This window comes from Pseudophryne corroboree, chromosome 2 (genome assembly GCF_028390025.1).
Source record: "Pseudophryne corroboree isolate aPseCor3 chromosome 2, aPseCor3.hap2, whole genome shotgun sequence".
Taxonomy (NCBI): domain Eukaryota; kingdom Metazoa; phylum Chordata; class Amphibia; order Anura; family Myobatrachidae; genus Pseudophryne; species Pseudophryne corroboree.
The window spans coordinates 209,859,803-210,110,937 of NC_086445.1; the positions used below are offsets into that span (position 1 = coordinate 209,859,803).

At 45.2% G+C, this 251,135-nt stretch overlaps 2 protein-coding genes and 1 pseudogene across 3 annotated transcripts; 2 read left to right on the forward strand and 1 right to left on the reverse strand.

Annotated features, from left to right (window-relative positions):
- Nucleotides 1–29,371: 29,371 nt before the first annotated feature.
- GALNT6 (polypeptide N-acetylgalactosaminyltransferase 6) lies at nucleotides 29,372–146,190 on the forward strand. 2 transcript variants are annotated; one of them, XM_063952271.1, is made up of 11 exons: nucleotides 29,372–29,400; nucleotides 68,863–69,450; nucleotides 84,653–84,825; nucleotides 90,480–90,629; nucleotides 95,568–95,802; nucleotides 127,953–128,070; nucleotides 130,111–130,311; nucleotides 132,964–133,095; nucleotides 138,933–139,034; nucleotides 142,831–142,989; nucleotides 144,025–146,190. In XM_063952271.1, exons 2-11 carry the CDS (start codon nucleotides 68,966–68,968, stop codon nucleotides 144,136–144,138), a joined length of 1,869 nt encoding a protein of 622 aa, XP_063808341.1. In that variant the 5' UTR covers nucleotides 29,372–29,400; nucleotides 68,863–68,965; the 3' UTR covers nucleotides 144,139–146,190. The 2 variants fall into 2 exon arrangements, with proteins under 2 accessions (XP_063808341.1, XP_063808340.1); XM_063952270.1 differs by lacking the exon at nucleotides 29,372–29,400 and adding an exon at nucleotides 29,408–29,632.
- A 7,929-nt stretch (nucleotides 146,191–154,119) lies between these two features.
- Nucleotides 154,120–189,154, forward strand: LOC135050651 (chymotrypsin-like elastase family member 1; the record flags this gene model as incomplete). Its single annotated transcript, XM_063957078.1, has 8 exons — nucleotides 154,120–154,159; nucleotides 160,752–160,840; nucleotides 164,093–164,193; nucleotides 176,301–176,426; nucleotides 178,365–178,501; nucleotides 179,764–179,909; nucleotides 182,586–182,735; nucleotides 189,146–189,154. Coding segments are annotated over exons 1-8 (798 nt in total), but the record flags the coding sequence as incomplete, so codon positions are not given.
- A 22,989-nt stretch (nucleotides 189,155–212,143) lies between these two features.
- On the reverse strand, nucleotides 212,144–212,263 carry LOC135052764 (5S ribosomal RNA; annotated as a pseudogene).
- Between the last annotated feature and the right edge of the window lie 38,872 nt (nucleotides 212,264–251,135).

Below are 251,135 nucleotides of genomic sequence, written 5' to 3' on the forward strand. Positions count from 1 at the left end.
ACAGTACGGTAGTCCACAGCTGTAGATACCTCTGTGTCGGCACTCGGCAGTCCGTCCATAATTGTATACCACCTACCCGTGTTTTTCTTTTCTTTCTTCTTTATACATACTACATCTCATTATCATCCAGTCTATATTAGCAGCAGACACAGTACAGTACGGTAGTCCACGGCTGTAGCTACCTCTGTGTCGGCACTCGGCAGTCCATCCATAGTTGTATACCACCTACCCGTGGTTTTTTTTTTCTTCTTTATACATACTACATCTCATTATCATCCAGTCTATATTAGCAGCAGACACAGTACAGTACGGTAGTCCACGGCTGTAGCTACCTCTGTGTCGGCACTCGGCAGTCCATCCATAATTGTATACCACCTACCCGTGGTTTTTTTTTCTTTTTTCTTTATACATACTACATCTCATTATCATCCAGTCTATATTAGCAGCAGACACAGTACAGTACGGTAGTCCACGGCTGTAGCTACCTCTGTGTCGGCACTCGGCAGTCCGTCCATAATTGTATACCACCTACCCGTGGTTTTTTTTTTCTTCTTTATACATACTACATCTCATTATCATCCAGTCTATATTAGCAGCAGACACAGTACAGTACGGTAGTCCACGGCTGTAGCTACCTCTGTGTCGGCACTCGGCAGTCCGTCCATAATTGTATACCACCTACCCGTGGTTTTTTTTTCTTTCTTCTTTATACATACTACATCTCATTATCATCCAGTCTATATTAGCAGCAGACACAGTACAGTACGGTAGTCCACGGCTGTAGCTACCTCTGTGTCGGCACTCGGCAGTCCATCCATAATTGTATACCACCTACCCGTGGTTTTTTTTTTCTTCTTTATACATACTACATCTCATTATCATCCAGTCTATATTAGCAGCAGACACAGTACAGTACGGTAGTCCACGGCTGTAGCTACCTCTGTGTCGGCACTCGGCAGTCCATCCATAATTGTATACCACCTACCCGTGGTTTTTTTTTCTTCTTTATACATACTACATCTCATTATCATCCAGTCTATATTAGCAGCAGACACAGTACAGTACGGTAGTCCACGGCTGTAGCTACCTCTGTGTCGGCACTCGGCAGTCCATCCATAATTGTATACCACCTACCCGTGTTTTTTTTTTCTTTCTTCTTTATACATACTACATCTCATTATCAACCAGTCTATATTAGCAGCAGACACAGTACAGTACGGTAGTCCACGGCTGTAGCTACCTCTGTGTCGGCACTCGGCAGTCCGTCCATAATTGTATACCACCTACCCGTGGTTTTTTTTTTCTTTCTTCTTTATACATACTACATCTCATTATCATCCAGTCTATATTAGCAGCAGACACAGTACAGTACGGTAGTCCACGGCTGTAGCTACCTCTGTGTCAGCACTCGGCAGTCCATCCATAATTGTATACCACCTACCCGTGGTTTTTTTTTTATTCTTTATACATACTACATCTCATTATCATCCAGTCTATATTAGCAGCAGACACAGTACAGTACGGTAGTCCACGGCTGTAGCTACCTCTGTGTCGGCACTCGGCAGTCCATCCATAATTGTATACCACCTACCCGTGGTTTTTTTTTCTTTCTTCTTTATACATACATACTACATCTCATTATCAACCAGTCTATATTAGCAGCAGACACAGTACAGTACGGTAGTCCACGGCTGTAGCTACCTCTGTGTCGGCACTCGGCAGTCCATCCATAATTGTATACCACCTACCCGTGGTTTTTTTTTCTTTCTTCTTTATACATACTACATCTCATTATCATCCAGTCTATATTAGCAGCAGACACAGTACAGTACGGTAGTCCACGGCTGTAGCTACCTCTGTGTCGGCACTCGGCAGTCCATCCATAATTGTATACTAGTATCCATCCATCTCCATTGTTTACCTGAGGTGCCTTTTAGTTGTGCCTATTAAAATATGGAGAACAAAAATGTTGAGGTTCCAAAATTAGGGAAAGATCAAGATCCACTTCCACCTCGTGCTGAAGCTGCTGCCACTAGTCATGGCCGAGACGATGAAATGCCAGCAACGTCGTCTGCCAAGGCCGATGCCCAATGTCATAGTACAGAGCATGTCAAATCCAAAACACCAAATATCAGTAAAAAAAGGACTCCAAAACCTAAAATAAAATTGTCGGAGGAGAAGCGTAAACTTGCCAATATGCCATTTACCACACGGAGTGGCAAGGAACGGCTGAGGCCCTGGCCTATGTTCATGGCTAGTGGTTCAGCTTCACGTGAGGATGGAAGCACTCAGCCTCTCGCTAGAAAAATGAAAAGACTCAAGCTGGAAAAAGCACAGCAAAGAACTGTGCGTTCTTCGAAATCCCAAATCCACAAGGAGAGTCCAATTGTGTCGGTTGCGATGCCTGACCTTCCCAACACTGGACGTGAAGAGCATGCGCCTTCCACCATTTGCACGCCCCCTGCAAGTGCTGGAAGGAGCACCCGCAGTCCAGTTCCTGATAGTCAGATTGAAGATGTCAGTGTTGAAGTACACCAGGATGAGGAGGATATGGGTGTTGCTGGCGCTGGGGAGGAAATTGACCAGGAGGATTCTGATGGTGAGGTGGTTTATTTAAGTCAGGCACCCGGGGAGACACCTGTTGTCCGTGGGAGGAATATGGCCGTTGACATGCCTGGTGAAAATACCAAAAAAATCAGCTCTTCGGTGTGGAAGTATTTCACCAGAAATGCGGACAACATTTGTCAAGCCGTGTGTTCCCTTTGTCAAGCTGTAATAAGTAGGGGTAAGGACGTTAACCACCTCGGAACATCCTCCCTTATACGTCACCTGCAGCGCATTCATAATAAGTCAGTGACAAGTTCAAAAACTTTGGCCGACAGCGGAAGCAGTCCACTGACCAGTAAATCCCTTCCTCTTGTAACCAAGCTCACGCAAACCACCCCACCAACTCCCTCAGTGTCAATTTCCTCCTTCCCCAGGAATGCCAATAGTCCTGCAGGCCATGTCACTGGCAATTCTGATGATTCCTCTCCTGCCTGGGATTCCTCCGATGCATCCTTGCGTGTAACGCCTACTGCTGCTGGCGCTGCTGTTGTTGCTGCTGGGAGTCGATGGTCATCCCAGAGGGGAAGTCGTAAGACCACTTTTACTACTTCCACCAAGCAATTGACTGTCCAACAGTCCTTTGCGAGGAAGATGAAATATCACAGCAGTCATCCTACTGCAAAGCGGATAACTGAGGCCTTGGCATCCTGGGTGGTGAGAAACGTGGTTCCGGTATCCATCATTACTGCAGAGCCAACTAGAGACTTGTTGGAGGTACTGTGTCCCCGGTACCAAATACCATCTAGGTTCCATTTCTCTAGGCAGGCGATACCGAAAATGTACACAGACCTCAGAAAAAGAGTCACCAGTGTCCTAAAAAATGCAGCTGTACCCAATGTCCACTTAACCACGGACATGTGGACAAGTGGAGCAGGGCAGGGTCAGGACTATATGACTGTGACAGCCCACTGGGTAGATGTATGGACTCCCGCCGCAAGAACAGCAGCGGCGGCACCAGTAGCAGCATCTCGCAAACGCCAACTCTTTCCTAGGCAGGCTACGCTTTGTATCACCGGTTTCCAGAATACGCACACAGCTGAAAACCTCTTACGGCAACTGAGGAAGATCATCGCGGAATGGCTTACCCCAATTGGACTCTCCTGTGGATTTGTGGCATCGGACAACGCCAGCAATATTGTGTGTGCATTAAATATGGGCAAATTCCAGCACGTCCCATGTTTTGCACATACCTTGAATTTGGTGGTGCAGAATTTTTTAAAAAACGACAGGGGCGTGCAAGAGATGCTGTCGGTGGCCAGAAGAATTGCGGGACACTTTCGGCGTACAGGCACCACGTACAGAAGACTGGAGCACCACCAAAAACTACTGAACCTGTCCTGCCATCATCTGAAGCAAGAAGTGGTAACGAGGTGGAATTCAACCCTCTATATGCTTCAGAGGTTGGAGGAGCAGCAAAAGGCCATTCAAGTCTATACAATTGAGCACGATATAGGAGGTGGAATGCACCTGTCTCAAGCGCAGTGGAGAATGATTTCAACGTTGTGCAAGGTTCTGATGCCCTTTGAACTTGCCACACGTGAAGTCAGTTCAGACACTGCCAGCCTGAGTCAGGTCATTCCCCTCATCAGGCTTTTGCAGAAGAAGCTGGAGACATTGAAGGAGGAGCTAACACGGAGCGATTCCGTTAGGCATGTGGGACTTGTGGATGGAGCCCTTAATTCGCTTAACAAGGATTCACGGGTGGTCAATCTGTTGAAATCAGAGCACTACATTTTGTCCACCATGCTCGATCCTAGATTTAAAGCCTACCTTGGATCTCTCTTTCCGGCAGACCCAAGTCTGCTGGGGTTGAAAGACCTGCTGGTGAGAAAATTGTCAAGTCAAGCGGAACGCGACCTGTCAACATCTCCTCCTTCACATTCTCCCGCAACTGGGGGTGCGAGGAAAAGGCTCAGAATTCCGAGCCCACCTGCTGGCGGTGATGCAGGGCAGTCTGGAGCGACTGCTGATGCTGACATCTGGTCCGGACTGAAGGACCTGACAACGATTACGGACATGTCGTCTACTGTCACTGCATATGATTCTCTCAACATTGAAAGAATGGTGGAGGATTATATGAGTGACCGCATCCAAGTAGGCACGTCACACAGTCCGTACTTATACTGGCAGGAAAAAGAGGCAATTTGGAGGCCCTTGCACAAACTGGCTTTATTCTACCTAAGTTGCCCTCCCACAAGTGTGTACTCCGAAAGAGTGTTTAGTGCCGCCGCTCACTTTGTCAGCAATCGGCGTACGAGGTTACATCCAGAAAATGTGGAGAAGATGATGTTCATTAAAATGAATTATAATCAATTCCTCCGCGGAGACATTGACCAGCAGCAATTGCCTCCACAAAGTACACAGGGAGCTGAGATGGTGGATTCCAGTGGGGACGAATTGATAATCTGTGAGGAGGGGGATGTACACTGTGATATATCGGAGGATGATGATGAGGTGGACATCTTGCCTCTGTAGAGCCAGTTTGTGCAAGGAGAGATTAATTGCTTCTTTTTTGGGGGGGGTCCAAACCAACCCGTCATATCAGTCACAGTCGTGTGGCAGACCCTGTCACTGAAATGATGGGTTGGTTAAAGTGTGCATGTCCTGTTTTGTTTATACAACATAAGGGTGGGTGGGAGGGCCCAAGGACAATTCCATCTTGCACCTCTTTTTTCTTTTATTTTTCTTTGCGTCATGTGCTGTTTGGGGAGGGTTTTTTGGAAGGGCCATCCTGCGTGACACTGCAGTGCCACTCCTAGATGGGCCCGGTGTTTGTGTCGGCCACTAGGGTCGCTTATCTTACTCACACAGTCAGCTACCTCATTGCGCCTCTTTTTTTCTTTGCGTCATGTGCTGTTTGGGGAGGGTTTTTTGGAAGGGCCATCCTGCGTGACACTGCAGTGCCACTCCTAGATGGGCCCGGTGTTTGTGTCGGCCACTAGGGTCGCTTATCTTACTCACACAGTCAGCTACCTCATTGCGCCTCTTTTTTTCTTTGCGTCATGTGCTGTTTGGGGAGGGTTTTTTGGAAGGGACATCCTGCGTGACACTGCAGTGCCACTCCTAGATGGGCCCGGTGTTTGTGTCGGCCACTAGGGTCGCTTATCTTACTCACACAGCGACCTCGGTGCAAATTTTAGGACTAAAAATAATATTGTGAGGTGTGAGGTATTCAGAATAGACTGAAAATGAGTGGAAATTATGGTTTTTGAGGTTAATAATACTTTGGGATCAAAATGACCCCCAAATTCTATGATTTAAGCTGTTTTTTAGGGTTTTTTGAAAAAAACACCCGAATCCAAAACACACCCGAATCCGACAAAAAAAATTCGGTGAGGTTTTGCCAAAACGCGGTCGAACCCAAAACACGGCCGCGGAACCGAACCCAAAACCAAAACACAAAACCCGAAAAATTTCCGGCGCTCATCTCTAACACACACACACACACACCTTTACATCACCTAGGAGTGTGACAGTTATACAAAACAAATCAAAGGTCCAGACTAGGCAGGAATCAATCTGATACACTATTATAGTTATCTGTTTTAATAAACTGAAAATAAATTCAATTTAACTTGAACCAGACGCAGTTTTCACTCTGTACAGATGTGTGGAAGGTACAGTACTACATTAACCTTTACTGAAAAGATCATTGTGTAATACGAATAGCCTGAGTAGGGCAAATAAGAATTTGCTTAAAAATATAGGAACACTTAACGACCTAGTTTGCTATATTTAGGGAACAATGAACTGAAATTTGCATTAGTGCCCCTAACTTGGAGAACAAGCCACAAACGCACTAGAAAATGCTGAATAAAAAGCTAACTTCTTTTTTCCTACACTAAATGCAACTTTTTCTGACCTTATATCTTTCACAGACAGAACAAATGTAGAAAGTCACAATAGTTTGAATAGTGAAGTCATACATTATGTGTCTTAGCAACACCTGGTTAATATATTCCACTGTGATATTAACAAAGGCAACAGCTTCCTCCCACCCGTCACAATTTAGGCATAACAGTCCAGTTTTAAGGATGTACGCCATCTCATTCGGGACAACATAAGAGGGGGCGTGACTGTGGACGTGACTGGGGCATTGGATGCATCATATAGTGACGTCAGAGTCCTATCCAAACCTACCATAATCTTTACTGCTGGACTATTTTCAGTAATGAAATAAAAAAAATAAAAAAATACAAAACACATTTTAATATGTCATATCGAAGGATGGATTGTACTGTCTTTCCTTTACAAAATACTGTTCTAAAATGCCTCATTGAAAGCAGATATATTTCTGTGTAAGTCCATCTCATCCTTGTACAATTTGGACTAATAGAAACATTTTTTTATTTTACTTCCTTTCTCGGTTTATAAGTGACACTTAAAATTTTTTAAATGACAGCAAAGTAGAATTCATTTTTCTACAAGGAAAGCCATAGATACTTTAGGTTGATCAACAAGAGCTAATATACCGGATTTTATAAGTGTACATAGTATACGGACTTGAATAAACAGTGTGGAATACAGAAGTCTGGAAGTTTTATCACAATTACACTACTGGCCCAACAGTTGGAAATAAGAATTTGCTGTCGTTACTTAGTTCTGAAAAAAAAAGTCCGGCCAGTCAGTGAGTCAGTGAGACAGCGTGATTCCAATCTGTAATTTGTTATGATCACATCTTGTAGTGTCAGACTTGTGAATAACAGAGGTGGAAGTGTATATAGCCCACTGGGACTGCAGCAAGTGAGGGTGTGTATATATAAGGGAAGGGCTTGTCTGGCTGCTTAGCAACAAACCTTCAGGATCACTTTAATTAGTTGGAGCTGGAAGGCTCAGTTTTAAAAATATTTCATTCTGCAAATTCATTTACGAGGATCTTCTAACAGATTCTCCCCCCCACCAGCTACTCAAAGATAATTTCTTTGCTGGAAAAGTCTAATTGTTTAATCCCAGGGCAGGCACCTAATTGAGCTATCTTCACGTATCTAGTTGTTTAGCAACCAGGATACAGGAAACATTTATAAAACGGATTCCATAGGCAACTCTGCAAAACCTTGTGCTGCACATAGCAGCCAATCTAGCTGTTATTTTTCCAGCACAGTTAAGAAAATGAAAGCAATCATCTAATTGGTTGCAAAAGGCAAAATCAAGTTTTCTTTACAGTTACATGTAGAACAGGTATTACGAAATGTCCTTCCAAGTTAAAGGCTGTAAATGTACATTATACAGTGATATTTTCAGTGCAAGAACTGCTAACATTGAGGATAGGAGAGCTGGAACAGCAAAAAGTGAGTGAAAACAGAGGTACTCTACATGCACATTAGCCATTATCCCATGGATCTGTGTTCACTGTATGGTGAATGACTATTAACATAAACTCCCGCATACCCCCAGAAGAGTGAAGTGGGGTGTTATAATGTCATTCTGGCCTGAATGCGTCACCATAGTCCCACCCACCCACCCACCCAAAGGGATAACACTGTACTCGTACCTTGTTGCTTTGCCTACTATTCCATTAAACAAGGCACACATATGATTTACAAATGTTTCACGGATGATTGGAACCAGTGTGATATCTAATGTAATAACCTTCCCTGGTCCGAATAGTAACTGCAGAATCTCTGGAGCCCCACACAGGTGATTTTGCAACTAATTCAAGTTTTAAATAAAAACTGCAAAAAGGAAGGGAATTAAGGGGTCTATTTATGGAGCAACGAAAAATGTGGAGAAGTGAGCAAATGGAGAAGTTGCCCATGGCAACCAATCAGCTGCTCCATACAATTATGTGGTATGCAAACAATAAATGTTACTTCAATGCTGATTGGTTGCAATGGGCAACTTCTCCACTGGCTCGCTGCTCCACACTTTTTACTGACTCTTAAGTTACCACTTTACAATCTGCGCAGGGCACTCTGTCAGGATTCCCCAATGGCTGCTGGCCCTCTGATCAGAGCTGTAAGACTGAACAGCGGGCAAAGACAATGGGACCACAGCTCTAAAAGCAGTTCCAGACACTGGCTAGACAGTGTCTAGTTAGACAGTGAATAGGTCGACATGTAATAGGTGCACATGGTCAAAAGTTAACAGGTAAAAGGTCAACTATGTCTAAGTTCAACAGGTACAAAAGACCATCACATTGAAAAGGTTGACATGAGAATGGTCGACACACAAATGGACGACATAAGGGTTTTTTTCAGGATATTTTCCCCCTCCATTTTAAACTTTTGCTTAATTTATCATTCACGTGGATTATGAATGGCAAGTTGGTAACAGTAACCTGTGGCGAGCGCAGCAACAGCAGAGCGATCCACCTTGCTAAAGCGTGGCTAGGGTACACGGTACAGTAATTGTAGCCACATACTGTATGCGGACACCCAAAAAAGTAAAAAAAAAAACATTGCGTCAAACTTATTTGTGTCAACCTTTTGATCCTGTTGACCTTTTCACTGTCAACATTTTGACCGACCTGTTGACTATCTATTCTTTTACAGTAGATCAGTTACCCCTCTGGAGGCCTTTGTCCATTCCTCCATTATACTCATGTACAGTAACTGCACTTATACTACAGTGTATGTCACAACACAGCTTTGTGATTCTCCCACATCACTGACAAACACTTTAGGGCTAATGTAGAGTTAAACGTGCACTTTTTGGTGGAGTATTACTTGCCAGTGCTCGCACTGCACATGGGGGTCATTCCGAGTTGATCGCTAGCTGAAAATGTTAGCTGCGCAGCAATGAAGCAATAAACCGCCACAATGCGCTTGCACGACGTACGGGCACAACGGCCGATGCAGTTTTACACAAGGTCTAGCGAAGCTTTTCAGTCGCACTGCTTGCCGCAGAGTGATTGACATGTAGTGGGCGTTTCTGGGTGTCAACTGACCGTTTTCAGGTAGTGTTTGGAAAAACGCAGGCGTGCCATGAAAAACGCAGGCGTGGTTGGGAGAACACAGAGTGTGTTTGTGACGTCAAATCCGGAACTGAACAGTCTGAAGTCATCGCAAACTAGGAGTAGGTCTGAAGCTACTCTGAAACTGCACATTTTTTTTTTGTAGTCGCTCTGCGATCCTTTCGTTCGCACTTCTGCTAAGCTAAAATACACTCCCAGTGGGAGACGGCTTAGCGTTTGCACGACTGCTAAAAACTGCTAGCGAGCGATCAACTCGGAATGACCCCCATGGTCCAGATCTAGAATCAGACTGGCTCACTGGGGTATTACAGGAGTCCGCTGCCAATCCGCGTACGCCGGGACAATCAGCATCACTGCTTGTGACACCAGTGATGCTAATTGTATGTGTGGGAGCAGGTGCAGGAAGCCATGTGCATGTAAACAAAAAGTCCCGGCATACATGGATTGGCAGCGGATCCCGGCAATACCCCAGTAAGCCAGTCTGATTGTTTCTAGATCTGTGCGACCACAATGATCGGGAATGCAGAGATGTACACTTTCCAACTGAAGAGGGACAACTGGCCTATAAAAGGGCGTTCTTACATACGCAAAGCGGAGTGAGGGCGTATCTATGCAACTGCGCTCTATACGGTGTTGGACATAAGTATAAATACACGTGTCCTCAGACATATAATTTTCGCCAAGTATAGGCTGGTAAAAGTGCATGCTGATACTGATGACTATTAGCAAGCCAAGCATACAGATAGGGGGTAAGGCTCCCACCAAGACGTGTACAAATCTGCATATGGGTAAATATACGCATTTATTTCCATGCACACACATGGACCAGAAGTCCAACCAATCCTGCATCAGGCCCTTGAAGCAGTCTAATTATATCATCCAATGTGTCCACCTTACTGTCCTCCTAGGTTGTCTCACTTGTTATCAAAAGTATTTTTTTTCTGTCTGTGCCCATACACAGTTCCAGCAGTTAATTGACTTTTGAAGCCTTGACCTCAATGAATATGAATGTGCAGCTTTTCACAGGTGTCTGCCCAATAAATTATTTCATTTGTACCTATATTTTAGAAAAGACATTGACCTATGTGCTCCCACAAAACATGCCTAAATTTTGTGAAACACTTCATGCTGCCACCCCCTCCCCAATACCAAATTGCCGCAGCCTCTCGATCAGCCTGTGGCTTAGGATGCACTGTGTTTGACGACACAGAACACGTTCTCCACGTTCGCACTACGGGTCCTGTACATGCACAGTTCGGCTAACATCTCTGAATTAGCCCCATGGTAAGAATTAAAACGATTAAAAGACTAAAATCAGTAATACTAATGGAAGAAATAAATTAATAGTATACAGTACATCCAGAAAGTATTCACAGCGCTTCACTTTTTCCACATTTTGTTATGTTACAGCCTTATTCCAAAATGGAATAAATCAATTTTTCCTTCAAAATTCTACACACAATACCCTATAATGACAACGTGGAAAAAAAAATTTTGATTGTTTTGCAAATGTATTAAAAATAAAATAAACTTAAGAAATCACATGTACATAAGTATTCACAGCCTTTGCCATGAGGCTCAAAATTAAGCTCAGGTGCATCCTGTTTCCACTGATCATCCTCGAGATGTTCCTGCAGATTAATTGGAGTCCACCTTTGGTAAATTCAGTTGATTGGACATGATTTGAAAAGACACACGCCTGTCTATATAAGGTCCCATACTTGACAGTGCATGTCTGAGCACCAACCAAGCATGAAGTCAAATGAAATGTCTGTAGACCTCTGAAACAGGATTGTTTCAAGGCACAAATCTGGGGAAGCGTACAGAAAAATATCTGCTGCTTTGAAGGTCCCAATGAGCACAGTGGCCTCCATCATCCGTAAATGGAAGAAGTTCGGAACCACCAGGACTCTTCCTAGAGCTGGCCGGCCGTCTAAACTGAGCGATCGGGGGAGAAGGGTCCTAGTCAGGGAGGTGACCAAGAACCCAATGGTCACTCTGTCAGAGCTATAGCATTCCTATGCGGAGAGAGGAGAACCTTCCAGAAGGACAACCATCTCTGCAGCAATCCACCAATCAGGCCTGTATGGTAGAGTGGCCAGACGGAAGCCTGCCACTCCTTAGTAAAAAGCACATGGCAGCCCACTTGGTGTTTGCCAAAATGCACCTGAAGGACTCTCAGACCATGAGAAACAAAATTCTCTGGTCTGATGAGACAAAGATTGAACTCTCTGGCATGAATGGTGGTTCCGAACTTCTTCCATTTATGGATGTTGGCGGACACTGTGCTCATTGAGACCTTCAAAGCAGCAGATATTTTTCTGTACGCTTCCCCAGATTTGAGCCTCGAGACAATCCTGTCTTGGAGGTCTACAGACAATTCCTTTGACTTCATGCTTGGTTTGTGCTCAGACATGCACTGTCAAGTGTAAAACCTTGTATAGACAGGCGTGTGTCTTTCTAAATCATGTCCAATCAACAGAATTTACCACAGGTGGACTCCAATTAAGCTGTAGGAAGGATGATCAGTAGAAACAGGATGCACCTGAGCTCAATTCTGAGCTTCATGGCAAAAGATGTGAATACTTATGTACATGTGATTTCTTAATTTTTTATTTTTAATAAATTAGCAAAAATCTCCCAAAAACTTTTTTCACGTTGTCATTATGGTGTATTGTGTGTAGAATTGTAAGGGAAAGAATAAATGTATTCCATTATGGAATAAGGCTGTAACATAACAAAATGTGGAAAAAGGGAAGCGCTGTGCATACTTTCCGGATGCGCTGTAAGTCAGTGGTTCCCAAACTTTTTTGAGTCACAGCGGCCTAGAGTATCAGAATATTTTTCAAGGCATCCCCTGGTCAAAAGTTTCTTCTTGAGAAATTCAGAAAAAAATATTAAATTAAGTAAATTGTGTTTATATATCATCCTTAGGTTCACTTGTGTGGTGAGAGACAAAATTTGCTTCTGTTTGTCCACATATCTCATGATGGGAAGCCACAAGCTCTGATTTTGTCTATTACATTGACCATAAACAATTTGAATTTGTCCTGGACCACCATCCCAGAGCACCCTTGCCAGTGCCGCGAGGCACCTAAGGGTGCCACGGCACACAGTTTGAGAACCACTGGTATAAGTAAAAATTATACTCTAAAATATTAACAAACAAGCAAATAAAACATAATATAATAAAGTCTGAACAAAAAAACCCCCAACAGATAAGAATTTAAAATAAATTTGACATAGTGAAGACATACAGTAGCTTGGTGGATAAATCACAGTAGATGCAGTGTGTTATATTACACAGTATGCCTCCTGTACTGTAATTAGAGACAGTATGCAGATAATGGAGATTTCACTAACATGTAAACGGATCCTTTGCTATTGAATGTACTCAATGACAGCTTGCTTACTATGTAATTTGTCCTAATTCCTGTTCAATGTAAATATAATTTTATTACATGACATTACCATGTTCCAATTGTAGACTTTTTTCTGTAATAAATAGTGATGAGCGGGTTCAGTTTCCGAGAAACCGAACCCCCCCGAACGTCACCCTTTTTACACGGGTCCGAGCCATACTCGGATTCTCCCGTATGGCTCGGTTAACCCGAGCGCGCCCGAACGTCATCATCCCGCTGTCGGATTCTCGCGAGATTCGGATTCTATATAAGCAGCCGCGCGTCGCCGCCATTTTCACACGTGCATTGAGATTGATAGGGAGAGGACGTGGCTGGCGTCCTCTCCGTACTACTACTAATACGAGACAGTTGGTTGATCTGATTGCTTGTTTTATTTTACTATAATTGTGGGGAGGATTGGGGAGCAGCTGTTAGGAGGAGTACAGTACAGTGCAGAGTTTTGCTGATAAGTGAGTCGTGACCACCAGTTTTTTATCCGTTCTCTGCCTGAAAAAAAAACGCTCCATACCATATCTGTGCTCAGTGTGCTGCATGATATATCTGTGCTGAGTGCTCACACTGCTTAATTGTGGGGACTGGGGAGCAGCTATAGCAGGAGTACAGTGCACAGTTTTGCTGACAGTGACCACCAGTATACGTTTGTCTGCCTGAAAAACACTCCTGTGGTGGCTTTTTTTTATACTAGTTTAGCAGTTTGCTGACAGTGTCCACCAGGTCCATTATACTGTATATAGCAGTACGGTAGGCCACTGCTGTACCTACCTCTGTGTCGTCACTCGTCATCCATTAAGTATACTATCCATCCATCTACATTGTATACCTGTGGTGGCTTTTTTTTATACTAGTAGTTTAGCAGTCTGCTGACAGTGTCCACCAGGTCCATTATACTGTATATAGCAGTACGGTAGGCCACTGCTGTACCTACCTCTGTGTCGTCACTCGTCATCCATAAAGTATACTATCCATCCATCTACATTGTATACCTGTGGTGGCTTTTTTTTTTTATACTAGTAGTTTAGCAGTGTGCTGACAGTGTCCACCAGGTCCATTATACTGTATATAGCAGTACGGTAGGCCACTGCTGTACCTACCTCTGTGTCGTCACTCGTCATCCATAAAGTATACTATCCATCCATCTACATTGTATACCTGTGGTGGCTTTTTTTTTATACTAGTAGTTTAGCAGTCTGCTGAGTGTCCACCAGGTCCATTATACTGTATATAGCAGTACGGTAGGCCACTGCTGTACCTACCTCTGTGTTGTCACTCGTCATCCATTAAGTATACTATCCATCCATCTACATTGTATACCTGTGGTGGCTTTTTTTTTTATACTAGTAGTTTAGCAGTCTGCTGACAGTGTCCACCAGGTCCATTATACTGTATATAGCAGTACGGTAGGCCACTGCTGTACCTACCTCTGTGTCGTCACTCGTCATCCATAAAGTATACTATCCATCCATCTACATTGTATACCTGTGGTGGCTTTTTTTTTTATACTAGTAGTTTAGCAGTCTGCTGACAGTGTCCACCAGGTCCATTATACTGTATATAGCAGTACGGTAGGCCACTGCTGTACCTACCTCTGTGTCGTCACTCGTCATCCATTAAGTATACTATCCATCCATCTACATTGTATACCTGTGGTGGCTTTTTTTTTATACTAGTAGTTTAGCAGTCTGCTGACAGTGTCCACCAGGTCCATTATACTGTATATAGCAGTATGGTAGGCCACTGCTGTACCTACCTCTGTGTCGTCACTCGTCATCCATTAAGTATACTATCCATCCATCTACATTGTATACCTGTGGTGGCTTTTTTTTTTATACTAGTAGTTTAGCAGTCTGCTGACAGTGTCCACCAGGTCCATTATACTGTATATAGCAGTACGGTAGGCCACTGCTGAACCTACCTCTGTGTCGTCACTCGTCATCCATAAAGTATACTATCCATCCATCTACATTGTATACCTGTGGTGGCTTTTTTTTTTTTATACTAGTAGTTTAGCAGTCTGCTGACAGTGTCCACCAGGTCCATTATACTGTATATAGCAGTACGGTAGGCCACTGCTGTACCTACCTCTGTGTCGTCACTCGTCATCCATAAAGTATACTATCCATCCATCTACATTGTATACCTGTGGTGGCTTTTTTTTTATACTAGTAGTTTAGCAGTCTGCTGAGTGTCCACCAGGTCCATTATACTGTATATAGCAGTACGGTAGGCCACTGCTGTACCTACCTCTGTGTCGTCACTCGTCATCCATAAAGTATACTATCCATCCATCTACATTGTATACCTGTGGTGGCTTTTTTTTTATACTAGTAGTTTAGCAGTCTGCTGACAGTGTCCACCAGGTCCATTATACTGTATATAGCAGTACGGTAGGCCACTGCTGTACCTACCCCTGTGTCGTCACTCGTCATCCATAAAGTATACTATCCATCCATCTACATTGTATACCTGTGGTGCATTTTAGTTGTGCGCATTAAAATATGGAGAACAAAAATGTGGAGGTTAAAAAAATAGGGAAAGATCAAGATCCACTTCCACCTCGTGCTGAAGCTGCTGCCACTAGTCATGGCCGAGACGATGAAATGCCATCAACGTCGTCTGCCAAGGCCGATGCCCAATGTCATAGTACAGAGCATGTAAAATCCAAAACACAAAAGATCAGTAAAATGCCTCAAAAATCAAAATTAAAAGCGTCTGAGGAGAAGCGTAAACTTGCCAATATGCCATTTACGACACGGAGTGGCGAGGAACGGCTGAGGCCCTGGCCTATGTTCATGGCTAGTGGTTCAGCTTCACATGAGGATGGAAGCACTCATCCTCTCGCTAGAAAAAAGAAAAGACTTAAGCTGGCAAAAGCACAGCAAAGAACTGTGCGTTCTTCGAAATCACAAATCCCCAAGGAGAGTCCAATTGTGTCGGTTGCGATGCCTGACCTTCCCAACACTGGACGGGAAGAGCTTGCGCCTTCCACCATTTGCACGCCCCCTGCAAGTGCTGGAAGGAGCACCCGCAGTCCAGTTCCTGATAGTCAAATTGAAGATGTCAGTGTTGAAGTACACCAGGATGAGGATATGGGTGTTGCTGGCGCTGGGGAGGAAATTGACAAGGAGGATTCTGATGGTGAGGTGGTTTGTTTAAGTCAGGCACCCGGGGAGACACCTGTTGTCCGTGGGAGCAATATGGCCATTGACATGCCTGGACAAAATACAAAAAAAATCAGCTCTTCGGTGTGGAATTATTTCAACACAAATGCGGACAACAGGTGTCAAGCCATGTGTTGCCTTTGTCAAGCTGTAATAAGTAGGGGTAAAGACGTTAACAACCTCGGAACATCCTCCCTTATACATCACCTGCAGCGCATTCATCATAAGTCAGTGACAAGTTCAAAAACTTTGGGCGACAGCGGAAGCAGTCCACTGACCAGTAAATCCCTTCCTCTTGTAACCAAGCTCCTGCAAACCACACCACCAACTCCCTCAGTGTCAATTTCCTCCTTACCCAGGAAAGCCAATAGTCCTGCAGGCCATGTCACTGGCAAGTCTGACGAGTCCTCTCCTGCCTGGGATTCCTCCGATGCATCCTTGAGTGTAACGCCTACTGCTGCTGGCGCTGCTGTTGTTGCTGCTGGGAGTCGATCGTCATCCCAGAGGGGAAGTCGGAAGACCACTTGTACTACTTCCAGTAAGCAATTGACTGTACAACAGTCCTTTGCGAGGAAGATGAAATATCACAGCAGTCATCCTGCTGCAAAGCGGATAACTGAGGCCTTGGCAGCCTGGGCGGTGAGAAATGTGGTTCCGGTATCCATTGTTAATTCAGAGCCAACTATAGACTTGATTGAGGTACTGTGTCCCCGGTACCAAATACCATCTAGGTTCCATTCCTCTAGGCAGGCGATACCGAAAATGTACACAGACCTCAGAAAAAGACTCACCAGTGTCCTAAAAAATGCAGTTGTACCCAATGTCCACTTAACCACGGACATGTGGACAAGTGGAGCAGGGCAGACTCAGGACTATATGACTGTGACAGCCCACTGGGTAGATGTATTGCCTCCCGCTGCAAGAACAGCAGCGGCGGCACCAGTAGCAGCATCTCGCAAACTCCAACTCGTTCCTAGGCAGGCTACGCTTTGTATGATAATGACTTAGCGGACACACTAAATGAGTTTTTTTCAACAGTATTCAGTAGAGAGGACCCAATTCAGGGACTGACACACAATCTCAATAATGAGAATATCACACTGATAGGTACTTATTTAAGCGAGGAAGTAGTCTGTGACCGATTAAAACATTTAAAGATTAATAAATCACCAGGGCCTGATGGCATTCATCCAAGGGTTCTAATGGAGCTTCACTCTGAACTGGCAAAACCGCTAACTTTGATCTTTAAGGATTCAGTTATATCAGGTATGGTTCCCAAAGACTGGCGTATAGCGGAAGTAGTGCCTATATTCAAAAAGGGAAGTAAAGCTGAACCAGGTAATTATAGACCAGTTAGTCTTACATCTATAGTGGGGAAAGTATTGGAAGGTATTCTAAGAGATAGTATTCAGAAGTTCCTTGAAACCAATAAGGTCATTAAAAGGAATCAACATGGGTTTATGAAGGACAGATCCTGTCAAACCAATTTACTTGGCTTTTATGAAACAGTAAGCGCAAACCTAGATCAGGGTAAAGACGTGGATGTAATCTTTTTAGACTTTGCCAAAGCGTTCGATACTGTACCACACATGAGACTTATCTACAAGCTACAAGAATCAGGGCTAGGAAGCACAATATGCACTTGGGTCAAAAACTGGTTAGATAGTAGGGAGCAGCGCGTTGTGGTTAATAGATCTTTTTCAACTTGGACTGAAGTGCTAAGTGGTGTGCCGCAAGGCTCAGTATTAGGACCGCTATTGTTCAATATTTTCATTAACGACATAACAGAAGGTCTAGAGAGCATGGTGTCAATTTTTGCAGATGATACCAAATTGTGTAAGGCTATAAATACAGAGGAGGATGCCGAGTCTCTTCAGAACGACTTAGTTAAATTAGAAGCATGGGCAGCCAAATGGAGAATGCGCTTCAACACAGACAAGTGTAAGGTAATGCACTGTGGTAACAAGAACAAAAATTACACCTACCTACTAAACGGAGTAAAATTAGGGGATTCTGTACTGGAAAAGGACTTAGGTGTCCTCATAGATAGCAAGCTAAGCAGTAGTACCCAAAGTAGGACTGCAGCAAAGAAGGCTAATAAGATATTAGCATGCATAAAACGGGGTATTGATGCTAGGGACGAGAGTATTATACTCCCGTTATATAAATCACTAGTGAGGCCACACCTTGAATACTGTGTACAATTCTGGGCACCGTACTACAAAAAGGATATCCTGGAGCTTGAAAAGGTACAGAGGAGGGCGACCAAACTAATTAAGGGCATGGAGACGATGGCATACAAGGAAAGGCTTGAAAGACTAGGCATGTTTACATTGGAAAAGCGGAGACTAAGAGGGGATATGATCAACATCTACAAATATATAAGGGGACAATACACAGAGCTTGCGCGGGACCTGTTTTTGGTTAGATCAACACAGAGGACTCGTGGACACTCGCTCAGGTTAGAGGAGAGGAGATTCCGCACAATACGGCGTAAAGGCTTTTTCACGGTAAGGACAATACGTGTTTGGAATTCCCTGCCCGAGGGAGTTGTAATGGCGGAATCTGTCAACACCTTTAAGAATGGGTTAGATAAATTCCTAATGGATAAGGATATCCAGGGGTATGGTGCATAGTCATGCATTATAGTTACTATAAATAGGAATAAAATGCAACGGCTGACAGCAGCATCAGTCAGAAATTTTAGTCAAATCATCATGCATAGGAGACCACAAACAGGTTGAACTCAATGGACAATTGTCTTTTTTCAACCTCAGATACTATGTTACTATGGCCCTCATTCCGAGTTGTTCGCTCGGTATTTTTCATCGCATCGCAATGAAAATCCGCTTAGTACGCATGCGCAATGTTCGCACTGCGACTGCGCCAAGTAACTTTGCTATGTAGAAAGTAATTTTACTCACGGCTTTTTCATCGCTCCGGCGATCGTAATGTGATTGACAGGAAATGGGTGTTACTGGGCGGAAACACGGCGTTTCAGGGGCGTGTGGCTGAAAACGCTACCGTTTCCGGAAAAAACGCAGGAGTGGCCGGAGAAACGGTGGGAGTGCCTGGGCGAACGCTGGGTGTGTTTGTGACGTCAACCAGGAACGACAAGCACTGAACTGATCGCACAGGCAGAGTAAGTCTGAAGCTACTCCAAAACTGCTACGAGGTTTGTGATCGCAATATTGCGATTACTTCGGTCGCACTTTTAAGAAGCTAAGATACACTCCCAGTAGGCGGCGGCTTAGCGTGTGTAACTCTGCTACATTCGCATTGCGACCGATCAACTCGGAATGAGGGCCTATGTTACTATGTATCACCGCTTTCCAGAATACGCACACAGCTGAAAACCTCTTACGGCAACTGAGGAAGATCATCGCAGAATGGCTTACCCCAATTGGACTCTCCTGGGGATTTGTGACATCTGACAACGCCAGCAATATTGTGCGTGCATTACATCTGGGCAAATTCCAGCACGTCCCATGTTTTGCACATACCTTGAATTTGGTGGTGCAGAATTATTTAAAAAACGACAGGGGGGTGCAAGAGATGCTGTCGGTGGCCCGAAGAATTGCGGGCCACTTTCGGCGTTCAGGCACCGCGTACAGAAGACTGGAGCACCACCAAAAATACCTGAACCTGCCCTGCCATCATCTGAAGCAAGAGGTGGTAACGAGGTGGAATTCAACCCTCTATATGCTTCAGAGGATGGAGGAGCAGCAAAAGGCCATTCAAGCCTATACATCTGGCCACGATATAGGCAAAGGAGGTGGAATGCACCTGTCTCAAGCGCAGTGGAGAATGATTTCAACGTTGTGCAAGGTTCTGATGCCCTTTGAACTTGCCACACGTGAAGTCAGTTCAGACACTGCCAGCCTGAGTCAGGTCATTCCCCTCATCAGGCTTTTGCAGAAGAAGCTGGAGAGATTGAAGGAGGAGCTAAAACAGAGCGATTCCGCTAGGCATGTGGGACTTGTGGATGGAGCCCTTCATTCGCTTAACCAGGATTCACGGGTGGTCAATCTGTTGAAATCAGAGCACTACATTTTGGCCACCGTGCTCGATCCTAGATTTAAAACCTACGTTGTATCTCTCTTTCCGGCAGACACAAGTCTGCAGGGGTTCAAAGACCTGCTGGTGAGAAAATTGTCAAGTCAAGCGGAATGTGACCCGTCAGCAGCTCCTCCTTCACATTCTCCCGCAACTGGGGGTGCGAGGAAAAGGCTAAGAATTCCGAGCCCACCCGCTGGCGGTGATGCAGGGCAGTCTGGAGCGAGTGTTGACATCTGGTCCGGACTGAAGGACCTGCCAACGATTACTGACATGTCGTCTACTGTCACTGCATATGATTCTCTCACCATTGAAAGAATGGTGGAGGATTATATGAGTGACCGCATCCAAGTAGGCACGTCAGACAGTCCGTACTTATACTGGCAGGAAAAAGAGGCAATTTGGAGGCCCTTGCACAAACTGGCTTTATTCTACCTAAGTTGCCCTCCCTCCAGTGTGTACTCCGAAAGAGTGTTTAGTGCAGCCGCTCACCTTGTCAGCAATCGGCGTACGAGGTTACTTCCAGAAAATGTGGAGAAGATGATGTTCATTAAAATGAATTATAATCAATTCCTCCGTGGAGACATTCACCAGCAGCAATTGCCTCCAGAAAGTACACGGGGACCTGAGATGGTGGATTCCAGTGGGGAAGAATTAATATTCTGTGAGGAGGGGGATGTACACAGTGAAAGGGGTGATGAATCAGACGATGATGATGAGGTGGACATCTTGCCTCTGTAGAGCCAGTTTGTGCAAGGAGAGATTGATTGCTTTTTTTTTGGTGGGGGCCCAAACCAACCAGTCATTTCAGTCACAGTCGTGTGGCAGACCCTGTCGCTGAAATGATGGGTTCGTTAAAGTGTGCATGTCCTGTTTATACAACATAAGGGTGGGTGGGAGGGCCCGAGGACAATTCCGCACCTCTTTTTTCTTTCATTTTTCTTTGCATCATGTGCTGTTTGGGGAGTATTTTTTTGAAGGGCCATCCTGCCTGACACTGCAGTGTCACTCCTAGATGGGCCAGGTGTTTGTGTCGGCCACTTGGGTCGCTGAGCTTAGTCACACAGCTACCTCATTGCGCCTCTTTTTTTCTTTGCATCATGTGCTGTTTGGGGAGTATTTTTTTCAAGTGCCATCCTGTCTGACACTGCAGTGCCACTCCTAGATGGGCCAGGTGTTTGTGTCGGCCACTAGGGTCGCTTAGCTTAGTCACACAGCTACCTCATTGCGCCTCTTTTTTTCTTTGCATCATGTGCTGTTTGGGGAGTATTTTTTTCAAGTGCCATCCTGTCTGACACTGCAGTGCCACTCCTAGATGGGCCAGGTGTTTGTGTCGACCACTAGGGTCGCTTAGCTTAGTCACACAGCTACCTCATTGCGCCTCTTTTTTTCTTTGCATCATGTGCTGTTTGGGGAGTATTTTTTTCAAGTGCCATCCTGTCTGACACTGCAGTGCCACTCCTAGATGGGCCAGGTGTTTGTGTCGGCCACTAGGGTCACTTAGCTTAGTCACACAGCTACTTCATTGCGCCTCTTTTTTTCTTTGCATCATGTGCTGTTTGGGGAGTATTTTTTTTCAAGTGCCATCCTGTCTGACACTGCAGTGCCACTCCTAGATGGGCCAGGTGTTTGTGTCGGCCACTAGGGTCGCTTAGCTTAGTCACACAGCTACCTCATTGCGCCTCTTTTTTTCTTTGCATCATGTGCTGTTTGGGGAGTATTTTTTTCAAGTGCTATCCTGTCTGACACTGCAGTGCCACTCCTAGATGGGCCAGGTGTTTGTGTCGGCCACTAGGGTCGCTTAGCTTAGTCACACAGCTACCTCATTGCGCCTCTTTTTTTCTTTGCATCATGTGCTGTTTGGGGAGTATTTTTTTTCAAGTGCCATCCTGTCTGACACTGCAGTGCCACTCCTAGATGGGCCAGGTGTTTGTGTCGGCCACTAGGGTCGCTTAGCTTAGTCACACAGCTACCTCATTGCGCCTCTTTTTTTCTTTGCATCATGTGCTGTTTGGGGAGTATTTTTTTCAAGTGCCATCCTGTCTGACACTGCAGTGCCACTCCTAGATGGGCCAGGTGTTTGTGTCGGCCACTAGGGTCGCTTAGCTTAGTCACACAGCTACCTCATTGCGCCTCTTTTTTTCTTTGCATCATGTGCTGTTTGGGGACTATTTTTTTCAAGTGCCATCCTGTCTGACACTGCAGTGCCACTCCTAGATAAGCCAGGTGTTTGTGTCGGCCACTAGGGTCGCTTAGCTTAGTCACACAGCTACCTCATTGCGCCTCTTTTTTTCTTTGCATCATGTGCTGTTTGGGGAGTATTTTTTTCAAGTGCCATCCTGTCTGACACTGCAGTGCCACTCCTAGATGGGCCAGGTGTTTGTGTTGGCCACTAGGGTCGCTTAGCTTAGTCACACAGCTACCTCATTGCGCCTCTTTTTTTCTTTGCATCGTGTGCTGTTTGGGGACAATTTTTTTGAAGTGCCATCCTGTCTGACACTGCCGTGCCACTCCTAGATGGGCCAGGTGTTTGTGTCGGCCACTTGTGTCGCTTAGCTTAGCCATCCAGCGACCTCGGTGCAAATTTTAGGACTAAAAATATTGTGAGGTGTGAGGTGTTCAGAATAGACTGGAAATGAGTGGAAATTATGGTTATTGAGGTTAATAATACTATGGGATCAAAATGACCCCCAAATTCTATGATTTAAGCTGTTTTTTAGTGTTTTTTTAAAAAAACACCCGAATCCGACAAAAAATTTCCGGTGAGGTTTTGCCAAAACGCGTCCGAACCCAAAACACGGCCGCGGAACCCAAAACCAAAACACAAAACCCGAAAAATTTCCGGTGCACATCACTAGTAATAAATATTATTATTTAATACAATTTTATTAGCAGAGGGATACATTTGCTATTAAACATACATGCTGTCTCTATGAAATACAGTATACTGTATATCCTGGAATTGCGGACACAAGAAACTTGGGACAAAACTACAAGAATGAAAGGGTATAATTATAAATATTTATAGTTTATAAATAGGATTCTTTGTATAATTAGCATTTTTCACATTGTACAAAACAGAGCTATCTCCTACAAGTGTGTAATTGTAGATTTCTTTTCTATATACAGTTACACATTATTTACAAGGAGGAAATGTACAGGGTGATTCAAAAGTCGCAGTACACCCTTTTGTTTCAAAAACTGTTCAGGACATGGGAAAACTGAATACTCCAGTAAGATATGGGTGAGGTGGGCTATCTTTAAGGGTATGTACCGAACATGGGCACCATCTTGAAATCGGCCATCTTGAACCTAATTCAGATTTTAAAATGGAAAGGGGGTTGTGTAACATGTCAAACAACATCAGAATTTGCTGAAAAGTTTATTGCTGCAAACAGATTTGAAATAGCAGTTATGGTTTTTGTTGCAGGTAACTGAAGTTGGCTTTGACAAAAGAGGAGATAAATGAGGTCATTTTGAGGTCTGGAGAATTAAGTTTCCGTGTCATAGCTGCAGATTTTAACAACCGGCACCCAGAAAGACCTCCAATTTCACATAACACTGTCAGGTGACTAATTTCCAAATTCCGAGAAACTGTACTATGGCTGACAAGTCACGGAGTGATCGTCCGAAAAGCGCTACTGACGATACAAACCTCAACAATGGTTTTGGCATCCTTCGTGAAGAGCCCACAATGCTATTTCAAATATGTTTACAGCAATAAACTTTACAGCAAATTCTGATGTTGTTTGACATGTTAAATGACCCCCTTTCCATTTGAAAAAACTGACTTAGATTCAAGATGGCCGATTTCAAGATTGCGCCCATGTTCGGTACATACCCTAAAAGATAGCCCACCTCACCCATACCTTACTGGAGTATTCAGTTTTCCCATTTCCTGCAGTTTTGAAACAAAAGGGTGTACTGCGACCTTTGAATCACCCTGTATAGTAGGTAAGCGGGAAGCCACAGAGGTGGTGATTTAGACCTGATCGCTGGGCTGCTAAAATTGTTGACTGATAGTCGCCGCCCAAGGTGAGTGTATATTCACCGTGAAAGTGTGCGATCGCATGTGTACGCCGAGCTGCTAAAAATCCCTCAGTCAGAGGACAGCTGCAAATCTGTTCGCACCTCACTCACCATTGAATGATTTTTCTTCTGTGCGCAGTGTATGCGCAGCCCAGGACTTACTCCTACAGTGCGATGAGAACAGGCTGATCAGGTCCGGAGCTAACATCACATACCCTCCCTGAAAACGCTTGGGAACGCCTGCATTTTCCCCGACACTCCCAGAAAACGGTCAGTTACCACCCACTAATAGCCTCTTCCTGTCAGTCAGCATGCGAATGGCTGTGCAATTGGATTTTTCGCACCAGGCTGTCGCTGACCAGCGGTACCTGTTGTTGGCCGACGCGTGTGCGCATTGCGGTGCACACACATGCAATTTCTATTGCTGATCACCCGCTGTGTGAAAATGCACAGCAGCGATCAGGTCTGAATCACCCCCGGAGTCGGCATTAGAAAGTCATTTATGTGTCCAAATTTGGGGGGTTTTTTGCTTCTTTTGTTTGTCCCAGGACTCTTACAGAAGAATAATAATCCGTAACAATCATGTTTTTCTGTTTAATAGATGAGAGGATGTGGCATTCTCTGCAGTACTAGTATCATGGTTTCAGTATTTTGAAGTCTGTAATCTGAAGCTTTAAACAAATTATAATGAGACATGACCTCAATTTAAGTCCTGTTTTTTCAGTGTGTCATAAGAAATCATAGGCTTGAACACCCAGACTTTCCACCGTGTGTGCTGCAGCTTCAGTATATATTATGTATGTCACAATATGGTTTGGCGACTGCTATTTGCTACTAATAATAATACCACTTCTTGTTTTTATTTATGTTTCAGCAAAGACTGGGAAATATGTAATTACCCCCTGGGCCACTATTATTTTTACAGTTGAGTCATAGTCAAAGGTCCAATCAGTGCTGTATTTCTAGCTATATCTATAGCTTGTTAGTGGTTTCGTGGACATTACTACATCCCATTGTCCCATACTAAAAGGCACATAGCAGATTTCCATAGGCACAATTATCCGTAACGAGGACATGACTGCTATATTCTGCATTCCTTCCCAAAGTAGCCTATAAAAGTTAAAACATGAATTAGAAATTTTGCCAACACCTCAATAAAACATTTCCAAACTCTCCTTTCTTTTATATTTGTTTTTCCCAGGCCTTGTCTGTACGAGTTCGGTATGAAATGCCGGAGGTCACATGACCAACACCGACATCTCAACATTACAAATCCCAATGTTGGAGAGGGTAAGTAATCTTAACAAGCACCCCCTCCCTCCCCCCCTCACCAACCCTACCCTCCGGCGGTGGTGACTGTGCCTAACTCTTGGGGAATGGTGGCTAGGGCTACCCACCCACTGCCTAACCTTAATCCCCCCCATTGCCTAACCCTAAACCCAGGGGCATCTCTAGAGAGGAGGGGACCCGTGTGCTGCTAGCGATCTGATCGCTGTAGACTCTGGCACAGTGCCAGAGTCTACAGCGCACGAGGAGGACTCCGAAAAAATGGCTCGGTGGCTATTTTTTCAGAGTCCTGAACATGCGCTGTAGACTCTGGCACTGTGCCAGAGTCTCTAGTGGTCAGTGCGCTAGAAGCAGCGTGACGGCTACGGGAGAGGAGGGGGCCCACACACAGTTAGCGGTGGACTCCGGAAATGGGTGCAGTGTGTGCGGTGTGGGCCCCCCCTGGACTCAGGGGCCCGTGTGCACCGCACACACTGCACCCATTATAGAAATGCCAATGCCTAAACCCCACTCCCTCCCCCTGGACCCTAACCCTTGCAGTTAACCGATACTTATCTTCGGGATGTCGGCTGTAAGTATTCTGGCACCGGTATCCCGAGTGGTGTCGGGATTCCGGGATCAATCACATGACTGCCGACATCCCGTCCATCGGGATGCTAAACGCATCCTGTCTGTACAACAGGTTATGTATCTCAGGTGCCCGAAACTCAATCATCTGCTACTGATATATTGTGCATTATCCATCTTGACCAGACCCCAGGATTCGCTAGTTAAACCAGGTTTCCATGAAACTCAGTACACCAGGGGAGTCAGCATGGGCGTATCTATTATGGGTGCAGGGTGTGCGGTGCACATTGATCCCTGGGTCCAGGGGGCCCACATTGCACACCCTACACCCATTCACAAAACTTTCCTTTCCGTCAGCACCGCAGATATCACTGGGAAAGAGATCTGTGCATGCATAATACAGAAAGCACTGGGAAAATGGTGTCCGCACATTTATACAGAGATTGGCGCATGTGCAGTAGACTGGCTTAGTGCCAGAGTGTTCTGAAAACATGCACTGGCTGGGCCTTTCAATTTTATGATGCTCATACATATTTACCTTCAATATGAAGTTGTAATCCTGTTGAACATGTTCTTCACAGCAGGCAATAGGATAAGGCAGCAACCTTTTCTAGGCTAAGGACCTTATTCTGCTAAAAAGCAGTTGCTGCGATCAAATAGTTGGCGCACAGAAATAGGAAAAAAATGGCCTTTGCAGAAATTGCAAATGCATCACAATGCGCGGTCTGATCGCAAGACCATATGCAATTACCATAATATGAAAGATTTCTCCTATCTGCGCCAGGCAAGGTCGTCCACAATTCTTGTGACGCAATAGGTTGGAAGTGGACATCGCTGATGTCAGAGGCCTTCTTAAACATGACTGGGCACGCCTGCGTTTTTTCAGGCACACCCAGAAAACGGAAGGTTTCTGTCCAGAAACGACGGCTTCCCGATGTGAACGCTGTGCATGTTCAGTAATTCGATAATTGGCCGGATTGCGAATCGATAATTTTACAATCCTTGCTAAATAAGGTCCAGATTCACTAGTCACAAGAATCAGGAGAACTTATAGGCCCTACACACATGCCGATCTTTCTGCACGATATGAACGATCTCGTTCATTAATGAACGAGATAACGTTCATATCGTGCAGTGTGGAGTCACCAGCGATGAACGATGCGCGGCCCCGCGCTCGTTCATCGCTGGGGACATGTCGGCTGTGCATGCAGGCCAATATGGACGAGATCGTCCATATTTGCCTGCAAGTCTACGGAGCCGGGTGACGGGGGGAGTGAAGAAACTTCACTCCCCCCGTCACTGCCCCCCCGCCGCCGGGTCGCCCGTCGGCCGTATCGGCCGTCGGGCATCTCGGCGGCACCTCGTTAAATGTGTAGGGCCCTTTAGTACATATGCAGGATCCATATACAATTTCTGTGGTCCCTGAAAAAAATGAAATTGGCGCATGAACATAAAAAGAACAAGGGCCTGATTCCCTGCTTGTACATATGTATTACAGCCCCTGACCGGCTATATTTTTACTGCCTTTAATATATTTTAAGTTATGGAGCACTTTTCTTTACTGTCCAATCAGAGGAGAACTACAGACAGAAGAAAAAGGCAGTTATCTTTGATCTATGCCCCTACATATGACAAATGACGTACATCTTGTACCTGCGTATTCTAATAGCCTGAAGGAAAATAACGCTGTTGACACAAATTAATTTGCTGAGCTTAGGCTTTTGGCATTGAAAAATGAATAGTACAAAAGGAGCAGCTACTGTATTTTGTACAGAGACAGCCACGTCTCTGATATGCCGTGTGTGCTTGCTGCATCGGATGCACCATCAACCCTATGGCTGCCAAGAATGTCTGTCGTATATAAGACTCCAGAGACAGTGGGGGTCATTCAGAGTTGATCGCTCGCTAGCAGTCTTTAGCAGCCATGCAAACGCATTGCCGCGGCCCACTGGGGAGTGTATTTTTGCTTTGAAGAAGTGTGAACGTTTGTGCAGCAGAGCGCCGGCAAAATCTTTTCGTGCAAAACAAGACCAGCCCTGTAGTTACTCTTCGTGTGCGTTGATTCTAATGATGGTGGAACGGCTTTTGACGTCACACACCCGCCCAGCGTTCGTCCAGCCAAGCCTGCGTTTTCCCCCGACACGCCTGCATTTTTCTAAGCACTCCCTAAAAACGGTCGGTTCATGTCAATCTTGCTGTGTTGTGCCGTGTGACTGAAAGCTTCGCTAGAACCTGTGCAAAACCACAAAGGACTTTGTACCCGTACGTCGCGCATGCGCATTGCGGAGCATACGCATGCGCAGAAATGCTGATTTTTAGCCTGATCGCTGCGCTGTGAACAACGGCAGCTAGCGATCAACTCTGAGTGACCCCCAGTGGGACAGCATCCAAAGATGCAGTCGCTGGCTGGCGATATCCCAGTCTTTCTCAAAACGACTCTCGACAGAACAACAAACATTGGGCAACTGCAAAAACATCGGCATTACATCCACCTCTGATTCAGGCCCAGAGGCAGGAGTACAGACATAATAGCATGGGAAGACTACAATGTAATCCAATAGCCTGGGACTTGCAGGCATTGGCAAGATGTCAGTGAATCTGGCCACTGTTTTAAACTGGCAATCATTTAAAAGGCAATACCCTTTCTGATGGAGAAGTCACACCTAGAATTGGGCAGCTGCAAGTTTCGATGGTTCACCCGATGGTAGTATCTAAAGATTGGTGTGTCTAAAGACGCACAAAGTGGGCGCCTCATTCCTGAGATAAAGTACCAACCAGACAGCTCCTAACTGCCATGTTACAGGCTGTGTTCGAAAAATGACAGCTAGGAGCTGATTGGCTGGTACCTTATTTCTCTCCACCTTCTCTCTCTCCAAGGCTTAGTACATCTGCCCCTGATAGTACAAATTAGAGTGTCCAACTTTAACTGGCAGTGAGTTGGAGAACCAATAACAAGTTGCAACCTTTTTTCCACTGTCTCATATTCCCAATCACATTGATTATATTTTCCTACGAATGACCTACAGTATTATATATGTTAATAAATTAGCATAGCAAAAGGATGAAAATGTATATGGGAGATTATAACTGTGTGTGCCCTTGTGTGTATTACAAAATATAAACAATGTATTCACTTCATAGAGGTTTAAAAACAAACAAACAAACAAACATAAAACCAATGCTACAAACAAAGTAGTCCACATGAATGAATGAGACATTTCTACATGTCCAAGAGACATGACATTATTATCAGTTGTAAAGAAAGCTCTAGGACCCGGAGGAGCTGTGTCCGACTCCTGCCTCCCACTGGGATACACCTGTTTGTCAGCAGCCTGATCAGTGTCCCTCCCTCCCCGGGCAGGTAATGCCGCTTTGTCTGTACTGTGCACTGACTCCTCCTGTGTCTCAGTAACATCAGATCATTTCCTGAGTGACTTACAGTTAGTAAGTGTGGTTACATTAGTCTGGTACCAGGTCTCTCTCTGCCAGTCGCCTTGCCTGCTGCACCAGCACCACCCATCCATTCCGCCCACTACACTATGCGGTGACTGCTCCATCCAGACGTCCCGGTGCCTCGCAACTCAGGACTAAAGGTAAAATGACCTTACACCTATCGCCCTGTGCGGCGTTGTCACAGGGGCTTTTAACTTCTTCAGGTGTAGTTAAACCAATCTGTTCTGAGGAGCCTGTAACACATTGCACAGCGCAGGATGGTAATTACTGTCTGGGTAGCACTGTGTCCGTCACGTGATGATAAACGGTAAATGCAATTGTTTCTGATATCTGTATATATGAGGCACTGTGTTTCCTTCACTTGTGGCACGTTGCTAACTGTTCCATGGTATCTAGGGCTTAGCTGCCTACTCTGTGTGAGTAAGATCACCCCTCCCTTTACACGTGTTTCATTTCTACACTTTTCCGTTTTTGTACAGAGAATGCAGAAGAGTGACTGAGTGTATCTTTGCCCAAACCTTGCTGGCAGTACGGGATGCTGGCTGCAGGGCATGCAGTACATGCTTAGGGAATGCACCACTGCTGCTTGTGGTACATGGTTTCTATGGAAATAATAAGTCATATTTCTGTGTCCTTAAATACTGAGCTAGTGGGAACTATACCCTAGTGTCCTACTGTAACCTGCTCATTGTATCGTGTTAGGGGTGATACAGTATCATGGTGCCAAGCAGATCAGCATAAAGGTTAGGACATACAGCAGACATATCAGTAATGACAGCTCTGAATTCTAGTTTACATTCCAAATAAACTTGGGGGTGACGGTCATTTCTGGTGAGCATAATATAGAGAAAAAAAGTTACACTCGCATATATGCACTTTCCAATCTTATTTGAAATGTGTGAGCATTAATGAATTATTCCATGCATTCCTGGTATGCATAAGAACTGCTTTTTACATTTTTTGTTCCTTCTAATGCACTTTATGCTCCCTCTATTTCATGGTTAATGGGCAAAGATTATTGGAAAATTAGAATATTCTGCATTCTAAAATATTACTCAAATATTATTTATTACAATATTCAATTAACCATAGCATTAGGAGGGGTTTGTAAAGTTCTTCTCTCATGTTCTGTACTTGACTATCCCATGGAAAGAAGTTAATGCACACTGAAGTCAGTATGCCCTGGGTTCCTGGTCTGGTATTTGTGTACAGTCCACTGTAGAAAAGGTGCTGCAAGTTTGTCTTGTTCACACCCTATGTTTTTTATTCTTTGCTTTTCTGACGTGGAACATTTTCAGATGAAGTGAGCTATGAAGTTGCCATTGTTCTTGTCAAGGCGTTTCAGGCCACTTCATTGCTTAATGTCAGTCACTTGAAGGTCAACCCCACATTTTGTTTGTGTTGATGCACCGTTTGGGGGTCACGGTTCAGACAACGCAGGCGTGTCCGGGCCATTTGCCGCCGCTGTGACCCAAATATGGTGGCCCTCCGTCTTCACAGCTAGGTAGGGGGCAACCTTAATCATGCGAGCGGCTCGCATTGTAGCGAGGGGGGTGGGACTGGACCCGGCATGCGGGGCAGACGTGCCCTGTGCTGGCTGTCCCCCTGCATGCTAGTGTAAAGGGTTGTAGTTGTTTGCACAACTATAACCCATGCTGAATTAGGCTCATAGTGCGTACATGCTGAATAATAGTGCAAGGAATATCGTTCAGTGACGTCGGGCCGCAGCCGGCTCGTACATGCTGCTTTGGATGATAAGTCCAAATTGAGCCGCATACACAAGCGACAGAGGGGTCCGATAACGATGCGTGGAACCGCGCTTCGTTCATCATTGAAGCATACACACCGGAAGATATTGTCAACAGGAGATTAAAAATGAGAAATATTGTTGACAATATTGTCTAGTGTGGATGCACCTTTAGTGCGCTTATCTCATAGTGGGGCCCATTTACTGATAGTTGCATTTGTAATGCAATCTGGGCTCGGTACTAGCACCCAAGATCGCATTACAGGATGCTATTATACCGGACAGATGTAAGACGGAGCACATGCTGGGACAGAGGCTCTGAAAGGAGCCCGTCCCTGCGATGTGTTCACGTCAGTGGTGGAACTCCTGCACATGTGCAGTCTACTAGCCACACATGGGTGGCTGCCATTGTCGGGGAGGGTTCCAGACGAACCCTCTGCCGGTTATTTTATTCAAAGTGTAGCCCATAGGCCTAATACCATCTTCAGATGGCATTAGCTTTGGGGCCAAGCTCCAAAATGTGACAAATGTGACAGCATTGCATCCCCCAGAGAAACCTATGGGGGCTGTGGCTGCTGTCGGAAATGCGGCTGTTGTAGGGAATGGCCGTCTCCTTCATACATGGGGTAAGACTAAATATTTGTGGTAACCCCCCGAAAACAGCTGTTTTCAGGGAATATGCTGCAAATACTTACAGCTAAATGTGCCTCAGTGTATAATGCTAAGTACACACCTCAGTTATGCAATGCAGCTCCCAGAGACAATCTCACGTGCAGAATAGTCAGAGCTGATGATTGGATCATTGAGTTATGTACCTAGCATAAGAAATGTACATGTCTGTCTCCATCTTGAAAGGAGAGTGGTGCAGATAGCATTGGAGGTCAGGATCCCTGCCACACAACTGAAGTCCGCAACCACAATGATGGTTCTTCAAATGAGCTGTTTAATTTGTGCATCCTTTTATGGAGAACTGTTCTAGGGTTAGAGCTGTGTACCTGTAACTGCCATTTGAGAATCCAGAGTAGCCCACTGATAATCTAAGGCAAACTGGCCATTAAGGAAAATGCCAGATTAGACCTGACTTTGGGGGCGATTCAGATCTGATCGCTGCTGTGCGTTTTCGCACAGCGGGCAATCAGGTCCTAACTGGGCATGCGTATGCACTGTAATGCGAACATGCGTTGGACAACAATAAAGGGCATTGCTGGTCAGCGACAGGATGGTGCAAAAAATCTGTTCGCACAGGCGTTCGTAAGGTGACAGGAGGAAGCCGCTTGTGGGTGGTAACTGACCGTTTACTGGGAGTGTCCGGAAAAACGCAGAGGTTGTCTGACGTCCGCTCCGGGCCTGATGTGATCATACTGTAGGAGTAAGTCCTGCGCTGTGCAGAGATTGCACAAAGTGGATTTTAGCTCGGCGTACACATAGGATCGTACACTTGCACATCGAATATACATTCCCCCTGGAGGCGGCGACTATCTGAACGCAGGACAGCAAAACGAGCAGCCCAGCGATCAGATCTGAATCACCCCCTTTGATGGAACACAATAAAGTTCAAATAATAAGAATTTACTCACCGGTAATTCTATTTCTCGTAGTCCGTAGTGGATGCTGGGGACTCCGTAAGGACCATGGGGAATAGACGGGCTCCGCAGGAGACTGGGCACTCTAAAGAAAGATTCAGTACTATCTGGTGTGCACTGGCTCCTCCCTCTATGCCCCTCCTCCAGACCTCAGTTAAGGAAACTGTGCCCGGAAGAGCTGACAGTACAAGGAAAGGATTTTGGAATCCAGGGTAAGACTCATACCAGCCACACCGATCACACTGTACAACTTGTGATACACTTACCCAGTTGACAGTATGAACAACAACTGAACATCACTCAACTGATGCTACATAACCCTTTGTTAAGCAATAACTATATACACGTATTGCAGAAAGTCCGCACTTGGGACGGGCGCCCAGCATCCACTACGGACTACGAGAAATAGAATTACCGGTGAGTAAAGTCTTATTTTCTCTAACGTCCTAGTGGATGCTGGGGACTCCGTAAGGACCATGGGGATTATACCAAAGCTCCCAAACGGGCGGGAGAGTGCGGATGACTCTGCAGCACCGAATGGGCAAACACAAGGTCCTCCTCAGCCAGGGTATCAAACCTGTAGAATTTTGCAAAAGTGTTTGAACCCGACCAAGTAGCAGCTCGGCAAAGCTGTAATGCCGAGACCCCTCGGGCAGCCGCCCAAGAAGAGCCCACTTTCCTTGTGGAATGGGCTTTCACTGATTTCGGCTGCGGCAGTCCCGCCGCAGAATGAGCCTGCTGAATCGTGTTACAGATCCAGCGAGCAATAGTTTGCTTTGAAGCAGGAGCACCCAGCTTGTTGGATGCATACAGGATAAACAGCGAGTCAGTCTTCCTGACTCCAGCCGTTCTGGTTACATAAATCTTCAAAGCCCGGACTACGTCCAGCAACTTGAAGTCCTCCAAGTCACGAGTAGCCGCAGGCACCACAATAGGTTGGTTCAAATGAAAAGATGACACCACCTTTGGCAGAAACTGCGGACGAGTCCGCAATTCTGCCCTGTCCATATGGAAAGCCAGATAGGGACTTTTACATGACAAAGCCGCCAATTCTGACACACGCCTAGCTGAAGCTAAAGCCAACAGCATGACCACTTTCCACGTGAGATACTTTAGTTCCACGGTCTTAAGTGGCTCAAACCAGTGGGATTTCAGGAAATCCAACACCACGTTAAGATCCCAAGGTGCCACTGGTGGCACAAAAGGGGGCTGAATATGCAGCACTCCCTTAACAAACGTCTGAACCTCAGGCAGTGAAGCCAGTTCTTTTTGAAAGAAGATGGATAGGGCCGAAATCTGGACCTTTATGGACCCTAATTTTAGGCCCATAGTCACACCTGACTGTAGGAAGTGCAGGAATCGACCCAGCTGGAATTCCTCTGTAGGGGCCTTCCTGACCTCACACCAAGCAACATATTTTCGCCATATACGTCGATAATGCTTTGCTGTCACGTCCTTCCTAGCCTTTATCAGCGTAGGAATAACTTCATCCGGAATGCCCTTTTCTGCTAGGATTCGGCGTTCAACCGCCATGCCGTCAAACGCAGCCGCGGTAAGTCTTGGAACAGACAGGGCCCCTGTTGCAACAGGTCCTGTCTGAGAGGCAGAGGCCATGGTTCCTCTGTGAGCATTTCTTGCAGTTCCGGGTACCAAGTCCTTCTTAGCCAGTCCGGAACAATGAGTATTGTTTTCACTCTTCTTTTCCTTACGATTCTCAGTACCTTGGGTATGAGAGGAAGAGGAGGAAACACATAGACCGACTGGAACACCCACGGTGTTACAAGTGCGTCCACAGCTATCGCCTGAGGGTCCATTGACCTGGCGCAATACCTTTTTAGCTTTTTGTTGAGGCGGGACGCCATCATGTCCACCTGTGGCAGTTCCCACCGACTTGCAATCTGCGTGAAGACTTCTTGATGAAGTCCCCACTCTCCCGGGTGGAGGTCGTGCCTGCTGAGGAAGTCTGCTTCCCAGTTGTCCACTCCCGGAATGAACACTGCTGACAGTGCTTGCACGTGATTCTCTGCCCAATGAAGAATCCTGGTGGCTTCCGCCATCGCCACTCTGCTTCTTGTGCCGCCCTGGCGGTTTACATGAGCCACTGCGGTGATGTTGTCTGACTGAATCAGCACCGGTTGGTTGCGAAGCACAGGCTCCGCTTGACTCAGGGCGTTGTATATGGCCCTTAGTTCCAGGATATTTATGTGCAGACAAGCCTCCTGACTTGACCACAACCCTTGGAAGTTTCTTCCCTGAGTGACTGCCCCCCATCCTCGGAGGCTCGCATCCGTGGTCACCAGGACCCAGTCCTGTGTGCCGAACCTGTGGCCCTCGAGAAGCTGAGCACTCTGCAGCCACCACAGAAGAGACACCCTGGCCCTGGGGGACAGGGTGATCAGCCGATGCATCTGAAGATGCGATCCGGACCACTTGTCCAACAGATCCCACTGAAAGATCCTCGCATGGAACCTGCCGAAGTAAATGGCTTCGTATGATGCCACCATCTTTCCCAGGACTCGCGTGCAGTGATGCACCGACACCTGTTTCAGTTTTAAGAGGTCTCTGACTAGAGTCACGAGCTCCTGAGCCTTTTCCTCCGGGAGAAACACCTTCTTCTGGTCTGTGTCCAGAATCATGCCCAGAAAGGGCAGATGCGTCGTAGGAATCAGCTGCGATTTTGGGATATTCAGAATCCAGCCGTGCTGTTGCAACACTTCCTGAGAGTGTGCTACGCTGATCAGCAACTGCTCTCTGGACCTCGCCTTTATGAGGAGATCGTCCAAGTATGGGATAATTGTGACTCCTTGCTTTCTCAGGAGAACCATCATTTCCGCCATTACCTTGGTAAATATTCTCGGTGCCGTGGAGAGCCCAAACGGCAACGTCTGGAATTGGTAATGACAGTCCTGTACCACAAATCTGAGGTACTCCTGATGAGGTGGATAAATGGGGACATGCAAGTAAGCATCCTTGATGTCCAGAGACACCATAAAATCCCCCTCTTCCAGGCTTGCAATGACCGCTCTGAGCGATTCCATTTTGAACTTGAATTTCTTCAGATAAATGTTCAGGGATTTTAAATTCAAGATGGGTCTGACCGAACCGTCCGGTTTCAGTACTACAAACTTAGTGGAATAGTAACCCCTTCCCTGTTGAAGGAGAAGAACCTTTACAACCACCTGCTGGAGGTATAACTTGTGAATTGCTGCCAGCATTACCTCCCTTTCCATGGGGGAAGCTGGCAAGGCCGATTTTAGGTAACGGTGAGGGGGCGTCACCTCGAATTCCAGTTTGTATCCCTGAGACACAACTTGTATAGCCCAAGGAACCACCCGTGAGCGAACCCACTGGTGGCTGAAATGTCGGAGACGCGCCCCCACGGCTCCTGGCTCCGCCTGTGGAGCCCCAGCGTCATGCGGTGGATTTAGTGGAAGCCGGGGAGGACTTTTGTTCCTGGGAACTAGCTGCGTGGTGCAGCCTCTTTCCTCTACCCCTGCCTCTGGCAAGAAAGGAAGAAATTTGACTTCCCAGCCGTAGCTGTGGAAACTAGGTCTGAGAGACCGTCCCCAAACAATTCCTCACCCTTATAAGGTAAAACCTCCATGTGTTCTTTAGAGTCGGTATCCCCTGTCCATTGCCGAGTCCATAAGACCCTTCTGGCAGAAATGGACATTGCGTTTACTCTAGAGCCCAGCAGGCAAATGTCCCTCTGGGCATCCCGCATATATAGGACCGCGTCCTTGATATGTGCCAGGGTCATTAGAACAGAGTCCCTGTCCAGGGTATCTAACTCCTCAGACAGAGTATCCGTCCATGCTGCTACCGCATTACACATCCAGGCCGAAGCAATTGCTGGCCTCAGCAGCGTACCAGAATGTGTGTAAACAGACTTCAGGATAGCTTCCTGCTTTCTATCCGCAGGATCCTTTAGGGCGGCCGTATCCTGAGACGGCAGGGCCACCTTCTTAGATAAGCGTGTCAACGCCTTGTCTACCCTGGGGGAGGATTCCCAGCGTAACCTGTCCGTTGGCGGGAAAGGATACGCCATCAGCAATCTCCTGGAAATTACTACCTTCCTATCGGGGGAATCCCACGCTTTTTCACATAATTCATTCAATTCATGTGACGGGGGAAAAGCCACTTCTTGCTTTTTCTCCCCATACATATAAATCCTCTTGTCAGGGACAGGATTTTCCTCAGAAATGTGTAACACATCCTTCATTGCCACAATCATGTAGCGGATGGCTTTAGTCATTTTAGGCTGCAACTTTGCATCATCGTCATCGACACTGGAATCAGATTCCGTGTCGACGTCTGTGTCAACTAACTGGGATATTGGGCGCTTTTGAGACCCTGACGGCCTCTGCGCTGTGGGAGCAGGCATGGGTTGAGACCCCGACTGTCCCAAGGCTACAGCTTTATCCAATCTGTTATGTAAGGAGCTTACATTATCATTTAACACCTTCCACATATCCATCCAATCAGGTGTCGGCCCCGTCGGGGGCGACACCACATCTATTTGCACTTGTTCTGCCTCCATGTATCCTTCCTCATCAAACATGTCGACACAGGCGTACCGACACACCGCACACATACAGGGAACGCTCTGACTGAGGACAGGACCCCACAAAGGCTTTTGGGGAGACAGAGAGAGAGTATGCCAGCACACACCCCAGTGCTATATAACCCAGGGATTACACTGTACCTTAGTGTTTACCCAGTAGCTGCTGTGTGTGTGTGTGTGTGTGTATATATATATATATATATATATATATATATATATATATATATATATATATATCTGCGCCTAAATTTATGTGCCTCCCCCTCTCTTTTTTACCCTCTATTGCACCTGTATACTGCAGGGGAGAGCTTGGGGAGCGTCCTTCCCGCGGAGCTGTGAAGAGAAAATGGCGCTGGTGTGCTGAGGAAGAAGGCCCCGCCCCCTCAGCGGCGGGCTTCTGTCCCGCTTCTCATGTGTAAAAATGGCGGGGGCTCGCACATATATACAGTGCCTGACTGTATATATGTATACTTTTGCCATCAGGTATCTTAATTGCTGCCCAGGGCGCCCCACCCTGCGCCCTGCACCCTACAGTGACCGGAGTGTGTGGGTGTGCTGCGGGAGCAGTGGCGCACAGCTGCAGTGCTGTGCGCTACCTTAAGTGAAGACAGGAGTCTTCTGCCGCCGATTTCGATGTCTTCTTGCTTCTGCTGCTTCTGTACTTCTGGCTCTGCGAGGGGGACGGCGGCGCGGCTCTGGAAACGGACGATCAAGGTTAGGTACCTGTGTTCGATCCCTCTGGAGCTAATGGTGTCCAGTAGCCTAAGAAGCGCAACTTAGCTGCAGTGAGTAGGTTTGCTTCTCTCCCCTCAGTCCCACGTAGCAGAGAGTCTGTTTCCAGCAGAAGCTCTCTGAAAATAAAAAACCTGACAAAATACTTTCTTTTCTAGCAAGCTCAGGAGAGCCCACTAGGAGCACCCAGCTCTGGCCGGGCACAGATTGTAACTGGGGGAGGGGCATAGAGGGAGGAGCCAGTGCACACCAGATAGTACTGAATCTTTCTTTAGAGTGCCCAGTCTCCTGCGGAGCCCGTCTATTCCCCATGTCCTTACGAAGTCCCCAGCATCCACTAGGACGTTAGAGAAATTACTTTTAAAAGAGCTCCATAATCTCTACTGGGCTTGTAAGAGTTATTTATGCAACTACCCCGAGCAATTTTTATTTTCCTGTTACCCTCAATGACTGTGTAAATTGCCTTGCAATTAATGATTCCCTTTTAAAAACCCATTTAATTTTCCTTATTCTACTGAACGTCCCTTTACTCATATCCTTTGTCAACCACAGTGGTTCGCTGGATCACATACATGACGAGTAGACCACGCACCCACAATGAGAGGTGGTCCAACTCCTAACAGGTAGCTAATTTTTCAGGGACACTTTTTCTTTAATGCTGTGTACTGTATACTAACAGCAATAGCGATGGATTGGGCAGCGCCTGGCACTGGACTATGACCTCAACTGTAATTTTTATGGTCTTTTGCTGATTAACATATTTTTATCTACAATTGTATACATCTATCCAGGGGACAAACATGACCTTTTATGTCTATTATAACTACCACTCTAGACTGCAGTAGATAAAGAAGCGGAGGTTTTTATATAGCTTACAGGTAAAATAAAATGTACTGTATCTGTTCTGTTTTCTTTCACTGAAACATAACATCTTAGTTTATTTGGCATAAAGAATATTTATGTATGTATCTATCTACAGTACTGTGCAAAAAATGTATGCAGGTGTGGAAAAAAATCTGCAAAGTAGGAATGCTTTGAAAAATAGAAGTGTTTAGTTTTTTAATCAATTAGCAAAATGCGAAGTAAATGAACAGAAGAGAAATCTAAATCAAATCACTATTTGGTGTGACCACCCTTTCCCTTCAAAAACAGCATCAGTTCTTCTAGGTACACTTGCACACAGTTTTTGAAGAGCTCGGCAGGGAGGTTGTCCCAAACATCTTGGAGACCTATCTACAGATCTTCTGTGGATGTAGGCTTGCTCAAATCCTTCTGTTTCTTCATGTAATCCCAGACAGACTCGATAATCTTGAGATCAGGGCTCTGTGGGGGCCATTTCATCACTTCCAGGACTCATTGTTCTTCTTTACGCTGAAGATGGTTCTTAATGTAATTGGCTGTATGTGTGGGTCGTTATCCTGCTGCAGAATAAATTTGGAGGTAATCACACACCTCCCTGATGGTATTGCATGATGGATAAGTACCGCCCTGTATTTCTCAGCATTGAAGCACAAAGAAATGGGCAGCGTTGAGGACCGTATACGCAGTGGTTGTCCAAGGAAACTTAGTACATCAGATGAAAGGTGATTCAGTGCAAATTGCATCATCGGGTCCTGCTCGGACCGCTCACTTGTGCTCTGTTGTGGGCTGCCGGGAAGGTGCGGGTGTGTGTGGGCTGGTGGCGGATACAGGAGACTTGCCCACCTTTCTGGGGGACGTGAGCACCACCTGATTTTTGGGAGCCTCCCGGCCATTCTGGGAGGGTAGGCAAGTATGCTTTAATTACACTTTTTGTTGTATTCTATTTTTATTTTTTTTAAACACTTGTTTTTTTCTTGTTTTTTTCTGACAAGTGGAGCTGAAAGGCCAAATTCATGCTTTTTGTTCCATTGTGCTCGCATGAATCGGTAAGCCAGGTTCACTGGCCTGGTAAAGTAGAAAGTTAAGCCTCCTCACCGGTATCCTTGAGGCTGCCGAGTACCACTTGGCTACTCCAGTCTTATTTTATTGACAGGTGGGTTTCTATTACATGCCATGTGGAGATGGAAAACCAGTTCCATCTCCAGTGGCATTCAGCTTTGGTTGTACAATTCCTGCTATCCCCACGTACTCCCCTAGTGCAGCTACATGTGCTGCAAATCAACAAATCCGCAGCATTCCCATGCTATATGAGGGCTGCAATTTCAATTTGCAGGTCCGTAAACTGACATTTCTGATATACATAAGATCATGGGGGAGAGGGTGTGAGTGCAGTGGGTTTGATGACATGATACTGTGACATCACACCAGGGTTGGACTGGGGTACAGCCCCCCCCCCCCTCTCCCTCCTTCCTGATTTCCTGATGGACCTTACTGTCTGGGCCCCCACTTTCTCCTCTAGGGATCAAGTTCCAGACGGAGCCGTTGAATTGTACATTATACAGTACATATGTTACAGTACCTTATACTGCTCAAGTCTGTGGTGTATTGTCTACTGTTTATTGCTATTATTAATCTGGTACAGTATCATGCATGCACTAGCAGTATTTGTACTATACAGTATATATATATATATATATATATATATATATATATATATATATATATATATATATATATATAAAAAAAACAATATAATCTACACACACACATGTATGCTTGGGCCTCTACCACTGCATTCCCTTGTGGGTCCTACATGCCCCAGTCCAACACTTTACCACAGTCTTTCTGCTGGTGTGGATCAGTGGGTCAACCAGAATTAGGTAGGTAGTCAATAGTTCGACCCCATATGGTCGGCATACAATATGTCAACATGTGAAAGGTCAACAGGGTCAAAAGGTTGACATGGAATAGCCGACACAAAAAGAGTGACACAGGTTTTTTGGGTTGTTGTTTTTTTTTTTTTTTTGGGGGGGGGGTCGCTTTTTATGATAAACCACATGTGACCCCAACTAGTGCACCGCTACGCTCACCACGCTGTGGGCAAGGTGTCTCGCTCAACTCATGGTGCACTTGGCACAAGTTACTTTTCCAAATTGTAGTCAACGTGGATGGTAAATGATGAGGAGGCTGAAAAAAAACCAACTTGTCAACTATTTGAACCTATCAACATTTTGTTACGGTCGGCCTTAAGCACTGTCAACATTTTACATGTCGACCTTTTATATTGCTTTCTACATCACCTTGACACATAGCACACACAACTACTGTGGGCGAGTGGAGGACCCTGCTGATTTCATTACCTGACTATACCTGTGGCTTTCTGCTTGTTTCCATTACATTCCACCAAAAATGCCCTGTACCTGGCACATATAGCTCTATAATTGCTTGCTAAATCGCATAACTGACCCCACCAGCACATTCATCTGCTGAAATAATCTGTGCTGCTCTACACTTCCTGCATATCTGATTGGCTACTGATTATTCTACACCATAGGTTCTCAAGCTCGGTCCTCAGGACCCCACATAGTGCATGTTTTGCAGGTAACCCAGCAAGTGCACAGGTGTGTTAATTACTCACTGACACATTTTAAAAGGTCCACAGGTGGAGCTAATTATTTCACTTGTGATTCTGTGAGGAGACCTGCAAAACATGCACTGTGTGGGGTCCTGAGGACCGAGTTTGAGAACCTGTGTTCTACACTAATTCACTTGGAAATGGTTGGGTTAGAAACCTCGCATAAAAAAAAAAAAGTTGTCAGGCTATAATTAAACTCACTTTAAATACTGTGGGAGATGTATTAAAGAGAGTGGAGGTTCTAGCTAGCATCTATGAAGTACACCGGTGTATTTAGTAGAGATGAGCGGGTTCGGTTCCTCGGAATCCGAACCCGCCCGAACTTCAGGTTTTTTTACACGGGTCCGAGCGACTCGGATCTTCCCGCCTTGCTCGGTTAACCCGAGCGCGCCCGAACGTCATCATCCCGCTGTCGGATTCTCGCGAGACTCGGATTCTATATAAGGAGCCGCGCGTCGCCGCCATTTTCACACGTGCATTGAGATTGATAGGGAGAGGACGTGGCTGGCGTCCTCTCCGTTTATAGAGAAGAGAGTGAGACTAGAGTAGAGAGAGACACAGTATTTACTTTAGTAATTTTGGGGAGCATTAGGAGGAGTACTACTACTTGCTGAAGTGATAGTGTGACTGTATATCTGACTTGTGGGGGAGACAGTGGGGAGCAGTTAGAGTCTGAGAGCAGGAGTACATATTTTAACGTACAGTGCACACTTTTGCTGCCAGAGTGCCACACTGCCATTGTGACCACACTGACCACCAGTATATATTGCGATTGTCTGCTTAGGAGTACTACTTGCAAGTTGCTGATAGTGTGACCAGTGACCTGACCACCAGTTTAATTAATCACCACCAGTTTAATATATATATATATATATATATATATATATATATATATATATATATATATATATATATATATATTATTGTATATAATATATATATAATTGTATACCACCTACCCGTGTTTTTTTTCTTTTCTTTCTTCTTGATACATACTACTATAGTAGCTTACTGTAGCAGTCTGCGGTGCTGCTGAGCTGACAGTGTCCAGCAGGTCCGTCATCAGTCATTACATAATAAATATATATATACCTGTCCGGCTGCAGTACTAGTGATATTATATATATATATATATATATATATATATATATATATATATATTAATTTCATCTCATTATCATCCAGTCTATATTAGCAGCAGACACAGTACGGTAGTCCACGGCTGTAGCTACCTCTGTGTCGGCAGTCGCTGGTCCATCCATAATTGTATACCACCTACCCGTGGTTTTTTTTTTTTCTTTCTTCTTGATACATACTACTATAGTAGCTTACTGTAGCAGTCTGCGGTGCTGCTGAGCTGACAGTGTCCAGCAGGTCCGTCATCAGTCATTACATAATAAATATATATATACCTGTCCGGCTGCAGTACTAGTGATAATATATATATATATATATATATATATATATATATATATATATATATATATATATATATTTCATCTCATTATCATCCAGTCTATATTAGCAGCAGACACAGTACGGTAGTCCACGGCTGTAGCTACCTCTGTGTCGGCAGTCGCTCGTCCATCCATAAGTATACTAGTATCCATCCATCTCCATTGTTTACCTGAGGTGCCTTTTAGTTGTGCCTATTAAAATATGGAGAACAAAAATGTTGAGGTTCCAAAATTAGGGAAAGATCAAGATCCACTTCCACCTCGTGCTGAAGCTGCTGCCACTAGTCATGGCCGAGACGATGAAATGCCAGCAACGTCGTCTGCCAAGGCCGATGCCCAATGTCATAGTACAGAGCATGTCAAATCCAAAACACCAAATATCAGTAAAAAAAGGACTCCAAAATCTAAAATAAAATTGTCGGAGGAGAAGCGTAAACTTGCCAATATGCCATTTACCACACGGAGTGGCAAGGAACGGCTGAGGCCCTGGCCTATGTTCATGGCTAGTGGTTCAGCTTCACATGAGGATGGAAGCACTCAGCCTCTCGCTAGAAAAATGAAAAGACTCAAGCTGGCAAAAGCACCGCAAAGAACTGTGCGTTCTTCGAAATCCCAAATCCACAAGGAGAGTCCAATTGTGTCGGTTGCGATGCCTGACCTTCCCAACACTGGACGTGAAGAGCATGCGCCTTCCACCATTTGCACGCCCCCTGCAAGTGCTGGAAGGAGCACCCGCAGTCCAGTTCCTGATAGTCAGATTGAAGATGTCAGTGTTGAAGTACACCAGGATGAGGAGGATATGGGTGTTGCTGGCGCTGGGGAGGAAATTGACAAGGAGGATTCTGATGGTGAGGTGGTTTGTTTAAGTCAGGCACCCGGGGAGACACCTGTTGTCTGTGGGAGGAATAGGGCCGTTGACATGCCTGGTGAAAATACCAAAAAAATCAGCTCTTCGGTGTGGAAGTATTTCAACAGAAATGCGGACAACATTTGTCAAGCCGTGTGTTGCCTTTGTCAAGCTGTAATAAGTAGGGGTAAGGACGTTAACCACCTCGGAACATCCTCCCTTATACGTCACCTGCAGCGCATTCATAATAAGTCAGTGACAAGTTCAAAAACTTTGGGCGACAGCGGAAGCAGTCCACTGACCAGTAAATCCCTTCCTCTTGTAACCAAGCTCACGCAAACCACCCCACCAACTCCCTCAGTGTCACTTTCCTCCTTCCCCAGGAATGCCAATAATCCTGCAGGCCATGTCACTGGCAATTCTGACGAGTCCTCTCCTGCCTGGGATTCCTCCGATGCATCCTTGCGTGTAACGCCTACTGCTGCTGGCGCTGCTGTTGTTGCTGCTGGGAGTCGATGGTCATCCCAGAGGGGAAGTCGTAAGCCCACTTTTACTACTTCCACCAAGCAATTGACTGTCCAACAGTCCTTTGCGAGGAAGATGAAATATCACAGCAGTCATCCTGTTGCAAAGCGGATAACTGAGGCCTTGACAACTATGTTGGTGTTAGACGTGCGTCCGGTATCCGCCGTTAGTTCACAGGGAACTAGACAATTTCTTGAGGTAGTGTGCCCCCGTTACCAAATACCATCTAGGTTCCACTTCTCTAGGCAGGCGATACCGAGAATGTGCACGGACGTCAGAAAAAGACTCACCAGTGTCCTAAAAAATGCAGTTGTACCCAATGTCCACTTAACCACGGACATGTGGACAAGTGGAGCAGGGCAGGGTCAGGACTATATGACTGTGACAGCCCACTGGGTAGATGTATGGACTCCCGCCGCAAGAACAGCAGCGGCGGCACCAGTAGCAGCATCTCGCAAACGCCAACTCTTTCCTAGGCAGGCTACGCTTTGTACCACCAGTTTCCAGAATACGCACACAGCTGAAAAGCTCTTACGGCAACTGAGGAAGATCATCGCGGAATGGCTTACCCCAATTGGACTCTCCTGTGGATTTGTGGCATCGGACAACGCCAGCAATATTGTGTGTGCATTAAATATGGGCAAATTCCAGCACGTCCCATGTTTTGCACATACCTTGAATTTGGTGGTGCAGAATTTTTTAAAAAACGACAGGGGCGTGCAAGAGATGCTGTCGGTGGCCAGAAGAATTGCGGGACACTTTCGGCGTACAGGCACCACGTACAGAAGACTGGAGCACCACCAAAAACGCCTGAACCTGCCCTGCCATCATCTGAAGCAAGAAGTGGTAACGAGGTGGAATTCAACCCTATATATGCTTCAGAGGTTGGAGGAGCAGCAAAAGGCCATTCAAGCCTATACAATTGAGCACGATATAGGAGGTGGAATGTACCTGTCTCAAGCGCAGTGGAGAATGATTTCAACGTTGTGCAAGGTTCTGCAACCTATTGAACTTGCCACACGTGAAGTCAGTTCAGACACTGCCAGCCTGAGTCAGGTCATTCCCCTCATCAGGCTTTTGCAGAAGAAGCTGGAGGCATTGAAGGAGGAGCTAAAAGGGAGCGATTCCGCTAGGCATGTGGGACTTGTGGATGGAGCCCTTAATTCGCTTAACAAGGATTCACGGGTGGTCAATCTGTTGAAATCAGAGCACTACATTTTGGCCACCGTGCTCGATCCTAGATTTAAAACCTACCTTGGATCTCTCTTTCCGGCAGACACAAGTCTGCTGGGGTTCAAAGACCTGCTGGTGACAAAATTGTCAAGTCAAGCGGAACGCGACCTGTCAACATCTCCTCCTTCACATTCTCCCGCAACTGGGGGTGCGAGGAAAAGGCTCAGAATTCCGAGCCCACCCGCTGGCGGTGATGCAGGGCAGTCTGGAGCGACTGCTGATGCTGACATCTGGTCCGGACTGAAGGACCTGACAACGATTACGGACATGTCGTCTACTGTCACTGCATATGATTCTCTCACCATTGAAAGAATGGTGGAGGATTATATGAGTGACCGCATCCAAGTAGGCACGTCAGACAGTCCGTACTTATACTGGCAGGAAAAAGAGGCAATTTGGAGGCCCTTGCACAAACTGGCTTTATTCTACCTAAGTTGCCCTCCCACAAGTGTGTACTCCGAAAGAGTGTTTAGTGCCGCCGCTCACCTTGTCAGCAATCGGCGTACGAGGTTACTTCCAGAAAATGTGGAGAAGATGATGTTCATTAAAATTAATTATAATCAATTCCTCCGTGGAGACATTGACCAGCAGCAATTGCCTCCACAAAGTACACAGGGAGCTGAGATGGTGGATTCCAGTGGGGACGAATTGATAATCTGTGAGGAGCGGGATGTACACGGTGATATATCGGAGGATGATGATGAGGTGGACATCTTGCCTCTGTAGAGCCAGTTTGTGCAAGGAGAGATTAATTGCTTCTTTTTCGGTGGGGGTCCAAACCAACCCGTCATTTCAGTCACAGTCGTGTGGCAGACCCTGTCACTGAAATGATGGGTTGGTTAAAGTGTGCATGTCCTGTTTATACAACATAAGGGTGGGTGGGAGGGCCCAAGGACAATTCCATCTTGCACCTCTTTTTTCTTTCATTTTTATTTGCGTCATGTGCTGTTTGGGAGTGTTTTTTGGAAGGGCCATCCTGCGTGACACTACAGTGCCACTCCTAGATGGGCCAGGTGTTTGTGTCGGCCACTAGGGTCGCTTATCTTACTCACACAGCTACCTCATTGCGCCTCTTTTTTTCTTTGCGTCATGTGCTGTTTGGGGAGTGTTTTTTGGAAGGGCCATCCTGCGTGACACTGCAGTGCCACTCCTAGATGGGCCAGGTGTTTGTCGGCCACTAGGGTCGCTTATCTTACTCACACAGCTACCTCATTGCGCCTCTTTTTTTCTTTGCGTCATGTGCTGTTTGGGGAGTGTTTTTTGGAAGGGCCATCCTGCGTGACACTGCAGTGCCACTCCTAGATGGGCCAGGTGTTTGTGTCGGCCACTAGGGTCGCTTAGCTTACTCACACAGCTACCTCATTGCGCCTCTTTTTTTCTTTGCGTCATGTGCTTTTTGGGGAGTATTTTTTGGAAGGGCCATCCTGCGTGACACTACAGTGCCACTCCTAGATGGGCCAGGTGTTTGTGTCGGCCACTAGGGTCGCTTAGCTTACTCACACAGCTACCTCATTGCGCCTCTTTTTTTCTTTGCGTCATGTGCTGTTTGGGGAGTGTTTTTTGGAAGGGCCATCCTGCGTGACACTGCAGTGCCACTCCTAGATGGGCCAGGTGTTTGTGTCGGCCGCTAGGGTCGCTTAGCTTACTCACACAGCTACCTCATTGCGCCTCTTTTTTTTTTGCGTCATGTGCTGTTTGGGGAGTGTTTTTTGGAAGGGCCATCCTGCGTGACACTGCAGTGCCACTCCTAGATGGGCCAGGTGTTTGTGTCGGCCACTAGGGTCGCTTAGCTTACTCACACAGCTACCTCATTGCGCCTCTTTTTTTCTTTGCGTCATGTGCTGTTTGGGGAGTGTTTTTTGGAAGGGCCATCCTGCGTGACACTGCAGTGCCACTCCTAGATGGGCCAGGTGTTTGTGTCGGCCACTAGGGTCGCTTAGCTTAGTCATCCAGCGACCTCGGTGCAAATTTTAGGACTAAAAATAATATTGTGAGGTGTGAGGTATTCAGAATAGACTGAAAATGAGTGGAAATTATGGTTTTTGAGGTTAATAATACTTTGGGATCAAAATGACCCCCAAATTCTATGATTTAAGCTGTTTTTTAGTGTTTTTTGTAAAAAACACCCGAATCCAAAACACACCCGAATCCGACAAAAAAAATTCGGTGAGGTTTTGCCAAAACGCGGTCGAACCCAAAACACGGCTGCGGAACCGAACCCAAAACCAAAACACAAAACCCGAAAAATTTTAAGTGCACATCTCTAGTATTTAGCCCTTGGCCAGGATGGCACTCGCCAGATGCCTGCCCCCCTCCCCCCCCCCCCCCCCCCCCCCCATAACGGTTTATCTATCAGTCACAACTAACATACATTTTCAAAAGAGCATTTCACATCTACCAATCACATTGGGTTAGTGGAAATTGTTCAGGAACATGAAGTTGCGTCTTGGAGTAACACTTTATAGCTAGACTATTTGAAGCTTATTTCACAGATCAAATAACGTTTTATGTCACATTTCCCTTTATATACCGTCTTTACAAATTGCGAAGTATTTGTTTTGGCAACTCATTTTCTGGCTCATATGTTGTTACGGCTTATTTGTAACCATATCTTAAAATGTTTGACTCTGCCAAAAAAGCTTTAGGCTCTTGAGAAGTGTTGAGTAGAGTTTTGTGTTGAAACGACAATATTCAATTGTAATCTGACCTGTCACTTATTACATTGCACTGTCAGCAGTATCATACTGCCACGTCATATAACTTACTATTAGCGTAAATGTATCCAAGCAAAGAGTCCTTGAGAGCGGCTTAGAGATCCTCCTGCAGCTAGCTGTCCTATGGCAGAGAGGACGGTGGGTGCTGGTCCAACCTTGTTCTGGCTTTCTTAAACTTAAGGTGTGTACCCACGGTAAGATATTTTCTTCCGATTCTGACTATATAGTCAGAATCGGAAGAAAAGATAGTGCAGATCGCAAGGTGACAGTCACCTTGCGATCCCGATCCGATGCCGATGCGCGGCCCCGCGCGGTCGGCATCGGCAGAAAAAATAGGCTGTGCAGGCAAGTCAATCCTGGCTATCTCTATAGAAGAGATAGTCAGGATTGACATCGCACATAGCCAGCATCGCAAGCACACTCATTATGTGCTTGCGATACTGGCTAAGTGCCGACCCGGCCCCCTGTCGCACGGTGAGAATCGGATAAGTCCGAATCTCACCGTGTGTATGCACCCTTAGAGTGTAATGGGCTTAACCATGTGTACATGAGAATGCAGATTATGAATTCAGTAGGGACCAGTGGCATGCATGAGGTATGAGGCACTGTTTGTGTCTCATTTGACAGTAAACCTGTATCCATCAGACGGTTGGCAGTGTAAAATAGCTTATAGTTTTAAACTAATCGGGCGGGATCGGGATGTAATGGAGTCTGAGTTTGTCCCGACGTGCGGGATGCTGGCCGAACTCGGACATTTTTTTAAAAGGGGCATTCATTTACAAGGTATGGTTTTGCCTTGTTAATGATTGCCCCTTTAAAAAAAGGTCCACGTTTGGCCAGTATCCCACACATCAGGGAACTCTGACTCCATTACATCTCACCCTTAGGACCAGATGTAATGATGCCTGAGAATGCCATAGGTGCGAGATGCCGTCCTATCTCGGATAGTTTTTTTTTCTAAAGGGGCAATCACTTACAAGGCATGGCTTTGCTTTGTAAGTGATTGCCTCTTTAAAAAAAAGTCAGAGATCAACCTCTTGATTTTTTTACTTGTGACCCCTCTTTATTGATTAGATATCCCTTTTCTACACATAAAACAACTTAAAATACAGACTGTAATAAACTTGTTCTTAAAATTTACAGTGTTAGTATCCGTATATATTGCACACAATGATATAATGATATAGGACAGATTTTAAAAAAAAGGAAATAAAAATGTTAGTTAGTTGGTTGCTGACTGCATTTATAATGGCTTGTTTGCTATTTTAACACAAAAGAGGCAAAGTGAGTATTGGGAGGAGGATGAGGCGTGTCCACATCCCACCTATCATTGCCATCTACATCTATGGTGATTACATTTGATCCTGTTTTTCAGCTCTTGGGCCGAGCAGCAGAACTGATAAATTCTAGGACTCGCCTAATTTTCAGTGGCCTTGGGAACTGGACAGGTGGCAATCCTATCTGCAGAGGCCAAGGCAGATTGTTTACTGGTCTTACAAGTTCCCTTAAAGGGCACAACTGACAAAGCCCTGATATTAGAAAGCTGTTTGTTTCCTGGTTCGTGTTTTTTTTTTTTTTTTATCTTTACAAAACAGGAATTGCTCTGACCAGTATGTATAATCTAAACGTCAATGAGTTATTGTTTTTAAAATTAAATATCCAAAACCACAGAACAGTTGACAATTGGACATCTAAGCCAAAGCACACAATGTAATGAACCACAATGGAGGATGTTCATTCTTTGCCTTTTAAAATACACATTAACCCATATCCTGGAAAATGTCACTGTCCCTTATTAAAATGTCCCCATGTCCATATTCTCTCAGGAGTCGCAATAATTCTTCAGCACACAAACGACACAAGTGAATTTGATTCAGACAATAAAATAATTATGCTATTGCGTATGGAGAGATTAATATTTGTGTGCCGCTCATGAACTATGAGGTAGATTTATCAAGCATTCTAAAAAGGCGCTGCCCATAGCAATCATTCAGATTCTACCTGTCATTTTATAGACTGTACCAGATGAGATCGCTACTGTAGAATCTGATTGGTTGATAGGGTCACTTCTCCACTAAATTAATTGCAGCTTTGAATTTTAAGGGGGAGATATACTAAGCCTTGAATAGTGATACATTTCACGGGGATAAAGTACCAGCTAATCAGCTCCTAACTGCCATGTTCAGGCTGGGTTTAAAAAATGACAGTTGGGAGCTGGTTGGCTGGTACTTTATCATAGTGTAATTTTTTACTTTTCAAGGCTTAGTACATCTGTCCCCAGGGACGGCTACAGGGGAAGGGGATCCAAGGGGCACCTGTACTGGGCTCCAAGGATTAGTGGGCCCCAAGGATATGCCACATAGTGGCCAGCAAATATGTGAGCCGTCTTGTCCAAATAGGGCAGCAAGCTATAGGTGGTGTGGGCGCAGCCTCAGAGTGACAGGAACCTCTCACACACACTGACTGTGTAGCGCAAGTGTGAGCCCACTCTTCCGGGTCCAGCTCTGTTGCAGGCAGTTACGGGACATGGCAGCAGCACCGCTGGCCAGGATTCCTGGGACCTGCGCCGGCCTCTTCTGGTGGGGTGTGAGGTGAGTCTCTCTGCAAGGTAAGAGTGGATTGGTGAGGGCTTTAGGATGGAGTGAGGAAGCTGGGAGACGCATATTGTGGGGTGTGTGGGTGAGGAAAGTGAGGGGTATATTATATACACTGCTCAAAAAAATAAAGGGAACACTAAAATAACACATCCTAGATCTGAATGAATGAAAAATTCTTATTAAATACTTTGATCTTTACATAGTTGAATGTGCTGAGCACAAAATCACACAAAAATTATCAATGGAAATCAAATTTATTAACCCATGGAGGTCTGGATTTGGAGTCACACTGAAAATTAAAGTGGAAAAACACACTACAGGCTGATCCAACTTTGATGTAATGTCCTTAAAACAAGTCAAAATGAGGCTCAGTAGTGTGTGTGGCCTCCACGTGCCTGTATGACCTCTCTACAATGCCTGGGCATGCTCCTGATGAGGTGGCGGATGGTCTCCTGAGGGCTCTCCTCCCAGACCTGGACTAAAGCATCCGCCAACTCCTGGACAGTCTGTGGTGCAACGTGGCGTTGGTGGATGGAGAGAGACATGATGTCCCAGATGTGCTCAATTGGATTCAGGACTGGGGAACGGGCGGGCCAGTCCATAGCATCAATGCCTTCGTCTTGCAGGAACTGCTGACACACTCCAGCCACATGAGGTCTAGCATTGTCTTGCATTAGGAGGAACCCAGGGCCAACCGCACCAGCATATATGGTCTCACAAGGGGTCTGAGGATCTCATCTCGGTACCTAATGGCAGTCAGGCTACCTCTGGTGAGCACATGGAGGGCTGTGCGGCCCCCCAAAGAAATGCACCCCACACCATTACTGACCCACTGCCAAACCGGTCATGCTGGAGGATGTTGCAGGCAGCAGAACGTTCTCCTTGGCGTCTCCAGACTCTGTCACGTTTGTCACGTGTGCTCAGTGAGAACCTGCTTTCATCTGTGAAAAGCACAGGGCGCCAGTGGCGAATGTGCCAATCTTGGTGTTCTCTGGCAAATGCCAAACGTCCTGTACGGTGTTGGGCTGTAAGCACAACCCCCACCTGTGAACGTCGGGCCCTCATACCACCCTCATGGAGTCTGTTTCTGATCGTTTGAGTAGACACATGCACATTTGTGGCTTGCTGGAGGTCATTTTGCAGGGCTCTGGCAGTGCTCCTCCTGTTCCTCCTTGCACAAATGCGGAGGTAGCGGTCCTGCTGTTGGGTTGTTGCCCTCCTACGGCCTCCTCCATGTCTCCTGATGTACTGGCCTGTCTCCTGGTAGTGCCTCCATGCTCTGGACACTACGCTGACAGACACAGCAAACCTTCTTGCCACAGCTCGCATTGATGTGCCATCCTGGATTAGCTGCACTACCTGAGCCACTTGTGTGGGTTGTAGACTCCGTCTCATGCTACCACTAGAGTGAAAGCACCGCCATCTTTCAAAAGTGATCAGCCAGAAAGCATAGGAGCTGAGAAGTGGTCTATGGTCACCACCTGCAGAACAACTCCTTTATTGGGGGTTTCTTGCTAATTGCCTATAATTTCCACCTGTTGTCTATTCCATTTGCACAACAGCATGTGAAATTGATTGTCAATCAGTGTTGCTTCCTAAGTGGACAGTTTGATTTTACAGAAGTGTAATTGACTTGGAGTTACATTGTGTTGTTTAAGTGTTCCCTTTATTTTTTTGAGCAGTGTATATTCATATATATGTTTTTATATATTAACAGCTTCTTGTATAGAGCAGCAAATTCCATTGCACTTTAATAAAAAAAAGAAAAAATAATAATAATATCCTGCGCTACTAATGACTATCTCTAAGGGGCCCTACTCACTGGCCGACCCGCCGCCGAGCTGCCCGACGGCGGATACGGCCGACGAGCGACCCGGCGGCGGGGGGGCAGTGACGGGGGGAGTGAAGTTTCTTCACTCCCCCCGTCACGCGGCTGCATTGAAGTGCAGGCAAATATGGACGAGATCGTCCATATTGGCCTGCATGCACAGCCGACGGGAGACCAGCGATGAACGAGCGCGGGGCCGCGCATCGTTCATCGCTGGAGTCTCCACACTGAAAGATATGAACGAGTTCTCGTTCATTTATGAACGAGATCGTTCATATCTTTCAAAAAATCGGCCAGTGTGTAGGGCCCTTAAGTATTGGCTGCTACTCAAACAAAGTCAAAAACAGAGAGCACTCGTGTGGTACACACCTAATTTATGGTGATAAGCTATTAGAATAAGATAGGAAGGGCTGAGTAGGCGTACCCCGCAGACTAATAAGTATAAAAATCAACACGCTTTATAAAATTGATGTTTGGATTTATTACAATGAAAATTCACATAAAAATCTCACCATTCTGTAGGACAACAATAAAATTTTACATTTTTGGGAAGTATACAGTTGGTTCTTCATATGAATACAGGAAATTGCAGTGATATTCTCATTCAGGAAAAAAAAAATCTGAAACCATACGCGTTTCGTCTCCTTGGAGACTTCTTCAGGGGTATGTGTCTGTGGTACTTCAATCAGAATAATGATCTCCATTGTATCGCTTCTTTTGAAGAAGTATTTATTGAAACAGTAATTGTCTTGGGTGGCCCTCTGTTACAGATATAATATAATCTGAGGGGGCCAGAGGTGTAGCTAGCTACCATGGTGCCTGGAGCAAGGGTATGTTTCGGCGCCCCTCCCCTGTACTGAATTGGGGGCATGTTACATTTTAAAATAAAAGTATTTAAAAATCCTAAATTGGTGACAGGGCTGGTTCTAGACCTGTTGAAACTGACCCATGTTTAAAATAGGGAAAATATAGGGGTGTGGCTTCATGGGGATGGGGCGTTGCCACAGAATAGTAACAATTCACATTACACCACACATAAGTATCCCTTATACACCTTACACCACTCAGTGGAGCCCCTTATACAAGTTACACAATACAGTAGAACCACTGATACACGTTACACCACAGTAAAGCAGCTTATACATATTACACCACAGTAGAGCCGTTTATACACTTTACACCACAGTAGAGCTATTTATATATGTTTCTCTGCAGCTTCTAATGCAGAGAGAGGTTCTGAAGCAACTGCAGCAGTTGGGACAGAGAGAGGTGCTGCAGCATCAATGTAGAGAGAGGAGCTGTAGCAGCTAGGGAAGCCAATCCCGGGCCATTTTTTTCAATCCCGGGTATCGGGATTGAAAAATGTGCAATCTCGGGATTGGCTTTTTACTATGGGCAGGTGGGGAACATCCTCGGCTCCGAGTGGCTGGTGACAGCGCAGTGTGACCTCTCGCACTGTGCTGGGGAGCCGGAAGAAGGAAGCCAGGCAGCGTCTGAGTGTCCTGTGGACGCTCAATGCTGATCCCTCAATCCCCGGGATTGTAGCTTCCAATCCCAGGATTGAATCCCGGCCATTTTTTCGTCCCTAAATCCCGGAATCCCACTGATCCCGAGCCCGGGATTGGCCACCATAGTAGCAGCCTAGCAGTCAGGGCAGTGAGAGGTGATGCAGCAGCCGGGGAAGAGAGATGTGATGCAGCAGTCGGGGCAGAGAGAGGTGCTGCAGCAGCTGAGGCAGAAAGAGGTGCTGCAGTAGCCAGGGCAGAGAGTGGTGTAGCAGGACAGAAGTAACCCTGCTGCACAGCTACAAGCAGACATTGAGACATATAAAGAGGGTGGGCAGAGCTCCTGCATGTGCTAGCTGTCAGTGTTTCCTGCTGTCGCCTCTGGCCTGACATGTACCCTACCTAGTCTCCAAGTCCGAGTCAGTGTGCACTTCTCTGCTTCTGCACCTGCCTGTACAGCAGCCGACGGTATAGTGTAAAGAGAGTGTTCAGGTGGCGGTGCGCCCTTTAGGTTTTCCAGCACCCGGAGCTCACGCTCCACCTGAGCCACCCTCGCTACACCCCTGGAGGGGTCCCCAGAGATATCGCTGTATCGGGCCCCATGATTTCTGTTGCCAGCCCTGTCTGGCCCAAAGACTCTCTCGACAGAATCGCAAGCCTTTTGACCTAGTGACTTTATAGATGGAGGATGCATTATGTCCTGTATACACACACTTCAGTTTGCATTGACTGCTTCTCTGAAACAATTGTTTTTTTTTATGAATGCATTTTTACAAAGTCTTAATTACTAGCAAATGCAATATGCATATCTCAAGAACAGATGTTTACGGGATAGCAGAGGGATTTCTGCATTTTAATGGATTATATCTTGGCCAAAAATATCCAAAAGGTGTGGAGTTTTTATTTTTAGCATTTACTGTAGCAGATATGGAATAAACTGCCACAACTTGTTTGTTACTAATGTTTTTCAGACTGTCTTCTGTACAAACCAGCAGTGTCATAAAGAGATTGCCTGGGCTCTGGTAAAATCAGGGGTGTGGCCTAATCATGGAGGTATAGTCATGCCTCCTTTAAAAAGAAATAAATAATAAATACTATTTGTCAATCCGCGGTGCACGTCGATCTGAACATGGGGGAATTGCACTGTGAGTCCCTCAGCCGATCAGTGTGATCGCTCAGGGCAAATGCATGATTTCTGAGGGGAGGTTTCCATATGTTTGATTTTAGAGTGATTGTTACCAACCCATTAAGAATGCATAATTAGCATGTAACAAGCTATAGTCTGCCCTAAACAAAATGCAGCTTATGTAATACAGTACTTCAGACATACAGTATGCAGCCACTTGCCAGTTTCTCTCTCTCCAGTGCAATGATTGAGCCATACTTGCTTACCTGCAGGGCCGGTTCTAGCCCTCGTGTCGCCCCGAGCGAAAATAGGGGCGTTGCTTCATAATGGGGGCGTGGTCAATGTGCCCCCAATAGTACTTCCCCCATTTGTGCCCCTAGTAGTATTGCCCCGTTTGTGCCCCCAGTTGTATTGCTCCAGTTTGTGCCCCCAGTAGTATTGCCCCCGTTTGTGTGGCTTTTACAAATAAAAAAAAATTAATACTTACCATCCCCGCTCCAGATTCCCGCCCGCTGCTCTCTGTTTACGTCTCTGGCCGCTGGCACCGCTCCTCTGATCTATGGGAGAGACGTCATGACGTCTCTCGCATAGACACTAGAGGTCAATCATGACCCCTAGTGTCTATGTGCCGTTCCACAATGCCGTGCGGTGCATCGCGCACCGCACAGCAGTACCGGTGGGGGTGGGGGCACCACTAGTAGCGGATCTGGCTGCGCCGCCCTCCGGATGGCGGCGCCCCGGGCAAAAGTACGGTGTGTTGCCATCACCTGTGGTGAGCTAGTTAATTGATAAGAAAGGTGTTTCACCACAGGTGATGGCAATCATACATTACCAGGAAAGTCCAGGAACAGAGCATTTTCTCCCTCATGGAGAGGGTCAGGTAGGCAAGTATGAGCACTCAGATCAACACAAAAGACTTGGTAGGACCATTGCTGCTACTGGCATGTGCAGCAGCTCATTCTTCCCTTTATACTGCATGTAGTGGCTGCTGGCCAGGCTGTGGGGAAGGGGGGTTTCTGGGCAACTGGAAACAACCCATGCCTTTGCCTATGTCACTAACCCTCCCTGCAGGTGGAGGAGACTGCTGCACTAAGTGGCAGCAGCCTCCCCGGGCCCACTGCAGGACAGCATACAGCTGGCTGTCAGGTAAAAGGGGGGTAGGGGTGAGGAGGAGCACAGACAACAAGCCCAGGCCCTGGTAATTAGTACACCCACCCCCCCACCCCCTCTCTGTGCCACTGCAAACCAGTGGAACCCATATTTAGTGCATGTCCAGTACAGATGATTTAAACCAGGGTTTCCCTAACAGTGCAGGTTTTAAGGATATCCATGTTGGTGTACAGATGGTATAATCAGACTGACTAAGTTACTACTTAAGTCATCTGTGCTTAAGCATGGATTTTCTTAAAACCTGGACTGTTTGGGTGCTTTGAGGATCGCATCGGATCGGAGTCAAATTACACGCGATTTATTAGGCTGATTGGTGGAAATCGTGTAGAAAAGGGCCAAATCGTACTAGTGTATGGGGGTCTTTAGTGCAATATATGAACAGGTAAGAGGAGTAGAAACATAAAAATAAGACTTAAAATACATTGTTGACTAATTATTACCTAATTATGCCTAATTATTAAAGTGACTAATTAGGAATGCAAGATGGGATTTAAAGTCATTTAAAATACCTAGTTTTTCATTATGATCTTTTGGTAAGCTGCTATTTTACGCTTTGTCAATAACATCTAACTAGTTTTTTTTCCAAGTACCATTTGATTGGTAGAAATGAGCTAACTGTGATTTTGACTGCTTGGTATTGATTTGCAGTCTGTGCATGTTAGTGGAATATGTCACATCTATGACGTTCTATAAACCTGGCAGTACCTGTTTCACCTGTCATTCATGCTGCAGGGGAGGCCCACACACATTCCACACTGTTCTGTGTACTCGTCAGTTATATAGCTGCTATCATTTTCTTCACTAATTCTGTCATTCCAGGTGAATAAAATGTCAGAATCCTGTTACAGATAAGGAAACTGTAGTGGGGAAAATAAACGTATTTGTAGTTTGTTCTTTTGTACATTTCTCTGATTACAAAGAGGGTGTGGTAGAGTCTCACGGCTTGTTGGCATTTTATAAGTAGACCTTTGAGCTATGTATTATAGCCCTGCTTAAGAAGTGTACACGTGGTTCCCTATTATACTGGGGTTTATATATTTTATTGTGGCTTATTTGTTACTATGTATAAACTGTAGTTATGTTGGATAGGAGAGCATATAAATGGTGTCCAGGCAAACCTTTACAGTGTAGTAATTCAAGGCTTCTGCATAACACTGCCTGCTCATTTACAGTTGGATGCAGGCCCGTCTTTTCGTATGGGCTCAATGAGCACTTGCCCAAGATCCCCAGGAGAATAAGGGTCCTAGGCTGATAGCGGAGGCATCCCCTTTATCCAGGGGTAACAGAATTTTGAAAATTGGTCCTGGGGAACCGGAGATATCTGACTTCAAAGCAGTAGTCCCAATCCGAGCCTGTTAATTGCTCTTCCCAGCCAGATATCTCGGGTTCTATGCCCAGAACCAGAGATATCCGCCTTCCAGCAGCTGGTCCCTGCTCCAGCTCTACACACCTAATATGCAGTTTTATATTTTATTGTTGGTGGATTGCTCTGGCACCTGAACTCTAATCTCCAAGTCCCCAGTACCTCCTGAAAGGTGGGACTCTCTAGCTTTTTATCCCATTGAAAGCTAAGAAATCTATTTCCAGGAACTTGATATATCTGCAGTCAAGCAAGCTTCCCTCCCTCCATAAAATTATGAATATTAGGCCCGCTCCACTATCCACCCCACCCCTACATAATAAACACCCCCTACCAACCTGGAAGTCATGTACGAGGGGTGGTCTTGAGTTTGCCACCTGTCGGGATTCCGGCGCACAGTATACCGGCGCCGGAATCCCGACACCTGGCATACCGACACTTTTTCTCCCTCTTTTCTCCACGACCCCCCTGGAGGGAGAATAGATAGCGTGGTATGCTGGTCGCCGGGAGCACGGCCGCCGGCATACCCTACTACACCCATGTACCAGGGCCCCTTCATTCAGCCCAATGCCCTCTTTCACAGGTTAGTGTTTCCTCCCTCCATGATGAGCGGAAGGTAGAACACACCCTACCGCCTGCGGGACTTCAAAGCTGCCGCTGATAGCACCCCCCCTTCACACACACACCCCTACCGCTGGAGGATGGATAGGGGCCCCAGTACATTGCTGTGCACCTTAACAGCAGTGTTAAGATGGCCCTGGTTGAATGTAGTATAAGTAACTGTTTCGTACACGTCCCCCATGCAGAGCGCCACAACCCCCTGCACCCCCCAAGCTGGCAAGTATGTGTTAACTGTCAAGGGCAAATAGCTAGTATTAATAAATAGATCCATAAGTGATTTGATCAGTGCGAGATATCGATGTACATTGTATCCCTCATTCACTGAAGTGATTATATTGTTACTTCAAAAGCATATGCAGATATATATGGGCACATTTCTTGTAAGTGCAGCTGGAGGAATTTTTATAATTTTATTAAAATAATCCTAAGAGGGATATTTATCAAAGCATCGAGAGAGAGAAAATTCCAGTCAATGAGCTCCTGTCATTTTTAAAATACATTCTGTAAAATGACAGTAAGAAGCTAATTGGTTAGTACTTCATCTCTCTCCAAGCTTTGATAAGTCTCCTAGGACTATTGAATACTTTGCAGTGTGGTTTGGTAGAAACAGGATGTCAGGCAGAGTATGTCCTGGTGACACGTTGTTAGTGTCCAGCGAGTTGGAAAACAAACCTGCCCCTGACAAATACTTTTCCAGTCTTTCAGTTTTTCAGTGTCTGGAGCAAGGCTTTTCGCCAGTTTAAATCCACACCCAGCTGGTGCCCAGAAAAGACCTGTGACCATTTGTCTGGCTTGAGGTTGATTTGTGGTTAACTAATTGCTGACAGTGTAAACAAAGCTGTTGCTTAAGTAATTAAAGGAACTCTATCGCCATAATGTAATTTTCCTATAATCTATCCAAAGATATATTACTGATATAAAATGTATTTTAATTAAAAAAAAATCTTAATTAGAATTTTCTCATCAGCTGATCCTTGCGTTTATTCTCTTTACATAACTTATCTTATTCTTTGTAAGCTCTCATGTTCTACTCCTATCCTATAAATAAATATTCCTTACAGTATGTACACTGGTGCTGCTGCAGAAATCAATGTGCACTGGTACCGAGCACACACAAGTACACGCACTGCAGAGTCGCATCCATTTTGACAGCATCTACACTTCAAACTGAAGAGGTCTACATGGGCTGTAACTGGGTGTTCTCATCTGACATATTCAGAGTTGAATAAGGACAAGCTGACGTTTGCACCTAGTATAGGCTTGACAAGTGCACACTGATGATAGTGGGCACATGGGCAAACGTATGGATTATTTTATTTACAAATAATGTGGGAGCACATGCACTTCATTTCTGTCCAGCGCTGCGTCAACTATAGTGAGGAGAATTAACAAGAAAATAGTGGTTGCTATGGGTTACTGCATATTTACCTTGCTAATAAATCCACATCAGATCATAGCCATCGCCCAGGGCCCTTGGGGTAGCACTGTTGCTCCATGTGCCATGCATCTGGATAGCAGGGTGCTTGGATTGGTACCCTGCAGCCAGTAGCTCAACTGCAGTACTGCTCGGAGCATCCAAAGGACACTTTGGACACCCTTACCTGCAGGTGTACACTACAGCCGCCAGGAGCATCCGGGCAGCTCCCTACTTACTCCTGCCAGTGGCCCCCTACCTATCATGACATCAGTGCGACACAGGGTGGCAGTGAGAGCTGCTCTGACCCTGGTCACTATATTTGTTTCCCAAGAAAACAAAACTGTGCTATTTGAGACAATTGATAGTCTGCAGATGGTGAACTAGCTTGACAAAGTTGCTTTCTGTTTTAAGGACAAAGATGGTAAAATTCTTGTATACTAATGTTATGATAGAAGTGGGTGACTGTCCTCTTTTTAAGAGTCAGTTTAAGTTAGACAGTAGTTGTGGTGAGCACAGGATTAATCTGCGCTGTAGAACATTGTTCATACTTTCAACACAATATTTTTAAACAAGGCTGGAAGGAGATTAGAAATTGATATAAGAGTTTGCATGTCTTTGTCTACCCAACTGTATGTTCTTCTGTTTTTGAAAATGGTCCTGGGATCTCGCAAAGCTCTGAAGTGGAATCAGACACCATCGCTTAATTCTAGCTATTCTGGCATGCTCCCCATAAAAAGAGAAAGGCTTGGCCCCATCTCCAGGAGCTAGAGAATCCAGCCTTTGTTTCGCTAAACCTGTAGGTCACTCCTTTTAAAAGTACAAGATGCTGAACTGGATGGGGATCAGCCGTCCAAACCACTTGCTGTGGGCAAGTTAACCTTTTTATCTATCAAGGACAGCGTTGTTCCAGATAAGATTGTCCTGGGACTGGTAGCTCGCAGGCAGTTAGTGCTACGGTAACAGTAGGATGAATAGCAGCGTCTTCAATCAGGCTGAACACCATAGTCTGACCTGCCAAAATCAAAGTGCAGGGTTCTTTTCCTCCTTACTTGCACATGTTTCATTTCTTATTTGGTGACCTGAATTGTACTTTCAATCTAGACAATTGCCTCTGTTAAATGGATGGAACACCATATTTAATACCAAAAAAGTATAGATGCAGTATGTTGATGTCATGCAGTATGTGTGTGTGTGTAATGCTGGCAATACATTAGTATGATTCCCCCGCCAGCTGCCGGGCATGCAATAGATTGTATAGTGCTCTAGCACCCTATAATCTATCGTACCTCCGCAAATGCCCGCGGCCGGGATCGACTGATCATATGTGCATCGTATTTGCACTCAAAACATGCACGATGGATCGAATGACGGGTCGATATTGTGTATTTCTCTGACGTCCTAAGTGGATGCTGGGGACTCTGTCAGGACCATGGGGATTAGCGGCTCCGCAGGAGACAGGGCACAAAACTAAAGCTTTAGGATCAGGTGGTGTGTACTGGCTCCTCCCCCTATGACCCTCCTCCAAGCCTCAGTTAGGTTTTTGTGCCCGTCCGAGCAGGGTGCAATCTAGGTGGCTCTCTTAAGGAGCTGCTTAGAAAAAGTTTTTAGGTTTCTTATTTTCAGTGAGTCCTGCTGGCAACAGGCTCACTGCATCGAGGGACTTAGGGGAGAGAAGTTCAACTCACCTGCGTGCAGGATGGATTGGCTTCTTAGGCTACTGGACACCATTAGCTCCAGAGGGAGTCGGAACACAGGTCTCACCCTGGGGTTCGTCACGGAGCCGCGCCGCCGACCCCCCTTGCAGATGCTGAAGATTGAAGGTCCAGAAACCGGCGGCAGAAGGCTTTTCAGTCTTCATGAAGGTAGCGCACAGCACTGCAGCTGTGCGCCATTGTTGTCACACACTTCACACCAACGGTCACGGAGGGTGCAGGGCGTTGCTGGGGGCGCCCTGGGCAGCAATGTATAATACCTTATTCTGGCTAAAAATACATCACATATAGCCCCTGGAGGCTATATGGATGTATTTAACCCCTGCCAGGTCTCAGAAAAACGGGAGAAGAAGCCCGCCGAAAAGGGGGCGGGGCCTATTCTCCTTAGCACACAGCGCCATTTCCCTCACAGAAAGGCTGGTGGGAAGGCTCCCAGGCTCTCCCCTGCACTGCACTACAGAAACAGGGTTAAAACAGAGAGGGGGGGGCACTTATTTGGCGATATGTATATATATATTAAAATGCTATAAGGGAAAAACACTTATATAAAGGTTGTCCCTGTATAATATAGCGTTTTTGGTGTGTGCTGGCAAACTCTCCCTCTGTCTCCCCAAAGGGCTAGTGGGGTCCTGTCCTCTATCAGAGCATTCCCTGTGTGTGTGCTGTGTGTCGGTACTTGTGTGTCGACATGTATGAGGACGATGTTGGTGAGGAGGCGGAGCAATTGCCGGTAATGGTGATGTCACTCTCTAGGGAGTCGACACCGGAATGGATGGCTTATTTAAGGAATTACGTGATAATGTCAACACGCTGCAAGGTCGGTTGACGACATGAGACGGCCGGCAAACCAATTAGTACCTGTCCAGGCGTCTAAAACACCGTCAGGGGCGTTAAAACGTCCTTTTACCTCAGTCGGTCGACACAGACACAGACACGGACACTGACTCCAGTGTCGACGGTGAAGAAACAAACGTATTTTCCTTTAGGGCCACACGTTACTTGTTAAGGGCAATGAAGGAGATGTTACATATTTCTGATACTACAAGTACCACAAAAAAGGGTATTATGTGGAGTGTGAAAAAACTACATGTGGTTTTTCCTGAATCAGATAAATTAAATGAAGTGTGTGATGATGCGTGGGTTTCCCCCGATAGAAAATTATTGGCAGTATACCCTTTCCCGCCAGAAGTTATGGCGCGTTGGGAAACACACCTTAGGGTGGATAAGGCGCTCACACGCTTATAAAAACAAGTGGCGTTACCGTCTCCAGATACGGACGCCCTCAAGGAGCCAACTGATAGGAGGTTGGAAAATATCCTAAAAAGTATATACACACATACTGGTGTTATACTGCGACCAGCGATCGCCTCAGCCTGGATGGGCAGCGCTGGGGTGGCTTGGTCGGATTCCCTGACTGGAAATATTGATACCCTTGACAGGGACAGTATTTTATTGACTATAGAGCATTTAAAAGATGCATTTCTATATATGCGAAACTCTGGCATCAAGAGTAAGTGCGATGTCCATATCTGCCAGACGATGTTTATGGACACGACAGTGGTCAGGTGATGCAGATTCCAAACGGCACATGGAAGTATTGCCGTATAAAGGGGAGGAGTTATTTGGGGTCGGTCCATCGGACCTGGTGGCCACGGCAACAGCTAGAAAATCCACCTTTTTTACCCCAAGTCACATCTCAGCAGAAAAAGACATAGTCTTTTCAGCCTCAGTCCTTTCGTCCCCATAATATCTGCCCAGGGATAGAGGTAAGGGAAGAAGACTGCAGCAGGCAGCCCATTCCCAGGAACAGAAGCCTTCCACCGCTTCTGCCAAGTCCTCAGCATGACGCTGGGGCCGTACAAACAGGTGCGGTGGGGGGTCGTCTCAAGAGTTTCAGCACGCAGTGGGCTCACTCGCAAGTGGACCCCTGGATCCTACAAGTAGTATCCAAGGGGTACAGATTGGAAATTCGAGACGTCTCCCCCTCGCAGGTTCCTGAAGTTTGCTTTACCAACGTCTACCTCTGACAGGGAGGCAGTATTGGAAACAATTCACAAGCTGTATTCCCAGCAGGTGATAATCAAAGTACCCCTCCTACAACAAGTAAAGGGGTATTATTCCACACTATATTGTGGTACTGAAGCCAGACGGCTCGGTGAGACCTATTCTAAATGGAGTCACTCAGAGCAGTGATAGCGAACCAGGAAGAAGGGGACTATATGGTGTCCCTGGACATCAAGGATGCTTACCTCCATGTCCAAATTTGCCCTTCTCACAAAGGGTACCTCAGGTTCGTGGTACAAAACTGTCACTATCAGTTTCAGACGCTGCCGTTTGGATTGTCCACGGCACCCCGGGTCTTTACCAAGGTAATGGCCGAAATGATGATTCTTCTTCAAAGAAAAGGCGTCTTAATTATCCCTTACTTGGACGATCTCCTGATAAGGGCAAGGTCCAGAGAACAGTTGGAGGTCTGAGTAGCACTATCTCAAGTAGTTCTACGACAGCACGGGTGGATTCTAAATATTCCAAAATCGCAGCTGTCTCCGACGACACGTCTGCTGTCCCTAGGGATGATTCTGGACACAGTCCAGAAAAAGGTGTTTCTCCCGGAGGAGAAAGCCAGGGAGTTATCCGAGCTAGTCAGGAACCTCCAAAAACCAGGAAAAGTGTCAGTGCATCATTGCACAAGGGTCCTGGGAAAAATGGTGGCTTCTTACGAAGCGATTCCATTCGGCAGATTTCACGCAAGAACTTTTCAGTGGGATCTGCTGGACAAATGGTCCGGATCGCATCTTCAGATGCATCAGCGGATAACCCTGTCTCCAAGGACAAGGGTGTGTCTTCTGTGGTGGCTGCAGAGTGCTCATCTACTAAAGTGCCACAGTTATGCATTCAGGACTGGGTCCTGGTGACCACGGATTCCAGCTTGAAAGGCTGGGGAGCAGTCACACAGGGAAAAAATTTCCAGGGAGTGTGATCAAGTCTGGGGACTTCTCTCCGCATAAATATACTGGAGCTAAGAGCAATTTACAATGCTCTAAGCTTAGCAAGACCTCTGCTTCAAGGTCAGCCGGTATTGATCCAGTGGGACAACATCACGGCAGTCGCCCACGTAAACAGACTGGGCGGCACAAGAAGCAGGAGGACAATGGCAGAAACTGCAAGGATTCTTCGCTGGGCGGAAAATCATGTGATAGCACTGTCAGCAGTTTTCATTCCGGGAGTGGACAACTGGGAAGCAGACTTCCTCAGCACGACCTCCACCCGGGAGAGTGGGGACTTCATCGAGAAGTTGTTTCCACATGATTGTGCACCGTTGGGAAAGACCAAAGGTGGACATGATGGCGTCCCGCCTGAACAAAAAACTGGACAGGTATTGCGCCAGGTCAAGAGACCCTCAGGAAATAGCTGTGGACGTTCTGGTAACACCATGGGTGTACCAGTCGGTGTATGTGTTCCCTCCTCTGCTTCTCATACCAAAGGTACTGAGAATTATAAGACGTAGAGGAGTAAGAACTATACTCGTGGCTCCGGATGGGCCAAGAAGGACTTGGTACCCGGAACTTCATGAGATGCTCACAGAGGACTCAGGGCCTCTGCCGATAAGAAGGGACTTGCTTCAGCAAGTACCATGTCTGTTCCAAGACTTACCGCGGGTGCGTTTGACGGCATGGCGGTTGAACGCCGGATCCTAAGGGAAAAAAGGCATTCCGGAAGAGGTCATTCCTACCCTGGTCAAAGCCAGGAAGGAGGTGACCGCACAACATTATCACCACATGTGGCGAAAATATGTTGCGTGGTGTGAGGCCAGGAAGGCCCCACGAAGAAATTTCAACTCGGTCGATTCCTGCATTTCCATTAAGGTTCAAATTTCGGCCCTGTCGATTTTCTTCCAGAAAGAATTGGCTTCAGTTCCTGAAGTCCAGAAATTTGACAAGGGAGTACTGCATATACAACCCCCTTTTGTGCCTCCAGTGGCACTGTGGGATCTCAACGTAGTCCTGGGATTCCTCAAATCACGTTGGTTTAAACCGCTCAAATCTGTGGATTTGAAATATCTCACATGGAAAGTGACCATGATGTTGGCCCTGGCCTCGGCCAGGCGAGTGTCAGAATTGGCGGTTTTGTCTCACAAAAGCCCATATCTGATTGTCCATTCGGACAGGGCAGAGCTGCGGACTCGTCCCCAGTTTCTCCCTAAGGTGGTGTCAGCGTTTCATCTGAACCAGCTTATTGTGGTACCTGCGGCTACTAGAGACTTGGAGGACTCCAAGTTGCTAGATGTTGTCAGGGCCCTGAAAATATAAATTTCCAGGACGGCTGGAGTCAGGAAAACTGACTTGCTGTTATCCTGTATGCACCCAAAAAACTGGGTGCTCTTGCTTCTAAGCAGACGATTGCTAGTTGAATGTGTAGTACAATTCAGCTTGCACATTCTGTGGCAGGACTGCCACAGCCAAAATATATAAATGCCCATTCCACAAGGAAGGTGGGCTCATCTTGGGCGACTGCCCGAGGGGTCTCGGCTTTACAACTTTGCCGAGCTGCTACTTGGTCAGGGGCACACCCTGGCTGAGGAGGACCTGGAGTTCTCTCACTCGGTGCTGCAGAGTCATCCGCACTCTCCCGCCCGTTTGGGAGCTTTGGTATAATCCCCATGGTCCTGACGGAGTCCCCAGCATCCACTTAGGACGTCAGAGAAAATAAGATTTTACTTACCGATAAATCTATTTCTCGTAGTCCGTAGTGGATGCTGGGCGCCCATCCCAAGTGCGGATTGTCTGCAATACTTGTACATAGTTATTGTTACAAAAAAAAAAAAAAAAAATCGGGTTGTTATTGTTGTGAGCCGTCTGTTCAGAGGCTCCTGCGTTTGTCATACTGTTAACTGGGTTTAGATCACAAGTTATACGGTGTGATTGGTGTGGCTGGTATGAGTCTTACCCGGGATTCAATATCCTTCCTTATTGTGTACGCTCGTCCGGGCACAGTATCCTAACTGAGGCTTGGAGGAGGGTCATAGGGGGAGGAGCCAGTACACACCACCTGATCCTAAAGCTTTAGTTTTGTGCCCTGTCTCCTGCGGAGCCGCTAATCCCCATGGTCCTGACGGAGTCCCCAGCATCCACTACGGACTACGAGAAATAGATTTATCGGTAAGTAAAATCTTATTTTGTACACAGTATCTGCCTATTGTATGGCCAGCATTACAGTAACTGTAAAAAAGAGCCAATACATAGATGGGTCAGCTTTATATGTGTACCCGAACCCCCAGCGGATGCCCTGAAGTCGGTGAACAGCCCAGTACTTTAACCAATGAAGTGGTTTATTCAGCATTAATATTGATGCACAGCTGTAGTCAGTTATGCATGTAACGGCCTTGGCATGGAGCAGAGCTTGAGCAGAGCACCAGTCAGTAACTGTATATTGGTCGCTGTGCAGGATGCAAGCAGTACCATTGGTTTTAACAGCGACGGCATTTGTGGAATATAACAGGGAGGGGGGGGGACTTTGCTGGTAGATCAGGTTCTGAGAGAGTAACCAAGTATGCAACATACACAACCATTTACACAGACAATGTAGTTAGCATTTTCTTGATTATAGCTGTATTGAATAAAAGTCCTTTTATGAAGCCTATAACACATCAATTATCAGCGATCTCCTGCATTAAAGGCAGAAATGCAGTAGTACTATTTATCAAGGTCTGTCCCGATCACACCGTGCGCATGCGTGTCCTAGTGATACTGCTGGCAGTGGAAATCTTCACCACGGCTGTTAGCTTCTAGGACCAACTGTCCTAATTTGAACAAGGTGTATTTTATGGTTAGAGATTCCGGGGTACATTTACTAAGCAGTGATAAAAGTGGAGAAATGAGTCAGTGGAGAAGTTGCCCATGGCAACCAATCAGCATTGATGTAACATTTATAATTTGCATACTATAAACATATACAGAGCAGCTGATTGGTTGCCATGGGCAACTTCTCCACTTTTATCACTCCTTAGTACATGTCTCCCTAAGTTACAAATATTATAAAGACTACAGCTACACACTAACCTCTCGTAAACTACTTATCCTACTCATCTTTAGCATCCAGCATGACAGTTGTAGCTCTGCCACTGGCTAAAAGGTCATTGTTAACTTTTGTGAAATGTAAGTACTGTATATGACCATCTGTGAAGTTGGATTTTATTACACCTCGGACCATGTTGTGATAATGGTTACTTCCACATAATTTAGGCATCTTCTAGTTTCCCTGCAATGTAAGAAAAACCATAGGATATAACATAGGATATATCCTAGAGATCTCATGCATTAGGCAAACTAACACTGCATACCTCTGCTGGACACCCTCCGGGAGCTCCGTTCAGAGGTGTTCTAAATGGGAAAGGAGGAGACACCATAAGTCTCATACTCGCAGCTCTGCCTCTGCGATATTTTACTGCAATTTGCGGCATTATGACTTGCAGCGGTTTGGTTATGAAAAACATAATGTTGCCCCTTGCTCTGCCAACTTCATGGGAAAAATGGGCAGCATTCATGAGTGTTGCCCAATATGCCAGGAGCCAGGAAAGTTCCCCCAAATAAAGTCTTCTAGAAATTCCTGGAGTGTGGGCATCTAGGACCCTAGTACACATACGGCTTTATTCACAATGGGTACAGTGGTCTGGGCCAAATTAACAAACTTTGGGGCTCATTTATCAACGAGTCATAAAACTCGTGAGTGATAAAACTCATTGCGTATGATAAATGGTGCTCCAGCCAATCGTCTCCTGTCATGTGTTTGAAAAATGACAGTTGGGAGCAGATTGGCTGGAGCACCATTTATCACTTGCAACAAGTTTTATCACTCGTTGCTAATTGGGCCCCTTAGAAAAGCTTTGCTTTTTCGCAGCTAGTCCCTTTCTGTTTCTATTGGTAGAGGATTGCCCAAGAGGAAGCTTCTGTTCCCTTCCCACCATTCTGTTGTGTGCATGGCCATCACAGGGTCGGAGCAGGCACTAAAGGGATTGCTATGACTTTCCTGCAGATCTCTTCATTGATAGCCTGTTACCTACCTACAAATGACCCGAAGCAATATTATTTAATTTACATAATTTCATTTTTACATTTTCTTTTCTTTTTTCTTTCTAGGTTCCTGTCGGAAGAGTTGATTTACTAATGTAATAAAATAACCATTTGCCTTCCATCTGATACATTCTTGCCAGGCTTGGAAGGATATAAAAAATTCCTCAAAATGAGGTTGTTACGGAGACACACAGGGCCCCTAAAACTTGCTATGGTGGGAGTTGTCTTTGTGATATTTGTATTCATAATGCACAAAGACGTTGGTAATGGTGACAAAGATGATCCCTGGTTGAAAAACATTGTTGAAAGGAAAGATCAGGTGCTGGATATGATGATGGGTGCAGTGAATAATCTCAGGGACTCCATGCCAAAACTCCAGATAAAAGCACCTGTACAGCAAGAGGAGACGGAACGGAAAGCAAAGTCTTGCCTGCCAGGATATTACACCCCAGCAGAGCTCAAATCATTTATGGAACGACCACCACAAGACCCAAACAGCCCCGGCGCTGATGGAAAAGCTTTTAAAAAGGACAAGTGGACTCCAGAGGAAACCAAGCAGAAGGAGAGTGGCTTTACCAAACATTGCTTCAATGCCTTCGCCAGTGATAAGGTCTCCCTGCACCGATCATTGGGACCTGACACTCGACCTCCAGAGTAAGCTTTCTATCCTCTTACTGACTAGACACAGTAGCCTAAAACAAAACACATATTATACATTATGCTCTGAGAATACAGTGTGCAAATACATCACATTTTTAGAAGAATTATAGATTGAATAGTGCAGTTTAATTTTTCATTGGAGACCATTATTAAACATATAACAATGTCAGTAACTTAGAGCCTGAATTTGACATTAAGATCTCTTCACTTCCTCCTTTCCCCTCAGCTGTTTCTGTTTTGTTCTTTGTGTTAATCAGATCTGAGGTTTTGGATGTATTTTTGCAATGTGTGTGCAGTGTGCCCACTTTTGACCTACCATTACAATTAGCACCTTATCGCAACCATCTACAAATAAGGCAGAAACCAAGCAGGGTTTTTTTTTGTTTGTTTGTTTCATTTGTGAATAATATTCACTTTTGATCGCTACTGTGATACGACCACATTTTGCCAATTACCGCGCCAGTGCGCGGCCTGGGAGATACGATCACATTGCAGTGATGCGAACATCGCTGTCTGATTGACAGGCAGAGGCATTTGCGGGGCGGTGATGTGACGTTGCAGGGGTGTGGCGACTGAAATGGGGGCTGGTCTGGGCCATTTTCGGGGCTGCAGCGGGAAAGATGGCGCCAATGCACATGCACACACAGCCTGGGTGAGTATGCAGGGGCTACATGTATTTCCTGATGCCTGCATTCCAATCGCATTTATAGATGCAAACGCAATGCGGGGTGCCCCTTTAAATGCTGGGCAGCTTTGCTCCGTTCCCGGCAGCCCCCAGCATGCGAGTGCTAGCAGGTTGCAAAACTGCAACTGAAGCTTATGAGAGATAGACAAACCTACTGGATCCTAACCACGTTATCAGTGAAGTGAGCAGTCTGCGTCTTGGTGATGTGATTTACAGTGAATCACATCATTAAGCTTCATCTCCATTGTGCGATGCCGCAGTTTGCCGATCTGTGGCACAGTGACACAATTTTTTTTTATGAGCTTCTTTCCTCCACAAAATTTCCAGCCTGGTCCTCCTCTATGGGAATCTCTCAGGCCTAAAAATCAGCAAGTATATAAAAGATAATTTTCTATTGCCAGGATTATATTGCAGCAATAAAAAATGGATTCAGTATGGGATCCCAACGGTCATAAGACAGACGCCAGAGTCCAGACAGGCGGGATCCCGACGGCGAGCGAGCTCGCTTTGCTCGCCACACTAAGTTATTCCGGACCCCAGTCGGGATTCCGACCGCTGGGATTTTTTGGCTGTTGGGATTCTGGCATCGGTATCCTGACCGCCGGGATCCCGACAGCCGGGAAACTAACTGCTTCCCTAGAAAATAGATCCCTACAGATTATAGTGGTTCTTTTTTTATCATTTTTATTACAATGGAGGCAGTTGAATGAAAACATATTTGCTGGATATTGAAGGATTTTTTCAGTAATAGTGTATTAGCACATATTGATTCTGTCTTTTAGAAAGTTTGTGGATTTTTTTAATATTTTATTATTATTTTATTTTCTCATATGTACAGCTGTGTCCTCATACATCTTGCCTCAATACACCACGCAGCAGGAGATGCCTGGCGTGAGTGAGCTGACAGGTCCCGTGAAACTCTGTTAGCATCAGGCGTCTTTTTGCCAAAAATGCGTCTTATTTACATCATGATGTGAATAAGGCACACAAGCAGCATTTGCTAATTAAAATGATATGCTGCATGCCTATATTCTCTGTGTGTCTGTCACTGTATCTACATACGGGATCCGGTCTGAAGATCGACAGTGTCTAGGTCGACAATGTTTAGGTCGACCACTATAGGTCGACAGTCACTAGGTCGACATGGATGGAAGGTCGACAGGGTTTTTAGGTCGACATGTGCTAGGTCGACAGGTCTAAAGGTCGACATGAGTTTTTCACATTTTTTTTTCTTTTTTTGGATTTTGTCATACTTAACGATCCACGTGGACTACGATTGGAACGGTAAAGTGTGCCGAGCGAAGCGAAGGCACCATGCCCGAAGCATGGCGAGCGAAGCGAGCCATGCGAGGGGACGCGGTGCACTAATTTGGGATCCCGGTCACTCTACGAAGAAAACGACACCAAAAAAAATAAAAAATCCTCATGTCGACCTTTAGACCTGTCGACCTAGCACATGTCGACCTAGAAACCCTGTCGACCTTCCATCCATGTCGACCTAGTGACTGTCGACCTATAGTGGTCGACCTAAACATTGTCGACCTAGACTGTCGATTTGATGAACCACACCCCTGCATACAGTGTTTTATAGGAAACCACTGTAGTGTAGCATTTCATATCCAGATACAGCCGCTGTCGCACACAGAATATAGGCATGCTGCATATAATTTAAATCCGCAAAAGCTGCTTGTGCACCCTATTATGCTGCATCTTGCAAATAAGATGCATTTTAATGGAAAAGTAGCACAAAAAGGTGTTAGGCGCTACCAAGTAACGGCATGACTAGAAGAGCTGTTTAACGTGCCAGGAGGCTACATGTGTGTGGACACACTGTATAACTATAGTGTTCGTGTATACACAGTACATATTTTTCTTTTTGGCCTTTGGTATGTTTCACTCCTGGATAGGCTCTTGGCACTATTAGAAACTGTAGTAACTAGAGTGGGTGTAGAGATGCCATTGCTATGTTTGCCTCCAGGGCCTACATCCTATACACCCAGCTCATTAAATCGAATGCTGCTGGTAGAGACACTAACACTCCTCCTAGATGAGCCGCCAGCTGAAAAGTTACCTTGCTCTATCACAGACATAATGTGAACTGAGGTGCACTGCAAGGTGTCATAATGTGAACAGAGGCTCTACAATGGCATGATATGACTTTGTGGCACCTGTGTGGCATAATGTGAGCTAAGGCATTACTATGGGGCATAAAATTAACAACCACTGTGAAGAGAGGTGATGCTCTTGAAGCAGTGGGGGGTAGCGGCCCCTTTTGGAATGTTGCAATGGGGCCCACAAAGCCTATGTGTGGGTCTATGGGGTCAATTCTATTTGGCAACTAAAGAATAGCGCAGGGAATTAGCTCCCGACGCTATTCAATTCAGCTAAAGTTAAGTCGGCGATGTCCCGTTCTCGCCGACTTAACAGGTAGTTTTGTCGGGAGAACGGGCATTCTCCGACTTAACTACCCGGCGCGAGGCTGATTCCCGACAGAATCAGCCTCGCGCCGGCCGCGAGGCAGCACTTTTGTCAGGCTTCTTCTCTCATCCCCCGGGGATGAGAGAAGAATTCCCGACAATTGCGGGCAACTAGTAGCAGAATTGAATAGCGTCGGGAGCTAATTCCCGGCGCTATTCTTTAGTTGCCGAATAGAATTTACCCCTATGTATGGCCATGGGCACTTGGCGGTTATAATGGGGGATTATGGAAACAGTACAGGAAGGAATAAATGTCTGCACCATGGGGCTGATTCAGATGTGGTTGGAGGTGCAGCAAATAGCTCAAAGTACTGTTTCTCAGTATTTGCGCATGCGCCGAACCTGTGCAGAGCATGTGCAGTACGAGGTCCTGTGTCGGTGGATACACTACAGCTGCAGACTGTCAGTTATTGACACTCTGCTGCCGTTTGGGGGCCGTTAGGAGGTGGCAGCGGCCGGTTTCCCAAAACGAAGGCATGTCGCTCAGTTTTAGGGTAGTGCTGAGGCCAGGATCTCATCGGAAAACTGAGATTTCCTGTCCCTTTTTGTAGGAACTGCGGCGGCCACTGCATGACTCCAAGGCTTATGCTGCCGGCCGGTGGTGTTGCAAGTGATTCGATGCTACGTCCTAGAATGAAGCACAGATTCAGGGCCCATGAAAAGGTCCCGCTTCACCCTAGCACCCCCTAACCTGCAACCCCCCCCCCCTCCACCGCCTCTCTGACAGGAGATGCATCATTATACATATACAGAGTAAATGGACAACACTCAAGGGCTCTTAAAGTGAAAACGTATATTGTAAACAACGTCACAAAATTTTGTGACTTTGTTCACAGTATACTTTCACTTTTAAATCCTTGAGTGATGACCATTCTTTCTGCCTGTGCATACAGACTAGCAGGCATGTTAGGAATTGTATAGGGCACTGAGGCCAATTTTCAATTTTTGTGCCGGAATAATATATATCAGAATATATAAATTTTATAATAATATATATAATATATATATTTTCATATGGGGTCTGGTGGAGATATTTAATTGTATGTACTGTATTGTGTCCCAGTGCTGTGTTTCCACTATTATGCTGTTTACAAGCGCAAATCACCCATCAGCTGTAAGATCTGCTCTGTCTGTGGTCCCACAGAAACCCCCATGGGTTACTTACCTAAAATTTGTTTCTTTGTTTTTCCCTTGGCATTGACTTGATACCTCTTGCAGGCGGCAGCAGCATTACAGCGACTTTGCTGGGTGTAGACGTGTAGTCTGTTGGAGAGCTGGGATCCAGGGGCCTGGAGGAAGTGCATTAGGGCGGGCTATGAGGTGGGCCTGTGTTGGCACCCCTCAGGAGCCATAGTTACATGACCTTGATGTGACACGTGTCCGCACGGAGGAAGTGATGAGACACTATCTGGTACAGCCTGCTAGCGGCGGCTGCACCTGATTAGACCCGCAGCAGCAGCCAGCAATGTATAAAAGGAGGAGGCCGCATATAGAGGCATCATTCTGTTTTCTCTAACGTTCTAGTGGATGCTGGGGACTCCGTAAGGACCATGGGGAATAGACGGGCTCCGCAGGAGACAGGGCACTCCAAGAAAGAATTAGGACTACTGGTGTGCACTGGCTCCTCCCTCTATGTCCCTCCTCCAGACCTCAGTTAGAATCTGTGCCCGGTCAGAGCTGGGTGCACTTTAGTGAGCTCTCCTGAGCTTGCTAATAAGAAAGTATTTTATTAGGATTTTTTATTTTCAGAGAGATCTGCTGGCAACAGACTCTCTGCTACGTGGGACTGAGGGGAGAGAAGCAAACCTACTAACTGCGGATAGGTTGCGCTTCTTAGGCTACTGGACACCATTAGCTCCAGAGGTATCGAACACAGGAACTTAACCTTGGTCGTCCGTTCCCGGAGCCGTGCCGCCGTCCCCCTCGCAGAGCCAGAAGACAGAAGCCGGCGAGTGAAGCAAGAAGACCTCAAAATCGGCGGCAGAAGACTCCTGTCTTCATATGAGGTAGCGCACAGCACTGCAGCTGTGCGCCATTGCTCCCACACTAACCCACACACTCCGGTTACTGTAGGGTGCAGGGGGGGGCGCCCTGGGCAGCAATTGAGTACCTCCTGGCAAAAATAGAGCATATATACAGTTGGGCACTGTATATATGCATGAGCCCCCGCCATTATTTTACACAAAATCGCGGGACAGAAGCCCGCCGCTGAGGGGGCGGGGCTTCTTCCTCAGCACTCACCAGCGCCATTTTCTCTCCACAGCTCCGCTGAGAGGAAGCTCCCCAGGCTCTTCCCTGCAGAAGCACGATAGAAGAGGGTGAAAAGAGAGGGGGGGCACATAAATTTGGCGTAAAAACAATATATACAGCAGCTACTGGGTTAACACTACGTTACTGTGTGATTCCTGGGTCATATAGCGCTGGGGTGTGTGCTGGCATACTCTCTCTCTGTCTCTCCAAAGGGCCTTGTGGGGGAACTGTCTTCAAATAGAGCATCCCCTGTGTGTGTGGTGTGTCGGTACGTGTGTGTCGACATGTCTTAGGTAAAAGGCTCCCCTAAGGAGGAGATAGAGCAAATGTGTGTGAGGGTGTCTCCGTCGACAACGCCGACACCTGTTGGATATGTGTAATTAAGTGCTGAGGTGAATTTATTGCACAAAAGATTAGAGAACAGACAGGAAATCTACCCATGTCTGTCCCTCTGTCGCAGAGACCTTCAGTGTCTCTCAATGCTCACTATCCAAAATAATAAACACTGATGTCGACACGGAGATTGACTCCAGTGTCGACTACGATAATGCAAAGTTACAGCCAAAATGGCAGAAAAGTATTCAATATATGATTATTGTAATAAAAGATGATTTGCATATCACTGATGACTCATCTGTCCCTGACACAAGGGTACACATGTTTAAGGGGAAGAAAGCTGAGGTAAATTTCCCTCCTCTCATGAGGAAAAAGAGCGGGAATCTCCAGACAAGAGACTGCAGTTTCCCACGAAGAATTCTCAGGCAGTATCCTTTCCCCACTAGGGCCAGGATACGATGGGAATCTTCCCCTAGGGTGTCACGTTTGCCCAAAAGCTAACCTGTCGTAACAGCTATTCTCAGGGATCCTGCAGATAACGGGCACATTCTGGTACACTACTCAGACCGGCGATTGTGTCGGCATGGGTTTATAGCGCTGGGGCAGAGTGGACAGGTACCTTATCAGCAGAGATTGAGACCCTAGTATGTAGATATATATAGATATATGTATATATAGAGATATATATATATTAAAGATGCTGTCTTAAGATATATATAAAGATATATATATATATATATATATATATATATATATATATATATATAGTACAGTGTTTCTCCACATTAACAGTAGAGAAAGATGGCACTCTCCAGACTTGTTATAATATACGCAGTAAAGTCATTTATTCACAAAACTTGGTTCCATGTAATCTTCATGTCACAAACAAGGTATATACAAAAAGGGCTCACCAACGTTTCGGTCCTTATTCGGACCTTTCTCAAGGTATTAGCCAGTCTCTCAGTGCAAAATCAGGAAAACAGCAGCGTCAGTGTCAACATCAAAAGCAGGAACCGGTATCTGCATATTGCCTCCCAGGCCCCCTGAATATATACCCAGGAGCTAACTAGTGAAAGGGTCACAAGCCCATATGGCCGCAGCGTCACTTCCGGTAATACCGGAAGTCCCGTTCCGCCGGCCGTGTTGTACGTGTATAACCCAAACGGCAGTATTGGGGGATAGATCCAGTTAACCCCATTGCGCAGGCTGGTCTGTTGTCTCTCAAGCCCTGGGCGGACAGCCGTTAGCTACCCCGGCTGTACCGCCGGTATCCATGGTGACGCGTGTGTCGCCGCGTCACTTCCGGTTTAAACCGGAAGTCATGCGTTCCACCAGGCGGAACTTGCGTTTCAGGCCGTAATCTGAGTATAAGGGGATTCTGTGGTACACAGTGTGAAACTACAAGTGCAACACAAATATAAACATATCAGAGGTGGGTTTGTTACACTATTGGCTGGGCACGATGTGGACATTAGAGACATTAAAGAATTAAAGCTAATAATTGGTAAAGTGGGTATAATGGGGACCTGGAGAGTCACACATATTACATCATGAAGACCAGTTTGTACAGACATATAAGTGTGCGCTACGCGCGTCACACCAGTGCAGAAAATATTAGTGAGCTATCATATCATGGTTTTAGGTTACCATATAAATTTAATCTTGGTATATTAGGAGGATGCTATACATAAGAATAATTAACAAGAATAATTAACAAGTGTTCACAAAGACTCATGGTGGAGGGTATTCATAGCTTGGCTATAGTTCACCTCAGAATGTCTCCAACGAGACTGGGTAGAGTCTAGCAAGGAAGAGTCTTCTGGCTGCGGTCCTTGATCGCTGCTCTATTAACCCAGAAATATTGAGAGGGGGTTATTTTCATTCATCCCTCTAGGGGAGATAGTGTCTAATCTGTGAATCCAGAAGCTTTCTCTTCGTTTCAAACTCATGATGCGGTCCCCGCTGTTTGAGGTTTGGTGATTTCCGGTATGCCATCATAGGAGGTCGGAAATCACCAAACCTCAAACAGCTCCTACTGAGACCAACTGCGAATCCAACCGCTCCTAACAGGACAACATGGTTGCAAGAGCAGAAACCAGGATGCTATAAATGCACCGGTTGCACCACATGCCGAAGCATGCTCACCGGACCCACCTTCCCGCACCCACATTCTGGACATCCAATCAAGATTAAGTATAAATTACACTGCCTGATGGACCATGTCATCTATATCCTCGTATGCCCCTGCGGGCTATACTATGTTGGGATGACATCGAGAAGATTCCGTGATAGAATGGCAAACCATAGGACTACCATCCATCTAAGAAGGCAGAACAACCCGTACCGAGGCACTTTTTGACCCATCATCACCAGGTATCCAATCTCAGGTGCAAACTTATTGACTGGGTACCACCACCCGCCCGTGGCGGGGACCGCATCATGAGTTTGAAACGAAGAGAAAGCTTCTGGATTCACAGATTAGACACTATCTCCCCTAGAGGGATGAATGAAAATAACCCCCTCTCAATATTTCTGGGTTAATAGAGCAGCGATCAAGGACCGCAGCCAGAAGACTCTTCCTTGCTAGACTCTACCCAGTCTCGTTGGAGACATTCTGAGGTGAACTATAGCCAAGCTATGAATACCCTCCACCATGAGTCTTTGTGAACACTTGTTAATTATTCTTGTTAATTATTCTTATGTATAGCATCCTCCTAATATACCAAGATTAAATTTATATGGTAACCTAAAACCATGATATGATAGCTCACTAATATTTTCTGCACGGGTGTGACGCGCGTAGCGCACACTTATATGTCTGTACAAACTGGTCTTCATGATGTAATATGTGTGACTCTCCAGGTCCCCATTATACCCACTTTACCAATTATTAGCTTTAATTCTTTAATGTCTCTAATGTCCACATCGTGCCCAGCCAATAGTGTAACAAACCCAACTCTGATATGTTTATATTTGTGTTGCACTTGTAGTTTCACACTGTGTACTACAGTATCCCCTTATACTCGGATTACGGCCTGAAACGCAAGTTCCGCCTGGTGGAACGCATGACTTCCGGTTTAAACCGGAAGTGATGCGGCGACACACGCGTCACCATGGATATCGGCGGTACAGCCGGGGTAGCTAACGGCTGTCCGCCCAGGGCTTGAGAGACAACAGACCAGCCTGCGCAATGGGGTTAACTGGATCTATCCCCCAATACTGTCGTTTGGGTTATACACTTACAACACGGCCGGCGGAACGGGACTTCCGGTATTACCGGAAGTGACGCTGCGGCCATATGGGCTTGTGACCCTTTCACTAGTTAGCTCCTGGGTATATATTCAGGGGGCCTGGGAGGCAATATGCAGATACCGGTTCCTGCTTTTGATGTTGACACTGACGCTGCTGTTTTCCTGATTTTGCACTGAGAGACTGGCTAATACCTTGAGAAAGGTCCGAATAAGGACCGAAACGTTGGTGAGCCCTTTTTGTATATACCTTGTTTGTGACATGAAGATTACATGGAACCAAGTTTTGTGAATAAATGACTTTACTGCGTATATTATAACAAGTCTGGAGAGTGCTATCTTTCTCCACTGTTAATGTGGAGAAACACTGTACTGTACTATGAGTTTGACCCAGTGATTGGATCAGACTTTGATTTGGCACCCCAGCCGTTACCTGCGTTGGGTGAGAGTGTGGGGCTTCCCGTGTATGTATGTGTATATGTATGTATGTATATATATATATATATATAACATGCCCAAAGAGACATGAGTATACTGGGTCCTAGAGACAAAGCTATGTCGATTTCTGCTTGACGTGTCCTGTAGAATATGCAATGGACAGATGATGCCGACTTAAGAGGCATATGGAAGGCTGAGGATTGTGTGGAGAAGGGTTCTCGGACCTGGTCTCCACAGCTATAGCTGGTAATTCTGTTGTTTTGCCTTATATTCCTGCACAGCCTAGGAAAGCGCGACATTATCAAATGCAGCCTTTAGAACAAAGAAACAAGAAAGTCTGAGGTGCGTCCTTTCTTGCCAGAGGCGGGGGCAGAGGAAAGAAGCTGCACAACACAGCTAGGTCCCAGGAACAGAAGTCCTCCCCGGCCTCTACAAAAATCAGGCGGAGCTAGGCCCGGTGGGGGCACGCCTGTATAAGTTCAGCCACAAGTGGGCTCACTCCCTGTTAGGTCCCTGGGCAATAGATATTGTGTCTCAGGGATGCAAGCTGGACTTTGAGAAGATGCCCCCTCACCGACGGCCCTGCCGGCTTCCCCCCACGAGAGGGAAACAGTGTTAACTGCAATTCACAAATTGTATCTTCAGCAGGTGGTGGTCAAGGTTCCCCTCCTTCAACAGGGAAAGGGTTATTATTCGACCATGTTTGTAGTACCGAAACCGGACGGTTCGGTCAGACCCATATTGAATTTAAAATTCCTGAACATATACCTGAAAAGGTTCAAGTTCAAGATGGAATCGCTCAGAGCGGTCGTCGCAAGCCGGGAAGAGGGGGATTATATGGTGTCTCGGGACATAAAGGATGCATACCTTCATGTCCCCATTTATCCACCTCATCAGGCATACCTCAGATTTGTGGTACAGGATTGTCATTACCCATTCCAGACGTTGCCGTTTGGTCTGTCCACGGCACCGAGAATATTTACCAAGGTAATGGCAGAAATGATGATGCTTCTGCGAAAGCAAGGAGTTACAATTATCCCATACTTGGACAATCTCCTCATAAAGGCGAGGTCCAGAGAGCAGTTGCTGATCAGCGTAGCACACTCTCGGGAGGTGTTGCAACAGCACGGCTGGGTTCTGAATATTCCAAAGTCGCAGCTGATTCCTACGACGCATCTGCCCTTCTTGGGCATGATTCTGGACACAGACCAGAAGAGGGTTTTTCTCCCGACGGAGAAGGCTCAGGAGCTCGTGACTCTGGTCAGAGACCTCTTAAAACCAAAACAGGTGTCGGTGCATCAATGCACGCGAGTCCTGGGAAAGATGGTGGCGTCATACGAAGCCATTCCCTTCGGCAGGTTCCATGCGAGGACCTTTCAGTGGGATCTGTTGGACAAGTGGTCCGGATCGCATCTTCATATGCAGCGGCTGATCACCCTATCCCCCAGGGCCAGGGTTTCTCTTCTGTGATGGCTGCAGAGTGCTCACCTTCTCGAGGGTCGCAGGTTCGGCATTCAGGACTGGGTCCTGGTGACCACGGATGCAAGCCTCCGAGGGTGGGGGGCAGTCACACAGGGAAGGAATTTCCAGGGTCTGGGGTCAAGTCAGGAGACTTGTCTGCACATCAATATCCTGGAACTAAGGGCCATATACAACGCCCTAAGTCAAGCGGAGCCTCTGCTCCGCAACCAACCGGTGCTGATTCAGTCAGACAACATCACCGCAGTAGCTCATGTAAACCGCCAAGGCGGCACAAGGAGCAGGGTGGCGATGGCGGAAGCCACCAGAATTCTTAGCTGGGCGGAGAATCACGTAAAAGCACTGTCAGCAGTGTTCATTCCGGGAGTGGACAACTGGGAAGCAGACTTCCTCAGCAGGCACGACCTCCACCCGGGAGAGGGGGGACTTCATCAAGAAGTCTTCACACAGATTACAAGTCGTTGGGAACTGCCACAGGTGGACATGATGGCATCCCGCCTCAACAAAAAGCTACAAATGTATTGCGCCAGGTCAAGAGACCCTCAGGCGATAGTTGTGGACGCACTAGTGACACCATGGGTGTTCCAGTCGGTTTATGTGTTTCCTCCTCTTCCTCTCATACCCAAGGTGCTGAGAATCGTAAGGAAAAGAGGAGTGAGAACAATACTCATTGTTCCGGTTTGGCCAAGAAGGACTTGGTATCCGGAATTGCAAGAAATGCTCACAGAGGACCCATGGCCTCTGCCTCTCAGACAGGATCTGTTGCAACAGTGGCCCTGTCTGTTCCAAGACTTACCGCGGCTGCGTTTGACGGCATGGCGGTTTAACGCTGGATCCTAGCAGAAAAAGGCATTCCGGATGAGGTTATTCCTACGCTAATAAAGGCTAGGAAGGACGTGACGGCTAAGCATTATCACCGTATATGGCGAAAATATATTGCTTGGTGTGAGACCAGGAATTCCCCTACGGAGGAATTCCAGCTGGGCAGTTTCCTTCACTTCCTACAGTCGGGAGTGACTTTGGGCTTAAAATTGGGGTCCATTGAGGTCCAGATTTCAGCCCTATCCATTTTCTTTCAAAAGGAACTGGCTTCTCTTCCTGAAGTTCAGACGTTTGTAAAGGGAGTGCTGCATATTCAGCCCCTTTTTTGCCACCAGTGGCACCTTGGGATCTTAACGTGGTGTTGAGTTTCCTGAAATCACACTGGTTTGAGCCACTTAAGACCGTGGAGTTAAAATATCTCACGTGGAAGGTGGTCATGCTGTTGGCCTTAGCTTTGGCTAGGCGTGTGTCAGAATTGGCGGCTTTGTCACATAAAAGCCCCTATCTGGTTTTCCATATGGACAGGGCAGAATTACGGACTCGTCCGCAATTTCTGCCAAAAGTGGTGTCATCTTTTCATTTGAACCAACCTATTGTGGTGCCTGCGGCTGCTCGTGACTTGGAGGATGCCAAGTTACTAGAGGTAGTCAGGGCTTTGAAGGTTTATGTAGCCTGAACGGCTGGAGTCAGGAAAACTGAGTCGTCGTTTATCCTGTATGCATCCAACAAGCTGGGTGCTTCTGCTTCAAAGCAAACTATTGCTCGCTGGATCTGTAACACGATTCAGCAGGCTCATTTTGCGGCTGGATTGCCGCCTCCAAAATCAGTAAAAGCCCCTTCCACAAGGAAGGTGGGCTCTTCTTGGGCGGCTGCCCGAGGGGTCTCGGCATTACAGCTTTGCCGAGCAGCTACTTGGTCGGGTTCAAACACTTTTACAAAATTCTACAGGTTTGATACCCTGGCTGAGGAGGACCTTGTGTTTGCTCATTCGGTGCTGCAGAGTCATCCGCACTCTCCCGCCCATTTGAGAGCTTTAGTATAATCCCCATGGTCCTTACGTAGTCCCCAGCATCCACTAGGACGTTAGAGAACATAAGATTTTACTTACCGGAAAATCAATTTCTCGTAGTCCGTAGTGGATGCTGGGCGCCCGTCCCAAGTGCGGATTTCTTCTGCAATGCTTGTATATAGTTATTGCTTACATAAGGGTTATGTTATGGTTACATCAGCTTGGTATGATGCTCTGTTGTTGTTCATACTATTAACTGGGTAAGTTTATCACGAGTTATACGGTGTGATTGGTGTGGCTGGTATGAGTCTTACCCTGGATTCCAAAATCCTTTCCTTGTACCGTCAGCTCTTCCGGGCACAGTTTCCTTAACTGATGTCTGGAGGAGGGACATAGAGGGAGGAGCCAGTGCACACCAGTAGTCCTAATTCTTTATTAAAGTGCCCTGTCTCCTGCGGAGCCCGTCTATTCCCCATGGTCCTTACAGAGTCCCCAGCATCCACTACAGACTACGAGAAATAGATTTACCGGTAAGTAAAATCTTATTTTTTTGGTAGATTAATTCTGTGGCATCCTCCAGGGACTGGCGGTCCTAGGCAGGTGCCTAAAGCTGACTAGTGATAGAGCCGACCCTGCATGGATCACTAATCTTCTACTTATATCAGATGCCTCCTGTGCATTACCATACTATTGCATCACTGCTGCGTCCATTTAAGCAGCAGTGATTGCACCTCCAACCACATCTGAATCGGGCCCCATGAGCTCTACGTAGAAGTGCTTATTTGATGGCAGACCCTGTACACAAAGTAAACCCATAAAGTGAAAGAAACATATGATGAACAGCAGCATATAATTTAGCATTCAGCAATATATTTATCCTGATAAGCAGCATTTTATTTCAGAGACCTTGCTGTGACAGGACGCCTCCTAGAAAGCTGAGATTATGTGAATGCATAGTTCATAATTCGAATTGGATCATCCCACCAACCCTTGTTTTGGATATTACGAAGGACATGCACATTTTACCAAACCAAGCACTTCAGCGACAGGGACTGATACTTTTGTGGATGAAGTGCTTGGTTTGTTTAGGCCCCCACAAACCAGTTTTTCGGAAGGATTACCTCTGATCACTAATAAGGATACCGGAAGTTCGGGTGGACTCAGTTTTTTCCCGAAAACTGAGCCAGATCATCTCCACTTTTTTTTTTTATTATTTTTGTTGTTCTTGTTGTTGTTATTAATAAACCAATTTTATTTGTTACAAATTACCCACAGGGGAGTAGATGTATTAAACCTGGAGAAGTGATAAGTGGAAGGTGATAACACACCAGCCAATCAGCTCCTAACTGTCATTTTTCAAGCCCATAATGATTGGCTGGTGTGTTATCTCCTTCCACTTATCACTGATTTATCACCTCATTATCACTTCTGCAGGCTTAATACCTCTGCCCCAACATGGCAGTTAGGAGCTTATTGGCTGGTACTTTATCTCCATTCACTTTATCGCTTTCCAAGGCTTAGTATATAGGCCACTTACTTTTTTTCAGTTTTGGAAAGGTGTTAGATGTAAGTACAGTAATACCACTCCCAGTATCTTGCTAGCACCCCTCAAGCCCACTCCCTTTATAGCATTTTCCGGTGTGTGTTTTGAGTGTAAAACAAGAGTGCATTGACTATGGCCTGACATCACAATCTTCTGTACATGCACAGATGCTCACTGCTTGGCTTTCATGTGGATCCTATAATAACTGCACTGTTACATGCTACAGTGGGTCATCCGACTGCATTTAACAATTGCTATATCTGTGGGAGCTTTTCTCCAGTAACTGAAAGATTTGGGAAAGCTCATATTCCACAGCGGGTGTCTGTCCTTGCCTTGGCAGGTGTGTCTGTGACAATGGAGGAAATAGTAAGTTCCCTGCGGGTGCAAGAATTCTTTTCAATAAAGCAAATGAAAGAATAAAGGCCCTAAACCAGTTTAATTTGACGTGGGGAAGTCACCCCTTCTTTTGCAATTTCCCTTTCGAAAACTGCAAAAAAACTAAATCCCAAACTGTAACAGCTGTCTTCATGGCCGGTCAGCAGGCGGGATAAAAGGAGCAGCATTGTTTCCACTGAAGGCAGCAGGAAAACCTGAGCTCTCATGTGGAACGTTTCCCTTGTTTGAAGTTAGGATTGAGGTATGCGGCCTGTAAGAGAACCATTCACCCTAGAGTTGAAAAGCTCGGAATGAGTATGTGCAGTGTTGCAGCCCCACTGAGGACAGTGTACCCCTTCACTAGTTTTTGGTGTTTTTGTTTTTCATTTAATGTTTGAGGATTTATAGCAGTCTCCTTTATGACCAGATAAGCAACTGAAAAAAATGATCAACTTGTTATTCATAATGTGTTTAGCTGGTAATCCTTGTAATCAATTCTGTTTTATTGGACATCACCTATTCTCTGTTTTGTAGGTGCATTGAGCAGAAATTCAAGCGATGCCCTCCACTTCCAACCACTAGTGTCATCATTGTGTTTCATAACGAGGCCTGGTCCACTCTACTCCGGACAGTGTACAGTGTCTTGCACACATCGCCTGCAATTCTGCTGAAAGAGGTCCTTCTCGTAGATGACGCTAGTACGGATGGTAAGTCATCTCTCTAGTGTGATAACATTATATGTGTACAGGTGGTTGTGGTATGGCAGAGTGTAAGTCCACACCAGCGGATGTCCTCAGACAATGAGCAGCCCAGTATGTAACCTGTGGGGTGGTTTATTTAGTAGCAGTGTGATGTTACAGCCATACTCCGTTATACACACTCAGACTAGTCATGAGCAGAGCCTGAGTGGAGTGGAGGTATACCGCCCACCAGTTGGTGACTGTATGCAAGTAGCAGTGCAAGTGGAACCAGGTGCTCTGGAGGTGAGGAATCGGAGTAATATTGCATGTCTCCCAGAGGTTAGTGGAAAACATCTGTCTCGCACTGTGGTGCTCTTGCACAGTGACAAGATGGCGGCCATCTTGGTAAGGGTTGAAGCTTCCGTTGTGGAACAAATATGGAGTATGCACAATAGCATCCTCCATCTTCAGCAATATGAAGGGAATAAAGGACACAGAAAGTTGTGTACCTTACACTCTATATTTGATTGCTGATATGTCTTTATTATTACAGTCATTCATTGAGCAATAGCTAGCAGTCTGTAACCAGTGCCAATGACCACTCTCCAAGTGGTGACACCATACTTACCTTTTGCAAAATAATTTCAATAAAATTGTGGATTTAAAACAAATATGCAGATATCACAGCATGCCAACAAATGGGGTGTGTACTGTCCACCAAATGGGCACTCTAGCCAGCGCGACCAGGGGTGCGTCAAGCTTGTCACTGATACTTCGGTTTTAGGATTTATCCCTCTTTAAGATGTTCCTTTTTTCTGTTTGTTTGCATTTGTGTGTTTTGGGCTGTAACATTATATTGCCTTTTTTTTTTAATGCAATTGTTATGATTGAGTGAGGAATGAAAACAGGTGTTGATGGCTGGCTGCGATTGTGGGTAAGGAGGGCAGAAGGAGTAATCAATGTTGCCTAAGACTAGGTATATGTGAGGGTATCCGGACTCTAGGTCAACACCAATTAGGTCGACAACCAATAGGTTAACACCCATTGGTCGACAGTGGATAGGTCAACACTAGTACAGGTTGAGTATCCCTTATCCAAAATGCTTGGGACCAGAGGTATTTTGGATATCGGATTTTTCCGTATTTTGGAATAATTGCATACCATAATGAGATGTCATGATGATGGGACCTAAATCTAAGCACAGAATACATTTATGTTACATATACACCTTATACACACAGCCTGAAGGTAATTTTAGCCAATATTTTTTATAACTTTGTGCATTAAACAAAGTGTGTCTACATTCACACAATTCATTTATGTTTCATATACACCTTATACACACAGCCTGGGGGTCATTTAATACAATATTTTTAATAACTTTGTGTAGTAAACATAATTGTGTACATTGAGCCATCAAAAAACAAAGGTTTCACTATCTCACTTTCACTCAAAAAAGTCCGTATTTCGGAATATTCCGTATATCGGAATATTTGGATATGGGATACTCAACCTGTATTAGGTTGACACTGCCATTAGGTCGACATGCGTTTTTCACTTGTTTTTTATTTACTTTTTCATACTTTACGATCCACGTGTACTACAATTGGGAACGGTAACCTTGCCCGCAGCATGGCGAGCGTAGCGAGCCATGCAAGGGAACGCGCTGTACTAATTGGGGTTCCCGGTCACTTGACGGAGAAAACAACACCAAAATCAAACATAAAAAACGCATGTCGACCTTTTTTCTAGTCGACCTTTGTTCTAGTTGACCTAATGGCCGTGTCATCCTACCCACTGTCGACCTAATGGGTGTTGACCTAATTGGTGTCGACCATGAGTCCCATACCCATATGTGAGGCAAATCAGTCTGACCTGCACAGATGAGATATAGCATTAGAAGTGGCCATTAAAAATGAATGGACACGTTTTGTCAGCTGTAATGTTAAAATTCTTTCAACAGTCTGTGTACTAAGCCTTGGAGAGCGATAAAGTACCAGCCAATCAGCTCCTAACTGCCATGTCACAGGCTGTGTTTGAAAAATGGCAGGAGCTGGTTGGTTGTTACTTTAACTCCATCCACTTTCTCTTTCCAAGGCTTAGTAAATCACTGTATTGGTTCCAATTATTATATATTCCCAGATAACTTTTTTAGATGTGATTTTAGATCTCGCACCCAAATGTGTCTCCCCTATTGGCTGTGTTTTGTAACTTTATTCCTTCCCTTGCCCAGTGACCAGACATAACTTCTTCAGCATAAGAGCTTTTGCTGTACAGAACTTATTGAGAAATAACGTTCTCTCACGTTTGTAATGAACTAAATGACTCCACTAGGTCTGCCAGGGTCTCTCTGACAAGTCTAGTTTATCAAGCAGTCAATGTACCTGAGATGATTAAAGGTATTTGGTTTCCAGAATTAGATAGTGACAAAGGAGTTCATTTTCTAGTTTTGCTCCCCCAAAGAATGCGCTGAACAGAAAGCAGTTTGTCTTTTTTTCCCCTTCAATGAAGGTTTTCTTTTATTTAGTACTTAAATTGTAAATTCTGTTAAATGTAATACTGCCTGTATGCACAAAGCAAGCTTTTAAAGCTCAGGCAGCAAGTTTTTGGGGCAATAAAATCTTGTGACTTCTTTTCTTCCTACTATTAGTGGCTTCAGCATTGTTGGAAGGGGTTCACTACGGGTGGCCGGCGGTCGGGCTCCCGGCGACCAGCATCCCGGCGCCGGGAGCCCGACCGCCGGCTTACCGACAGCTTGGCGAGCGCAAATGAGCCCCTTGCGGGCTCGCTGCGCTCGCCACGCTACGGGCACGGTGGCGCGCTACGCGCGCCACACTATTTTATTCTCCCTCTATGGGGGTCGTGGACCCCCACGAGGGAAAATAATTGTCGGTATGCCCGCTGTCGGGCTCCCGGCGCCGGTATACTGAGCGCCGGGAGCCCGACCGCCGGCAAACAGAAGACCACCCGTTGGAAGTTCTTATTATGTTGGTGCTGCTATCTGTAGCCTGTACAACAAAGTATAAATGTTTATATTGATATGTAAAAACCAAAAAGGCATCATATTAGTTGCATACTCACGGCTAAGCTCACACATGCTTGTCGCAAGCGGCGCCTCCTTGCCCAGAGAGAGAGAGAGAGTGTGTCGGCACCTATGGTTTCGGTGACGTTGCTAGATAACTAACCTGATTTTTCTGACCGTCTACTGTAACACATTAAATCATTCAATAAATATTTAAAATGGTTATGTTTCTGCTTCCAAACACGAATGGTAGAAATATACTGCTGCATCTCTACTAGCCATTGACTGGGCATGCCCTTCTTTTCATGTCAGTAAGTTCTCGGTACCTGGCTCTGATGTGTACAGTGTCTTACATAGGGCCCGATTCAGACCTGATTGCTGTTGTTTGAAATCGCACAGCAACCGATTATCAAATGACTGTGCATGCGTATGCACCACAATGCGCAGGCGCGTCGCCAAACAGCGTCAGGATGGTGCAAATATTTTGATCACATGGGCGTTCGCAAGGGGATTGACAGAAAGAGGACGTTTGTGGGTGGTAACTGGCCGTTTTCATGGAGTGTCAGGAAAAACGCAGGTGTTCCCAAGCATTTTCAGGGCAGGTATGTGATGTCCGCTCTGGCCCAGATCAGCCCGTTCTTTTCACACTGTTGGAGTAAGTCCTGGGCTATGCACAGACTGGAAAAATAATTCGATGGTGAGTGAGTTGCGAATGGATTTGCAGCAGTCTGCTGTCTGGTGGAATTTTTGCACGGCGTACACATAAATTTGCACACTTGCATGGGACGGGTTTTCACTCCTATGGGCGGCGGCCATCTGATCGCAGACTGCTGCAGAAACGCACAGCAGCGATCAGGTCTGAATCAGGCCCATAGTACAATAGGTAGGTAGGTAAGTAAAGGTAAATAGTGCAGTGGCTGCAGGGCAGGATAGCAGGCTATGGACCTCATTCAGTAAAGATTGCAGTTTCTGCTAAAAAGAAGTTGCTGTGATCAAATAGTTGCCGCCCAGAAATAGAGGCCCTCCTTAAAACCATCTGGGCATACCTGCGTTTTTTCAGACACACACAGAAAATGGCAGGGGTACGGCCAGAAACGCCGGCTTCCTATCAGTCAAAAAGCGGATGCATTGCGATTACGATCTGTACGCATTTTCTGTTGCTATTTCTCCTCACGCATGCACAATGTGAACGCTGCGCATGCGCAGTCTTCTGATAATCCACCGGATTGCGATTCGCAAATTTTGCAATCCAAGCTGAATAAGGCCCTACGTCCGGCACTTAATCTTACTGCAGGTGTTGGCACTAGTCACCGTGAGATTATTGTGGCATACAGTACAAAAAGAAATGTACACACCTGCAGTTCCTCAGTGCACTCACCAAATCCACACCAATATATTCCGCTAATTGGATATACAAATGTTTCAGGAGATCCTAAAATATTTAACAATAGTTAAGAGAAATATACAGTATTTATAATTCAATTACTGTATACTGCAGAGTTATTGCTAACAAGACACCACTATAAAATGGCGAAAACACACACACAATAATATATATATATATATATATATATATATATATATTCCTCCAACTCCGGCACTCCGCTGACATAATTCACATACTGCACCCGGTGCCTTCCACATGTAAGCTTGCACGGCTCCACGTAATATATCCCTCCAAAGGCGGCACTCAAAGGTTCAAAAAAAATGACACAAGTCGGCTGTTTTAAGGCAAAGCCTTAAAACAGCCGACTTGTGTCATTTTTTTTGAACCTTTGAGTGCCGCCTTTGGAGGGATATATATATATATATATATATATATATATATATTATATTATTAGTATTGAGTCCAGGAGTGCCGCCTCTTTTGTGAACATATTGGATGGGGTTTTTATGTATTAAAACCTTTGTTTCCCGTCCGTTAGCACCCTTCCTCATGCAGCTATTAAACAAATCTGACTGTTTTGTTGGGAGGAATGTAATCTAGTTTAATTCAATCGTTTTTGTTTTTGTACAGATTAATGGTGTATAGCATGCTCTAACACAGGAGTAAGCTGCGGAAAACTTGTGGAACTACACAATGTTGCAAGCCCTGCCATAGTTTTGCAGTTGAGGCATGCTAAAACTGTGTGCAAGTCAGTGGCGTCACAAGGCTGGTGCAGGGGAATGCGGCCCACACCCGGGTGTGACACCTGGAGGGGGGTAACACCAAATGTCAGCTCCTCCACAGTGACAGGAGCCAGGTGTTGCAGTGTGAAAGTCTCCTACAGCACCCGACTCCTGTCATAAAATAGTAGGAGAGAGCGCATGGAGACTGTATCTGTGGGCAGCCCAGCATCTCAGGAGATGCTAGGCACGCCCCCAGAGTGATGATTCCGTGATACCCATGAGGCCACGCCCCCTGTATATTTGGCCCTGCTCCCTTTTTTGCCAGGAGATCAGGGGGGTGCATCGAGTGTCACCACACCCGGTGACGCCACTGGTGCAAGGTAAAGGTATGCTGGGATGAGTAGTTCTACTACAGCCGCTGGAGTGCTACAGTTTGCCTATTCCCTGCTTTAACGTGTGTGTGTGTGTGTGTGTGTGTGTGTGTGAGTGTGTGTGTGTGTGTGAAGGAACTGTACATATAATTGGGATGTTGTTTTCTCTCAATCTGCAGAGTATTTGAAGGAGGAGTTGGATACCTACGTGAAGTCCTTACAGATTGTAAAAGTTGTGCGACAGCCGGAGAGGAAGGGCTTAATTACTGCAAGGTTGCTTGGTGCCAGTGTCGCAACGGGTGAAGTGCTGACCTTCTTAGATGCCCATTGTAAGTTAAATGAAATCTGCCACGCATCGTTTTCATACTGACTTTGACCATGAATAGAGGACTTAGCATAATCCTCTCCTATAAACCTTTCTGTTAGCAGAGTCCTGTCAGTGTGTGGAATTATTTAGTCCTTTTACCATCAACTGTATTATTGAAGTCTAGTCTGTAAACTGTCATTATGTGTGCATTGCAGTTTATATGGTAAACAATAGTAGGAATGTCAGAACAAATGACTAAACTTTTTGAATTACATGGCTTACATTTATCTTATCAGTTTGTTTTGTTTGCCAGAGAGGGCTGCCGCAGGTGACAGGATTGTGGGGCTTCAGTGTGTGTGTATTTTATTCATACGTTGTTCATTTTGTGGCTGCCTAGTCTACATGAGCATTTCCTATATTGGCGGAAGGTCTAGTAATGTGTAAAGTGTAAACCCCACCAATACAGACACTTGTCAGCTTGTCTGTTGGCTCAGGAGAGAGTCACTGCAGGCGTTGACTCAGGAAGTATAATGATTAGTTGCATATATGAGTCTTCAGGAATCTGTTTCTCGTGTCACATTTCCTCATTCTTTGCATTATGTACCGAAAGTGTAAATTAACCATGTCCTAATCTCTGGGCATGCTGCCTTCAATAATATCGAATTGCTGTTGGGTAATATAGTAGAATAACAGCAATGAAGTAATCTCCTATTGCTCACAGTTTCAGTAATCTCTTGATAATTGCATTGAAGCAGATCTGTGACCAGGTCCTTCAGCGTTATTATTATTTATGATTCGTACATTATGTAGTGATCTAAAAATATAAGTACACCAGTGACGTGCGGTGGGGTGAGGCAGTGCCTTTACTGCCATACTAACGTTTGTGCCAGAGTTTTGACTGTATGAAGTATATGATAAATACAAAGAATATATTAGAAATATCTCCTTTGCATTATTTAAATCATTTTTATAGGCAAAACTCTGGAGTAAAAAGTCAATGACAGGTGAGGCAGTGCCTTCCCTGCCTATCTTTTCCACACATCTCTGATCAAAACTCACCAAATTTCCGTGAGTGTATTCTGCTTTAACTGTGCATAATGCCCACACAAACTCTTTGGCTCATATATTGCGTGTAAATCTAGCCAGTGCCTCCTGAGCCATTTACCTTCCTGCACGTCCCTGAAGTACACTAAGTATGGGGCATCTTATTCAGTTTAATGGAATGGCTGGATTCCCATTGTAGGGCTGGGGGTGTAGTAGAGTAAGTCCACCCTTGACTGAGCTCAGTGCAGCCTGAAGCTGAGTTGTGCTGTACAGGTGTAGTTCCACGACAGCCTCCACTAAACATGGCTTGTCTGAGAAAAAGCTTAGTGTGCTCAATAATAGGCCCAGTTAGTTTTTCTATTTTCCATTAATAAAACCCCTAAACAAAAAATATATATATTTTTCTTACTACATAATGCCTTGTGTACAGCGAGAACGGTGTACAGTAATCGTAATGTTAAGAACTACACAGTTCAGCTTTAGAAACGCCTGCATCTCCATGTGTAAGGCAGGTGAAAGTGGCGGGGCTAGGACCCATAGAGCCAGTCCAAGCATCTGTTTTATAGATGGCGATGGGTGTGGCTTGCTTGAAGAGCTCAGTGATTGCATCCTCAGTCAACACCTTTCCATAACTACTCATCCTTGCACAATTTGTGGTGCTGATCCCCTTTGCAAGCAGGTGCCTTTCTCAGTCTCCTTGTAGCAAAGAGAGTTGCCCACTGTGTTAGGGAAGTGATCTGGAGCTCATGTGCCCGACAGTAAAAGTTACAATAACCGTGCAAAGAGGGGAACAGAAGTCCTCCCCTGATCACTATTAGTTCATCTTTGCACTCCGCGCGCACAGATCTGCCCTTTCCCAGGTCAAGGAGGGACTGATCATTAGACAGGGGACTGGGGAAGGTGTAAGACAGTGGGAGGGGGGAAGAGGGAGATTGCGCGCTGTATGGACTGCCACTAAAGAATTATCGTTGTACATGATACTGGTAATTTGGGATATGCAAGTACACCATTTTGGAGCATATATAACCAGCAAGCAGCTTTAGGACTTTCGTTAGTCCATCACCTGTGGTAGGTTTATGGACCGCTTTTTATTGTGCATACAGACAGATTCTATTTACTGATCGCATATTTTTAACCTATAGTATATAAAACACCTTAGTTTAAATATTGATATTTATATGATAACTCTGGGGTCTATTCATGAAGCAGTGAAAAAAGTGGAGACCTTGCCCATGGCAACCAATCAGCATTGATGTAACATTTATAATTTGCATACTATAACATTATACAGAGCAGCTGATTGGTTGCGTGAATTTTTTTTTTTTATGATGTTATTTAGTAATATACTTTTCTTGATTACATCATTCTGCCATACCCATATCTTTTTTATTTATTTATTTTTTAAATATAAGCACAGGGAGTGTCCACAAACTCGTTATCAGGGTGCCGCAGTTGGTTTTATTATTTGTTGAATATCATAATTCACTTATGATATTAAACATAATATCATAAGGGGTGGGGGTGGGGGGTTAGTTAATACTACAAGGCCATTTATTGCAATGGGGAGGAAGGATTTTTAATAATCTATCGTTATTAAGGTGGTCAGGGCAATACCACTGTGGTATCTATTTTTTTATTAGGTGGATAGGGGTTAAAGCCACCAGGGGATCTTTTGTTACTTGGGAGACTATTGCAACTGGGGAAGAATAGGGGTTAATGTTTCGGTGGGGACCTGTGGACAAGTGGGGAATACAGACCTCCTAGGTGTTATGATTTTTCCCCCCACTAAAACACAATATGCTTTTAATTCATTATATACAAAAAACAAACCACAATTTGTGTAATTTATTTTCTAAATAGTTAAGTGGTTAAGGTTTATTATACTTTTATATCTATTACACACATTGCATATATCTTCACTTGTCACTGACTCATTACCCACTCAGGTGTTGAAATGCACATGCAATATATTGTGTGCTATAGTATCTCAATGGGTGTTTTTTTATCGTTACTTTTCCTTATTTGTTTTACAGTTCACTGACTGCCAAAGTACATTTTCCGGAAACTAAAAAACAAACCAACGCTAATTAGTTGTATTTATTAATACAACAATTCACACCAAAATAAACATTACAAATTCAAAATGTGTTCAGATCGGGCAACCAAGGCAGTCGCTGTCACTTAAAGTGGTGCAGCGTTCCTCTTAACTTCAGCAATGTAACAACTGCTACAAGAATATACAGCCTCTTCATTGCATAGACATTTCTTAATAGTATGTAAGATGGTTATAGATGACTTCACTGAACTTGGAAGACTGGGTGGTCTGTTAACTAAGACTTGGAGAGAGATAAAGTACCAGCCAATCAGCTCCTAACTGCCATGTCACATAGTTTATGAGGTTGAAAACAGACAATTTGTCCATCGAGTTCAACCTATTTGTTTTCTCCTACTCTGTATTATTTTCAGGACTAATTTTATCTGTTGATAAAGTTGGCCTTTGTGTTGTATTTCCTCATTTTATTATAACTATAGTACGTGATCTATCCACCATAACCCTGTATATCCTTATCCATTAGGAATTTATGTAGCCCATTCTTAAAAGTATTGACCGAGTTTGCCATTACTACTCCCTCGGGCAGGGAATTCCAAACTCGTATTGCCCTTACTGTGAAAAAACCTTTTCGCCTCTGTGTGCGGAATCTCCTCTCCTCTAACCTAAGTGGGTGTCCATGTGTCATCTGGGTTGATCTTACCAAAAACTAGAGATGTGCGGCGGGCACTTTTTGTGTTCTGGTTTCATGCTCGTGTTTTGGATCTGGATTGGTTTTGCCAAAACCACCCTTTCGTGTTTTGGTTTTGGATCTGGATGATTTTTGAAGAAAAAAAAACATAAAAACAACAAAAATCACATAATTTGGGAGTAATTTTGATCCTACGATATTATTAACATCAATAACATTAATTTCCACTCATTTCCAGTCTATTCTGAACAACTCACAAAATTGTTTTTAGACCACAAGGTTGCACCGAGGTGGCTGGATGACTAAGCTAAGCGACACAAGTGTGCGGCACAAACACCTGGCCCCATCTAGGAGTGACACTGCAATGGCAGACAGGATGGCACTTAAAAAAACTAGGCCCCAAACAGCACATCATGCAAAGAAGAAAAAGAGGTGCAATGAGGTAGCTGTATGACCAAGTTAAGCGACACAAGTGTGCGGCACAAACAACATTGGACGTGCTGGAATTTGCCCAGAAGTAATACACGCACAATATTGGTGGCACAGGAGAGCGTACCCTTAAACCACAGAGACTCACACACACACACACACACACACACACACACACACACACACACACACACACACACACACACACACCCTGTAAAATTAATTTGGATAATAACAACTCTTTTATTTGGAGCTATTATAATAATATGCGGCACAGGTGAAAGTACCCCTACACCACACAGGGCAAACCCTGTAAAAATTATTTCGCTGAAAAAAAATAAAGAAATCTGTTTTGGAATGTTCAAGTAGGAGTATAAATCTCAATACTATTAAGATGCTGTGGTGTCACATAAATGTATGAATGAGCTGATTATCATTTTCTTTAGGAGTTACTTGCTTCATAATTTCAAGATAAAGTTGGTTCTACAAGATGCATAAAATTGTATTGCATTTTCACAAATGGTTCCTACATGTTGTATTTTTACCTTTTTGCCTAAATAAATAGGAACGAAGTATAATATGATGTGGTTTACGTGTCACCATTCAAGAGTTGGGTGGTGTTATGTCATACCTGTTAGGAAATGCTTAAATAGATCACCACCTATGTAAATCCCATAAATGGATTTGATGTTGTAATATTGAGGGAATAGCATCTTATTACATGTATATATTTAATTGTTAAACAGGTGAGTGTTTCCATGGCTGGCTGGAGCCTCTCTTGTCTAGAATTGCAGAAGACCACACGGCTGTCGTGAGCCCAGATATTACAACAATTGACCTTAACAGTTTTGAGTTTTCCAAACCAGTGCAGCACGGCAAGCACCACAGTCGTGGCAACTTTGACTGGAGCCTGACATTTGGCTGGGAAGCTATCCCAGCCCATGAGAAAGAGAGGAGAAAGGATGAAACCTACCCCATCAAGTAAGTGTATATATAAGACCACCATTTAACAAGGAGCTTGAGTCTGTTATCGCTGCTATTGAGCTTGATACTCACTCACTCTCACTCTCTCTCTCTCTCTCATATATATATATATATATATATATATATATATATTATATATATATATATATATTTTTTTTTTTTTATTAAGAATGCTGATTTATATACAGGAATGAAAGCTATACCTTAAACACACCTTAAATACACTTTACCATGGAGCCGCTGCGGCCGCTGTACTTAATACACACTCTACATACTTTTTACGCTATTAGCGTAAAGAGTCCCGTACTGCGTACGGACTTTGCGTACAAACGCCGCGCTGACGGTACAAAGTACACACAGCGCGTACACACCCAATGAAGCAATGCAATGCGATACTAATGCACTTTAAACCTTAGCAGGGAAAGAAAGACACGACACCAGTCTGTAGTTAAACCACTGGGTTTCGACACCACAGCATATTATTGCTGAAAGGGGGTTACAATACAAACAATACAATACAACAGAATAATGGCTACATTCAATGGTACATACGTGATTGGATTCGCCGCGCTACCCGGTCCGGTCCTCGGTCATCTAATAGATAACTTTGTGTGTATTGTGTCTGAACAGGCCTGCAGCAGGCTCTCTTTATACAATTCATCCAAAACTTAACACAATGGATACTGTAATCTCTTTGTCCATTGGACACAGGGATGGTCATTTACAGTACAGGAGAGGTCATAGGTCGGTTTGAATAGGTGGGCGATGTCTGTTCCAACTGCTCTTGTGGGTGGTCTCCTCTGGATTCCCGCCGCATACATAATGTACAGTAAATACAGTTTATATCTATATTCTGCTCCTGCACATAACTATCCGCAGGAACATGCAATCTTCCTCAAACCAACACCGGAATGTTACCCTTAAAATACCCTATGTGTAAAATGTGCACTATTTGGATTAAATGTGTAATGTGTTTTGATGGCTTTTCCATGCATTCACAAACTCTACCGTAAATACTCATACCACGCGCTAATACGCAGGTCCGCGGGAGCGACCATACGCGAATTGCAAATATGCGCACGCACGGCAGAGCAAGTACGCGCACAGAGGCCATCTGTGCGTAGTTTGTATGTAATGTATGTACTGCAATATTTTCCAACTTTGACAGTCCACCCTTTGGCAGTCACCAATAGCTGCCACTATCTAATCACTAAACAGAAAAATATCTATACAATATCTACAGAAGCTTTGATGATCGGGGAGAGTTGTAGGTGGGAAATGTATGACCTAGTGGGATAGTAAAAAGCATGTATGTATGAATCCATGTCTGAGGGGCATGTATCATCGTGCTGTATATGTTCTAGATAAGCTTCGAGGTACTGCGAAGTATACATTAAATCCTTCTCATCCCGTACTAAGGGTCTGTAAATGGGCCAACAAACACTACCGAGCTCTTTTCGGCTTCTTGTTCCAACAAATGGGGTGCACATTTTGTTGATGATACATGGAGGGGGAACATATGTGAGTGCTAGTATATGTGGATATCACCTGTCGACTATGTGTGCTGTTAACTGGAGGTTGCAGAGATAAAGATAAGACACATATCTAAAATACATTCACATAAACATTTTGGGTAGGGCTGATGTCTTTTCCGGTTGGATGTATCTGGGCAGAGGGGGAAACAAAAGAAAAACAGGTGAAAGAAACAGGCCATGAAATTCATTTGCAATCCTTATCATAACACTGTCTCTATGGATGGGTCATAAATTAAATCTGCTGCTATAACAGCGCCCCCGCTCCTTAGACTCATCAACTTTGTGCCGTGCTTGCGCCGCATCAGAATTCGAACACACCTAAATATCGAACCAATAATTATGACGACTCCCAGGATACAAAGGAGAAACTTCCCTACACTCATAATAACATTTTGAGCCCACTCTCCTAAATCTGAGAACCAATTTCGTGGGTTCAACCATGAGACCCAGCTGGTTAGTTCATTACTCACAGTCGCTAAGGTAAGGTTGTGCTTCCTACTGAACTCCCACTTCAACTGCAAGATATCGTCCATCTTTTGATAGATGATATCCGTCGGGTCGTCAGTACTGTTCGTAATATACGTACAGCACTTCACACCATATTGAGTTGCCAGAGTAACACAGTACCCACCTGTCACGGCTGTGATATAATTAAGGACCATCCTGTGCTGAATCAGTTCCTGCTTGTAAGCTTGTAACTCCCTTCCCGTATATCTGAAGGTGTCGTCATACATCTCAGTGATATTATCTATCAAGTTCGCTAGCGCATGGATATACCTATAATTTATCATTCCTCTGGCAGTACGGGTGATGTCTAATGCGAGAAGGAATTGAATCCCGGTGGATTTGTGGATCAAATCAAAGGCTGCGTGCTCTTTCCTATCTATGAGGTGTCTCTTGATGATGTGTTCATAGCGAGTATGAGTATAAGGAGCCTGAGCACTGCGGTGAACGTCTTTCATCTTATCATGGGTTATGGTCATGACCTCTGGCAGTACTCTCCCAATATAACACAATCCCTCTGAGCTCGGGGCAAGCCACTTGTACGCCTTCCTCCCACATATGAAATAGGCATCATCTGGGAGAACATAGGGGACAAAATATAACATCACCATATTACAAATTTTCCAAGTAAAGAAACCAATCCCTAGTTCTCCCATCTGCTCAGTACAAGTATCGGGCTGGATGATATGAGCACAATACCCTGGAGATACTTTTCCAACCCACATGGTCTTGTTTCCACGAGTATACCTATACCGAAAATACCTCCCACTGTTGGCCATTTGGCGTACAAGTTCAGAGTCTATGGGTATCCTATCAGCTCTGTGTGAAAAGGTCATTGTCTGGTCACTTCCCAATTTCCCTGTTTTCGGTAATTGGAAATATTAAAACACAATAAGGACCTATCTACATGATACTGGTGGAGCTTCAAACTAGGGGGCCTAGAGATATTGAATTTCTTGTCCACCGGTCTCCCACCCCGTAATTCGAGTACCTCATCTATTGCTAAAGGGTACGGTACTAATCCTGACTTGCTCTGACCTTGAGGTACCTGTGAGCACACCCAGCATTTGGTCTGGTTTAAGACCTTACCCACTAGTGAGTGGTAATCACTCAACGGATGACGGTCCATGTTGATATTAAGGTTGGACTGACATCTCTGGATGCACCCATCCTCAACTATATTCTCACAATTCCTACAAATACAATATTCATCAGACAATATCCCCTCACAGTGCCTCCGAGCTCCCTGACTACCAGAGCGCTTACTGATGCCAGCTTTTACTAAAGTGATGCGCTGATCCTGAGATCCTACAAATCCATACTTGCCATCAGAACCCATTCCAGATCCCTGCTCGACCTCTCTGGGACCCTCACAAAAACACACTGTCCTTATCAAAACCAGAATTACTAACAGAACCCGAATCGCAGTCTCTTGTGATCGATCCATTTCGTTAGGGGAAAGGAGGAAAATAAGAAGGAGAAAAGAAAGGAAAGATACAGGGGGAGGTGAAAAAAGAAAGTGGTATGACAACCGTTCTATATCTTGTTACTCTCTGTGCTCAGATGCCCCTCAACAGACCTGCCTCTCAACTTTCCAGGAACAGACACTCCAGTGATACGAGATTCTCTACACTCTGCTCTTTGTCAGGAGTTCTCTCCAGGTCAGCGACCTTCTTGCAGTGGGACGAGTGGATCCAAGTCTCTCTTTCGGGGACCTTCAATGCTGTTGTGCTGGTTAACAAAACTTGATATGGTCCTTCCCACCTGTTTATGAGGCAACCTGAGCGTAAGAAATTTCGAATCATCACATAATCCCCAGGTTCAATGTCATGACAATTACTGTTCGGTAGGTCAGGAATCACCAGCTTTTAATTTCTTTGTTGATTTCTCAGCTGCTGGCTCATCCCAACCAAATATTTCACAGTCACTTCATTATTACATTTCAAATCATCATGGGGGTCTATCATTACGTGAGGTTGTCGACCAAAAAGGATTTCAAAGGGTGATAGGTTAAGGGGAGACCTCGGAGTGGTTCTGATGCTGTACAATACTAGTGGCAAAGCTTCTGGCCACGACAATCCAGTTTCAGCCATTAATTTGCTTGTTCTTAATAGTGCTATTCACTCCACCTTTGCACTCGCATGTGGATGGTACGAAGTATGCAGCTTGCTATTAATTCCCATCAGCTTGCACATGACCTGAAAGACTTCACCTGTAAAATGGGTACCCCTATCACTTTCAATTATTCTAGGGATACCATATCTACACACAAATTCCTGCACAATTTTCTTTGCAGTGAGCGTAGCAGTATTTGTGGCAGCAGGGAACGCTTCTACCCAGTTGGAAAGTACATCGATACAAACTAACACATATTTTAAATTCCTACAGGGTGGTAACTGTATGAAGTCGATTTGTATTACCTGAAAAGGTCCGTCTGTTGGAGGGATATGGGATGGCTCTGTTGGTATTGACTTTCCAATATTCTTCCTCAAGCAAGTAAAACATGTCATTGCTCTCTTACCTGCATGAGAAGAGAATCCTGGCGCACACCAGTAGGCTCTCACCAGCTTACACATACCCTCTTTACCCAGATGAGTCAGACCGTGTGCCGCCTCAGCTAAGCTTGGAAGATATGCTCTGGGGGCTACTGGCTTACCGTGTCCACCTGTCCAAAGTCCTGAGGACTCCTGGCCATACCCCTTTGACCTCCAGACTGCCTTTTCCTGTAAAGAACACAAATCTTGCATTTCAATTAATTATTGTGTGTTGATTGTGTTAAATGTCATCAATGATGTGATGTTCATTTGTATGGGGGTGCTGGCTGCTGATTTAGCAGCTTCGTCTGCCCGGCTGTTACCAAGTGAAATTGGGTCTTGGTTGTAAGTATGTGCTTTGCACTTGATAACAGCCACTCCGTCTGGTTCCTGTATCGCTGTTAAAAGTCTTTTGATGTGGGACGCATGCGCTACCGGTGTGCCAGCTGCCGTCATGAAATTTATGAGACGCCATAGGGCCCCGAAATCATGCACCACTCCAAAGGCATACCTAGAATCTGTGTATATATTAGCTGACTTACCCTTGGCCAATTCACACGCTCTGGTTAGGGCGACCAACTCAGCAACTTGTGCTGAGTGCGGTGGGCCCAGGGGTCAGCTTCTATGATACCTCTGTCGTCTACAACTGCATATCCAGTGCACAGGTCTCCCGAGTCAGTCTGTCTATGGCAACTACCGTCAGTGTAGAAGGTAAAGTCTACTCCTTCCAGTGGGTTGTCACTGATGTCAGGTCTCGCAGTGAAAGTCTGATTCAGGTATTCCATACAATCATGCTTATCAGTGTCTGCACTAAATCCTCCTTCACCATCATTCTCATCCTCCACCCTTTGTGCCTGTCCAGGCACACTTGGCAAGTAAGTTGCAGGATTTAGAGCTGCATCTCTTAATGGTGATGTTTACAGGGGCCATCAGTGATAATTCCCACTTTGTAAACCGAGCAGATGAGACATGTCTGGTTTGGGCGGAGTTCAGTAAGGCTGATACTGCATGAGGTGTATGGATGGTCAGGTTGTGTCCTAACACTACGTCCTCACTTTTACTTACTAGCAAAGCTATCGCTGCAACACTTCGCAAGCATGTGGGGAGAGACCGCGCTACAGTGTCCAACTGTGCACTGTAGTAAGCTACCGGCCTGCTGACATCACCATGTCTCTGGGTTAACACTCCTGCCGCGCACCCTGCACTTTCTGTACTGTATAATTCAAAGGGCTTCTCATAATCTGGCATACCTAATGCTGGTGCCTGTGATAGGCACTGTTTGAGTCTCTCAAAGGCCAGTTCGGACTCATCTGTGTGCGAGATCCGTTCTGGTTTGTTCGAAGAGACCATTTCTTGCAAAGGTAAAGCCAGTATAGAGAACCCTGGAATCCAGTTTCGACAGTACCCACACATTCCAAGGAAAGTGCGGATCTGTTGCTGCGTTTGTGGCAGAGTCATGTCGCGAATCGCCTGTATTCTATCAGCGGTGAGGTGTCTACGTCCTTGAGTCAAGCAATGTCCCAAATATTTTACCCTGGTCTGGCACAACTGCAACTTATCCTTTAAAAACCTTGTGTCCCGTTTGGGAAAGATGAAACAGAAGCTGTTTCGTGTCTTTCAAGGACGATTCGAGTGAGTCAGAACACAACAATAAGTCATCGACATACTGTATTAGCACTGATCCACTCTCAGGTTGAAAGGACTGTAAACAGTCATGCAAGGCCTGGGAGAAAATACTCGGGCTGTCAATGAAACCTTGGGGGAGAGGAGTCCAGGTGTACTGTACTCCCCTGTATGTAAAAGCGAAGAGGTATTGGCTGTCAGGGTGCAGAGGGACAGAAAAGAAGGCAGAACAGAGGTCGATGACAGTTTAGAATTTTGCAGTAGAGGGGATTTGCATGAGGATGACTGCTGGATTGGGCACTACGGGGAATTGGCTCTCAACTATCTTGTTTATCCCCCTTAGATCCTGCACTAGCCTGTAACCCCTCCCCCCACTCTTTTGCACAGGGAAGATGGGACTATTGGCAGTGCTGGACGTCCTGACTAGGATGCCCTGTTGTAACAACCGCTCTATGACGGGGTACACTCCTAATTCTACCTCTGGCTTCAGAGGATACTGAGGAGCTATCCTACCATCTTTTACTTGCACTACTACTGGAGCTACATTTGCCATCAATCCAGTGTCTTGTCCATCTTTGGTCCAAAGGGAACCCGGTATTTGTGAGATCATTTCCTCTACCTTTGATGGACACTTGTCTATAACAGTAGAATGCGACATTAGCCTTTGAGGGGTGTCTAATATATCTTGTACTTCTTGAGCGTGGTTCCCAGGTATATCCAAGTAGACACCCTCAGGAGTACACACCGCATTTTACACAATAAATCTCTGCCGAGCAGATTAGTCGGAGCCGATGCAGCCAACAGAAAAGAATGTTTGGTTTGCAAGGGCCCTATCGTAATCTCTGCCGGTCTACTCAAAGGGTATTGTTGCACAGTTCCTGTTACTCCCATTGCCGAAATTGTTTTTCCCGTGGTTTTTATACCTACCGTCGAATTTAACACTGACCTTGGCCGCCCCTGTATCTACAAGAAAAGGTAATGGTACGCCAGCTACATCAACTGTGACCTCAGGTTCGCTTCCAAGGCTAGCAATCAACTTCACTGGCTGCAGACTACAGGTGTGGCCCAACCCCTATTGTGTGGTGAGACCCTCCCGCAGCGCATTGGCAGCTACAATATGTGAGGGGGGTAGCTGAGAATTTGCGGAGGCCTGCCAGTCTCTCCTTGGTGGGTACCTCCTTGTTTCCCCTGCATGTGGCTCGTAATTTCTCCTAGGTGGTCCCTGATCCCAATTATGTGCATTGTAGTGTGGTTCATATCCTGGTCTAGGGGGTCGGTATACATTGTGTACCTTTATTCCTACAGTCTCTTGCAAAAATGTCCTTCTTTCTTACAATAGAAGCATATTATTGACCGTGACTTACCATCAGGGGTCTGGAGTTTTGGCTGATGTACTTTCGTTGTAAGAGCATTTATACTTACTGTCACCAGCTTATCCCCCTGAGACTCCCTGTGTTTACTGATGTTCCTATCGTGCTCGATAGCGGACTCTCTCAATGCAGCCACCGAGATACCTCTCCAGTTTGGTAGAGAGGTCTGTACCCTTGTTCTTAATGCCTCCTTTAACCCGTCCATTAATACAGTAACAGCTACCTCCCTGTGATGCGCATTATCTTTTATGTCCTCGATTCAAGTGTATCTAGACATTTCCTGCAGTGCTCGATGGAAATATTCGGATGCCATTTCATCTTGCTGTTGTCTTATGGAAAAGATTTTATTCCATTTGACAACAGTAGGGAAATATACTCCTAATTGCAGATTAATTTGCCGTACATTCTCCTGATTGTATTCATCAGTGAGAGGTACTTCTGCGTCTAACTTACAATCGGTTATGAATTTTGCGGGGTCAATATTTGAGGGAAAACATACCCGTAGCACTATTCGCCAATCTTTGTGCGTGGGTTTGTTGGCATTACCTAACTCTTTAATGAACCTCTGGCATGCGACTAGATCTTTTCTGGGATCGGGAAATTCTGACATAATTGACCTTAACTCTGTTCGGGACCAGGGACAGTGCATGGCAATGTTCCTGATGGGAGTGATTCCCTGAGCGTCAGTCTTCCCATTGGGTACTGCAATCACCCTGACAGGATTTAATTCAATTACATCATTCTGGTTTGATTCTACAATGTGGGGAGCTGTTGTCTCTGCATAATGTATGGTACCATACTTACATGTGGACACAACCTCACTTATCCCTCCGCTAGGGGGCCTTGTTACTGCTCTTGTTGGTTGAGCCGTGCCCACCTGAGTGTCTTGTATGGTGGCTGCTAGAGAGAGTGCCGATATCGTGCTGGGCTCATCTTCCTGCTCGCAGTCCTGGGGAAAATTTAAAACAGGATACAACTAGCAAGGGTTAGCGTTAGTACATTTATCAATTACTCTCCTATCCTGTACCAATGTACCATTGTCTGTAGCCACTTTCTCCCCCACAATATATGGTGGTGGTGGTGCGTTCGCCATTGTTTTCCCGCTAGGTTTGGAACCTGCTGCGCAAGCTAATTCTCTTTGCACATCCCCCTCTTGCTGCCATAAATTTAAACAATCTGTATGTCTAATCCTTTGTCTCCTGGATTTTATCAGACATATCCTTATCCTTAAGTTCTGCAATACCTCTGGTTCAAAGCTGCCCACCCTAGGGAATGGTTCCCTATCTTTGTTAGTCATACATACCCATTCATTGCAAAAAGCCTCCGTGTGTGAACCATACTTTTCACACATAATAAACCTTGCTGACCCTCTCGGTCGCAAATCTGACCTTTTCGGTCCCACTTCTTCAGCCTGAACCCTAGCTACTGAACGCCCACTGCTTGTGCAATTGGATCCCATTGCGGACTTTTTGCCAATAAACGCAATCCCCAATGCACACCGCAGTTTGACGTTGAAAGACACCTAGCGCTTTCACTTGCTCCTTCTCCACTGAGTACCACGACTCACTGCAATAGTGAACACCACGAACCCAGTGAGGCCCTATCTGGTTTCTATTTACTGGAAGTGTTTAGGAGTGACTTACCTATTCCAGTAAATATACACCGCTGGAGATTTTCTTGAGAGAGAGACCAGCGAAAACTCCCTATAACCTTATACACAAATCACACTTGCGTATGCTCTATACAGCGCTAATGATACCGCGATTTTACGCAAAAGCTCGTAAAGGGGTACCCAGTTGCACTATATATATATATCGCACCCACAAATGCGCGGTCCAATCACACAGCGTATAGGTACTTGTTACCTATCTTCCGTACAACCACGGGTCGATGTACAAACTGCGACCCTCAGCCCGGAGCGTAATACAAAAACCTTTTTACTTCAATACTTCGCAATACTTATGCACTATCACGCTCCTTTGAAAATCACCTCACGATTTGCGTATTTCAATCTATATTAACGTGAGTCAGCCGCCTCACGCCACCATGCCTCTACTTACTTGGTGTACCACGGGACCCGATTTCCGGAGTTCAATACGTTCACTCTTACATTCGCTCACTCAAATATACTTTGTTTTTCTGTACAGAAAATTTGGATTCATTCAGGTTGGCAGCTTTACCCCAGAGGCAATTTAAAAAAAAAAAATTTGCACTAAAATTTTTTATACAATTTTTTTTTTTAAAGAAACCGGGTAGTTTTGTGCTATCGTAGCGTGGCTACTGTCCCACCTTTAAACTAAATGAACTATCGTGTGATTTTATTATGCGCACACAGCCCTACGCAAGCTTGCGTAATTACGCAACCGTGCGTACCTCTATGCCACGTGTGCGGCCTTGCGCCACGTGCACGTTTTTGTATGCTGTCCTCACGTTCCGTACCACGTGTACCAATGTGCGTACGCAATAAAACAGATCACACAACTTCTATAAATGTGAGCAATACTAACTACTATTGCCCACTAAACACAACACAGTTTCTTTCTGTATAAACCTTTACAACCAGGCCAGACTGCATTTGTGCTTTACGCTTACTTCCTTAAACATTTATTTTAGTTTTAACTATATAGCAACAAATGTAACCGGTTTCACACAGATCTAAATTAATCTAGCAATCTGAGTGTTATGGCAACAATGTGAGGGTATACAAAGAGTATGGGTGCTGTGTACGCTTTTGACGCCCCAAAAAATTTCACAGATTTTTAAATAGCTTTTTTTTTGTTTACTTTACGGGTTCTCCCAGCATCTCTACAAACCATACAGAGCAGACGCCATCTAATCAGCAAATAAATAGGGTTTTCAGTGCATCCATCGACCAGGAAAAGGATACGTAGGATACTTTCTGTCTGCCCTTTTGCTGATCGATTAAGTCTGCTTTGACCTGTTAGGCTGTGAGTATGTGGAAAACCGGACGGAGCCCCCAATTAAGAATGCTGATTTATATACAGGAATGAAAGCTATACCTTAAACACACCTTAAATACACTTTACCATGGAGCCGCTGCGGCCGCTATACTTAATACACACTCTACGTACTTTTTTACGCTATTAGCGTAGAGTCCCGTACTGCGTACGGACTTTGCGTACAAATGCCGCGCTGACGGTACAAAGTACACACAGCGCGTACACACCCAATGAATACACTTTAAACCTTATACAGCAATGCAATGCGATACTAATACACTTTAAACCTTAGCAGGGAAAGAAAGACACAACACCAGTCTGTAGTTAAACCACTGGGTTCCAACACCACAGCGTATTATTGCTGAAAGGGGGTTACAATACAAACAATACAATACAACAGAATAATGGCTACATTCAATGGTACATACGTGATTGGATTCGCCACGCTACCCGGTGTGGTCCTTGGTCATCTAATAGATAACGTTGTGAGTCTTGTGTCTGACCAGGCCTGCAGCAGGCTCTCTTTATACAATTCATCCAAAACTTAACACAATGGATACTGTAATCTCTTTGTCCATTGGACACAGGGATGGTCATTTACAGTACAGGAGAGGTCATAGGTCGGTTTGAATAGGTGGGCGATGTCTGTTCCAACTGCTCTTGTGGGTGGTCTCCTCTGGATTCCCGCCACATACATAATGTACAGTAAATACAGTTTATATCTATATTCTGCTCCTGCACATAACTATCCGCAGGAACATGCGATCTTCCTCAAACCAACACCGGAATGTTACCCTTAAAATACCCTATGTGTAAAATGTGCACTATTTGGATTAAATGTGTAATGTGTTTTGATGGCTTTTCCATGCGTTCACAAACTGTACCGTAAATACTCATACCACGCGCTAATACGCAGGTCCGCGGGAGCGACCATACGCAAATTGCGAATATGCGCACGCACGGCAGAGCAAGTACGCGCACGGAGGCCATCTGTGCGTAGTTTGTACGTAATGTATGTACTGCAATATTTTTTGACTTTGACAATATATATACATACTTACATACATGCATGTGCGTGTGTCTGAGGCTATGAAATGGATAGAAGTCCAAAGAACTTACCAAAGACTTCTGATATCTGAACCAGTAGCTTGATTACGTTGAGATATTTTGTGTGCATGTTAAACCTGTCCATAAAGTCTGCCAAAAAAGGAGATGGCCAAACTGGACAGATCCAGGTGGATGTCTTCAGGCTGAATGACCAGACTGCATGGACGTCCATCTAACAGGATGGTTAATTTACTCATCCCAGTTGGTGTGGTAGAAGCCAGCACTTTTGCAGGGAAGTGGTATGTTACAGTATGTCAACATTCAGAATGTCAACATGGTTATTTCAGATAAAAAAAAAACCTGAAGACTTGCGTTGGGATACTGTATGTACAGCAGCTTTAGTGCACATATTAAACAGACAAGCACTATAATGTATATGCAATAAGAAAACCATATGAAACCAATAAGAGTTGAAATGTTACACTTGATTGCAACAGAAAACAGAAAATGTTTAAGATCTTTTATGAAATGATTGAGCCTGTGTAAATAGCAACTGGGTATACATGGGAAGAGGTGATGCAGGCTTGGTGAGCCTAACCAGACCTATCCTTACTCAAATATTTCTCTCCAGTCCTTTGTGGCTGCTTCTCAGCACCCACACTAAGCTTCATGCTGCTAAGTGGCCAGATGTCGATGCTGTACATTAGGGGATCCGTAGCACTAGTCTGACAGCTTCTAATGCGTTTCATACATACAGTGCATCCAGAAAGTATTCACAGTGCTTCACTTTTTCCACATTTTGTTATGTTACAGCGGGTGGTCTTCAGTATGCCGGCGGTCGGGCTCCCGGCGCCCGACCGCCGGCATACCGACACTTATTCTCCCTCGTGGGGGTCCACGACCCCCCTGGAGGGAGAATAAAATAGTGTGGCGCGCGTAGCGAGCCCGCAAGGGGCTCATTTGCGCTCGCCACACTGTCGGTAAGCCGGCGGCCGGCCTCTCGGCGCCGGTATGCAGGTCGCCGGGAGGCCGGCCGCCGGCAGATCGTAGTGAACCCGTTACAGCCTTATTCCAAAACGGAATAAATCAATATTTCCCTCAAAATTCTACACACAATGGGGCAGATGTATTAAGCCTGGAGAAGTGATAAAGCAGTGATTAAATGTAAGTTGATAACGCACCAGCCAATGAGCTCCTAACTGTCAATTTACATATTGGAGCTGATTGGCTGGTGCGTTATCACCTTGCACTTATCACTGCTTTATCACTTCACCAGGCTTAAAATATCTGCCCCAATACCCCATAATGACAACCTGAAAAAAGTTTTTTGTAATTTTTTTTTGTGCAAATTTATTTAAAAAAAAAACTAAGAAATCACATGTACGTAAGTATTCACAGCCTTTGCCATGAAGCTCAAAATTAAGCTCAGGTGCATCCTGTTTCCACTGCTCATCCTCGAGATGTTCCTACAGGTTAATTGGAGTCCACCTGTGGTAAATTCAGTTGATTGGACATGATTTGGAAAGACACACGCCTGTTTATATATGGTCCCACACTTGACAGTGCATGTCTGAGCACAAACCAAGTATGAAGTCAAATGAATTGTCTGTAGACCTTCGAGACAGGATTGTCTCGAGGCACAAATCTGGGGAAGGGTACAGAAAAATATCTGCGGTTTTGAAGGTCCCAATGAGCACAGTGGCCTCCATCATCCGTAAATGGAAGAAGTTCGGAACCACCAGGACTCTTCCTAGAGCTGGCCAGCCGTCTAAACTAAGCAATCAGGGGAGAAGGGTCCTAGTCAGCGAGGTGACCAAGAAACCGATAGTCACTCTGTCAGAGCTATAGCATTCCTCTGTGGAGAGAGGAGAACCTTCCAGAAGGACAACCATCTCTGCAGCAATCCACCAATCAGGCCTGTATGTTAAGGGGGGTACACACGGAGAGATCTGTGTTTAAAATCTAAGCAATCTGACTAGATCGCTTAGATTTTGGGCACGGATCTGCCGTGTGTATGGCCCCAGCGATAGCAATGTGCTATCGCCGGTGCTAGATTGAGCTTGCATGCAGGCTCAATCTAGCGGGTCGCTCACTTCACCGTTGAGTGAAGTGTGCACCCCATCCGTCCATCCACCTCCCTCACTCAGCACATTGCGCTGTGCTGAGCGGGGGGAGAGATGTGTGCTGAGCGGTCTGTGTTAAGATCGCTCAGCACACATCTCTCCTGTCAGTACCCCCCTTTAGAGTGGCCAGACGGAAGCCACTCCTTTTTAAAAAGCACATGGTAGCCTGCCTGGAGTTTGCCAAAATGCACCTGTAGGAGTCTCAGACCATTAGAAACAAAATTCTGTGGTCTGATGAGACATTGATTGAACTCTTTGGCGTGAATGCCAGGCATCATGTTTGGAGGAAACTAGGCACCGCTTATCACCAGGCCAATACCATCCCTACAGTGAAGCATGGTGGTGGTAGCAGCATCATGCTGTTGGGGTGTTTTACAGTGTCAGGAGCTGGGAGACTAGTCAGGATAGAGGGAAAGATAAATGCAACAATGTACAGAGACATCCTGGATGAAAACCTGCTCCAGAGCTCTCTTGACCTCAGAGTGGGGCAACGGTTCATCTTTCAGCAGGACAACGACCCTAAGCACACAGCCAAGGTATCAAAGTAGTGGCTTCAGGACAACTCTGTGAATGTCCTTGAGTGGCCCAGCCAGAGCCCAGACTAGAATCCGACTGAACATCTCTGGAGAGATCTGAAAATGGCTATGCACCGACGCTTCCCATCCAACCTGATGGAGCTTGATAGGTGCTGCAAAGAGGAATGGGTGAAACCGACCAAAGATAGGTGGTGTCATATTCAAAAATACTTGAGGCTGTAATTGCTGCCAAGGGTGCATCAACAAAGTATTGAGCAAAGGCTGTGAATACTTATGTACATGTGATTTCTTAGGTTTTTTTATTTTTAATAAATTTGCAAAAATCTCAAAAAAACTTTTTTCACGTCATTATGGGGTATTGTATGTAGAATTTTGAGGGGAAAAAATGAATTTATTCCAGTTTGGAATAAGGCTGTAACATAACAAAATGTGGAAAAAGTGAAGCGCTGTGAATACTTTCCGGATGCACTGTATGTGTACTTTGTCAAGGATCAAGGTTATATAGTCAACATCCAGCATGTTGACATGTTTACATTGTGTTAGGTCAACATGTCAACCCTAATGGCAGCCGAACAACAACATAACCCTGAATCTGTAATGTCAACATTGTTACTGTCACCATTCATAATATTGCCATAATGACATGCAGTGGCATCACTACAGGGGCCCAAGCCGCACCCAGGTGTGTGATACCAAAATGCAGACTCCTGCCCAGTGATAGGAACCGGCGTGCAGCACTATAACATTATGTGAAGAACCCGGCTTCTGTCACAGTACAGGAGCTGGCACTAAAGTCACAGCAGTGTCCGGTGGCAGCCTGCATCTCCCAGACCCATGGAGTGACTCAAACAGGGTGCTAAGCCACTCCCCTGCTGTGAAGCCACGCCTTCTTTTCCTGGGGTGCGCATGGACCCTCCTTTACTGCAACAGGTGTCGGAGAGGTAAGAAATGCCACTGATGACATGTTGACAGTTCGACTGTTCACATTCTGAATGTCAACACAATTATTGCATTCCCTTTTTGCAGACATATGGCACTTGGGTAACACAGCACAGGTCACCTTTTCAGCAATTCTCCAAATAATAGCGTAGTCATATATTGTACAATATATATATATATATATATATATATATATATATATACACACATATACAAGCAGAAACTAATTTAATAATGTAGTTAATAATATAATATATAGCATTTATAATGAAGTATATTGGATATAATGCATGAAAGTTTCCCTCTATACAGTATATGGTGATTGTCTACATCAGAACTATAAAAATGTGGAGCGTAGTTGCAGGTTGTATTAAGGTCTTTATCTAGCGTTACCCAGCTGGCGGAGAACAGCCACACCCTTGCCGACTCCCATACTGAGTTTAGTAGGGTTACTGGAGTGAAGCGATCGCTGCTTGCATGTACATCTAGTGTATAAAACGGTTGATAAATAATAATTGGTATCCAATAGGAGGTGGCTCTGTCCTTCTGGCTTAAATAAATTTAATAATAGCAAATTGATGTAACTTATCCATTTGTGCTGATCACCCATCAGTCTTTTAAAACCTATGGTCATATGGGCTATGAAGCTATGCAATTTTATGCATTTGCTTTGCACAACACTCCCCATATCTCCCAGCTTCATAGTATTGGAGAAGAACTGCTACATTTGACTGGTGTTTTTTCTTCATTATTTTCATCCTTCATTTCATTGTAATTGTATCAATTAACTCTTCAATCCAAGCATCCATACCAAACCTACGAAATACACAAATCTGCACTGTATCCATTTTATGGAGTGCTTTTATACAGCCCTTGATAACTTTATTTTTTTTTATTTAAACGAGTGAAGCCAAAGACTGAGCTTTGCATAATGGAATGAGGAGAGACCGTAATACCATAGGGGGTACAGTAATTCAGAGTTGATCGCAGCAGCAAATTTGTTACCAGTTGGGCAAAACCATGTGCACTGCAGGAGGAAGGGGGGGGGGGGGGGGGGGGGGCAGATATAACATTTGCAGAGAGAGTTAGATTTGGGTGGGTTAATTTGTTTCTGTGCAGGGTAAATACCGGCTGCGTTATTTTTACACTGCAATTTAGACTTCAGTTTGAACACACCCCACCCAAATCTAACTCTCTCTGCACATGTTATATCTGCCCCCCCCTGCAGTGCACATGGTTTTGCCCACCTGCTAACAAATTTGCTGCTGCGACCAACTCTGAATTGCCCCCATAGAGAAGAGATGTTGGGCTTCTGGTATACTGACATCGGCAGTTCGTGGTGTACTTTCTGTGCAAACAAAGTTCATACATACAACTTGTTTTAATTTTTGGTACAGCTACGTAAATGAATCTGTTTTATAGGTGTCATATACTGCCGTGCCCCTGGAGCTGTACTGTTCCTAAGCACACTAACTTACTGTTTAGGCTTTGTCTTTCCTCCTACTATGACCAAAGCAAGTCTAGTTTTTTTTCATACCAGTAGTAGAGTTTTTAAAGTCTGTTCGGTGCACAGATTTGTGCAAGAGGTTACTTATGGTCCCCCGTGCTAATTTAAATTGCTACTTTTTCCCCCTTTTTTCTTTTTTATCACAATTGGTCTTCCATGTCTAGACTTCTATGATCACAACATTTTATCTTGTTCCAGCATTCATTTGGTGCTGCCTACCCTGAGCTTTGGTCCGATTATGATTGTATTTGAGTCATGTCCTTTGCCTCACCACATACACATCACCTCAGGGGCGTTTAAAGAGAGGAGGGGGCCTGTGGGCTGACTGCTGGTGGGTCCCCTCATCTATACGGCGCCATATGATCTGACACTGTGCCAGAGTTTTCTGCGCATGCGCAGGTCTCTGGAAACACGGCACCCGCCATGGTCTGCAGACAAATGATCTACTGTGCATGCATGGCGGACATTTTGGGAGCAATTTTTTTGTTGTTGCTTCGGCTGGTGTGGCTGCAGCACCTGTCTCAGGACTTCGGAAAGCTGAGTATTAAAACAATATGGGTGCGGTGTGGGCCCCATGGACCCAGGGGCCCGTGTGCACCGCACACATTGCACCCATGATAGAAACGCTTATGCATCACCTATTGCAGCGGTCGCAGGGTACAATTGACTCCACCTGTCATGCAAGCTAACATAAACCACTAGCGGCATAATCTGTCTATCCCCACCTGCAACAGACCATTTCTGTTGGATCAGCTATTGTATTAAGGGCCTGATTCAGCATGGGTTGAAGTCATGCGAAAAATTGCACAACTACAATCCTTTGCTCTAGCATTTGGGGGGATGCCTAGCACAGGGCAAGTCCTCCCTGCATGCCGAACCCTTGACCCCACCCGCTAACATGCGAATGCTTCACTCACCAGCGAAGCAATCACATGTTAAGGGTTGCCCTCTGCCTACGTGGCTTAGCTGTGAAGGCAGACAGCTACCTGCCATGCTTAAGCTCACATCCACCGCGGCCCTCCCCACAAATGGTCTGGACATGCCTTCCTTGTCCGGACCACCACCACCACCAAATGCTGCAACGCCACCCAAAAAATGCCATTGCATCTCACGGTGTGCGGATGTGCAGTGCGGCTTCTGCGCAGGGCGCACACTCCAAAGGGGCTTCAGCACGCAAACGTTCCGTGCTGACTTAGGCCCTAAGTTCAGAGACCATGCACCAGTAAACACTGTAGCATGAAACACTGATGTACTGTAGAACACATCTTTCTGTGGTGATTAATTTTATTGCATCTGTAGTTACATTTGTGTGTGGTATGTTAGATAGAATAGGCTTAGGTCGACAGTGTCTAGGTCGACCACTATTGGTCGTCAGTAAGTAGGTCGAAATGGTTTCTAGGTCGACAGGGACTCTGGTAGACATGTACTAGGTCGACATGAAAAAAGGTCGACATTAGGGTTTTTTTTTACATTTTTTGGGTGTCGTTTTCTTTGTAGAGTGACAGAGAACCCCAATTAATGCACCATGTCCCACTCAGCACAGGTTACCATTCCCAATTTTAGTCCACGTGGATCGTAAAGTATGAAAAAAATTAAAAAAATGAAAGGGGAAAAAAAGTGAAAAACTCATGTCGACCTAGAGTCCCTGTCGACCTAGAAACCATGTTGACCTACTTACTGTCGACCTAAGTCTTATCGACCTAGAGACCGGACCCCGTTACATTTGTATATTGAGGACACAGGAAGGAAGTGGCTGATACTACAATTTTTGACTAAGTATTACACTCTGTTTGTATACTTTATTACCTAATGTGTGGTTGGTAACTATGTATATCTGTGTGGAGTTAGCTGTTATTTTTAATTTTTTTACAGAGCTCTAAAAAAAACTGCATAGTGTAGGTTTATAATTATATTGCAAAACTAGAGTTGAATGTCAAACAGATATATGATTAAAGTGCAAGATAAAGGTAGTTTAGAGTTAGAAACTATAGATGTTGGAATACTAGAGCTAGAGGTGTAAGATCAGAAACCCAGGGTGTGCCTTGCTCTGTGGCTGAGATGACGTAAACCCTTCCACTGAAAGCATACTGTGTTATCTAAGCTAATTAGCACATCAGTTGTTTTATTGCTTACACACCCCTGTGTGTTTTTTTTTCTTTTCTTTATGCAACATTACTATGACCTTGGGTATTTTGCGGAACCAGAAAAGCTATGGTAAGGCTACAGTGAAGTTTGCCGTTAAACAGGTTAATTAGTCTTAAAGGCTACAGGAAGCATATGTAAGTCAAAGTTGTGACCTTTGCAGTTACAGAGCCATTTAACCACATAAGCACAGGTGCATGCAGAGTGTGTATTATGGGCCTTGTTCGGGTTTGTTAGCAAACCAAAAAAGCACATTATTGGGCAGTGGCGTAACTAGAAGTTTTTCTCCCCCTAGCCAAAAAATTCTTCGGCGCCCCCCCCCCCCCCCCCCATCCCCCATAATTGGCACTATTAAAGGGACAAACATGTGCGCGCTCCGCAAAAAAGGGGGCGTGGCTTTGTTGGAATGGGCGTGACTTTGCATAAAGGGGCGTGGCATTGCAGGAAAAGACTTCCTTATACCCCAGTTTTGCAACCTGCACGCCCAGACGTTAGCCACCACAGGAAAGAAAAATAATCCTGATCCATGCCCCTTACATTATTTGTCATTTTTCCTCCTTATAGTAATGCCCAGTATACATTATGCCACATACTGCAATGGCCCTTAGACATTATTCCACACACAATAATGCACATGACACAATATGCACACACCATAATGCCCCCGACACATTATGCCACACACCGTAATGCCTGTGACACATTATGCCACACACCGTAATGCCTGTGACACATGACGACAGGAATCGCAATGCCCGTTATACATTATGTTACACACTGCAATGCCCCTGATACATTATAGCACATACAATGCCTCTGACACATTATGACACACACTGCAATGACCCTGAGACATTATACCACATACCACAATGCCCGTGATATAGTATACAACACACAGTAATGCCTGACACATACCGCAATGCCCGTTATACATTATGCCACACTGCAATGACCCTGAGACATTATACCACATACCACAATGCCCGTGATATAGTATACAACACACCGTAATGCCTGACACATACCGCAATGCCCGTTATACATTATGCCACACTGCAATGACCCTGAGACATTATACCACATACCACAATGCCCGTGATATAGTATACAACACACCGTAATGCCTGACACATTATGACACACACCGCAATGTCCGTGATACATTATGCCACACACTGCAATGACCCTGAGACATTATACCACATATCACAATGCCCGTGATATAGTATACCATACACCGTAATGCCTGTGACACATACCGCAATGCCCGTTATACCCTATGCCACACTGCAATGCCCCTGAGACATTTTACCACATACCACAATGCCCGTGATATAGTATGCCACACACCGTAATGCCTGTGACACATACCGCAATGCCCGTTATACATTATGCCACACTGCAATGCCCCTGAGACATTATACCACATACCACAATGCCCGTGATATAGCATGCCACACACCGTAATGCCTGTGACACATTATGACACACACCGCAATGTCCGTGATACATTATGCCACACACCGTAATGCCCATTACACATTAAGTCCTACAGTAAGGCTTCTAATTACTTTTAAATTACCTGCTCGTTGCCAGGGGTTTCATGCTCTTGGTTCCATGCACGGTGCCAGGGGTTTTCATGCTCAGGGTGTCATGCTCGTTGCCAGGTGTTTCATGCACTGGGTGTCATGCTCGTTGCCAGGGGTTTCATGCACTGGGTGTCATGCTCGTTGCTAGGGGGTAGTGCTTGTTGCTAGGGCTGTGCTCCCAGTGCCACATATGTCCCCAGTGCCAGATATTCCCCCATGGTGCCAGGTACTCGCATGCCCCCAGTGCCAAATATAGCCCCCCCCCCAGTGCCACATATGCCCCCAGTGCCAGATATTCCCCCACAGTGCCAGGTGCTCACGTGCCCCCAGTGCCAAATATAGCACCCCCCCATGTGCCAGGTACACATACAGTGCCATATATGCCCCCTCAGTGCCCCCCCAGTGCCATATATGCCCCCTCAGTGCCCCCCCAGTGCCATATATGCCCCCTCAGTGCCCCCCCCGTGCCATACATGTCCCCTCAGTGCCCCCCAAGTCCCATATATGCCCCCTCAGTGCCCCCCCAGTGCCATATATGTCCCCTCAGTGCCCCCCCCCCCCCGTGCTCCCCCGCTGCTGTGAATGAGGGACAAGGAGGGCACAGCGCGCACCTTTCCCGTGTCCCTCCTGGATCTCCGTCGGGTCTAATAAAGGAAGTGCCGGTTTGTGAGCCAATCAGAGCTCACGAACGGCACTTCCTTTATTAGACCAGACGGAGATTCAGGAGGGACACGGGAGAGGCGCGCACTGTGCCCTCCGTGTCCCTCCTTACAGCAGGGAGGGAGAGGAGACAGCAGATTGACATGCGGACGCTCGTCCGCATGTCAATCTGCTGTAAATCAGTGGCGGCGCCCCTCGCCCCCAAGCCACCGCGAGGGCTGCGGGGGCAGTAGTTACGCCACTGTTATTGGGCAACATCATGTTGCACTGCAGGTGGGGTAGATGTAACATGTGCCGAGAGATTTAGATTTGGGTGGGGTGTGTTCAAACTGAAATCTAAATTTCTGTGAAAAAGTAAAGCAGGCAGTATTTATCCTGCACAGAAACAATATAACCCACCCAAATCTAACATTCTCTGCACGTCACATCCACCCCACCGCAGTGCAGCATGGTTTTGCCCATTTGCTTCCTTTTTTGGTTTGCTAACAACCCTGAATAACCCCCTATATTCTGTATTGGTGCTGGAAATTCTGTATGCAGCAAGGCGCAGTCTGTTGTACAGTACATATAGTTACGTCACTGTGCTCACACCTGAAGCTCCTGCAGTGATGGACTGGAGTCCATTAGAACTAGATTAGTGATACTGGGCCTGATTCAGAAATGGACACAATGTTGATGTTGTCTGCTGTGGAGCGATTTTGCCACTACGCATGCATATAAGTTGCACTGCATATGTGCTGCAATGGACTTTTAATGGCAGTCGCTGTGAGGATTTATTTGCAAAGTAATTAACGGTTGGGGAGTGTTTATGGAAGGTAACGGAGTGGCGAATCAAATGCAGACGTGTCGTGACCTTTTCTGAGGGTTTGTACAGTGTCGAACTGGGGCATGGAGGGCCCACCATGGAAAGCAGTGGTAGGGGCCCTTATATAGGAGTGTGGCCAGTCTCCAGAGGGGTTGTGACCAGCCACTACAGAGGTTTACAGAGTGCATGGTCTGGGCCCCTTGATAAATATATATAGTAAATACTGCGAGTGTATGCATGGTAATGTACCAGATTAATAAGAGCAATGCACTGTAGAAAATACACCATAGTCCCAAGAGGAGGTGGGCTCCCCTGCAGTGGGCCCGCCAGGTGTTACCTCTGTGGGCCAGTCTGACCATGGGTGTGTGATGGCTTGTGACTGCGATTCTGTACCCAGTTGCATGGCTCCAGAGTCTTATTTCTGGTGGCCACGCTGCGCGACTGTAGGGTTACTCAGAAGTTCTGTTACTGACCAATGTGTGTCCGAGTGGCAGATCCCAGCCGCCTCCAGTGGACGTCTCCATACATATCCTGGATGGCTGCAACATTTGCACATTTTCGTACAGTCACTGCATACTAAATCGCTGCGGCGTGTGCATACAGCTCAGAATCGGGCAGATAATCGATCTTATTTCTGTGCGCGTGTTTTTCCATGCATTAGAAAGTTCTGTGTTGAACAAAGCATCTCTCAGGCATAGGGCAGGAAGCATCAAGCATCGCATTGTGAATAGAAAGCATCCCGCCACTCATCACATGCATGTCAGCATTTATTAACACCATATGCATAAAGATTTCAGCAAAGGACCTCTCTCCCAACAGGGCGGTGTGAGGACTTCTGGGGTTGTTGCCTGGGGGTACATCTACGCATGCTTTGTATGACGTACACACCATAGTGTGACTGTCATACGACGTATGCACAGACTGACTTCTGGGTCACAAATCCCTCTGATCCCTCTCAGAGGACAAGGCACAATGAAGCCTGTAGGCTTCTATTGGGTAAAGCCATTACCCACCAGGTCTAAGCTCCGTAATGCGATACATTGGTGCATATGCAAAAAGCGGCCAAACCTCTGAAAACTACAGCTGGAGTTAGTGCATCAAGAGCCACCACACACAGACTGATCCTGAACATGGGCTTCAAATGTCACCACTCCTGAACAACAAACAACGTCAGAAGTGTCTTACCTGGGCTAAAGAAAGAAAGAGAATCTATGGAGCATTGCCAAGAAAAAGATGAGACACGAGCAGGGCCGGACTGGCCATCTGGCACTTCTGGCAAATGCCAGAAGGGCCGATGGCCACGTGGGCCGGTCCAGCGGTCACTGAGACGCGCTTCCGCTCAGTCCGGCGGCAGCGCGTCTCAGCTGTCAGGATTGGAGAGCTGTGAGGGACGGGGGTGAGAGCGCCGGGCGCCCGCCAGCACGGCTGTGTCTGGCGCGGCGCGTATAGCAGACTTCAAAGCAGCCGCCGGTTCGTGAGCCAATCAGAGCTTGCGGACCGGCAGCCAATCAGAAGCCGCCGGTCCGCGAGCTCTGATTGGCTCCCGAACCGGCGGCTGGTTTGAACGCTATACGCTGCCGCGCCAGACACAGCCGTGCTGGCGGGCGCCCGGCACTCTCACCCCCGTCCCTCACAGCCCGGAGGAGGAGGAGCAGCAGCAGCAGCAGTGCAGCAGCGGTAAGCAGCTGCAGCACTGGCTGCTGTGGGGGCAATTGTATACCTGGCACTGTGGGGGCAATTGGCTGGCACTGTGGGGCATTTGTATACCTGGCACTGTGGGGCATTTGTATACCTGGCACTGTGGGGGCAATTGTTTACCTGGCACTGTGGGGGCATCTGTATACATGGCACTGTGGGGGCATCTGTATACATGGCACTGTGGGGGCATCTGTATACCTTGCACTGTGGGGGCATCTGTATACCTGGCACTGTGGGGGCATTTGTATACCTTGCACTGTGGGGGCAATTGGCTGGCACTGTGGGGGCATTTGTATACCTTGCACTGTGGGGGCAATTGTTTACCTGGCACTGTGGGGGCATCTGTATACATGGCACTGTGGGGGCATCTGTATACCTTGCACTGTGGGGGCATCTGTATACCTGGCACTGTGGGGGCATTTGTACACCTGGCACTGTGGGGGCATTTGTATACCTGGCACTGTGGGGGCATTTGTATACCTGGCACTGTGGGGGCAATTGTTTACCTGGCACTGTGGGGGCATTTGTATACCTGGCACTGTGGGGGCATCTGTATACCTGGCACTGTGGGGGCATTTGTATACCTGGCACTGTGGGGGCATTTGTATACCTGGCACTGTGGGGGCATTTGTATACCTGGCACTGCACTATCGGGGGCATATAATGTAAATTTCGGCTCATACCGGGTGCTGTAATGTGAATTTTGGCTCATACTGTGTGGTATAATGTGAAAGGGGCAGCAGTACTAGATAGTATAAGGGGTCCTACTATTGTGGTGCATAATGCGTATAAGGGGTGTATGGTGTGGTAAACTACACTGAAGGCCACGCCCCCTTTGAGTGGCCACGCCCCCTTTTCCGGAGCGCGCGCGCCTTCGACGCGCGCTTAATTACAAACCTCACATTTCCATACCCCCACTTAAAAATTTCCACTTCAACCACTGGTTGTGTATATTTTAATAGAGAATGATGTACGCCTGTATGTTGTTAGAATATTAATTATATTTGTAAGAACATAGACTAATAAGTGGGAGGAGTCAGGAATAGTAAGGGGAGGAGTCACAGAGGTGGGCCTGTGTGCTTCAAAAATGCCAGGGCCTATTTTTAGTCCCAGTCCGGCCCTGGACACGAGACCAAACAATGCAGAAGAGTTGAAGGCCGCTATTGAAGCATCCTGGTCTTCCATAACACCTCAGCAGTGCCACAGGCTGATAGAATCCATGCCACACCACATTGAGGCAGTTATTCATGCAAAAGGTCCCAAAACCAAGTACTGAGTACATATGCATGATTATACTTTTCACAGGGCCGACATTTCTGTATTGAAAATCCTTTTTTTATTGATTTTATGTAATATTCTAATTTTCTGAGATTTTGGATTTGGGGTTTTCTTAAACTAATCCACAATCATCAAAATTATAACAAATAAAGGCTTGAAATATCTCACTTTGCATGTAATGGGGGAGATTCAGCTGTTTGAAAAGTCAGTTGGGTGTCTGTTTTTTCCTATCTAATAGACAGACACCCAACCGACTTTTCAAACATTTGAATTCCCCCCATTGAGTCTATATAATATATTAGTTTCGAGTTTTAAGTTGCATTACTCAAATAAATGAACTTGTGCACGATATTAGGGCAGTACAGATGGTGTAATGGTTAGCATTACTGCCTCACAGCACTTAACACAGACCGCTCAGCACACATCTCTCCCCCCGCTCAGCACAGCGCGATGTGCTGAGCGAGAGGACGGATGGACGGGGGGCCGTTCACTTAACACAGCGGTGAAGTGAGCGACCCGCTAGATTGAGCCTGCATGCAGGCTCAGTCTATCACCAGCGATAGCGACGCGCGGGACCGCGCATCACTATTGCTGGGGGGCATACACACGTCAGATCTGTGCTTAAAATCTAAGCAATCTAGTCAGATTGCTTAGATTTTCTCTAACGTCCTAGTGGATGCTGGGGACTCCGAAAGGACCATGGGGAATAGCGGCTCCGCAGGAGACTGGGCACAAAGTAAAAGCTTTAGGACTAGCTGGTGTGCACTGGCTCCTCCCCCTATGACCCTCCTCCAAGCCTCAGTTAAGATTTTGTGCCCGAACGAGAAGGGTGCAATCTAGGTGGCTCTCCTGAGCTGTTTAGAGTAAAAGTTTAAATAGGTTTTTTATTTTCAGTGAGACCTGCTGGCAACAGGCTCACTGCATCGAGGGACTAAGGGGAGAAGAAGCGAACTCACCTGCGTGCAGAGTGGATTGGGCTTCTTAGGCTACTGGACATTAGCTCCAGAGGGACGATCACAGGCCCAGCCATGGATGGGTCCCGGAGCCGCGCCGCCGGCCCCCTTACAGATGCTGAAGCAAGAAGAGGTCCATAAATCGGCGGCAGAAGACTTTCCTGTCTTCATAAGGTAGCGCACAGCACTGCAGCTGTGCGCCATTGCTCTCAGCACACTTCACACTTCGGTCACTGAGGGTGCAGGGCGCTGGGGGGGGGCGCCCTGGGAAGCAATGAATTTACCTTATTTGGCAAAAAATACATCACATATAGCTCCTGGGCTATATGGATGTATTTAACCCCTGCCAGTTTTCCAGAAAAAAGCGGGAGAAGAGCCCGCCGTGAAGGGGGCGGGGCCTATCTCCTCAGCACACAGCGCCATTTTTCCCACACAGCTCCGCTGGTAGGAAGGCTCCCAGAATCTCCCCTGCATCCTGCAACTACAGAAACAGGGTAAAAAAGAGAGGGGGGCACTTATTTGGCAAAATAACAGATATAAGCAGCTATAAGGGATAGACACTTATTGTAAGGTTGTCCCTATACATATATAGCGCTCTGGTGTGTGCTGGCAAACTCTCCCTCTGTCTCCCCAAGGGGCTAAGTGGGTCCTGTCCTCTATCAGAGCATTCCCTGTGTGTGTGCTGGGTGTCGGTACGTGTGTGTCGACATGTATGAGGAGGAAAATGATGTGGAGGCGGAGCAATTGCCTATAATGGTGATGTCACCCCCTAGGGAGTCGACACCTGAATGGATGGCCGTAATTAAGGAATTACGTGACAGTGTCGGCACGTTACAGAAAACTGTTGACGACATGAGACAGCCGGCAGCTCAGTTAGTGCCTGTCCAGGCGTCTCAAACACCGTCAGGGGCTATTAAACGCCCGTTACCTCAGTGGGTCGACACGGACCCAGACACAGACACTGACTCCAGTGTCGACGGTGAAGAAACAAACGTATTTTCCAGTAGGGCCACACGTTACATGATCACGGCAATGAAGGAGGTTTTGCACATCTCTGATACTGCAAGTACCACAAAAAGGGGTATTATGTGGGGTGTGAAAAAACTACCCGTAGTTTTTCCTGAATCAGATGAATTGAATGAAGTGTGTGATGAAGCATGGGTTACCCCCGACAAAAAACTGCTAATTTCTAAAAAATTATTGGCACTATATCCCTTCCAACCAGAGGTTAGGGCTCGTTGGGAAACACCCCCTAGGGTGGATAAGGCGCTCACACGCTTATCAAAACAAGTGGCGTTACCGTCTCCAGAAACGGCCGCCCTTAAGGAGCCAGCAGATAGGAGGCTGGAAAATATCCTTAAAAGTATATACACACATACTGGTGTTATACTGCGACCAGCAATCGCCTCAGCCTGGATGTGCAGTGCTGGGGTGGCTTGGTCGGATTCCCTGACTGAAAATATTGATACCCTGGACAGGGACAATATATTATTGACTATAGAGCATTTAAAGGATGCATTCCTATATATGCGAGATGCACAGAGAGACATTTGCACTCTGGCATCAAGAGTAAGTGCGATGTCCATTTCTGCCAGAAGAGGATTATGGACGCGACAGTGGTCAGGGGATGCGGATTCCAAACGGCATATGGAAGCAGAGCCGGCCTTAGGCATAGGCAAACTAGGCAATTGCCTAGGGCATTTGGTATGCTTAGGGGCACCAGCAGCTTCTGCTGATTAAAATGATATGCGGCATGCCTATATTCTGTGTGTATTCCTGGAAATCACTGTAATGTCGCATTTCGTATGCAGATACAGCCGCACACAGAATATAGGCATGCTGCATATCATTTTAATCAGCAGAAGCTGCTTGTGTATCCTAGCCACATAGTTATGCAAATAAGATGCATTTTTATAAACAAAAGACGCCCGACGTTAGCAAAGCTGCCAGCTGATTCATGCCAGGCATCTCTTACATAACTAGAGGCGGTGCTAGGGGGCACCAGCCAAAATCTTGCCAAGGGCATCATATTGGTTAGGGCCGGCTCTGTATGGAAGTATTGCCGTATAATGGGGAGGAGTTATTTGGGGGCGGTCTATCGGACCTGGTGGCCACGGCAACGGCTGGGAAATCCACCTTTTTACCCCAAGTCACCTCGCAGCAGAAAAAGATACCGTCTTTTCAGGCTCAGTCCTTTCGTCCCCATAAGGGCAAGCGGGCAAAAGGCCACTCATATCTGCCCCGGGGCAGAGGAAGGGGAAAAAGACTGCAACAGACAGCTTCTTCCCACGAACAGAAGCCTTCCCCCGCTTCTGCCAAGTCCTCAGCATGACGCTGGGGCCTTACAAGCGGACTCAGGCACGGTGGGGGCCCGTCTCAAGAATTTCAGCGCGCAGTGGGCTCACTCGCAAGTGGACCCCTGGATCCTGCAGGTAGTATCTCAGGGGTACAAATTGGAATTCGAGACGTCTCCCCCTCGCCGGTTCCTGAAGTCTGCTTTACCAACGTCTACCCCCGACAGGGAGGCGGTATTGGAAGCCATTCACAAGCTGTATTCCCAGCAAGTGATAATCAAGGTACCCCTCCTACAACAGGGAAAGGGGTATTACTCCACGCTGTTTGTGGTACCGAAGCCGGACGGCTCGGTGAGACCCATTTTAAATCTGAAAGCCTTGAACACTTACATAAAAAGGTTCAAGTTCAAGATGGAGTCACTCAGAGCAGTGATAGCGAACCTGGAAGAAGGGGACTACATGGTGTCTCTGGACATCAAGGATGCTTACCTCCATGTCCCAATTTGCCCTTCTCACCAAGGGTACCTCAGGTTTGTGGTACAGAACTGTCACTATCAGTTTCAGGCGCTGCCGTTTGGATTGTCCACGGCACCCCGGGTCTTTACCAAGGTAAAGAAAAGGCGTCTTAATTATCCCTTACTTGGACGATCTCCTGATAAGGGCAAGGTCCAGAGAACAGTTAGAGGTCGGAGTGGCACTATCTCAAATAGTACTACGACAGCACGGATGGATTCTAAATATTCCAAAATCGCAGCTGATTCTGACGACACGTCTGCTGTTCCTAGGGATGATTCTGGACACAGTACAGAAAAAGGTGTTTCTCCCGGAAGAGAAAGCCAGGGAGTTATCCGACCTAGTCAGGAAACTCCTAAGACCAGGCCAGGTGTCAGTGCATCAGTGCACAAGGGTCCTGGGAAAGATGGTGGCTTCTTACGAAGCGATTCCATTCGGCAGATTCCACGCAAGAACTTTTCAGTTGGATCTGCTAGACAAATGGTCCGGATCGCATCTTCAAATGCATCAGCGGATAACCCTGTCTCCAAGGACAAGGGTGTCTCTCCTGTGGTGGTTACAGAGTGCTCATCTCCTAGAGGGCCGCAGATTCGGCATTCAGGATTGGGTCCTGGTGACCACGGATGCCAGCCAGAGAGGCTGGGGAGCAGTCACACAGGGAAAAAATTTCCAGGGCTTGTGGTCAAGCATGGAAACGTCACTTCACATAAATATCCTGGAACTAAGGGCCATTTACAATGCCCTAAGTCAGGCAAGGCCTCTGCTTCAGGGTCAGCCTGTATTGATCCAGTCGGACAACATCACGGCAGTCGCCCACGTAAACAGACAGGGCGGCACAAGAAGCAGGAGGGCAATGACGGAAGTGGCAAGGATTCTTCGCTGGGCGGAAAATCATGTGATAGCACTGTCAGCAGTGTTCATTCCGGGAGTGGACAACTGGGAAGCAGACTTCCTCAGCAGACACGATCTTCACCCGGGGGAGTGGGGACTTCACCCAGAAGTCTTCCACATGATTGTAAACCGTTGGGAAAAACCAAAGGTGGACATGATGGCGTCTCGCCTCAACAAAAAACTGAACAGATATTGCTCCAGGTCAAGGGACCCTCAGGCAATAGCTGTGGACGCTCTGGTAACACCGTGGGTGTACCGGTCAGTGTATGTGTTCCCTCCTCTTCCTCTCATACCAAAAGTACTGAGAATCATAAGAAGGAGAGGAGTAAAGACTATACTCGTGGCTCCGGATTGGCCAAGAAGGACTTGGTACCCGGAAATTCAAGAGATGCTCACGGAAGACCCGTGGCCTCTACCTCTAAGACAGGACCTGCTCCAGCAGGGACCATGTCTGTTCCAAGACTTACCGCGGCTGCGTTTGACGGCATGGCGGTTGAACGCCGGATCCTGAAGGAAAAAGGCATTCCGGATGAAGTCATCCCTACCCTGATCAAAGCCAGGAAGGATGTAACCGTACAACATTATCACCGTATCTGGCGTAAATATGTTGCGTGGTGCGAGGCCAGGAAGGCCCCTACGGAGGAATTTCAACTGGGTCGATTCCTGCATTTCCTGCAAACAGGACTGTCTATGGGCCTCAAATTAGGGTCCATTAAGGTTCAAATTTCGGCCCTGTCGATATTCTTCCAAAAAGAACTAGCTTCTGTTCCTGAAGTTCAGACGTTTGTCAAGGGAGTACTGCATATACAGCCTCCTTTTGTGCCTCCAGTGGCACCTTGGGATCTCAATGTAGTGTTGGGATTCCTAAAATCACATTGGTTTGAACCACTCACCACTGTGGACTTGAAATATCTCACATGGAAAGTGGTAATGCTGTTAGCCCTGGCTTCAGCCAGGCGTGTATCAGAATTGGCGGCTTTATCCTATAAAAGCCCTTACCTAATTTTTCATACGGACAGGGCAGAATTGAGGACTCGTCCTCAATTTCTCCCTAAGGTGGTTTCAGCATTTCACTTAAACCAACCTATTGTGGTGCCTGCGGCTACTAGGGACTTGGAGGATTCCAAGTTGCTGGACGTAGTCAGGGCCCTGAAAATATATGTTTCCAGGACGGCTGGAGTCAGAAAATCTGACTCGCTGTTTATCCTGTATGCACCCAACAAGCTGGGTGCTCCTGCTTCTAAGCAGACTATTGCTCGTTGGATTTGTAGTACAATTCAGCTTGCACATTCTGTGGCAGGCCTGCCACAGCCAAAATCTGTAAAAGCCCATTCCACACGGAAAGTGGGCTCATCTTGGGCGGCTGCCCGAGGGGTCTCGGCTTTACAACTTTGCCGAGCAGCTACTTGGTCAGGGGCAAACACGTTTGCTAAATTCTACAAATTTGATACCCTGGCTGAGGAGGACCTGGAGTTCTCTCATTCGGTGCTGCAGAGTCACCCGCACTCTCCCGCCCGTTTGGGAGCTTTGGTATAATCCCCATGGTCCTTTCGGAGTCCCCAGCATCCACTAGGACGTTAGAGAAAATAGGAATTTACTTACCGATAATTCTATTTCTCATAGTCCGTAGTGGATGCTGGGCGCCCATCCCAAGTGCGGATTGTCTGCATTACTTGTACATAGTTATTGTTACAAAAATCGGGTTATTGTTGTTGTGAGCCATCTTTTCAGAGGCTCCTCTGTTATCATGCTGTTAACTGGGTTCAGATCACAAGTTGTACGGTGTGATTGGTGTGGCTGGTATGAGTCTTACCCGGGATTCAAAATCCTTCCTTATTGTGTACGCTCGTCCGGGCACAGTATCCTAACTGAGGCTTGGAGGAGGGTCATAGGGGGAGGAGCCAGTGCACACCAGCTAGTCCTAAAGCTTTTACTTTGTGCCCAGTCTCCTGCGGAGCCGCTATTCCCCATGGTCCTTTCGGAGTCCCCAGCATCCACTACGGACTATGAGAAATAGAATTATCGGTAAGTAAATTCCTATTTTAAACACGGATCTCTCCGTGTGTACCCCCCTTTTCTCTAGAAAATGTGGGGGTGGAGGGTCTTTGTTTGTGCTATTTCTTATTCTCTGATTACTCAAGACCTGTTTGATAAGTGATCTCTATTGTAATTGTTATTTTAGTCTGCAATCTCCATGTCAATTAACACAGCTCGGGAACAAGAGACGGGTGGTCTTCAGTATGCCGACTGTCTGGATCCCGGCGCACAGTATACCGGCGCCGGAATCCCGACACCCGACATACCGACACTTTTTCTGCCTCGTGGGGGTCCACGACCCCCCTGGAGGGAGAATAAAATAGCGTGGCACGCCCGCAAGGGGCTCATTTGCGCTCGCCACGCTGTCGGTATGCCGGCGGTTGGGCTCCTGGCGCCGGTATGCTGGTCGCCGGGAGCCCAGCCGCCGGCATGCCATACTACACCCCAAGAGACCACAGCATCATTGAAAATGCCATGCATTGATATTAAAATGTAAATGCTCCCCACTGTATAATATGTGCAAATATCAGAATTGATCGTATTTTCTTTGTAAATCAATCTTGTTTATATTTCTGTTTTATCTTTTTATTTTTCTTTGCGTTCTAGGTCCCCGACATTTGCAGGAGGTCTATTTTCAATATCCAAGTCTTATTTTGAACACATCGGCTCTTACGATGACCAAATGGAAATCTGGGGTGGAGAGAATGTAGAAATGTCTTTTAGGGTATGTTTTGATCATTTAAAAACAAAATCCAAGTACTCATTCACCACCTATTATTAGGAACAAACACAGATTTGTGAAGGATAGATCATGTCAAACAAACTTACTAGGCTTTTATGAAACAGTTAGTGTGAACCTTGATCATGAGAATGCGGTGGATGTAATCTTTTTAGACTTTACTAAGGCTAAGTATCGACACAGTGCCACACATGAGACTTATTTATAAGTTACATGAACTTGGGCTAGGGAGCACAATATGCACTTGGGTTAGTAACTGGTTGGATAATAGGGAGTAGCGAGATGTGGTAAATGGAACTTTTTCAAATTGGACTGAAGTACTAAGTGGTGTGCCACAAGGGTCTGTACTTGGACCACTATTGTTCAACATTTTCATTAATGATCTAGCGGAAGGTCTAGAGAGCATGGTGTCAATTTTTGCAGACGATACCAAACTATGTAAGGTTATAAATTCGTAGGAAGATGCTGAGTCTCTCCAGAAGGATTTATTTAAACTGGAATAATGGGCAGCAAAATGGAGAATGAAGTTTAATACAGACAAGTGTAAAGTAATGCACCTTGGTAGCAAGAACATAAATTACACCTACATACTAGGGGGTGATTTTAGGGGACTTCGTACTGGAAAAAGATTTAGGTGTTCATATAGATAACAAACTTAGCAGCAGCACCCAATGTAGGATAGCGGCAAAAAAGGCAAACAAGGTACTAGCATGCATAAAGAGGGGTATTGATGCAAGGGATGAGAATGTTATACTCCCATTATATAAAGCCCTAGTGAGGCACCATCTGGAATACTGCGTATCATTTTAGGCACCCTACTACAAAAAGGATATCCTGGAACTAGGAAAGGTACAGAGGTGGGCGACCAAACTAATTAAGGGGATGGAGACGCTGGAATACCAGGAAAGACTTGCCAGGCTTGACATGTTCACACTAGAAGAGAGGAGATTAAGAGGGGACATGATCAACATTTTATAAATGTTTAAGGGGTCAATACGCAGAGCTTTTGCGGATCTGTTTTTGTTAAGACCAGCACAGAAAACACGTGGACACCTGCTTAGGTTAGAGGAGAGGAGATGCCACACACACAGGCGGAAAGGTTTTTTCACGGTAAGGACAATACGAGTTTGTAATTTCCTGCCTGAGAGAGTAGTAATGGCAGACTCTGTCTATACTTTTAAGAATGGCCTACATAAATTCCTAATGGATAAGAATATACAGGGTTATGGTGGATAGTTCACGTACTATAGTTATAATAAAATGAGGGAATACAACAACAACGGCTGACTTTATCAACAGATAAAATTAATCCTGAAAATAATACAGAGTAGGAGAACACAGATAGGTTGAACTCGACAGACGGATGTTTTTTTTTTTTTTTTCCAACCTCACAAACTATGTAACCTATGTTACCATGCTGTCAGTAATATACCTCCCAGCTGTCCAGTAAATGGCAGGACTGTCACTATTTTGGAGGTCTGTCCTGATGTTATACCATCTTGGCATTCTTCACACTTTAGTGGGGTTCTCAGTTGTCCCACTGCAACATGTAGTGGCAACAGGTACCACCATTGTGAGAGACAGCACAGTTATAAAAGCACCCACTGGGGGTGTAGCCACGCACAAAATGATGCGGTCATGTACTCCTATTACAAGTTGTATTCTCCCACTGTTGGGAAGTATGTATCTTTAGTCTAACCAGTAAAGGGCATACATAAAGGGATGCCGGCCGAACTCTTTTTTTTTTTTTTTTTCTTTCTTTTTTTTTAAAGGGGCAATCACTTACAAGGCAAAACCATTTAAGTGACTGGTACAAGCTGTTTTACAGTACTTTATGTTGAGCATACACTTGTAGAGAAAGACGTATTCAGATACTGTAGGTTTTGGTAAGAAAAGCCTGTAGATAAAACCGTGTCCTTTATTCATGCTTCTATGGCCTTTTTAAAAGGACAGGTAAACTTTAATTCTAACAGAGACAATCACTATTGCAGTCTGGGATTTACTGTATACATAATCTCTTCATAGGTCTGGCAATGCGGTGGGCAGCTGGAGATCATACCTTGCTCAGTAGTTGGTCATGTGTTCCGCACAAAAAGTCCCCATACCTTCCCCAAGGGTACACAGGTGATCACTAGAAACCAGGTGCGTCTGGCTGAGGTCTGGATGGACCGCTATAAGGAGATCTACTACCGAAGGAATCAGCAAGCCGCAAAAATGGTGCGAGAGGTAAGTACCAAGAGATGCTTTATACATTGTACCTATTGTTACACAATGTCCATTACTATTACAGTATCATGCAAGGACAAAACGTAACATTTAGCATTTACTAATTTAATCCTATATAATAAAAACCAAGTCTGCTCATCACCACTGTTGTTATGTGCGCTGGTGGCCACTAGAGGCCGCCACGCAGACCAAATGTTTCCTTTGTGTGCTGAAAGCTGACACAGCTCAAAGTGAAAATGATACTGCAGGGAGATGTTACCCTGTTGCTGCTAAAATTAATAATACTGATCTGGGGAGTGAGAGTGGGGGTAGAGACAGATGGGGACTGGGGGAAGAAAGAAAGAGGGCAGGAGGTTTGTGGCACATAGGGACTGGGGACTGAGGCAGGTTTAGGGGTCTGGCCGTCCCTAGGCACATCATAATTGCCCCCCCCCCCCCCCCACACACAAATAAATAAATAAAAATAGTTTACAAAATAATGTGTGGCCAGAGACTAAATTACAGGATTAAGTAATTTAAATTATACATATATGAGCTCATTCAAGATACCCAGCAGGGCAAATTAAAATGCAGTGTTGACAGAGAGGAGGAGGGGGAGGAGGGGTGGGCGGTCAGAGTTTTTTAGATGGGGTTAGAGATGCCCCTTAGTGGAAGTGATGAGCGGGTTCGGAGGTGCCACGATGAAGGGGGGAAGGGGGGTGCCTTTGTGTTAGGGGCATTCTGGGGATCTGCGATGGTGGTGGTGGTGGGGGGGAACGGAGGGGACGCGATGAGACGGTGAGTAGGGGAGCGCCGCTGAGGACTTCCCCTCTCCCATCCAGACAGGCCACCATGTCCCCCAGGAGGGACACAAATAGTACAAAGTAAAGCACAGGCATGCGCCTCCCCTCATCAAATTGGCAGGGCTTAATTTTAGCAAGGGGTCATACACATTTCATAATGCTGAGGTGCTATATTAACTTACCTAAGAACGCAGTCGAACATGGACCCACTCTGCTGCCTCTGCTTCACATATTCATGCGTGTTGTGTGGGAAGGAAGGGGGGTCTGTCATGTAGCGATGTCAGCTCCTCTGCAGACGGGACGCTCTACTTCCTATGACGGCAGCGTGAAAGCCAGATGAAGCGCTAATGGGAGTGGGGCCAGTGCCACATGAATCTTCTCCTCTGGTCAGCCCAAGTGTCAAAGAAGCAGTTGGTAGTCAGCATGCGGTGGGTGCGTGGGCAGCGGAATCACAGTACTGTTAATGTCAGCAGGGGCGGCCAATGTCAGCGAGGGAGCCAGATTGAGATGGCACCCTCACAGCGTGCACTGTACGCTGCTGTGTACCATTGGCCGGCCATCCATGCTGGCATGCGGCAAAGGGGGGGTGCTGGACATTAGGGTGTGCCTGTGCAAAGCAGGCACCCCCCATGCGCACACTTATGGGGGGAGAGATCTGGTGTGCCGCCCCTAGGCACATGCCTCACGAGAGGGGGTAGGGGCATATAGGTCATAGGGGAGAGAGGGGGAGGGGTACATAGGGACTGGGGAGTGTTAGGGATAGATAGGCAGTGGGGAGAGAGCTGCAGATTTTTTTTTTTTAATATAGTCACCTCTGTGGTGCCGCCACTGGAGGGCATCCGACAGACCTCCGTTTGGGGGACACACACACACACACACACACACACACACACTCCCTATGTACACTGCACCCCCTACTATATACTGAGGGGTGCACGGGAGCGCCACACTATTTTTGGGAGCCTTCTGGCCATTTTGGAGGGTAGGCAAGTATGGGCAGAATGTGTTTCTATTGTGCAGCTGGAAGACAGAATTTAAGGGCATTGGGTGGGATGTATTAACATACATTGCCGCTCATCACAGCGATGTTGATCACATATGTACTAACATATGCAATTAACATCGCAATGCGGTGCCGGAGGCCCCCCGCGATACCTGTGAGGTGGTGTGCGGGGGGGTCTCCATCACATCCCTGGAGTCTCCATCTGCTCACCTGCTGGGAAGCAGACAGCAGGCTGTCCGGTGCGCCTCCTCCTCCCTGCATCCGGAAGGACCTCTGGCTGTGTTGATAGGGGGCGGAGGAGTTTGGTTTCCGGGACCATGGCTGCCTGGAAGAAGATATTCCGGGGGGAGGGGGGTTGGTGTCAAGGGTGGCGGGTTGCGGCGGCCGGTGATAAGAAGCCCATAGGCTTCTATAGGGGATGGTGATACCATCAGGGGCGAAAACGCGGCGGACGGGGGTTAGTACATACAAAAATGCGATATAACCCCCGAAAATGGGGGTTTTACCGCTTTTTTCCTTTAGTACATCCTGCCCATTATATATTAGATCAGTGAACAGACAGATTAAGCAGTGAAAAAAGTCATATAAACTCTGAGTGCCCCTTTAACCATTGCTTTGGATAGCAGACTAGAAATAAAATAATTCTGTTAGATAAATACTTCTGGGAAATGCTGGTGTGAATTTCGGATATAAATGAAAGGATGTGAGACTTACTGATAAAGTGACATGCAAATGTTTTGTTGTAGATTTTCCATTCACCACAAATTTACCATCAAGAGAAGTGAAACTAACACACAGCTTGAGCTAATAATGTTGCAGAATTGTGTTTTTTCTTTTATTGACCATTTTACACATTTCTGGTTACAGAACAACTTTGGGGACATTTCTCCCAGGATGAAATTAAAAGAAGACTTGAAGTGTAAAAACTTTACGTGGTATCTTCAGACTATTTACCCGGAAATGTTTATCCCTGATCTCTCGCCAACCTATTATGGTGCAGTAAGTAGCAGAATTATTATGTAGTTTTGGGGGGTTGAGGCTGCATTACTGGCATGCGGGATCCCAGTGGTCAGCATCCTAATGCTGGAATCCTGGCCGCAGAATGCCGGCTGCGGGGTCAGCGCAACAAAGCCCCTTGCGGGCTCGGTGGCGCTCGCCACAGGTTCTATTCCCACTGTATGGGTGTTGTGGACACCCACGAGTGGGAATAGCCCCTTCTAGTTGGCATGCCGAGTGTCGGTATTTTGGGGGTTCGGGATGCAGGGGGAGTTATTGTGACCGTCAGTCTCCTGACTGTCGGTCACATGACTACATCCCATTAGGGGTCACTTGTCATTTCCTAAACCAAGAAGATTGTGTGTGTGTGTGTGTGTGTGTGTGTGTGTGTGTGTGTGTGTGTGTGTGTGTGTACTGACCTGGTGCTCTCGCAATAAATGCAACATGGGGGATACTTCAGAGTTGATCGCAGCAGCGAATTTGTTAGCAGTTGGGCAAAACCATGTGCACTGCAGGGGGGGGGCAGATATAACATGTGCAGAGAGAGTTAGATTTGGGTGGGGGGTGTTCAAACTGAAATCTAAATTGCAGCGTAAAAATAAAGCAGCCAGTATTTACCCTGCACAGAAACAATATAACCTAACCAAATCTAACTCTCTCTCCACATGTTATATCTGCCCCCCCCCCCCCCCCTGCAGTGCACATGGGCCCTCATTCAGAGTTGTTCGCTCGCTAGCTGCTTTTAGCAGCATTGCACACGCTAAGCCGCCGCCCTCTGGGAGTGTATCTTAGCATAGCAGAATTGCGAACGAAAGATTAGCAGAATTGCGAATAGAAATTTTTTAGCAGTTTCTGAGTAGCTCGAGACTTACTCATACATTGCGATCAGTTCAGTCAGTTTCGTTCCTGGTTTGACGTCACAAACACACCCAGCGTTCGCCCAGACACTCCCCCGTTTCTTCAGACACTCCCGCGTTTTTCCCAGAAACGCCAGCGTTTTTTCGCACACGCCCAGAAAACGGCAAGTTTCCGCCCAGAAACACCCACTTCCTGTCAATCACAGTACGATCACCAGAACGATGAATAAACCTTGTTATGCCGTGAGTAAAATACCTAACTTTTGTGTAAAATAACTAAGCGCATGCGCTCTGCGAACCTTGTGCATGCGCAGTAAGCGACTAATCGCAATGTAGCGAAAATCGGCAACGAGCGAACAACTCGGAATGACCCCCATGGTTTTGCCCAACTGCTAACAAACTTGCTGCTGCGATCAACTCTGAATTAACCACTATGTCTCCAGTAGGTGCGAAACTCCCAGGATAAATAATGGTACTCACGGTGGCATATACAGTAATGTTTCAGTGCCTATTTTGATATGGCTTTTTCATCAGACAAATACATAAAACATACCTTAAATAAGTAAATCCGCCATGTAGATGCCAAACGCATCTGTCTGTCTATCCACATACACACATACGGTGTGTGTGTGTGTATGTGTATATATATATATATATATATATATATATATATATGTATATGTGTGTGTGTGTGTGTGTGTATATATATATATATATATATATATATATATATATATATATATATATATATATATATATAGCAAAAGGCGGCACTCAGACGGCTTGTAAGAAAGACTCAGACTCCCAGATTTTCAGATCCTGACCTGAAAACTCTGGGAGTCTGAGTCTTTCTTACAAGCCGCCTTTTGCCATTTATACATTATTTGAATCTACGGATCCGTTTCTAGGAGGGCACCGACGCAGGTTATATATTTCAAAAATGGAGTGCCAACTTTGGGGTCCGTGTACTAAAGAGAGATATAGGGGGTTGAATAAAGAATGCAGAGAAAATTCTTGTACAGCAGGCTGCACTTGGGTCATTAGAATTGCCACAGGCGCCTATGGCAGCACTAAGTGTTCCAGGTGTTACTAAAAGGAAGGGTCACTTACCGTCGGGAGTCTTCTCCAGCGCTGATAGCTCCCCCTGTAGCTGCTGGTATCTGCTGGAGAAGCAGGTAGTGGGCTCTGTCACTTTAGCCAGCTGTTAAAATCTCACTACTGCTACAACAGCTCAAAGAGAGACGGAAAGCGGTGAGTCACTCCACTGTCGCCTCCCTGCTGCCTGACGCCACCGAGGGGGTACTGGCGCTGTCATTCTCTTCAGCGGGTCTGTTATTAGTAACTTTCTGCGGCAGCCACATCCTGCTTCACAGTGGTATCAGGCAAACCAGGAGCGCCTTTATCGCCATGATAAGTGGAGTTTTAGTACGTCTGCCTCTTTGTCTTTCTCCTCAAGATGGCATGAATTGCAGGTTTATGGAGGGGGCTGAAATTACACAACCCGGCATATTGCGCCCCTCCCCCTCCCCTTCCATACAGACACACAATTCCCAGAATTACTCTCCCGATCCTGCCCAATTCATTAGGAAGTAGGCATTATGCGACTTGCACCCAGAGTATACTCCGGTTGATCCAGCAATCGGGTCTCTCCTTTTCCACGACACCATCTTCCTAGTGACCTATTCAGAAAGATGGCATCCTGCTGTGAAAGCAAAGCCTATGCTTTCTTGTGCACATGTGCCATCTTCCCAAATATCACTGGAAAATTGCTACTGTGGAGGAGGGGAAACCTGATTGCCTGCACAAGGCAAGATGCAGAGGGGCCCACTGGACATTAATACACCCCTGTAAACACCAGAATGGGGAACAAAAGTGATTGAATTGACTTTGACCTTTGGATAATTTTTGGTCCAATATGTGGTGCTTTTAATATCTCAGACAGTACTGATATCTTAGCTTTTCATACACAATAGTTCTGTGCGAAAACACGCATGTTTACTGAAAGAGGTCAGAGGTGAATGGTCAGATTAGTTCAAACTGGACACTAAGGTGACAATAACTCAAAAATGCGTTACTCCAGTGGTATGCAAAAGGGCATTTCTGAAAGCACAGAAAATCACACTGCATTCTACAGGGCATCCGGAAAAGTATTCACAGCTCTTCACTTTTTCCACATTTTGTTATGTTACAGCCGTATTCCAAGATGGAATAAATTCTTTTTTCCCCTCAAAATTCTACACACAATACCCCATAATGACAACGTGAAGAAAGGTTTTTTGAGAGTTTTGCAAATTTATTGAAAAATAAAAAACTAAGAAATCACATGTACATACTGTAAGTATTCACAGCCTTTGCTCAATACTTTGTTGATGCACATTTGGCAGCAATTACAACCTCAAGTCTTTCTGAATATGATGCCACAAGCTTGGCACCTCTAAAGCTTCATCAGGTTGGATGGAAAGCGTCGGTGCACAGCCATTTTCAGATCTCTCCAGAGATGTTCAATCAGATTCAAGTCTGGGCTCTGGCTGGGTCACTCAAGGACATTCACAGAGTTGTCCTGAAACCACTCCTTTGCTATCTTGGCTGTGTGCTTAGGGTTGTTGTCCTGCTGAAAGATGAACTGTCGCCCCAGTGTGAGGTCAAGAGCGCTCTTGAGCGGGTTTTCATCCAGGGTGTCTCTGTACATTGCTGCATTCATCTTTCCCTCTATCCTGACTAGTCTCCCAGTTCCTGCCACTGAAAATCATCCCCACAGCATGATGCTGCCACCACCATGCTTCACTGTAGGGATGGTATTGGCCTGGTGATGAGCGGTGCCTGGTTTCCTCCAAACATGACACCTGGCATTCATGCCAAAGAGTTCAATCTTTGTCTCATCAGACCAGAGAATTTTGTTTCTCATGGTCTAAGAGTCCTTCAGGTGCATTTTGGCAAACTCCAGGTGGGCTGCCGTATGCTTTTTACTAAGGAGTGGCTTCTGTCTGACCACTCTACCATACAGGCCTGATTGGTGAATTGCTGCAGAGATGGTTGTCCTTCTGGAAGGTTCTCCACTCTCCACAGAGGAAAGCTGTAGCTCTTACAGAGTGACCATCGTGTTCTTAGTCACCTCCCTGACTAGGGCCCTTCTCCCCCGATCACTCAGTTTAAATGGCCAGACAGCTCTAGGAAGAGTCCTGGTGGTTCCGAACGTCTTCCATTTACGGATGATGGAGGCCACTGTGCTCATTGGGACTTTTAAAGCAGCAGATATTTTTCTGTACCCTTCTCCAGATTTGTGCCTCAAGACAATCCTGTCTCAGAGGTCTACAAACAATTCCTTTGACTTCATGCTTGGTTTGTACTCAGACATGCACTGTCCAGTGTGGGACCTTATATAGACAGGTGTGTGCAATGTCCAATCAACTGAATTTACCGCAGATGGACTCCTATTCAGCTGTAGGAACATCTTAAGGATGATCAGTGGGAACAGGATGCACCTGAGCTCAATTTTGAGGTTCATGGCAAAGGCTGTGAATACTTATGTACATGTGATTTCTTCGTTTTTTTTAATTTTTCATAAATTTGCAAAAATAAAAAAATAAAAATTCACATTGTCATTATGGGGTATTGTCTGTAGAATTTTGAGGGGAAAAATGAATTTATTCCATTTTGGAATAGAGCTGTAACATAGCAAAATGTGGAAAATGTGAAGCACTGTGAATACTTTCCGAATGCACTGTATTCCTATTAGTTTTGGAAACCATGGACCCTAGTCCACCATTCTCTATATTTCAGCTGCAACATTCAGGTTTTATGGTCAGAATTCGGTGTAGTTATAATGATCTGTGGATCCGGCTTGTCTTATATCAGCAGTTCAGGCTTGTGGTGCTGTAATGGTGTAGGGGATGATTCTCAGCGCACACTAGGAGCTATAATAATAATTTTTCACCATTTAAATCCTACAGTCTACCTGAGTTGTTACTGACCATGTGTATTCCTTTATGGACACAGTCTACCCATCATCAGGGTAACGCATGTCACAAAGGGTATGCGGTCTATAGCTCTACAAAGTCTAGTTAGACAGCCAATAGGTCGACCCCAAAATGGTAGCCGTGCATTAGGTTGACATGGTGAATAGGTCAACCTATGAAAGGTCGATAGTGCTTATGGTCGTCAGGTTCAAATGGTCAACATGCCAATCATCGACACACACATGGTTGACTTGAGTTTTTTTACATTTTCTTTCATACTTTACCATCCATGTGGACTACTATTGGGAATAGTAACCTGTGCTGAGTGCAGCGAGGCACCTTGCCTGGAGCATGGGCTGTGAAGCGATGCACTAATGGGGGTCCACAGACGGTGGAAACAACACTAAGAAATGCAAAAATGTTGTGTCAACCTTTTTCTTTGTTGACCATTTCCCATGTCGATATTTTCCAGTGTCGACCTTTCATAGGGTGACCTAATGACCATGTCGACTTTTGTCCATGTCGACCTTTTCACTGTTGACCTACTGATTGTAGACCTTCTTACTGTAGGTCTATTGAACCATAGCCGTCACAAAGTAACGCATCCTCTCAAGCTGGTTAAACAAACATGACAGTGGATTCGGTGTACTCCAGTGGCCTCCACGGTGACAAACCTCAGTCAAATAGAACACGTCAGGAATGTTTCGAATCTCTATAGAATGTTTTTGCCACTTTGTTGACTCAGTGTCCTGAAGAATTCAGACTGTTCTTGGACGAGGGAGCTCCTAAAAAGCACTAGAAAACTGTTCATAATAAAGGGGCAAATCTGTGACCCAGAATAAACGATTCATCTGTGAAACACTTTTGGGTAACGAAATGAAGGTAAAGAGACCAAACCATTCTTTTCTGTGCACTGTTTACAGCTCCCTTCAGTGTAGAATGGGGAACTGCGGTTTAGTTACAGCACTAATTCTGGAGCAGCTTAAATCTATGTTTTATTTTCCTAATACTGAACTCTGTCTTCTAGATTAAAAATGAAGGATCCCAGAACTGCCTGGATGTTGGTGAAAACAACCATGGAGGGAAGCCACTTATCATGTATCCCTGTCATGGAATGGGAGGAAACCAGGTACACACATCTGACAAAAGTAAATGTATCTGGTTCTATCTGTGATGTGACCCCAGGCTTCTGCATATAGAGGGGGAAAGGAGATATATAAGGAGTGATTTGCTGGTCTCTATTAATAATTACTTAAGTGAAAATGTGGTTCTCAAACATTTCTCTAATTCTTATGGCAGGATGGGTGACCGTTTTGTTTTAACGTGTTTTTGCTATTGAATTATGTTATATAAATAAACAGACCCCTTTTAAGGGCCCTACACACTGGGCGATAGAACTAAACGATATGAATGTTCTCGTTCTCGCTCAGTGTGGAGGCAGCAACGATGAACGATGCGCGGCCCCACGCTCATTCATCGTTGGTGCCCCGTCGCTTGTGCATGCAGGTCAATATGGACAATCTCGTCCATATTTGCATGCACTGTTATGGAGCCGGGTGACGGGGGAGTGAAGAAACTTCACTCCCCCCCGCCACCGGGTCGCCCGTCTGCCGTATCTGCGGTCGGGCAGCTCGGTGGCTGATCGCCGAGTCTGTAGGGCCCTTTAATCTAGGTACCAGCGATGCGGTGATGTAACAATGGGGGTCATTCCGAGTTGTTCGCTCGCAAGTGAATTTTAGCAGATTTGCTCATGCTAAGCCGCCGCCTACTGGGAGTGAATCTTAGCATCTTAAAATTGCGAACGATGTATTCGCAATATTGCGATTACACACCTCGTAGCAGTTTCTGAGTTGCTTCAGACTTACTCGGCATCTGCGATCATTTCACTGCTTGTCGTTCCTGGTTTGACGTCACAAACACACCCAGCGTTCGCCCAGACACTCCCCCGTTTCTCCAGCCACTCCTGCGTTTTTTCGGGAAACGGTAGCGTTTTTTCCCACACGCCCATAAAACGGCCTGTTTCCGCCCAGTAACACCCATTTCCTGTCAATCACATTACGATCGCCAGAACGATGAAAATGCCGTGAGTAAAATTCCTAAGTGCATAGCAAATTTACTTGGCGCAGTCGCAGTGCGGACATTGCGCATGCGGATTAAGCGGAAAATCGCTGCGATGCGAAGATTTTTACCGAGCGAACAACTCGGAATGACCCCCAATATACAATCAATCATATGCCAACATGCTATATCCTTACTTGCTTAATTTATATATTGTATAGTGTGCACCCACCTCTTTCCCTTCCCCCTACCCTCCCGGCACTGTCACCTACATACCCACTCAATCCCACACCCCTGTCCACTTTTTTCGTGTTCCATGTTTTGTATTGTTTTTTGTCTCTTACCGACCTCCTTCGCCCATGCCTCCCCTCTTCTCCTCCTCTTTTAACACCCCCCCCCCCCCACTACCCCTCACCGCAGAGAGCAGAGGGGGGCAGGAGGAGAGAGCAGAGGGGGGCAGGAGGAGAGAGCAGAGGGGGGCAGGAGGAGAGAGCAGAGGGGGGCAGGAGAGAGCAGAGGGGAGGGGGGCAGGAGAGAGCAGAGGGGGGCAGGAGAGAGCAGAGGGGGCAGGAGAGAGCAGAGGGGTTGTTTTGCAGGAGAGTTGATTTGGGTGTGCTGTCACTGTGTTAGGGCTCTGCATAGTAGCATACTGTGGCTGTGTATGTATAGGACCAGGTGTGCTCTGTCTATAAAAGGCTGTGTATCGCCATACATTACTGCTATATATCTGTGTGTGTGATCCAAAGCCAAAAATATATCTCTATTATGTATTTGAAAGGGGTGCTCTGTCAGCTGTATCTGAAAGAGGTGATCTGTCCCTCCATCCAGGGGCTCTGCCCCAGTGTAAAATTAAAATAATAAAATCTAAAAACAAAAAGCCTAAAATTATAATTATAAAAGAAAAATGTTTTGTTTGTGCTGTACCACAGTGTCCTATACAATTTTTATTTTATTTTCATAAGTACTGCGACAATGCTGGTCAGACCGCAGTATATTAATTCCCACTCATAAATGCATTGTGCGGCACTGTCGGTGTAGTTAACCGCAGTGTGTAATTATTATATATATTTCTGATTCATTTGTACGACACTGTACCTGCAGTTTGTGATATAAAAAATAATATATATATTTTGATTGAAATTAATATTTTGTACTGTGTCAGCCCAGTATACATCCAGGGACTGCAGCTGCTCCGTCCATCTAGGTCCACCCAAAATAAAAGACATTTTTTTTTATATACTTTGTGCTGTTTCCTCCCAGAATACATCCAAGGCGTGCTCCGTCCATTTCAGGGTGTGGTGTCTGTGGCTCATATTCTTATTATAACTTATTGTCCTATTTTCATAACTCTTCTTACCACCACATTGTAATTAATATTATTAATAATTATAAATTATATAAATTGAAATTAAATTAATATAAATAAACTCTCCACACTCATATAGTGAACTTTCTGCATATCAAAGATATCTTTGAGGAAATAATTTGATTATAAATAAATGAAATTAAATAAATTGTAATTAAATTAAAATAAATCAATTAAATCTAAAATATTGTCTCTTTTTTTCTTATTTGTCTTAATTATCTTTTTGTGAACTGAAATCTTGAGCCTTGCCTTATGCGTCTTTTTTTTAAAATACATTATTTTTTTAAATATTTTGTCCTCCCAGCTGCTGCTCCGTCCAGCTACCTTGGTGCAACCTTTTGGCCTAAACTGGATAGAAACAATATTTTGAGCTGTGAGGTGTTCGGAATAGTCTGGAAATGAGTGGAATTGAATGTTATTGAGGTTAATAATACCAATACTATAGGAACAAAAACACCCCCAAATTCTGTTATTTTAGCTGTTTTGATTATATTTAAAAAAAAATCCAGATCCAAAACCAAAACCGGCAAGGGTGGTTTTGGCAAAACCAATCCAGATCCAAAACCAATACACCAGGCATGTCCAAACTGCGGCCCTCCAGCTGTTGAGAAACTACACATCCCAGCATGCCCTGACACAGCTTTAGCATTCTCTGACAGCAAAACTGTGTCAGGGCATGCTGGGATATGTAGTTTCACAACAGCTGGAGGGCCGCAGTTTGGACATGCCTGCAATACACAAAACCCCAAAAATGGCCCAGTGCACACCCCTAGTAAATATCACTCATTGCTCTGCTTACCATTTCTCCAAGGTAGCCAGTGTTGTGGAAGATTGCCTGACACTCTCAGAAGTCTGGGAGATTGCTCACTATTTCAGGAGTCTCCCAGACACTCTGTTACCATCCATCTCATGCATGTACAGGCTGAGGTAACCTTGCACTGATTGTTTACAAGAAATGCTTGTTCAAGCGTTAGGCTGCGGAGCAAACCACTGAACAGCAGGTGGCACACTGTCACACTATATAGAGGGTGTTAGGTGAACAACAACAGTTTTGGTGAAACCGGAGGGTTTTCAAGCTCGGGGACTAGAGCCCCAATTGCTCTGCATGTAGTCAGTCTAGCTCTTTCTCTATGACCAGATTCGCAGAATTTGTTCAACCACATTTTGGAAGGTTTTGTTTTTTTTAATTACATTTGAGTATCTTACTAATTTGTTTTCATATTTGCTGTAAGGAGCTGTGCATATTATGTGTCACACAATATATTTACGAATAAATGCTGTAAATTTATATTATTTTTTTGACAACAGTGACACCTACAGACTACTAGAAGTATAACCAACAAGTAATTATTGAATGATTGTAAACAAAAAATTTCAAAAGCTTTCATTTGACAAAAGAAATCCTAACTATTTATTTCATGGTTCTTGTCCTTTCAACATTTAAATTTTTGCCACGTGGATTTTCCGGAACATAAATGAGTGCAATGTTTGTGTTTTGCAGTACTTTGAATATACCACACAAAAGGAACTCCGTCATAATATAGGAAAGCAACTGTGCTTGAGTTCCAAATATGGCCCAGGCCAGGTGGAACTCAGAGAGTGCCAGTACAAGGGAAAAGGGACAATGGTTCCTGGAAATGAAGAGTGGGAGTTTACAAAGGTACAGTATACCACCTCCTCCTCAGAGTATGCACCTGCAGAAGGTACTGAGGGTATCAGCTAGCATGATACATGTACAGATTTCTTAACGTTTATTTGACCAAATTCTTTGTAATTGTTGTGGCTGTAAAATCTTTAAAGGGCAGAGTACATCGAACCATAATATTCTCACAATAAAAGCATCACCAGAATGGAAGTATTAAAATAACATAATATAAAAATACTGTTTATTTATACAGTATGTAAAGCTGGCCAACCACCAGCCGATCCAGGTAGCCAGATGGTTAAAAGACACAACCAGACAGTTCCCGGAGGTTGGGCAACGACCACACACCAAGTCTAATGTGGTTGTCATACAACTGCATTTACTAAAGGCCCTGATATCCGATTAGATCCCAATCCAATATTGAGTCTAGCAGACTCATAGGGCTGCATCCAAAATTCCACGAGTTTTGGGCGAGATGGGACCACATTGCAATGGTGTAGAACGGGGGATCTCAGACTATTTTCCTGTGGGAACTCATCAGGCAATACAAATTATTACAGGACCCCTGCAAGTTACTGCAGAATGGGTGCCACACTTGTGTTGCCAGCAGACCGCACAAGCACAGTAACACTGCGGAAACAAAAATAGAAGTGGAGTTGACTGCTAATGCGATCAGCTCATCTGTTACACAATCGCAGGGACAAGCTCCCTTATATATATATGTTATTCATCGCTCAGTAATATAACAGGATGGTGCATATTTCAAATATACAAAGAGGGGAGAGAGATTGAGGAGGTTGATGGTAGGCAGTAGCTATACTCTCTATTGTGCTTCCCACATCCTACACCACAGACCACACTCCCTGTGCGGACCAAACCCACAAATTAGTAGTCGCACCCCTGCAGTGCTTATCACACAATAGGCCCTTCATAAATTTCAGCTCCAGGCCCATATGGACCTTAAACTGGCATTGATCACAAAGCAGGTGTATTTAATCCTTTCACATGAAACCTGTGACAATTTGTTACTTTTATTTTTTTTCCACCCAGGATCGTTTACTGAAAAGCATTGGTTCTAATTTGTGTTTAACATCTCGAGGAGAACATCCAGCCACTACAGAGTGCAATCAAGGAGATGTACACCAGCGTTGGGGATTCAGCTAATCCCCGTTGACAATAACTGCAATTGAGGGCTCCATCTCTTCAGTGCATTTCAAACTACTGGAATCTCAAGATGAAAATAACCACATCTTTAGGTTACTTCCACCGAGGAAACCTTTAATTTTTTTATGTCTTCCACTGAAACGTTTACATTTTACAACCGTGCCTTCAAGAAAGAGCCGATAACCAAATGAACACGATTTCCAAAAATATTTTCGTGACTAAAGATGAACTCTGAACTAAGCCCCAAAATTAGAAAATGTGAGCGTTAGGATGAACTTGATGGTTTAATGATACTGTATGTTGAGATTTGGACCAGTTTGATTTGCACTAGCTGTGCTCCAACATTACACTACAAGTGTACATCATACCATTGTTACTTCTATCCTAAAACTGGAGCATTGATGAGCTTTCTCTGTGACATGAAGGGCTGCTACGGTTTATATGTAGCAATGTTCAAGTGCTGATGGTTACTATTTAGGGCAGACTGAGGGCCACCATGTATCTTTGCAGTTGGTGCAACAACAACACAGATCATGAAAGTTTCTAATTAACGTTACTTTCACAGCAGCTGATAGGCTACACGTGGGATATGTCTGTTCTAGAGCATATCAATATGTTCCTGTGAATGCACTGTGGAGTGGAGGAGTTCCACATTGGACTATACCATCTCTACCTTGGATGTTTTAGAAACGGTCCTTCTCAGATGAAATGGCATTGGTGCCTTCAGTGCACAATTATATCTGCAGGATGAGCATACAATCTAACCACAAGGATGCTGCAAAACCACTTCTACAAACAAGAAATTGCTGAGAAGTGCTGTGAGGAATCCGTCTATATTTGCCACCAAAAAAATGTTGGTCTCTTTCACTTTAAAAAGCCACTTTATGAGTCGCCAGGATTTATTTTTAGTACCTTATATTTAATAGTGCAGGGTTATAAAACTGGCAGTCTCTGGGACAGATGAAACCCTTCTAGACATTTGTATCTGCTGACTTTTTGAAAATCCCCCTGCAAGTCTGTATTTGTGTTATCTGGTCCAACTCTACAGTATGTGTGTATATAACATATGAAAACCGCAACATAAAACTAATGTTTTTATAGGAAACCTCATATAGGGAAGTTCCCTGAAGTGATTTCGTTTTAAACAAATCTGTCAATAAGCTGTGATTGCTCTGAAGTGCACCTATTGTATACAGTACACATATAGGAGGCATTCGGTTTGTGGACTAAACCAATGTTCATGGGGTTGCAGCCTACCAATTCACTAGTTATAAATATTAGGTCATAGAGGTCATTCTTTTTAGCCATGAGTGCCCTCATGGCGTAAGTGCATCTGTTTTCAGCACTTGCGGTTCCTCCGGATTAGCTGATTTTGTTCTGCAGTACACGTACACAAATCTGCAAGTCTGGGGCAAGATCAGGCCGCAAGGGGGGCAAAGTACAGTGCCATTGCCAGTGTTTCTACACCAACTCGCCCTTGACCCCCCCATACAGTGCCTCAGTGAGTTCACCGTTTCCTAATGAATTGATGTGATGCAATTTCAAGACTGTTGGACTAGCTGACAAAATGACTGCCATTCACTGTGTGTATGTGACAAATGCCCAATCATTTTATTATAGCATATCTCCTTACTACAGCTGACATACATCCCAAAGTAGGAAAGCAGTGCCTTGGGACAAGAAAAAATAATACATTGCAGTTTTAATTTGTCTTGTTTTTAATGTTTTTTTTTCTTTTTGTTTGTTTTTTCTTGTTTGTTTTTTTGTTTTTTTACTGTGTTTTAGGATGAAGGGTTGTTTTGTTTCCTCTTTAATGAGGATGGTGGTTAAACACAAGACTAAATCACTGTGACTTGATCAATTAATTTGTCAGTAAAGGCTGTGCCTAAATTAGGCTTCTGCCAAGTGGGCAGAATGTCCGAGATAATTTTGTGTATTTATAATTTTTAAATCATTGTGTACAAAATGTTAAAAGTACAGTATTGTGGCAAATGGTTACAATTCTGGTCTGTTAGTTTAAATAAATGCCCTTTACCATTGTGCTAAAGATAATTGTTGTATTTTGTATGTGTGTGTTTATTTTTATGTTATGGGTGTAATCTTATAACTGTGAATTTAATACAAATCTGTTTTCCTTTTTCTATCTATATATTAGCAGCAGAAGGATCACTTTTATGAGTGACATATTTGTATGATTCTGTTGTCTGAGCATATACCAAATTTAAGGTCTTTTTAGATTTGCAGGAAAATATTGGAATTGGTTTCTTAGTTTCAGAGTTATGTGAAAAAAACGTCACCTGCCATTTACAATGCATCACCATTGTGCTCTGGAAAATGTGACAGTTGGTGAACTCTACCTGTGTACCTGCTGAGTGACCTGGAACATGTGACCTGCTGGGTGGTCTGGAAACTGTGACAGTTATTTACTGCAACCCCTCCCTTTCAGCACCTGAGGGGTATTACTATTATGATTGAGCAGCTTCCATTTTAACTTCAGTTACTTGCAGCCACCCACTATGTAGGTTTGAAAAGGGGTAAAATGTTCCAGTCCGCAAACCTTTGCCCAGTTGATATTGGGCACATCAGCTAGTTATTTGTAATTATAGATTTTATAAGGGTTCAGATTATCCACTGATGTATGCAAACTCTTATGCATTAAACAGTTCTAAACATACCTATACTCTGTCCACTCCATTCAGTTACAAAGCGCAGAAGGATTAAGCTTTTAAATGTCATCCTAAGTATAGGGCGGCTGTTCAGCTGGAAATTTATATGTCTACATGGTTTGTAGTGTGGATCACCATTGACACAGAGACCTACACTCTGCACATATTATAGATACAGTGTCGGACTGGGGCATGTAGGGCCCACCGGGGGAATGCAGTGGTAGGGGCCCATGTTTAGGGGTGTGGCCAGTCCGTGGAGGTGGTGTGGCCTGCCACATCAGTGGTTTGACTAATCATTAGAGAGTGCAACGTCTGGGCCCCTTCATAAATATATAGAGTAAATTCAGCTGCTGCATGCATGATAATGTACCAGACAGAGCCGGATTAAGGGGGGAGCCCAGGGGACACATTACCCTTGGCCCCCCATATTTAAGGGCCCCCCGTGCCTGCCGTCAAGCACTGGTAGATTTTATTTTAGGAAGTTCATTCATTGGTGGCAGTGGTGTAAACTTTCCCCTCTGCATTTGTGTTTCAGAGACGGAGACAGCCTTGTCTCCGTCTCTGCACCCGGCGGGGCCACCCACAGGCACTAACGAACTGCCGTGAATGAATTGTACGGCTGTTCCTCACTTAGCTCTGCCTCTGATCAGCTGAACTCTCTAGCCTCTCTCACACAGTGGAGGGAGCTGCTGAGCATGTGCAGCAGCAGCAGCTGCTGTGTTTAACTCACATGGACTCCGGCAGAATCTCCTCCTCTTCTCCTCTGTTCAGTTGGTTAGTGGTGTGTGTGTGTGTTGGTGGTGTGTAGTGTGTGTGTGTCTATGTTGTTGGTGTGTAGTGTGTGTGTGTGTATATGTTGGTGTGTAGTGTGTGTGTGTGTGTGTATATGTTGGTGTGTAGTGTGTATATATGTTGGTGTGTAGTGTGTGTGTGTATGCATGCTGTGTGTGTGTGTGTGTGTGTGTGTGTGTATGCTGTGTGGTATGCATGTATGTATGCTGTTTGTGAGTGTTTATGTATGCTATGTGTGTGTTGTGTGAATGTATGCTAATTTTCTATTTAATAAAATGTGCTATCCTTTGTTTCTGCCTCCAACAGCACACTTTTATCAATCTTATTTATATATATATATATATATATATATATATATGTAAGGAACCTCCCCTTCCTACAGTATATACACTATATTTAGCCCTCAGGGGCCCCCCTTGTCTAAAGTACCCCAGGCCCCCTGGAGCCTTGATCCGGCCCTGGTACCAGATTAATAACCGCAATGCACTGTAGAAAATACACCATAGTCCAGTATAAGGTAACATATGTATAATGTATAATTCAAGTGCACAGTCTGGAACCTGATCCTTAGAGCAGGAGGTGGGGGTGGGGGGGCACCGGTGGTTTCCCCTGTACTCCTGTGGGCCAGTCCAAGCCTGTATAGATACACAGTTGCCACAATGTGCATAATTATGATTCAGGTGGACTGGACTGGACACGCAGACCAGCAATACTAGACTGTGACTGCTTTTTCCGGGCAGGTCCTGAGATCAGGCAATAGGTGTGAACTCTGAAATATGGTCCATGCAGAGTGACAATATGGGGAATGTGTTTAAACCTGTGCAAAAGAAAGACTGAGCAATCTGTCATTTGTGTACTGTAGCTTAGAAAATTAAAGCAAACATTTGCTGTAGGCAAAATCACTTTTTAATGAAAGCTTTTATAAACTTATTATCAACACTTGTTTACATAGACACTATATTCTCTAGCACTCTATTTATGGAAACATACAGCATAATGAAATAAGGCTGGGTACTGATACACACACAAAGAGGTAAGTGGGCATGGCAGCATGGTTGACGTAATGGTTAATATTACTGCCTCACAGCACTAAGATCTTGGGTTCAATTTATCACTACGGCCCTTACTGTGCAGCAGTGGCGATGCCAGAGCTGGATTAAGACTTCGGGGGGCCCGGGGAACGTAAAACAAGGGGGCCCTCAGGTCTACAATTAAAACCACAATACAAATGCATACATATACAGTATAATATATATATATATATATATATATATATATAACATACATATAAATCGATCTTTGGGACTCTCTCTTGATTACCGCCACTGTTTAATTCCTTGAAATGCCGCCTGTCTCTGTCAGTTGTATGTGTGTTTCTATTTGGGAAGGCACCTGGGTATTACTAACTGTGGAGAATTGAGTGCTGTTTTTCTACAACTTTATACACACACACATAAAAATATATATACTGTATATATACACATTTATATATACACATTTATACATACACATACTATATATATATATATATATATATATATATATATAGTACACACGTATTCTTTATATATACTGTATATAGGAACCTCAACTTCAGATTTACTTAATAATAAAATACAGCCTGTCTTACTTTTGCTTGATGGCAAAGACTCACAGAACAGTTGAAGAGCTTGAAGTTCTCTCCTCCGACAAGCACATCCACATGGCATGCTGTGGCTGTGTGCAGTGCACGGCACGCTAGGAATCCGGCTTCCCCTGGCTGCCGAGTGACCGCTCAGCTGTGCAATGGTATGTGCAGCAGCAGCCTGCGGCTCCGTGACTGGCTGGAGCGCAGGCTGCAGCTACACACACCATTGGACAGCTGAGCTGTCACTCGGCAAGCAGCCCTACAAAGCTCTGCGGTGTTGGCAGCTGTGAAGCGGTGTCAGAGGGGAGTGCAGTGCTGCGGATCAGATCAGTAACATAGATCCGATCTGTGGCTTTCAGATTGGGGTGCCCAGGGTACTTAACCCCAGAAACCCCCCCTTAATCCGGCTCTGGGTGAGGCTGCAGGTCAGTTCAAATTTCAAATAGGGGAGTCACACCAACTACCATTTCAAACTGACTCACTGGCGGTTGGTGTGGCTCCCCTATTTGAAATTTGAACTGACATGCAGCCTCACCTCTGGAGCCACCCCTGATGTGCAGAGTTTGTATGTTCTCCTCATGCTTGAGTTGGTTTCTTCCAGCCAATCTGATTTCCACCCACAATCAAAAAATATGTTGGTAGATTAATTGGCTCCCAACAAAAACATTAACCCCAATGTGTCAAATTGACTCATTACAAGCCGCCTGTGCTGTGTGCGCTACCGGAGGGGAAGAGGAGAGGAGCAGCGTCGGGGGAGGAGGGGGACTGGAGCCGCAGCAGCGCTATGTAATTGTTAGCGGCGCCGCTGCTCTCCTTCCGCATTGGCTGGCCGACACTGCTGTGAATGCTGGGATGCGCTTCCCTCATCACAGCGGCGGCAGGCAGCCAATGCGGAAGCAGAGGGACAGCTGCAGCGGCGCCTCTACCAACTACATAGCCCTGCTGCGGCTCCAGTCCCCCTTCCTCCTCCCCCTTCTCCCCTGCCCGGGATCTGCCAGCACAGAGGAGCCTGACTGCCTGAGCCAGCGGGGAGAGATGGTAAGTATCTGTCTGTCTATCTATCTGTCTGTTTGTCTGTCTATGTCTATCTCTCTATCCTGTCTGCCGTAATGTGTAAAAAGGGGGACTGTCTGCCGTAATGTGTAAAAAGGGGCTCTACCTGGTGTAGTGGCGCTACTGTGCAGCGTAATTTGAATAATTTAGACTACTGTGCACCGTAGTATGAATTGGTATTATTTTGTGGCCACACTCCTTCCCCGTGAAGCCACGGCCCTAATTTTTTTGCGTGTGCCAACGGCGCGCACTGTCCGTATTTTACATAAGGGGGGGCGCCAATGCCGTTTCTTGCACACAGCACTAAAATGCCTAGTTACGGCACTGCCAAGGATGCTTATCAGCTTAATCTAACCTGCAGAGAGTATCATCGCTGAATGTATTATAAGCAGCTAGGAGTTTCATTGGGTACTTAACACTCCTTGTAATATTCCCTCTACTCTCACAGCTATTTTATTGAATTTGTTTTAAGAGGTAAAAGTGAGAGAGGGAATGGAGCATTAACAAAATCAGGAACTGAACAGTGTCTTGATAAAACTGTTGAAACCTGAGTGCTACTATGCAACGCACAGCTATCCAGTACCTATATCAAGCTCCATAACCAGTGCGCATGTGACAGTGAGAACGGCTGTTAAGTAAACTGTTCATAGTTTGAGTATTCCACTGGTGTGTGCCTATATAACTCTGTAATATCAACAGCTGCACACAAAAAGTTTCCATCAAAAGCAAGATTAAAAACAGTGGCTTTAATGATGGGCAGAGGAATTAGTTTATTGAGATGGACCGAAAGAGGATGTTAGAGAGTAGTTTGGAAGCAAATTGTTAATGTGGATAATCACTTGTGGTATCGATATTACACAAAATGATGATTGGGGGGAGGGGGGTCCATGGAGATGAGATGCAATAGCTAAGCTGGAAAATGTTCAAGGAATTGTTGGGGTGATCCAGGGAGGGGATAAAGTAGAGTAACATGCAGAGCGGGAATTGATTTTCCAGATGATGGGATAAATGTACTGAGCTGCATGTTTTTTAAATAGCTGATTTTCTTTAATTTTTCAGTCTGTTTTTAACACTAATGTTACTTAAAAGCAATACACTGTTTTACTTCAGCATTGCCATTTAAAAGAAAATCACCGGCAAAATGGCTGAATAAAGCTTTTTTGAAAACCTGTAGCTCAATAAAATAAACCCATATTCCGTATATACAGGGCCTCATTGTGCTTCTAGTGGCAGCTAAACATTTATCTCTACAACTCTCTTTCTGCAGGTGTTATTTTGAATAGACTGTAATCACTTATCTCTATGGTAATACCTGATGACCTTGCTCTTAAAATATTTGGCTGCAGGTGTATTATTGCACAATTGTTTACCTGATTTGCATTTTCCAGTTCTCTCATTCCCACACCACAGCAGTTCATTTGCTGCACAACAAATGCAATTTTTCTCTGATTTTTTTTTCATGTGTGTGCACTAAAATTGCTGTGTAAACGATTTTTTTTTCCGTATCCTATTCCAAATGTGCAAAAACGGGACTTGTGTGAAAAAAAAATGATTAAATGGGGAAATCAGCCCGCTGCCCGTACCTCAAAAAATTCAAAGCTAACATAGGACAACAGTATAGTAGTGTAATAGGTCATAATAAATATATTTTGGGTACTTAAATTGGGTCAAATGGCTGTTAAATGCATTTTTTTTTTAAATGGAAAAGTATTGGAAAAGCAAGTTTTTTTTTCAGCAAAAGTACTCAAATTGAATTTGGGGTACATGAAAATGGATAGAAATATACATTTGGGTCAATTTATGGGACTTTAAAAAAAACTTTAAAAAAAAAGTGTAAACAGACAGACTACTTCACTTGCAAGCCTAAAAACACTTGTCCCACTCATAAAGCATTCTATACCTTGAACCTCAAATTCCATAACTTTCCACCTTTGTAACCCCAAAACTGACATGTTATTATTGGCCAATTAAAAATAATGAAAAACTTAGTGCCTAATTAGCCATTTCGGAGGGTGTCCCAGGGGTTCTGAACCAAATTGCAAAATTTTTACCTTAAAATCTGGCTTTTCCCAACTTTAAACCTGCTCAGAGTAGGTGAAGTGAAATTCACGGTAATATTATTGGTTGAAAACTAATTGGATAGGGGGTTTTCACGATTTGCGGTAAAAGTCAATTTTTCACATGAAAACGGGTTATCATGGCTAATGCAGGGGAGGCAGATATAACATGTGCAGAAAGAGCTAGATTTGGGTGGGTTATATTGTTTCTGTGCAGGGTAAATACTGGCTGCTTTATTTTTACACTGCAAATTAGATTGCAGATTGAACACACCACACCCAAATCTAACTCTCTGCACATGTTACATCTGCCTCCCCTGCAGTGCACATGGTTTTTCCCAGTTGCTATCAAAAATCCTGCTGCGATCAACTTGGAATTACCCCCATTGAAAGCAAAGACCCTGACACTGCCCCAGAATCCTTGCTCTCTAGTGCATATGCGCCATCTTTCCAGATGTCACTGGGAAGATGGGTGCTGAGGAAGAAGGTCCCTCTTCACAAGGTAGGAAGCGGGTGCCCCCCCCCCCCCCCCCCGCACCCTACTTGAATAAATGGTACCCCCTGTGGAGCGTGTGGTTCCATGATTTATTAAGTTATTTTTTCCGGTGGAGTAGGTAGACAAGTACCCTATTTAGGCCATGTCCCCATTACATTACCATGGCCTGGCGTGGTTCTCTGCACCCTTGCCTGTAGTTACAGTTTTCACACCTGTTTCACATTATTTTAGTATTACCTGAATGTACTAAAGGGCATTTGGAGGAGAATTCTCAAAATTCTCCTCCATGCTCTTAAAATATGTCTATAGGATATTTGCTGGCATGTATAGGCAAACTGGCTAAGTGTACTTATTTATGAATGGGTGTTTTGGGGAGATGGGAAGGCGGTTGGGTTTGTAACATGCTCCCAATATGATCTAACATACCCCTCATCTAGCATGACCACACCCCATTTTATTCAGACGTGGAAGCAAACCAAAAAAGCAAGCAACTGGGAAAAGCATGTTGCACTGCAGGTGGTGCAGATGTAACATGTGCAGAGCGATTAACATTAGGGTGGGATGTGTCCAAATTGAAAACGAAATTGCAGTATAAAAATAAAGCTGTCTAACATGTGTGGGCTACATGCAAAAGCAGACAGTATTTACCCTGAACAGATAAAAATATAAATGTATTTCCTCCCCTTGCATGGCAATATGGTTTGTTCCATGTACAAACTTACTGTACATGATTTTTCTGCCTTGCTTCCAAGTCCGAATTAGGCCCTCTGTCCAGAACTTGAACCCATAGATGTTGAGAGGTAGGCATCCCTTATCTTCATAACAGTGCTGTAAATTGTTTAGTAAACCACCCTGCGATAACTGATGAAGAGAACGGAGGACTGATAAGTTATTGCATTTTCTTTACACACTTAGGTCTAAATTTGCTTCTTGCTTATTATCATCTTATATTCTGTTTAGTTGTTTTCTTTTTTTGTTTTAAACCAGTCCACATGGGACTTTCCAGTTTAGACTGTGTTGATTAAAATACACAATATTTGGACATTCCTTTTTCAGATATACATTTCATAGGGAGCGAGTAATGAACTTTACTCTGTAAGCCTGCATTATTTCTATATTTACCAAATCTAAAATTATCTTTGCCCTCCCTTAGAATATAATGATACTTTTCCACAAGTAAAAATAAGCAAAAATGTCAGCACCTGCCACATCTGATGCAATTCCCAATACCTGTTACTTGGACTATAAAAATGCAGCACCGCTTATGTATTTACTCACTACCTGCTCAAGATGTTCAGACTCCTTCTGCTCGCTGCTCTGGTCCTGTGTGGTAAGCTCCCTTTTATTGTATCTTGTAGCATGTATGGGATCCGATCATGTGACCGGCGCCCGGGATTCTGGCGGTCATCAAGCCGACACTGGGATTCCGAGGTAATCAAAAGCCCTACAGACGGCATGCCGACTAACAGAGTGGGAATAGAACCTGTGGCGAACACAGCGAGCCACTGAGCCTGCAAGGGGGTTTTGTTGCGCACTACCTCCCCCAACCCCCCCTCCCCCCGCCGGCATTCTGTGCCCAAGATCCCGGGATCGGTATGCTGACCCCTGAAATCCCCACCCCCGGTCATCTAGCCCCAACCTGCATGTACAGGTGTGGCTAGCAACTTTATTATTTATATAAAATATAGTTCTATATTAAACTCTCCATCCAAAAAGAATAAAACTGTTGTACCCAAAATCTACAACCCGAGCCCCTAATCATACCTGCTGACATTGCTTCCCCCACCTCCGGGAAGGGGGCAGCCTGGTAGGCAAGTAGGGGGCGTGTCTGGCAAGGAAGGGGGCTGTACAGGGGGCATGGCAGTATGAATGCGTCATCATGGCTCCGCGCCCCGCTATACAGTGCAGAGAAAACAGGCACTGTATTGTGGAGGGCAGAGCTACGGTGACGCGATTCAGCGCCAATCACGCTATCGAGTCACCGTGGACCACCCACTGGTGCTCTGTTTGTGGGCGACCAAGGGGGGTGTGCAGGGGCTGGTGGCAGATGCGGAAGACTTGCCCACCTTTCTGGGGGGCCAAGAGGGCCACCAGACTTTTGGGTGCCTCCTGGCCATTCCGGGAGGGTAGGCAAGTATGCACCTAATTGAAAATAAATCACCAGTTCTGATAACTCGCCCTAAAAAAATATAGACCTCAGATCAGTGGGGTGACCTGGTCAAGTTACCATCATTCTGCCTTTTGCTGTACCTTGCTGCCTCTTGCACTCTGAGTGGTGGATAGCTCCAGCCTTCCACCAATCAGTCTGTGCAGACATCCCAACATTGTGATTGGTGAAAGGCTCTGGCCATATACCAATCAACAGCAAAGAAGCACAGCCAGGTGCACACTACATGTATAGATGTGTCCTTATACATCTAGCCTCAATATGCCATGCAGCGCAAGATGTCGTGAGTGAGCCACCAAGTCCAGTGCAACTCTGCTAGCGTTGGGTGTCTTTTTTGCATCTTTTTTTTGCTGAAAATGCCATACAACTATGTTGCATCAGGAGACTGTGCTCATTAATTTGATTTTAATATGATACATAAACAAAACACAACTTGGAGTGCTAGAAACAAGCATAAAACATGTCACACATGCCTGGAGTAGAAAGAATAACTAAATTAGCATATACAGTACTCTAATGTGTATAGATTGCATAAAGAATTTAACTCAATCTAAAGTGCAGTGAAGTTGCTAATGGCAAAAGCATTAATAAAAAAAAATACATACAGGGCAGATATTCAAATGTATCATAAATGCTAGACAATACATATCATGTAATATTAACAAAGATTGGCATAAAAAAATATCTTGAACTAGCATACATAGCAAAAAATATACATATAGCGTATGTCCATAATTGCCACAGGCAGCAGCACTAAAAATAAAAATAAATAAAAAATCAGCAAATGCAAAGCATACGATAAAAATATATCTACACCTAATAAACTAGCATATACAGTGCATCTGGAAAATATTTACAGCTCTTCACTTTTTCCACATTTTGTTATGTTACAGCAGGGGTGGGGAACCTTTTTTTTTACCGAGGGCCATTTGGATATTTATAAAATCCTTCGGGGGCCATACAAAAATTCTCAACTTAAAAAATTACCCTGCCCCCCAGCAGGTCTGCCCCATAGTGTGTGCGCCGGAGGCGCGCACGCCAAAAAAATGGGTGTGGCCAGTTAAAATGGGACGTGATACACATATGCCCCCAATAGTGCAGTGCCAGATCCACAATTGCCCCCACAGTGCCAGGTATACAAATGCCCCTCACAGTGCCAGGTATACAAATGCCCCTCACAGTGCCATGTATACAAATGCCCCTCACAGTGCCAGGTGTACAAATGCCCCTCACAGTGCCAGGTATACAGATGTCCCCACAGTGCCAGGTATACAGATGCCCCCACAGTGCCAGGTATACAGATGCCCCTCACAGTGCCAGGTATACAGATGCCCCTCACAGTGCCAGGTATACAAATGCCCCCACAGTGCCAAGTATACAAATGTCCCCACAGTGCCAGGTATACAAATGCCCCTACAGTGCCAGGTATACAGATGCCACTCACAGTGCCAGGTATACAGATGCCCCTCACAGTGCCAGGTATACAGATGTCCCCACAGTGCCAGGTATACAGATGCCCTCACAGTGCCAGGTATACAAATGCCCCTCACAGTGCCAGGTATACAAATGCCCCCACAGTGCCAGTTATACAGATGCCCCCACAGTGCCAGGTATACAGATGCCCCCCACAGTGCCAGGTATACAAATGCCCCCCACAGTGCCAGGTATACAGATGCCCCCACAGTGCCAGGAATACAGATGCCCCCCACAGTGCCAGGTATACAAATGCCCCCCACAGTGCCAGGTATACAGATGCCCCCACAGTGCCTCCCCCTTCCGTGCTACTTAACGTTCCTTTCGGCGGGACACGGAGGAGAGCGCGGCTATGTTGGGCGGCGGCGTGTAGGACTTGAAACCAGCCGCCGGTTCGAGAGCCAATCAGAGCTCGCGGACCGGCAGCCGCGGCTCCTGATTGGCTGCCGGTCCGCAAGCTCTGATTGGCTCACGAACCGGCGGCTGGTTTCAAGTTCTACACGCCGCCGCCGCGCTCTCCTCCCTGTCCTGACACTGACAGCTGAGACACGCTGCCGCCGGACTGAGCGGCGGCGTGTCTCACTGGGAGAAGCGGGTGGGCCGGAGCAAACGGCTTCGCGGGCCTTATACGGCCCGCGGGCCGGAGGTTCCCCACCCCTGTGTTACAGCCTTATTCCAAAATGGACTAAATTTATTTTTTCCCTCAAAATTCTACACACAATACCCCATAATGACAACGTGAAAAAAGTTTTTTTGCAAATTTATTAAAAATAAAAAACTAAGAAATCACATGTACATAAGTATTCACAGCTTTTGCCATGAAACTCAAAATTGAGCTCAGGTGCACCCTATTTCCACTGATCATCCTTGAGATATTCTTACAGTTTAATTGGAGTTCACCTTTGGTAAATTCTGTTGATTGGACATGATTTGGAAAGGCACACACCTGTCTATATAAGGTCCCACACTTGATAGTGCATGTCTGTGGACAAACCAAGCATGAAGTCAAAGGAATTGTTTGTAGACCTCCGAGACAGGATTGTCTCGAGGCACAAATCTGGGGAAGGGTACAGAAAAATATCTGCTGCTTTGAAGGTCCCAATGAGCACAGTGGCCTCCATCATCTGTAAATGGAAGAAGTTCAGAACCACCAGGACTCTTCCTAGATCTGGCTGGCCATCTAAACTGAGCGATTGGGGGAGAAGGGTCCTAGTCAGGGAGGTGACTAAGAACCCGATGGTCACTCTGTCAGAGCTACAGCATTCCTCTGTGGAGAGAGGAGAACCGTCCAGAAGGACAACCATCTCTGCAGCAATCCACCAATCAGGCCTGTATGGTAGAGTGGCCAGACTGAAGCCACTCCTTAGTAAAAAAAGCACATGGCAGCCCGCCTGGAGTTTGACAAAATGCACCTGAAGGACTCTCAGACCATGAGAAACAAAATTCTCTGGTCTGATGAGGCAAAGACTGAACTCTTTGGCGTGAATGCCAGGCGTCATGTTTGGAGGAAACCAGGCACCGCTCATAACCAGGCCAATACAATCCCTACAGTGAAGCATTGTGGTGGCAGCATCATGCTGTGGAGATGTTTTTCAGTGGCATGAACTGGGAGACTAGTCAGGGCAGATTGAAAGATGAATGCAGCAATGTACTCTTGACCTCAATGCGCTCTTGACCTCAGAGTAGGGCGACGGTTCATCTTTCAGCAGGACAACGACCCTAAGCACACAACCAAGTTATCAAAGAAGTGGCTTCAGGACAACTCTGTGAATGTCCTTGAGTGGCCCAGCCAGAGTCTAGGCTTGAATCCGATTGAACATCTCTCGAGAGATCTGAAAATGGCTGTGCACCGACGCTTCCCATACAACCTGATGGAGCTTGAGAGGTGCTGCAAAGAGGAATGGGCGAAACTGCCCAAAGATAGGTGGGCCAAGCTTGTGGCATTATATTCAAAAAGATTTGAGGCTGTAAATGCTGACAAAGGTGCATCAACAAAGTATTGAGCAAAGGCTTTGAATACTTATGTACATGTGATTTCTTAGTTTTTTATTTTTAATAAATTTGCAAAAATCACCAAAAAACGTTTTTCACGTTATTACGGGGTATTGTGTGTAGAGTTTTGAGGGAAAATTAATTTATTCCAGTTTGGAATAAGGCTGTAACATAACATAAAATGTGGAAAAAGTGAAGAGCTGTGAATACTTTCCGGATACACTGTAATAGCACTGTTGCCAATGGTAACCACACGATCGATACCAATGATACATGAGCCACCTAAACAATGAATATATAAAAAGGCACATATAGCCAGATGCACTAAATCAATGGTAGCCAACCCTGGTCCTCAAGAGCTACCAACAGTTCATATTTTCCAGCTCACCCAGCAGGTGCACAGGTGCAGTTATTACTCACTGACACATTTTAAAAGATCCACAGATGGAGCTAATTACCTAACTTGTTATTCTGTGAGGAGACCTGGAAAACGTTAACTGTTGGTAGCTCTTGAGGACCAGGGTTGGCTACCCATGCACTAAATGGTAAAAGGGACTGCTTGTATCTAGCACTCCATGTTGTGTTGTGTTTTTGCATACGAATGTGCAGTGGCTGGTGTGCATGATCAGTGTCTCGCAAGACCTCGTCTATTGTCTCCGTTTTAGACTGAAAGAGGATACGGAAGCCTGTCGCTATACGCACCTTGTGATTTATGGTATTTATTGGTCACTTTTTCATTTCTGTATAAGCACCCTGATGAAAATGTATTAGTTACATTGAAACGTTGTTCTACTGTACTTTGCCTCAAGTTTCTTCTGTTATTATGAGTGTCGCTGCTGTAAGACTATATATATATATATATATATATATATATATATATATATAATTTCAGGACTGCTGTCCTGTCTCCTCAATGTATGTGTAGTGGAAGCTTAAACTACATGGTATAGTAAGAACATCGCTTACAAAAAACCTTTCACAACAAGGAATCGTAGGTTTTCAGAAATAATAAATAATTCATGCACAATCGGGGAACGAGACACCTGCACATGTATTTGAAAGTGTTGCAAAGGAAAAACAATATATTTTTGTGTTTGTTTCGCGATGCAATTCAGATGCTCAAAGCCACTTGTGTACTTATTAGCTGCACAGACCGGCCATTAACTTCAATATACTTTCATTGTGTGCTCGGATTTTTAGCGTTTTCTGTTCTGTCTGTGAAGCCAGTGGCAATCCAGTTTCATCTCAGCCATGTATGACAAGGGGAGGGAGTCACAGCTCAGGTTTTCAGGTTGTGACAGACTGTTAACAGGTTGCAGAGATAAGACTTTATAAAAAAATAAATAAGCACAAATTGAGATTACATTTCAGATTGCATCCGAATAATGTCCTAAATGTATATTTCCTGTGAATTTACCAAATGTGAAAACTCGTCATGAAGGGAGAAAGCCGGACCAACTTTCCACTTGGCACTCATTAATAACATCTAACACTGAAGTTGGCTCGCTGTGGTGCCCTCTGAGAATCTGACTCCTCCACCGAGCGTAGAGCCATTAAACAACAGCAAAGCCAGAGAAAGAACCAGGACACATGCAAGCTTCAACAAAGGCCACACAGAACCTACATACATTTTGCTTTTACATATGTTTTGCTCTGAAACTATTGTGCATGTGTTTACTGTACTGTATCTCAGCTTAACCTCATGCTGTCCAATATTGATAAACCTACATGTAAGCCTGTGAGTGCCCTGGTCCTTTCTCTGTTTTTGCTATTGCATGAATAGGTACATTCTTTCAATAGGTCCAATCCAGTCATGAAGTGTTGTTTTTGTTTTTTTAAATTACTTTTTGAAAGGACTTTTTAAGGGATCTGCATGTCATGACTATCATAAAGCATTATTGTTTACTAGTTACCAGCCCGACAAAATGACGGAGCTGCTGGGAGCTGGGGCTCTGTCATGCTGAGGTGTGTACTTGAATACTTGAATTGCTCAATTGGACGCCATCTAGGGGCCGCCGGTGCACCATATCGATGAGGAGCAGCGTTGGCCTTTTATTATATAGAGTGATATTGTAATATGCAAATATTTTAGCTGTGAAAAGTTGGTTAATTTTACATTTAATGTAGGAAATCATTGGGATGGGTGCACAAGAAAAAGAGGTGTACACGCCTGTGTGTGACTGTGTGTGTGTGTGTGTGTGTGTGTGTGTGTGAATAAAAAAAGAATATGCATTTTTCAGAGTCCTGAATGTCCTGTCCTGTTCTAGCATCTTTCCCTCTTTTCTCATAGGACACTGCTCTGACAAAGTTCGTTACTTCGAAGACAATACAAGAGTGGTAGGAGGCTCAGACGTTGCACCTAATGCGTGGCCATGGCAGGTTAGTGGTCATCTTGAGAAAATTTATACTGTGCAAAGGTCAAAATACTGTACATAACTGTATTGAAGGATAACTCCAATTAAAAATTAAGGGAATTAGAGTTTCACAACTTACTGGAATAATTTGATGCACTTGGAACTAGAATTCTGCCTGAAATCTACTGTTGAAATACTTAGAAAAATAATTTTGTCTCAGATAAGTTGTTAAGAAGTAACCCTCCATGCACCCCTGGAAATAAGCAGTGCAGCTATACTGTAGTTTATTTCCAGCAGTACAGATTACAGATGCTAAGAAAGGTAATGGGCCAAATGTAATGGAGTGCGAGTTTGCACAAATGTGAGAGTTTAGTGCTAATCTTGCATGTTTTGCAAAGGCAACCAATGTAATGTGGTGCGAATGTGTGTAAACTCGCACATTCTTACCTTACTAAAAATTCGCACATGACAATTCGCATATAGATGTTTTCCAATACAACGGATAAATCTCGCTCGGGCAATGTAATGCAATGCGAGTTTGTAACTTGCACACAAAACATTACCAAAAACTAGTCTAAAAATAGACCAGGTTCTGGCTGGCGAGTTTGACAGAAGCATGCAGAGATCAGTGAGATCCGTGCATGCTTCTGTCTGTAAAAATAAAGAAAGCGCAGAAAAATAAATAAAAGACCTGCAGGTTCCCCCCAAAACTATAACCAGCACGGGGCTCTTTGAGCTGGTCCTGGTTGCAAAAATATGGGGGGAAAAATTAGTAGGGTTCAGGGAGATAATGGCACAGCTGGGGAGAGCACTTTTATATGTCCTAGAGGCTGCTGCATCACCCCTCCCAACTAGTCACCCCTGGCTGGGGTTCCCTGGGAGAGTGGGGTCCCCCACTCCAGGCACCCAAAGGCCACGGATGAAGCCTGAGGCTGTCCCCACCATCCGTGGGCTATGGATGGTGGGCTGATAGCCGTAAAAAGTGTAAAAAAAAGAATAATAAATAAATATTGTCTTTTGCTGCAGAGCTACAGGTCCCAGCAAGCCTCCCCCGCATACTGGTACTTGGAGAACCACAAGTACCAGCATGTGGGGCAATAAAGGGCCTGCTGGTACCTGTAGTTCCACAGCAAAAGAAATAGTCAAATAAACACACAGACATCTTGAAAGCATAATTTTATTAAAACACACTTACACACTCACACATACTTACCTACATCCATGCCGCCATCCACGTCTACTTATCCTGTAGAATCCAAGGGGAACTGTAAAAAAAAAAATATATATTTACTCACCACAAATCCGGTGTAGATCGGTCCTCTTCTTTCCAAGTAGGCATCCGCAGAGTTAAAAAAGAAATGAAAACCCCCTGATCCAACGCACTAAAGGGGATCCATGTTTACACATGGATCCCCTTTCCCCGAATGCCGGGACCCCTTGTGACTTCTGTTGTGACTTCTGCAGTTGGGGACTCACCAGCCAATCAGGGAGCGACACGTCATAGGGCTCTCCTGATTGGCTGTGCGCTCCTGCACTGCCAATTAATCGAAGTGCATAGGCAGTAAAGGGGAGAGAAATCCCCATTATCGCCTATGGTGGAAACTTTGCGGTCTGCGGTAGGCCGCAAGGTTAATTGAGGTCACCCACGAGAGACCTCAGTTAATCAATTGCCTTTAAAATATAATAAATAAACCACAGAATTATTTGACATATAGAACTTTTTTTTTTCTAATTTATTAAATATGTATTACCATTTAAACAGGGGATAAGGGATATAGGGGAAAATTTACTAAGCAGTGATAAGAGCGGAGAAGTGAGTCAGTGGAGAAGTTGCCCATGGCAACCAATCAGCACTGAAGTAACATCTATAATTTCCATACTATAAAATGATACAGAGCTGCTGATTGGTTGATGGGGCAACTTCTCCACTGGCTCACTTCTCCGCTCTTATCACTGCTTAGTAAATGTCCCCCATAGAATGCAAAATATAAGGAGCAGGGGAGAGAAGACCAAGTAGGGGTACAGCAGATATTTGATAAAATTAGTATGTTCCAGAAGAACCAAATACTGTACATACATTATACAGCAACTGTGTGCGAGCATAAGACAAATACAATGCTTATGAAAATCAGACAATGTCCTGTAATAAAATATTGTAAAGTACATCAAACATAGGGGCTAATGCAGACCTGATCGTTGCTGTGTGTTTTCGCACAGCGGGCGATCAGGTCTGAGCTGCGCAAGAAGATTGACAGGAAGAGCCCGTTTGTGGGTGGCAACTGACCGTTTCTAGGGAGTGTCCGGAAAATACGCAGGAGGGCTCGACGTTTTGTGGGAGGATTTGTGATGTCAGCTCTGGCCCCGATCATCGTAGCGGCTGAGTAAGTCCTGGGTTGTGCAGAGACTGCACAAACTGCTGTTTGTGCAGCTCTCCCGCACATGAGAACGCACACCTGCACACACACAATACCCTCCCCCTGTAGGCGGCGACTACCTGATCTCAGGGATGCAAAAAACGCACCCTAGCGATCAGGTCTGAATTACCACATAGTTATGGGGCAGGAAACAGAGTAGAACAGTTGCAATCAATGGTCTCAATTTCAAAGGTGTGTTATATGTTGGCTCTGATTTGTGATATGTGATATAATGGGGAAGGAGAGGATGTATCATTCTAGTGTTGGGCAAGTGTTGCCAGGCAGTCAGCTAACAGCATGTGTCTGGTTAAATATTTGTTGTATTTTGGAAGATCTGGCAAAGTGCTAGTCTATATGGAAGACATTCATTTGGGATAGAACTAAGTGCAGGCACGTGATCTGGTGATTTCTCCCAAATTATTGTGCTCCATCAGTATGTGAAGAACCTGACCGATGTACTTGTAGTTTATAACTTATTACTACCCATGGCTGAGGAAACACTGGTCCATGCTGTACCAGTAATGCTGTAATCTAAAACAAAATTAACCAGTAAGATATTTTTATCTATATTGCACAAGACTGATGCAATCTAATAAATAAATGAATAATATTTGACTGGTTGCTATGGGTTACATGTGTGCCATGGTTCTACTGAATCAGGTTACAAAACTGCCGTGCTCTGTTTAACTATCCTGCGCACTCTAAATAAAGCCATTTCTTTATTGAAAAAAAAAATACAATTTAAATATTCTGGAGATAATGGGATACAAATGTAGCATTATAGGTAAAACAACATATATTATTTTTAGAGATTATTTTATCACCTTCCGCTTAATAGTAATAAATTAAATTTTTATCTCCAGGTATCTCTCCAGTATCTTTCTGGCAGCAGCTGGTACCACACCTGTGGAGGTTCCCTGATCCGTGCTAACCGTGTGCTGACTGCTGCTCACTGCGTGGACAGGTAACACATATAACAAACATTGTCAGCGAAAGGTACAGAATACAACCGCTAACAAAGATATCTGCTTTTATTTGTTTAAAATGCATCGGTATCATTGTTTGCATATAAGACTCAACCCTACTCTACAGATAATGGCAATTGGCATAGTAAAGAAACAGAACATAGAAGATGAAGACATAAAAAGGGAGGATAAAGAGGACCCTGCTCAAGAAAGATTACAATCTAAAGGGAGATGAAAAACAGGAGATAGCTCTAGCAGGATAAGTAGTAAGAAGTAACCATTTAGCTCAGAGGTTCCCAAATGCGGTCCTCAAGGCACCCCAACAGTCCAGGATTTATGTATATCCATGGCTCAGCCCAGTTGATTAAATCAAATTGACTTAAATTAAGTCACCTGTGGCCAAGCATGGATACATGTAAAACCTGGACCGTTGGGGTGCATTGAGGACTGCGTTTGGGAACCTCTGATTTAGCTTATTGTCGTTTGTCAACTATATTGAGAGCATTTTGGGGGGAGTGTAGAGGACAATAGCCTGATTGCAGGGAGTTGAGGAAAAAGTTAAAGGAAAGAAAGTGGACTGGAGGTTATTCACAAGTAGCGTAAGTAGTTCAGATGCAGGGTGTGCAAGTGGTGCCATCACCCAGGGTGCAGGACAATGGGTGCGGCAGCATCACTGCCCCTGCATCTGGCTAGTAAAGAGTTTGGAATGGCACCCTGCAGCCAGTAGAACTGCTGTAGTTATTCTGGGAGCATCTGATGACAGATAGAGTTGAGGTATATTTTCTCAAGGATAAGAGAAATTAGTGTTCGCTTGATGGTGGAAGGGAGAATCCCAGTGAAGAGGGTCACATTGAATAGATGAGCTAGATGTGGGCAAATGTTGAGGTAGAGAGAACAGTGTACTTGGGAAACAATGGATCAAAGGGACAGAATGAGGAAACTGACTAAGTAGACCTCATCTTTATTAGCCACGTAACTGATGATTTTTCCCTTCAAAACAGTTCATATAGTTGTGTTGTTGTTTTTAATATAGTTTCAAAAGTATTTTTTTTAATATAAATATTATATTATGCACATCTGCAGAATCCTGTCCTTGTCAAAAACTGGGGGACAGGGTGGGGCGGCGGTGTCACATGTAATCTGACCATGCCAGTTACATGATTAATAAGCCAGAAAACTGAGGCTGGATGGGGTTATAGAGGAAAATGTGTATATTAAAGTGGAGGGAAGGCGATTTTATAGATACTGTGGGTTTTGTCGTTGAAGTATGTGGTAAAGCTGAGAACAGTGAGGAATGATGGAGTGGCAGGTTGGCAGGTAAGCAAATTGAAGGTGACAAAGAGACAATGGAGGTTGGCAGTCTGGGTGAATATTAGAAAGCATAATGTAGGTTAGTTTGTTGAGATGGAGGACATTGGGGATATTTCGGAGTTGATCGCAGCAGCAAATTTGTTAGCAATTGGGTAAAACCATGTGCACTGCAGGGGGGGGGGGGCAGATATAACATTTGCAGAGAGAGTTAGATTTGGGTGGGTTATTTCGTTTCTGTGCAGGGTAAATACTGCCTGATTTATTTTTACACTGCAATTTAGATTTCAGTTTGAACACACCCCACCCAAATCTAACTCTCTCTGCACATGTTATAACTGTCCCCCCTGCAGTGCACATGGTTTTGCCCAACTGCTAACAAATTTGCTGCTGCGATCAACTCAAAATTAGGCCCATTGTTGGAAGAAAAAAGGATAAATTAGAAGTGGAGTGAAACTTTATTCATTGATAAGGGAGCACAGTTGTAGGTGGCTTCCCATTTAAATTACCAGGCGTTGGATCATGTAAGGTAGCTGAAGCTGCCTTATTTTAGGGCTGCTTTGTCAAGGCAGGACAGAGTCTTAAGAAGAAAGAGAAGTAATACAAGGGAATCGGAAAATTCAAGGGCATCTATAAATAGATGTGTAAACATTGCAAAGGGCATGTTGTAGCAGAAGGAAAGTGGAAATAGACAGAATAGGTAGGCTGAGTTAAAGTAACTGGAGATGATAGAAAATTGATGGTAGATTATGAAATCCAGAGACATCAACTAGAATACTCAAAAAAAAAGGAAGTTTAGAACTTCATTAGGTTTATTAAAAGGGTCAGTAGGTTTATTAATAGGGTTGTTGAAAACCCCACGAATGAGAGGGTGGGTCAGCAGAAGGGAGAGAAAAATCCCACTATAAAGTTCTCAATGAATTTAAAGACCAATCTGTTGAGCAATACATGACTGTGAAGCAAGGAGGAAGAGGAGGGTTCCAGGAGAATAACATGAAAGGTATTTCAGTATAAAGTAGACAACCTGTTCTTGACATTGGAGGTCACTTGGTTGAGCAGTATGGGTGATGGAGAAATGAATATAAGAATAGGGCTGCAGTGGAAGCAATATGTGAGGTTGGACTGTCCCTATCTGTACGCTTGATTTTGTAGCTGTCACCATAATCAGTGTACATTTGCAGCAGCCCTATCCTTGGTGCTAAGATCTGTCTTAACACAAATATATTGGGTGGTATTCAATTGTTATATTGCCCCCGATCTCCTGTCTAAAGTGACGGAAAATCGTTGGGTGATATTCAATTGATCCCCGTTATTGTGCATATCGCACCCATAGCCGCATAAAGTGGCCAAACCTGACTAAACTAATGGGCGTGTTTGCGAAAATTCCCTTTTGGTCACCCAAATGGGTCACTTTTTGTGCATTTCAGCTCGCCACCTCCCAGGGTAGCGTGCTGAAATTATAATATCGTGCCCATCAGCAGAAACAATTGAATAGCTGCTGGTGGGTGTAAACGGGTGCAGGTGGGGGAGAAACAATTGAATACCGCTCATTAAGTGTACACTTGACTTTGCATAGACTAAAGTTCTGTCAACATTTTTCTCCAAATTTATCAGAGTGTGAGAATGGTCAGTTACAGCTCAGGTAACGCCTGCTCAGTCACAAATGGAGAAGCTCTACATAAACCGTAGCTACGTACACTCTGTTCCAGAGATTGCACAGTGTAAAAAACATAAATGATGCAAACGGACTTGAATTCAACTCTATGACTGCCAAAGTTTCCTATTAAACTTTTTTTTTTATCAATAGTTTTTATTGAGATAAAAACAATTTTTATGGGGTACAGAAAAGAAATATGGGGGACATTAGGGTACAGTGGAATGGGGAGAGGTGGGGTACATGGGGGGAAAGTATCCAGATACAAGTACATTCACTGTAATAATAGCAAGGGAAGCACTGGTAGTAAGGGTATTTACGTGAGGAACAAAATGTTGTCTACACAGCTGATGCATAGTCCTGGTAATCTGAAAATTAATATCCTACAGAGAGATACATTAAACAGTGATACAAATATATAATTGTGTCCAAAGAAAGCGAATGGACAGCATAATAAAGTCAATAAGGAGGAAAGAAAAGAAAATAACAAAGTACAATATGGATAAAATGCCATCCAATTAACTAGCCAATGGAGTACTCAATGAGGGGGTCTCGTTTAGACTAAATTGGAGTGGGTCGCTTTGTGATGCATTTGGGAAGTATTGTGATCCCTCGCCTTTGGTCACAAATATGTGCCACGGGGACCAATGTTCTAAGGGAAAGGAAGCAGTGCTTGAGTAAGGGATAAATTTGGTTTCCATAAGGAAATGGTAATTTGTTTTATAGATTACTTTCAGAATCGTCGGGGATAAAGGCTGTTTCCACATCTGTGCAAGGTTGGCCCGGGCAGCTATGAGGATATGGCCAAAGACATACCTGCTGGCAAGGGGGACAGAGGGGTGAACAATGTGAAGCAGTGCCAAAGTGGGATCCGAAGAGATATTTAGGTCTAATACTTTATTAATTAAGGCAAAAACTTTGGACCAATAGTTAGCGATCACTGGACAGGATGAAAACATATGATATATATGACCTACATTGCCACATAGCGTCCAGCATTTGTTGCTACATGAGGGCCAAAATGTGTGTAACCGGTCCGGGGTCAAATACAATCTCTGAACTAGTTTTACATGCATTTCAGTGTGATTTAGACACCGGGATATGGAGTAGGAGGACAGGAAGACTTTTTGCCATTCGATCGGGGACAGTGTTCTGCCGATATCTAATTCCCATTTCAGTTGGGCAGTAGACTTGGAAGGGGGAGCAGGGGCTATTAACACTCTATACCAGAATTAAATATCGCCTTTAGAGTTGAATAGGGAAGGTCGGGTAAGGAGTGTTTGTGAGGTAATGTCCGGTGAGATTAAGGCAGAAGGGAATGATTTCCACCAATGTGCAATTTGTAGGTAATGGAAGAGTTCCGAAGCAGGCAAGGAGAATTTCTGTTGGAGAGATGAGAAAGGTAGTAGGAAAAGACCATCCAATAAGTCTCCTAACAACATTACACCTAGAGCTCTCCATTTCGCAAGATTCAGGTGAGGTATCAGTTTTGTGAGTGTGGTGATGGAAATCTGCAGAATAGTGCAGGCAGGAGATGACATAGTGGCAGATAATTTATCCCAGACTTTCAAAGAGGCCTGTGTGAATGGGAGCAGGTTGGGGAGGTGGGGTCGGAATGATTTAGGAATATGAATCAAGTCTGTATGAGGGAAAGAATGAGCAAAGGATTGCTCAAGCTCTACCCAACCTATTTGCGAGTCAGAGTTAAAATAATTCTTAATGGAGGCTAAGAGACAGGCTTCTTGGTATAACGATATGTCAGGTAAGTTCAGTCTCCCTACTGCCCTTGGCAGTACCATTTTAGAGCGAGCTAATGTAGGAGGCTTCGAGGACCAAACATATTTAGATAAAATGGAGGAGCAGGTCTGAAGGGCCTTTTTTCGGAAAGATATACGGGATTGTGTGGAACAAATACATTAATTTAGACAAAAGGGACATTTTAAATGCAGCCATGCGACCTAGCCAGGAGACATCGTACGACAGCCAGGAGGTTTATAAGGCCTCTAGCGTCACTACAAGTGGGGAGAGATTGGAGGTGAAGACTTTGGAAGTATTCGTGGGAATGCTGTAGTAAGAGGCTAAACTATAGACGCCAAGGATAGAATGAAGAGAAGGGAGAGTGACAGTGGGTTCAGAAACAAAAAGGAGGCCATCGTCAGAGAAAAGGCTCAGTTTGTGACAGGAAGAACCGATCTTCAGACCTGGAAAGTTTGGATCATTACGTATAGTAATGGCAAGGGGCTCAATTGATAAAACAAATATTAAAGGGGATAGGGGACATCCTTGCCTCGTACCATTTGTAATGGGAAACGGATCGGATAAAAATCCATTACTGAACACCCGGGCCGTGGGAGAGCTATACAAAGATAAGATAAACAATAAAATGTGATCTTTAAATAAACCCAAAGCGAGTGAGAACTGCACGCATATAAGACCAGTCTGTCAAATGCTTTTTCAGCATCAAGTGACAGCAAGAGAAGACCTTGGTCTGTAGAGAGGGAATCAATTAAATTAAAGACCCTGCGTGTATTCAGGGCCGGTGCAAGGTTACTCGGCACCCTAGGCAAAACTTCTGCCTACTGCCCCCCCAACACCATCAATTACCCACTGCCCAGTCAGCAGCGTGTGTGTGTGTCAGGCTACGGGGCAGCGTGTCAGTGTCAGGCTATGGGGCACTGTGTGTGTGTCAGGCTATGGGGCAGCGTGTGTGTCAAGCTATGGGGCAGCGTGTGTGAGTGTCAGGCTATGGGGCAGCGTGTGAGTGTCAGGCTATGGGGCAGCGTGTGAGTGTCAGGCTATGGGGCAGTGTGTGTGGGTGTCAGGCTACGGGGCAGTCTGTGGGTGTCAGGCTACGGGGCAGCGTGTGGGTGTCAGGCTACGGGGCAGCGTGTGGGTGTCAGGCTACGGGGCAGTGTGTGTGTCAGAATACGGGGCAGCGTGTGAGTGTCAGGCTACGGGGCAGCGTGTGTGTCAGAATACGGGGCAGCGTGTGTGTGTCAGGCTACGGGGCAGCGTGTCAGTGTCAGGCTATGGGGCACTGTGTGTGTGTCAGGCTATGGGGCACTGTGTGTGTCAAGCTATGGGGCAGCGTGTGTGAGTGTCAGGCTATGGGGCAGCGTGTGAGTGTCAGGCTATGGGGCAGCGTGTGAGTGTCAGGCTATGGGGCAGTGTGTGTGGGTGTCAGGCTACGGGGCAGTCTGTGGGTGTCAGGCTACGGGGCAGTCTGTGGGTGTCAGGCTACGGGGCAGCGTGTGGGTGTCAGGCTACGGGGCAGCGTGTGGGTGTCAGGCTACGGGGCAGCGTGTGGGTGTCAGGCTACGGGGCAGCGTGTGGGTGTCAGGCTACGGGGCAGTGTGTGTGTCAGAATACGGGGCAGCGTGTGAGTGTCAGGCTACGGGGCAGCGTGTGTGTCAGAATACGGGGCAGCGTGTGAGTGTCAGGCTACGGGGCACTGTGTGTGTGTCAGAATACGGGGCAGCATGTGAGTGTCAGGCTATGGGGCAGCGTGTGAGTGTCAGGCTATGGGGCAGCGTGTGAGTGTCAGGCTATGGGGCAGCGTGTGAGTGTCAGGCTATGGGGCAGCGTGTGAGTGTCAGGCTATGGGGCAGCGTGTGAGTGTCAGGCTATGGGGCAGCGTGTGAGTGTCAGGCTATGGGGCAGCGTGTGTGTGTCAGGCTATGGGGCAGCGTGTGAGTGTCAGGCTATGGGGCAGCATGCGAGTGTCAGGCTATGGGGCAGCGTGCGAGTGTCAGGCTATGGGGCAGCGTGTGAGTGTCAGGTTATGGGGCAGTGTGTGTGGGTGTCAGGCTACGGGGCAGCGTGTGGGTGTCAGGCTACGGGGCAGCGTGTGGGTGTCAGGCTACGGGGCAGCGTGTGGGTGTCAGGCTACGGGGCAGCGTGTGGGTGTCAGGCTACGTGGCAGCGTGTGAGTGTCAGGCTACGGGGCAGTGTGTGTGAGTGTCAGGCTACGGGGCAGCGTGTGAGTGTCAGGCTACGGGGCAGCGTGTGAGTGTCAGGCTACGGGGCAGCGTGTGAGTGTCAGGCTACGGGGCAGCGTGTGAGTGTCAGGCTACGGGGCAGCGTGTGGGTGTCAGGCTACGGGGCAGCGTGTGGGTGTCAGGCTACGGGGCAGCGTGTGGGTGTCAGGCTACGTGGCAGCGTGTGAGTGTCAGGCTACGGGGCAGTGTGTGTGAGTGTCAGGCTACGGGGCAGCGTGTGAGTGTCAGGCTACGGGGCAGCGTGTGAGTGTCAGGCTACGGGGCAGCGTGTGAGTGTCAGGCTACGGGGCAGCGTGTGAGTGTCAGGCTACGGGGCAGCGTGTGAGTGTCAGGCTACGGGGCAGCGTGTGAGTGTCAGGCTACGGGGCAGCGTGTGGGTGTGTGTCTGGCTATGGGGCAGTATGTGTGTGTCAGGCTATGGGGGAGTGTGTGAGACGTCCTCCTAGTACTCTCCTGGCCCTGGGTGCTCCTGATCAAGGGGGGGAGCTGGCTGCGGGGGGGGGGGTTGGGGAGAAGAGATGAACCTAGGGACAAGATGGGGGGGGGGGCAGCAGGAGCCCAATAGCTATGGGGGGAGCTGGTAACAAGATGAAGGAAAGGGGGGGCGGCATCATGTGGGAGCCCAATTGCGGGGGGGGGGGGGGGGGGAGAATAGATGATCCTAGGGACAAGATGCGGTGGGGGGGCCGGCAGTGGGAACACAATAGCTGAGGGGGGGACTCGGGGAGGCAGCAGCAGGTACCATTCAGTGAGCGTCAGATGCGGGAGCGAGTCGCGAGTGCCGAGGGGGGTAGCACGGATAAGAAGCTGCAGACGATCGTAGGGGGGAGGCGGCACAGGAGCGGTAACACGATCGGGCAGCGGAGCGGACCAGGCCAGCGGGTGACTGGTCTGCTTCATGTGCCCAAAGCAGAGGAGATGGGGGGATGCGGATGACGGAGCGGCTATCATGGCGCGGGAGACCATCGCGGGTGGGAGCGGCAGTGATAGCTGCTCATAATGATAATGTGGGACAGACACCGGACTCAGGAGCACATACAAGCGGCGGGCGGCAGCAGCTTGAATATAACATTACATTACACTATGCGGGCTATCGCAGAGGGGGAGGGGCGGCACGGCAGCGTTGCAGAACTTGCAGAATGAATTAGGGACTTAGTTACACAATCAGTCATGTCACTCACGTTGAAGAAAGACAGACGCCCACGAGCTGCTCCTCTGAGTCTTAAAGAAAAGGAGGAGTTTGGCTGGGCTGAGGGAGGCACATGGTAAAAAAAAGTGTTCTCTTTACTTCACTGTGCGGTGCCGCCCTCCAGTGGTCGCCGCCCATAGGCAGCTGCCTAAAGCTGCCTAGTGGTAGCGCCGGCCCTGCGTGTATTGTCTGATGGTTGTCTCCCTGGAACAAAACCTGTTTGGTCTGGGTGTATCAGCAATGGAAGAAATTTATTAATACAGGTAGCTATTAGTTTGGCATATAAGTTAATGTCACAATTAAGCAGCGCAATAGGATGATAGTTGTGGCAGTAGGATGGGTCTTTCCCAGATTTAGGGATGGTTATGATATGTGCTTCCAACAGTTCTGTAGGAAGGGTGCCTAGGTTGGAGATCTCGTTAAAAAGGTCAGTTAAATAGGGAGACAATAGGTCACGAAATGTGACATAGAAATCAGTGACAAAACCATCTGGGCCCAGCACCTTGCCTTGGGGAAGTGACTTAATAGCCGTAGGAATTTCTGTGGAGGTCCATGGAGCATTAAGTGCAGATAATTTTTCCGGGGTAAGAATGGGTAAAGTCAGTTTGTCTATGAAAGAAGAAACAGAGGATGAAGTAGGCTGGGGGGTGGAAGAGTCAGATATTAAATTGCAGAGTTTAGAGTAGTATTGTGCAAAATGATCCTTAATTTGTTTAGGGTTTAAGATTTTTTGCTTAGAGGGAGAGTAAATATATTTAATTCTGTGCCTAGCTTGTTGAGCTCAAAGCTTACGAGCCAACATTCTACACAATCTATTACCTAATAGGTAAAACTTTTGCCGCATTCTATACAATGCCGCTTGTGTACAGGCTCGGAGTAGTTTCTGGAGTTGGCATCGAACACTCGAGAGTTCTTTCTTGAGAGCTCTGGAGGGATTGGCCATATTCTCAGTTTCTAGGTCCTTCAGTTTAGCCTCTAAATCTGACTGTAGTTGGTTGCTTGCTTTTTAAGAGTGGCTCCAGCTTGAATGGCAGCCCCACGCGTAACTGCTTTGAAAGCACACCAGTGGTTTATAGTGGACGTATCTAGAGGGGAATTAATGGCCATATAGGAATTTATTGAATCTAGAATTATTTTCTTGAACAGGGGATTTTTTAGGAGGTGGGGCAGAGACGCCATGGTCAGGAAGAAGTCTGGGTAGTATTGAGATTCCATTTCCATATAATAGGGGCATGGTCAGACCAGGTAATTGGCAAGATATCAATGTCTTTAGTTTTTTGAAGAGACCATTTGTCATATAGGATTAGATTGATCCAGGGAACGGGATGGTATGAGAAGGGCGATGGAATTTGTCTATCTTGGGGTCCAAAACTACATTATAGTGACCTAGTACAAAAAATGTGTGGATTAAGAGGAACAGTTTGCGAAGGAATGGTACTTGGTTAGAATTGGGAGCACAGAGACACACTAAGGTAATGAGTTTGTTGTTTAGGAGGCCTGTAATGATTAACTAGCGGCCACTGTTGTCCGTGATTTGGGGGTGAAGAACAAAAGAAACATTTTTACTAAACAATATAGCAACCCCATTACGCTTAAACGGGCCATTTGCATGGTATTCTACTGGGAAATTACTGTTGTTAAGGAGAGGGGGGTTAATAGAGGAAAAATGAGTTTCCTGTAGAGCAACAATATCTGCCTTTTGTTTATGAAAAGAGACGGCTAACCTACGTTTATTGGGAGAGTTTAATCCCTTAACATTGAGAGAAAGGAGATTCGTCATTGAAAATATAAGTCAGAAATGATTTGCAAAAACGTTTTGGTATAAAGTAATAGCAACCGATTATGAGGAGATCACCTTGCTGGACAGTAAAATAGTGAATATCTGTAATAGAGGAGGGAGGGAAACATAGGGAGAGCTGGAAGCGTAGCATTAGCTGGAGGACACAGGAAGGAAACCAAAAACGTCTGGTATATTGGACCTGCATGACTACTGCAGGGGAGAGGGAGAGCAGGAAAAATTGCAGTAGTATAAAAAGAGTCGGGGGTAACCAGGCGGAGTGTATACCGCCACTCAAACATAACAGCAATAAAAATGTTAACATGTAAAATATGTTGTATTGGCATAGGAGCATAAAAGGGGAGAGGCTAACATACAGCCTATGTATAGTACACGTTAGACATAGCAACGCCCACAAAGCAGCCTCTAAAAACAATATATGGAAGCTAATGGGAGAGTAAACCTGATGTAAATAGAGCTAAAGAAAAAATTCAACATTCAAAATGTAAGTAATACTTACCAAGTATTTCCCTTCCCGGTGGAGGGGAAAAAGGTCTAGGACATCGGAGGACCAAGGTACAGAGACGTTCTTTAATGGTAAAGAAATTAACTCGGAGGAGAGTATCTTTAGGCAAGTCAGACGAAACCGTGCGGGGTCTTGGGAGACAGTGAATATGATCAATCAGGAGTTCTTTGGCATCGGCAGCTGGGAGAAGTTTTCTGAATAAGGCACTAGCATAGGATTCCAATTCAGAATTGGAGACTGAGTCGGGGATGCCTCTAATCTTGATATTATTGCGTGGAGATCTGTCCTCCAAATCCGCTAGTTTTGTCTTAAATTGTTCCAGATCTTGCTGCTGACGATCATATGAGGAGATCAAATCGTTGTGAGAGGCGACAAGTTCCTCCATTTTACATTCTAAGTGGTCAGTCCTGTCACCAATTGCAACTAATTCGGTCTTGACCTCATGGACAGCTGATGTTAGATCTTTAGAAAGTTCTGACTTGAAGGCTGACAGAATTTGGCAAAGGGACTTCACAGTCAGAGGTGCATCCGATTCGCAGTTCACTCCTGAAGCTGAGAAAGTAGACATCAGGACATCTGACACAACAGAGTTTGGGTTGGTGGACTGAGGGGGACTACCCTGTGAGGGAGATATTTGGAGGGTTTTCCGGGGAGGGAAGGAGATTTTGGAGGGAATCGGGTCTGTTTCTTTTGGGAGGCATAACTTGACATAAAAAAGGCTCAAGCAATGTATATGTATATCCTACCGACACAGCAGGAATCCAGTAAAAAAAGAAGAGTAGAAAAAGGTTTACTAAGTCTCAATAGTTACATGTAAGTTAGTCAAACATGAGTGGCAGTGAGAAGGGAAGCGGAGCACTCACATGTTGAGATGAGAGAGAATATAGGAGAGCTCAAGCTTCCTTGTAGCCTTGGCAGGGCAGAGTTATGTATATACCAATGAGGTAGGATGATGTGCAGTGAAAGACTGTGTCAGTTTGCCTTTGAGTACCACAACCAGTGGGGTAGCATGCAGGTAGACTGGGAATGGGGCCCAGTTAGAGACTGTGGTGATCCAGCATACAGGGCAGCTCTGCAGCTATACGTCAGGAGCTTAGCAAGCACTGCAGTCTGAAGATGGCTGCCCCCTCCTGTATCCTGGGCTAGTAAAACACAGCAAGGAAAGCTGCAGTAAGCTGTGGTGGTGAGGGCTAATGGAGAGAGGACCAAGGGGGGTATAGGAGCAGCTGTCAGCTGTTACCTTTCAGCTTCCCAGGCTCCCGTTTCCGCCGTCATGTCCGCGATCTGGCCACAGAGCTCACCGCCGGGCAGCAGTAGAAAATCTAGCTCCCGGCTTCCGGATCAGAGATAGGCCGTGGCTCAGAAAGGCAGTCTCTGACGGTCCCACCTCACGGGGTGAGTGCAGCGGGCTTCTCACCACCATGGGCAGTGACTCAGGTAGTGCAGAGGTGTCCAGAGACCAGGGTTTAAGCACTTTAGGGGTCCGGTGGATGGAGCTCCCTCAGTACACGTCTGCTCAGCTCTGCCGCATGCCCACGCCTGCCTATTAAACTTTTTAACATACATAATGGACAAGCACATACTGTACCCTATGCAACATGTGAGTGGCTATCGAGAATGCACACAAACGCTGTCTTAACTTTCACTTTAACAGGGTTGTCTCCTTCCGTGTCTCACTTGGAGACCACAACCTTAGTGTGAATGAAGGCACTGAGCAGGTTATCGCTGTGTCCACCATCAGGAAGCATGCCAGCTGGAACTCCAACAGTGTGTCTGCTGGGTAAGAGTTTCTCTAACCCAAAAAACTGTACAGTATGTATCTTAGCTTGTTCATAGGCTATATCTATAGCCACATGGTAATTAGTGATTAGCTGATATTTTACACCAAATGCACTGTATAACATTTGCAATTGTATTGTTTTTATTTTATTTTATTTTGAGACACAAACTTCTACAACTCAGCTAAACCCAACACCATATATGAGAAGGTGACACACCATATGCTTTCCAGGATTCTGTGTCACCTAAAGCAGTACATGTACACTGCCTTCTCCTCTCACCCCCCTACCCTGTCACATCGGTAACGTGTCAAGGCTTTTGCTCAGTCACCGTCTGACCCTACTCCTCCTAAGTCAGTCACTGTACAACAGTAAGTAAAGGAAGGAGCATGCAAGGCTCATGTTGCCCTGTGGGCTTTCTGCACTGTGTCAGACTGTCCCAAATAAAATCAGAACAGCTGGCAGGTAAGCCTACTTTTCTGCACAGGGAAGATCCCACTTAGGGGCTCCAAAAACAAAAGTACAGTACAGTACTGTAGTCACTACCTCTGAAAAATAATCCAGCATTACACAGAATATTCTGTTACCACAGAGAGGGATGATCAGAACCTGCAAAAGAAAATTCGGAAAGGACCTATTGCCGGTCACTTGACTTTAAAATATTTGATAACATTGTATTTAGAGTTCAAAATTTGCAAAGCAATACATCAGCATCTCAAACTAGTGCTACTCTAATTACATTCCAGAGCTGTCCTTCTGACTTTTGGGCAATTTCAGAATTCCCTGCCTTTATATAACACAAATCACCTGTCCTTCAAGTCAAATAATGCATAGTTTAATATGATATGTACATAGATCACATGATTAATAACAAGTCATATAATGTATGGTAATAAACAACTTTAAATGTAAAAAAATTCATTTTTTGATTGATGTTTTATTTTGAGATGTAACTGATGAGCACAACTTTATCAGTGACTATTCACTACTGGCATCTAATATATTTCTGCACAGTGAATAATCCAAGACACTCTGCTGGTCATGAGAACTGTCTCTTGAATTGAAAGTATCTTTGCTGGTATTGCTGTGTATATAGGGCCCAATTCAGACCTGATCGTAGGTGTGCTAAATTTAGCACATCTATGGTCAGTCACACAGATGTGCGGGGGGACGCCCAGCACAGGGCTAGTCCGCCCCGCATGTCAGGCCCGAACCCCCCACACACAAGTACAAAAGCATTGCACACCGGCGATGCTTTTGTACTTGAAGAGTAGCTCCCTACCAGCGCAACTCCTGCGTGCTGGCAGGGAGCTACTCGTCGCTGTGAGGGTTGCAGCGGCTGCGTGTGATGTCACGCAGCCGCCGCGGCCCGTCCCCCCGCACGGTCCGTGCACGCCTGCATTGCCCGGACCGCGCCCCTAAAACAGCAGCCAAATGCCGCCGGACCGCCCTCTCCCGCCCAGCGAAAGCCTCTGCCTGTCAATCAGGCAGAGGCGATCGCAGGGCTGAGACGGCCGTCGGCTGTCTGGCACGTGCCAGCGCAGTTCAGACCTGATCGGCTGCTATGCGAAAACGGACAGCACTGATCAGGTCTGAATTAGGCCCAAGTTTTAATGATGAACTATTATATGAATATCAGGAGAGGTGGGTGCAAAGTTCCTGAGCTGAGGCCTGCCTGTGGACCCGAGTGGCGTAACCATACCTCCTTCAGTGGCTCACAGCTTCTGCAGATGCCCGGGTATTCACCATTGGGGTGATTACCCTAACACTTGGCCACGCTCCCACAGTTCCATAATCCAATACATTTCTTGACAGCCCTGATAATTATACTATTATTATTAAGTGACAAAATACTTACAGAATTAATAATAAAGATCATTTTTGAAGGTCTTTCAGGGTTTCAGGAATAATCTTGATTCTTCTTATGTATTCCTTGGCAGGTATGATGTTGCCATCCTCCATCTGGCTGCCAGCGCCACCTTGAACAACTATGTAAAACTGGCTGCCCTGCCCGCAGATGGCTCTGTTCTGGCTAACAATTATGCCTGTACCATCACAGGATGGGGAAGAACTACCAGTATGTTTTATTGTGATTGATGGAATGTCCTAATACATATAGTCTTGACAGCTCAGTAAAAAAAAAAACCTAAAGTCCAGTAAATATTCACAACTTTCTAAAATTATTTACTAATATACTACACAGATAGGGCTATATTTACTAAAAGTGATGTTGCCCATAGCAACCAATCAGTTCTTTCTATCATTTTTTAGGATGTATTAGAGAAATGATAGACAGAATCTGATTGGTTGCTATGGGCAACATCACCACTTTTCATTTTTAGAAGATTTAGTAAATTTACCCCATACTGTAGTATAGTATTTAGTATCTAGTATAGTGCCGTCCAATATTATTGATGCACTACAAACTTAGAGACCCTTTCCTACCTTATTCTCCTGTTTCCCTAGATGGCACTGTTACTTTCATTTTTGGAGACACGCTTATAATAACCTAATAAGCAGCGGGATGTTATAGAGTCTGAAATTGCCAGAGGTGCGGGATGCTGGCCAAGCTTGGATATTTTCTTTAAAGAGGCACTTACAAGGCACAACCATGCCTTGTAAGTGATTGCCCCTTTAAAAAAATGTCCAAGATTAGCCAGCAACCCGCACCTTCAGCGATCTCGGACTCCATTACATCCTGCCAAATGTGTCAGTAAGAATGGCTGCCTGTCAACCTACTTTTATAGTGTTGTCAGTAGAAAACAATGGCCATGGTGGTCATCCCAGGCCTCCTCAAGGTTTCCCTTTAGGCTCAGGCATCTGATTAATTGCCAAATGTAACAGGCCTGTGATGCTCTTCACAGAGTGGTGCTGTCACAGCTGTCAGGGGAAGGAAGAGAAATGGAGACAGTACATACTGCTGTGATCAGTCATTCATAACACGACCGCACTCTCTCTTTGTATATCATTACCCATATCCTGATATGTTACTGATATTACTATAAACACAGCTAGTGTATTACAGTATCTAGCATTACTCTTCTTACATATAATATTGAGCAAACCTACAACTGCTAACATGTTGACATTACTACTGTTACATATTACTGCCTAATACTGTGGGCAGATAATTGATATCACTGTATTACTGGTAGCATGAATATTCTAGCTGATCACTTTATAGGGCAATGCTGGCAATATGGAATGTTTACAAAAACGGCTGTATAAGGCAGTATACAGACCCATAGCCTTCCACCAGCCCATGACTGGTGCCAAATATAAATAATATTGTATAACACTTCAAAGATTAATAGAATTTGTTTTCATTGTATTCTACAGCCGGTGGATCTCTGCCATCCATCCTCCAACAGGCCCCTCTGCCCGTGGTGGCCCACGCAACTTGCTCTACTAGCTCCTACTGGGGCAGCACTGTCAAGACCACTATGGTTTGTGCTGGTGGTAATGGAGTCCAGGCTGGATGCAATGTAAGCTACATCATTTTTGCTGATTCTTAGAGTGTCATTTGATTATTTCTGCACTTAAACGAACCCTAGTGCATAAGCTTTTAAATCAGAGAGAAAGGAGCCTATTTATCAAATAATATTTGTTGGTGTTTTCTGGGAGTACCTATAAACATTAAGGACCATAGTGGGTGCTGCCAGGCTGTCGGGCTTACCAAGCTCCAGAACAGCATTAACCCATTGTAGCCTGTGAGCTATATTTGCAGAATTTATTATTCTCATACATGCACCTCCGCACGTCAGGTGCAAATTCTTTACTTCTACTGATCGCCGTGACAGACTCCTACCGCAGCCCCTGTCCCAGCGACTCAGTGATAATACATTCAGACAAATAATGATTCCTTATTGCAGCCAATTGTGGTGATAAGGAATCATTAATATCAGTGGCAGACTGCATATAATAATAAATATGCCGCAAAGTCATTTTACAATAGAAACTGTAGCTTAATGGACTTTTGCATGCACAACTTAGATATCACGTTTAATTACAAACCATTCCTAGTCTTTATATGACATTAAAATATAGCAATATTTTTATTTGCGCAAGTAATCTTAATGAGAGAACCTTTGTGACAAAACAGTCAATTGTGTGCTCACAATGTTCTTACACAGAGCATAGGAGAAAATTCTTATAAAGGTTTCTTTTCCCGTCACAGTTAACCGTACAGAAAATGGGGGAATGCTCACATGTGTGCTTACATCAGATGGAATATGGATAAACACATCAAGGTTTCTTTTACCGATCCTCCCTGATTCCTTCAGATAATTCCTCGTGACTTCCCCAGTGGGGCCACAGAAAGTAAAACAGAAGGAAGTGGTTAATAAAAGGATTTCTTAAAAAGGTATTCACCTGTTAAGGGTACCCTTAGTTAACAGGGTGGTGATGCAAAGGTAGGTATGTATGGGACCACCCATATAGTGACATCGGATAGAAAAAAGGCAGCTTACATGGGGGCTTACATGTAAACAAATATTGAATCACACATAAAGGTATCTTTCTTTAAAGGTTCAAATCTCACATGGGATAATCTGAAATGCTCACTTTAACCGCTTACATCAACGGAGATGGTTCAAGCTCATAAAGGTTTCTTTTCCCAGTACCAGATGGGTTCAGATAGTACCATAAAAAATGTTCTGGAATCCACGTGATAAAAACAGTTCTTTACATTTATTCCAGAAAAAAATAAAAAGTACAAATAACACAATAAAAGTACGAAGGACCTCTGGGTTTAGATGCCAGATGGAATTGCTGGCCAGCAATCTGGCATCTGGCATCTAAACCCAGAGGTCCTTCGTACTTTTATTGTGTTATTTGTACTTTTTATTTTTTTCTGGAATAAATGTAAAGAACTGTTTTTATCACGTGGATTCCAGAACATTTTTTATGGTACTATCTGAACCCATCTGGTACTGGGAAAGGAAACCTTTATGAGCTTGAACCATCTCCGTTGATGTAAGCGGTTAAAGTGAGCATTTCAGATTATCCCATGTGAGATTTGAACCTTTAAAGAAAGATACCTTTATGTGTGATTCAATATTTGTTTACATGTAAGCCCCCATGTAAGCTGCCTTTTTTCTATCCGATGTCACTATATGGGTGGTCCCATACATACCTACCTTTGCATCACCACCCTGTTAACTAAGGGTACCCTTAACAGGTGAATACCTTTTTAAGAAATCCTTTTATTAACCACTTCCTTCTGTTTTACTTTCTGTGGCCCCACTGGGGAAGTCACGAGGAATTATCTGAAGGAATCAGGGAGGATCGGTAAAAGAAACCTTGATGTGTTTATCCATATTCCATCTGATGTAAGCACACATGTGAGCATTCCCCCATTTTCTGTACGGTTAACTGTGACGGGAAAAGAAACCTTTATAAGAATTTTCTCCTATGCTCTGTGTAAGAACATTGTGAGCACACAATTGACTGTTTTGTCACAAGGGTGACCCCATAAGAACTTTAAGAAACATACACCACCCATAAGGAGGAAGATTGAGGATTCATCCTTTTATATTTTCACATCCAAATGTGTATGATATAGGAACTGAGGCTTTTTTCTTTCTTGTCCCCCCCTTCTTTTCTCCCACGAATTGAACTGACGGAGACGGCTGGAAAATACCTCATCAACACTAGACCTCTTGAGAAGTGAAGCCTCTCTAGAATCACAGGAGAACTTATTATTTATATAATTTATTGTATTGTTACTATACGGCGCGCTACTGTGAGTGTGTACCAAAATTCTATTTGTACGTGTAACCTTTGGAGTGTATTTGGTGATATACTCCTGTCCACACTAACTATAGCTGCACCTAGAGCGCAGGGATTTTCTCCAAACTCCACTTCTTTCTTTAATGAGAGAACCATTGATAAAAAAAAGTATATACCATTGTTAGACTAATACAAATGTAATTAGCTACTGCACTGACGTGTATAGTTATACCTGCTAACTAGCTGCTAAGGTTACATGCGTGGGTTTGACTGCAGCAACTGTCACTCATAAGAGTGCATGGCATATTTAGGCCCATTATTGTATGGGCCCGGCACACCATCAGAAAGCAATAGCAGTCTAACATGCTGGGCTACATTTATTTACAGGTGATTGATACTTATTCAGAAATGTAACTTTTGTGTTTTTGTAGGGAGATTCTGGTGGACCTCTGAACTGTGCAGTTGGTGATGTTTACGAGGTTCATGGTATTGCTAGCTTCGTGTCCTCCCTTGGATGCAATGCTTACCTAAAGCCCACAGTGTTCACCAGAGTGTCAGCTTACATCTCCTGGATCAACAATGTAAGAGGGGTTTTGTTTTTTAAATTATACATATAATGTGTATATTTCAAAGACTTAACATTTTTACAAAACAAGTCAAACAATACATATTTTTTTTATATTTATTACTTTCTTCTGATACAGTATAAGCTGGTTCTCGTCCTACCTCTTTCATTTACATCTTCCTTTGCATTACTGTTCTCCTGCTCCTTTCTGTTATATGGCTTGTAGGAATAGTACTAACACCCGCCTAGTCAGTAAGCTCACACGAGCAGGGCCCTCCATCCTCTTGGTCCTCACCCTGTACTGTCCTTGTCTCCAATATTCCGACTCCCAGTCAGCAACTCTGATCCTTTCTGTCAGTACATCTCACAGTGCCACTGAGTGCTACTGATAATAACTGTTCTGCCTTTCACTAATGTCTTCTTGACAAGGGGGGTCATTCCGAGTTGTTCGCTCGTTGCCGATTTTCGCAACAGAGTGATTAAGGCAAAAATGCGCATGCGCATGGTACGCAGTGCGCATGCGCTAAGTATTTTAGCACAAAACTTAGTAGATTTACTTACGTCCAAACAAAGAATTTTCATTGTTGAAGTGATCGGAGTGTGATTGACAGGAAGTGTGTGTTTCTGGGCGGAAACTGACCGTTTTCTGGGAGTGTGCGGAAAAACGCAGGCGTGCCAAGATAAAACGCGGGAGTGTCTGGAAAAACGGGGGAGTGGCTGGCCGAACGCAGGGCGTGTTTGTGACATCAAACCAGGAACGAAACGGGCTGAGCTGATCGCAGTGTAGGAGTAAGTCTCGAGCTACTCAGAAACTGCTAAGAATTATTTATTCGCAATTCTGCTAATCTTTCGTTCGCTATTCTGCTAAGCTAAGATACACTCCCAGAGGGCGGCGGCCTAGCGTGTGCAATGCTGCTAAAAGCAGCTAGCGAGCGAACAACTCGGAATGAGGGCCTAGGTTCTAGGCCTACAGCATAACCACCTCTACTTTACAATAATCCAAAGAGATGTGATGGTCTGAAGAATGGTGTTTATTATATAATAGAGGAAATTCTGAAATGCAATTACAACATGCATACAACATGTATTTAAATATGCAAGATGTAGAAACACGAACAAACTACTATATGCAAACAGAGCCGGCCTTAGGCATAGGCAAACTAGGCAAATGCCTATGGCATTTGGTATGCTTAGGGTCACCAGCAGCTTCTGCTGATTAAAATGATATGCGGCATGCCTATATTCTGTGTGTGACTGCGGCTGTATCTGCATACGAAATGCTACGTTGCAGTGTATTCCTAGAAATCAATGTAATGTAGCATTTCGTATGCAGATACAGCCACAGTCGCACACAGAATATAGGCATGCTGTATATCATTTTAATCAGCAGAAGCTGCTTGTGCAGCCTAGCCACATAGTAATGTAAATAAGATGCATTTTCATAAACAAAAGGCGCACGACGTTAGCAGAGCTGCCAGCTGACTCATGCCAGGCATCTCCTGCAGAACTAGCGGCGGTGCTAGGGGGCACCAGCCAAAATCTTGCCTAGGGCATCATATTGGTTAGGGCCGGCTCTGTATGCAAACAAAATGAAATTACACATGCAAAGGATTGGCTACAGTGTAAAATAATACAGCTGACATACATAACTGACTGTCAGCAGATCTATAATGGCAGATTTAGGGGTGAGAAACTCAGCACCAGATGCTATGCTGAGGAGAGCAAACATGTCAATATCTGGCTGACCATGGAGTCTATTCATGAAGTAGTGAAAATTGTCGAGAAGTGAGCCAGGGGAGAAGTTGCCCATGGCGACAAATCATCATTGAAGTAACATTTATAATTTACATTCTAAAAAATTATACAGAGCAGCTGATTAGTTGCCATGGGCAACTTCTCCACTCTTTTCACTTCTTCATGAATAGACCCCCATGTAAGAAGTGAAATGGCTGCCTCCAGTATACTCAGAATACACTGAGAACCTTGCTAAGGTGGCCCGTGAGGTTCACAATTAAGTGACTTCTGTGCTGACCACTAGATGGGGCTGATAATATAAATGACTCTAAAACACAGAAATAGGATGTATACTGTATAACAAACATATGCTGAAGGCATGACAATAGCATACCTCCCAACATCCAAAGGTCTGCAGGCGGGACACTTTGCGCACCGCCAAAAAAGGGCGAGGCCTGTTGGTAAGGGAGAATGGATTCACGTGAACGATGCGCTTGCGAGCTACGCCTCCCATTTTTGTCATAGTGGGGGCATGGCCAGCGCTCTGTGAGCTGCTGGCCATGTCCCCAGTCCTTCTGGCTCACTGGAATAGATGCTGTGCGCATGAGCACTGTGTCTATTCAGCGCTGCTCTGAACTAAGCAGAGCAGCGAGTGATATGGAACCTCCCAACTGCCCCCCCCCCCCCTCACACCACCACCACCACCACCACCACTACCACGGGACACTGTGGCCAACGGGAGGGACAGCAGGACAGAGCAAAAAAGTGACTGTCCCGCGAAAATCGGGACAGTTGGAAGGTATGCAATAGCTGTCACTCATTTTTCTATATAATCATCTCGCTCTTTGGTATCTGCCATTGTACTGTCCATTAGAACCTTTTCACATGGTGTTGTTTGTTTCTACTATTGTAATTCTCCATGTATGCTCCTACAACCACTTGGTGGCACCATATAAATAAAACTTAATAGTGGGTCCAGCAACATCTTAAACATGGATAATAATCACTCCTACTGGTAATAAACTACCTTTCCCATGATGTTCCAGAAAGATTTTTCAGCAAAAAGGATATGTCAATTAAAACTTTGTTCTTCACTACTATAGTACATTACATAGAAATTTATTACATGCGTGTTTTTTGCTTTTTTTCAGAACATCTAAATGGATTAAACAAAGACAACTGGATCATGACTGATGAAATATTTGGAATGGATTGGTTTAATATCACTTTAATTATGTTTCTGTGGAAATCCTATTAAAAAACTATTTTTCACATACATTATTTTACTGCAGTTCTTTCTATTTATGGACAAAATGTAAAGGGTAGAAAGAAATTAAAATGATAGAAAGAATCAACAACTGAGCGAAATATCCCCTCACCTGCTATGGTATTGGCCCCGCAGCCAAAAGGTGTGGCTTTGTTGATACAAGCCCAACATTCACCATGCTCATTTTCTTCATGAAATCCACTGGTGTTGACAACCTTTCCTAACAGGAATTACGGGGACCCACCTAAGTATTCCCTGGTAGCTTTGATGGGCAGTCCAAGGCTATCAGTGCAATAAATTAGGTCAATTACATCTTGTATATTGCTGGTTGTGATATTATATACAGTAGATTGAATGGGCTTGTATTAGGCATACAAACAAGATTATTACCCAAAGGCATCAGTAGAGGAAAACAATTCCACAGCTGACATAAATTAATTAATATTAAAGTAATGTCCACTTCATATTGTTCGTTGTCATACTGTAGATGCAATGCCTCCATCAGTTGAAGTAAAATCATATAGGGGTCCAACAGAGGGGCTCTCCCATCATGGATTTATTGTCTCTGAAAGTAACTAAGCTGGACTTGCTTTCCCCATATATTGTAATGCATGTAACAGATGGCGTTCTATAGCCAAGGTCAGAGGTTCTGAAATGCGGTAAACAAGACACCCCAATGGTCTAGGTTTCAAGTATATCCATGGGGGTGTAGTATGGCTGACCGGCGGTCTCCTCACCGCCGGTCAGCTTACCGACGTCGGGATCCCGGCAGCATACTGATTAAGCTAAATATTTATCGTGTATATAACCCTTTATGAGGTCTAAGAACACTGTACGCTATCTACGTAAGAAGTACCGTAAGGGTACGCAAGTTGCGTATCGATCGCTTAGCCGTGATCGAGACGCTCAGGCGTCACGTTCACTCACGGCCAAGTAATCGCAGGCAGGCAGACTATTGGCTGTTGACTTATCGTAATGATTCGCTATAGCGTAGCAGCGCTAGGGACCACGAGGAGATCACCAGCGATGCAGACGCTCACAACGTTAAACCTTTATATCTATACCTTTAGCAATGAAATACACAGCAAACCTTAATGTAGAGACAAAGTGTAAGTGCAACCTTGTGTAACCTGATTAACTACAAAGCTGCTTGAGTGTCACCGATGCTCAGGGAGTACTTAACACTATAAAGAATACACAGATACCTGGGCTTAGGGTCCGAAACCTATTATGTGTATTATGACTATTATACTTGCAAAAGGAATCACAGTACAAAGCATACACTACAATATAACATAAACCAACTAACCAGATAACTACACAGGAAATACAATACAATACAATTCAAGTCTAATCAAGGAAAAATACGAGAGAAAGAGAAGAGAGGGAGAGAGAGAAATGGCTCACAGTAAGAAAATATGATTACGGAGAGAACTTACGCACAAGGGGAACGATCGCATGCGCCTCGATATCCAGCTCCCGATTATCAGCAATGAGAACCGTTGAAGAGAGTGAAGTTGGATATGGTCGGCCTGCTATTTATGCCCCACACACAATACAATTCAATGGTCCCTACAATCTCATTGTTCATTGGACACAGGAATTCGGCTTCGCATTATAACAAAAGGTCATAGGTTGATTCAAACAGGTGGGCTGTGACTATTTCCAACTGCTCAGGTGGGAGGGAAACTGGGTTTCCCGCCGCATGGGTAATAAAGTGCAAATAAAGTAAATGTTCAAAAACTTCTTATGTCCATAACTATTCGCACGAGCGATTGATCTGCTTCAAACCAACACCGGAATATTTCTAATTAAATATTCTTCCGATGGATACTAAACACCACAGTATTACTCCTATCTGACCCTTCGTATCAAACAAAGAGGGATTCCTCTGTTCATAAACATTCTATATTAACCAAACTTTCAGAATCTATCAAAGGGACCATGATCTATAAAATACATTATTTGTGAAAATGTGTAACGATTGAGTCGCACGCTACGACTACACAAACTTTACCGTAAATACGCATACCGTGCACCAGCGGGTGCACGCAACAGCGGGTATGCGCCTTCACGGGAGAGCGCACGCATGCGCAGCGTGGACCAGTGTGAGGTGCAAATATGGCAGTGTGTATAGAGATATTTTTCTGACTTTGACAGTCCACCCTTTGGCAGTCAATAATAACTGCCACCTTCTAAAACATTTCAAAAGGAGAAAAATATATGTCAGGGGTTAATTCATTTCCATGGTTGGGTGAGGGAGGAGAGAGGAGTAGGTGTGAAGAGGGTATGACCTAGTGTGATAGCAGAAGCATGTGTGTATGAGTCCATGTTTGGGGGGTCATGTATCATCGTGCCGTACGTGTTGTAAATCAAGCTTCGAGGTATTGCGAAGTATACATTTGAATTCCTTCTTATCCCGTGGTACAGGTCTGTGGATGGGCTGTCAAACTTTACCGAGCTCTTTTCGGATTTTGAACAAAATGGGGAGCACATTTTAGTTGATGATACATGAATGGGGGAATATGTGATTGCTGATATCTGTGCCTGTATTCCCTATACTATGTGTGTCATTACCTGAGGGTTGTAGAAATGAAGAAAAGACATAATTACGGTAAATGCGGTGGTATTCTATGTCAGGTTAATGTACATCTGTCGGTTGAAGTTTTGTTCGGTATCAGTTGAAAGTCGTCTTCTTTGCGCTGTTTTGCTCATTAAGCGTGAGCAATAAGCTTTGTCAATGCCATTAGATTTACAAAAAATGTTGGGCTAGCGTAATTTTAAGAATTCTAGGGAAACTGGGGATCCATGGCAAAGTTCATCAAGTGTCCATATCTCAAGTGGTCAAAACTTCTTCTTTGGTCTATCCGTTGTCTGTATAGCGTCTCATCAACTTCCTCGTCCAAGGGGGTCTTGTTATCTTGGAGAAAAACCAGAAAAACAGGTGAAAGAAACGGACCGTAGAAATCGCATTTTCATCACATCATTGTTTCTATCGTTGGGTCGTAAATCAAATCCAGGTTAATTACAGTTTCCTCACTCCTCAAACTCATCACTCTGGTACTTTGTTTGCACCTCATTAAAGCCTGCCCGCATCTAAATATCAATCCAATCGATATAACGACACCTAAGATACATAGTAGAAACTTCCCAACATCCATTATGACTCCTTGAGCCCAGTCTCCTAAACCAGAGAACCAATTTCGCGGGTTCAACCATGACACCCAACCAGTCAGCTCATTACCTACAGCAGCAAGAGTGAGATTGTGTTTTCGGCGAAATTCCCACTTTAATTGGAGAATATCGTCCATCTTTTGGTCTATGACCTCTACCGGATCCTCGGTGCTATTTGTGATATACGTGCAACACTTCACGCCGTACTGTGTTGCCAATGTAACACAATATCCGCCTGTCACTGCTGTGAGGTAATTAAGAACCATTCTATGCTGTACCAGTTCTGTTTTATAAGCTTGAAGTTCTCTTCCAGTGTATCTAAACGTGTCATCATACATTTCAGTGATATTATCTAACAAATTGGCGAGTGCGGAAATGTATCTATAATTCATCACTCCTCGAGCGGTGCGAGTGAAATCTAACGCCACCAGAACCTGAATCCCGGTGGATTCATGGATCAGATCAGAGGCCGGATGCTCTAACCTTTCTGACAGTTGTCTTTTAACGAGGTGCTCGTAATGAGTGTGAGTATAAGGAGCTTGGGCACCACGGTGTATGTCTTTCATTTTATCATGAGTTACAGTCATTACTTCAGGCAATACTCTTCCAATATAACACAATCCTTCAGAGTTTGGGGCAAGCCACTTGTACGCCTTTCTCCCGCATATGAAATATGCATCATCGGGGAGAACATATGGGACGGAGAAAGACATTACCATATTACACACCTTCCAGGTGAAATCTCCTAGCCCTAATTCTTCCATCTGCTTAATGCACGTATCAGGTTGTACGATATGTGCACAGTATCCTGGTGATACTTCTCCAACTCTAGTAATCCTATTTCCTAAGGTGTATCTATACCGGAAAGATTTTCCTCTACTGGCTATGTGGCGTACAAGCTCTGTATCTGTAGGCATTCTATCTGCTCTATGTGAAAAGGTCATGGTGTGGTTACTCCATGATACTTCCCAATTTCCCGGCTTTCTGGGATTGGAGATGTTAAAACATAATAGGGACCTATCCACGTGGTATTGGTGGAGCTTCAAACTAGGAGGGCTGGAGATATTAAACCTCCGGTCCACCGGTCTCCCACCATTTAACTCAAGTACCTCCCCTATCGTTAAAGGAAATGGTACTAGCCCTGATTTGCTATGACCCTGAGGTACTTGAGAGCATACCCAACAATCTGTTTTGTTTAATACATTACCCACTAAGGAGTGATAATCACTCAATGGATGCCGGTCCATATGGATATTAAAACTGGATTGGCATTTCTTAATGCACCCATCTTCAATGACATTGTTACAGAGCCTACAGATACAATTTTCTTCAGCTAACAATCCGTCACAATTTCTTCTATGGTCAATGCTATCGGATCGTTTTCTGATACTCGCCTTTGCTAGTTGGTTAGGTTGATCTTGGAAAACTACGCCTCCATCTTTATCATCAGAACTCATTCCAGAACCTCTATCGACCTCCATGGTACTCTCGCCGGAACAGACTGCTCTGGTCAACATCATGGTCAACAGGAAAATCCGGATCACAGTCTCTTGGGGCAAGTCCATCTTTGAGGAGGAGACGAAGAAGAATGAGAAGGAGGAAAAATACATTTGAGGGAGAGGGGATGGGAAGTGGAAAAAAAACAATAAAAGGGAGTGGGGAGTCGACAACAGCTCTCGGTCTTCAAGGCTCAGGTGCCGCCTCAGTCCTCCTGGAACAGACACTCCAGTGATACAACCTCTACCGTCTGTTCCTTATCACGGGACTTCTCTGGATCAGCAACCTTCTTGCAGTGGGATGAATGGACCCAAGTCTCTCTCTCAGCAACCTTCAATGCTGTAGTGCTAGTCAATAAGACCTGGTATGGTCCTTCCCATCTGTCAATAAGGCAACCTGAGCGTAGAAAATTTCGTATCATTACATAATCCCCAAGTTCAATGTCATGACAATTACTATCAGGTAGATCAGGAATCACCAACTTTAGATTATCATTTTGATTCCTTAACTGTTTACTCATGTTAATCAAGTACTTTACAGTTACTTCATTGTTACATTTCAAATCATCCTGAGGGTTAATCATGACATGCGGTTGTCGACCAAATAAGATTTCAAAGGGGGACAGATTAAGAGGGGACCTGGGAGTGGTTCTGATACTGTACAATACAATGGGTAAAGCTTCTGGCCATGTCAATCCTGTCTCTGCCATCACTTTACTCAATTTATTTTTAATAGTGCTGTTCACTCTTTCGACCTTCGCACTCGCCTGTGGACGGTACGGAGTGTGCAGCTTGCTATCAATTCCCATCAACTTACACATTCCTTGAAAGACATCACCTGTAAAATGGGTACCCCTATCACTTTCGATTATTCTAGGGATACCATATCTACATACAAATTCCTGCACAATTTTCTTAGCTGTAAACATAGCGGTATTTGTAGCTGCAGGAAATGCTTCGACCCAATTCGAGAAAACATCTATACAAACAAGTACATATTTCAAATTCCGACAAGGGGGTAATTGAATGAAGTCAATTTGTATTACCTGGAAAGGGCCGCCGGCAGGTGGGATATGGGATGGTTCTGTAGGTATTGCCTTTCCAATATTCTTTCTCAGACAGGTAAGGCATGACATTGCTCTTTTACTCGCATGAGAGGAGAATCCTGGGGCGCACCAATAGGCTCTTACCAATTTGCACATTCCCTCCTTGCCTAGATGAGTCAGCCCGTGAGCTGCTTCAGCCAGACATGGAAGATATGCTCTGGGGGCCACTGGTTTACCATGTCCATCCGTCCAGAGTCCTGAGGACTCTTGGCCACATCCCTTTGCCTTCCAGACTGCCTTTTCCTGTGTGGAACACAAATTTTGCATTTTACACAACTTCTGTGTGTTGATGGTATTGAATACCATCAGTTGTGTGGTGTCTGTCTGTATGGGGGTAGCAGCTGCTAACTTAGCAGCTTCGTCTGCTCGGCTGTTACCAAGTGATACCGGGTCTTGGCTATATGTGTGTGCTTTACATTTGATAACAGCCACTCTGTCGGGTTCCTGTATCGCTGTTAGAAGCCTTTTTATGTGAGCTGCATGCGCTACCGGTGTACCAGCTGCCGTCATGAAATTTCTGAGGCGCCATAGGGCTCCGAAATCATGGACTACCCCGAATGCGTATCTAGAATCGGTGTAGATATTGGCTGACTTACCCTTAGCCAATTCACATGCTCTGGTTAGGGCGACCAGTTCAGCAACCTGGGCTGAGTGAGGTGGGCCTAGCGGTTCCGCTTCTATGGTGTCTTGGTCATCTACGACTGCGTATCCAGTACACAAGTCTCCCGAGTCTGACTGTCTGTGACAACTACCGTCTGTGTAGAACGTGAGTTCTGCATCTTCCAGTGGGTTGTCACTGATGTCAGGCCTTGCGGTAAAATTTTGGGTCAAATATTCCATACAATCATGTGTATCTTCCTTTGTATTAAATCCTCCTTCCCCAGCACTCTCACCTTCCACCCTTTGTGCCTGACCAGGCACACCTGGGAGATATGTTGCAGGATTTAATGCACTGCATCTCCTTATGGTGATGTTTACGGGGGCCATTAGTGCTAATTCCCATCTTGTAAACCTCGCTGATGAGACGTGTCTGGTTTGGGCAGAATTCAATAAGGCTGATACCGCATGTGGCGTATGGATTGTGAGGTTGTGGCCTAGCACGACATCTTCGCTTTTTGTCACTAGCAATGCTATCGCAGCAACGCTTCGCAAGCATGTGGGGAGGGATCGCGCTACCGTATCTAGCTGAGCGCTGTAGTATGCAACTGGCCTGCTGGCATCACCGTGTTTTTGGGTTAGTACGCCTGCCGCGCAACCAGCACTTTCTGTTCCGTATAGTTCAAAGGGTTTCCCATAGTCTGGCATACCTAGTGCTGGTGCCTGCGTTAGGCACTGTTTGAGTCTCTCAAATGCTGTTTCGGACTCGTCTGTATGCGAAATCCTATCAGGTTTGTTCGAGGAGACCATTTCCTGCAAAGGTAACGCTAAAATGGAAAACCCTGGGATCCAATTACGGCAATACCCACACATTCCTAAAAACGTTCTGATCTGTTGCTGGGTTTGTGGCAGGGTCATGTCTCTAATTGCTTGGATTCTATCAGCGGTCAGGTGTCTCAGTCCTTGTGTTAGACAGTGTCCCAAATATTTTACCTTAGTTTGGCATAATTGCAACTTGTCTTTGGACACCTTGTGTCCGGTGTCTGAAAGATGAAACAGGAGCTGTTTCGTATCCTTCAGAGATGCTTCCAGTGAATCTGAACACAGTAATAAATCGTCCACATACTGTATCAATACTGATCCACTGTCTGGTTGGAAAGACTGTAAACAATCATGCAAAGCCTGAGAAAATATACTTGGACTATCTATGAAACCTTGGGGAAATCGAGTCCACGTGTATTGGACTCCTCTGTATGTGAATGCAAACAAATATTGGCTGTCAGGGTGCAGAGGTACCGAAAAGAAAGCGGAGCAGAGGTCAATAACAGTGAAAAATTTGGCAGTGGGAGGGATTTGCATTAGGATGACAGCTGGATTTGGCACTACGGGGAACTGACTCTCAACTATTTTGTTAATCCCCCTTAGATCCTGCACTAGCCTGTAACCCCTCCCCCCACTCTTCTTAACAGGGAAGATGGGACTATTGGCAGTGCTGGACGTTCTTACCAGAATGCCCTGTTGTAGCAAGCGCTCTATTACTGGGTAAACTCCTAACTCCACCTCTGGCTTCAGAGGATACTGTGGGATTTTTGGAGCTATCCTACCATCTTTTACTTGTACAACTACTGGAGCTACGTTTGCCATTAATCCAGTGTCCTGTCCGTCTTTTGTCCAAAGTGACTCTGGTATCTGAGATGTCATCTCTTCTACTTGGGATGGATTCCTATTTGTCATAATGGTATGTGACATTAATTTTGATGGGGAGTCTAACGTGTCTCGCACTTCCTGAGCGTGATTCTCAGGTATGTCCAAGAATACACCTTCAGGAGTACAATAAATGACGCACCCCATTTTACACAGTAAGTCTCTTCCCAGGAGATTGGTTGGTGCCGATGCAGCCAGCAAAAAGGAATGCTTGGTATGCAAAGGCCCTATTGTAATCTCGGCTGGTTTGCTAACAGGGTAGTGCTGGACTACTCCTGTTACTCCCATGGCTGGAATTGTCCTACCATTGGTCCTCATGCCCACTGTCGAATTTATCACTGACTTGGCCGCCCCTGTGTCTACAAGAAAGTTTAAAGTTTTACCAGCTACATTAATTGCGACCTCGGGTTCACTTTCAAGGTTGGCAATCAATTTCACTGGCTGCAGATTACAGGTATGGCCACACCCCTATTGGGTATGGTGACCTCCCTGAATCCCGCTGGCAGCAACTATTTGTGAGGGAGATAGTTGGGAACTACCAGAGGCATGCCAGTCTCTGTTTGGGGGATATCTTTTTGTTTCCCCTGTATGTGGCTCATAACTCCGTTTCTGCGGACCTTGCTCCCAATGTCGTGTGTCGTGTCGTTGTCTAGGGGGTTGGTATGATCTTTGCAAATTTTTCGCTCTACAGTCTCGTGCATAGTGTCCCTGTCTTTGACAAGAATAACATGTTATCATAGTTGACTTACCCACAGGGTTGGATGGTACATACGCAGGATGCTTTGTGGTCAGAGCCTGTATACTTACTGACATTAGCTTATCACTCTGCGACTCCCTGTGCCTGGTGATGTTTCGGTCGTGATCAATAGCAGCCTCTCTCAAAGTGGACACTGACAGACCTCGCCAACATGGTTGCGTGGTCTGTACCCTTGCCTTTAATGTTTCCTTCAAACCATCCATTAGTACAGATACTGCTACTTCTCGATGGTTTGGATTTGTCCTAATGTCCTCTATACCAGTGTACTTTGCCATTTCTAATAGTGCCCGGTGAAAATATTCTGCAGCTGTTTCTGACTCTTTTTGTTTAATGGAAAATATTTTGTTCCATTTAACAACTGCTGGGAAATGCTCCTTTAACTGTAAGTTTATCCTTCTTACGTTATCTTTGTTGTACACATCTGTAAGAGGTACATCCAGATCTAGTCCACAATCAGCTAAAAATTGAGCTGAGTCGACATTGGAGGGTAAACAAGCTTTTAGCAATATCTGCCAATCTTTATTATTGGGCTCTAAAGTGTTTCCTAAGTCTGTGATGTATTTTTGGCTGGCAACTAAATCTTTTCTAGGGTCAGGGAATTCAGACACTATGGTCCTTAATTCCATTCGGGAAAATGGGCTGTACATGGCAATGTTCCTTATGGGAGTGGCTCCTGATACATCTGTTTTCCCATTGGGAACTGCTATTACCCTAACAGGAGTAATTCTAACAACCTCATTCTGTGTAGATTCTACAGCTTGTGGTGAAATAGTCTCAGCATAATGCATGGTGCCGTACTTACCAGTTGATACGACCTCACCTATCCCTCCGCTAGGGGCCTTTACTAATCTCGTGGGTGTTGTTTTGCCTACTGTGGTCTCTGCTATGGTGGCTGCTAGAGAGAGCGCTGAAATCGTTGTCGCTTCGTCCTCTTGATCACACTCCTGAGGAAAGTTCAAAACAGGGTACAACTTGCATGGGTTAATGGGTTAACATTATCATTAACATTTACACAGTTACTAAGTGATTTTGTGTTACACTTTAGTGCGTCTTTCTCCGTAATCAACTTCTCTCCTGATATATATGGTGGCGGCGGGGCCGTGGCAATCAGTTTTCTGTTAGAGCCAGATCCCGCCGCCTGAGCCAAACCTCTCTGTATCTCACCTTCCTGTTGCCACAACTGTAAATAATCATAATGCTGAACTCGTCTCTTTGTTGATTTTATGAGACATATCCTCCTCCTTAAATTTTGTAACACCTCTGGGCTGAAGCTACCTATTCTTGGGAATTTCTCCCGGTCTTGTACCGTCATTCTCTCCCATTCATCACATAAAACCTCTGTGTGACTTCCATATTTCTCACACATGATATACCTGGCCGACCCAATTGGTCGGACCACTGAATCAACCCGAACCGAGGTTGATCGCCCCCTACCTGAACAACTGGCCCCCATAACTCTGCAGGCGTTGCTGGCTCTACCTCTGATCTCTATATCAAGGTCTTCAGCGAACCCTTACAGAAAACCAGATTGTTCACAATAGGCTGACGGTGGCGGTTTACCGAGTACCCCACTCACTCGCCCACGCCGACCAATGCGACCTGATTACACCGATATGGTGCTGGCGCACTCGACCCAGGGCACCTATAAAAACCGTTGTTTACTGGAACATGCGAGGGTTATCCGCAGAACACTTACTCTTTCCAGTAAAGGTGAGGTTTGTCAGATAGTTCCTGAGTGACCAGCGAACTTCCCTTCTTGAAAAATAAAAAATTACACAAATCACGTCAGAATGTACAAATAGCGTTTGTGACCCCTTTACTCTAATGGTACTAGGTCAGATTACTAACTACTGTACACAATTACGTGCGGTCCAGTCGTTCAGTACACAAACAACTAAGCTTGTGTACGGAAAGACCAATGGAATCGAAACTTACGACTGCGAATTCCTTCAGCCAGAGCTTGTACGGCCTATATGGGTCTTGCACCAACCCTTCTCTTGGTGTTGTGCCTCTGAACTGTATAGCGGACTTCCCTGTTTACTGTACCTGGACCTGCTGGTCTACTATGACCTCCTGGTCTTGTTCTGTACGACCTCCTGGTCTGACCTCCTGGTCTTGTTCTATACTGGTCCGCTATACTCTAATGCTCAAATATTATGTTTAACCAAGGATGCCTCCCTAGCCACCGTGCACGTCACTTACACGCGTGTACCTCACGAGTACTCGACTTTTCTTGTGGTTCAACCTTTAAGTTATATAAACTTATGTAATACAAAAACACTCACTCATCACATGTACACTTTTGCTTCTATTTCTATTTCTGCGCAGAAATTTTTCTTTAGCCCAGCTGTGTTACCAATTAGGAGCAGGATCTGTTAATTTAAATTTTGGATTTCCAAAAATAGACTTGCGTTATTTATCGCCTGTGGCGCTATTTACCGCTTTGCGTTACTTATCGCGTTGCGTTAAAAATCAACTTATCGTGACTTGAGCTACGTGGGCGTAACCGGACGCTCCGTTGCGTAATGTACGCTGCGTGCGTCCGCCTTTGGATTGCGTACACAAGTCTTTTGTTAGGGACACGTGCACGCAAAGCAAAGATCCACCGTAACACAATTTATATTTTTATCAATGTAGATGATCCCTGGTCATCTACCACACAACACACTGACTTCGCCTTATCTCCCAGGCAAAACTGTGTGTTTGTCTATCTTTTAACTATATTACTTTTACTCTTAAACTATGAAATAACAGCAAATCTCTTTTGGCACTTTTTTTATCAACTATAAAACTGGCAGACAGGAGAATGATATACGAAAATGAAACGGAAATGCAGATATATATGTGTGCGTGCGTATGTACGCAAGACAGAAAAATAAACAGTTTTAAAAGACACTAGCGTTTTGTTCTTACCTCCGGTTCCCGGATTCCTTCAGCACTCTTTTATCTAAGCGAAGCAGACGCTTATCCCGTCAGCACTACGAGACAACCTCCCGCCCTTTGCTGAGGGATAATGTCTGCTGATCTACCTAGTGCAGATATGTGAAGGACAGGACGAGCCGCCAATTGATAAAGCTAAATATTTATCGTGTATATAACCCTTTATGAGGTCTAAGAACACTGTACGCTATCTACGTAAGAAGTACCGTAAGGGTACGCAAGTTGCGTATCGATCGCTTAGCCGTGATCGAGACGCTCAGGCGTCACGTTCACTCACGGCCAAGTGATCGCAGGCAGGCAGACTATTGGCTGTTGACTTATCGTAATGATTCGCTATAGCGTAGCAGCGCTAGGGACCACGAGGAGATCACCAGCGATGCAGACGCTCACAACGTTAAACCTTTATATCTATACCTTTAGCAATGAAATACACAGCAAACCTTAATGTAGAGACAAAGTGTAAGTGCAACCTTGTGTAACCTGATTAACTACAAAGCTGCTTGAGTGTCACCGATGCTCAGGGAGTACTTAACACTATAAAGAATACACAGATACCTGGGCTTAGGGTCCGAAACCTATTATGTGTATTATGACTATTATACTTGCAAAAGGAATCACAGTACAAAGCATACACTACAATATAACATAAACCAACTAACCAGATAACTACACAGGAAATACAATACAATACAATTCAAGTCTAATCAAGGAAAAATACGAGAGAAAGAGAAGAGAGGGAGAGAGAGAAATGGCTCACAGTAAGACAATATGATTACGGAGAGAACTTACGCACAAGGGGAACGATCGCATGCGCCTCGATATCCAGCTCCCGATTATCAGCAATGAGAACCGTTGAAGAGAGTGAAGTTGGATATGGTCGGCCTGCTATTTATGCCCCACACACAATACAATTCAATGGTCCCTACAATCTCATTGTTCATTGGACACAGGAATTCGGCTTCGCATTATAACAAAAGGTCATAGGTTGATTCATACAGGTGGGCTGTGACTATTTCCAACTGCTCAGGTGGGAGGGAAACTGGGTTTCCCGCCGCATGGGTAATAAAGTGCAAATAAAGTAAATGTTCATAAACTTCTTATGTCCATAACTATTCGCACGAGCGATTGATCTGCTTCAAACCAACACCGGAATATTTCTAATTAAATATTCTTCCGATGGATACTAAACACCACTGTATTACTCCTATCTGACCCTTCGTATCAAACAAAGAGGGATTCCTCTGTTCATAAACATTCTATATTAACCAAACTTTCAGAATCTATCAAAGGGACCATGATCTATAAAATACATTATTTGTTAAAATGTGTAACGATTGAGTCGCACGCTACGACTACACAAACTTTACCGTAAATACGCATACCATGCACCAGCGGGTGCACGCAACAGCGGGTATGCGCCTTCACGGGAGAGCGCACGCATGCGCAGCGTGGACCAGTGTGAGGTGCAAATATGGCAGTGTGTATAGAGATATTTTTCTGACTTTGACAATACCGACGCCGGGATCCCGGCGGGGAGAGGCGAGTGCAGCAAGCCCCTTGCGGGCTCGCTGCGCTCGCCACGCTGCTGGCTCGGTGGCGACCTACGGTCGCCACGGGTTCTATTCCCACTCTATGGGTGTCGTGGACACCCACGAGTGGAAATAGTCCCTGTTGGTCGGCATGCCGACCATCGGGATAGTGGGTGTCGGGAAGCTGCAGGAGGTCATGTGACCGTCGGTCTCCCGACCGTCGGTCACATGAATACCACCCATCCATGGCACAGCACAGATGTTTAAATCATATGACTTGAGGTAGTCACCTGTAGCCAAACATGGAGATACTTAAAACTAGGACTGTTGGGGTGCTTTGATGACTGTTTTTGAGGGATATTTAGACAGATATGTACTCTGTACTTATGTGTAATTGTGTAGGTTTATTTTTAACAGATCTATGTACTGCGCCTCGAAGAGAGATACAGTGGACAGAGATAAAGTACCAGCTGATCAACTCCTAACTGTCATGTTACAGGCTGTGATTGAAAAATGTCAGGAGCTGATTGGCTGGTACAGTACTTGTATCTCCATCCACTTTATCTCTCCCCAAGGCTTAGGAGTCTATTCATAAAACAATGAAAATCCTGGTTTTGCGTTAAACAGGGCTTTTCTCTGCTTACTGCAATTTACAGGGTGGGTTGCCGTGGAGAAGTCCCTGACTTCTCCAGCGGCACCCCCGCTCCATGCCTGAATCGCATCACCATACTTTAGTATGGTGAGTGCGATTCATGAAGGAGCGGAAAGCTCTATGATGTTCAGGTTCACCATCTCAGGATGGCGTAACCTGAACTGCAGTGTGTAACTGCAGGGAAACTCAATGCTTCCCTGCTGTCTGCCCAGCACTCAGCACTAGCTCCACCCCCTGACCTCCCAGCAGCCACTGCAGCCTACCAGGTGGTCAACAGGAGGCGCATGCAGTCAATCCCGCGAGACAGAGACACAGAGCTGGCCGTGTCTGCTGCACCGGCGATATTGCGCTGATCCGGGATGTTCATCTAGGTAGGGGGGAGGGATGTTCATCTAGGTAGGGGGCGTGTGTGTGTGTGTCTGTCTGTCAGTCACAGGGTAGGCTCAGCGGTGTTTAACAGCATGTATAGTGGTTATGTTAAAGAAGAGGAGTGTGTATGGCAATGATGAGTCCTGTCGCAAAGTAACTCCTTCGATGACTTTTGCCTGCAAAACTGCTTCAGGCTGATTGTCTCAGAGACAAGAGGTGGGAAGGAGACTTTAAGGATACGTTTTCATATATAGACTTCCTGTAATACCTCTTCTAATTCACCTGGCAACATTCAGAAACAATTATGACAACATAACCTCACACAATGCACAACACTATTATACAGTGCCGCATATACTGTCTATACCTCTCACTCACAATCATTGGCGTTTCTATAATGGGTGTAATGTGTGCGGTGCACACAGGCCCCTGGGTCCAGGGAGGCCCACACCGCACACATTTCACCTATTTTAATACTTACCTTTCCGGAGTCCAGCATCGGGCACTGCGATCATGGCAGAAATCACAGCCAAAATGGCCACCACGCATGCGCGGTAGCCAAATTGGTCTCTGGATCATGGTGGGTGCCATGTTTCCGGAGACCTGCGCATGCACAATCGACTCCGGCACAATGCCGGAGTCTCCAGTGCCGTACAGGCTACAGGGAGAGGGGGGGGGGGGTTAGTTTTAGGAACCCCCCAGGGAGGGTTTGGGTTAGGCTGCGGCCCGCAGCCTAACCTAAACCCTCCCCAGGGGGTTTCCTAAACCTAACCCCCCACCTCCATGTAGCCTGCTGGGAGGGAGGATTAGGTATAGGCTGCGGGGGGGGGGGGAGGATGAGGTTTAGGCTACACAGAGGGAGGGTTAGGGGCAGTGCCGTAACTAGACATTTTAGCGCTGTGTGCAAGAAACTGCATCGGCGACCCCCCTTATTTAAAATAGGGGCAGTGCGCAAGTAAAAAATATAGGGGCGTGGCTTCATGGGAAGGGGTGTGGCCACAAAATAATATCAATTCATATTATGGTGCACAGTAGTCTACATTATTCAAATTACGCCGCACAGTAGCGCCACTACACCAGGTAGAGCCCCTTTTTACACATTACGGCAGACACAGTTCACCTTTTACACATTACGGCAGAGTCCCCCTTTTTACACATTACAGCAGACAGAATCCCACCTTTTACACATTACGGCAGACAGTCCCCCTTTTTACACATTACGGCAGACAGTCCCCCTTTTTACACATTACGGCAGACAGTCAGGTTCCTTGGTGCAGGCAGTCATGCAGATCCCGGGCAGGGGAGAAGGAGGAGGAGGAAGGGGAACTTGGGAGACGTAGCAGCGCACTGTAATTGGTGGCGGCGCCACTGCAGCTGTCCCTCTCCTTCCACATAGGCTGGCCACCTGCACTGTGAATGCTGGGATGCGCTTCCCTCATCCCAGCATTCACAGCGGCGGCGGCCAGCCAGTGTGGAAGGAGAGGGACAGTTGCAGCGGCGCCACCACCAATTACAGTGCGCTGCTGCGGCTCCCGAGTCCCCCTCCCTCCTCTTCCCTCTCCAGTATCCCCGCAGCTGCTGCTCCTCTCCTCACTCAGGCAGCTTGTAATGAGTCAGTTTGACTCATTACAATGCCATTGACTAAAGTCCCCTCGGAACGGAGATGCGGACAGTTGTGCTTTAGGGCGATTGCGCTGTGTGCCAGGCACACCTGGCACACACGCAGTTACGGCCCAGGTTAGGGGGCCGAGGGGGAAGGTAAGTATACTTACCATCACCTGTCAGGAGTCTAATCATTGGGATGCATGGTCTGTATTCTGACCGCCGGCATCCCGACCGCATATTATACCCAACTCTATAGATGATTAAAGTCAGAGGTTAATGTCTGAAGTCAGAATACGGTACTTTTGCTTAAGTAGGATTCTGTGCTACAGGAGCACTGATGAACCACACTCAGGAGCCAGGGTTACTGAACAGCTTACTGAGCAGGAGCTGGATAGCTGAATCTCTCTCTGGGAAGAGACTTGCTGCAAACAAGGCCCAGAAATGAACAGAAATATCTCTGGGAAGCAACTCTTTGCTCTGGCAACAGTGGGAGTTCTCACAGGGGATATGTAAGAGCTGCAAGTCCATAATTTGCTGCTAAGATCAGCTGAGGCAGGAGCACTCCAACTGGGGGAATGCAGTCAACTGATAAGCTCCAAGATGGTGATGTCAGTGGATCAGGTTCTCAGACAAGGTCAGGCAGAAACCCAGACCTGTGGGGCAAATGACAAGGTAAGTCAGATAAAATGTAGCAAAGTGTGACAATAAGTACACATACTGATGGAGCCACGCTAATCATGGCTCCGTCTGCGACTACTATAGGTGCCCCCGTTGAGGTGCACAACCGGGAACTAATGGGATGCTTGTGCATTGTAGATGCGCACACGCCCCATTCAAAGTGAATGGGAGCATCTCTGTACGCGCATGGCTCCATCTGTACAATCATTATTACTATTATTATTATTAAATTTTATTTATTAGATGCCACAAGTGGGTGGTCTTCAGTATGCCGTCTGACGGGATCCTGGCGCACAGTATACCGGCGCCGGGATCCCGACAGCCAGCATGCCGACACTTATTCTCCCTCGTGGGGGTCCACGACCCCCCTGGAGGGAGAATAAAACAGCGTGGCGCGCGCCACCGTGCCTATAGCGTGGCGAGCGCAGCAAGCCCGCAAGGGGCTCATTTGCGCTCGCCACACTGTCGGTAAGCCGGCGGTCGGGCTCCCGGCACCGGTATGCTGGTCGCCGGGAGCCCGACCGCCGGCATACCGTAGTGAACCCGCCACAGGTGTTTTTTCAACGCTATACTTATGTTAGACATTAGAACAATGCAGGGTACACGGAACTTAACATTACAGTAACAAAAAATTAAAACAAAGCACAGTTAACAATTAGCACACAATTCTCAGTACACGCTACAGCTGAGGTGAAAGGAAGCAAAGGAGTAGTCAGCACAATACTAGAGGCAGGCAGCCACTGGAAGAGATAAACAGTCAGGAGCGAGAGGAGATGCAGGTATAGACATTAGCTATGTAGGAGAGAGCTGTAATTGAAGTATGAGAGAAGGGGGTTGTGAGAACAAAAGGGAAGAGGGCCCTGCTCCAAGGAGGTCACAATCTAAGGGTGGGGGGAGACAGACATGTGACATGAGCTGCGAGCAAGCGAAAGACGGCCTGACGGTAGGAAGTAAGTGAGACATAGATGGCCAAGGCATGAGGTAGTGAGTTAGAAAATAGGCCTTCAAACTAGGTTATGCTGAAGGGTATGCTTTGTTGAACAGGGGGGGTTTCAGTGCCCATTTGAAGCTTTGCTAGGCCAAGGATAGTCTAATAGAGTGAGGGAGCTCATTCCAGTGAAGCGGGACAGCGCTGATCAAATATTTGATTTGTGCATGGGATTCAGTAACCGGGTAAGGAGAGGTGATGGTCATTGGCCGACCAGAGTGGGTGGGAGGGAGTATGTAGGGAGCAGTGGAGTTAGAGAGGGCCTTGTACGTGAGGTTAAGGAATTTGGGCCCTCATTCCGAGTTGTTCGCTCGCAAGCTGCTTTTAGCAGCTTTACACACGCTAAGCCGCCGCCTACTGGGAGTGAATCTTAGCTTCTTAAAATTGCGAGCGAAAGATTCTCAAAATTGCGATTACACACCTCTTAGCAGTTTCTGAGTAGCTTCAAACTTACTCGGCATCTGCGATCAGTTCAGTGCTTGTTGTTCCTGGTTTGATGTCATAAACACACCCAGCGTTCGCCCAGACACTCCTCCGTTTCTCCAGCCACTCCCGCGTTTTTCCCAGAAACGGTAGCGTTTTTTCACACACTCCCATAAAACGGCCAGTTTCCGCCCAGAAACACCCACTTCCTGTCAATCACATTACGATCACCAGAACGAAGAAACAACCGTGAGTAAAATTCCTAACTGCATAGCAAATTTACTTGGCGCAGTCGCACTGCGGACATTGCGCATGCGCACTAAGCGGAAAATCGCTGCGATGCGAAAAAATTTACCGAGCGAACAACTCGGAATGAGGGCCTTATAGAGGATTCTGTAGGGGAATGGGAGCCAGTGCAGGTTTTGTTGAAGGGGAGTGGCAGATGTGGAGCAGTGGGAGAGGAAGATAAGTTAAGCTGTGGAGTTGAGAACAGATCGGAGTGGAGCAAGATGGGAGCATGGGAGGCCAGTGAGAAGAATGTTGCAATAGCCGTGAGATGACCAGTGAGTGGATGAGTTTAGTTGCACTCTGGGAGAAGAACGGCCTGATCCGAGCAATGTTGCATAGCTGGAACCGACAAGATTGAGCCAGAGACTGAATGTGGGGGGTGAAGAAGAGGGAGGAGTCAAGAGTGAGCAGCGGAGTTGGGGAACAGGGAGGCTGATGGTGTTGTCAACAGTGACAGAGATATTAGGGAGGGTGGAGACCCTGGATTGGGGTTTGTCCATGTTGAGCTTCAGGGAGAGCTCAGACATCCAGGAGGAGATGGTGGAGAGGCAGCTGGATACCCGAGAGAGGACAGAGGGGGAGAGGTCACTAGAAGAGAGGTATAGTTGCATATGATTGGCAAAGAGGTAGTATTGAAAGCCGAAGAGGTGTACAGGGAGAAGAGGGCCCAGAACTGAGCGCTGTGAGACACCGACGGGGAGGATGAAAGTAGGTGTGGTAGAGCTGGAGACAGACACCAAGGAGTGGTTAGTGAGGTAAGAGGTAAACCAGGCAAGGACAGTGCTTGAGAGGACAATGGTCTGGAGGGTGTGGAGGAGGAGAGGATGATCCAAAGTGTCAAAGGCAGCAGAGAGGTCTAGGAGGATGAGCAGAGAGAAGTGACCCCTGGATTTGGTCAAAAGCATTGGTGACTTTGACGAGGGCAGTTTCAGTGGAGTGTAGGGGTGAAAGCCAGATTGAAGAGCATCAAGTATGGAGTTGTCAGAGAGGTAACTGGTGATCTGGTTATATACCAGCCTCTCAAGTAAATTTGAGGCAAATGGGAGAAGAGAGATGGGGAGGTAGCTAGCAGGTGAGGAAGGGTCAAGGTTGGGTTTTTTAAGAATAGGTGAGACAAGAGCATGTTCGAATGGCAAGGGAAAGATGCTGTTAGAGAGTGATAGGTTTAACAGATGAGCAAGTTGGGAGCAGGCAGTAGGCATTTCACAGGGGTCTTGATTAATAGACATGTATACAAGTTGAGTATCCCATATCCAAAATGCTTCGGTCCAGAAGTATTTTGGATATCGGATTTTTTCGTATTTTGGAATAATTGCATACCATAAGGAGATATCATGGCGATGGGACCCAAGTCTAAGCACAGAATGAATTTATGTTTCATATACACCTTATACACACAGCCTGAAGGTAACTCTAGTCAATAGTTTTAATAACTTTGTGCATTAAACAAAGTTTGTGTACATACACACAATTCATTTATGTTTCATATACACCTTATACACACAGCCTGAAGATCATTTAATACAATATTTTTAATATTTTTTTGTATTAAACAAAGATTGTGTACTTTGAGCCATCAGAAAACAAAGGTTTCACTATCTCAGTCTCACTCAAAAAATTACGTATTTCGGAATATTTGGATATGGGATACTCAACCTGTATCTACTGCCTTCCCTTTCAAATCACAGGAATCTCAAATATCAATGACCACCACTGGGACTACACAGAAAACAATAAATATGGTAAGATTGTCAGCTGCAACAACCAGTTATACCCCTTTCAGACTAGCATACATTTCCCGGGTTATTGCATGTGAACACGCATCAACCCGGGATTTTGTTTAGTCTGAAAGGGTCCTGAAAGAATATTCCGCGTTGTGAGTTGAAGCCAAAATTAATCCAGGATGCAGTGCAGTGTAAACGGGTAAGCCAGGTCAAGGCCCCGGCACCCATTCTCAGCAAAGGATCATCTCCAAGCGCCGCCTCCTGTGTCATCGAAGGTGATGTCACCTACCCGGCAATATGCGGGATCGAGCCACATGTCTGAAAAGGATCTTAAGCCAGGTCTTAAATGTAGAATAATTTGACTAAAGAGCTCGGTTATGAACTGTGGCAATTAATGCCTTGGAATGGTGGTCCGGGACCAATTCATATTGTTTATGGTCAATGTAATAGGCAAAACTAGTACTGGTATTTGCCAATAAATCTTGTACCTTGCAACACAATTGAACCTAAGGATGACATATAAATACAATTTACTTAATTTAAGATTCTAAATTTCTCAATAAGAAAGTTTTGGCCTTGGGGTGCCATGAAAAAAATTATGATACTCTAGGGCGCTGCGATTCAAAAAAGTTTGGGAACCACTGGTCTATGGTACAAATAAAGAATGTGTTTTGGAAGTACAAAGCTATTAATAAATGTTACATAAATTCCAGGGACACTGCTCCTGAGCTGGGCTATCTAATCTCATCACCCATGACTTTATGTGGGTGCGTACATAACCCTTTTCAATAAATATTAACCTATAAAGCCTAGAGAACAGTAACAGATGGTAATAATAACATCTGAGACGCCGATATCCCTCAAGGGAGGGAAACTTAGAGAGAGACAATGAGCCAGGAGAAAATATAGGAGACAATGGCACAGTAGGTGAGAAAATAATAGGGCAACTAGATGTTTATTGGTACAATGTATGCTTCAATGTATTTTTCAAATAGACATATTTTTGCAACAAAAATTAGCAAACTACGCTATGGATAACATCTCCACTTCTATAAACACAATCTTCGTAAATATATCCCTAAGGCTCTGGGCTGCTAGAAATTTGATGCTTATAAGTGCGATGTTCGTTGGCTCTGCATGTTATTTATTTCTTCTGCAGGTTCTCTTTTGCTACAATTGCATCTGCGACTTTATGCTAATGGCATTACAATGCCCTTCACTGGTGTACATCAGCCCACTGTCAGTGTCTACATATACCTCGATCACGCTTGTGCGTGTTTAGACGACATCATCGGTCACACCATTGATAATTTCACCAGCCTTATGCAAGGTGCAGATCATCCGTCTGAGTATGGCCTCCAATTTGAGCAATTCAGCATCTCTATATGCAACCACTTTCAGCCACAGGCCCATACAATTTGTAACATCTGCACCGGATTGGCCAACCCCCTGTGACCACCTGATACATTTCAAATACACTTCTTGGTGCATTTGTCTGAATCTGTACTGCAATTCTGTATGAACACCATTGGGAAAGCATGTGTTGTGCAACTCAGATGCAAGCGCAGACAAAAAAACATCCACAGCCAGTAAACTATTAAAAATAAAACAGCATACACCATGTCAGAAATAACTAATGAAAATTATTACTTGGTATATTCAATCCCTGCAGAATCCATCAACATCACAACTCATGCATCCTAATAATTGGGGTAATGTTGCTGTAAATATAAATCAATCTGTGCACTACAAAGTGGTGAGTATTGAGAATTAAAAAAGAGCAACAGTCAATGCCTATGCAGCCAACCTGCTTCTACTTATCTCAGCAACAGAATAGAAGGAGACACAGAGCATATGCTTGGCTAAGTGATATGACAGTGTAAATATACAGTTACAATAAAATTACCTTGTGTAGAAGGTACAGAGTGATGCAGTGTAAATGAGAAGTACCAAGCTAATTTGCTTTATAAAATAGACTTACTGCAGTAGAGATTACAGAGACATACAGTATATATATAAGACAATTTTACCCCAAGATATTCATGGCGTGGATGGACATCTGCAGTGCCAGATACACATATGCCGCCAGCAATGCCAGATATACATATGCCCCCAGTGCCAGATACACATATGCCCCCAGTGCCAGAAACACGTTTAACCCCAGCGCCTGATACACATATACCCAGTGCTCGAAGTGGGCCGGTATACACCGGTATGGCATACCGACACTCCGAGCAGTAAAGACCCCCGTCGCCTTTCAAATTCTGCGCTGTTCAAGCGCTGGAACCGGCAGTTAATCAGAAGCTGCTGCGTGGCAGCTCCTGATTGGCTGCCGATCCATGGTAGGTTTCTAATGGTGGCGCCGCGGCCATAGGGTCCGAAGGTCCACACCGCCGCTGCCCTGGACCTTCTCACCACCGCCGCCCAGGGCCTTCTCCTGGTCACCGCCGCCGCCCAGGGTCTTCTCCTGGTCCCCACCGCCACCTAGGACCTTCTCCTGGTCACCGCCGCCAACTACAGCCTCTGCACCGCCACCAACCACAGCCCCCTCTGCTGCTCATTAGGTACTGTTACCCTGCTTCCCGATGTCCCGCTGTCACTCTTTCTGTCACTCTCTCTGTCAGTCTCCCTGTCCCTGCTGTCATTCTCTCTGTCCCTGCTTTCACTCTCTCTGTCACTCTCCCTGTCTCTGCTGTCACTCTGTCACTGTCCCTGCTGTCACTCTCCCTGTCACGGTCCCTGCTGTCACTCTCCCTGTCACTCTCTCTGTCACTTTCCCTGTCCCTATGTCCCTGCTGTCACTCTACCTGTCCCAGAATTTCGGCTCATACTGTGTGGCACAATGTGAATTTTGGATCATACTGTGTGGCATAATGTGAATTGTGGATCATACAGTGTGGCATATTGTGAATTTTGGTTCATTCTGTGTGGCGTAATGTGAATTTTGACTCATTCCATGGGAATTTTGGCTCATTCAGTGTGGCTTAATGTGTAAGGGGCACCAGTACTAGATAGTAAAAGTGGTCCAACTATTGTGGTGCATAATGTGTATATGGTGTGGTACACTACATTTAAGGACATGCCCCTTTTTGAGTGACCACATCCCCTTGCACATAATTACAACAATCTATTTTCAATACCCCCACTTCAAAATTTCCGCTTCGACCACTGCATATACCCCCCAGTACAAGGTACACATATGCCCCCAGCACCAGATACACATATGCCCCCAGTGCCAGATACACATATGCCCCCAGCCCCAGCAGTGTTGCTTACCGCCGCCCGCGGGGCTCTATCACCGCTGAGAGGGTTCAGTGTCTGCTGTCAGGGAAGGCGCCGGTTCCAATCAGGAGCAGATGCGATGTCTGACTCCTGCTACCCAGTGCCCTCCTTAGTGTGGCGCCTATTTAACCGCGTACCACGCGTATGTGTGGGGCCGGCTCTGACAGCAGATAAGAGACAACACATCTGCATTAGCTTTTTGTGTACCAGGCATATGTTCAACTGAAAATTTTACATTTTGTAATGCCAAGAACCATCTTGTTATTCTTCCATCACCATCTTTATTTTCAGACATCCATTCTAATGGAGCATGGTCAGTAATTAATCTGAACTTTCTACAAAAGAGATAGTGCCTGAGAGTTTCTAATGCCCACTTAATCGCCAACACTTCAATAGTGGCATAGTATCTACTCCTTCAGAGGATGCTCTACACTTTGTTCTCAGACAGGACAGCACCTATAACTACATCTGATGCATCAGTTTGTACCACAAACACACTTTCAAAATCAGGTGTCATCAACACTTGTTGGGTGCACAATGTTACCTGAAAAGCTTTTCTTTCTTCGTCCATATTCCACTTATCCATAACTGACTGGTTACCCTCAGTAAGGTCAGTTAAAGGGACTGCAATGGTGACAAAATTGGATATAAAACTTCTGTAATACCCAGTTATTCCCAAGAAGGTTCTCAACTGCTTTTTATTGAAAGATCAACATCACTTCTGTATTGCCTCAGTTTTATTGAGTTTGGGTTTTAGCAAACCATAGCCAATGGTATATCCCAGATATTTCACTTTATCCATCCCCAAGCAACACTTTTTTGAGGTTAGCTGTTAAACATGCCTCTCTGATAAAGTCCAACACTACTTGAACACCAGTGGCGTAAGTTCGTCACAGATGCCCGGAGGCAAGATAAATATTGGTGCCCCCCTATTTCCTATATTAAGATAAATATATGTATGTATGTGTGTGTGTATATATATATATATATATATAGAAAAACTGTAAGGACCGGCACTCCCCCTCCCGGACTTAGTGCTTGGGTGCCATCTCAGATAAAATTGGATAATAGGCAACAAAGCAGGCGGCACTCCAAGTCTTTTGAGAATTCAAGTGTATTACACACAAAGCATGATCCGACGTTTCGGGGTCCAAGCGCCCCTTTGTCAAGGGGCGCTTGGACCCCGAAACGTCGGATCATGCTTTGTGTGTAATACACTTGAATTCTCAACAGACTTGGAGACTTGGAGTGCCGCCTGCTTTGTTGCCTATTATATATATATATATATATATTAGTGGTGGACAACGATTAAAATTTCTAATCGCGATTAATCGCATGATTTTCTCAGATTAATCACGATTAATCGCATTGTTATGCGCAAGATTCAATAATGAATTCAAAAGTAGTGTATTGCGCTCCTGATTGGCTGCCAGTACTCGAGTTCCGATTGGCTCGCTGGCGGCCACCAATACACTTGAAATGGCCCTGGCACTGTCACGGTCTCCATGGCTGCCCGCAGCTAACTACTGTATGCACCAACAGCTGGGAGGACGAAGAGAGCTGATTACAACTGCACAGTGCTAGGGGGGGTGATCGCCACAATCACCCTCCGCCAGGGCTGCCATCAGAAATGAAGGGGCCCGGGACTGACAAATGAGGCAGGGCCCCCCTCCCCACACAAACGCTGCCCCATTCCCAGTGGTGCAAGTAGAAAAAATGTCTTACGGGTGTGGCCAGTGCCAGGTATACATGCCCCCTAGTGCCAGATATGCCCCCAGTGCCAGATATCCCCCAGTGCCAGGTACACAAGTCCCCCCAGTGCCAGATATGCTCCCAGTGCCAGGTATACATGCCCCCCCCCCAGTGCCAGATATCTAAATTCTTAAGGGTACGCCGTACCCACCCGTTCCCGCATACTTGCACAGCTGCCCATTCCTCCTCCCTGCATTCTACAAAACTTACATTTTGAGGGGACCCGGGAGGCAGCAGCAAAGATCGGGACAGGGCCAGCTGCCTGCGAACCACCAGGCAGCCACGGCATGGAGGAACAGAGCTGCAACGCTATTATTACTACAGAGCCTGCCGTGAGCCAATCGGAGGTCACGGGCCGGCAGCCAATCAGGAGCTGCCAAATGGCAGCTCCTGATTGGCTGCCGGTCCGTGACCTCCGATTGGCTCACGGACGGCATTGTAGTTAGAATAGCGCTGCGGCTTAGCCTCTGTCCTTCCAAGGCAGCTGCCGGTGCGCAGCGTTAAAATAATTGTCGCCCGTTAATTAGTTAATGCGTTAACGCGATATTAACGCGTTAACTTGCCCAGCCCTAATATATATATATATATATATTTATAAAACACTCACTTCTCCAGCGATGCAGAAAAAGTAGACAAGCCAGCACTCACGTGTAGATGAAAGAAAAGCAGGATTTATTCCTTAACCAAACGGCATGGTGAAGTACAGCAAATACAGCAAACACACCCCGACAGCTGTTTCAACCGACTGGTCTGCCTCAGGGGCTAACCGCACTGTTGTCAGAACACGAAATATAAGCCTCAAATGGCTCCACAATCAACCTAGCAGCATCAGGGCATGGGCTGAGACAAGTCCGGACATGTCTAGTGCATCCCCTGCTGTCTCCTCCCACTCCATGACACTGGTAACTAAGCTAAACAAACCCGGTATAATGCATAGCAACGGCTCCGGAGCGCGGCAAAACGTGCGGCGAGTGGTCTCAGCAGCCTGACTAGTAAATGGCATGCTGATAGTGAGGGGAATTGCAAGGACGCTGTATATCAAAACAGAAGTGAATGAAATGAAGTGATGTGTTTAAAAAAGTAAAAGGAATAGTGCTAAAGCTCAGCAGAACAGGGTTCCCTGAAAGTACTGGCTAGAAAGTGCAGGGTGCAAAAAGCAGGAAGGAATGACAGGTCTAATAGAAATAATAGCAGGTAACACAAGGACAACCCTCAAAACAACCTACTGCAAAGCAATGCCCACTTGTTACGGCAATCAATATAAATAAGAATATATGTGCAAAAAGAATCCAAACTGCCCTATTGGGGAGAAAACCCACAGAATGCACAATGTCCGCTGCCTTGTGGTATTAAGTGAGTGATGTACAGCACCCAGTATTCCCAGATCGTCACCGATACTGGTACTGACTGGGCCCAACACTGCTTAGTTTCCAAGATCAGACGGAATTGGATGTTTGCCAGTGTGGTATGGCTGTAAATATCACCAGACCAACATATGTTGTCTACTGGGGAATCCCATATAGGCAGCTGGAATCTGATACTGCTAAATACAACACCAAAGATGGACAATAAGCTGCACATAGTGAGCAAGAGAGGGTCTGCATGGTGGATCTTGAAAGCGAGGGTGAAAGGAAAGGTGTCACTGCTTGTGAAGTGGGGACCTGTCAGGATCGAGTCTCTAGATACATAAAGACACACAGCGGTGTCTGACAGCACATAGCATGCAAAGAACATCAATGACAGGACACACAGGTTAAGGAATAAATCCTGCGTTTCTTTCATCTACATGTGAGTGCTGGCTTGTCTACTTTTTCTGCATCGCTGGAGAAGTGAGTGTTTTATATTTATTGCTGCCTTGCACCACCATTTTTTGCTTTATATACATAGGCTTTGAGTGCTGTCGTGATATCCTATATATGTGTGTGTGTGTGTGTGTGTGTGTGTGTGTGTGTGTGTGTGTGTGTGTGTGTGTGTGTGTGTGTAGTGTTCTGATAAAAATTATATACTGTATTTATACATTTAATTGTCTTTTTTTTTAAATGACACATTTCTTAGCAGTCATACCCAGGATTAGAACTCATGACCTTTTACACTAACAGCAGACACTTTGATGGAGTTATTTGCTCCTGTAGAGGAAGCATTAGAATTCTAACTATATGAAGTTACGTGTAATTGTCAGAGAAGTATCTTCATATAGTTAAAATTCTCATATTTCCTATACAGGAGCAAACAGCTTCATCAATAAGGTGTCTGCTTCCAGTGTAATAAGTTGTGGTTTCTAATCCTGGGTGTGATACTTGTAAAATGTGTATATTCAGTATAATAAAGAGGGTGTGATTTGTAAGGTGCAGGGACCAGTGAGGAAGTTGGCCACTGAAAAGACAGCGACAGATATCAATTAACTTAATTCAATGGTGTCACAGAATGGGAGGAGAGGTGCCCCCTTCAGAGCAGGAGCCCGGCGGCAGATGACTCCGTTGCCTCCCAGAGTTCTGCCTCTGTTGAACACTAGGCAAGTGAGGCTGCCAATCAGGGGGTATATTTACTAAAATTTGTAATTGTCGGGATTTGGTGGGAGATTAAACACGAATGACAACGGTAGTGTGAATTTGCAACTTTTTTTTTTTACGTCTCATTTACTATGCTGTCGTATTCTGCATTTTCATTTTTTCCGATGTCGATGTCATTCATAATGTTGGGCAGTGTTTTACGGGAGTGATTAGTAAAACACTGCCTGACAAAACACAATGAATCCCGGCCGGATCTGTGAGATCCATGCAGGGCTTCATTGTGTATATTATGAGAAGTGAAGAAAGAGTTAAAAATCCCCCCAAAAATTTGTATGGGGTCCCCCCTCCTAAGCATGACCAACCTCGGGCTCTTTGAGCCGGTCCTGGTTGTAAAAGTACAGGGGAAAAAATTACTGTGGTTCCCCCATATTTAAACAACAAGCACCGGGCTCTGCACCTGGTCCTGGTGCAAAAAATACGAGGGACAAAAACCGTAGGGGTCCCCCGTATTTTTAACACCAGCACCGAGAGATAATGCCACAGCCGGGGGACACTTTTATATTGGTCCCTGCGGCCCTGGCATTAAATCCCCAAATAGTCACAGCTGGCCGGGGTACCCTGAAGGAGTGGGGACCCCATAAATCAAGGGGTCCCCCATCCAGCCACCCAAGGACCAGGGGTGAAGCCCAAGGCTGCCCCCCCCCCCCATCCGTGGGCGGTGGATGGGAGGCTGATAGCCTGTGTAAAAAAATAATATTGTTTTTTGTAGCAGAACTACGAGTCCCAGCAAGCCTCCCCTGCAAGCTGGTACTTGGAGAACCACAAGTACCAGCATGCGGGGGGGGAAACGGGCCCGCTGGTACCTGTAGTTCTACTACAAAAAAAATACCCAAATAAAAACAAAACACAGACACTGTGAAAGTATATCTTTAATGTACATATATGCACACTTACATACATACATACTTACCTATGTTGACACGGAGCCCCTCGGTCCTCTTCTCCAGTAGAATCCATGGGGTGATTACTAGTGGAGCCCAGTGCTGGTGTTAAAAACACGGGGGACCCCTACGTTTTTTGTCCCCCGTATTTTTTGCACCAGGACCAGGCGCAGAGCCCGGTGCTGGTTGTTTAAAAATGGGGGAACCACAGTAATTTTCCCCCCTGTATTTTTACAACCAGGACCGGCTCAAAGAGCCCGAGGCTGGTTATGCTTTAGAGGGGGGACCCCACGCATTTTTTTTTCCGAATTTTAACCCATTCCCACCCCTTCCCACTGATAAGCATGCACGGATTTCACTGATCCGTGCATGCCTATCAGAATACGTGGGGAAAAAGCAGGTCTATTTGAAAACTGCTTTTTTTTCGATTTGTACTTTTTCATGGCAGTGTTTGGCTTTTGACGGCAGTGATTGAGAATACAAATTTTTTGTAAATTACCGAGTTGTATAAAATAGCAGGCGTATTTGAGCGATGGTGTATTCATTCATAGTTTTTTCTCTGACTTCAAAAAAAATACGAATGCCCTCATCACTGCTGAGATTTCAGTTTAGTAAATTCCCGAGATGACACTTTGAACAAAAAACACAAAATCGGTCAAAATCGGGAGCTTAGTAAATATACCCCCAGGTCTATATATATGACTACATCATTAAGATAAGCAGCATATTGTCTATGGGGCCTTAGAATTCTATCCATCATTCTTTGAAAAGTGGCAGGTGCCCCATGTAACCCAAATGGCAACATTTTGTATAGATATGTGGTAGTGTATGGTGCTACTTCATTGTAAACCTAGGTTAACCTTTTTACCCATACAAGCTGTTGAGCTATTTATTTAGGTTAAACATGGAATCACATATATTTTACTACAAAGAAAATGTTTTATTAGTGCTTAACACACCATTAAAACACATAACAATGTATGACAATAAAAATAACATAATAAGGAAAGAAAAAATAGTTAAAATATGGATTAAGAGGTTACCCCCAGGCTCATAAAGTGCACATTGTCACAACTGAGGGCCTGAGCTGACGGGAGGCAGCCTCAGTTGTAGGGGCTGAGATGTACCGGAACCTGGGAGGTTGTATCAGACCCCTGGACATGTAAGTAACATGAATAATAACTGCCCGAAGGCGTGACCACGACAACTTGGATAAAAGTCAATGATGTTTATTATGACAACTCCGCAACACAGCAGCAGTAAAAGAAAACGTAAAAGTCAGCAAAGAATAAATACAGTTCCTGGATACTACAGGATGGCAGGAGCCACAGGGCACTGGTAGTGTGAGATAGTTCTTATGATCTTCTAGATGGAAAGTCCTTACCAGGCCCGACTGTAGCAATGGAGATAACCCAGGATTGTGCCAGCTGGTGTTCCAGGAAAAGCTGGGTTGCTGAAGATAAAACAGCTGCTGTGGATACTGGCTGGAACCAGACTGTTGTTAGCACGGAGTGGATACTGGCTGGAACCAGTTAAATAATAAATGAACTTGAGAGCGATGAAATATGAACTGAAATGTAGAACTTGAGAGCGGAGAAATAATAATACCGGTGGAGAGTGGTAAAGTGTAGAAAGGACACCGGCCCTTTAAGGGAAGCTGTACTCTGCTGGAAGCTGAGCTGGAAGCAGGTAATGTTGTAGCTGGAAACAGATGAATCCACAATGGATTGGAGAGTCAGGCTACACCGCAGGTGGAATGCTGGTGCGGGTCTCTATGGTGGAAGTCTTGAGACAGGAGCTGGAACCTGGAAGACAAGCACAGGAGAGAGACAAACAGGAACTAGGTTTGACAACCAAAGCACTGACGCCTTCCTTGCTCAGGCACAGTGTATTTATACCTGCAGCAAGGAAGGGATTGGCTAGGCAATTATGCAGATTATCAATACTGAGAACAGATTGGTGGAAATGATCAGCTGACAGAATCCAAGATGGCTGCGCCCATGCAGACACTTGGAGGGAAGTTTGGTTTGTAATCCATGTGGTAATGAAAACAGTAATGGCGGCGCCGGCCACCGGAGACAGGAGGCGCCAGGCTGACAGATGCACATCCAACCACGCGGACACAGCGGAGGCCGCGGCTGACGTAATCGCCACTCAGACACTCTGCATGCAGAAGTTCAGGGACGGCGGCGGAGGCCGCGGGAGACGCCATGCCAGGTGTAATATGGCGTTTACTGTGACAGCGTCCCAGAGTGACAGGAGAGGATACAGGAATGTACACATCAGGATAACAGATGGGATCCGGTCCTGGAGCGCTGAGCCAACCTTAGGAGGCATCTGATGGGTAAGAAATGGCGTCCAGATACCCGGATCGTGACAGCACCCCCCCCTTTAGGAGTGGCCCCAGGACACTTCTTTGGCTTTTGAGGAAACTTGGAATGGAATCTCCGGACCAAGGCAGGAGCATGGACATCAGAAGCATTGGTCCATGAACGTTCCTCAGGACCATAACCCTTCCAGTCAATAAGATATTGTAGTTGACCGTAACGGTGACGTGAGTCCAGGATCTTGGCCACTTCATACTCAACGCCTCGTTGAGTTTGGACTTTCGGAGTTGGAGGAAGTGAGGAATGAAACCGATTCAAGATCAGCGGTTTCAACAGGGAAACATGGAATGTCCTGGGTATTTTTAAGAAGGGAGGCAACTGGAGTCTGTAAGCAACAGGATTGATGACTTGTTCAATCTTGAAAGGACCGATATAGCGAGGTGCAAACTTCATACTGGGAACTCTTAACCTCAAATTCTTCGTGGATAACCATACCCGATCACCCACCTTGAGAGCAGGAACTGCTCGACGCTTCTTATCCGCAAACTTCTTGTACCTGAACGATGCCTTGAGCAGAGCTGATCGTACGCTCTTCCAGATATTGGCAAACTGATGCAAGGTGATATCCACTGCGGGAACAGAAGTTGCTGGAAGCGGTTGGAACTCAGGGACTTTAGGGTGGAATCCAAAGTTAGTGAAGAATGGTGTTGAAGCAGATGAAGAATGATACTGGTTGTTATGACAGAACTCGGCCCAGGGAAGTAATTGAACCCAGTCATCTTGAGAGGAGGACACATAGATGCAGAGGAAGGCCTCCAAGTCCTGATTCACCCTCTCGGTTTGACCATTGGTCTGAGGATGGTAAGCCGTGGAAAACTTTAGCTTGACTTGGAGGACTTGACATAAACTTCGCCAGAATTTGGCTGTGAATTGAACTCCTCGATCTGAGATAATTTCTTCAGGAAGACCGTGGAGTCGGAAGATCTCTTGTATGAATACTTGAGCCAACTTGGAAGCTGACGGAAGACCGGTGAGAGGAATGAAGTGTGCCATCTTGGTGAACCGGTCAACTACCACCCAGATGGTATTGAACTTGTTGCACATGGGTAAGTCTGTAATGAAATCCATCGACAAGTGGGTCCATGGTCGACGGGGAACGGATAGTGGAACCAGTTGCCCCGCAGGCGACTGGCGGGATACTTTATGTTGGGCACACTTTGGGCAAGATGCAATAAACTCCAAGACGTCCTTTTTCAGAGTTGGCCACCAATAGGACCTAGAGATAAACTCCAGGGTTTTTTGGATACCTGTATGTCCGGCAAAACGGGAAGCATGGGCCCAATGCATGAGCTTCTTCCTTAGCATCGGCATCACAAAACTTTTCCCTGATGGGGGCGTAGAGTCCATCCCTACCGTGGAGAATGCCAACGGATTTATAATAGGATGCTTGTCTGAAGACTCTGACTCATTTTCTTGCTCCCATGAGCGGGAAAGGGCATCGGCCTTGCGATTCTGAGAGCCCGGACAGAACTGGAGTTTAAAGTCGAACCTGGAAAAGAAAAGTGCCCATCTGGCCTGACGAGGGTTGAGACATTGTGCGCCCTTCAGGTATAAAAGGTTCTTGTGGTCTGTAAGTATGGTGATTGAATGAGAAGCTCCCTCCAACAGATACCTCCACTCTTCTAGAGCGAGCTTGATGGCTAGCAACTCCTGGTCGCCAATGGCATAGTTGCGCTCAGCTGGGGAGAACTTCCGGGAGAAGAAACTGCAAGGGTGTAAATGGCCATCTTTAGCCCTCTGAGATAACACCGCTCCTACTCCAACGGAGGAGGCATCCACCTCTAAGATGAAAGGAGAGTCGATGTCAGGCTGTTTCAGAACAGGCGCAGAGATGAACCTTTGTTTTAAAAGATGAAATGCTTGCATGGCTTCTTCAGACCACTTGGACGGGTTAGCACCCTTCTTAGTGAAAGCAGTAATAGGCGCCACAATGGTGGAAAAGTCTCGTATAAACTTTCGGTAATAGTTGGCGAACCCTAAGAACCTCTGGACCCCTTTGAGGGTTAAGGGTACCGGCCAATTTTGGATTGCTTGTAGTTTCTCAGGATCCATCTCTAGTCCGGAACCGGACACAATGTACCCTAGAAACGGAATGGACTTGACTTCAAAGACGCATTTTTCTAATTTGCAATAGAGATGATTGACACGGAGACGGGACAGAACCTCTTTAACCCAAAAACGATGTTCCTCTAAATCGTTGGCAAAAATGAGGATATCGTCTAGATAGACCACGACATGACGGTATAGAATGTCTCTGAAGATCTCATTGACAAAATGCTGGAAGACAGCTGGAGCATTGCTCAATCCGAAGGGCATGACGAGGTACTCATAATGTCCGTCACGGGTGTTAAAGGCGGTCTTCCACTCGTCACCCTCACGGATCCGGATGAGATTGTATGCACCTCGCAAGTCCAGCTTTGTAAAGATGGTAGCTCCGCTAACTCTGTCAAAGAGCTCAGTAATCAGGGGTAAAGGATAACGGTTCTTGATGGTAATGTCGTTCAAACCTCTGTAGTCGATGCACGGCCGCAGACCACCATCTTTCTTTTTTACAAAAAAGAAACCTGCGCCGGCTGGAGAAGAAGAAGGTCGAATGAACCCCTTTGCTAGGTTCTCTTTAATATATTCCTCCATAGAATGCGTCTCAGGCAGAGACAACGGATAAGTTCGGCCTCGAGGTGGAACCTTCCCTGGAACGAGATCAATCGGACAGTCCCATTCTCTATGAGGAGGAAGGATATCAGCAGAAGCTTTACTGAACACATCCGTGAAATCTTGATATGGAGGAGGTGGAACATCAGACGACCTGGGGGAGGAAGAACAGACAGGCAATACTTTAAACAAACATGTCTCAGCACAGGAGGAACCCCATGCCAGGATTTGCGTAGTCGTCCAATCAATTGTAGGATTGTGAAGACGGAGCCATGGAAGGCCCAGGACCACAGGATGTGTGGCTCTTGGAATCACTAAAAAAGAAATAAGTTCGGAATGAAGAACTCCCACTCTCAGACGAACTGGTAGAGTCCTTAAAGAAATAACTGCATCAAAAATTTTGCTGCCATCCACGGCAGTTAAAGAAATGGACGAAGGAAGTCTCTCGGTGGGTAGGGACCACCGTTTAACATAGGCTTCGGTAATAAAGTTCCCAGCTGCTCCGGAATCAAGGAGGGCAATGACGTTCCGATAACGTTGAGCAACTTGAAGCGAGACTGGGAGATTACAATCTTGAGGAGATGGAGAGGAGATCATTACTCCTAGCCGGCCCTCTCCTTGGCGAGCTAGGATTTGGAGTTTCCCGGACGTTTGGGACAGGCATTAATGGTGTGAGACGGAGCTGCACAATAGAGACAGAGAAACTCGGAGAGACGTCTTCGGCGCTCAGCAGGAGTTAAACGGGAACGGCCAAGTTGCATGGGCTCATCTTTAGATGGTGACAGTTGACGAGGAGGAGGAGCAGAAGATTTTGGAGCAGATGATCTTCCACGCTCAGTTGCTCTCTCTCTGAAACGTAAATCAACTTTCGTACAGAGTGAGATTAGCTCATCTAACTTAGAAGGTAAGTCTCTGGTAGCTAACTCATCTTTAATACGCTCAGATAAGCCATGCCAGAATGCAGCATACAGGGCCTCGTCGTTCCATGCCAGTTCGGATGCCAGGATCTGGAACTGTATCAGATATTGTCCTACAGTACGTGACCCCTGGCGTAAACGGAGAATCTCGGATGAAGCTGAGGTTACCCGGCCTGGCTCGTCGAAGATGCGCCTGAATGTTGACACGAAGGCAGTGTAGGAAGATAGCAGGGTGTCGGACCTCTCCCATAACGGTGATGCCCAATCAAGGGCTGAGCCACTGAGAAGAGAAATAATGTAGGCAATTTTTGTACGGTCACTGGGAAAATTGCCAGGTTGTAGCTCAAACTGAATCTCACACTGGTTGAGAAATCCCCTGCAGAATCTTGGAGATCCGTCAAATTTTGCTGGCGTTGGAAGATGAAGACGTGGAGCAGAAATGGGTAAGGTGGGTGGGGTTATAGCTGGAGTCACTGTGGTTGACGCACCAGACGCGCCTGATCCACGGAGAGTTGTCTGAATCCCATCCAGCCGAGTAGAGAGATCCTGGAGACAGCGGATGATGTGGCCCTGTGCAGCCTCCTGATGTTCTAGTCGGGCTGCCAGTTCTTGCATCGGCCTGGTCTCCGGCTGGATTCATTAGGTCAGTGCTTACTGTCACAACTGAGGGCCTGAGCTGACGGGAGGCAGCCTCAGTTGTAGGGGCTGAGATGTACCGGAACCTGGGAGGTTGTATCAGACCCCTGGACATGTAAGTAACATGAATAATAACTGCCCGAAGGCGTGACCACGACAACTTGGATAAAAGTCAATGATGTTTATTATGACAACTCCGCAACACAGCAGCAGTAAAAGAAAACGTAAAAGTCAGCAAAGAATAAATACAGTTCCTGGGTACTACAGGATGGCAGGAGCCACAGGGCACTGGTAGTGTGAGATAGTTCTTATGATCTTCTAGATGGAAAGTCCTTACCAGGCCCGACTGTAGCAATGGAGATAACCCAGGATTGTGCCAGCTGGTGTTCCAGGAAAAGCTGGGTTGCTGAAGATAAAACAGCTGCTGTGGATACTGGCTGGAACCAGACTGTTGTTAGCACGGAGTGGATACTGGCTGGAACCAGTTAAATAATAAATGAACTTGGGAGCGATGAAATATGAACTGAAATGTAGAACTTGAGAGCGGAGAAATAATAATACCGGTGGAGAGTGGTAAAGTGTAGAAAGGACACCGGCCCTTTAAGGGAAGCTGTACTCTGCTGGAAGCTGAGCTGGAAGCAGGTAATGTTGTAGCTGGAAACAGATGAATCCACAATGGATTGGAGAGTCAGGCTACACCGCAGGTGGAATGCTGGTGCGGGTCTCTATGGTGGAAGTCTTGAGACAGGAGCTGGAACCTGGAAGACAATCACAGGAGAGAGACAAACAGGAACTAGGTTTGACAACCAAAGCACTGACGCCTTCCTTGCTCAGGCACAGTGTATTTATACCTGCAGCAAGGAAGGGATTGGCTAGGCAATTATGCAGATTATCAATACTGAGAACAGATTGGTGGAAATGATCAGCTGACAGAATCCAAGATGGCTGCGCCCATGCAGACACTTGGAGGGAAGTTTGGTTTGTAATCCATGTGGTAATGAAAACAGTAATGGCGGCGCCGGCCACCGGAGACAGGAGGCGCCAGGCTGACAGATGCACATGCAACCACGCGGACACAGCGGAGGCCGCGGCTGACGTAATTGCCACTCAGACACTCTGCATGCAGAAGTTCAGGGACGGCGGCGGAGGCCGCGGGAGACGCCATGCCAGGTGTAATATGGCGTTTACTGTGACAGCGTCCCAGAGTGACAGGAGAGGATACAGGAATGTACACATCAGGATAACAGATGGGATCCGGTCCTGGAGCGCTGAGCCAACCTTAGGAGGCATCTGATGGGTAAGAAATGGCGTCCAGATACCCGGATCGTGACACACATATGATGAAGAACTGGAATCCAGATTTCCATATATTAAGTCAAAAGGAGAGAACACTGTGGAGGATTGTGGAACTTCTCTAACGGCCAGCAACAGATAGGGTAATAGATAGTCCCAATCTTTTCCATCCTTATCTACAACCTTTTTTAATATATTCTTAAGAGTTTTATTAAATTTTTCCACCAAACCATTAGTTTGAGGATAATACAGAGGTATTTAGCTGAGTAACCTTAAACAGGCGGCACAATTCTTTCATGATTGAGGACATAAACGGGATACCCTGATCCATTAAAATGTCCTTGGCTATTCCTACTCTGCAAAAGACATGTACCAGGGACCAGTGGATGTTTATTGTATGGCTTAGGAGCATGGTACTGACACTCAGGGCAAGATGCACATTATTCCTTTACATCTTCATGCATCCCTGGCCAGAAAAACTGCTGTAAGATTTTTCAACAGTTTTCTCTTTCCCTAGATCTACAGCAGTTATGTGACTATGAGCCAAGTCTAACACAGTTCTCCTATACATCTTAGGGACTATCAATTGTCCCACAATTTTGGGCCCCCTTTTGGACACTTGGTAGGATAAATCTTGATGTAATACCATGTGGGAGTAGGCCAGCCTATTATCCAGCTCCACTGGCTTTTCAGCAATCACTTTGATGTACTCTAGCCCTCACCAGACTAATGTATTTTAACTGCTCTGAGGCAATGATCTCCTTACTCACTTCAAGGTCAGGCATACAACCAACTGGTTCAACATTTCCTACTTCAGTAGGAGGTATATTAATTTGCTCCCCACTGCTGTTCTCAGACTCCCCAACCAAGCTTGCAAAAGGGAACACTTCGAACTTGGGAGATACTCCCACTGTCACTGTACCAGTAACATTATCAATAGGTTTTGTGTATTTACATCAGTTTTTCCCACAACTTCCAGAAGTGTGTGAAAAATCAGTCCCCAATATTGCATCATACATTAAATCATGAACCAAGCAAATCGTGGCTACAATGGGCCCACATGAGGTTTCTATGTTCATTTACGCAGTATCATAATACAGAGTATCCCCATGTAAGCCGGTTACCCCAAGAGTCTTCTCCTGCTATTTTGAGGGGTTTACCAACTCATCTTTTATAAGAGTCACCAGACTTCCAGAATCCAGCATGTTTGCCTCCTACAGAGATTACACATAATTGTTTCTTTGGCTCAGCCTGTCATTCTACTGCATAGGATAGCTGAGCAAAGAATGACATTCTGCAATTTACATAAGAATAATCACATTGCATGGTTTCAGAGGTACTGGACAACTGTTAGCAATACGGCTCAAGCCACCGCAATGAAAACATCTGATCATATCATTATCAAGTCTTTTACATTGGGGAACCTTCCTGGCATAGAGGGCTAGTCTCCAGGTTCCAGACCCACAGTCTTAAGTTCATTCCACCGCCCAGCATCCTTGTCCCTTAGAACAGTTTTACCAGAAGTCATAGGAGATCGCTGTTGCAGGCAGGGCTGCCAAGAGAAATTCTGGGCCCCGGTACAACAACTCCCTGGGCCCACCCCTGGAGGGGGTGTGACCACAGCTTGCTGAGGGCATGGCTACTCCTCTTCTGGGGCATGTCTAGCACATCAGAAGCACCCACTCACAGGAGCATGGCATGCCTCCCAGCCAGGGTAGTAGAGAGCCTGGCAGGGCCCAAATACTTTTCAGGGAGAATGGCCTAATCAAAGGAGGTGTAGACCTGGGCCCCCACTGGGCCAATTTATCAGACCTGGGCCCAGGTAATTTGTACCCTCTCCCCCCTCTCTCGACACCACTGGTTGCGGGTACGTTGGAGTACACTCAATAGTTCCTCGGTCGACACATACCTCTCCACCATATCCACAAACTGGTCTGCTGTTCTAAGATCTGCGTGGCTCACCCACTTGCATAGAACAGTTGGCAGTGACTGCAGAAATCGGTTCATAGCGACCCTTTCAATGATATGTGGCCTTGTAAGAGTCTGGTTCTAGCCACTTCTTGGTGAGGTGAATGAGGTCCTGCTTTTGAGAGCTTATCCACTTTGTATTCCCAGCAATACACTTATAGTTCTCGTACTGACCGTGTAACACCCAAACAAGTCAAACTTTCTGCTTTTAATTTATCATAGGCCAGAGCATCAGTAATACTTAGGTAATTATAAACCTTTTGCGGCTCTCCTGAGGGAAAGGGTACTAAAATACCAGCTTATTGATCTTTAGGCCAACACTCTCTTTCGGCAGTTCTTTCAAACGTCGTCAAAAAGGCTTCCACATCATCACTCTTGGTCATCTTCTGTAGGAAGCGACCAGCCCATCTGGAGCAGGCATTCACATCAGTGGAAACATGTCCAGACCGGGGCACTAGCTGCTATATCACCTCTTTTAAGACCTCGTGGTCCTGGAGCTGCTGTCTGCGGGTGGTCTCAATGGCCATTAGTTGCATTCTGGTGGCTTCCTGCTGTGCAGTCATAGCCTACAGCAAAGCTTTAACAATGTTATCTGGTGGTGCAGAAGTAAAGCAGAATCTGTCTTTCCTAGTCATCAGATGATAACACCACCATGAAGATCACAGGATCACAGTCTTTGTAGCAACAACAACAAAAATGGGCATCTGTCATTTTAAACTTTAAACTTTTTTTCTTCAATTTCAGTGCATGATTGCATACTCCACCATGTGTGCGCAGATCGGGGAAAGGAGGCCATCTTCTGGCACATGTGCAGCCGAGCGGTACAAAAAAACTTTGTGCACTTTCTGAGTTGCCCAGGACTTACTCAGCCGCTGCGATCACTTCAGCCTGTCCGGGGCCAGAATTGGTGTCAGACACCCGCCCTGCAAACGCTTGGACACCCCTGCGTTTTTCCCAACCACTCCCTCAAAACGGACAGTTGCCACCCACAAACGCCTTCTTCCTGTCAATCTCCTTGCGATCGGCTGTACTTATGGATTCTTCATAAAACCCATCGCACAGCAACGATCCACTGTGCATTGTGGTGCATACGCATGCGCAGTTCTGACCTGATCGCAGTGCTGCAAAAAACACTAGCGAGTGATCAGGTCTGAATTACCCCCTATATTGGTAGTTATATCACACCGTGTGTATGCGGCTTAAATCCTAGTCCATCTGGGCACTAACTATACACAAGATTTTCTCTATGGTGTAAATTTACTAAAGCTTCTAAAACTGAAAAGTGGTGCTGTTGCCCATAGCAACCAATCAGATTCTTTCTCTATTGCATGCTAGAAAAAGATAGACTCTGATTGGTTGCTATGGGCAACAGCACCACTTTTCATATCTATATGTTTTTGTAAATTTACCTCTATGTGTGAGAAGGTCCAATTACCAATCACCAAATGAGCAACACAGCACTCACTTCAGTCAGTAATGGTGCCTCTCATCTGCAAACCAATAGTTTTCTCTATAGGCAATGAGCAAAACCTCTTGTTTATACAAATTGGTTAAATCACAGACAGGTTTTGTCCATTTTCCAGTGTTTGGTAGCAAATGGTTGATTGTCAGTTGCTCTCATCCATTACCAGGTTTTCATTCCAACCACAGATTATCTGCCAGATAATTGTATAGTGTATGCCCAGCTTTAGTCCTGGCTCGGGTTTTCCCACCAGGCTTGTATTCCAAATCGAGGCATAAAGTCATCCTCCGGATTCTCACGGGTTTTGAAATTTATATAAGTACTCGGTTATAGTGAATTGGCACCATTTCACTCCAGTCGTGCTGCTGTGTCATGCACTCTGCTCTGGTGTGTCATAGTAACATAGTAACATAGTATCTAAGGTTGAAAAAAGACAATTGTCCATCGAGTTCAACCTATTTGTGGTCTCCTATTACAAGATTATTTTGTATAAAATTTTGACTGAAGTTGATGACTGCCGTTACGTTTTACCCCTCTTTTTTATAATAACCATAGTGCGTGACTATGCCCCGTAACCCTGGATATCATTATCCATTAGGAATTTATCTAACACATTCTTAAAGGTGTTGACTGAGTCGGCCATTACAACTCTCTCAGGCAGGGAATTCCAAACACGTATCATCCTTACCGTAAAAAAGCCTTTACGCCGTATTGTGCGGAATCTCCTCTAACCTGAGCGAGTGTCCACAAGTTCTCTGTGTTGAACTAACCAAAAACAGGTCCTGCGCAAGATCTGTATATTGTCCCCTTATATATTTGTAAATGTTGACCATGTCCCCTCTTAATCTCCTCTTTTCCAGTGTAAACATGCCTAGTCTTTCAAGCCTTTCCTCGTATTCCAGCGTCTCCATACCCTTAATTAGTTTGGTCGCCCGCCTCTGAACCTTTTCTAGCTCCAGGATATCCTTTTTGTAGTAAGGTGCCCAGAATTGTACACAGTACAATTTTGTACACAGTCCATCCACAAGTTCTGTACACAGTCCATCCACAAGTTGCTGTGCGCTATCCATCTAAGAGGCTGTGTAGTGTCCATCTACAGAGTCGGCCATAGGCATAGGCAAACTAGGCAATTGCCTAGGGCATTTGACATGCCTAGGGGCATCAGCAGCTTCTGCTGATTAAAATGATATGCGGCATGTCTATATTCTGTGTGTAGCATTTCTTATGCAGATACAGCCACAGTCTCACACAATATATAGGCATGCTGCATATCATTTTAATCAGCAGAATCTGCTTGTGCATCCTAGCCACATAGCAATGCAAATAAGATGCATTTTCATAAAAAGGTGCCCGACGTTAGCATTGAGGCAAGATTTATGAGGACACATCTGTATCCAAGCAGAGGCAGAGGTCACAGTGATAGTGGCAGTGTGAGTGCTGTGTGCATGTGAGTGGGTTGGTTGTGCAGTAGAGTTCGGAATATGTGTAAGGAGCATTATGTGTGTCATGTAAAAATGCATTAATAATGTGCAACATATGTGTAAGGGGCACTATGTGTGTCATTATGTGTATAAGGGCATTAATAATGTGCAGCATATATGTAAGGGACATTATGTGTAAAAGGGCATTAATAAAGGTTATCATAATGTGTAAGGCGCATTATGTTTATAAGGACATTAATAATGTGTAAGGGGCATTACTGTGTGGAATTATGTGTATAAATGCATTACTAATGTGTGGCATTATGTGTATAAGGTGCTCTACTGTGTGGCGTTGCGTATAGAAAGGGCACTACTGTGTCGTCTAATATGAATAAGGAGCAATTCAGTGTGATATAATGTGAATAAGGGGCTCTACTGTGAGGAGTAATGTTTATAAGGTAAAGTAATACTACTGTGGGATGTAATATGAATAATAGACACTATCGCATGATCAAATGTGAATAAAGTTGCAGTACTGTGTGGCGTAATTGGAATTGGGGTTACTATTGTGTGGCCATGCCCCTTGCCAGCAAAAACACATCCCTTTTTAAGCTGTGCGCCAAATGTGCGAACTGTTCCTAATTAAAATATAGGGGGTACAAACACCAAAATAAGGACTGCTATGGGTGAGGGGTGATGGTGCTGGAAAAGAGGTGCAAGGTCAGAGGCGGAACCAGCGGTGGTGCTAGGGGGCACCAGCCAAAATCTTGCCTAGGGCATCATATTGGTTAGGGCCGGCTCTGTCCATCTACTACAAGTGGCTGTGCAGTGTCCATCTACAAGTGGCTGCGCTGTGTCCATCTAAGTGGCTGTGCTGTGTCCATCCAGTACAATTGGTTGTGCTGTGTCCATCTAAGTGGCTGTGCTGTGTATATCTAGTACAATTGGCTGTGCTGTGTCCATCTACTAGAGTGGCTGTGCTGTGTCCATCTACAAGTCACTGTGCTTTGTCCATCCACAAGATGCGTCCAGTCCCCTTAGTCTAATTTTATTACGCAGTAACAAGTAAGAAAAGTTAAAAATGTTTAAAAAAAATGTATCATTTGTTTGTACTGTTCTGCGCACTGTACCTCAGTATGCTTGTTCACTTCACATACATTTAAAACCGGTTTGACTCCACACAGTGTGAGCCAAGCTGCGAGTTAAAAAAAAGAAAAAGAATAAAAAAAAGTTTTAGCATTTGTTGGTACTGTTCCGTGCACTGTGTACCCAAGTACGTTATGTACTCCAGTGTGACTGCATAAAAGTGGTCTGACTCCACACAGTGTGAGCTGAGCTGTCAGTTAAAGAAAAAATAAATATATATATTGTTGTAGAATTTGTTTGTACTATTCTGCGTACTTTACTTACCCCAGTACACTCTGTACCACAGTGCGTTTTGCTCACTTCATGTAAGACCTGTGACTCCACGCAGTGTCAGCTGAGCTGCCAGAAACAAAATAGATAATTATCGGTTTAGAAAAGAACAGGATCAGCAACCAAATACTATTGCTGCAGCTACTGTAACCAGTCATGATGACGATACTAGTCATTCAACGTCTTCTAAAACCGATGCTCAAGGGCATAGAGGGTTTAAGTCAGGGCATCTGAAATAAAAAAAACAATATTTTACAGGGGCAAATATGAAAACAAAGACACCTCTATTAAAGGGAAATTTTAGTTGCATAAAAACAAAATTGGCAACATGCCATTCCCTAAATGCAATTGCAATTGCAAGAAAAGGCGCAGGCCTTGGCCCTTAATTATAAGTGGTGGTTTTGAAACTGTCAGTGAGGCATCTTCTTCTTCCTCTCATGACAATGCAAGACCTTTTCACTCTAGAAGAGTTGTCAAAGAATAAAATCCCCTAAGGCAGTAGAACAAACTGTGTTCAGAAACAGAAATGTCACAAATCCCTGAGGAGAGTCTAAGTATGTCCATGAGTGCTACTGTATGTGTAAGCTTGACCTTTCTGATACTGTACTCATAGAAAAGCCTCCTTCCACCATTTCTGCATCCTCTGCAAATATGGGGATGAGCAGCACAAGTCAACATGCTGACATAGAAATTGAGGATGCTATCATAGAAGTGCAAGGTGATCAGGGGGATATTTGCGCAGCTGATGCCAACGCTATTGAGAATTTTTCTGATGAGAATGTTTTTTGTGTTAGTCAAGCACCAGTGGCAACAGTTCTTAGACCATTATCATGCCTGGGCATGGAACCAAAAAATCCATCTCTTATGTGTGGAAATATTTTTACCCAAATCCGGACAAGAATTGTCATGCCATCTGTAGTATCTGTAAAACCAAAGTAAGTAAAGGTAGGGACGTTAACCATCTAGGAACCTCCTCCCTGTTGTTATGTCATTTGCAGCGAGCTCATGAAAAGCTTTGTTAACATAAGAAACTACTGCTAAAAAATAACAAGAGGTCCAGCAAGCTCCCTTCTCTCAACTAGATCCCAGCACATGCAATCTCCACTACCAACAACACCTTCATCTTCAATATCATCAGTATTGATCGGAGGTAGTCCTGCATCCAATTTCCCTATCCAGGATTCCTCTGAAGAATCCTTCAGTGGTAGGCCTGCTGCTGCTGCTGCTGGGAATGGATCTTTATCCCAAAAGGGGACCATAAAAACTAGTATTTAAAAAAACAATAATTGACTGTTAAACAATCCTTTCCAAGAGGAAGCAAACTGTCACCTAGTCGCACAGTGGATCACTGACACCATGGCGGCTATGCTAGTATTAGATCTGTGGCTAATATCTGCCATTAATGCAGTGTGTTTTAGACTGTTATTCTAGGTCCTGTGTCCACGCTACCAAATTCCATCTTGTTTCCATTTTACTAGACCAGCAATATCTTGCCTGTACCAGGATGTTAAAGAAAAACTAATTATTGGCCTACAAAATGTCAGAAGTGGAAAAGGGCAAACTAAAGATTACTGTACATGACTGTGACAGCCCACTGGGTGGGTGAATCACCTTCAGCAGCAGTATCTTTCAAACATTGTCAACTCATTCAGAGGCAGAATACTCTGTGCATCACCGGCTTCACTAAGAGGCATACCAATGAAAACTTCTGAGAAAAACTAAGGAATGTCATAGAAAAATGGTTTACCCCACTTGGACTCTTCTCAGGATTTGGGATTTCTGATAATGCCACAAATATTATGAAAATATTAAAGATGGGTGAAATCCAACACATACTGTACCATGTTTTGCTCAAACAATCAGCTTGGTGGTAGAGGTTTTTTTTTAAATGGCAAGGGTGTGCAGGACATGCTGTCTGTTGCCTGAAAAATTTTGGGACATTATCTGCACTCAGCAACAGCATACAGTAGATTGCAGCGGTTTCAAGAACAGTTCAGTTTGACCTGCCACCAACTAATGCAAGAGGTGTTAACAAGGTGGAATTCCATCCTTTATATGCTTTAGCAGATGGAGGAACAGCAAAAAGCCATCCAAACCTACACAAAAATCCATGACCTTGGGAGAGGAGGTGGAATGTATCTTTCTGTAGCACAGTGGAGAATAATTTCCATGTTGTGCAGGGTGCTGAAACCCTTCAAAGTAGACACCTGTGAAGTGCGTTCAGAAACTGCCAGCTTCAGTAAGTTGATTCCCATAATTAGACTTTTGGAAAACAGCTTAAGAAATTGAAGGAGATGAAAGTAAGTGATTCCGCTAAATATGTCAGATTGGTAGATCAAGTCTTTTATTGGCTTGGCATGGATCTTAGGGTTGTCAACATCTTGAAATCAGATTAATACATTTTGGCGTCCATGCTTGATCTTAGGTTTAGTTCACATATCGTGTCTTTCTTTCCAACTGACCTAAATCTTAAAAGATGCAAAGAGCTCCTTGTGAGCAAGTTGTCAGCTCAAGTGGTACATGACATGATTACCTCTGCTTCTTCAGTTTCTCTGGCAACTGCTGCTACCAGGAAAAAACTCAGCTTTCCCAACAGACCCAGTGGTGATGCAAAATTGACCAAAATTAGTGATGTCTCTACCTTAATCCATCTGATACTGTCAACATGCAAAGAATTGTGGAGGATTAATTTAATTTAATTTAATGACAGCATACAAATAGGCATGTTACAGCGACCCTTTGCCTGCTTGAAGGAAAAAAAGGCAATTCGGCACCCTTGGACAAACTCACTTTGCATTACTTAAGCTGCCCACCCTCCAGTCTGTACACAGAAAGAGTTTTCAGCACAGCCGGGAACCTTGTCAACGATCGGCGTAAGAGGCTACTTTCTCAAAATGTGGAAAAGATGATGTTTATCAAAATGAACTGGAAATTCCATGATGACCTTTACTTGCAATTGCATCAAAGCATAGAGTTTTCTGTAATGATGGATTCCAGCAGGGGTGAATTGATATTGTGTGAGGATGATGTACACACTGATGAGGATGATACTGATAATCACATTGTGCCACTAGTGTAGAGCTGTTGACTTAGCTGCCTTAAGCCCATTGGTGGTCATTCCGAGTTGTTCGCTCGCTAGCTGTTTTTAGCAGCCGTGCAAACGCTATGCCGCCTCCCACTGGGAGTGTATTTTAGCTTAGAAGAAGTGCGGATGAAAGGATCGCAGAGTGGCAGCAAAGTTTTTTGTGCAGTTTTAGAGTAGCTCAATACCTACTCAGCGCTTGCGATCACTTCAGGCTATTCAGTTCCTGTTTTGACGTCACGAACACGCACTGCATTCACCCAGCCACGCCTGCGTTTTTCCTGGCACGCCTGCATTTTTTTGAACACTCCCTGAAAACGGTCAGTTGACACCCAGAAACTCCCACTAAATGTCGATCACTCTGCGGTCAGCAGTGCGACTGAAAAGCTTCGCTAGACCGTGTGTGAAACTACATCGGCTTTTGTAAAAGTACGTTGCGCAGAAGTGACGCTTTTTGCCTCAACGCTGCACGCGAACGAATGCAGCTAGCGATCAACTCGGAATGACCACCATTGTTAGCTTGTTTTGTGGGGGACCAAAGAAACCAAGCACTTTAGCCACAAAAGTGGCAGTCCCTGTTTTTGGTTTGTTAAATTTTGCATGTCCGAGAGTTCTAGTGAATGGCACTCATTTATTCTTTATGGACCCTGAAGCGGTGAAGGTCCGCTTCATGGCTCATGCCTCGCCCCCACACTCTTCAACTTGCTACACCTCTCGAAGTTTGGTCTTTGGATTAGGGATACCTTATGTTACGGGTAGGATTGCTCGTTATCTCTAATGTCCTCGGAAGGTTGCATACCTTCATACATTTTATTTATTTGATATTTTGTTTTTTGTTCTGTGTGCACTTCTAAATTATAGAGGATGCTCACACTCTGTTTGTTAGGAAAAATTTAGAGAATGTTGTATTGAGGTATTTACTCATAAATCGGGTTTGTCACCACAAACCCTTGCACTCTTCACTACCTTTAATCTGTTTCCTTGATTTGTGTGTTTTAACATTGATCTTTTTTCTTTCTGCCCTGAAGCCTGGGAGAAATGGTACCCACTACGCTCCTTAACCGGCCCCTCTGATACATTGATTCACATCTACAGCCTAATCTCGTCGTCAGTGAGGGTGAGTATCCGGGATCCGGTCTGCAGGTCGACACTGTCTAGGTCGACAATGTTTAGGTTGACCACTATTGGTCGACAGACACTAGGTCGACATGTTCTAGGTTGACAGGTCAAAAGGTCGACATGACTTTTTCAAAAAATTTTCTTTTTTTAAACTTTTTCATACTTAACGATCCACGTGGACTACGATTGGAATGGTAATCAGTGCCGAGCGAAGCGAGGCACCTTGCCCGCAGCATGGCGAGCGAAGCGAGCCATGCGAGAGGACACGGTGCACTAATTGGACTTCCCGGTCACTGTACGGAGAAAACGACACTAAAAAAACATGAAAAACTCCTGTCGACCTTTTGAACTGTCGACCTAGACCATGTCGACCTAGAACCCCTGTCGACTTTCCAACCCTGTCGACCTAGTGCCTGTCGACCTATAGTGGTCGACTGTACATTGTCAGCCTAGAACCTGTCGATGCAATGATCCACACACGAGTAGCCATGTCATCCCCACACCCTAATCCTTTCACCTCCCTCCCCTCAACTCCTTTACAAATTCTATCCTAGAATGTTAGTGGGTTCAATACACCTATTAAGCACAAGAGGGTAGTTACCCACCTTAATCATTTTCACCCCGACATAGTATACCTTCAAGATACACATTGGATCTCTTCTAAGGAGAACTCATTAAAAGCTGCCTGGATTGGTACGTGTGTCTCGGCCCCTTTTAGATGCAAGGAAAGGGGGGGTGGGGGGGGTGGCTGTTTTCTTTAAAAAGGGACTACCACTGTCCATCCTCTCACAAACTATAGATCCTGAAGGCCATTACATTATTATGGATGTTGAACTATATCTTACTAAATACACCCTTGTCAATCTCCATGCCCCTAATTTGAACACACACCATTTCCTTCAAGACCTAGGACATCTTTTGCAAAGCCGGCACAATTATCTTTTAATACTTGGCGGGGACTTTAACATGGTGGAAGATCTTTCCCTGGACAAATCCCCCTCCCCTTCACGACTTCTAGGCATACTACACCACCACCTTACTACCTTTGGACATGACTTAAGCCTTTCAGACCCTTGGCGTTTACTAAACCCATCGGACAGGACTCATACGCACTTATCCTTAGCCCATGGTTCTCTTTCGAGAATAGATAAGATTTGTATCTCGGATGACATGGTGATGGCCATTCAGTGAGTTGACATCCACGATATTCTTATCTCGGATCACACTCCAGTATCTTTGGCCCTGTCCCATCCACAAATGCATCCTACCACCCGTATTTGGCGATTCCCTTAGTATCTAGCACAATCTGATGAATACAAATCTTATCTCACACAACACTAACTTTGTAGACGATAACCTAGAACATTGGGACCGGCCGGCCCTTTTTTGGGAAACTTCCAATGCGGTCACGCGGGCACACTTTATTAGCTATGTTTCCCAAAAAAGGAAAGAGGCCTCAACCGAATACAACAATCTCAAAACGACAGTACAGGACTCATTCTTACAATACACATTGAATCCTTCTGAGGAGACTTTAAACATTTATAAACAAACCAGACAACTCCTTGAAACACACTTGGCTACCCAAGCTTGACACTGCTTGGAATACATGAAACACAAGTATTATCGTTGGAGGAATAAGGCAGGTAAACATTTAGCTTCTATCTCCAAACCATTTAAATCAAAATCTACTATCACCTCTTTAAAACACCCATCTGCTGGCGCTGTGCCTACTAGATCCAAGGATATTGCCTCGCAATTCCAAACTCATTTTGAGACTGTATTAGTTTCCTCTCCCATAAACGCCACACTACAAGATACTTTCTATAATGACTCGTTATTGCCTAAACTAACTGTGGAACAGAGGGATATTTTAGCAGGCGACATTACTATTGAGGAACTCAATACGGCCATATACAATCTTCCCCATGGAAAATCTCCTGGTCCAGACGGCTTCTCTGGAGAGTACTACCACATGCTCCAACCCGATATTGCCCCCGCCATACTAGAGTTATTCAGAAGTATCCAGGACAACAATATATCATACCCTACTTTTAACAATGCCCACGTGATTCTTTTACCCAATCCTGAGAAGGACCCCACTCTCATAACATCATATAGACCAATCAGTTTACTGAATGTTGACTATAAATTTCTAGCTAAAATCATGGCCTTGCATCTCCAAACGATTCAACCCCGCCTACTGACTGACCAACAAGTGGGATTTGTCCAGGCTCGCCATGCGATTAAAGCAATTAGGAAGGCAATAGCGGCGGTTGAAATGGCAACTAACACTCCCCATAGGCAAATGCAGGGGGGGGTTCCGGTTGCCTGGGACCCCCCTCCCGTGGCAAGTGGCTCAAATTATGACAACAATAGCAATGGTATATAATACGATTACTAGAGCTGTCGCCACATCATGCAGTTCAAGGGACAGAGCCTAGCTGTTACACATGCCTAGTGGTAGCAGCTTCTTCTACGAAGTTTGCTGTTTGTGTGGATCTGTGTCCTCAATCAGTGCACTGGACCAGAGAGTAGCTACCAGGATGAAGAGACAGGAGCCTTACCATGAGGTGGGAGAATTTATTTATTATAGTATGTTTAACCTTTTCCTGACTAATTATCTAATTCATATTAGTTTAATATAGTTGATCCAGCTTATACTATAGACCATCAAAAGTGTTAATTATTAATACTGTATTCTGTACACTATACAGTGTATAAAAAGACCAATGTTTACATGTATGTCCAGGGTCATTATTAGGTTCTTATACCACTCCCCCAGACTCCCGTATTTGTTCCAATGTTCCGCAGAGTGGGAGATTGTGGATTGCATTTGGAAACCCCCCTCTAGATATCCTGCGTTTACCACTGCTTCCGGTGTCACAAATATGCTTTTGAGTCTTGATATACATAAAGCATTTGATATATGGTGTTATGGCTTCATTTGTTTGCGGTATTGGAGAAACGAGACTTTGACACAGGGTTCACTAGCTTGATCCATTATCTTTACCACAATCCCTCAACATCCTTATTCATTAATGGTGTTGCGGGACCTCGTTTTCAGTTAGGGAGAGGCACTCGATATGGTTGCCCGCTGTCCCCCTTACTGTTCAATCTGGCCCTGGACCCCTTATTAAGGTCCCTTCAAAATGACCACTCCTTTCAAGGCATTAAATCAGAACATCAGGAAATTAGAAAATTTCAGCATTTGCTGACGATATACTCCTTTACATTAGCAATCCAGAAATATCCCTCCACTTCTTTTTAGACAAAATAGGTCTCTTTAGCTCGATCTCAGGCCTCTATATTAATATGGACAAGTCTACCGCCATGGCATTTAGTAGTATGGTTGTGCATCCTCGATGGGCTCGGCGATTCCCTTTTCGTATCGGCGACACGCCATATTCCTTATTTGGGTATAATACTGCCTCGTAATTTCAATTTATTATATAGACTAAATATTAAAAGAGGATGTAAAATCTTGGAATCGACTAACACTATCTTTTTTGGGCAGAGCTAATCTCACTGCTGATACTTTTAACTAAAGCTGACTCCATTCTTATTAACACGATAATTCGCAAGTTTATCTGAAAAAATGCCAGCGCTAGAATCGCTTTGAAAAAAACTCCATCAACCAAAACATAATGGCGGAATAAATTTCCCTGATTTTGTAACCTACAACCATGCAGCGATATTACGCCACCTACGTGATTGGATTCTTAAAACATCGATTTAAACTGACACCTCCTTAGAGCAAAGTTTTTTACCGAACTAAGACCTAACTTGTTTTTTCTTTATTTACATGATCAAGAAATATTGGAATCGATACGGTCGAATCCATCATTGTGGTCAACCAGATGGTTATGGCACATATTGTGACACAAACAAAACCTTAATGAATATCACTCCCTACACTTGCCCTTGCTTAATAATACCAACTTCCTTGATGGCATGGCTGCTCACCCTTTCAATATTTGGAGTTCAGCGGGTCGCCACACTCTGCGATCATTTGTTTCTATTAACCAAGAATTGCTCCTGACGTTTGCAGAATTGACCTCTACTCATACTGAGATGGGTTCCTACCCACTGGCATTTATGCAATTAAAATTTTATGCATTACATATACTGAACATTTCTCTAAAAAAAGACTGAAATAACTCTCTGAGTTCCCTCCTGATTATTCCGCCAGCTCAGCGCAAAGCTATATCAGTTCATTATATTCTAAGGGATATTTTGGACAATGCTGCACTGCCGGGAGGAATGTCGAAATGGTTAGTCTATTTCCCAACCCTATCGATACCAACCATGGAGAAGGCTCTCCTATTTTCCCAAAAAACCCTGTCATCCAGTATGTATATGGAGTTATCCCTGAACACATACCACAATACTTACCTGTCACTGTTTCTGCGTTTATCGTATGGGCTCCTCAGAAAGCCACGCTGCCATCAAGAGGAAGCTGGAAATGACTGGAAATTAATGTTATTGAGGTTAAAATACTGCAGGAACAAAACAAAAAAAATGCCCAAATTCTGCGATTTTAGCTTTTTTTTAAATATTTTTTTTTTTAAAGTACCGATCCAAAACTAATCCTAATCAGGGTGGTTTTGGCAAAACCAAAACTGGACGATGAATTAGAACCAATACTAAGACCAAAAACAGCTAACATGGACCATCACACATCTTTAATTATAAAAGTGGAAAGTAGTTGAAAATTAATAGAAACATAATTAAAGAAAAAAAGGAACAGCACATGGGTATAATGTATATAAAACAACATACAAAAAATACATACAAAAACTCACATGTTAATAGATTAATAGAGAACACAATAAAATATAACCATAAACATTACAGTATGTTCAATACAATGCACACATTTCAGATATCCAGCTACCAAATTAATTTCAACTGCCAGCCACATTCACAATTTAGGTGTTTGGATATTGAAATGATGGATATGCTATTGATCTTCTCCATACAATATTATTTCCCTGTGGAGTCCAACACTTTACAACAATAACTGTATATGCTAAAAAGTGATCTTTCCCAGACATACAGTAGTGTAAGTGTGGCACCCCAGAAGAAATGTGTATGCTACTTTAATTGTGAAAAACAGTGTTTGCTAAACTTAAAGACATTTTACTGGCACAGCGACAGTTAACAGAGTGGACTAGAGCCCGGTCACACCAGGCAAGATTTGATGGAGACTGAGGAGCAAGTAGAGCCTTTTGGGAAGAAGTGGGCACGTATCAATCTGTACTACCTCTCTGAATCACTTACATAGAACAAGGTAAAAAGAATGCATCAGGAAGATCACGTATCAGCTATAGGACCAAGTAGCGGTGGCCCAAATCCTTCACAGCAGGGAGTTGATAATGTCCCAAACCCTCCATGGCCAGGAGTGTATAATGCTAGACCAGAAGCCCTTCAGCAGGCTCAATTTCACCCCATACTGCTTCCCTACTATTTTGGCACCCCCTGGCTGCCTACATATTCAGGAGATCTGAGAGATAAAGAACATAACACTCTAAAAGAATTTAGAAGAGAATGCGATCCATGTTTAGCTTGTACGCATTGACAGATGCCCAACAGGTAAAATCCTATCAGGGCAACTTAAAGGCTCAACTATGCGGGAGGTAGCATCAGGGTCTTTAGATGAAAAGAGAACCACAGACCAAATTTTGCAATGCCTGGCCAAAATATATTAACTTCCTACTATCCCTGAGTTAAAAACCAAGCAGTTACCATGAGAAACATTGAGAGATTATGCATTAGGATTACTAGAGGCTTTGCGAGCAATGGATGAGCAGGAAATGAGAAATGAAAATAAAACTCTAGTACGCAGTTCATTGAAGGAGTGAATACAGAAACCGTAAAGACACAGATGAAGTTGCTGTGTAGACAAATGCCGCAAGAAAAGTTCCTCAGTTTTCAAAAAAGACGTAATCCAGGTGGTAGGACAACCGCAGGCCCATAAAACGTCTTTTTTCAATAATACCTGGTTTTAAAGAGATCAGATTCCTAAAGAAGTAGCAGTGCAAGGTGCACAGACAACTGCAAGGGACCCATTCAGGGCGCTAACTGCAAAAATGGAGGATTTGATGTCAAGCATGACTAAAATGTGTAGGGAGATTCGTGAATTGATGAGCTGGACGACCCATGAAAGTGATTTGCTTCCATCGCTAACAGAGCGAAGAAGAGACCAATGACTGGTGGGAAACTCTTCAGGGGAGCGGGAGAAGAGCATCTGACAGATTTGACGCCAAAGGCAGGCCTGTCTGCTGATGCTACAACCGAAATGGGGACATTGAGAAAAAATGAGACACAAGGGAGGATTTAGACTCCAATACCCCGAGGAAGATGACCAATCCTCGGGGAGAAGAACAGCACTAACGGTCAACCAAGAGGAATGGGGGCCAACGTACATTGAGAGGTGCCCAACCATACCAATTCACATTGATGGAGTCCAAGTGAAGGCCATGTTAGATTGAAATGTCCCCGCAAGGTAGATAGAAGACTGCATTTATGACCCCAGTGCGTTTATTTGCATTTGTATGCATGCCATTCGGGCTATGTAATACCCCAGGAATGTTTCAAAAGATGATGGAACACTGCTTTGGCCACAGAAACTTTTAATTTGTTCACCTTTATCTTGATGATATGATACATTTGGTGCACCTAAAAGAAGTGTTTCAACAGTTGGAAAAGTTGAACTAGGCCAAGTGCTACTTCTTAAAACCGGATGTCACGTATTTGAGACATCTGGTGAGTGCAGAAGGTGTGACCCCAGGGCCAGAGAAAGTTGAGTCAGTAAAAGATTGGCATGTACCACGAACCGTCCGAGATGTAAGCAGATTTTTAGGATTTTTGGGATATTCTAGAAGATTCATGAAAGATTTTGCAAAGTTGGTATCACCATTACATGAAGCATTGCGAGGAATCTCCAAGAATGAGACAGCTGCAAGCATTTCCATAGCATAGACTAATAGTCAACAAGCAGCGTTTCACAGATTGAAAGAGGCCCTGATTCAAGCACCGTTATTGGCCTATCCAGATTACACTAAGGGGGTATTTCTGAGTTGATCGCAGCAGAAACTTTGTTAGCAATTGGGCAAAACCATGTGCACTGCAGGGGGGACAGATATAACATTTGCAGAGGAGAGTTAGATTTGGGTGGGTTATTTTGTTTCTGTGCAGGGTAAATACTGGCTGCTTTATTTTTACACTGCAATTTAGATTTCAGTTTGAACACACCCCACCCAAATCTAACTCTCTCTGCACATGTTATATCTGCCCCTCCTGCAGTGCACATGGTTTTGCCCAACTGCTAACAAAATTGCTGCTGCGATCAACTCAGAATTAGGCCCTAAGTCTTTTCTTTTGTATACTGACACCAGCAATCAAGGATTAGGTGCTGTCCTGGCACAAGTACAAGGAGAAACTGAAAAAGTGATTACCTATGCAAGCCACAGCTTAAAGAGAATAGAGTGTAATGATGCCAACTATAGTGTGTTTAAATTGGAATTTTTGGCACTAGCTTGGGCAGTCACAGAGAAGTTTTAAAGGATATCTGGCAGCAACTCCGTTTGAAGCTCTTACAGATTGTAACACCTTGGTGCACCTCAACATTAGGAGACGTAGAGCAGAGGTGGTCGTCATGACTAGCAAACTACCAATTTACCATTACATATCGGTCTGGGAAGACTAAGCAGAATGCTGACACTTTATTGAGATTACTTAGAGAAGAAGAATCAGAAGGAGAAGACACTTGTGAGGTGTTAGAACGGCCAGCTTTTCACAAACCAGACATGGAGTCCGCACAGAATGCCCTTACTGTCAGAGCAGCAACCCGGGACAAACCAGAGGAAATAGGAATAGAGGAGGATTGGCAGAAATGGCAAAATGAAGATTCAGAGTGTCAAGTTAAGTTGATGATCACAAATAGAGTGGAAATGACAAGGCAAGAGTGATACAATGCGGAACTAGAACCCTGAAGTTATGGCAACAAAGAGATAATTTGGCAGTGAGAAAAATATCTTGATGAGAAGGAGTCTAGATCCCTGTTACATCCATACCACTACCAGAAAGGTCATTTTGGTCACCAAAAAACACAATTGAGCTTAAGAAGACATTTTACTGGATACATTTAAGGAGAAGCACTGAAGACTGGTGCAACCGTTCTGATGCCTGTACTTTATATCATCCTCAACCAGATACAGAAACAGGACCATTGCATCCTATTTTAAGTCAGCCACCTTTAGAGGTAGTTACCATTGACCATGTCAAGTTGAAGAAGAGTCGCAAAGGGTACCATTATGCCATTACTATTGTGGATAACTACAAAAAGTTTCCCGTAGCACTACCTGTCAAAGATTTTACAGCAAGAACCACTGCAGAAATATTTTGAAGAGATTTTGTTAGACCATATGGATATCCTACCAAAATATAAACAGATCTAGATTCATCCTTTACCTTGACACTTTTTCAAGAACTATGGCCCTCATTCCGAGTTGTTCGCTCGGTAAATTTCATCGCATCGCAGCGATTTTCCGCTTAGTGCGCATGCGCAATGTCCGCACTGCGACTGCACCAAGTAAATTTGCTATGAAGATAGGATTTTTACTCACGGCTTTTTCTTCGCTCCGGCGATCGTAGTGTGATTGACAGGAAATGGGTGTTACTGGGCGGAAACACAGCGTTTTATGGGCGTGTGGATAAAAACGCTACCGTTTCCGGAAAAAACGCGGGAGTGGCTGGAGAAACGGAGGAGTGTCTGGGCGAACGCTGGGTGTGTTTATGACGTCAAACCAGGAACGACAAGCACTGAACTGATCGCAGATGCCGAGTAAGTCTGAAGCTACTCTGAAACTGCTACGAGGTGTGTAATCGCAATATTGCGAATACATCGTTCGCAATTTTAAGAAGCTAAGATTCACTCCCAGTAGGCGGCGGCTTAGCGTGTGCAATACTGCTAAAATCGCCTTGCGAGCGAACAACTCGGAATGAGGGCCTATGTGAGTTGTCCAAATGTAAGAAGTTGCAGACAACAGCCTTCCACCCTCAAGAGAATGTGTTATGCGAGAGAACCATTCAAGTCTTAATAAATTTGTTGAGAACCATACCTGCACAGCAACGTCCAGAATTGCTTTCTTTGTTGGCATATCTTGTATTCATTTACAATAACACAGTGCATAGATCGACAGGTTATACACCCTGCTATATAATGTTTGAAAGAAAAGGTGGACTACCAGTTGATCTACGTTTAGGATTGCCCTCTGAGTTAGATCGGGAACCATTCATGGAAGCAGATTGGGTAACTGAACACAAGAGAAAATTAAGATTGTCACAGAGTCAAATAAACCAACATATGGAAATTGTGAGAAACAGACAGGAAAAGAACTACAATACAAGGGCACAAGCAAAACCCATACCACTTGGAGCAAAGGTGTTAAAGAAAAAGCACCATAGAGTCAGTAAGGTTGATCATCAGTGGGAACCCAAGCCCTATTGTGTGATAAGTATCCCTCAAGGAGATGTGGCGGTATAAAGAGAAGATGGCCTATAGACAAACATAGTTAATAGAGATCAGTTAAAATTATGTCCAGAATGGATTGACAATAATTTAGAAGAAGTACCATCTCAGAGTGTGAAAAAGTCAAGTACTCGCAAACAAATACCAACTGATCCTTTGGATTTACTATGCAATATGTGCTGGCCAATTTTGCATACAGATGGCATCCCTAGTTGATCAGAACCAGCACTAGAACCACAAGCCTCAAGAGAACAAGTAGTGCCAAAAGAGAATGTAACTGACCCCTGTCACCCCTCTATAGGAAGATCAGAGAGAAGTACCAGAGGAATATTTTTAAGTATTTGCTCCATATTTTTTTTTGTATTGTATTGAAATTCTTTGAAACTGTTGAATAGTAAATTAATGTGAAATTGAAAGGGATTGACAAAATGTTGAGTAAAATGCCATAATCACAGGTTTAGGCCAACTGTAGTTTAGGGAAAGCCTCAAGGATGCGTGAGGACATGCATACTTCCAATGGGATAGAATGTGGCACCCCAAAAGAAAATGTATGCTCCTTTAAATGTGAAAACCAGTTTTTGCTAAATTTACAGACATTTATCCAGTCACATGTTCTAGCGGTGAGGTGGCAAGATTTCATTGGATGGAGACTGAGGAGAATGTAGAGCCTTATGGGAAGAAGAAGAAGTCACGTGGCTTGTTAAGCTGGAGCCACTACAGAGAGTAGACATGTGTGGACCATAGCAGTGAACTGGAGAGTCGAGTGGTCAAGCAAGGCAGTTGTGAAACACGCTGCAACGCTAAGGCTGCAGGGTGTTTTCTGGAGAGATGGGAGAGCCAGGAGAGCTTGCATGAAAAGCCGCTGCTGGGGACCAGATGCTGGCCTATGCAGAGGCGTGGATGGCGCATCCATTTTGAGGAGACAGCAGATGATGCATAGAGATAGGTGTGGGCGTGAAGGCCTGCTGAGAGCCTGAGTGAGTTACTGAGACTGCGATAATTGTTTAATCCACAAGAGGGTGAGTGTTAACCCCATTCCTTCTAATGCACACACTAGTGATGAGCACCGGAAATTTTTCGGGTTTTGTGTTTTGGTTTTGGGTTCGGTTCCGCAGCCGTGTTTTGGGTTCGAACGCGTTTTGGCAAAACCTCACCGAATTTTTTTTGTCGGATTCGGGTGTGTTTTGGATTCGGGTGTTTTTTTCAAAAAACCCTAAAAAACAGCTTAAATCATAGAATTTGGGGGTCATTTTGATCCCAAAGTATTATTAACCTCAATAACCATAATTTCCACTCATTTTCAGTCTATTCTGAACACCTAACACCTCACAATATTATTTTTAGTCCTAAAATTTGCACCGAGGTCGCTGGATGACTAAGCTCAGCGACCCAAGTGGCCGACACAAACACCTGGCCCATCTAGGAGTGGCACTGCAGTGTCACGCAGGATGGCCCTTCAAAAAACTACTCCCCAAACAGCACATGACGCAAAGAAAAAAAGAGGTGCAATGAGGTAGCTGTGTGGCTAAGCTAAGCGACCCAAGTGGCCGACACAAACACCTGGCCCATCCAGGAGTGGCACTGCAGTGTCACGCAGGATGGCCCTTCCAAAAAACACCCCCCAAACAGCACATGACGCAAAGAAAAAAAGAGGCGCAATGAGGTAGCTGTGTGACTAAGCTAAGCGACCCTAGTGGCCGACACAAACACCTGGCCCATCTAGGAGTGGCACTGCAGTGTCATGCAGGATGGCCCTTCAAAAAACTACTCCCCAAACAGCACATGACGCAAAGAAGAAAAAAAAGATGCGCAATGAGGTAGCTGTGTGACTAAGATAAGCGACCCTATGTTATGCACACCAGTGCCTGCAGGAATGTACTGGTGTCTGAACGGATAGGGATACAAAACAAATGAACTCACAGACAGACTGGGGAATATGACATTACGTACACAGAAGGTGATAGGGTAACAAAATAAACACAAAGTGAACAGAGAAGCCCAGAGGCTAAGAAACTGGGTGTCTCCCTAGTATTAGTAATGCTTCAGATGGAAAAAGCAAGATGTTGTGTTTTAATACGTAGAGAACCCGAAATGCTGTTGCTAAGGGCAACAGCAAAACCCTAAAGGGTTACCAACGGGTGTGGCAGTAAACTCCTTGGTCAGAGATGGAATGATAGACACAAGGAGAGTCTCCACAATCCTAATCCTCACTTGCAGTGCACAGGTTCAGCTTACTGCCACTAAACTGACACCTAAACACCTTGCACAGTGAGACAGGATTTAGGCAGGCAAATCTGAGAATACAGCCGCAAACTTGCGGAGTAGCAAAAGAACCCCAGCAAGTTAAACGACTGACTCCAGTCTTACTGCTAGGTCTGGATTGGCAGAGTGTAGTACCAAATCCCCAGGCCTATTTGCAGTAAGCAACAACAAATACAAAGCTACACAGTACTGGCTAACTTTCAGGAACTGACTAACCAACAAAGATTCAGCAGCATCTGCTTAACCTGAGAAGAGGCCTTATATAGCAGGTGCTGTCCACGCCCCACTCAGACCTCACAGACTGTGAGCACAAAAACCAGCACCGGATCCCCTGCCGTGCACAGAGCCTGTAACCACTGCACAGCAAAAGACCCGAACCGGAGTATCAGCTGCGCTCAGGTTACTCTGCTAGCACTTGTCTCCCGGTTGCCTTGACGACGTGGCAGCACAGGGCAGGAGACCCTAACACCCTAGTGGCCGACACAAACACCTGGCCCATCTAGGAGTGGCACTGCAGTGTCACGCAGGATGGCCCTTCCAAAAAACACCCCCCAAACAGCACATGACGCAAAGAAAAAAAGAGGCGCAATGAGGTAGCTGTGTGACTAAGATAAGCGACCCAAGTGGCCGACACAAACACCTGGCCCATCTAGGAGTGTCACTGCAGTGTCACGCAGGATGGCCCTTCCAAAAAACACCCCCCAAACAGCACATGACGCAAAGAAAAAAAGAGGCGCAATGAGGTAGCTGTGTGACTAAGATAAGCGACCCAAGTGGCCGACACAAACACCTGGCCCATCTAGGAGTGGCACTGCAGTGTCACGCAGGATGGCCCTTCCAAAAACTACTCCCCAAACAGCACATGACGCAAAGAAGAAAAAAAAGAGGCGCAATGAGGTAGCTGTGTGAGTAAGCTAAGCGACCCTAGTGGCCGACACAAACACCTGGCCCATCTAGGAGTGGCACTGCAGTGTCACGCAGGATGGCCCTTCCAAAAAACACCCCCCAAACAGCACATGACGCAAAGAAAAATGAAAGAAAAAAGAGGTGCAAGATGGAATTGTCCTTGGGCCCTCCCACCCACCCTTATGTTGTATAAACAGGACATGCACACTTTAACCAACCCATCATTTCAGTGACAGGGTCTGCCACACGACTGTGACTGAAATGACGGATTGGTTTGGGCCCCCACCAAAAAAGAAGCAATTAATCTCTCCTTGCACAAACTGGCTCTACAGAGGCAAGATGTCCACCTCATCATCATCCTCCGATATATCACCGTGTACATCCCCCTCCTCACAGATTATCAATTCGTCCCCACTGGAATCCACCATCTCAGCTCCCTGTGTACTTTGTGGAGGCAATTGCTGCTGGTGAATGTCTCCACGGAGGAATTGATTATAATTCATTTTAATGAACATCATCTTCTCCACATTTTCTGGATGTAACCTCGTACGCCGATTGCTGACAAGGTGAGCGGCGGCACTAAACACTTTTTCGGAGTACACACTTGTGGGAGGGCAACTTAGGTAGAATAAAGCCAGTTTGTGCAAGGGCCTCCAAAATGCCTCTTTTTCCTGCCAGTATAAGTACGGACTGTCTGACGTGCCTACTTGGATGCGGTCACTCATATAATCCTCCACCATTCTTTCAATGGGGAGAGAATCATATGCAGTGACAGTAGACGACATGTCCGTAATCGTTGTCAGGTCCTTCAGTCCGGACCAGATGTCAGCATCAGCAGTCGCTCCAGACTGCCCTGCATCACCGCCAGCGGGTGGTGGGCTCGGAATTCTGAGCCTTTTCCTCGCACCCCCAGTTGCGGGAGAATGTGAAGGAGGAGATGTTGACAGGTCGCGTTCCGCTTGACTTGACAATTTTGTCACCAGCAGGTCTTTGAACCCCAGCAGACTTGTGTCTGCCGGAAAGAGAGATCCAAGGTAGGTTTTAAATCTAGGATCGAGCACGGTGGCCAAAATGTAGTGCTCTGATTTCAACAGATTGACCACCCGTGAATCCTTGTTAAGCGAATTAAGGGCTCCATCCACAAGTCCCACATGCCTAGCGGAATCGCTCTGTGTTAGCTCCTCCTTCAATGTCTCCAGCTTCTTCTGCAAAAGCCTGATGAGGGGAATGACCTGACTCAGGCTGGCAGTGTCTGAACTGACTTCACGTGTGGCAAGTTCAAAAGGTTGCAGAACCTTGCACAACGTTGAAATCATTCTCCACTGCGCTTGAGACAGGTGCATTCCACCTCCTATATCGTGCTCAGTTGTATAGGCTTGAATGGCCTTTTGCTGCTCCTCCAACCTCTGAAGCATATAGAGGGTTGAATTCCACCTCGTTACCACTTCTTGCTTCAGATGATGGCAGGGCAGGTTCAGGCGTTTTTGGTGGTGCTCCAGTCTTCTGTACGTGGTGCCTGTACGCCGAAAGTGTCCCGCAATTCTTCTGGCCACCGACAGCATCTCTTGCACGCCCCTCTCGTTTTTTTAAATAATTCTGCACCACCAAATTCAAGGTATGTGCAAAACATGGGACGTGCTGGAATTTGCCCAGATTTAATGCACACACAATATTGCTGGCGTTGTCCGATGCCACAAATCCACAGGAGAGTCCAATTGGGGTAAGCCATTCCGCGATGATCTTCCTCAGTTGCCGTAAGAGGTTTTCAGCTGTGTGCGTATTCTGGAAACCGGTGATACAAAGCGTAGCCTGCCTAGGAAAGAGTTGGCGTTTGCGAGATGCTGCTACTGGTGCCGCCGCTGCTGTTCTTGCGGCGGGAGTCCATACATCTACCCAGTGGGCTGTCACAGTCATATAGTCCTGAGCCTGCCCTACTCCACTTGTCCACATGTCCGTGGTTAAGTGGACATTGGGTACAACTGCATTTTTTAGGACACTGGTGAGTCTTTTTCTGAGGTCTGTGTACATTTTCGGTATCGCCTGCCTAGAGAAATGGAACCTAGATGGTATTTGGTACCGGGGACACAGTACCTCCAACAAGTCTCTAGTTGGCTCTGCAGTAATGATGGATACCGGAACCACGTTTCTCACCGCCCAGGATGCCAAGCATTCAGTTATCCGCTTTGCAGCAGGATGACTGCTGTGATATTTTATCTTCCTCGCAAAGGACTGTTGGACAGTCAATTGCTTGGTGGAAGTAGTAAAAGTGGTCTTACGACTTCCCCTCTGGGATGACCATCGACTCCCAGCAGCAACAACAGCAGCGCCAGCAGCAGTAGGCGTTACACGCAAGGATGCATCGGAGGAATCCCAGGCAGGAGAGGACTCGTCAGAATTGCCAGTGACATGGCCTGCAGGACTATTGGCATTCCTGGGGAAGGAGGAAATTGACACTGAGGGAGTTGGTGGGGTGGTTTGCGTGAGCTTGGTTACAAGAGGAAGGGATTTACTGGTCAGTGGACTGCTTCCGCTGTCGCCCAAAGTTTTTGAACTTGTCACTGACTTATGATGAATGCGCTGCAGGTGACGTATAAGGGAGGATGTTCCGAGGTGGTTAACGTCCTTACCCCTACTTATTACAGCTTGACAAAGGCAACACACGGCTTGACAAATGTTGTCCGCATTTCTGTTGATATACTTCCACACCGAAGAGCTGATTTTTTTGGTATTTTCACCAGGCATGTAAATGGCCCTATTCCTCCCACGGACAACAGGTGTCTCCCCGGGTGCCTGACTTAAACAAACCACCTCACCATCAGAATCCTCCTGGTCAATTTCCTCCCCAGCGCCAGCAACACCCATATCCTCCTCATCCTGGTGTACTTCAACACTGACATCTTCAATCTGACTATCAGGAACTGGACTGCGGGTGCTCCTTCCAGCACTTGCAGGGGGCGTGCAAATGGTGGAAGGCGCATGCTCTTCACGTCCAGTGTTGGGAAGGTCAGGCATCGCAAACGACACAATTGGACTCTCCTTGTGGATTTGTGATTTCGAAGAACGCACAGTTCTTTGCTGTGCTTTTGCCAGCTTGAGTCTTTTCATTTTTCTAGCGAGAGGCTGAGTGCTTCCATCCTCATGTGAAGCTGAACCACTAGCCATGAACATAGGCCAGGGCCTCAGCCGTTCCTTGCCACTCCGTGTGGTAAATGGCATATTGGCAAGTTTACGCTTCTCCTCCGACAATTTTATTTTAGATTTTTGAGTCCTTTTTTTACTGATATTTGGTGTTTTGGATTTTACATGCTCTGTACTATGACATTGGGCATCGGCCTTGGCAGACGACATTGATGGCATTTCATCGTCTCGGCCATGACTAGTGGCAGCAGCTTCAGCACGAGGTGGAAGTCGATCTTGATCTTTCCCTATTTTTGGAACCTCAACATTTTTGTTCTCCATATTTTAATAGGCACAACTAAAAGGCACCTCAGGTAAACAATGGAGATGGATGGATACTAGTATACTTATGGATGGACGAGCGACTGCCGACACAGAGGTAGCTACAGCCGTGGACTACCGTACTGCGTCTGCTGCTAATATAGACTGGATGATAATGATATAAAAAATATATATATACCACTACTGCAGCCGGACAGGTATATATTATATAATGACGGACCTGCTGGACACTGTCAGCACTGCAGACTCCTAAAGTAAGCTACTAGTATCAAGAAGATAGAAAAAAAAAACACAACAGGTAGGTGGTATACAATTATGGATGGACGAGCGACTGCCGACACAGAGGTAGCTACAGCCGTGGACTACCGTACTGCGTCTGCTGCTAATATAGACTGGATGATAATGATATAAAAAATATATATATATCACTACTGCAGCCGGACAGGTATATATTATATAATGACGGACCTGCTGGACACTGTCAGCACTGCAGACTCCTAAAGTAAGCTACTAGTATCAAGAAGCTAGAAAAAAAAACACCACAGGTAGGTGGTATACAATTATGGATGGACGAGCGACTGCCGACACAGAGGTAGCTACAGCCGTGGACTACCGTACTGCGTCTGCTGCTAATATAGACTGGATGATAATGATATAAAAAATATATATATATCACTACTGCAGCCGGACAGGTATATATTATATAATGACGGACCTGCTGGACACTGTCAGCACTGCAGACTCCTAAAGTAAGCTACTAGTATCAAGAAGCTAGAAAAAAAAAACACCACAGGTAGGTGGTATACAATTATGGATGGACGAGCGACTGCCGACACAGAGGTAGCTACAGCCGTGGACTACCGTACTGCGTCTGCTGCTAATATAGACTGGATGATAATGATATAAAAAAAATATATATATCACTACTGCAGCCGGACAGGTATATATTATATAATGACGGACCTGCTGGACACTGTCAGCACTGCAGACTCCTAAAGTAAGCTACTAGTATCAAGAAGATAGGAAAAAAAAAACACCACAGGTAGGTGGTATACAATTATGGATGGACGAGCGACTGCCGACACAGAGGTAGCTACAGCCGTGGACTACCGTACTGCGTCTGCTGCTAATATAGACTGGATGATAATGATATAAAAAATATATATATATATCACTACTGCAGCCGGACAGGTATATATTATATAATGACGGACCTGCTGGACACTGTCAGCAGAATGCGTTTATAGAATAAAAACACCACACGACGAGTGTTTAACTTTTTCAGGCAGACAATCACAATATACTGGTGGTCAGTGGTCACTGGTCAGTCACACTGGCAGTGGCACTCTGGCAGCAAAAGTGTGCACTGTTAATGTACTCCTGCTATAACTGCTCCCCAGTCTCCCCCACAATTAAGCTGTGTGAGCAGTGAGCACTCAGCACAGTCAGATATACATAGATGATGCAGCACACTGAGGCTGAGCACAGATATGGTATACTGTGTCACTGTGTATCGTTTTTTTTCAGGCAGAGAACGGATTATATTAAATAATAATAAAACTGCACTGGTGGTCACTGGTCAGTCACTAGTAAACTCTGCACTCTCTGAGTACTCCTAAGCTCCAGTAAATCAAGTGTCTCACTCTCACTCTCTATCTATTTCTATTTTAAACGGAGAGGACGCCAGCCACGTCCTCTCCCTATCAATCTCAATGCACGTGTGAAAATGGCGGCGACACGCGGCTCCTTATATAGAATCCGAGTCTCGCGATAGAATACGAGCCTCGCGAGAATCCGACAGCGGGATGATGACGTTCGGGCGCGCTCGGGTTAACCGAGCAAGGCGGGAAGATCCGAGTCTGCCTCGGACCCGTGTAAAAAGGCTGAAGTTCGGGGGGGTTCGGATTCCGAGGAACCGAACCCACTCATCACTAGCACACACCGCTACTAATTTGAGAAGAGAGCCTGGAGGCCTAATACAGATATTTGCCACAGATTAATCCCTGTCCATAGACAGCATGGTCAGTACAGAGATATTGTTACTTTGAGGAATCACTATAAAGATACTTTGCTAAGTTGAAATCTAAAAGCACATGTCTACAGAGAGTCAGTTCTTAAATCACAGATTTTATATTTCTTTGAGAAGGTACCATACCATTGTGCAAAAAGTCCATTTAAATTATCAGGACCCAATGCAAAACTGTAACACTTTGGAATCTATGAGCTCCAACACTTTTGCCTGTGAAGATCAGGACTGTATGTGGGGATATTGAAAGTTAAGTGAGGATAGATTAAGTGACTACAATAATTTTGTGCAAATTGATCTTTTTGATGTTTTTTAAACATCATACTCTTTTTGATTGTCTTTTTTTAAAATTGCATTAA

Bases quoted from the DNA above. Each gene is read 5' to 3' on its own strand.
- GALNT6 (XM_063952271.1), top strand. From the start codon at position 68,966: ATGAGGTTGTTACGGAGACACACAGGGCCCCTAAAACTTGCTATGGTG. The intron at 90,630-95,567 runs GTAAGTTAAATG...ATTGTTAAACAG, and splicing joins GACCTTCTTAGATGCCCATT to GTGAGTGTTTCCATGGCTGG. The intron at 128,071-130,110 runs GTATGTTTTGAT...ATCTCTTCATAG, and splicing joins ATGTAGAAATGTCTTTTAGG to GTCTGGCAATGCGGTGGGCA.